Below are 288,358 nucleotides of genomic sequence, written 5' to 3'. Positions count from 1 at the left end.
ACCCATTTTCCTTCTGGTTTCCCCCCTCCTTTTTCTGCAACCTCTTTCGCTTCTTATGCTAGTCAAATTAAATATCTTTATTTCAGTCCATAGACCCACAAAACAGTTTCAAAACAAGATACAGTTAAAACAACCAAACAGCAGGCGAAAGATACAAACATCTTATGCTAGTGTCTTCCATTCCCTTTGTAGCACCCTGCTTGTGGTTAACGCTTAGCTGGAATGAAATATTCAACGCAGCAATAGAGAAATTAAAATAATTATTTATTTGTCAGACAAATAAATGAGAGGCACAGTGGTATATGGTTACCAAGCTCTGGCCTGGCCTCCTGCCATTATGGCCAGCACTTATATTCCCTTAATCCAGCCCCCTTTGCTCCTCCTGTGGCTGCCTCTGTCCAATCAGCCTGGTTGAATTTCCTATTGGCTGATTGCTAGAACCAATCCTAGAAGATACACCCATATCCTCCTGTCCTTATATGGAACACAAAGAGCTATATATTGTTACATCTATAAATGACAAATAAGTAGTAATATATCTTACATGTGTCTCAACAAGGCATCTTAATTACCAGCTCACCTCTTGCCCTCCTTGCCCTATTGCCTTCTAAAACAAATGGTTAATCTTAAATTTTTATCTTAAACATATGTCAAGGATCTTGAGTTTCACATCAACATTGAAAGATCTCCCTCATTTGAAGGTTTCTAAACAAATGTTTGACAACTAATAAATCAGGACTGCTCGGATGGCGTCTTCTTGTCTGGCAGGGCTAGGCTGGTGGCTGACTTAATTTAACTCTTACAACTATATGAAATCTAGCATTTCTCAAATCCTTTGCATAATTACATTTAAGACAATATATTTAATACATAACATAGGTAGCCTTTTAAAAGGAATAAGGCCTTTTGTAAAGTAGAAAAGGAACTCAGTAAAAAGGAACACAGTAAAAAACCGCTTTAAAAGAAGCCTCTTCCCCTGTTTACAATTCCCCCCCCTTCTCCAGCCAGCTGCTTTTTCCATTAGCTCTTCCCAACATTTATTGCCCTTTAACTCTCTTCAGTTTAAGAAAGAAACAGTTTTAAAAAAAGACTTGCCAGCTAGATGCTTCTCCATTTGGTCTTTAACCTTGGAAAGAAGATCTGGCTCATTTTACTGGGAGGCACATTGGCATTATTTTACTATTTACTCATTCCTAATTATTTATTTCTGCCTTTTTTATCTTCTGTAACATATAGGGTCAGTGTCCTCACTCAGTCTGTAATTCCAGCTTTTACGACTTTGAGAATTGTTTTCTGCTATCAATCAAAGGGGCCCTTGTCTAGGAGAATAAACATTACCAAGGTTGTAAACTGCTGGCTTGAAACTTTTGAAAATCTAAGCTCTCTCTTTAATATACAAGTCCTGATCAAACATTAATAAAATGCAGGCTTATGCCTGATGCCTCATTCCCCCCTTTCAAGCTCAAGGACCTTCATCCCAAGTGTCCTTGATAGCTTGACCTTCATCATGTTCCTGAGGTAAAGCTCTGTATAGGGCCATGATATGAGGTAGAGTTTCATTTGAAACCATCTTGCTAATTGTACTTCTAAAACATGAAATGATACATGGCATCATACATAAAACCATTACCACTACTGTCAAGAAAAACAAGCAAGACAATAGTATCCCTTTGAGTCCTGTGACATTAGGTAACCAATTGGTGAGCCATCCCATATCCCATCCTTCCCATGTTTGTACTGGGACATGTGCTATATTCTCCATCTTTGTGGCCAACACACGGATTGCCTCACCATTATCTGAAATGTTAAAGCAACAGGCATTCCCTGTCAAGTTCAAGACTCCACATAGGCCTCCCTGCTTGGCAAGTACATAATCCATTCCCATTTTCAGCTGCAAAATGGCGGCTCTACTTTCATCCAACTGTTGTGCAATAAGTCTCAAACTCTGGGCCGTTGCATTGGTTACAAGTTCCACTACTGCTTGCAATCGAATTATTCTGTTTAGATTATAAATAGGATCCCGTGCCCCTTGTATGAGCTCACCAGGATTCCAGGAGGCAGGATCATAATAGGCTATAATGCGCTCTGGTGGCCAATCATCAGTACCGCTCCAACTTTGGGTACTTCCTCCTGCTATATGAGAAATATCAGCGTTTCTTCGTGTACGCTTGGCCAAATTAGTGGGCATAATCCACATTGGTGGTAATACCCATCCCAGGAAACAAGTCCCACTCCATTTGGAGGGGAGTTTCTTGTATGCCCATTCTCCACATATCCACCACAACCATCGGGTCTGAGGTTTTTGGTACGTGGAGTACAGAAGGCGAAATAGCAAAAGAGGTAGAGAGTTCACAGTGCAGTATGTTAGATTGCCTTTTTCTGTCACAGTTATGTTCCATACCACTTTCCATGCATGAATAAAAGGAGGTGCACAGGGCAAGGCATTCCGAGTTCGATAGGTAGTACCGTGTGCCCAGGTATTCTTAATATTATCCCAAGTATAGCGACAATGAGAAGAGCCTATCATGGTAGAATCAGCTGCATCTGATGATTTATGTACACAGAATTCCCCTTGTACAGGTATAACTCGTATTGGTTTAGTTGAGTTCCATCCGGGGAAATTCTGTATTTCTGTTTGGTGTGGTATTTCGCTTACCATACCAATGGCATCTAATGGTATCGGTAATAAGGGCATACCTCCCTCTGAATCATCTGGCCCAAGAGAGCAAACAAGGCAATTGGTCCTATTTGCAACATTGGCTACCATCTCAGCTAAACCTACCCACATATTGTGGTCATGGCGGAATCCATATTTAGTCAATTTGGTCAGATTCAAGGACCCTTCCCCTTTCCAAGGGATCAGGATTAATAATAAAATCATGTTGATGTCTAGCATATGCATTCCTTCCACAAAAGATTACCTTATTGTGATAGCAGATAAATATTAGTCCCAATATAATTCCCCCAGTGACAGAAATGGGGAACCACCAAGACCAAAACATATATCCCGAGGATCCCCAATGAGTAATATCTCTGATAATTGTTCCACAAGGGGGGGGGGCAGTCAATTAATTGTATAAGAGAATCTTTCCTTTCACAATCGCTGGTTCAGATGCTCCTCAAGCTTCAGGCGTGCGCAGGTCAGCCAGCTTCCAGGTTGTGGCTGCAGCAGGCCGGTCGTCTAATGTTGCCCGTGACCTAGCCCGTTCCCGGTAGGGCTAGATACAGGGGTTTTTGGAGAGAGTCAGTTTAAGAGGATTAGAGGGGTCACCTTTGCACGTCCAACTGCCTTCGGACTTCTTCAAACGGGAGTGATGAATCCAGGGGGTCACCTCAGCTACCTTCACCGCTGTTGGAGTAGAGAGCAAGATGGTGTAAGGTCCACGCCACTTAGGTGCAAGTGGATCACGTTTCCACTCTTTCACCCATACGCTATCGCCAGCCTGGAACTGATGAATCGGCTCGGCAATGCTGCACGGCGTGCGCTCGAGGGCCCACCTGTTAAGAGAAACAAAAACACGGGAGAGAGATTGCACTTGTCCCTGTGTCACATGGTCTCCTATTTGTTTAAGGTCAACTGAAATATCCTGAACAAAGGAGGGCGGTCTCCCATACAGGAGCTCAAAAGGTGACAACTTAAGTCTTTTTGTGGGTGCACACCGAACACGAAACAGTGTTATGGGTAACACATCTACCCATCCCAATCCCGTTTCCTGGGTTAATTTTGCCAATTGGGTTTTCAGAGTCCGATTCATTCTTTCAGTTTTCCCTGAACTCTGAGGCCTATAGGCTGCATGCAGTCTCCATTTCACTTGTAGGACTCGACATACTTCTTGTACTACTTGATCAATGAACGCCGGCCCATTGTCACTTCCAATGCATCTAGGTAACCCAAATCTCGGGATCAATTCAGTGAGGAGTCTCTTAGTTACCTCTCGTGCCTTTTCAGTTCGGGTGGGAAAAGCTTCAACCCATCCGGTAAGAGTATCCACAAACACAAGGAGATACTTGAATCCCTTAGAAGGGACCAGCTCTGTGAAGTCCACAATTAGGCTTTCCATGGGGACATATCCCACATGTTGGATTCCAGGAGGTTGTACCGGTCCCTGCCTGGGATTGTTTTTAGCACAAAGAACACATTTCTGTGAAATGCAAGTTGCTAATTGTGATAGATTAATAATATACAACTTCCGACTGAGACTCTCTCTGGTTGCAGTACCGCCAAGGTGAGTAGATTCATGATAATTTCTTACAATTGTGCCTGCTAGATGATGAGGTACATAAATCCTATTGTCTGGCAGGATCATCCAACCGTCCTTCACAACCGCTCCTTCCTGTTCAGCCCACTTCCTCTCTTCTGGGGTATAGTGAGGTTTAACTTCTTCTGGAACTACCTCTGGTATGAGGGCTGCTATAAATCCTCCCACAGGCTTTTGGGCTGCCTCTCGAGCTGCTTTGTCAGCAGCATGATTTCCTCTGGTTATTGGATCCCTTCCTCGTCCATTACCTTTGCAGTGCATTACAGCTATCTGTTCTGGAGCCCATACTGCTTCTAACAGGATTTCTACTTCAGGTCCATATTTCAAGGCCTTCCCGTGGGCTCCTATTAGACCTCTTTCTTTCCATAGAGCACCATGTGCATGCAGGGTTAAGAAGGCATATTTAGAATCAGTATAGATGTTTGCCTTACATCCGGCTGCCAATTGCAGAGCTCTAGTTAAACCTATAAGTTCAGCTTTTTGTGCTGAGGTGCCAGCAGGCAAAGCTTCAGCTTCCACAACTTCCTCATTGGTGACCACAGCATATCCTGCTCGTCTGGCACCTTCATGCAGGTAACTGCTACCATCAGTATAATATACAACATCTGGATTTTTCAATGGTTCATCTTTCAGATCAGGTCTACTGGAATAAACTTCATCCATTATTTGGAGACAATCATGTGATTCTTCATCATCTACCTCTGGTAGGGGCAGCAAAGTCGCTGGATTGAGCATATTCACTACTCGTAGATGAATCCTGGGATTTTCACACAATAGGCCTTGATACCTAGCCATCCTTGGGTTCGTTAGCCAATAACTACCCTTATATTCCATGAGTGTCAGAACAGCATGAGGTACATTCACGTACATCGTCTGGCCGAAGGTAAATTTATCAGCTTCTTTGACAAGGCTTGCAGTGGCCGCTACTGCCCTTAGGCATGGAGGCCATCCTTTTGCTACTGAGTCCAATTGTTTTGACAAATAAGCTACTGGACGGTTCCAACTTCCTAATCTCTGGGTCAGGACTGCCGCTGCAATCCCATTCTGTTCATGTACATACAGCTGAAAGGGTTTTTCTGAATTAGGCAGTCCAAGGGCTGGGGCCTCCATAAGTCGTTGTTTGATAACTAAAAAGGCTTGTTGCTGCTCAGGTCCCCATACGAATGGGTCCTTTTCTGCACCTCGAGTGCTTTCATGTAAGGGCTTGGCCAGACTGCTGAAATCAGGTATCCATAGTCTACAAAACCCTGCTGTTCCCAAGAATCCTCTGAGTTGTTTCCTTGTGGTAGGTTCCTTGATAAGGCAAATAGCTTCTTTCCTCTCTGGTCTCAATGCTCGTTGTTGGTGTGAGATGTCAAAGCCCAAATATTTGACCTTTTCTAAACATAACTGTGCCTTTTTCTGGGAAACTCGATAGCCAGCTTGCCAGAGCAAGTGGAGCAGTTCCTCTGTACCTTCTTTACAGGTATCAAAATCCTTTGCTGCTAGTATAAGGTCATCTACATATTGCAGAACCACCTTTTCTCCAGGTATTGAGGGGTAACTTGTTAGATCCTTCGCCAAGGCAGTGCCAAATAAAGTTGGGGAATTTTTGAATCCCTGGGGCAATCTTGTCCAGTTTAGCTGGCCTTTTGTTCCTGTCAAAGGGTCTTCCCACTGGAAGGCAAATATAGGTTGGCTCTGTGGTGCCAGCCGGCAACAGAAGAATGCATCTTTCAAGTCCAATACAGTAAAAAATGTTGCTTCTGGTGGGATCAAACTCAGCAAGGTATATGGGTTTGGTACATTTGGGTGCAAGGTCTCGATAGCCTGGTTTACGAGCCTCAAGTCCTGCACTGGCCTGTATTCATCTGTCCCAGGTTTTCGAACAGGCAAAAGGGGTGTGTTCCATTCTGATTGGCAGGGCTTAAGCAGACCATATTTTAATAGGCGGTCCAAATGTTTCTGGATGCCCTCTGCTGCTCGCCGGGGTAAAGGATATTGCTTTACAGATACAGGGGTAGCCATAGGTTTTAAGGTTACTACAATTGGAGCTATATTCTTGGCCATTCCTGGTGGGCTATTTTCGGCCCATACTCCTGGTGGCACCTGTAGGGTTCGGAGGAGCTTGTTTAACTCTGTATCCAATGTGGGTTGGACTTGCAGGGCTGACATTAGGCGCCATGATTGTTCCTTAGGTACTGAGAGGGAAATTATTCCTGCTGCCTTTGATGGCAGTTTCATTTCTGGACCTCGAGGAGTGAAGGTGATTTGGGCCTGCAATTTGGACAGCATATCTCTACCTAAGAGAGGTATTGGACACTCAGGTATATACAAAAACTGATGGGTTAAACGATGTCCCCCAATCTGGCATTCCAAAGGTTGGAGGAAAGACCTCTTAGCTGACTGACCAGTGGCACTTTTAATGACTACACTTTTGGATGCCTTTTTCTGCAATAGTTCTGGGAGTACTGAGTATTCAGCCCCAGTATCAATCATAAAGTCTATTAAATGGCTTCCTAATTGAATCGTGACCGTGGGCTCCTGGAAGCCTAACTTTATGGATTCCGGTCTTTCCTAGTCTTGGGTAAAATCCTCCTCTGCCAGTCCAATGAAATTGTCTCTACTCTGTCCTTGTCCAGGTCTCTGATATCTTCCATTTCGGATCATTCCCCGTCCCCGTCCCTGGTTTCTTGGGCCGGAGCCTGGGCCTAGGCCTGGGCCTGGGCGTACTTCTTCCAACCTCAGAGGTTCAGGACATTCCCGCTTCCAATGACCCTCCTTCTTGCAATTCGCACATTGATTCCTTCCCAGTGGTGGATTCCTTCCCCGCCCTCTTCCTCCATTTAAGGGGCGGTAGTCTTGCTTCACTGCTGTGGCCAGCATTACCATCTTTTCCTTCTGCCACTTCTTCTTCTCTTGCTTCTCAGCCTCATCCCTATTCCGATAAACTCGGCGTGCAATGGCCATAATTTGGCTCATCAGCATCCCTTCCCATCCTTCTGATTTCTGAATTTTCTTACGAATGTCAGAAGCGCACTGGGCCACAAATGTAGCAGTAATCATTCTACTGTTTTCAGGGGCTTCAGGGTCAAAAGGAGTCCATATACGATAGGCTTCTTGCAGCCTCTCTAAAAAGTCTCATGGACTCTCATTTGGTTTCTGTTCTACTTCTGAGACTTTAGACATATTAGTGGGCTTCTGGCATGCCCTGCGGATACCTTGCACAAGCGTCTGGCGATAGGTGGTAAGTCTGGCCAGGTGAATTACATTGTTTGGATCCCAATTAGGATCTTCCAAGGGAAAGTGGTCTTGGAGATGACGGTCAATATTATAAATATTTCCCACTCTGGCCTGCTCACGCAAATATATCTGTGCCTTTTCAATTATGTCTCTCCTTTCCTCAGTGGTGAACAGAGTATTCAGGAGCTGGCGGCAATCTGTCCAAGTAGGACTATGAGTGTTTATTATTGAAGTCACCAAGTCCATCATAGCCTGAGGTTTTTCTGCAAAAGATGGGGTGTGTGTTTTCCAATTCATCAGATCCGTAGTTGTGAATGGAATGTACTGGAGGGTCGAAGTTCGAGGTGGCCGTGGTCCGGGTTGCCCGTTAACCAGCACAGGCTCCTCAAGTGCATCAAATACTCTTCTGAGAGGGGCTAGTACGTGATCTTTCTCTTCGCTTTGCTCTAGGGGCCTCAAATCATAGGGGATGGTATTTGTCCCAAGGCGTTCTTTTAGCAGCCTTATACGCCTGGCTGTATTGCTTGCTGACCGATTAAGGTCTCCCTGTAACTTCTGTAATAATTCTCTAGGACTTGGATGTACAGGAGTTTGGGGTAGGCAATCAGTTGTTCCACTAAAAGAGACTGTAGATGGAGTTCTACTGGGACTCACAGGTGGAATAACCACTTCTGCTTGGGCTTTATTATAGGCCTCCAATGCCTCCTGAAGATATTTATCATAATCTATCAAGGAATCAAGTTCTGTGACTCCAGCCCCATTATTCATTCCACTTTCTTGCCTTGGGGTTACAACTGGTGGAGTGTTTGGATTAGGCTCCCTTCGATGTGGAGCATAGGGTGGAGGTGGAAGCAGCTCTTCCTCTGGTCCCTCAAAAATGGGTTTGAGTTTATTTGGCAAGATTCCTTTCCTAGCTTCGGCTTTTACAGCCAATAATTTGCATCGTTGGACTTTGCATTCCCTTATCCATGGAGGATTTTTATTTAATGTGCTCAGCCAAGAATCTATATATGAAAATTGTTCTGGGCACCCTCCAGTTTCTTTGGCGATGTTAGACCAAAGTTTGCTTACTAAATTTATATCAAAGGTTCCTTGAGATGGCCATTCAGTATTTTGCTTCGGCCACTCTAATTCACATAACGTTCTCAGGCGCTCTGGCGTCATTTTGACTCCATACGCCCCTGAGAAGGCTTTCTTAAAATTATTTAACATACATTCAAGAGGTGTATTTCCCCCCTTTGAACCCCCAACTCCCATTGTATGGCCCTGTGAAGTATCCACTCAGTCACTCACACACACGCTTCGTGGGTTTCCTTGCCTGGTGAAGTCGCCTTACCAGGAACCGAAGTACTGCCCACTCCACACTCAGGTCAGCTACAGATTGCTCTGTACTTTCTCACACATACAATGCGCTAGATACTTCACCACACACTACCTCCCATTCTTCCCTTTTCCCCCACCAGACCACCATCTGATATACCCAACCACCTAGCGTACTCAGTTCCCACTTACTGAGACGCAGAAGTTTGATCAAGACTTCTCTTCCTCCCAGTTAATTGGAGGGCCAAAAAATCCCTTTGTGCACTTACCCTTGGTTGGTTCCGTTTCCCCCCCGGTCCGTCGCCGCCAGTGAGCAGGGTATCAGACAGATGAGACTTCTGCGTTCCCCTGGAAAAAAACTTTCCAGTGCGCGCTGGGTAGGCAGTGAGTGGTCCTCTCTCTTGTACCCTGCCCAGTAGGGCGAAGGGGCTGCGTTCCAGCAGACCACTTATCCGAGTCGCAGGCACCATAAAATGTAGCACCCTGCTTGTGGTTAACGCTTAGCTGGAATGAAATATTCAACGCAGCAATAGAGAAATTAAAATAATTATTTATTTGTCAGACAAATAAATGAGAGGCACAGTGGTATATGGTTACCAAGCTCTGGCCTGGCCTCCTGCCATTATGGCCAGCACTTATATTCCCTTAATCCAGCCCCCTTTGCTCCTCCTGTGGCTGCCTCTGTCCAATCAGCCTGGTTGAATTTCCTATTGGCTGATTGCTAGAACCAATCCTAGAAGATACACCCATATCCTCCTGTCCTTATATGGAACACAAAGAGCTATATATTGTTACATCTATAAATGACAAATAAGTAGTAATATATCTTACATGTGTCTCAACAAGGCATCTTAATTACCAGCTCACCTCTTGCCCTCCTTGCCCTATTGCCTTCTAAAACAAATGGTTAATCTTAAATTTTTATCTTAAACATATGTCAAGGATCTTGAGTTTCACATCAACATTGAAAGATCTCCCTCATTTGAAGGTTTCTAAACAAATGTTCAGGACTGCTCGGATGGCGTCTTCTTGTCTGGCAGGGCTAGGCTGGTGGCTGACTTAATTTAACTCTTACAACTATATGAAATCTAGCATTTCTCAAATCCTTTGCATAATTACATTTAAGACAATATATTTAATACATAACATAGGTAGCCTTTTAAAAGGAATAAGGCCTTTTGTAAAGTAGAAAAGGAACTCAGTAAAAAGGAACACAGTAAAAAACCGCTTTAAAAGAAGCCTCTTCCCCTGTTTACAATTCCCCCCCCCCATCTCCAGCCAGCTGCTTTTTCCATTAGCTCTTCCCAACATTTATTGCCCTTTAACTCTCTTCAGTTTAAGAAAGAAACAGTTTTAAAAAAAGACTTGCCAGCTAGATGCTTCTCCATTTGGTCTTTAACCTTGGAAAGAAGATCTGGCTCATTTTACTGGGAGGCACATTGGCATTATTTTACTATTTACTCATTCCTAATTATTTATTTCTGCCTTTTTTATCTTCTGTAACATATAGGGTCAGTGTCCTCACTCAGTCTGTAATTCCAGCTTTTACGACTTTGAGAATTGTTTTCTGCTATCAATCAAAGGGGCCCTTGTCTAGGAGAATAAACATTACCAAGGTTGTAAACTGCTGGCTTGAAACTTTTGAAAATCTAAGCTCTCTCTTTAATATACAAGTCCTGATCAAACATTAATAAAATGCAGGCTTATGCCTGATGCCTCACCTTGAGCTTGCAAAAATTGCATGATTTCTTTAGATCATGCCAGATCTGCTACCTACACAGCATGATACTGTATAAAATGTCTTTGTTTTTGTTTTTTCACTGTGGGGTCACATAAAGCATAAAGCTAAACACATATTTAGAGTAAAATTGTTGCTCATGTCAGGTCAGCTTGGAAGGCAATTATTCCACAATGGGGTTGAAGTGATTTTAAAAAGCATCCTGTCTGAAAGATGCAAAATGATGATAAGAAGTTTCCTGTTTCTGAGATGGAGACTAAAGCTAGAGACAAATATAACCTGTTTCTAAAGAATTGTTTATAAAGATGCCCAGTGCTAACTTTTGGCAAGATCAGCCCATGGTTCTAAAAACTGAGCTACCAGGAGAAGCAAAGACTGTGCCTCATTAAACTATATGGAAAAAAATAGTGATGAGGAAAAGCACTACCAAGCAGTACTTTGCTGCTGTGGTCAATAGCAGTTTGCTGGCTTTTCAAATAAGCATGTGGATAGCCCCACTGCAATAATAAATAATTGTGGATCCCTCTCCAATCAGTTTGCAATTACAGTGGTACCTCGAGTTACAAACACCTCAGGTTACAAACACTTCAGGTTACAAAACTCCACTAACCTGGAAGAGTTACCTCCAGTTGAGAACTTTGCCCCAGGATGAGTACGGAAATCATGTCCTGGCGGCGCAGCAGCAGCAAGAGGCCCCATTAGCGAAAGCACACCTCTAGTTAAGAACAGTTTCAGGTTAAAAACACACCTCTGGAACGAATTAAGTTCTTAAGTAGAGGTACCACTGTATATGCAACAATAATCAATTGCCTGATTGTCCCACCATCCCCCCCCCAATGGCTATTACATACCCACCAACATTTCTCCAATGAAAATAGGGACATCCTATTCCATAATAATAATAATAATTTTATTTTTTATACCCTGCCCATCTGACTGGGTTGCTCTAGCCACTCTTGGTGGCTTCCAACATATATACAAACATAGTCAAACAGTAAACATTAAGAAACTTCAGATGTCTTCTAAAGGTTGTATACAATGAAAGGATAAGGTGCAAGATTGGTTTTATTATGCCCAAATTAATGAGGTTTTTAAGTTGGATAAAAAAACAGGATTCCAGGTGGAAAAATCGAAACTTGAGACAGAGCTGTTAGAACCAAAGACCAAGGTATTATCGAGAATGTATAACTTGCTGCTTAAATGGAACACTCAGGATGAGACAGTTAAATCAGCCATGATAAAGTGGGCTCAAGACATTGGGTACAACATTATGTTTGAAGACTGGGAAAGGTTATGGACCGCCGGTATGAAATTTACGGCATGCAATGCCCTGAAAGAAAATATTATGAAAATGATATACAGGTGGTACATGATCCCAGTCAAACTTGCTAAGATATACCATTTGTCTGACAATAAATGTTGGAAGTGTAAGGAGGCTGAAGGGACATTCTTTCACCTTTGGTGGACTTGTCCAAGAGTGAAGGCCTTCTGGGAAATGATCTACAATGAGTTAAAAAAGGTGTTTAAGTACACCTTCCCTAAGAAACCGGAGGCCTTCCTCTTGGGCATTGTGGGCCAAAAGGTGTTAAAGAAGAATAGAACGTTTTTTATGTATGCAACCACAGCAGCAAGAATTCTTATCGCTAAACACTGGAAGACTCAAGATTTGCCCACACTGGAAGAGTGGCAAACGCAATTGATGGACTACATGGAGTTGGCCGAGATGACTGCCAGGATTCGAGATTTGGGAGAAGAAGCAATGGAGGAGGATTGGAAAAAAATTTATAAGTTATATGAATTATAGGATTTCGCATGATTTGTAAGGTTAGCTCCAGCAATGAGAGTGGAATATATATGAAATTAGAGAATATCAATGAAAGAACCAATGTTTAAATGTTTAAGAAGGATAGTATATGTGTTTATAGAGTAAATGGATAATAAGTAATTTAAACTTAAAATGCAGTTGAAAGTATAAAAGAAACACACGAAACAAGATTATAATTTGCTGACAAATTTATTATTAAGAATGCATTGTGCGGGAGATGTGGGGAAGTTCGATGGAAGATTGAAACAAGCTTTGGAAATAATCAGTCTTTTTTCTTTTCTTTTCTTGTTTTCTTTGTTTTTCTGTGCTGTTTATCTTTATCTGGAAAAATGTAATAAAAATATTTTTTTTTTAAAAAAATAAAGGTTGTATACAATGGTACCTCAGGTTAAGAACTTAATTCGTTCTGGAGGTCTGTTCTTAACCTGAAGCACCACTTTAGCTAATGGAGTCTCCTGCTGCTGCTGCGCTGCTGCTGCACAATTTCTGTTCTCATCCTGAAGCAAAGTTCTTAACCCTGAGGTAATATTTCTGGGTTAGCGGAGTCTGTAACCTGAAGCGTATGTAACCCGAGGTACCACTGTAGTTACCTATCTTCTTGGCCTGGGGGGTCGCATAACTCTACCCTCCCAACATTTCTCCAATGAAAGTTGGGGTGTCCTACCATACACTTCAACATTTTTTTTGATGAAAATAGGGGTGCCCTAAGGAAAATAGGGACATTCTGGGATCAAACCAGAAACCAGGACAGTTTCTGTAAATTTGGGACTGTCGCTGGAAAATAGGGAAACTTGGAGAGGCTGTATATTATGTGAGTACTGTAAAATTTTGATAACCAATTTTACACAACACAAACATAGAACAGCTTAGAGACTGCTCTGTTGCTGTTAAATTATCAAGAGAAATGACTCATGCTTCGGCAGATACAGAACATCATTGCACCAGGCCAAGCTACGAGCCTTACATGGCAGAACATGCCATATGTTGATTGCTATCTAAAGACTTGAAAGAAGTTAGAGGATGTGAGGGCGATCTGGCTGCGACATCTGTTACCCCATTGATAAGACTTCCGGAGGCGGCGCGTCCGGTAATGGCTGCCTTCTCCTTGTAAGGAGAGGGAAGCTCCGCTGAAAACGGGTCGTCCGCTACGGCGAAGCGGAGACCCACTTAGGAAAACCACAGGTGGCGGAAGCTTGTGGTCTCGAGACCCGGCGGGCGCCAGAAGCAGCCCCTAAAACGTTGAAGGGACCCCGTAACGGGGCGCCGGATCGCGGAGGGGGTAGCGGCGCTGTGGGTCGTTTCGCAGTCAACGGAGCGAAGCCGCGTTGCTGTTGCCGGTCAGCGCTGACCTTTCTTCCTGAATCCTCCAAACTCGGAAAGTTACAACCCGTGAATAATTTGGACTCTACAATTTTAAGACTTTTAAAGACTTTTAAACTTGGAATTTGGCTGAAAGCGGAGTGACGATAAACAGGAAGTCCGTCTTCCGCTAACACTGAACTTGAAAGCAAAGAGCAGGAGGAGTGGAGATTAAGACAGATGCTTTAACCAATTGATCTGGCACCCATTTGAATTATTCCCCCCCCCGTGTGGATAAAAGTGGCTGTTTTGTGATCTATATGGAGACAAGGATACCCTTCTTCTGCTGAACCAGTGGATTACAAATTAAATAAGAACCCCAGGTGCTGGAGCTGCCTGAGTAACTGAGCACCAGTCTGCAAACTTGGATACTTTGAATTTAGACTGTGAAACATTCTGAGCTCGAACTTGTTACTTTGAAACAACTGTTGTCTAAGCACTTTTAGAAACATTGTTTTGTTTAAAGAATCAACCCTGCCAAAATATATCTTTGTGGAGGTTTTTGGACGTTGAATCAGTTATATCAGATATATAGATTTGAATTGGATCTGATTTCTCTCTAAAGACATTTCCAGCTCCCTCTAGAGGATTTTGGAACTACAGCAGTGACTTTTGTTTTATTTTCCTTTCCCGGCCTCCTGCTTGACTGTTGCACCTGGGCTGCTGCTTTCTCATGGGAACAACTTAGTTGACCTTGGCTTTCTGATAACTTTGGAATGAGTGGAACAAGAAAAAGGGGAAGAACCAGACAAACAACTTTAACTTTATCTGCAGCCTCACAGCGTAGATCATCTGTGCCTGCGTTGCCTTCCACTTTGCCTCCTGAAGTAGAGGAGGCCTCCCTGTCACAGGCAGGGGAGGGAGAAACAGAGGAATTACAATTGGAAGATATGGCCTCAGGAGCAAGTGGTTCTGTTTTAGAGAAAATTTTTGAAAAATTGGAGGCCTTGGATAGAAAGGTTGACCTGCAAACAGCTAAAATTGACCAAAATACAGAAAGTTTGAATAAATTAACTGGACAAGTTGCACAAAATGTTCAATCTATTGGAGAATTGAAGGGGGCTGTAGGTGAAAATCGGAAACTGGCTGAAGACACTAGCCAAAGACTGGGAGAGCTTGAAAAAGAAGTAAGACCACTCAGCAAACAAGTTGGAGAACATCAGATCTACTTTTCTATGACAGAATTGCGGAACAGGGAGGCCAACTTGAGGATACGGTCAATACCAGAAGTGGAAGAAGACAACTTAACTGAGTTCCTGACTAAAGAATTTTCCAAGTTCTGGAATTTAGAGGAAAAAGACTTTAAAATAGTATCTGCTTTCAGGCTTGGAAGGCTTAGAAGGAAAGAGAAGCCCAGAGACTGTCTGATAATACTGAGATCTAAGGAGGAAAGGGATAAGATTTTGGGCCTACACTACAGAAAGTCACTGGACATTTTGGATAAAAGAATTGAAATTTACAAGGACATTCCTAAAGAATTGCTGGATCTTAGATCTGATTATTCGGAACTAGCAAGGCTGCTGAGGAGCAACTCAATTATCTTCAGGTGGGAGTTCCCCCAAGGATTATCTTTTACTTTCAGAGGGAGAAAGAATAAAATTAGAACACTGGAGGATAGAGACAAGTTTTTGGTGGCACACGGAGAAGACCTTCACAAAGGACTTGGAGTACTCCCAGGGCCCGAATCCCCGGGGGAGCCGGCACCCTCGGATCCTCAAGATCCGGAGAACAAGGTACCACCCCAGCAAGAATAACCAGACTTATTCAGGATGTCTCTGCAACTTTTGAGTTGGAATATAAATGGCTGTAACAGTCCGGAAAAAAGGAGAAAAATCTTTCATATATTAAAAAAGGAACAATTGGACATTATTTGCTTACAAGAAACACATGTGATTAGGCTCCATAGAAAAGTGTTAATAAATAAAAGACTTGGTCAGGAATTTATATCTTCGGACAAAGTAAAAAAGAGAGGTGTGGTGATTTACGCAAAAGAGAGCCTTTCACCTAAATTTCTGTTTAAAGACGAACATGGAAGAATTTTGGCAATAGAAATACAATATCAAGGAGAAAAAATTTTGATATTAGGAATTTATGCTCCAAATGAAGGGAAATCGGAATTTTACAAGAAGTTGCATGAGACTATGCTGGATTATCTGGACTACAACAACATCATTATGATGGGAGATATGAACGGGGTTGTATCAACTAACATGGATAAGTCACAGAATCAAAAGGTTACTAAAGACGGAAGACTACCAAAGACCTTTTTTGAAATGACAGACAATATGGATTGGATTGATATCTGGAGAGTGAGAAACCCTTTGGGAAGGGAAGGAACATTTTTCTCTGAAGCCCAACTGACCTGGACAAGAATCGACCAAATATGGATAACTAGAGGTCTGGCACCCAAGATTAGAAAGGTGGAAATCTGCCCAAAGACATGCTCCGATCATAACGCACTGAGAATGGACATGACATTGACCCCAACCGGTTCCTTCAGATGGAAGATGAATGATGGCTTGTTTAGAGATCAAGAGATTGTAAAGAAGGCCCAAAAAACTTTAAAGGACTATTTTGAGATTAACATGAACACTACGGTGGAAAAAAGAACTATCTGGGACGCAAGTAAGGCCGTGATGAGGGGGTTCTTGATACAACAGAATACTATAAAGAAAAGGAAACAAAATGAAAGGAAGGACAAAATTCTGGAAAGAATTAAAGAACTAGAGAAGAAGCTAAGATCTAACCCGAAGTCTCAGCCGACTCTTCGAGAAATTAAACTTCATCAAGCGCAATACTCCAAATTGATAAACCAGGAAATAGAATGGAAGATCAAAATAATGAAACAAAAAACTTTTGAATCGGCTAATAAATGTGGAAAACTGCTAGCTTGGCAGTTGAAGAGGAGACAAAAATTAAACACAATAACAAGTTTAGAGATTGAAGGAAGAAGTATTCAGAACCCCGGAGAGATCAGAAAGAGTTTCCAGAGATATTTCAAAAAATTATATACTCAAGGGCCACAAGACAAAACAGAGATGAAACGATTTTTGGAGAAAAATGGACTAATAAAGTTGTCAGAAGAAAACAGAACAATCCTGAATGGCAAAATAACACGACAAGAGATTGAGCAGGCCATCCAGAACATGAAACAGGGCAAATCGCCAGGGCCGGATGGGCTGACCTCCAACTACTACAAGATACTGAAAGACTATCTGACACAGCCATTGTTGGAGGTCAGTAATGAAATTATGGAGGGGAAGAAGGCGCCGGAGTCGTGGAAGGAAGCTTTTATTACGTTGATACCAAAATCGGAAATTGAAAAGACGCAACTCAAGAACTACCGTCCCATCTCCCTTTTAAATGTGGATTACAAAATATTTGCAGATGTTTTGGCAAGTAGATTCAAGAAGGTTTTAAACGAAGTAATTCATAAAGACCAGGCAGGCTTTCTCCCAGGCAGACATATGTCTGCTAACACAAGGAACATTATAGACATATTGGAACTTTTGCAAACAGACATAAACACTAAAGCAGTTTTAATTTTTATAGATGCGGAGAAGGCCTTTGACAACATATCCTGGAAGTTTATGAAGGGGAATTTAAAGGAAATGGGGGTGGGTCCGGGGTTCGAGAATGGGATTGATGCGATATACTCGGAACAAAAGGCCAAATTGATAGTTAACAATGTGGTTACAGAAGAGTTTAAAATTGAAAAAGGTACACGACAAGGCTGCCCGATTTCCCTGCTATTATTTATCTCGGTTCTGGAAGTGCTCCTGAATATGATTAGAGGGGACAGGCTGGTGGAAGGGATCCGGGTTGGAGGGAAACAATATAAACTTAAAGCGTTTGCAGATGACCTAGTTTTGACACTACAGGAGCCAGAATCTAGTACGAAAAGAGTACTACAGCTGATTCAGGATTTTGGTCGACTGGCGGGATTTAAATTAAATAAACAAAAAACTAAAGTCTTGGGGAAAAATTTGACAGATACCGAGTCGGGACGGTTTCAGAGAGAGACAGAATTAACTGTGGTTAAGAAAGTGAAATACCTAGGGGTAAACATAACAGCAAAAAATTTGAGTCTATTTAAAGATAATTATGAGAAATGTTGGTTGGAAATTAAGAGAGACCTGGACAGTTGGTCAAAACTAAAACTTTCATTGTTAGGCCGAATAGCTGCCATCAAGATGAATGTATTGCCAAAAATGTTATTTTTGTTCCAGACTTTGCAGATCGTAGACAAAACGGAGTGCTTCCGGAAGTGGCAGAAAGATATTTCTAAATTTGTCTGGCAGGGCAAAAAGCCCAGAATTAAGTTCAAGATACTAACGGATGCGAAAGAAAGAGGGGGCTTTGCCCTGCCAGACTTAAAATTGTACTACGAAGCCGCAGCGTTCTGCTGGCTAAAAGACTGGCTACTTCTTGAGGACACGGATGTACTGGATCTGGAAGGTTTTAATAATGCATTTGGATGGCATGCATATTTATGGTATGATAGGGTTAAGACCATTAAGGCCTTTAAGAACCATATTGTCAGGAAAGCAGTATTCAATGTCTGGATAAGATACAAAGACTTACTGGAGAAAAAAACTCCGAGGTGGCTGTCACCCATGGAGGCTAAGGCCCCAAAAAAAGTCAATATGGAGGCCAATTGGCCAAAATATTGGGAGATATTAGAAAGAGATGGAGAAAATTGGAAATTGCAGAGTCTAGAGAAAATAAAAGATAAAGTGCGAGACTGGCTACACTATGCTCAGATTAAGGAAGTATTCAAGAATGATAAAAAGTTAGGATTCCAGGCGGAGAAATCGAAGTTGGAAACAGAACTGTTAGAACCTAAGACTAAAGTACTCTCAAAAATGTATAATTTGCTGCAGAAATGGAACACACAAGACGAAATGGTTAAACCGGCAATGATAAAGTGGGCACAGGATATTGGGCATAATATCATGTTTGAAGATTGGAAAAGGTTGTGGACCACTGGGCTGAACTTCACTGCATGTAATGCTCTGAAGGAAAATGTAATGAAAATGATATACAGATGGTACATGACCCCAGTTAAACTGGCTAAGATATACCATTCGTCTGATAATAAATGTTGGAAATGTAAGGAAAATGAAGGAACATTCTTTCACCTCTGGTGGACTTGCCCTAAAGTGAAGGCCTTCTGGGAGATGATATATAATGAGCTGAAAAAGGTGTTTAAGTATACCTTTACCAAGAAACCAGAGGCCTTCCTCCTGGGCATTGTCGGCCAGAATGTGTTAAAGGAGGATAGAACTTTTTTTATGTATGCAACAACGGCAGCAAGGATATTGATCGCTAAGAATTGGAAGACGCAAGAATTACCCACCCTGGAAGAATGGCAGATGCAGCTGATGGACTATATGCAGCTGGCTGAGATGACCGGCAGAATCCGAGATCTGGGAGAAGAGAGAGTTGAAGAAGACTGGAAGAAATTTAAGATTTATTTACAAAAATATTGTAATTTGGCGGAATGTTGATTGGGATGCCAGAATAGAAATAATTGTCTATCACTAAACTAGATTTAAGTTTAATTATATTTTAATGACTGAACCTAAAGACTTATTTATAAAATGATAATTTGCTTGGAAACATCTTTAAAACGATGCAAGTGTGTGGGGGAGGTGTGGGGGAGTCCAAAGTTATGATGAAAAGATGTTAAATAATTAATGTTATCTTACTGAATATGCCTTCTTGTATTGGAAAACCTTAATAAATATATATATATATATATAAAAAGAAAGAAGTTAGAGGTTGTGCAAACTCAGTATGATAAGCTAGGTTCACCATCTCTTATCATCAGAATCTTCTCCCATCTTCACTAAATCAGCTCCGTATCACAGAGATGGGGAACACTTTGTAATGCAAGGGCCACATTCCCTTCTGGGTAAACTTTGGGGGCCACATGCCCTTGGTGGGCAGGGCCAGAGGCAAAAGCACAAGCAGCAATTATTGTAATTTTTTACTTTTATAGAGTAGACTAGGTTCTACAAATATTCAAGCACCCCTTTCTTTCCTCCACTCTGGCAAGCAAGAGATATTATCAGAGTTCAATGACACATTCCAGCCAGTGACAGATCTACACTGGTTGTTTATAATGTTAAAAATGTATTAATAAAATGTGACACCAGAAGGCACTGTAGAGCAGTGAGCCTTCAACAATAGAAAATTGCATTGAGAATGATATAACGTCATATTTAATAACATTTTTACAGATCAATGTAGATCCAGCCCAGGCCAAAACACTCAAGGAGTGTTCAAGCCTCGGCAGGGTGTATGACTTAAGGAACATCTTGAGGGCCAGAGAGAGAGACCTGGGTGGAATCTAGACACATATAAAAACCGTTCTGAAAATGCTTTTTTAAAAGCATTTTTAAAAAATACATTGAATTTTCCATAAGGCTCATCATTGCCCTCTAGTGTCACACTGTATATTACACTTAAAACACACTTAAAACATTTTATTTGCAGCTGTATAACTGGGTCCCTGGAGGCCAGGCCTGAGCTTCCCTATCCCTGCTTAGGGATGTAAGAACAAGCAATTTCTATTCTGACCTGTCAAGGTCATCTTGTTTCCATCTGTTGTAGTTTAGTTTTTTCCAAATATAAAATTATTTGTCTTATTTGTCTGCTATAGAATTTATGTAATTTACAAATGTTATTAATTTTACATAATTAACAGTGTAATTATTTCCTCACTATACTTGTCAGTGAAAAGGCCATCCTTTTCTAAGGAAGCCTCCTTGTTTACTCATTGCAAGATAAGGCTCACTTCCCCTTGTTCTTATCACTGTGTACAAAGAGGAAACAAAAAATGATCAGGCACACTGAGCTGCTGTTGGGAAATACAAACACCTGCCATTTCTTGTGATTGTGCAAAGATCAGACAACTGTAGCTGAAGGAAGGAAAGGTCTAAGTATTCTTATAAAAAGAATACCCGCCTCATACCTGTCAGAGTCCCTTAGAGAAGAGATGGGCTCCATAATGGCATTCCTCTTGTTCACCTGTGGTCTCTTACCATTGTTGACTGAAGCTACGGGTAAGAAATATTCCATGAATTGTTTCTGATTCATCTTAACAAGGCTAGTGGATCATTGATCTCTGCTTTCAAAGGATCTCTTACAGCTAGCCATCACTTGCATCAACTTCTGTTTAGCTATGGTCCTGTCTTAGTGGGGAAAGATGACTTACAGTCTGTCCACCCATCAGTAAGCCCCACTGAGTTAATGGGCTTACCAGTGCTATTTTTTCTAGAAAAAGAGGTGCTGGAACTCAACATGAACAGCTCCCTTGTTCTGTTATAATGGCAATGGCACCTACCTGAGAGATGCAGGAACTGAGTTCTGGAGAGTTCTGGCTGAAAAAACAACCCTGGGCCTTACTCCTAGCTAAGTGTGTACAGGATCACAGCCTTCATAGAGGTTCTGTAGCCCTTAAACTAAACCTCAGGCATGTATAACTAAGGGTAGACTGAAATTCATTCCCCTTAAAAACCGCCACATCCTTTCCTTGGAAAAATGGGGCATGGTTTTCTGCTGCTTTTAGAACACATTTGAAGGCACTTTAAACATCTGAAGGCGCTGAAAAACTTTAGGGAAGTTTTTAATGTTTGATTTTTTAGTATGTGATGTGAGCCACCCAGAGTTGCTGGGGAAACCCAGCAAGATGGGTGAGGTATAATAATAATAATAATAATAATAATAATAATAATAATAATAGGCTCACCCATACTTACCTTTGCTCCACATTTCTAGGCACAGGTCTGGGATTTTCAGGTACGCATCTGACTGCTTATTTTTGGACCTGGCACCCCTGAAAACCCACTCTTTACCGCTGAATTGGAGCAAATGGCAATCCATGGAAAACCCAAATTGCCATTTGATCTGATTTAGTGGTAAAGATTGGGTTTTCCTGGGAAACTGCTGGGCAAAATAAACAAACAAATAAGCACTCAGACATAGACTAAGAAAGCATGGCTGCTGGTCCCCAGTGCCTCTTCCACAGCCCAGGTTGGGTGGGATGCTCCAGCGGCTACATATGGTACCAGTCTGTGGCACACTGGGGAGGGGGGAATGCCAGCCCACCACAGGAGACAGCATGAGAAGCAGTGGCTTGCTCTGCATCCACTGCTTGCTCGCTGCTAGTTTTTGAAGCCACATTCACATGATATTAGCCACTATCCATACTGATGCTGTAGTTTCTTGACAAATACTGCTGTTTGGTGTGTGATTTTCTTAAACCAGCTTCAATTATGACTAGAAAACTGAATGCTGAGTAAGTGGAAATCGAGACTGCTGTTGCACATGCATGGATGAAAACTACACTGTTTCCAGTTAATGAATTGTAGTTCTTATTCTTACACCTTTGTCCCCTGTTTCCATTTCAGCTGATCATCCCTGTGTCTTCCCATTTATTTACAAGAATAAATCCTATTCCTCTTGCACCAAGGATGACTATCATGAGCTGTGGTGTGCCACATCGACTGACCATGGCACAAAAAAGATGTTACAATGGAAAACATGTTCCCCTAAAGGTGACCTGTGTTTTCTTCTATTTCTGGTTTCCTATGTCACACATATGCATAACCATTTCACTGAAATAAAGTAAACAGATCATCCTCATGAACTTTAAAGCTAGATGTGGGCTTTCCATAGGCATCTGATTGGACATCATGGAAACAATATGTTGGATTAGATGGGCCTTTGGTCTGATGCAGCTGAACTCTTTCTGCACTCTTAAACAGGTTTGGGACTACCATCAGTAGCTTTTATAGATCTTCCTTATACCCGAACTATTACAAATCTCCTTCCAAGGATCAGTGAAAAGTTGCTTCAAGCAACAAGATCTCTGAAGAAATGAAACACACCACCAGTATGTTAAGTTGAAAATATGGTTCAAACTATGTACCTAAGAGGCACTTTTGTACAAATATTTCCTACTAATAATTGATAAAGATTGCATAGACCATAAAAGTCACATGTCATCTTTTCTAACATTACTGATATTACATTGGCATAAATGCCAGCTATCTTCATGTCTTGTTTTATATCTAGTATAACTGAATTCATGCACTTAATCTTTCTTTATACTTTCTTCTTTCTTTAACATTATTGTCAGTTGAGTAATTGCAACCTGCTCTCACAGGCTCCTGCCCAAGTCTTTTGTCCTTGGTTTGTAGCTATCTTTCTAATTCTTTGCAAAAGAGATATCTGGCAAGGTTTATATATATGTGACTTATGGTATCCATATGGTATCTGAAGAAGTGTGCATGCACACAAAAGCTTATACCAAGAACAAACTTAGTTGGTCTTATAACATGCCACTGGACAATTATTTTTTTAAAATATATATTTCGACTGTGTCAGACCAACACGGCTACCTACCTGAATATATGTGACTTGTTCACCATTTTGTGTTTTTTTTTGTATTTTGTGATCATCACTAGTATGTTTCAATGCATATAATCTCACTCTGTTTGGGTCTAGAGCATGGAGGTAATGATGGTGGACGAGCCTGTGTCTTCCCCTATGCGTACAAGAACCAAACCTTCTATACCTGCACCAATCTAGATTCGCAGAAAGGGAACTTCTGGTGTGCGACAACAGGGAGCTATGACAAGGACAAGAAATGGAGCTACTGTGCTGATACCAGTGAGCATACTGCAGGGGCCTGGAATAACAGGAGTGGTTGGCTGGATGAATAATTAGTCAAGGCACTTTGTAGGCCAAGGAGAGTGAGCGGGAAGTTCAGTATTCCCCAATCTGGTGCCCTCCAGACATTTTAAACTGCAGTTCCCATCACCACTGACCAGTAGCCATATTTGTTGGGGACACACTGATGTGAAACACCTGGAAGGCCCCACGTTGGGAGCACTTGCTTTGCATGCAAAACATCAAAATTTCATTCACCAGAATCTCCAGGTAGGACTGGAAGAGAGTCCTTGCCAATCAGAGTAGACAACACCAAGCTAGATGGATCTAGCGTCTGACTCAGTTATAGCGTTGTAACAGTGGTACAATAGAAGTTATAGAACAAGGAATATTATAGGACTCAGCTACATTAGCCAAAACCCCACGTTTTAAATGTGTAAAAACATGCAACACCAGATGGCACTGTAGAGCACAAAACTTTTCTATCCGATTTTAAATGTTTTTTTCTTTTGTTATAATGATTTGATTTATTACTTATTTATAGTGTTTTTCCCCCCTGTGTGTAGATCCACCCTATGTCTTGTGACTCATGTCACAAAGACATAATCCTCCCTCTCTCCCATAGATCAACCCAAATATTATTCTTAAAAATTAATATTTATTGATTTTTAAAATAAAAGTTGAGAAGGTGGATTGGCATTACAAAATGTTCAAAACAAATACAATCTTTCAAAATAGGTGAACATGGTTCAAACCAACACCAGAAAATAAAATAAAAATAAAATTCTACCACCAATCAATATGTATTAGTCATCAGAGCCCTTTTTTCACTGTTTCATATTTTAAAGCAAATATTCTTGATCACAATGAATACCAGAGAATCATGTGAGTAGAGCAAAATAACTCGAGAAATGTAGCAAATTCACTGTGCCCACAAAAAGGGGGGTGGCATAGAATTACTGAACCTTTCTAGAGGAATTAGTGCTGATTTACAAGTCTGCTTTCAATATCTAGTCTCTAGTTTGGTACTTTTGAATGTGTTGTAGGACAGAGAAAATGGATAGGAAATAGGACATTAATGACAGGATTAGGGAACCCCTGTTGTATGAGATGACCATCCCTCTGTCTCCACCTTTCTGCAGGACTTTCTGCCAATTCTCATGGGCCGTGCGTCTTTCCTTTCATCTACAAAGGCAAATCCTACTCATTTTGCACAACAAGTGGGGCATCTACTGGAAAGCTCTGGTGCTCCCTCACCAGCAATTACGATACAAACCCCAAATGGACTTACTGCGATCCTTCAGGTAGGGGATGAAATCCAGAGGGAAAAGTCAGATACCCTTGTTTTATCACTGGGGAACCTATAAGAGGAGGTGGGTGGGTCAGAAGAGAGACAAGGTTTGTTTTGTGTGATGGACTGGAAACATCTTCTCCTCTTTGGCAATTTTATTCAGAATTAAATATTCACATTGGTGGGAGCCTACATGGTGTACATTTATGGAGAAAAATCAGGGGTGTGTAGGATGTACATTCAAGATATGATTTTGGTAATACTTTTGGATGCATCTAGAGTTTCGTCTTCTGCCTTCAAAGCTGACTCATGTGCTCATGAGTCTGGAAACAGCAAAACTATTGCATATGGACCTTGAGTCAGCTTTCTTCTTACCGTGCATTTCCCACTAATCCCTCTTAATGTAGTTTTGCAATTCCCAAACCTTTTATTTCTTCCTCAGAACCACGCCCTTGCACCTTCCCCTTCATTTTCAAAGGGAAATCCTACTCTGCCTGCACCACGGATGGATCTGGAGATAGCACACTGTGGTGTGCCACGACTGCGAACTATGACAAAGACAGTAAATGGAAGGCATGTGCCCTTCAAGGTAGGCCATGTTGTGGCAGGAAACTTGTCAACTATTTTCAGGAATAAGGGAACTTATTCCATGGAAGTTTGGTATAGATGTAAAACAGTGGTTTACAATGGTACCTCAGGTTAAGTACCGTACTTAATTCGTTCCAGAGGTCTGTTCTTAACCTGAAACTGTTCTTAACCTGAAGCACCACTTTAGCTAATGGGGCCTCCCGCTGCTGCCGCGCTGCCAGAGCCCGATTTCTGTTCTTATCCTGAAGCAAAGTTCTTAACCTGAAGCACTATTTCTGGGTTAGCGGAGTGTGTAACCTGAAGCGTATGTAACCCAAGGTACCACTGTACTAGGGATTGCTATATGGGATTGATTGGGGCAAAAAAAACCTAATAAGGATAATAATATTATATCTGCATATGAAGTATCTTTAAGTTCACCATTAATTTTGAACCATCACTAGGCCTTATTTTCAATTTACAGAAGCCCCATTGCTTGTGCTGTACTTGTACCCAGGCCAGGACTAGCCCACCCATGAAGTAAGCTGAAGTGACTGCCTCAGGTGGCAGGATCCAGAGGGGCAGGAAATCTAGCTTCCAAAGAGTATGCTGTCCATTGCTGCTACCCCAGGGGGAGCAATGTCTGCGGTGCGCTCCTTGGAGGCTAGATCTGCTGTCTCTTCGGCAGCCTCCTCAATGCTGCCTCTATAGTGGCTTCTCTGTGAATAGGGGGCACTGGTGGTCTCCTCCTACCCCTAAGGAGGAAATAATGGGGGCTGCAATCCGATTGTTTTGTAGACTCATGCAACATCTGAACAAAAAGGGCTGAAAACAGAACATGGGATAGGAATGCTTGGGGAAATGTTGGCTTGGAACCAAATATGGACACGCCACCTGAGAATTTACATATAGTTTAAACGAAAACACTACCCACCATTTGAAGTCGATTATGGAAATCAAAAGTATAGTCTGAGCTTTTAGGGTTGCCATATTTTGAAGAGCAAAAAAGAGGACACATTTGCCAACTTCTACTTTTAGCTACAGATCGCTATGACAACTCTCATTTTAAATACCCTACTATATATAGGCTATAGAAGCTGTGATATATTGCTAGTAGCAATGTTCTTAACTTTCAACAACAACAACAACAACAACAACATAATAATAATAATAATAATAATACATATTGCTACCTCACTTGGCACATGAAAGTATTTCAGCTCATGTCCACATCTTTGTGAACATAAATGTGCACAGAACAATTTATTAAACTATTTGACGTGTACATACGGACTCTCCTTAAGGGCAGGGGGATGTTAACTGTTGCTCTCCCAGACTCCTTCTCCAAGATCTTGTAGCTGAGCCAGTGCCCTTTTAGTTCAGCCACAAGAGAAGGGATTTATACAGTATATAGCTAGTTTAAAATTCTGCTCTGTTGTGACTCTCTGCTGCAGCCTAGCTTAGCTGGGTGCCTTAAATCTGAGTCTAATGCACTATAAAAAAATTCCTGGGTTACTGTAAACAAACAAACAAACAAAAAAACCCAAACCAAAAAAACCTGGACATTTTGCCAAATTTTAAAAATCTGCCAGGACAGAAATTTTAATCTTGAAAAAGAGGACATGTCCTAGAAAAAGAGGACATATGGCAACTCTAGAAAGGTTGCTCAGTCCCTGAGTGATTGGCCTTTGTCCACTTCTTCAGTACATAATTTTAAAACACTTTTCCCTTTTTGATCCTTCTTATTTTTGTATTCCCTGCATCTGTAGAATATGAAGGGAACTCCAATGGCCAGGCCTGTGTCTTCCCCTTCACCTACAAGGGCCGGAAATTCTTTACCTGCACCAATGAGGATTCTGATCATGGCAGGTTCTGGTGTGCAACAACAGGCAACTATGATAAGGGCAAGAAGTGGAGCTACTGCGCTGACACAAGTAAGATGATGCTAATGGTAGTGTGCTACTAAGTTTAGAAAACACCTGAAGGCAGCTCTGTTCAAGGAAGTTTTTAATGTTTGATGTCGTATTGTGTTTCAAAGGGTGTTGAGGTAGATATTTTGGTTGCTAAATCAAAGAAAGAAGTGTGATGCGTCGTTAAGTCACACCCTCCAACCAGACTCCAAATCAAAGAAAAGAATAGGTTGACTTCTACCCAATTCAGGTATATGTGGCTCACTGCCTGTCACATTTTGGCACACAGTCAAGACCAGAAAATGCTGCTAGCTGATTGAAATTTTAGTCTCATTTAGCAAGCCCTGCTTGCCTGCCCATTTGATACTTCAGATGACACCCCAATTCCTTTGTTTTATTGCGGACTTGTCACCATGGCATGCAATTTAGCCCTTGTGGTGACATGATTGTTTGTGGGCTATGGTTTTTTTTGCTAACAGTGCCAAAACTCTCTTCATTGTTCAAGATTTTATGTATAAATGCACCCAGAAGTGCAGTGGGTCATATCCCACTAACATGTACTCTGAGTATACCCACTGAAATTAGCCATGCCCATTAATTTCAGTGGGTCTACTCTGAGCATGACTAACATTTGCAGAAATGAGTTGACATTGTGCAGTGCGTACGGAGCATTCAGTAGACATTAGTTGATCAAACGGGAATGGATCTGGAAAAAGCCCAATCTCCATGGGTGCTGAAAACTTGATGTATGGTGCTTGCAATATGACTCTAATGCAAGGTGTGGAAGTGCTAAAAGGCAATGCTATGATGAGTCACTGATGTTTAGCATGGGGAGAGAATTCTGGGTCACAGTGTCTGAGTCCACAGGTTTGTTCTAGATATATGTTATGAAGTAAATCTGTTGTACTTCCCAGGACTTGATAGTTGGAATAATCCTTTCCATTTTTTAATCATTTGGGCTATTAGTTTCATTGGAACTGTTCAACATTAATGGTATTTTGACTACTCTGTTCTCGTTTTCCAGGAGTTCAACCAGGTGGTGGTGATGAATGTCAGTGATTCCAGTTATCCAGTTTTGATCACAACAGGTGGATGAGTAAAAGAAAGGTCATTGAGTGTGCCGACTAGAAGCCTTGCTAAGTGGGTTGTGCTGCAAACAATTTAGAAGAATGATGATCCTGTGACTTATATATATATATATATATGCTTTGGGAGGGCTTTACCCTGTGAGGTGGCCTAGAAATAAATAAGATGTGGCAGTGGGAGATTATTAATCTTTGTCAAACTGTATCTTTGTGCTACAAAAATAAAACATTTCTTCTAGTTTGCTGGGCAGCATAAAAAATTGTACAATGAGTGATCACTATTAAATATGACAAGTGCGGGAGAAACTTTTTGCAATTGCATCAATGAGATTGCATAGTCTTCACAGGATGAATGAAAATATGTACATGTGGCTGGTTGTATATGTGAGAGTTTGTGTGTTCTATCACACACTTCACCCAAACATCCAAAGCATGACCTTGACAGAAAGAGATAACAGAACCAGTGAAGCCAGCTGTACTCAGCTTCTCTGAAGGAGTAACCCAAACATCAGGAACCTTCTGCTTGTTTCTTTCACACTGAGAAGCTTCCAGAACCCTCTTGAATTAATTAGAACAGGAAAGATCTCTACACATCAGATCAATACTTTCTGTACTAAGAAATGCAAACTGATACTGTCATCCACTCCTAACTCGGACAGCCACTCCAGAAGGATATCATGGTTGATGGTATTGAAAGCCACTGAGAGGTCAATGACAATTAACAGAGACACATTTCCCCTATCTCTCTCCTGACAGAGGTCATCATATAGGGTGATCAAAGCAGTTCCTGTGCCAAAACCAGGCCTAAACCTTGATTGAAATGGGTTCATTTGATAAAAAAACCTCAACATTTACATCTAATTTCATTTTATGAGAAATGTTGGTGGCACAAAATAGCATATGCACAGTATGCATAATAGTTTCTCATTTGCACATATTTGTGACCAAGCATCATGAATAGAAAGAACATTTCATAGAATTTATGGCATATTGAGTTTATTGTTAACTGGGAACCATGCTAATCCTGGCTCCCAGGTTATGACTCATATGTTTATTGCATTCCTACTTTATATTTGTATATATGAATGTAAAACATTTTAAATGTGCATTTACAAAATGTAATATGTGACACAGCCCTTAGATTAATAACAAGGATTAGTTTGATGTTGATCAACAAGATTACCAGGAACTGTTGCATGAGTCAGTAATATGGTTTCAGAGAAGCCTGCATTACCGGGGCAGGAAATTGTTCATTTGGGGGGGGGGAGTTTTTAAAAAGTAAGTTATTTGAAATCCTAGACACTTTTACAGAACTGGACACAAATCTCTCATGCTGTTTGCTTTTCCAAGCTTCACTTCATTCCACTAGGGTGCTCTGAGAACAAAATTGGACCTAGTTCCCATTTTTAATTAATGGGTTGTTGAGGGAACTGAGTTCACTCTAATTATGTCGAGCTTGTTGCAATCATTGCATTGCTTGCTATAGAACAAGTTTTCTTGGATTTGCTGGAAAATTTTCTGTACACACTCAGTAAGCATAGCCCATTGAGACACTCCCCTGCCACTGTTGACCTTAGCCAGATTTCTATTCTTTGCAAGGTACTGAATGACTGCTATACGGTACAAGTGGTGCATGGCCGAGCAAGAGAGATACATCAATCAAAAAATCACGGTTTCTTTGCTCAACAATTCCGGTGCTTTCATAAGCAAAAAAGCTCAGCAACTTTGTTGGTGTCCTGGTTTTTACTTTTTGAAATATGCCAACCCTAGAGACAAGCAGAGTCTTTTTTTTTAAATAGAAACAGAAAATATTTCCATGAGTTCGTGTTGCCAGTTGCGTTGTTAGAATGTGCCACAACATCATCCAAGTGACCTCTGCAAGCATGTCAATTTCAAATATTCTGATTATATCTAATTTCAGTTAAGTGTTTTTGTTTACTTAATTTAGGAGTGGCAGCTAACCCCCATCCCCCTGGCTACACCCATGGTTACATGTCTTGGAACTGCTAATAATTTTCAGCAATGATAGAGGTCTTTGAAGGGAGTGTGGAAAGTCAGTGTGTCAAGAATATAACACCCCCACCAGTGCTATTTTTCTAGAAAAAGAGGTACTGGAACTCACAAGGAACATCTCCCTTGTTCTCTTAAATTGGCAATGGAGCCCACCTGGGAGGTGCTGGAACTCAGTTCTGGCGAGTTCCAGTTTTTTAAAAAGGCCCTACTCCCCACTCTCAGAACAGCCAATTCAGAATGACAGTGAAGTTCTTCTGAAGCTGAGGTGTTGCCTTCAGGGTTTTGCAGCTAGCAATGAATTATAGCTCAGACCTAACACCAATGATTTGCTCACTGTAATTCCAGAAGTATTACGTATGTGGGAAATCTCATGCCAAAGCAGTGCAGGGATACAGGAAAGGGGAAAAAAATGGCCTAGCCCAGCTGATTGGCACATACACACCTCTTTTGAGTTTCTTGTCCCAGTATTTAGTATTTGAGATTCCTTTGTCTGGTATGAGTGTCATGGCTATTTATGGAGTGCAGTGTTTTGCAACCATAATTAAGGGTGTGTGGAGACTGTGCTAAAAAGAGGACACCACAAAGAAGCACAGGGATTTCAAACTCTGGAGTGATCAGCAACTATGTGGTTCATCACTCAACTCCTAGTTTGTACCTGGGTCCTGTTACCCTTCAGTTCAGCACGTCCAGGTAAGAATTTCCTTCTGCCTCCCCAACACTGCACAGCAGGAACTATCTCCCTTCTTCTGTTTTATTCTTTCCTGCTTCATTACTTTAAGATTGGAAGCTCTTGTCCCGTGAGAGAAGCTGTGAAGAACATGTTGACTCAGAAACAATGATTTTCCCCCCTGGTGGCATTGAGTTGTATGGAGTATCGAAACCTTTTTTTTTATTTAAAGAGCAACATCATGTTCTCATCTGTTTATTGGGGGATTTAGTGAGGTTTACTATTGAGTAAGGTTGCATGGGATTGTACTGTTAATATATATAGGGTAGAAGTGGAAAAGAAGCATTTGTGCGAGGTACAGAAGATGCTTTGCTTGCCTGGGCTGTGGAACGAGTCCAGTGGGCAAAGTTTAAAGAAGAATCAGGGCAATACTGAGCAGGAAGTGTTATGTAATGCTGAATAGTTGTGCTATGGGCTGAGGAGGCAATGTCTCTTTTGCTACTGAGCCCGACAGCTGTGGCTTCTGAGGAACCATGTTGTATCTCCTTGACACGTTCCTTCCTGTTCCTTTGGTGGCCCATATAGGTATACACTCTGCTCTGCTTCTTCTCATCCCCACCCACTGCCTTCTTGAGTGAGAAGTGACTGAAGAGGAGAAGGACTAAAAAGCAGCAGTCACTGTGAGGACAGTGCCATGCCAGTGCCCCACATGAAGTTCCCCCTTCATGGCAGAAGGGGGTGGCAAAGAGACCTGATAAGGCAGAAGGCTGCATGACATTAGACTTTTTATTTTTGTCATTTGCAAATGATAGTGCATGAAAACATAAAATGACCACTGCTGGATCAGTCCAAGTCTGATTCAGCATACTCCATTCAGTTTTGGTCAGGCGATTGTTTTTCTTAAGGCAATGGGTGGCGCATGCAGAAAACCCCTTTTCCCCATCCATGTACTCCCCAACAACTGGTATACAGTGGAATACAGACGGAAAGCATTTAATTGTTATGGCTAAGAGTAGTTGGTGCTGCTTTCCTCCTGTCAAAGTCATTGAAGTTAATGGCTATCACCTTGTAAAATTTATTATGCTTGATATAATGATATAATATTTTATCTGTCCTGAAACTCCTGCCAATCACTTTCATTGGGTGTCTCTGAGTGTTATGTAGCATTATAAAGGAGAGATTTAAAACCGCTCTCTATCCTGTGTTTCCACATTATACATAATGTTTATTCTCTCTCCGTCCTTGTTGTCTCACGGTCTCCAAACACTTAGGGGTCCCCCCTCCTCAAGGATCGTTTTGCTGGCACTTTCCCATACCTTTCCCAGGTCCACAATATCATTGTATATATTGGTACACAAATGCCGCTTACTGTCCCACAGCTCCAGTATTAATAAATTGTGAGGAATGTCATTTGGGAAGGGTCATAGCTCAGCTGTAAAGCATCTGATTTGTATTTAGAAGGTTCTGGGTCCAGTTTCCAGTATCTCCAGGTAGAACTGGGAGAAACCTGCATCTGAAATCCTTGAGAGAGACTACTAGTCAGTGCTGAAATAGATGAAACAGTGGTATAGCTCACTATAACAGCTTCTTATCTTCCTAAAGTCAGTGAACTCCACCTCCCCCCCAAAAAACCCCGCTTGTGACTTCCTAAGCTTACATTGCATGTTTCATGGTGTTCCCCCCCCCCAAATTTTGAAGAGGAAGGAATTATTCAGTGTTCAGTATAAATGATACTGATGTTCAAGGGCCGATTACAAACATTCTTTAATATCTGGAATTCAATACCATACTCTTTTTGTAGGCTACAAAGTTGTGGAAAACAACATTAAAATAATATGATCTATTAAATTTAAATCACAATGGTCTTTACCCGTTTTCTTTAACTGTTTCAGACGTTTCATCCTGTGTCTTCCCGTTTATCTATAAAAACAAGACATATCATACCTGCACCAAAGATGGATCGAGGTTCCATTGGTTGTGGTGTGCTACAACAAGTTCCTACGACAAAGACCACCATTGGAAGCCTTGCTATGAGACAGGTAAGCACATCACCAGAGTTTGAAAATTTCAGTGAAGGAAGCGTATGCACACACACACATATTTACTAAGAAGTAAATTCTACTGAGTTCAATGGGATTTATTTATTTGACTTCATTTTTGAATTACTACTACTATGACTACTACTACTACTATTATTTATACTCTGCCCATCAGGGCAGGTTCCCTAAAAAGATATTGAAGCAATTTCACAATAAAAATAATCAACAATTAAAAACAATTTTGTATGTACAAACAATGTCATTTATACAAATAATTAAAACTTGTTCCATATATATAAGAACAATTTGAAATCTAATGAAGATTGTTATTGTTGGCATTTGTCTGTCTCAGGAGACCATGGAAGAGACCATGACTTCAGGGGTGAAGTCAAACCATTGGGAGCGCTTACAGTGCCTGCTATGGCTCTGGAGACCAATAGTGAAATGTTTTGATAGAGATGCAGACCGGGATAAAGACAATCACTTCAATAGGCAGCAGAAAGACAATAGAGATGACAACAGTCCAATATTTAACAAGAGAAGAGTTCCAAAGGATAGGTATCACTATCCTAAAGGCTTGGTTTCCATACCATATGGAAAGGAAGTCCTGATGAGATGGTATCTTCAGTAGGCCCTCTACTGCACAGCAAAGTGATCTGCGAAGTGTGCATAGAACTGCTCTCCTCTTCTTAGTTTTGAAGCTCCTCTCCTCTTGTTTCACCCACAAGAGGTGAAACAAAACAAGCTCAAACCCTACAGGACGAGCAGATGAGTTCCTGTATGTCGCAAATGTATTTCTGTGCTGCCAAGCACCACAATTCAGTTGTTGTAGTAGTGCTTGTAGTAATCACCATCACAGTAATTTTACATTATATATTTCAAAACAATGTGAAACAATGTGATAAAAATATATTAACAAAAGCTAATTCTATGAATAGGATAAGAGCTGCATCAAGACAATTAACAGACAGATTAGGCTGGTGGTGTGACCTATCCAAAATATTTTTGGAAAACAAGTGGTGTTTGCAGTGTTGCAGACAGCCATTCGAGAGAGGGACTCAATTAATTATATCTAGATTTGTATCATCCAGAAACACTTTGGTTTGAGAATCCAATGCAAGTTCAGACAGCTTGCCCAAGAATGGAACTTTCTATGCAAGTCTGGTTTCTGCAATTTGCTGAATGACTTTGGTTAATTTTAGTATGATGTAATTTGGGCTCAATTACTCTGAAGTGGTACAGCCAAGAAACAGGCTTACTGTTTGCTTTTTGTGGGAACCAGGCCGCAGTGTTTTGAGCTTCATTGTAACATGTACCCAACAGGCATTTTAAGCAGATATCTATCTGCAGATCTTCCATATTCTTTGCTAATTTATCTCTGGCAGAAGTAATAAGATTACCATTAGTTTCTATGACTTGTTTACAACTACATCTTTTAGGAACTGCAGTTAACATATCAAAGGAGTTAGCAGAAGATACATGAGGTATTACCTATTTTCTCAGAAAAAAAAGTCTGGTCAATTTTTGAAGAAATTATTTTTCAACTTCAGCCTGAACCTTTGGAGAATTTGGAGAACATCAGCCATCTCTTGGAGAATATTATGTGTAATGGTCCTCCCAGCTTAGCCATTTATGAATATTGGGTGCAACTATGAATCCATATCACTCTGCTGCTTATTATGCCACAACACCAATGAAACTTTGCAGTCATAATTCAGTGCAGTCCTAAATATGCTGAAATTTGCTTGTCCCAGTGTGTTGTGAAGCACATAGACTCTCCATTAAACTGGTGTCATAATATTTGCCTCATATATTTCTTGTCTCCAAACAGAGCATGGCGGCAACTCTCATGGAAAGCCCTGTGTGTTCCCCTTTGTTTACAACGGGAGGACGTTCTATACTTGCACAGATGAAGAAGTCATGCCCAGGAAGTTTTGGTGTGCAACAACAAGCAGCTATGACAAAGACGGAAAATGGAGCTACTGTGCTGATACTAGTAAGCCTGTCCATGATAGCCTTCTGCACTGGTTCAGAACCTTCTGCACTACCAAAGTGGAAGTAAAGCAAAGCAACAAGCAGCAGATGGTAACCGCTGGTCTAATTAAGACCAGCAAGATATGGCATAAGCCTAGAAAGAAGGCAGAGGCACAAAAATAGCATTATGTACTGACCTACAGTGATATGTGTATTAGGGTGTCTAAGCACCTATGACACCCCCCCCCCAGGAAGTTGTTGGGATACAACTCATATCATCCCTGAGCATTGGCAATGTTGGCTGGAGAAGATAAGATTTGGAGCCCAACAACATCTGAAGGACACCCCAAACTAATGCTTATTTGTTTTCCTTCTATTATGAGTTCATGGTAATTTAGGGGACATGCTGCTGCGCCCAGCCGGCGATGAGGTTTTATTGTTCCTCACCCTGAGATCTTGGAATGAAAAGCAGGTTAAAATATTTTATATAAAATTACTGGATTTATGAGCCCCAGTATCATTACTGGTACTGATTTGGATTCTTTTCTTGCCTCTGGATGACATTTTAGGTTCAAAAGACTAAGTTAAAATCTTAATAGTTACAGTGTCAAATTCAGCCACCTTCCTTGCTTCTACTGGATGAATGGGATGCTGACAGAACAGATAAGCTCCAAGCTTGTTAATTTTTTATTATCTCACAGCTCCACATTCTTCTGCTCCCCAGCTTCCAGATTAAAAGAACAGTTGATAGTTAATAAAATGCTTGGTTTAAAAGAAGTGAAAATCAATTAAACCTCGATTAAAATCTGTGAAGCTCTGGAGCTGGCTGCCTGGCCTGTCGCCATCATAACCAGAAGCCAAAAAATTTAATAAAGTTATTTTTAACTGTTTCAATCCATCTTGTACATTAAGATGATAAGGCAGAAATTACAGTTCTTTCTCTTTGAATATCTCTTATTTATTATTATTATTCTCTTTCTTTCATTTTTAGTAGTTGTTGGGAAGTCTAAAACTGATGTGACTCAGGAAAGGGCTTACTGTGACCCTGCAGGTAAGAACATGAAAGCATCTGGTTGGCTGCTTTGGGAAACTTTTGATTTGATAGGCTTTTGATTTGACTCAGCAGAGTTCTTCTTATGCAAGAAATTAATTGAGAAGCCCAGCTTGCTTCCAATATCCCAGCTATTGGATCCAGATTGCTTACAGCTGTGAGCTGTGACTGGTTCCGGTATCTTATTCCCAAGCTGTGCATGTCTCAAAACAGAATCAGACAGCAAAGTTCAGAAAAGGACAGAAATCGATGAAATGCTATGTTTTGGAGATGAGACTTGAATAATTATACAGTGCTTATTTCAGAATATGACAAGGAAACTGGATACCAACATTTGGAAAATACTTTTGAGCTGTATTTATAATTTAAACCATTTGGAATAAAAAGTAATAATAATGGGGTATTGGATAAAAATGTAGTTACAGTATAAGAGCAGTAGCCTGGTACAGCAAAAACAGAAACAGCTAAGAGTCCTGAGACATTTTAAGGAATGACAAATTAATTATGGCATGAGTTTTCATAAACTTGACTCGATCAGATGCATGGAGCATTATTCTTAGTTGGCAAGTGTGTGTGTATATCATTAGCACAGTCTTTCACCACAGAAATTGTCTTGGTAGGTTATAGTAAATTTAAGAAACTGAAGATGAAAAATACTCTTTTCTGATGCCCAGATTCTGCCATCCAATGTGGCTGCCTCCTGTTGCCTCATAGTACAGTCACCTCTGCTCTGTCCTCCAGGAATTCATTTACACACACTGATCTTCTGGTGAAAAAATTCCTCCTCTGTCTAAGCATTCTCTCAAACTTTCAGCACACCAATGAATAACAAAGAGACCAAACAAATCAATCAATCAATCAATCAATCAATCAATCAATCATGCATCTAACATTTTGCTTCTTCTTTCCCTGCAGATCCTAATTGCCTTGTAGCTTCCAGAGGGCTGAAAAGGTTAGATAATGGAAAGCATGGAAACATCCTGCCCAAAGAATACAGCAGAGATGAAGATCATGAAAAAGATCAAGAAATGACAATCCAAGATCCTGCCTCATCCTTCTGATTCTTCTCAAGTCTTTTTCAGTATGGAACTTTCAAATTAGCAGAAAAGTTTGTTGTTGTGGTGGTAACCGTGGCGGAGTGACATGCTCTGGCACCCGGAGTGGCGAACAGGCAGGGGTGTCACTGGCGCGCATCGTGGGGGGGCACACGTTGCACGTCGTGGGGCGGGGGGCATGCGTCGCGCTTCCCAGGGTGCACGGCGAGTGGTGGGCATCCGGGGAGGGCCCTGCTGCCATGGCACCCCCAGGAATGGCACCTGGGGCTGACCGCTCCCTCTGCCCCCCACCTTCGTGCACCAGTGGGTGGTGATTCTGTGTACCTCAACAAAACATAGAATGAGGGTCATATTGTTGATGTAGGCTGCAGCTTACAAGTAATCTTTGGGCCTCGCCAGACTGGTGTATTCTTCAGCATGTTGTTGATTTAATAATAATAGTGCATTAGTAGTGGGTCTATACTGGACTGTTTTATCAGTTCTTCCACAATGCAGTAGCACAACCAGATTCCTTCATCTGCCCCAGCTGCAACAAAACACGTCTCTCATGTATCAGTCTCTACAGCCACAGCAGACACTGTAATTCTCCAACAGTTTGGCTTCACCCACAAAGGCACACTCCTCCATTGTCTCCTGAGATAGATGGAGGTCAACAACAACAGTGTTTGTTGCTGCACTATTTGATGGTCATTCTTGTGCTATAGCATGATAAAGGTGGGATAAAAATGAAACATCATCATTGGTCTTATATCTATTATTATCTGAACCATCCTGGGTCCATTTTATTCATGCAGTCAAGGTTCTTTTCAAAGCTCCAATGAGAATAAAACTTTGATGAGTGGTTTGCAAGGTGGTTTGCAAGTCTCCATCAGAAGTCATGGATTTTTATCCCTTAGAGCTGCGGAATATTTTTGGTTCAATGGGCCAAATTCTTATCAGGGGCATGGAGAAGTCCCTGCTTTCCTTCTCCTAGCTTGGCAAAAAGGGATCCACTTGCTATGGCTCTATGCATCTCTTTCCAGCAAACTGAGCAAGATTTAAGCCCCGCTTGTCAGCTGTGTTATCAGTGTTACAACAATTTAATTACTTTTATATACCTAAAATGATCTAACAAAAATGCAGTGCATAAAACATCTTTTGGCATCTTGGCAAAGTGTCTTCAGTTTCTCTCACGTGGTTTTGTAGTGATTTGCAAGCTGCTGCTGACCATTGGATTCTAACCATCAGTCTATCTTATCTCATTGTTCATCCATACAACTCAAGGTGACTGTGTGCGCGCGTTACATGCCACCCCAATCTCAGAGTAGTGCAAAATTCCAGGGGTCCGGACACTTAGTCAGGGTTTGTGTTTCCTTTGGAAATGAAGCATAGCGGAGACTGTAGTGTATTTATTATGTATGGCTTATTTACACATATATGCAACCTGAGCCTATGATGGAGGGGTTCAAAGCATTGCACTCCAATAGGGTCCAGTTTCTCCCATTGATTCAGCCTTGGATCAAAAAAGAAATGAAACATGGCTCACTGTCCAGCTCAAATCAAACATGGCTCACTGCTCAGCTTGCTGGCTTTAACCAATTGACACTTTTTCTCTCTAGCCCACATGCTAGCCAACTCTGCTTTGTCTCTGCTATCTCTCACACCCATGTACTGTCTGACACAGAGTATCTGCTTGGTTAATCTCCCATTAACTTTCTTTTGTTCTCCATGATGATTTTCTGAGAATGGAAAAACTGGTTTGGCCTGTATTTTGACACCTCTAAATTCACTGTGTGGCAGCCAATCTTAATACTCCAAGCAATGATTAAACACCAACACCCACTATGCCCAGTAATTGAGCGGACTCAAGGCACCCACCCAAACACATACAAATGTATCCCCACAGCTACACTGTAGAGTGGATCATGCTGAGAGAGATTGCACAGTTAAAACACATGTTGTCAGACAATTTGTACCCACGTTCACAATAGAAGCAGAAGTGGTGCTGGGTGGAAGAGGAAGAGCTTTGAGCAATCTCTTCCTGAACAGATTGGAGTGTGTGTGTGAAGGATCGTTCAAATCTACCCCAAAGAATGGACAGAACAGGGAAGATCTACTTCTTGTTAGCTGTAAAGTAGCCATATTCAATGTGGTTCCTGCCAGGTGTTTTGGACTACAGTTCTCATTAGCCCCAGCCATTGGTGAAGGCTGCAGTATAGTGTCTCCTGGCAGTTATAAGACATCATGTTGAGCAAGTAGTTCTCAAAGGTTTAGTTAAGGATGCAAAACTCCCCATGGATTTATTATTTACTTTGCTTAATTTAAGTTACATAGTGAGGGAAACAAATCTCCCCAGCCTCCTTCACACAGCAAAAGACCAGAGGTCTTTTAATCCAGAGTGGAAATGAGAAGTTACCTTTCATCATTATGCAGACATGAAAGTTTCAAAGACCTCTTTTGCAGACAGAATAATGAGAGGTTTAAAAAGCAGTGGATTGCATTCATCTATTTTTTTATTCTGAGTACACCCATTGAAATTAATCACCATGATTAACTCAGGCTCATCAATTTCAATGGAACTACTCCAAATAAAAAATGGTTGAATGCAGCAATCTATCCACTGGGTTAGAAACACACAAACACACTTACACATTGCTCGCGTGCCCCCCCATGCAAACAAATCTAACTGCAGTCAATGAAAGACAACCAACTATGCCCTGCCTGCCCCCCTCAACCTCTGTCACTGACAAGGAAAAATAATAAGTGAATAGAAAGATAATTTACTCAAGTGATGCTGACACAAAAAATCTAAGTAAAAGAATGCAAGCTTTACCACCCCAGCCCCTCTCACTCTCTCCCCTTTCTCTTTCCCCCCAACCTCACACTGTATGCAACATTAATGTCTCACATTGAATGCAACTGGAAAGTAAAATGGCTCTATGACCTGAAAAAGAGATAATGCAGGTATTTTTGTAACCCAATATTTTTATTTTTATTTTTAAAAAAGCCATCTAATATTATTTTCCAATTTAATCCAGATGTATCAGAATCCCATTTAAACTCAGGCCCATTAGGTAACAAAAACAAAACAAAACAAAAACAAACACGGAAGCTGTAAATACAGATTAAATGGAGGGCATGTGGGAGGGCATTTTGGTGAGGATAAAATCGTATGGATGCTGGGGGTAAAAATGCTTGCATGAGAAGCACCACATCTACAATAAACCACTGTGTGTAAGTGCCCTGTGTCTCACACACCCATTTACTTTAATAAGAAATTATTGTGAGCCTTTGTGTTGGCACGCATTTATCGATGGCTCTTTTCAGAGACTTGCTCACCTCCTTGTTCCTCAAGCTGTATATCAGAGGATTGACCAGAGGTGTAAAGACCGTGTAGAAGAGAGAGAAGACTTTGTTCATTCGGCTCAGTGTGTCTGTATTTGGGAACATGTACACTACTATTAATGCCCCGTAAAAGATAGTGACTACAGAGAGGTGGGAGGAACAGGTGGAAAAGGCTTTCTTCCTCCCCGTGGCAGATGGGATTCTCAGAATTGCAGTGATGATGTAAATGTACGACACAATGGTCAGCAGAAATGGCGGAAAGGTAAACACAGAGGTAGTGATGAAACTGGACAACAGCAGAAAGTGGGCACCGCTGCAGAGGTGTTGTATCAGTGGCATGAAATCACAAAAGAAATGGTCTATTTCGTATGGAGCACAAAAACTGAACTGTGCCATTGTTAGTGTAATTGTGGTGACTACTAACGAGCCACTTAGCCAAGATACGAGCACTAACTGGACACAGAGACGGTTGTCCATAAGGGCTGCATAGTGCAGCGGTTTGCAAACTGCAAGATATCGATCATAAGACATCACTGCCAGGAGATAACATTCCGTTGCTGCTAGAAATGCAAAGAGCCAGAACTGCAGCATGCATCCTTTTGCAGAAATGGTTCTGTCTCCGGATAGAAGGCTGGCTAGCATTCTTGGCAAAATGGTTGAGCTATAGCAGGTCTCTAAGCAGGATAGGTTACCCACAAAGAAGTACATGGGTGTGTGAAGGTGCTGGTCAGAAATGACTAGAACAACAATGAGGATATTCCCAGCCATGGTCACAAGGTAGATGGACAGAAAGATCAGGAAGATGAATATCTGCAGATCCTGGAGATCGCTAAACCCCAGCAGGACGAAATGCGTTATGATTGTTTGGTTTTTCTCTTGGATGCTACTCATGGAATGCATCTGCCATAAATCAAACAAAACATTAAACATGCTTTCAATGCAGGTAGCTACAAGTAGAGAATGAAAATATAAAAAAAAAAGAAAAATGCAATTTTACTGACAACAGCAAAAGAAAGGCTGGATCGATGGTCTTCATGGTAACTGTACTGGAAAACATTGATGTGAAAACGCTTTCAAGAAAAATAAATATGACATTTATAAGAGGATAAACACACACGGGACACCCTGCTGGGCCAGACCAAAAACCCACCTCATCCAACATCCTGTTTCCAACAGTGTTCATTATCTTCTTACATCATACTCCTGTATGAGACAGTTAATGAAATGTTTCTTACCTACTGTTATGATATCAAACTAGCGATAATGGCTTATTCCTTTACTGTATGGTTTTTTTTTCCAAGAAGAAGGTGGTAAATACTTCCTCTTTTGGTTTGTTGCAGATATTGAATCGAGCAGCTTTGAATGTTTGTATTTCTAAATGCTCTGCTCCACGGTTTTTAATATCTTTTCCAGAGGAAGGCTGGTTATCCCCTGGACACTATTTAACTGTGAAAGAGGAAGTAGTATTTTTGTTGTTGTCATCACTGTTGTTCTAAATGACATTTTCAAATGAACATTGGTGGCTGATGACTTTTGGAACTCATGGGGAAGAGATCCCAACAGGAGGTGGAGCCAGAGCCAATGATGAGCAGAGCCAATTAATTCTGCTCTGGTCCCCATCCGCCTCCCTGTTATGTTCCACAATTGGCAAGACTGATAATAAGGAGAAGGAAGCTGCCATAAGTAGTGCCATCCCCTGGACCAGGTGCAAGAAAGCAGGCAGTTGGGGGCTGGTTGAGGGAAGAATGAGGTTGGTGGGGCAATGCCTTCATGGCAAGCGTTCATTTTCAAAAACAGTGTTGTGTTGAGTGCTATGCCATTCCTTCAACGGCCAATTCTCAGGCCAATGTTGCTGACGTAAGCAAATCAGCCACACACATTCAGGAGGGAGGTATCAATGGGCTCAGGGTAAGTTCAAAGTTTCCATAAGGATAACAAACTTTAGGGGAAAGCTTGGGGAGGAAATGAGTTGGCCCAGCTTATGAAACCCTTGATGAGGACGGCTTAATTACCCCATCATACTACATTGTTTTGTCCCTATAGTCTGCAGCAGGGAAAAACATGTTCTCACATTGGTTTCCATTCCATTTAATTCCTTGTACAAATGAAGGTACCCATTTCACTGATGATGCACAAGGACACAGAACCACACAGAGATAGGAACTATTGCACAGTATGTTGTGTATACTTGTGTTTTGTATTGTGTTTTGGATGCAGGTGGATTGTGGTCTAAATCACTGAGCCTCTTGGGCTTGCCGATCAGAAGGTTGGTGGTTCAAATCCCTGCAATGGGGTGAGCTCCAGTTGCTCGGTCCCAGCTCCTGCCAACCTAGCAGTTCGAAAGCATGTCAAAAAAGGGGGGCAAGTAGATAAATAGGCGGGAAGGTAAATGGCATTTCCGTGCGCTGCTCTGGTTTCAGTGTTCCATTCCGCCAGAAGCAGCTTAGTCATGCTGACCACTGGACCCAGAAAAACTGTCTGTGGACAAACGCCGGCTCCCTCGGCCTGTAAAGCAAGATGAGTGTCGCAACCCCAGAGTCGTCTGCAAATGGACTTAACTGTCAGGGGTCCTTTCCTTTTTTTATTCTGTCATAAAATTATTACAGTGGTACCTCGGGTTACAAACGCTTCAGGTTACAAACACTTTGGGTTACAAACTCCGCTAACCCAGAAGTAGTACCTCAGGTTGAGAACTTTGCCCCATGATGAGAACAGAAACTGCACGGCGGCGGTGTGGCGGCAATGGGAGGCCCCATTAGCGAAAGCACACCTCAGCTTAAGAATGGTTTCGGGTTAAGAACGGGCCTCCGGAACGAATTAAGTTCAAAACCCAAGGTACCACTGTATTTTTTATTATAATATTAATTATGATTTTCAGTTTCATACATTTCAATAATTTTACAAGGAGGGGCACAGGGTTAGCTCATTCACACAACTCTCTTCCCTCCCATGGTTCAACAACTTATGCTGCCACAGCCGCACTATGATGTGTACGAAGTGAGGACAAATTCCAGTATGCACGTTCCTGTAAGCCCACTTACAGTAGAGCATAAAATACATTAATTTGCCTCTTTCTGTTTTGAGCCATTGTTTACTCTGTTTGCTTACTGTTGATTTCTTCCAGGGAAACTCAAAGGGGAAGGGCCATAGCTCAGTGACAGAGCATCTCCCTTGAGTAGAGAAGGTCCTAGATTCATTGCATGGCATCTCCCTGCCTTAAACCCTTGGGAGCTTCTGTCAGTACAAACAATACTAAGTTGACCAATGGGACGACTCATTATGAGGCAACTTTCTATGTTCCTATATGATATTCTTTAAAAAAGAGCAAGCTTTGAAGTCAGTAGTTTAATTGCAATATGCTTAAGTACATAAGTACCGATAGTTTGCTGCTTCTAGCATTAAAACACCTATTAATAAAATGATGTCAAAGGAGACTGTGATTTCCCTGTGGGAAGAGAGAGATGCAACGCGATAATCATTCTGATGGAATATATATGGAGAGAAGAAACACTGAAAACAAAAATGCCTTTTTTAATTTCAAGAATGAACTGAGGTCAGGAATAAGATGGGGAAAATGAGAAGAGGCTGTTTTCAGAACAGAGATACAGCAGAAGAAGTAAATTGAATTCCAGCACTATGGGCATGTTGTAATCTATACATTTTTTAAAATGTTATTAATCAAAGCAAACACACTACAGTCAACTGAGACATGAAAACAGCGATAACGAGGAATAAGGTAAGCAAACTACTGGCTTTTCCATTGATGTGTAAGAATGAGATAGGAGGAAGGGGGGGGGAGAAAGAAACAGAAGCATCTGGACATGGCTGGCAAGAGGTTGCCATGTGCTTTGATTGAAACTCTAAAGGCACAATGGGCATTAAAAGCCATTTGTACATAAGGACAAATGTAGGTGTCATAAATAAAATAATAGAATAATAGAATTGTAGAGTTGGAAGGAACCCTGAGGATAATCTAATCCAACCTCCTGCAATGCAGGAATAAGCAGTTGTCATGTATGGGGATTAAACCTGTGACCTAATAATAATAATAATAATAATAATAATAATAATAATAATAATTTATATGCCACCCATTTGATTGGGTTGCCCCAGCCACTCTGAGTTGCTTCCAGCAAATTAAAACACCAAACATTAAAAACTTCCCTATACAGGCTGCCTTCAGATGCCAGATAAATGTCCATCTCTTTGACATCTGACGGGAGGGTGTTCCACAGAGTGGATGCAACTACCAAGAAGGCCTTCTGCCTGGTTTCCTATAACTTCACTTCTTGCAGTGAAAGAACCACCAGAAGATGCTCAGACCTGGAATTCAATGACTGGGCTGAACGATGAAGGTGGAGATGCTCTTTCAGGTATACAGGGCCAAGGGCCATTTAGGGCTTTAAAGGTTAGCACCAACACTTTGAATTGTGCTCAGAAATGTAATGGGACATAATATAGGTCCTTTATGACTGGTGTTATATGGTCCCTGTGGCCGCTCCCAGTCATCAGTCTGGCAGCCTCATTCTAGATTGGTTGTCTTGTGTGCAGGCAAGTGTATGTTAGGTGAAATGTGCACAAAATAAAATTGTATGAATGTTTTCATGGTGTGGAAATGTGAACCAAGTATAAGACAGAAAAGAAAAACTAAGAGAAACTGAAATTGTGAGGTTTGTCCATCCCTAGTATTTGCTACTATTAATGAAGAATTAAAAAGGAAATATATTATTAAGGATAATGTGCATCGTGGTCAACCTAGGTCCTGTTAAAAAATCCTAGTGATGGAAAGGGAAAATATTTGTTTGAGCCCTCTAGTTGTGTTCAATTACGACTTGAAAAGTTGTCCTGGAAAACCTCCTCCCACCCTCTTCTCTCTAGTTTAATACCTGATGTATAACTGCCAACATCTAAATCTTATGGGTGCAAATGAAAATAGCTATTGTATATTAATCCTTTCCGCCCATCTGAAGTAGAGTTTATCTAATCTTTCCAGGTGTGAAGCTAATACAATGGCAAAAGCAGAACTGAGAAATCAAACAGTCCTCACTGAATTCCTTCTGCTGGGATTTGGAGATCTAGGAGATCTTCGGTTTCCTCTCTTCCTGCTCTTCTTAGTGATCTACATTGTGACCATGCTTGGGAATATTCTCATTGTTGTGCTTGTTGTGGCTGATCGCCACCTTCACACCCCCATGTACTTCTTCCTGGGAAACCTGTCCTGCCTGGAGACCTGCTACAGCTCCAACATCCTTCCCATGATGCTGGCCAATCTCTCCGACAGAGGTCCAAGAACCATTTCTGTAACTGGATGCATGATCCAATATTACTTCTTTGGCTTCTTGGCAGCCTCGGAATGTTATCTCCTAGCAGCAATGTCCTACGATAGGTATGTGGCAATTTGTAAGCCACTGCTCTATACGGTACTGATGAATGGCAGAGTTTGCCTCCAGCTAATAGCTGCATCTTGGATCAGCGGTTCATTGGCTATTAACGTGACTATATATTTAATGCACCAGTTAAGGTTCTGTGGCCACAGTGAAATCAGCCACTTCTTTTGCGATTTCAATCCAATATTAAAGCTCTCATGTAGCGACACACACGTGATTGAACTTTTAACCACCTTCCTGGCTGCGATATGTTCCTTGCCTCCCTTCTTGTTGACCCTGACATCTTATGTCTATATCATATCTACCATTGTGAGAATCCCCTCCACCAGTGGAAGGCAGAAAGCCTTCTCGACCTGTTCCTCACACCTCACTGTGGTGTCCATTTTCTATGGCACAATCATGATTGTCTACATGTTGCCCAAAACAGATGCACTGCGAGACCTCAACAAAGTCTTCTCTCTCTTCTATACAGTCCTGACACCTTTCTTCAACCCCCTGATATACAGCCTGAGAAATAGAGAGGTCAAGGAAGCCTTCAGAAAAACATTTACTAAATGTTGCATTTGGGAAAGAATGAGGGCCATCGTTTAATATGCTTGTTTATCTAGAAGTTGATTTTGCTCCTCGTTGAGGATGTTATTTTTTCCGTGGGGAAAAATCACACAGACATTACCCTACTTAATACTGTTGTAATGCCCAAAAGGCATTCACATTGGATTGCCTCCTTGGTAATGGCAGATAGCTTTTCCAGTGTTGTAGGTTTGACTTTATAGACAACTTGTGTATAGTAGTTCTTAGCTGATTATTGGTCCTGTCTTTTTGTTGCAACTATTATTTTATAAATATGAAAGTGTATAGAAATTATGCAAAAAAAAATAATCAAAGTGTGAAGGGTTGTGCATATGTGGGTATGAGACAAATTAAAGTGGTAGTATATTCATGCCTGCCACAGTCACATATAAAGAAGGGTGTGGGTGTGTGTCTTTATTTTTATTTTTTGCAAACCTGAGATGGAATATGCTGGTGAGGCAAACAGTATCATTCCTTTTCCAACACATTTTTTTTGCTATCAGAAGTGATTCACCTGGTGGAGCCACAATGCTAGCTTCCTGAAAATGGTGTTGCTGCTACCTACAAGGAAGGACAGGAGGAGGTGGTGAAGTGGCGGAGAGTTTGTTCTGCCCATGCACCTGCACTGAATAAACGTCTGCCAACCTCATCTCTACCCCTCCCAGTATGCAGCTGCCAGGAATCTAGCATTGCAGCTCTGCCCTTGTGGAGGAGACACTTCTGTTTGCTATCCTCCATAGGTGTAAGCAAATTTCTTTCCAGAATCCTTTACTTCTGATGTGAGCATCATGTCTTGTTTACATGTAATAATCATTTAGCTCTCAATCATCTTTCCCTCCATTCCAGTTAGACTGGAGTATCTGCAACTATTTAAATTTGTATATGGGGAGCAAGTTCAGTCTTCCCCTTCATACAAGTAGCTATTCCCTTTTGTGTTTGACCCTGCCTTCTAATACATTGATTATATTATGCATGACATACACACCTGACACAATCAGTGACATAGTGTGAAAAAGAACACTTGCATGCATTGGCTTTTTGTAATCTCAAGTACCATTGATTTAAAGGAGATCCCCTGCAGTCTGTACCCATTTTAAACCAATTCCTTTCCGTCTATACACTGAATGTGTGGAGAGAGAAACAGGAAGTACGTTTCCCTCTTCTTGGATGGGCAGCTTTGCAAGTGTACCCCGGGTCTCCTCTGTGAACTGGCTAGATTGCAGGCTAGATCGTCCTCCTGCCACCAAATTGGCCAATGATGGCAGGAATTGTTGATATAGCAGAGTCCGTTTGCACAACGGAATGATGAATAGTACATGCCACATGTTTTTTGTTGCTTTATTTTCAGTTCATTGTAGAGAATTTACAAATATGCATCTTGCCTCTGCTGGAGCAGAGAAGCAACCGTCCTTCTCCTCGGAATAACGAACACCGAGAGATCAGTGAAAAACAGGAAGCCAGAGTACGTCACATCCAGCTTCCCATTCCCGTGGGAAAACCCAACAGTACTCTGACTGTGGAATGTAAACATTGTCTTGTGACAAGCACTTTGCTGCACAGTGAAGAGAGCAGAAACCAACATCCTCCCCCTTTCTGTGAACATCACTGGGCAGCGTGTTCGTACAATATCAGTACAAACCCAACTTCTGTACATAGGTACAGTGTTGATCCCTTGATACAATCTTGGACAATACATCAGCAGGAATTTCATTACCTGGCATATAGGACACCGTTACGAGTCCCTTCTGAATATGTTCCCTAGCATGTTGCACTTTCAATTGCAAGTGCTTCGTGCTTTGCTTACAACCTTCCGAATTCAGCAAAGCCAAACATGCTTTGTTGTCCTGATAAACCTGGATTGGACATTTGACAGGAATTTTCATGTCTTTGCACAATTGTAACAACCATTCACAATCCTTTAGTGAATAAGACAGTGCATTCAGTTCAGCTTCACAAGTACTTAAGCTAATTGTTGTTTGCTTCTTGCATGACCAATCAAATAGACCCTGATTGTACATGTAGCAAACTCCAGACGTACTTTTCCTGTCTGTAGTGTCACTTCCAAAACTTGCATCTGCAAAAATCTCAAGACCACCAGACTTCTGATTGTTAAATCTCAGTCTGTAATGCATAGTGCCTTTCAAATAGCGTGCTATGCGTTTCAGAGCTTTCCAATCCTTAACAGTAGGATTGTTAACTTGTCTGCTTAGCAAATTACAGCTAACAGCAATGTCAGGTCTTGAACATCTGGCAATGAAGTTTAACTTGCCTAGCACACTTCTGTACAGTGTAGTGTCAGAAAATGCTTCTTTAGTGTCTTCTACCTGATAACCTGTTGTCATCGGTGTGTCTACAGGGTTAGCATCCATCAGGTTCAGTTTGCTTAACACATCAGCAATTTTCCGTGACTGGTGTACTAGAATGTTACCACTTTGATCTTTCTCTATTTCCAGAGATAGGTAATTATTTACCTCACCAAGATCTTTCATGTCAAAGTGCTCTTTCAGTTGAGCTAGGGCATTATTGTACATTGTGACATCTTTCCAAAAGAATAAAATATCATCAACATAAAACAAACAATACAGCTTCTTTTGCCCTTCCTCTTTGACAAACACACATGGATCAGCTTTCCCTTGCTTAAAACCTAGAGAAAACAATGCTTCAGTGAGTTTTGTGTGCCAACACCGTGCACTTTGTTTGAGACCATAAAGGGACTTTTTCAGAGCACAAACATATCCCTGTTTTACCTGTACGCCATCAGGTGGAAGCATATATAGTGATTCACCTAGAGATCCGTACAAAAACGCTGTATTTACATCGTGGTGACTAATGTGTAGATTCTCCTCTGCAGCTAGCTTGAGCATAAGCCTAATGCTCTCATATCTCACCGTGGGTGAGTAGGTCTCGTGATAGTCTTCACCTGGTACCTGTGCAAAACCTCTGGCTACCAATCTGGCTTTGTGTCTGACTATCTTGCCATTTTGATCAGTCTTCGCTTTGAAGACCCATTTGCTTCCAAGCAGTTTCATTCCTGGAACTACTGGAACTAGCTCCCAAGTTTTGTTCCTTTCTAAGGAATCAAGCTCAGCCTTCATAGCATTTAACCAAGGCTCAGCTTCCTTAGAATCCAAATCCTGGATTTCTTGGAAACTTGAAGGTTCAAATACCTTCTTGGAGCTTTTAACAGCTGCTACTGCAGTCTTAGCATATTCATCAGCAAATCTCTTTGGAGGTCTGCCTTTTGTGGCTCTTTGTGACCTGCGAATCAGCCTTTGGTCTTCAACACTCTCCTCTTCCTTCTTAGGAGAAAAGTGACCTATTGTGAACAATGGTTCTTCCAATTCCTGATCAGAGCTTTCAGAGGGTCGCATAGAGGCTTTCGCACTCTTGAAATCCTCTGAATTATCTGATTCAGTTTCAGACTCAGAATCAGAACCTTCATCAGTGGGTGTGGGTTGTTGTTGCTTATCCTCAGTCTCATCACTGTCATCAGGATAACATTGGAAAATTCCCACGTTCTCCCCCCACTTGGCATTGTACTCAACACTTCTTGTGAGCCTAATTGTCTTAGAGTCAGTCATCATTATTCTGTAAGAACCTTTCTGATAACCTAGAAAGATACCATGCAAACCACGTTTGCCTAATTTGGAGCTTTGTGGTGAGTGAATCCACATGTCAGAACCAAATATTCTCATGTGTTTGATGTATGGTTTCTTGCCAAACATCTTCTCATAGGGGGTACAACCAATCGCTGAAGATAACCTGCGATTGTAACTGTAAAGAAAACACGAGAGAGCTTCGGCCCAATAACTCTCTGGAAGATTTGCATCATGCAGCAAGGTTTTTAACCCTTGAAGCAATGTTTGATTTGCCCTTTCGCAAAGCCCATTCTGCCATGGCGAGCGAGGACTGGACAAATCGTGTTGAATTCCTTTCTCAGTCAGAAAAGCTTCAAACTGCTGAGAAGTGAATTCTCCCCCGCGATCTGTGAAAAGAATTTTTATCTTCTTACCATGCACATTTTCTAACCAAGCACAGAATTCCTTGAACCTTGGAAAGGCCTCTGATTTCTGCTTGAGATTGTACACATAAATATACCTGGAAAATGCATCAATGAGAACCATGAAGAACCTATTGCCACCTATAGAGGGCGATAGTGGACCAACTAAATCAGCATGAACAATCTGGTATGGTTCTGTAGCTTGCCTACTAGACACCTTACCTTTCGCAGCCATTTTCACCTTGTTTGCTGCGCATGCCTTGCACTTCATGTGGTACCTGCAGGGTTTAATAGTCATACCTTCAACCAAGGTAGGCATCTTAGACACTGCCTCAAAATGCAAATGACCAAATTTCCTGTGAAAATCATGAATACATCCTGCATGCAAACTTTTGTTAGAACCTGCAATGCAACAAGTATCATTCTGCACAACATCATCATAATACAAAACAAACAAACGATCAACACATTCAGCATGCAATACATAATCGTCTTTCTTTGTGATGGTGCATTTCTTGTTCTTGAAGGATACGTCAATGTTCCGTTCATTCAGCTGCATCACACTTAGAAGATTGTGTGTGGCATCTGGAACATACAGTACATCATGTATCTCTAAGTCCAAACTGTGAAGAACAACAGTTCCGTAGCCTTGACTGGGAATCGTGTGGTCATCCGCCTGGTGAATCGCACCTTCCTGCGGTGTAAAAGACACGAACAGTCTCTTATCGTTGCACATGTGGTGGGTAGCTGCTGAATCAACAACGAAGAAAGATCTAGACGTCTTCTGGACCTTTGCAACCTTTGGAGTGAAGCGTGAGACCATCGCCATGTGCTGCGTTGTCCTGGACACCGGACCTTTGCCTTTGCTTTGGCCTTTTCCACGCGCTGAACCTCCGCTGCGCTGCTCTGTCTTGGCCCTGGGATATTTGCATTCCCTCTTCATATGGCCTAGACGTCCACACGAGTAGCATTTCACTGCCTTCAAAGCTTTGGCGCCCTCTGGTGGTTCCACTGCACTCTGGGATGACGTCTGTGAAGACTCCCCCTTACCTATGCAGCTAGCACCGCGGCGATCTGCTTCATTCTGGATCACGGCAGTTACATAGTTTACTGTGAGCTGAGCAGTTGGTTGAACAGCAATCTGAGTGGCAACGGACTCCCAACTTGGACCCAAAGAATGTAGTATCATGAAGGAATACACAGCCTCTGGAAAGTTGAGTCCTCTCTGTTGCAACTCATGTCTCAGATTTTGCATCTCCATCAGGTGTTTACGCACATCTCCACCTTCAGCAAGAGCCATATCATGCAGCTTGGCATAGTAATACATTGAGGAACCAGCCTCTGTCCTCAAGTGAGCCTCTCTTAAAGAGTTCCAGATTTCTTTGGTTGTGGTCTTTCCACGCAACAGACAGAGCTCTTCTGGGGATACTATCAACGTTAGCGTTCCCCGTGCTTTGGAATCCTTAGCATTCCAATCAGCTGTAATTGGAGCTGGGGGGTTGTCTGTAATAACATTAAACAGACCTTCTTTCCGCAGAATTGCCTCTGCATATAACACCCACTCTGTGTAATTATTCTTATTGAGCTTAGGAATCCCAAAATCATCAACCAGCTTTGCGTTAGCCATTTTCTGCTGCTTAAAACAAGCTGCGTCACAGTCCTGCAGCTTCAGCCAAAAGCACTTGTAAAAGTACTTTCGATTTCCCCAGCCATCCAAGCCTGTGAGCTTGTGCCTTTTGGAGCCTTGCCTGTAACACGGCAAAACGGCTTTAAAAGTTCAAAGTCCAGCCATAAAACCATAAACTAGTAGCTGGCAGGCTGCCAGGCTGCTCCGGGAGCATGAGCACATACCTTCATCAATCAAACTCGACGCGCAGAGCAGATAACGCGATCCGTTCCTCTGTACCTCTGCCGGCATTCCGACTCGATCGCTGGAGTCTTTGATCCTCAGTTTGATTTACGTCTTTCTGGGCCCGGAACCAAAATGTTGATATAGCAGAGTCCGTTTGCACAACGGAATGATGAATAGTACATGCCACATGTTTTTTGTTGCTTTATTTTCAGTTCATTGTAGAGAATTTACAAATATGCATCTTGCCTCTGCTGGAGCAGAGAAGCAACCGTCCTTCTCCTCGGAATAACGAACACCGAGAGATCAGTGAAAAACAGGAAGCCAGAGTACGTCACATCCAGCTTCCCATTCCCGTGGGAAAACCCAACAGTACTCTGACTGTGGAATGTAAACATTGTCTTGTGACAAGCACTTTGCTGCACAGTGAAGAGAGCAGAAACCAACAGGAATTAGAGGGTGTTCCCCTAAGCACAAGACCAACTGACCAATAGCGTTGCTTGGCCGGGTGTCCAGGGCAAGGATAAATTCCCAGCCTGCTGGGCCATTGGGCCTCAGGAATATCCCTACCAACCCTGACTCCATGATGTCCATGTGTTCAGCGCCATGCCTGAAAGGAGCTATTATGGATGCATATCGGGGACCTGCACAATTAAGTAGCCCAATTATTTCATTACATTCATTTATTTCATAAAATGTATATGCCACTTGTTTGTCGAAAACCTCAAAGCAGATTCCAAAAATGATCAAGCAATAAACTCAAGAAAAAAAAATGCAACCGGGGGGGTCACTAGGGGGCGCATTGGAAGCTGGCTGACAATACCATCTCTCCGACCCACATGGGGTAATTAAGAGGCTGTTATGGGAGTAGGCAGCCTCCCTTGTTGCCCCAAGGAAATGGGGAACACTGCCCTTGCCTGCTGTGCCCATAAATCACCCCCTAATTCGAAAGAAGGGGGTGAGGGCCCTAGGCAGAATGCCCCCGTGTGGACATTGGCTCTCCTGGACGCTGTCTCTGATTGCACACTAGTTGCAGCAATTTGGATTTTGGAATAATTAATTACAAAAGAAGCAAATGCACATATTTCAAGTGAAGAAGGGGAGTGAAGTCGGCTAATTTAAGTGACCTCTGCGAAAGAAGATGACGGGCTGGAGAAACAGGAATATTTTATGATGAAGATACACCAAAAGTATGTTGACTACGGGGCTGAATGGGGGGGGGGGACCTTTTTTTACTTTCCTTCTATGTGATTTACACATTAGAACTATCGGTTGAACTGACCCAAGCAGGATGATTAAGGTCTGTGTGGAGATAAACTTTAACCAAAAGTATGCTTTATGGAGACTGGATAGTACTGTGAACATCATAAGGTTAGATTTGTGGACATTAAAACAGCAGTAAGAAGCAAGAAGTTGATTGGATCCCTTCGGAACTTGAAATATGGGTACCCCCCAACAAAAATTTAAAATTCGGCTGTGTAATTTGGAATTTATGTAATTTGGTTTGATTTGATGTGATTGGTCGGTTAATTAAAAATTATTCTTAAAAAAGAGAAAAAATTGCAACCTTAAACACACAAAAGTTAAAATACTAAAGCAGTTTAAAATTACCTCAATTTTCTAAGCATCTGAGTAGGCTTGTCTAAATAAGAATGTTTTTAGCAGGTACTGACAAGAGTACACAGAAGCAACCTGCTTGGAGTTCTAAAGTGCAGGGGAAGCCACACTAAAAAATTGAGTTCATACAAATCGGAAATGAGTATGATGTGGTGTAGTAGTACTATTTCCACTAATTGAAGCATTGTGGTGAGCTTATGCCCACTGAGCTCTAGGAACCCGTTTTTGGACCAGATGTTAGGGTGGGTCTGTCAGCTCAGGGGGGGGGGGTCCACTTTCTCTTCACACCTTGGCCACATGCCAAAAACATTATCTGAAACCCTCTTTAAATTCCCCTCTCCCAACTTACTGTTAGGCACAGAAGTGGAGTGGGGGAAGAGGTAGAAGTTGGATCACACCTGTCCTATGTCATGATCCTTAATAGTGCTGTAATAATGCACTACAGATTTTCAATTGTTGGGAAGCTCATAGCTCCACTAGAACTCCCTTTTCACTCTCTGATCTCAAGGTTCAACTCCATAGCTTTGCTAGAACATGGACCAAGAAAGGAGTGAGACATACTGTAGTCACAGTGATGTAAGATTTTAAAGGGAGATCTTAATTTTCAAACAGAAGACACAGTTCTATGGTCCCTGACTAAGAGTTCCACTTACAGCTGGATCAGGTATATTAACTCCTTTTCCCTGTATAAATCAGACATTTTGAACTACCAGAATTAATTACATGGACATTTTAAGCCCAGCCCTCAGAAGTACTAGGCTTTGGGCAATGTAGAAATCCCATGGAACGGTAAATAACCTAGCTATCTCTCTTGGGTTTAGGAGGCTGGTTCATACAGTTCAGAAAGCCAGCAAATTAGCAGCCACTCCCCCAGGATCATTTCCTTTAAGTGCTTATGGGAAGCTATATTACGAATACTCATTCACCATAGGTGAGAAGATGTCAGTTTCTTTCTAAAGGATTTGGAGAAATGGTGCTAATGAATCCTGGGACATCTGTGATTGTGACAGTTATTTACTACAGGTAAGTTCTAGAACACTGCTATTCTTGGCAGCATTGTACCATCTTTCAATGCCCTCTTTAACTTTAAGGGAAACAAATTCATTAATTCAATGATTTTTAAATTGACTGTCAGTAAAAAAAAAAGTGAAGACTATGCTCTCAAGCTAATGTAGTTTACTGTGTTGCTCTCCTCCCTTTTTATCCCAATTAAAGAGACTGAGCTTATTTTTTGAAAAAATATACCATGTCATCATATAGAGTGCATGAATGATGATTTATCATGAACATCCAGCTCTTTAATGTTATTTTTTTATCATAATGGATTGTATCTATTCTAGACTAACTTGCTCTTTGAACAGATAGGTAGCCGTGTTGGTCTGCCATAGTCAAAATAAAAAAAAATCCTTCCAGTAGCACCTTAAAGACCAACTAAGTTAGTTCTTGGTATGAGCTTTCGTGTGCATGCACACTTCTTCAGATACACAAAAGAAGTGTGCATGCACACGATACACATACCAAGAACTAACTTAGTTGGTCTTTAAGGTGCTACTGGAAGGATTTTTTTTATTTTGCTCTTTGAAATCCATGAAAAACGCAATCATGATTTAACTAAGACCCAATGATTTATATGGGAATGAAGTCCCAGTAATATTGAAATAAATCCAACTAAATCATTCCCTCAGTAGAGCCGTTGGAATGGGCACAACCAAGTCCATGGTTTCCCTGGGTCTGCTCTGAGTAGGACAGAATATAATCCTTAAATTTAGTTTGAAGTCACTGACATCATTCTATGACACCTTGGAATGTACTTTAACCTGATAATAAGGGTAAATAAATATATTCTCTCCTTATATTTGACCGGACTCATTCAGTGGCCTTAGAATGCTTACTGCCTGTTGGTGATGGTGAATGGGAAACCATGGGGAGGGAATTCAGTATCCTGAAACGAGGCATGGCATGGCCAGGTAGAACATGGAACCGGAGAATTCCACACTGCAACAGTTTGTTGTAGATATAAATGCCCTTCTCCTTGCCTAGGGGATAAGCTCAGGATGCCTGCACTTTCAATTGCTGATTTCAACTGCAGGTCTTTCACATTTAAACTAAGTTGTGACCTTCAGACCAATCACATTCCATAGCTTCATTCCTAGTGCAGGGAACAAAATTGACTAACCTAACTCAAAATACACTGCACAGTTACAATAGGAGCTCATGTACAAAATGTTCTTGATATTTCTCCTACACTAAAACGTATGTCCTCCCGGTTAGATTTTGAAGTTGGTGTGACATTTGTTGGATAAAAAGACAATGTTGGATCTAAAAGAAGGAAACCAAACAGTCATCACGGAATTCATCCTCTTGGGATTTGGGAATCTCCCTGAGCTGCAGCCTTTTCTTTTCTTGCTCTTCCTGATGGTTTATATTGCGACAACAGCTGGGAACCTGCTGATCTTTTTTTTGGTTTGGGCAGATCAGCACCTGCACACCCCCATGTACTTCTTCCTGGGGAATTTGTCTTGCCTGGAGACTTGCTATAGCTCAATCATCGTGCCCAAAATGTTGGCCGATTTACTAACTGGTGTCGGTTACATTTCTGTTAGTGGATGCATAGCCCAGTTTTATTTCTTTGGCTGCTGTTTAGCGATAGAAACGTTTCTCTTGGCAGTAATGTCCTATGACCGCTACCTGGCAATATGCAGTCCTTTGCTCTATGCCACTATTATGCATAGAAAACTATGTTTTCAGCTCATGGCAGGAGCATGGGTAAATGGTTTGATGGCTAATAGCATTGTGCTGATTTTCATGGTTCAACTATCCTTCTGCGAACCCCGTGTCATAGATCATTACTTATGTGATTATTTCCCATTGGAAAAAAAGTCATGCAGTGACACAAGCATGATTGAATTCCTCGTCCTTTTCTTTAATTTCATTTTTGTCGTCATCCCCTTTCTATTGACTCTCACGTCTTACGCTTGCATCATCACCACCATCTTAAAGATCCCATCCACCACTGGAAGGAAAAAGGCCTTTTCAACCTGCTCCTCTCATTTAATTGTTGTCTGCCTATTTTATAGTGATTTAATCATTGTCTACATGCTGCCGGACACCCCGACCCTGAGAGACCTCAATAAAGTCTTCTCCATTTTCTATACAGTCTTGACTCCTTTGCTCAACCCTCTCATCTACAGCTTGAGAAACCAAGAAGTTCACAGAGCCCTAAGACGAATTTGGAAGAAACTGACAATTTCTTTTTCCAATGAGTGATTAGAACTCTTCTATTTTCTTTAAGTTTATCAGGTAGTTCAAGTATCCATGTCTGCAAAAGCCAGGGTCCACTGTGATCTTTCCTCTCACAGTGAATGTTAGGGGGATTAGAGGTGGATTTTTTTTTACCTTAAATTCTGCCCGTGAACGAATTCAGGAATAGAATTGAGGTATGGTGATGGTCTCCAGGTTTGCCCAGGGTGGGGTGGCATAATTGGAAGCCCCAAGGATTGAAAGCACAGGGAAGATTGGAAGGCTGTGTACCACCATATTTTCTGGTCTTCTTCATGTGCTGAATCAGTTAGATGCAGTTCTACTCAGAACAGAACCATTGAAATTATTGGACCTCAGTTAGTCATATTCATAGCTTTCCATGGGTTTACTCTGAATAGAACTGATGGATACAAGCCAATAACTTTTGTCTTAATCATTTCCCTCCAAGAACTGACCTTCCATTTCTGCTGTTTCTTGAACTCCTGTGTGACTTGGGGTAAGTGGCACACTTAGATAACAGCGTATGGGAAGTCACTAGTCACAAGAAGAAAAAAGGGGCAGACTTCCAGGCACTTAGGAAAAGTGTAACAGTTCCCCATCAGGTATATAAAACACCCATGCAGTGTTTTTTCTTTCTGCTGGGAGGTCTCCCATTTTAAAGTCATCTGCTGAACTTTAGGATTGAGTGGGAATTTAAATCCAGGTATCCACAGCGTAAGCATCATGCTCTAAACCCACTCCAACTGGAGCACTGTACTGGCTGGGGCTGATGGGAATTGCAGTCCAAATCCTCTTCATGGAACCAGGTCAGGGAAGTCTGCTTTAACCACTCTATAACACTGGCTTTTCACCAAGCAAGTTTTAGAAGAAGTGCTGATGAGTCTCTGTAGCATTCTCTCTCTTTTTAAAGGCATGGGTTTATATATTCTAATCTTCAAAATGTCCCCAAGTGGACAATGCAAAAACAAACAAACGCTCCTTGTAATTATCCATATTATGTGCTTTGTCAACCTTTCAAAATTGTACTCGTGTGCTGTGTTTGCAAAGATTATGGTGATCTGATGTTTTGTTGATATTTTAACAAGAATATCAACCAATAAATGAAATTCCTCTCCTCTTCCCAATAGCACTGGAGTCATGTCAGACATGGGAAATGGAACAGTTGTTTAGTTCTTTCTTGGTGTACTAATTCCACTAATCAAAGCATTGTGGTGAGCTTATGCCTACTGAGTTCTAGGGACCCGTTTCTGGACCAGATGATAGGGTGGGTCTGTCAGCTTGGGTGTGTGTGTGTGTGTGTCCACTTTCTCTTCACACCTTGGCCACATGCCTAAAACATTATCTGAGACCCTCTTTAAATTCCCATCTCCCAACTTACTGTTAGGCACAGAAGTGGGGATGGGGAAGAGGTGGAAGTAGGATCACACCTGTCCTGTGTCATGATCCTCAACAGTGCTGTAATGCTGGGTGTGAATCTGGATTATAACTGTGGATCAATGAAGATTATGGACTTTTCAGAGCTTGTCCCCCTGGCTGGAAGAGTCCGCAACCAGAAGGATGAGGAGTACCAGAAGGAATGGATGAAATTCAAAGACTATTTACTTAAATACGCTAAGATAATGTAATTGGAAAAACTTGCAAATGTCAGATAGGCTTAGGATTTAAATACGTGATGTTAGAGAATAATATGTTTAAAGTTAAAATGAAAAGAAAGAAAGATGTTAAGTGATTAAGTTTATTTTATGAGGAAATTGGTTTTGGAAAACTGTTACAATGATATACACTGAAACTCAGCCAGGGGGATTTGAGGAAGTCACTTAACAATGTTATTAAGATTGGATCAATACAGCTGAGATCTATGTTTGTTTGTTTGTCTGTTTAAAATTTTTGGAAAAGCAATAATTTTTTTGGGATATATATATATATATATAAATTGTGGATCAGGGCATCAGTGTAGTTGGAATTACCTGAATATTAAATATGCCCCCTAATGGGGTGTCTTTTGGATACATTTTTTATCAAAATCTAGGTCCTTAAGAAATGTGTCTTAGTTTATTACAACTAATGCAATTGCATGCTTTCTTTGTGTCATGGGTGGGAAACGTTATCCGCTTGATGGCCACTCTCTTTCTGAGTAAACTTCAGTCTGGGGAAGGGCAGTAGAAAAAGTGGGCCAAGCAATCAATACTTTTTTTTACTTTCTGCAGTAGGTTAAATTTTACACACAGAACTTGCTTTGCTTCATCCATGAACACAAAAGGGATTTTCGGAGATCAAGGACTTTTGGAACTCATGGGGAAGAGATCCCAACAGGAGGTGGAGCCAAAGCCAATGATGAGCAGAGCTAGTCAATTCTGCTTTGGTCCCCATCTGCCTCCATGTTATGTTCTACAACTGGGAAGACTGATAATAAGGAGAAGGAAGCTGCCATAAGCAGTGCCATCCCCTGGACTAGGTGCAAGAAGGCAGGCAGTTGGGGGCTGGTTGAGGGAAGAATGAGGTTGGTGGGGCAGTGCCCCATTTGCTGCAATGGAGCAGCCTTTGTGGCAAACATTCATTTTCAAAAGCAGTGTTGTGATGAGTGCTATGCCATTCCTTCTATATCCAATGCTCAGGTGGTAAGTGTTGTTGCTAATGTAAGCAAATCAGCCATACACATACAGGAGGGAGGTATCAATGGGGCTCAGGGTAGGTTCAAAGTTTCCATATGGATGATGACCTTTAGAGGTTCTTTTTAAATACTTTTTAATTCAGCTTTACACTACACATTTAAATTCAAACAATGGACATGATCATCGACATTTAGGATTCCCTAAATCCTTGGACTTCCCTCCAGCCTTCCATGGTTTCCATTTCCATTCTTTTTCAACTGCATCATATATTTTCCCCATTTTTCTTAAAATAATCCGTTTTCATCTTAGTTTATAGTACATTACAAGTGTTACTCAAATCCTGCCAAAGTTTTTAGTTGTTTACAATATTTTCTTAGATAATTTGTAAATTTCTCCTATTCCTTATTAAAGTTTCTTTCTTCCTGGTTTCCAATTTCCCCAGTCATTTTCACCATTTTGGCCATAGTCCATCATCTTTTTCAGTCATTCGTCTCTGGTTGGGACTTTATCTTCTTTCCATCTCAGCATGATAATCCTTTGGGGAAAATTTGGGGAGGGAATGAGTTGGCTCAGCTTATGAAACCCTTGATGAGGATGGTTTAATTACTCCATTACAGTGGTACCTCGGGTTACATACACTTCAGGTTACAGACTCCGCTAACTCAGAAATAGTACCTCGGGTTTTGCTTCAGGATGAGAACAGAAACCGGGCTCTGGTGGCGCGGCGGCAGCAGCAGGAGGAGGCCCCATTAGCTAAAGTGGTGCTTCAGTTTAAGAACAGTTTCAGGTTAAGAACGGACCTCCAGAACGAATTAAGTACTTAACCCGAGGTACCACTGTATCTTACATTGTTTTGTCCCTATAGTCTGCAGCAGAGGAAAACATGTTCTCACATCGGTTTCCGCTCCCTTTAATTCCTCATACAAATGAAGGTACCCATTTCACTGATGCATGATTAAGGACACTTTGTGGGTGGGCCCTGGGTCTCCTCTCTGATCGTCCTCCTGCCACCAAATTGGCCAATGGTGGCAGGAATTAGAGGGCATTGCCTTAGCGCAGAACCAACTGACCAATAACGTTGCTTGGCCCGGGGTCCAGGGCAAGGATAAATTCCCAACCTGTTGGGCCGTTGGGCCTCAGGAATATCCCTACCAACCATGACTCCATGATGTCCATGCATTCAGTGCCGCATCTGAAAGGAGCTATTATATATGCATATCAGGGACCTGCACAATTAAGTATCTCAATTATTTCTTTTAATTTATTTATTTCATAAAATGTATATGCCACTTGATTATTAAAAACTTCAAAGCAGATTCCAAAAATAAACAAACAATAAACTTGAGAAAAAATTGCAACCTTAAACACACAAAAATAAAAATACTAAAACAGATTCAAATGACCTCAGTTTTCTAAGCATCTGGGTAGGCTTGTCTAAATAAGAATGTTTTTAACAGGCACTGAAAGGAGTACACAGAAAGCACCTGCTTGATCTCAACAGAGAGGGAGTTCTAAAGTGCAGGGGCTGCCACAATAAACAAATGAGTTCATACAAATCAGAAATGAGTATGATGTGGTGTAGTAGTTCTTGTTGTTTAGTCGTTTAGTAGTGTCCTACTTTTCGTGACCCCCTGGACCAGAGCACGCCAGGCACTCCTGCCTTCCACTGCCTCCCGCAGTTTTGTCAAACTCATGCTGGTAGCTTCGAGAACAGTGTCCAACCATCTCGTCCTCTGTCTTCCCCTTCTCCTTGTGCCCTCAATCTTTCCCAACACCAGGGTCTTTCCCAGGGAGTCTTCCCTTCTCATGAGGTGGCCAAAGTATTGGAGCCTCAACTTCAGGATCTGTCCTTCCAGTGAGCACTCAGGGCTGATTTCCTTCAGAATGGATAGGTTTGATCTTCTTGCAGTCCGTGGGACTCTCAAGAGTCTCCTCCAGCACCATAATTCAAAAGCAGGTGTAGTAGTACTAATTCTACTAATTGAAGCAGGGTGGTGAGCTTATGCCTACTGAGCTCTAGGAACCTGTTTTTGGACCAGATGATAGGGTGGGTCTTTCAGCTCGGGGGGGGGGGGGCGTGTCCACGTTCTCTTCGCACTTTGGCCACATGCCAAAAACATTATCTGAAAACCTCTTTAAATTCCCCTCTCCCAACTTACTGTTAGGCACAGAAGCGGGGATGGGGAAGAGGTAGAAGCAGGATTGCACCTGTCCTGTGTCATGATCCTTAATAGTGCTGTAATGCTGGGTGAATCTGGATTATAACTGAGGAGCAGGGCATCAGTGCAGTTGGCATTAGCTGAATATGAAATATGCCCTTTAACGGGCTGTCTTTGACCCTGGTAACAGACCTTGCTTTATACATATCCCGGAAAGTACAAGCAAATATCTGGAACTCTTAATATTAAATTAAAGGTCAGCACCCTGATCCTGTGTTACTTTCCAACCAAGTTTAATCATCACTTCATGTAAAAAGGAATAGAATTCTGCCTAGATGATGAAATCGTCTTATATTAATAAATTCATTATTCAAGAAAAACACAGATAACCAATTAGTCATTTCTAACTAGGACCATGTCCCTTCAACTTCAACCAGAGTAAACAAAGTGGTAAACAGACAGGAACTTGCAAGAAAGAAGCAATGATTCCAAGGAATGATGATACTACAATATTAACTCAACCAGGAAGCTCCACCTCCTTTTCTGAGATTTACATGGGTTCAAAATAGTGTTCATGCCCCAGATTTTCAATCGTTGGGAAGCTCAGAGCTGCACTAGAACTCCCTTTTCACTCTCTGATCTCAAGGTTGAACTCTTTAGCTTTGCTAGAATATGGACCAAGGAATGAATGACACACACTGTAGTCACGGTGATATAAGACTTTAAGGGCAAATCTTAATTTTCAAACAGAAGGCACACATCTTCTATCCCTGACTCAATGATATACTTACAGCTAGATCAGGTATATTACCGTATTTTTCGCTCTATAACACGCACCCGACCATAACACGCACATAGTTTTTAGAGGAGGAAAACAAGAAAAAAAATATTCTAAACGAAACAGTGGGTGTATGATTTTTGTGGTTCATGCTGTGGCCACAGACATGTGATCTGACGGTGAGTTTGGGGTAGCCCAGTGCAAAAATCCTGAGGATCCATGTGGATTCATGCTTTGTAACCACGTTTTAAGTGGGGAGGGAAGGAAAAGCACTCAAGGGACAAGGAACACGCGTGGGTTGGGTGGAGAAGGATGCTATTCATAATGCAGAAGAGGGGTACAAGAGGAGAAGGCTCCTCTCCTCTCCCGCTTTGCTGTCTCAAAGCGAGCCACGGAGGAGGGAAGGAAGGGGAACAATGGATCCTCTGCTCACGACTGCAGCAGATCCCCCGCCATCCGTAGGCATTCGCTCCATAACACGCACAGACATTTCCCCTTACTTTCTAGGAGGAAAAAAGTGAGTGTTTTGGTGCAAAAAATACGGTAATTCCTTTTCTCTTTCTGATTAGTATGTGTCTATGGCAAATGGTTGTGTTCACAGTTCAAGCTTGGGTAATTAGAGAATCTCTTTTACCCTTCAAATCTAAGGTGCAGTGGTACCTCGGGTTAAGAACTTAATTCTTTCTGGAGGTCTGTTCTCAACATGAAACCGTTCTTAACCTGAGGTACCACTTTAGCTAATGGGGCCTCCCGCTGCCTCTACGCTGCCACCGTGCGATTTGTGTTCTCATCCTGAAGCAAAGTTTTTAATTCAAGGTACTATTTCTGGGTTAGTGGAGTCCATAACCTGAAGCGTCTGTAACCTGAAGTGTCTGTAACCCGAGGTACCACTGTATATATACCGCTGTCCACCTGTAACCTTGCTGTCCGAAAGAGCACCTGTATACTCTGTCTTTCATGTCATAAACCGATTCTTCTTTAATGCTCTTGTTTGTGAACATTTTTATTAGGTATATGGGTTAACAGTAGAGATACATTCATAACACATGCACATATTGACTATGGCAAAAGTTTTGAATCCTCTCAGGAATATGCATAGAACACATGTAAGTGGTGGACACACATATGGGTTCAGATGCATACCTTGTAACAGTGCTTCTGTGGGACTGAATCATTCCCTCAGTGTGTGTAGTCCAGGACTGCCTATTACTAATATATAGACAAAGCAGTCCAAGTTAAATAGTTCCCAGCCTCTTTCTTTTTCAATGGGAGCAATGCTAGCAAGTGCCTAGCTTTCCCTCTGGAAGCAAATGGAAGTTGAAAGTGTTTTGGCTTGACTACTTCATGCCCCATGAACTTCAACGAGTTTCTTTCTGTACAGTTAATCACAGTAGCAAAACAAAAGGAAAACAATATTATTTTGATGGCTCTGCCTGACCTTAAATTTTACTGCATGCTCAAAGTAGAATTAATTTTCTGGCAGTTTAAAGTAGTTAACATTCTTGCTGTGAACAAATGTCAAGGGAGAGTACACATTCCTCCAGGATAAAAGGAGTAAATAACCCAAAGAGGAGTGCTAAGCACCCCTTTAGGATCAATGGCAAATAAGAGCGATGCCTTTGGGACATCATGATCTAGAAGTGTTCAGATTGATTCCCTGCATTGTTGTTAGTATAAGCCTGAAGACAGGTACTGGAGTTAAAGATGTCAAAGGATGTTTTGAACCTTCAGGCGCTGATATTGCTGCAGAGAGAATTCACAACACTGCTCATTCTACAGTAGACACGTTTAAAGGTAAGGCAACCTTTCTCACATATTTACAGAATGGGAAAAGACAAGGTCCACATTTTATCACCACTGGATATTTCTGATATTGCTTATTGATGTTGCTTTTTGATATTTTGATATTGCTGTGCAAAATCAATTCAGCTTCAGAATTTAATAAAACCACTGAGATCTGCCCTGCAATACAATCTCAAAGTCTTGAGTAATCCTGTGGTGCTGGATGATATGTGCCCCTATTAAAGGTAAAGGTAAAGGGACCCCTGACCATTAGGTCCAGTCGTGACCAACTCTGGGGTTGTAGCGCTCATCGCGCTTTGCTGGCCGAGGGAGCCAGCGTACAGCTTCCGGGTCATGTGGCCGGCATGACTAAGCCGCTTCTGGCGAACCAGAGCAGTGCACGGAAACGCCGTTTACCTCCCCGCTGGAGTGGTACCTATTTATCTACTTGCACTTTGACGTGCTTTCGAACTGCTAGGTTGGCAGGAGCTGGGACCGAGCAACTGGAGCTCACCCCGTCGCAGGGAATCGAACCGTCAACCTTCTGATCAGCAAGTCCTAGGCTCTGTGGTTTAACCTACAGTGCCACCCGCGTCCCTTATGTGCCCCTCTTACTACCCCCCCAAAACCCCACCCTCCTCTGCTAGGAGAGGAACAACAGAGAGAGAGAGACAGAGAGAGAGAGGAGAAGAAGCAGCAAGAGCAGCAGCAGCTGCTGCCAAGTGTGTGGCTAAAAATACCCAGTTACAAATTCACATTGTGAGAGCCACACCTATACATTTTCTAGTTTCTTTCAAATATGCTTTCAGTTTAGTTCGACCCTTTTTCTCCTTTCTTTTTTTGTTTTCCAGTGTGCAAATCTTATCTACATGATCTCCTGGCAAGTGCAAAATGGGGCAAATCAAACCATGATCACAGAATTCATTCTCCTGGGGTTTGAGGGTGGTCAGAATCTGCAAACTGTTCTCCTGTTGCTGTTTTTGGCGATTTACATTGTCACCATCTCTGGGAACCTCATCATCGTTTTTCTTGTTGTGTCTGCCCAGCACCTTCACACACCCATGTATTACTTCCTAGGGAACTTGTCTTGCTTGGAGACCTTCTACAGCTCCACCATCATGCCCAGGATGCTCTATAGTCTCTTTACAGGGGACAGGTCCATTTCATTCACTGCTTGTGTCACACAGTTTTACATTTTTGGCATACTTGTTACTACAGAGTGCTTCCTCCTAGCTGCAATGTCCTTTGATCGTTACTTAGCCATATGCAAGCCATTGCATTATGCTATCCAAATGACAGACAGATTGTGTCTTCAACTGGCTGCTGGTTCCTGGGTGAGTGGGGGCTTAGCTGCCACCATAACCACATCTCTCATGTCCCAGTTAGTCTTTTGTGGCCCTAATGAGATTGACCACTTCTTTTGTGATATTGGCCCAGTCATTGACTTGTCATGCAGTAATACACATACAATAGACACCTCAATTTTAATATTGTCATCACTGTGTGCCTTTCCTCCTTTCCTGTTGACCCTGGCATCCTATGTTTGCATCATCACCTCCATCCTGAAGATCTCTTCGCGTTCCAGCAGGCAGAAGGCTTTCTCTACTTGCTCCTCTCACCTGATAATGGTGACAGTTTTCTATGGGACACTGATTATAGTCTACATTGTACCCAAGACAAGCATCCTGAGAGACTTGAACAAAGTTTTTTCTCTCCTGTACACCATATTGACTCCCCTTCTCAATCCCATCGTATATAGCTTAAGAAATAATGATGTCAAGGAGGCCCTTAAGAAGGGTTCTATGAAATTTGCAATTCATACAGGAATTTAGAAGATGGGCTGCAAATTTCACAGCACCATTTATTTATTGGTAATATTCCCCACATACTTCTCTGCTTAGATGCAGCTCTCTGGAGTAGTTTCAGCAATAAGGCTCACTTAGTTGGTGTGGGGGGATTATGATGTAAAATATTTATTAAGCATTTCCATACCAGCCCATCATGGGTGGTATAAATAATAAAGATAATTCATGTGGTAAAATAGATTCTCCCACTAAAATCTCTGAAGCACTTTGGTCAAGAAAGCTGCTTACTTCTGCATCTTGACTGTCTGCTGGGACTGCTCAGAAAAATAATTTTGGATTTTTTAAAAAATAAAAATCTATGTCCTTAAGAAATGTGTCTTAGTTTATTACAACTAATGCAATTGCATGTTTTCTTTATGTCAGGAGTGGGGAACATTTTACGACTGATGGCCTCTTTCCTTCTGAGCAGAGTTCATTCTGGGGAAGGGCAGTAGTAAAAATGGGCCAAGCAATCAATATAAATTTTTACTTTCCTCAGTAGGTTTATTTCTACACACTGGAAGAGGAAGACAGTATAGAGTTACAACAGGGGTTTGCAGGAGGTTACAGCTCAAAGGTAGATGGGAAAGTTGAGAAATAATAGCTGACCGACATGTTGTCATTAGAAAAAATTCTAGACCCACCATCTTCCAGAACATGGCGAGCCTTAAAAGTAGGAAAGCAAAGAGGTCAAAGACTGAGGGCACTTAGTGGCACCTGTAAAGGAGGAGATAATGACGACAAATGAGGAAGTGGGAGAGACGGGGTGTGTGTGGAGATTCACTCGGAACAATGGCATTATCCCAGAGTCTGGGTTCTATAGCCTCTCTCTGTAGAATTTTTTTAATAAAAAAGGACTGTAAGAAACTTTTCCTTGTCTTTATACTTTCCTGGGCAACCAGGATGACAGCATCCTGACAGACACAGACCTCTTTTCGCTTCATCCATGAAAACAAACGGGATTATCAGAGCTCAAGGACACATTCCAGTCATCTGAAAACACTCACTGAGGTTTCTAAGCAGGGTCAGTGAGAGGAAGGTGGCCTGGAAAGAGATGTGTGTGGCCAATGAGGTGGTGTGGTATTTGGGGAGTCCCAAGATCCAAACGGAGAAACTTGGAGGGACACATTTGGCTCCTAGACATGAAGTTCCCCACCACTTTCCTACACTGTATGCTCTCCTAATGTACATTGCGTGGCTTTCTTTCCCAGTTTCTTCCCAATGTGTTGACTTTCTTCCCAAACTACATGACAATACATTTAAAAACATTTATCTGAGCTTTAAAACAACCCCTCTCAAAACATTATAATAATTCTAAGAGGTAGGAGCAGATAAAAAGAGGGATGGAGGAGGAATCAACCTTTCTCAAATTCAAAGGAGACACAGTTGATCCAAACAGGATGGATCACAATATGGAACAGATCAGTAGGTCATTCAGAATCTGTGGAATAGTGGATGACTTTACCAGGTGGCTCAGTGGTTTTCTCACTGCCTTCATCCTTAACCCCTTTCCCCTTTAACACTTTTAAATAAGAATATCTATCTGTCCACAGATCTATCTGGGCAGCCATCACATGGTGGTCCTTGCAGTCACACACTTACTCATAGAGCAATCACCCTGAGAGCAATGAGATTTGACGACATTATGTCACTCTCAGGGGGAATTGTGTGGCGAAAACATGGCTGCCCCATGTAAACACTGGTGGCAGATATATTTTTCCTAGTCCCATGCCCTCTGAAAACAGGGATGGACCAGAGTTCAGGGGGTCTATCCATGCCTAGGTAAGAAACAATAATAATGCCAAAAACATATTCCGCTCAGTATAAATATTAAGATCCCATACATGAATATTTCTAACTAAAACCATTTTATGTATTTGGATATCCAGTCAAATCTTCTTTAAGGTTGGAGGTGAAACACTATTGTGTGGCCCATTTACAGTTTAATAGGAAAAATATATTCCATTTGCCACTTGCTATACTTTCCCCCAAAATACATTTCCCCCCATTTCTGGAAGGGAGACAAAAGGTACAAGTGGAAGTGGCAGTGGCAGTAGTTGGTTGCGGGTCTAGTGGTGTAAACTCCAGTGTGAGATGCTTGTCCTCAAGGAGCACTGTGCTCCAATTGGGGCCTCTATATTAAGCTGGAGACACACCCATCTCTGAGGGATCCTTTTTGCAATATTCTCCCCAGTTCGTACATTATAATCTCTGTATAAATCAGACATTTTGAACTCCCAGAATTAATTACCTGGAGATTTAAAACCTAGCCCTCAGAAGTACTAGGCTTTGGGCAATGTAGAAATCCCATGGAACGGTAAAAAACCTTGGTATCTCTCTTGGGTTTAGGAGGCTGGTTGCATCATTCATACAGTTCAGAAAGCCAGCAAATTAGAAGCCACTCTCCCAGGATCATTTCCTTTAAGTGCTTATGAGAAGCTATTTTATGAACACGCATTCACCATAGGTAAGAATATGTCAGTTTCTTTATAAAGGATTTGTAGAAATGGTGCTAATGAATCCTGGGACATCTGTGATTGTGACAGTGACTTACTACAGGTAAGTTCTAGAACACTGCTATTCTAGGCAGCATTGTACCATCTTTCAATGCCCCCTTTGACTTTAAGGCAAACAAACTCATTAATTCAACTCATTAATTTTTAAATTGACTGTCAGTAAAAAAAAAGTGCAGTCTATGCTCTCAAGCTAATGTAGTTTACTGTGTTGCTCTCCTCCCTTTTTATTCCAATGAAAGAGGTTGAGATTATTTTTTTGACAAAATATGCCACATCATCATATAGAGAGCATGAATGACGAAGATTTATCATGAACATTCAGCTCTTAAACGCAATCATGATTTAACTAAGACCCAATGATTTATATGGGAATGAAGTCCCACTAATATTGAAATATATCCAACTAAGTCATTCCCTCAGTAGATCCATTGGAATGGGCATAACCAAGTCCAGGGGTCTGCAACCTGCGGCTCCAGAGCCGCATGTGGCTCTTTTACATCTTTGCTGCAGCTCCGGGGTGGATACTAGCGAGGGGAGGAGGCACATTGTGCGCCCCGACACTCCTCACTGTGGCGGGCGCTGTACTGGCTGTGACGTCGCATGGGGGCGGTGCGTGCGTTAGTCACGCACCGTCCCGACGTCACCTTCCCGTCCGCTGTCAGATCGTGGCTCCGGAGATATATTTGTTTTAAATGTCGCAATGGTTTTGCGGCTCCCAGTTGTTTTTTTCTTTGGAAACGGGTCCAAGTGGCTCTTTTTGTCTTAAAGGTCTTCTTCTTGTTGTTTATACCTGCACTTTTCCTTGTCTTTTGTTGGTCTCTTTCTTAATTTCTTTCCTTTCTCATTGAGGAGTAGGTCTCTGGGAGGTTCCAACCCAAAATTATCTCTGCCTCCCTTCATCAAACCAGCCCATTCCCCACAGTCCCACTCCCCACAGTCATCAATGTAATCCATAAAATATTTAAGAGCATATTTCAAAGTCTCTCCAAAGTTAAGAACCTCTTCAGCTCCAGACTCCCCCTGGCCCACTCCAACTTCAATCTTCAAAAACAGCGGCTTATGCTCCTGTAGGGCCTCATGTCTCTCCATTTGTATTATTTGAGGTGCAACCGCAACCTCCTCCATTATCTTCTGCACTTGCCCAATCAATACAGGTTCCTGATTTGGTCCCTGAATGGTTTCTGTATCAATATTCCCTGTTTGTCCACAGTTATTGACCACAACAGTCATCAAATCTATTTTCTCATTCATCAAATCCACCTTCTCATGCATCTGTTCCAACAAAGCACTTGTCTTGCATAAAGCAAGCACCAAAACTTCCTCCCAGCTCATATTTAGTCAAGGTCAAAAAGACTGGTCCCACAATCTTAATCTCACAGCTGTAGAGTCCTCAAGTAGACTGCAGCAACAATTTAGCAAGCTCCCTCTAGAGGAGACAATTTCTATTTGTATCCATCTTTTTAAGGCAAGTCCAACAAAAGAAAATTACTTTCATTTTTCAGATATTTTGTTTCTTTAGAATGCAAAAGGCAACATTGGAATCAGTTTATTTCTCTTCTTTAGCTATCTGTCAAAGTATTCCATTCACAGTCAATAGACCTCTCCAACAATTTCTGTCTCTGACACCCCATTCCCAGGTTAGAGACGGTGGAAACTTATCTTTCTTCACTCCCTCTCCTGCAGGCATTAAACAAAATTCCCCCCCTTTTCTCCTGCTTCCAAGGGGGTTTCAGTAGTTATAAATGAAGGAAATTTAAACTTTTTTAATGACTTTCCAGGCTTTAGCTTACAAGGTTTTTGCTTCAGTCTATGTACAAAAAGCGGAATGCGGACTTCCTGTTTTGAACCTTCCCGCTTCGATGCCAAATTAAGATATTTCTTGATCCAATTTTCCGTTTCTACTCACGGGTACTTATTTTAAATCCAATTGTCCACAGGAAAAAGTTAGCGCTCTCCGGCAATGGCTATGCAGCTTCACTCCGTGAAAGTAGCAATCAGTTCGCAGCACCGCGCCACTCACCCCACTTAATTACATTTCTTAGCAAGTGTTGTGGGTGGCACCCATTTTGGTCACTTCTCTTCACCCTTCCCTTGTTGATTTTTTTTTTTTAAAGGATCTGGGTCAAAGTTGGATATACAGTCATACCTTGGAAGCCAAATGGAATCTGCTCCGGAAGTCCATTGGACTTCCAAAATGTTTGACTTCCAAGGCACAGCTTCTGATTGACTGCAGGAGCTTCCTGCAGCCAATTGGAAGCTGCAGAATCCCTGCCGGATGTTCAGCTTCCGAAAGAACATTTTCAAACTGGAACACTCACTTCTGGGTTTGTGGCATTCGGGAGCCAAAACGTTCGACTGCTAAGGCTTTTGTCAACCAAGGTACGACTGTAGTAGAATTAACATGAGCACTGAAAAGCAAATAAAGCTAAAACAGGAAGTGGGAATGAGTGTCACTCTTCCAACTTCCTCCTACAGCTGTATGTACTTTGCAAGTGGGAAAGGAAAAAAAAGCCACCCCCAAATCACCTCACAACAAAGGGGGAAGTAAATGGAACACGATTATTCTCATTATTGAACGCAAGCTCTATTGGACACAAGCTATGCTCATTTTTCCATGCCAGAAAATTGGAGAACCAATTTAAAAAGACAAAATAAATCAGACTTATTAGGAAGTTGGGGGGGACAATGGAAATTTATATAGTTAATAACAAAAAAAGCAAGAGAAAATATTTAGGAGTGCAAAATAAATGAAACACAGTAACCTGTGATATTTCCACATGTGTGTCCCTCCCCCATTGCTGACTTTTGAGGCTGGTTGTCCAGCTACTGTGGAATTTTGAATGTTTGCCCAGGAGAAACGTGGTAGCAGCAAAATATTATACTGTCTGTGAATGGGACTCTCTGGACTTCCATGTGCGTTAGCTGAAGATGATTGATGCTTTGTACAATAGGGCGGTTCACAAAAAAAACTTTTTTAAAAAATATGCCTGCTCCAAAGGTCTTATCCTACTACACTAGGGATTACATAGCTATTTCTGAAATTTTATGCATATCAGTTAATATCTTGACCCTGCTCCACTGAGTTGAAATTTCAGCCTTCACAACATAGGAAAACGGCCAAGTAAACAGTTTTTTCGTGGAGGCTTTGGAGCAGGCATTTTTCTTTTAAAAGTTTTTTTATGAACTGCCCTATTGTACAACGGAGAATATCCAATGGAGAAAGAAGTAATGTAGTTTGGGTTTAGGAGGCTCGCTGCATTATTAATCAGCAGCAACTCTCCCAGGATCATTTCTTTTAAATGCTTATGTAGAGCTGTTTCAAGATCACTCTTTCTTCATAGCTCAGAAGACTTCAGTTTCTTAGCATGAATCTGGACAAATGATGCTACAGACACTTAGGATATCCTTGAATATAACAAAGATTTGCTGCAGGTAATAATAATAATATTATTATAATAATTTATTATTTATACCCTGCCCATTTGGCTGGGTTTCCACAGCCACTTTGGGCGGCTTCCAACCGAATATTAAAAACAATACAGCATCAGACATTAAAAACGTCCCTAAACAGTTCAGACAACCTTCAGTTGTCTTTTAAAAATAAAATAGTTGTTTATTGCCTTGACATCTGCTAGGGAGAAGGCCCTTTGCCTGGTTCCCTGTAACTTGGCTTCTCGCAGTGAGGGAACTGCCAGAAGGCCCTTGGTGCTGGACCTCAGTGTCCGGGTAGAATGATGGGGGTGGAGACGCTCCTTCAGATATACTGGACCAAGGCCGTTTAGGGCTTTAAAGGTCAGCACCAACACTTTGAATTGTGCTAGGAAACGTACTGGGAGCCAATGAAGATTTTTCAGGACCGGTGTTAAATGGTCTCGGCGGCCACTCCCTGTCACCAGTCTAGAGATAACTAGAGTATGCACCACTCTGGCAAGTTATCGAACACTGCTATTCTCTGCAGAGTGATGCCATTTTTAAAACTCTTGTATGTCTTTGGGACACATCAGTTCATTAATTCAAGGATATTTGAATGAACCTCAGTAGCAGATATGGAGTCTAGCTCTGAGGTGAAGGCACTCTACTAACATGTTTTCATATCTCAGTCCAATCGTCTCTCCTCCTCCCAATTTAGAAAAATGGAGCTCATTTTTGGCAAAATATTTCATGTCCTATTGAGAGCTTGAATAATGTAGACTCATAATAAAAACTAAATGTATATCTTTTGGTTGCATTCATGATGCTTTTGTTATATTGGATTTGATCTAGACCAGGAGTAGGGAAACTTTTTCATTCACATTTTATTTTGGGCAACGATGTAGCGGTCTAGAAGCAAAAAGCATCATCAGGGTTTAAGCACACATTTGAATCAGAAAGAAAGGGTAAAGGAGGGTGTCAAGAAGGACTGGCCATGGATGCTAGTCATTAAGGCAAAATGGGGTGGTGTCCTCCCACCTGCACAAACTCTTCCCCCTTCCATTCCGTCAACTCCTAACTACAATGCAATTGCTTCAAGTCCACTATCTGCTTCTGCCTCCTGCTAGCTGCTGCACACAAAGTTCAGAACTCTTTATCTCTGTGGCTCACAGCTCTCCCTCTGCACATCCTGCAAGGTGGATGGGTGTTTCTTTCCACAACAGACTCTCTGAGGTAGAGGAGGGACACTGCCTAGAAACATTGTGATTAGCTTGGGGTGGGGGTAACTGAACAGGCACAACATTTCCTAGTTCACTCTAGCATTGCTAATGGCCACCCCTAGCCAATCCCATTGCTTGCCTCTGCCAGCACATAAGCAATGAACCCACCCTAGGAGAAGATGCGAGAGCGGCAGCATGGCCTCTGTTGTGAATTTGGGAAAGCAGTTATTATACATCAAAGGATATGTAAATAACAAAAAATTCAAAATAATGTACATATCTATTTGGGGGTAATGGGCTCATGTCAAACCAACCAAACAACTTTATGCTGGAGAAAAATAGAAAAAAAACATTTCTAGCAACCATCTGTGCCATGCTAGGGATCAAATAGACTGAAATAAATCCATTTCATTGTTCACTTTTGATGGATTTGACTGACATCCCTGTTGCGTTTACAAGAAAATTGCATGCACAAAATATAATTCATGGTACTCCTACATTAAAATGTCTGTATTTCAGATTATATTTTATAGTTGATGTCTCATTTGTTTGACACAAGACCCATGTTGGATAGAGAAGAAGAAAACCAGACAGCCACAATAGAATTCATTCTCTTGGGATTTGGGAATCTCCCTGAACTGCAGCCTCTTCTTTTTGTCCTCTTCCTGATTGTTTTTATTATGTCACTAACTGGGAACCTCCTGATTGTTTTGCTCATTGTGGCTGATCAGCAACTTCACACTCCCATGTACTTCTTCCTGGGAAATTTATCTGGCATGGAGACTTGCTACAGCTTGATTATCTTACCCAAAATGTTGGCCAATTTGATAATTGGAGAGAGAACCATTTCTGTTCGTGGGTGCATAGCCCAATTTTATTTCTTTGGTTTGTGTGCTGGTATAGAAACCTATCTCCTGGCAGCAATGTCCTATGACCGCTATCTGGCTATATGTAGACCTTTACACTACAGCACCATTATGCGTTGAAGGTTCTGTGTTCACCTCATGGCTGCAACATGGATTAATTCTTTGCTGGCTAACTTCATTGTGATCATCATGATGGCTCAGCTATCCTTCTGTGGTCCCAATGTCATAGATCATTACTTTTGTGACTTCATCCCGATTGTAAAACTGTCCTGCAGTGACACAAGCATGGTTGAAATCACCGCCCTTTTCTTTAATTTCAATTTTAATGTTGCCCCATTCTTATTGACTCTCACATCCTATGTTTGCATCATTGCCACCATCCTAAAGATCCCATCCACCACTGGAAGGAAAAAGGCCTTCTCCACCTGCTCCTCTCATCTAATTGTGGTTTGCATATTTTATGGCACTTTAATCATTGTCTACATGTTGCCAGACTCCCCAACTCTAAGAGGTCTGAATAAAGTCTTCTCCATTTTCTATACCATCTTGAATCCTTTGGTCAATCCTCTCATCTACAGCTTGAGAAACCAAGAAGTTCACAAAGCCCTAAGACGAGTTTGGAAGAAATTGAACATCTTTTGCAAGGCATGATCTGAACTCTTTCCTTTCCATTAAGTTTATCAGCTAGTCAAAGTACTCATGTATGCAGAACCCTGGCTCCAGTGGGAACTTTCTTCTTACTGTGAATAGTGTGTGTGTGTGTGTGTGTGTGTGTGTGTGAGTGAGAGAGAGAGAGAGAGAGAGAGAGAATTATAATTAGGATCACATCATCCTATAGTCCTGATTTTCTGTTCTCCATTTTCCCCTGTGGCTAGCTATTTGTTAAAGAATAATCAACTACTCAACAAAAGCAAATTATGTAATAAACATCAGATCTAGGTTTGCTGTTAGTTTTATTTAGGGGTTGTGTTTTTTAAAAAATATTTTCTTTATCACAGAAATGCACACTCAAGTCATATCCCTGTTTGTCTATATGTACTCCCATCTTTTGCAGTCTTTTTAATGGGCTGAATCCAACCAAGTTGGATAGATCCACTGAAATTAATGGATGTAAGTCTGTCAGATTCATTCATTTTAATATATTTCTTTTCAGAACTAATGTTGGATACAAGGCCATGTTTTTTGTCATGATCATTTTCTTTCAGGAACTGGTGTTCCTGATGTTTCCAATTCTGCAGTTTCTTGAGCTGTTCTGTGACTTGGGGTTCATTGATCAATTAGATAAAAATGAATGGGAAGTCATCAGTCTCAAGAAGAAGGAAAAGGTGGTAACCCCCAGGTATATAGGAAAAGAATAAGAGTTCTCAACCTGGTCTATCAACCACTGCTGCAGCTTCCTTCTGTAGTCTGTTGTGTGTGTGTGTGTGTCTTACCTCTTTCCTATATGCGGCACACAACCATGACTTAGGTGGCCCATATACCCTCCAAAGTTCTCTGCTTCATGCCTTACTAACTTCTGAGTTCCATTGGACTGGGACGAGAATATGGCAGAGAGACTTCTCAGTTATGTCCAAGCTTTAAAATTCCTTCCCTGGGGAAGTTCATTCTTTCCTCCGCTACTTGGCCTTCCAGTGTTATATAATGGCTTTTCTTACCTACAAGACATTTGATATGCCAAGTTGTTGTCCTAGTTTATCAGCTTCAGTGATAGTGTCTGCCATCTTTTCTCTTGCATATTGATGTTTTACAGAAATGAGTTTTTAGGGTTCATTATGGTGTGAGCATTGTTGTTGTTGTTTGAATGACAAGCTAACCATGTTTCTAATTCCCTTCATTGATTTTTTCCCTTTTATCCCTTCACTGATTTTTTTAAAATCAAGCTGCTGTATTCATGGATGTGATTCTTTTTATTAATATTATTATATCTTTTATTGAAATTGATCTTTTATATTATATTATATGTATGTATATATATATTATATTTATCTTTTATATTATGATGTCTTTTATTAAAATTGATTATTTGTGTTTGCTTGTCTTGGATGTGTTTCTCTGGAAAGACAGGATATAAATTTGTTAAACAACAATAAAGAAACAATAGCCTCTCTCTGCTCCCAGAACCTCCTGTCCAATACAAGACTCCCTCTCCATTTGTATTTTTTGCTGCTTCGATTCCCATACCAGCTACCAACAATATCCTCATCTTCCTGCCCTACCTTGGTTCACATAGTACAAACTGATGCCCATCTATAATACCTGTACATAGCAGCTGAATTTTAAAGGGAGCAGCTAATGAGATGCAAGTGAGAGAAGTGACCGCTAGGAGGAGCAGAAGGCAATTTGTGCCTAAGACTTAAAGGTAGATAAAAAGACACAGAGATCCAAAGTGCATCAAACTCTGGAGTGCAGGAAAAAGGTGACTGCAGTCTGATGGAGGAGCAATTAATATCGGGATTTCCTTTGGGTTTAGAAGGTTGGTTGCATCATAAATGATTTCCACACAACCAGAAAATCAGAAGCACGTCCCCAGACTCGCTTCTTTTAAGCTATTGAAAGAAGCCTCTTCAGAGGCACTCATTTTGCAGCTGAGACAATGAAGTTACAGCTCATTGTTTTTCAACACAAATTCAGAGAAATCCTCTGCTACCTGTACTGATCCTGGTACTAATCACTGAATGCAGATACATAAGGGAAGGCAAGTACTAAATCCGCACACTTTATATTCATCATCTTTCAAAACCCTGACTAACATTAAGAACCAAAATCCAAGAATATTGGAAAAGATAGCAGAAGTGGAATGTGGCTCCTGTTGTTAATTTTTGGGTGCAATTCTATAAAGGGTGGAAGATCATGTGCATGGCATTGTTTCCCTTTGGGGGAGCTGTTTTAATAAAATGTTCTCCTCCCCAATGGTTTCAATGGTAAGGAAAATACATAAACCAGTTCCAAGATTTGATGTGCTTTCCTCCTAGTTCTGATGTGAGTGTTGGGGAGTACAGATACAGATTCATTGAGTATACAACCTATAGGTGTGTGTAAACAACAACTGAAAACACATACAGTTATCTGCATGTACACAGGTTTCTACATGAGCTGTACAAAATTAACAAATGTACACTCTTTCACACAAACACCTGTACATGTGTAGAGATAGCTTGTATTTGCATCCAGGGCAATGTGTTTGTATTTTGTGTACCTATTCCTCAGGGGAATAGGTGGACTTTGGATCCAAAGTTTAGCCTGATCCATTTTCAACATGACTCCAGAAGCCCTCCTTTTTGCTTTGTCTGATATTGGAGCAACATTCATAGGGGAGGGGGGCAAAATTTGGATGGAAGCAGGAGTGGCTGGACACTGCTAAGGATGGAAGAATCTATCTAATTTGGTTTTCTCAGCTTCTATTTTTTCCACATTCAGTTCACCACATATCTGCAGCAATCTGTGTTTCTTAAGAAAAATCCCCATGAAGGTTGTTCTGCATTTTTGTGTGTATTCTTACAGACACGTTTTGGCCAGCAATATAATGCAATTTTGTATGGTACTTCCACAAATCTACATATATTTTTTTGCACACTTTCCCATAATAAGTGCATATTTGTGAACACTGTTTGGATAACTACATCACAAAATTTGGATAGTATGGGAGGATGGCTATGTGTTGATTATCATATTATACCAGAAAGTGTGAATTTGATAAATTTAGCATTGAATGTGAAATGAATCAAATTTCCACGCCATTCCTACCCTCCACCCATGGATTTCGCTCTCAGTGTGCACCTCTGTATTAAAAGTGCTCTGATTATGTTATAGGGCTGCCTTGACCTCAGTTGGATAAAGACAATGTGGAAGAATGAAGAAGGAAACCAGACAGCAATCAAAGAATTCATCCTTTTGGGATATGGGGATCAGCCTGAGCTGCAGCCTTTGCTTTTGTCCCTCTTCCTCATGATTTATATTTTGACGCTAGCAGGGAATTTCCTCATCATTTTGCTGGTTGTGGCTGATCAGCACCTTCAAACTCCCATGTACTACTACTTGAGTAATTTGTCTTTCCTGGAGATTTGCTATAGCTCCGTCACCTTGCTCAAAATGTTGAGCAATTTGACAACTGGAGAGAGAACCATTTCTGTTAGTGGCTGCATAGCCCAACTATTTTTCTTTGGCTTCTTTGCAGCTATAGAAACATACCTCCTGGCAGCAATGTCATATGACCGCTACCTGGCAATCTGTAAACCCTTACACTATGCCTCCATCATGCATGGAAAGCTCTGTGTTAAGCTCATGGCTGGGCCATGTATTAGTTCTTTGCTGGGCAATGGCATAGTAGCCTATCTGATGGCCAAGATATCCTTCTGTGGTCCAAATGTCATAGACCATTACTTTTGTGACTTGATCCCAATGGAAAAACTCTCATGCAGTGATACAAGCCTGATCGACCTCTTTGCCTTCCTCTTGTGTGCATTGTACACCATCACCCCATTCCTGCTGACTCTCATATCCTATGTCTGCATCATTGCCACCATCTTAAAGATCCCATCTGCTATTGGTAGGAAAAAAGCATTTTTGACCTGCTCCTCTCATCTCACTGTAGTTTGCATTTTTTATTCTACAATAATAATCGTCTACATGTTGCCAGCCACCCCGACTCTGAGAGATCTCAATAAAGTATTCTCCCTTTTCTACACCATCCTAACTCCCTTGATCAATCCCCTCATCTATAGCCTGAGAAACAAAGATGTTCACAAAGCCCTAAGAACAGTTTGTAGTAGATGGCTATTTTTTGTAAGGAGTCATCTGAATTTGTCAAGGATCTGGCTGAATTCATCCCTTTCCTCAGTGCTTAAAAGTCAATCAGAAGTTTTGAAGCATAGCTGCTGACCTCATCTGGGTGGCCACACCATTTGGTTGTTGAATTCCTTTTGGTGTACTCAAAAATGTTGTTGGGATAATTTTTGCTTTCGGTCCACATTTCTGAGCAACTCTTGTGCTATGACTTTTAGCTTAGCAATGACATGTCAGTTGCTTGCTCTGTAGCTGCTTAGCCCTGTGTTGATGGCAGTAATATGTATAAACAAACAAATGGAATATATCCTTGTGCTCCAAGGCATCATCCCAACATTCACATTTCAACTGGAGCTTCTATCCAGGAGGTTAAGATAAAAATATCCAGTATAGCTTGTCAGTGAATTGTGTGCCTTGGAAAGATGAAGACCTGGAAAGTTAAACAACAAACAAACTAACAAATCCCAATTGGACACCACATCTGACCTGGTTTGAGTTTGCAGTATGAGGAGAGGTGTGTTTAACTGTTCCACCCATTGCATTTATTATGAACCTCTCTTGCCCTCCCCTTCTGCTGCTGCTGCTGCTAGAATGTCAGAGCAATTTCAGCTGCAGTTCAGCACAGAAACTCAGAGAGGAGCAGTAAGGTTGAGTCTTTATTCAGAGGGAAGCATCAGTGAAACTCTGTGGCCAGGTCTAGCCTGATGAATCAGTTGCCAGAAATGAATATCTGAGCCTCCCACTTCCTCCTAAGATTCCTCCTCAGCTGGCTGCCTTCCTAACCATTGCAAACTCCTTCGAGGAGGGGCTCTCTGTGCCTTTTGTTCTGCTTTATGTAATACCCTCCTTGATCTTGGGGACAGAAGAGGAGGGGAGAAGGAAATAGTGGAACTGGCAGGTTGCTGGGGATCCATCACAGCCTCAGCCTGCTTCTCCTACTTAACTGCCTCACTTTCACTTAACCTGTTGCTTACTCAGCTTCCAACCCATCTGCTCCCCCTTCTTCCTCTGGCCTGTCTTCTGTATCCCACCAGCATTTTCCTGGCTTAGAGCCTTACCACTCTGATGCTTCCGGGGGTGTGTGTGTTTCCCAGCTGTAGCCTCCCACCATTCTTCTTCATCTAGGTAGTCCATGACACAGAATCACTTGTTTTTCTAAGGGTATGGTAGTTTAGGAGAACAATTTTCCTCTGCACTGCAGCAGGTGGGATATATAGGTAGGTACTTTGCCCGCCTCATGAGAAGATAAGACTCCCTGGAAAAGACCCTGATGTTGGGAAAGATCGAGGGCACAAGGAGAAGGGGATGACAGAGGACGAGATGGTTGGACAGTGTTCTCGAAGCTACTAACATGAGTTTGACCAAACTGTGGGAGGCAGTGGAAGACAGGAGTGCCTGGCGTGCTCTGGTCCATGGGGTCACAAAGAGTCGGACATGACTAAACGACTAAACAGCAACAAAAAAGGCAGAGAAATTTATTTCAACTTGCATTCCAAGGCAAACTTACTCAACTTCCACATTCTGAAACAAGATGCAAACTGAAATGCAGCCATGCTTCAAAATCCATACATCTCTAGATTCTGTAATGCAGTTCTCAAAGTAATGTGTACAAAAATGCCTGTGCGAGTGCCAACTGTTAAAGTGTGTATAAAAATGCATTTATAGTCACAGCCATCCCTTTCTTCTGACAATCAGGTTTTATCCTTGTACTATTGTTAACAGATTAAAGATTTCATTGACTATTGGAAGGCAAACGTCCTTTTTCACCTGCCCTTCTCGTTTGCCTTTTTAACATACAATAAATGATTAGTGGGAGTGTTACAAGTTACTAGACATTCATGAACAGACCTCAGTTAAGTCTTCTTCATTTTTGACACAGTCTTGACTTATTTGTCAACTCCCTATAACCACCCTACAGAACCAGTAAGTTAAATATCACCCAGTGTATTATTCTCAAGGAGCAGCAATTACAGTGGTACCTCGCAAGACGAAAAACGCGCAAGACGAAAGAGTTTTTCCATTTTTTGAGTCATTCCGCAAGACGAATTTCCCTATGGGCTTGCTTTGCAAGACGAAACGTCTTACGAGTTCTTGCGAGTTTGTTTCCTTTTTCTTAAAGCCGCTAAGCCGTTAATAGCCGCTAAGCCGCTAATAGCTGCTAAGCCGCTAATAGCCATGCTTCGCAAGACAAAAAAATAGAGTGTTTACAGGAAGGCTGTTTACAGAAAAAAAGTTCCCCCATCCTAAAAAAATACTCATCTTCTAAACCCTTTTTTTGTACTACTCTTCTCATCCCGCTACGGCTTGTATTTTTTGTGGCACCGTAATAATTCTCCAGATGTTTCCCAACACCCAAAGACAGCTTAGTAAAGTATTCTGCACTGTCCTGACTCCCTTGAGCAATCCCCCCACAAAACCCCAAGAGCTGTTCTTAGCAGATTACTATTTATTGCAAGAATTCATCTGACTCAAACCTGTTCCTTATGTTTAAAAGCTGATCAAAAGTTGTGAGACATAGCAGCCAAACTACTCCATTCAGTTCCTTTGATTTCATATGGGTTGCTAGCGTTATCGCTTGTTGTGAGTCAGCTAGTTTATCTGACTGTACCTTCATTTCTTATTTCTTACTAGCTCTTGTGTTATGGCTTTTGGCTGAGCAACAAAGTCTTGGTTTTATGTATAAAACCAAAAGAATGTAGGTCATCTGTATAATAAGGAACAAAACCTGGATCCCACCTTATCTTCAGAGCCCTGAGTAGATTGCTGTAATATGTGTAAATGAACAAAAAGAGGGGCTGCCTGGGCTTGTATATCCCAACACCCACACTGACATTGGAGCTTCATTCAGCGGTTTAATCTTCTGCCTCGTGTTAGCTCACTCTACCTTCCACTGCCAGGCAAATACATAATATTTTAAAAAGAAAATATCACACTTTTAATCTGTGAAGGAAGCCCTTTATGATTTCTACCCTAATCTTGCTTTTGATTTATTATGGATTTATAATTGTTTTTATTGTTTCTAGTTTAATTACGCTTACAAGCCAGTTTTGAGAATGTTTATATACAGCTTAACTATGACACAAACATTTGTCTTCCCTGTTCTCATTCTCTGGTCCACCCTATTGCCATAATGAATGCAGTGGATGTTTCAACATAAACCACAACCAGGTGAACTGCATAATTTTTAGAGTTCTTTGCAAGTGGCCTCTCAGAATTTCCCATGCTATTGGGAAATAATCAAGTTTCTTCAGGGTTAGAAGAAAATGTTCCTCCAGAGTAGGTCTCACCTTTGTAGTGGCAGTAGCAAAGCTTCTTTCTGAATGGTTTTTTCTGCCAGTGTACTGGCAGCTTGACCACCATTTTGCATCAAGCTTAACATCATTTCCCCTCCCATTAGTTGCATACATGCTTAAACATGCAAATGATTAAGAAATTGCAAAAAGAGTACTTGAAAGGCAATGGCCATAGTGGGAAATGATGTATATATTTTATTCCTACTATATCCTAAAGTGAAGCACAAGGCAACACATTCATGGGCCAGTCCAAAATATCTTGCTACCTGAGGCAAAAGACAATATGGTGTCCCTTCATTCCAAATAGAGACTGGATTGGCATCTTAACCTTCAATGCTGGCATTACCCCTGACGGCAATTCAGCTTTGGGGGCATGGAGAGCTTTTCATTTAGTGCTTTGATATGGCTTTGTCTTCTGCAGCATTTGCTGCTTAAGGCAGACAACTCACTCTGACCAAGTGATCAGGCAGTGAGGCAAACAGCCTAGGCTATACACTCATGCATGAACATTCCTTATGTGATGCATAGTGACACCACCAATGCATTTGTTTGGGTTGGCAGAGAGCTAGAAGGGTAGTGAGCAAGCAGCAGCAAGACACTGAGGAGAGTTATGTCGGTGCCATACAGCCTGTCCCACATACTTTCACTATTTTGCAAGTCGGATTGTAGCCCTTATCAGAAAACTAAATGTAGTCTTGCATAATTCAAGTGGAATAAAGTGTCCTGGTGCCCATGCCCTAGCATAAGCAATCCACATAAAACACATCCAGAGACTGTGCAGTGATGGGGAAAGAAACTGAAAAGTGTGGGAGGAATGAATGATTAACAGGAAGATGTGTAAATACCTTGGAAGCAAATGAGGATGATTGTGCATTGCCTTATAACTGCCCCACAAACAAAACAAAGCCAGAATGGTTAATAAAAGTGGGATGTAGTCTAACCTCTGTCTATTAATTCCTAATAGACTGCTACTGTCTTGTTAACTGCAAATTGCAAACTGTATTTGTTTGACTGTAACTTAGTGGCTGAACTATGATAATCATAATAAAGAATGATGGATTGTCATTGATGTATTATTTATTTTTTAAAAAATTCCTCCATACCACTGCCTTTATCGTGCGCAGCCAGCTTCCATTAAGGAAGGAAAAAAACCCTAACAAAAAGTAAATAATCAACTGTAAAAGCAAACATTTGGAAAAACAGAGACAGGTGTAACAGGTACAGAGCTTTTTTCAGCTGGAATCTTTTTGGCACCTCTCAGGTGGGCACCATTGCCACTGTAAGAGAACAAGGGAGGTATCCATGGTGAGTACCAGGACCTCTTTTTCTAGAAAGACAGCACTGTGTCCAACCAGTTTCAAAATTCAGCCCACAGAAAAATCCTCAACTTGGAATGTCAAATGGCAGATGCCAACTGGAACAGTAATAAAAGTCTTAGGCATGGAAAAGAATGGAGGGTAGAAGGCACTGAACATCCTGAAGTAGAGATTGGCATGATCATGGAAAAGGCCTCTCTCACATCTCAACCAGCCATTCCTCAGCCACCCTTGTGGCACAAGTGGATCCCCAGAAGATCCCAAGGAGTGAACAAGTTGGTATGAGAGGAGGTATCCTCGGCTCGTGCCATTTCAGCTAAGACTTGGAGGTTCTTGAAGTTTCATAGCCCACTTCCAAGTATTTTAAAGTTGAGTGCCTGTGTCAAGCTCTAGGTGTGGAGGCAGGAGCTAAGGCAGTGAGTTCCAGAGCAGAGATGGAAATGTGGGCATTAACAATGGTCCAGAGGATATGGAGAGAGTTGTATAGTCACTGACAGCTCCTCCTTTATTTTCTCATTTATTGAAGCCGAGTCATTGCTTGCAGCTCGATTTCCCTCCTGCCACTGAATAGACCCTCCCACCCCAGTAGATCATGAGCAATAGAAGCATTTGGTAGGCAAACGGAGGCTTCTATTGAAACACTTGGCTTCCCATGTGGTCTGCTGCTCCCTTTGCTCCTGAGGCCAATTGACAAAGAGAACTGGAGATCAAAGCAGTATAGGGTAGGAGGAGTTATTGGCGGGAGCCCTAGAAAGGGTATTTCAGGTCACCTTTAGATCTTCAGCTGGAACAAGGGTCTCCATGGGGCCCAAGCCCCTTCTTCCAAAGAGGTCCCTTTATAGTTTAGGTAAGACAGGAACATGACATTGTTCTAAAAGAAGCAGAGGTGTGTGGGGGTAGACTGCCCCAGAACTGCAGCACATGTTGCCTGCAATTAGAGGACAAACAAGCTTGCACTCATTAGACATTCCATCTTTGCCTTTCAGAGTCATACTTTTGTTGAAATGTTAAATTGTGAACTGTCCTGAGATCTATGGGTATAGGGCGGTATACAAATTTAATTAATTAATTAATTAATTAATTGGGAAACCTGTTAATTTTCTGTAGGTGAGCTGGAGCCCAGCAATATTTCCTGTGCTGATGACTATAAATTGGGACAAGCAACAGCCTTAAATAGAAGTGAGAAGGATTAGATCACTATGTCCATTGCAGCATTCAATACACAGCAACATATTTCAAAGAGACAAGTTTCAGAGAAAGGTGTGAAGTGCAGATGGAGGACCACCTAGACCTACACAATCAAGTAACTTGGCTAGCACCAATTGCAATTCAGCTTTCATCCTCCCTTTCAGATTAAATCCCATCTGTTCAGTATAGACTGTATAGTGGATGTCCTTGAACCATGTGAAATTTCTTGCTTCTACCTGAGAATACTCAGGAAATATTGGAGGACATCCTGCAAAATCAAACTCTGCATGTCAAATCTCTCTGTCTTCTTGTAAAAAGCAAACATTACTCTGGCTTTCCATAGAAATGTCCCAATATGTGTCGATTAAAATACACACACATGAACAGACATGAGCACAGACATGCCAGAAAGGCAGGATATAAATAAAAAAATATATACTAAAAATATTATTAATATATTGATGTAACTAACATGCAATCCTGTACACAGTGGCGTAGCGTGGGTTGTCAGCACCCGGGGCAAGGCAAGTAATTTGCGCCCCCTAACCCGTGGATTTGTGCCCCCTAACCCTAACCCCCAGATGTTGCGCCCGGTGCAGCCGGCCCCCCCTGCACCCCCCACGCTACGCCACTGCCTGTACATGTATAATCAAAATCCCCAATGACTTTAACAGGACTTACTTCCAGAGAACTGTGCACAGGATTGGATCCTTCCAGAACAATCCTATGCATGTGTATAGAAAAGGAATTTCTATTGAATTCAGTGGAGATTACTCTGACGTAAATTGGCATAAGATTGAAATCTTGATGACACAGAACATAACCACATAGTGGTGATGAATAAGAGTTGAACGAGAGATTGAAATGGCACAGCAATATGGCCATTTGAAATTCCATTAAATTTTTTTATATTGGTTTAGTTCAGTGGTAGGGAATGAATGGCCCATTAGATATTGTTGGGCTAAAACCCTTACCATCTGAGACCATTTTGGCCAACAATATCTAGAGACCCTCTGTCCTTTAGCATTATAGAAATGGAGGCCAATTCAGGAGGTAAATGCAAGTAATTGTTGTTGTTCTTTCAATAGTCATGGAAAATACACATTTTACAATTTAAAAAATCACGCTTTATTTCATATCTTCACCAACTACAATTATCCATAATAATTGTGGATTATGGATTAACAGATCCATGAAAATACCGATCAGATCCACCTGCTGAAAAGTGTGCCACAACAACTTCAGAAGTCAAAAAATATGCTGAAGAACTGAATTGCAATATGCACATTAATGTGAGGGGTTTGGCTCAGGCTGCTTTACTGAGGTATTTGCAAATGTGAGATCCTCACATCCCATTAATGGCAAATCCTTTCTCAATGTATTAACATTGACATTATTTTCATTATTTTAACTCTGAGCTCCTAGTCCTGGAGTTGTTTTCTGTGAAATTCAAAGTGTTGCCTCCAATATTCCAAAGAGTTTAAAATTAATTGCTTCAGTAAAATATCTCATTTTATATGCTTGCCAACTCTATGACTTTCTTAATAAACTTAATAAATTTGAGGACTAAGCAACACAATTATTTTGAAAATTAATAAAGCGAGAAAGAAAGAAAGAAAGAAAGAAAGAAAGAAAGAAAGAAAGAAAGAGGAAGGTACATTAAGTAACTGTCAATCTGAATAAAAATGAGAACAAACAGATTGATGGAGCACATCCTTCACTTCCCATCAGACAATCCCACAGTTCCAAATACAGCACATAGGGATGAAAAGCTAATGCATAAATATTTACCTAAAAAATGATTATATTTCTAGGTGGAATTTCTGGTGTGTTAGATTCAGGTTCCATCACTAGAAGACAAGTCTCTGTTTTGCTGCTTCTCTATCCAAACCATCTTTGCTTCAGGTGGATGTTGTGGAGTCATGCTTCCTTACAATAGCACAATCCCAGTGTGCTCTTCTAAAAGCTCCTCATTTGTCTTGCTTCTATTTATTAGGAAAGTATCAGCAGATGCAAATATGGTTAAATGATCAAGCACAAATGTTTCTGTAGATGGATACTTGCAAGTACTGGGGGGATGGCACTGATCAATTTTTTTTCTATGCTTGGCTCTGTGTATCAATAATTCTGGGAGTTATGCCAAACATCTTAAACAGTTAGCATGGTAAGGCTCACATTATAGGATATCAACGATACTCCAGCCAAATGAACTGGAAAAATGTTCTCAGATACGGAAAGTTACAGGTTCACTCATGCCAGGGGGAATTCATTTTATTGATTACGTGTTACTCTCCCAAAGCCAATTCTTGATATTACGAAACAGATTTGTTTTCTTTAAAAAATATATATTTGCAAATATAACAACATGACTAGTAGGAATAAATAAAGATAGCAGCACCTGACATTGACAATAAGCATATTACACCAATTCTAATATATATAGATTAACATACACAGTCCATGTATCCAGAAAGGTATCTAAACAAGACTGACAATTGGGAGCTTTGTGCTTAATCATAAGAGGGACAATGAGGTCTTCAGACCACTGTGTAGTAGATGGTGGATGTTTGTCCTTCCAACCTTGAAATATATGTCTCTGATCCTGCATAAGAGTTTCCAGAATCTACTTCTGCTGTCCACTTGCATCCTCTCCTCAGGGACGCAGGTGGCACTGTGGTCTAAACTACCGAGCCTCTTGGGCTTGCCAATCATAAGGACTGTATTTGTAAACCTTGCAATGGGTTAATTCCCATTGCTTTGTCCCAGTCATTTGTTGTCGAAAGCAATCATGGTGCAATACAGAGTTTAAATTTGTAAAAATTATGTGTCCATCTCACAAGAAGCCACAAATGTATCACAATTACAAAATCTTTCTGTATGCTTCACCAGATCCATGAAGACATCTATCAGATCCATCTACTCAGAATAATGCCACAACAACTGAAGAAGTGGAAAAACTGGTAAAGAGCTAAACTGCAATTGACACGTTAGACCTGAAAGTTTTGGATCAGGAAATCTTAATGATGAATTTAGCATACATAGTTTCCTCAGACATCATCAAACATCCTTGATAATGCCAAATCCTTTCTCAACCCTTCATCTATGTGTGTTTCTGCATACTTCACCAGATCCAGCACAACATTGCGAAGCTACAAAACTCTGCTGCTGAATTTTCTGACAGATCTGAACAGCGCTTCCTTCACCTCCCTATTTCTCAAGCTGTATATGAGGGGGTTCAGCATGGGAGTCAGGATGGTGTAGAACAGAGAAAACATTTTGTGTAGTCTCTTCAGTGTTTCTGTTTCAGGGACTATATAGACAAGGAATATTGACCCATAGAAAAGTGACACAACAATCAGATGAGAAGAGCAGGTGGAGAAGGCCTTTTGCTGCGCTACCTTGGATTTAATTTGCAAGACAGTGGAAATAATGCAGCTATAGGAGGCCAAAGTTAGTAGAAAAGGGGGTAATGTCACCATCAGCCCTAGTATAAAAACTGCAGTTCTTACTATGTGAGTATTGCTACAAGAAAGGTTTGCCACAGGATATACATCACAAAAGAAATCATCGATTTCATTGGGCCCACAGAATGTGAGCTCTACCATGAGAGATGTTATGATAGTGTTGGTTAACAGACCACTCATCCAAGAAGTGAATGCTAACTGGAAGCAGAGTCTACCATTCATAATGGTTGAGTAGTGCAGAGGTTTGCATATTGCCAAATACCGGTCATAGGACATCATGGCCAGAAGATAACATTCCGTAGCTGCCAAGAAACCAAAGAAATAATATTGTGTGATGCATCCCATAATGGATATGGACCTATCCCCAGTAAGGAAACTGACCAGCATCCTGGGGAGGATGGTGGAAATGTAGCAAGTCTCCAAGAAGGACAGGTTCATGATGAAGAAATACATGGGGGTTTGAAGATGCTGGTCAACCACAACCAGAAAAACAATTAGGAGGTTTGCAACAAGCGACAAAGCATAGATGGCAAAAAACAATACAAAGAGGAAGATTCACAGTTGAAGGAGATTACCAAATCCCAGAAGGATGAATGTTGTAGGGCTTGACATATTTTTCTTTATTTCTGTTTGATGATGAATCTCAACATCATCCTGAAATACAATTTGACAAGTTATAGTGAGCTTAGACACCATCTCCTCCTGTTTCACCATCCACTGATGTCCGAATTTAAAGTTGGCAGGATCCAGGTATCCAGTATGGTTTTCACATGCTGTATTATTTTCAAAATAATGGTCATGGAGTATCATGTGTTTTAAAAGCTCTGCCATTAACCTACTTCTTTTACTTTGAAGCACTTCTTGCACAGAAAGGGTTAGAGTTAGGGCCAGTGAGAAGGGCTGATTTGCAGAGGTGAGGCATTTGGAGAAAAGGATAGTGCTTAACCATTTCCTACCTGTGGCTTTCCCCTGTTTCCTCCCTGAAACTAGGCAATATTCCCAAAGCTGGGATTCCAGTACTATGTTGCTGCCCTTCCCACTAGGGATAGTGATGTAATGAGAAAGTAAGACTGTACAATCCTGAGACGGGATTGTATCTCCTTCAAAAGTATGAGGGAGGGGGATACTGTTTTGGGTGCTTCCAGGTAATACAAAATATTTCTCCTGGAAGTAAACCTACACAATGGAAAATCACCAGACTGTAAAGCAGGCATGGCCAAACTTGGCCCTTCAGATGTTTTGGGACTACAACTCCCATCATCCCTAGCTAGCAGGACCAGTGGTCAGGGACGATGGGAATTATAGTCCCAAAACATCTGGAGGGCCACATTTGGCCATGCCTGTTGTAAAGATTGCTTTGCGGATCACCTAGTCCCCCACCTCCCCTTCAATCAGGAAAAGATCTGCAATGCAGATGTTACAAAGTGTGTGTCTGAACTCATGTGTGTGTCCAGCACTCATATGTTTTCCAACATATACTCCAAACAGGTTTAGGATCTTCTATTGAAGTTAAAATGTGCTTTTGCTGTGAATATGTGTTTCTACCCTTAATTGTATGCCCCAAGATGTTCATGCACCAGAGGAAGGAAGGTTGGTTTATTGCATGAAATGAAAGGGACAGTTTCATTAGTTTACCCTGCCCAGTTGGTAGTTGAAAGGACATGACCCTAGTGAGAAATGACTCACTTGTTTCCTGAATCAAAAGTTTACCTTAGAGTAAGGGAATGTTTTCTGTGTGGAACACCATACTTTCCTACAGGATGTTGTAATCAAACTTTGCTGGTGACACAGTGTGCTGGGTGATGATATTCACAGTATTAGGAGACACACTGTTACACAGGATGCAAGCACAGCACCGACAAAAGATGTGTGCCTGGTCTGTGCGTAAATAATAGAGGATAGACCAGGATTTCCCATGGCAGTCTGTTTTTTTTAAAATTTGTTAATAAATAAATAAATAAATAAATAAATAAATAAATAAATGGCTTTGCATACTGCTTGATTGTAAGAAAACCTCAGCAGTTTGCAAAAGCATGAAATAAAACGTTAAGATTATCTGTAAAACAGCTCAAAGCAGGTATTTAAAAACAGTGAAAAGATGACTGAAATCATCAATAGCTAGAAAAGAAGACACATTTGTTTTTGCTACATATCTGAGGAGGCTTGGCTAAACAAAGAAATTTTAGGCAGGCATTGAAAAGAGTATAGCGCAGATACCTGTCAGATATCAGTAGGTGGGCATTCCAAAGTATAGCCGCTGCTCTAGATTTCTTACACTATTGATTTCTTACAAATGTGGAACACATGTTCTTTAGCACCATCAACAGTGCACATTGCACAATGCTAAATGTTCAAGTTGGTACATATGTACCGCTATGGAATAGCTCTTATTTCACAGTTTCTTTTCATGTTTAGCTGAAATATTTTCCCCTGTAATTTCTTCTGGTCCTACATTTTGGAACAACGCAGAACAAGTCTGCTCCCTCGTCTCTGTGTTACACCTTTAAACATTTGAAGAGAGCTATCACATCTTCCCTGCTTTTTTTTACAGGCAGCATTCAACCACATGTGTACCACAGGACTTCTAGTCAATCACTTGGAGTGAGTGCTGAACATACTGTAGCCAGGCAATAGCCAACCTTTTCTTTTTTGGCTGGAATTGGAGAATGAAAGAAAATGTGCCTGGTGTGATGTAGCTATGGGGGAAGGAGAAGAAACTCTATTAATACAATCGCTATTGTATTAACATTTACATTATTTTCATTATTTTAACTCTGAGCTCCTAGTCCTGGAGTTGTTTTCTGTGAAATTCAAAGTGTTGCCTCCAATGTTCCAAAGAGTTTAAAATTAATTGCTTCAGTAAAATATCTCATTTCGTATGCTTGTCAACTCTATGACTTTCTTAATAAACTTAATAAACTTGAGGACTGAGCAACACTATTATTTTGTACAATAATAAAGCGAGAAAAAAGAAAGAAAGAAAGAAAGAAAGAAAGAAAGAAAGAAAGGGGAAGGTACATTAAGTAATCCCACAGTTCCAAATACAACACATGGAGATGAAAAGCTAATGCATAAATATTTACCTCAAAAATGATTATATTTCTAGGTGGAATTTCTGATGTGTTAGATTCAGGTTCCATCACTAGAAGACAAGTCTCTGTTTTGCTGCTTCTCTATCCTAGCAATCTTTGCTTCAGGTGGATATTGTGGAGTCATGCTTCCTTAGAATAGCAGAATCCCAGTGTGCTCTTCTAAAAGCTCCTCATTTGTCTTGCTTCTATTTATTAGGAAAGTATCAGCAGATGCAAATATGGTTAAATGATCAAGCACAAATGTTTCTGTAGATGGATACTTGCAGTTACTGGGGGGATGGCACTGATCAATTCCCCCCCCCCCTATGCTTGGCTCTATGTATCAGTAATTCTGGGAGCTATGCCAAACATCTTAAACTATTAGCATGGTAAGGCTCACATTATAGGATATCAACGATACTCCAGCCAAATGAACTGGAAAAATGTTCTCAGATGCAGAAAGTTACAAGTTCAGTCATGTCAGGGGAAATTAATTTTACTGATTACATGTTACTCTCCCAAAGCCTGGTCTTGATATAACGAAACAGATTTGTTTTCTTTAAAAAATATATATTTGCAAATATAACAATATGACTAGAAGGAAAATATAAAGATAGCAGCATCTGACATTGACAATAAGCATATTACACCAATTCTAATATATATAGATTAACATACACAGTCCATGTATCCAGAAAGGTATCTAAACAAGACTGACAATTAGGAGCTTTGTGCTTAATCATAAGAGGGACAATGAGGTCTTCAGACCACTGTGTAGTAGATGGTGGATGTTTGTCCTTCCAACCTTGAAATATACGTCTCTGATCCAGCATAAGAGTTTCCAGAATCTACTTCTGCTGTCCACTTGCATACTCTCCCCAGGGACACAGGTGGCACTGTGGTCTAAACTACTGAGCCTCTTGGGCTTGCCAATCATAAGGTCGGCATTTCGAATCCATGCAATGGGTTAACTCCCATTGCTTTGCCCCGTCATTTGTTGTCGAAAGCAATCATGGTGCAATACAGAGTTTAAATTTGTAAAAATTATGGGTCCATCTCACAAGAAGCTACATGTGTTTCACAATTACAAAATCGTTCTGTATGCTTCACCAGATCCATGAAGACATCCATCAGATCCATCTACTCAGAATAATGCCACAACAACTGAAGAAGTAGAAAAACTGGTAAACAGCTAAACTGCAATTGACATATTAGAACTGAAAGTTTTGGATCAGGAAATCTTAATGATGACTTTGGCATATATAGTTTCCTCAGACATCATCAAACATCCTTGATAATGTCAAATTCTTTCTCAGGACTTCCCCCACATTTCTGTATCCTTCAATTTCTCTATCAAGTCATTTTGGAGCTATGAAACTCTATTGCTGAATTTTCTGACAGATTTAAGCAGAGCTTCCTTCATCTCTCTGTTTCTCAAACCGTATATGAGGGGGTTGAGCAAGGGAGTCAGGATGGTATAGAACAGAGAAAGGGTTTTGCGTAGTCTTTTCAGTGTTTCTGTTTCAGGGACTATATAGACAAGGAATAATGATCCATAGAAAAGTGTCACCACAATTAGATGAGAAGAGCAAGTGGTGAAGGTCTTCCACTGGGCAGCTTTACACTTAATTTGTAAGACAGTGAAAATAATAAAGGCATAAGACGCCAAAGTTAGTAGGAAAGGGGGACCTGTTCCTATCACTCCTAAAATAAATGTTGCAAGTTTTACGAGCTGAGTATTGTTACAGGAGAGGTTTGCCACTGGATATACATCACAAAAGAAATGATCAATTTCATTGGGCCCACAGAATGTGAGCTTTAGCATAAGCAAAGTGATGATAGTGTTGGTCAACAGGCCACACATCCAGGAAGTGATCACCAGTCGGATGCAGAGTCTACCATTCATAATGGATATGTAGCGCAGAGGTTTGCATATTGACAAATACCGGTCATAGGACATCATTGCCAGAAGGTAGCATTCTGTGGCTGCCAAGAAACCAAAGAGATAGTATTGTGTGATACATCCTGTAATGGATATGGACCTATCCCCAGTAAGAAAACTGGCCAGCATCCTGGGGAGAATGGTTGAAATGTAGCAAGTCTCCAAGAAGGACAGGTTCATGATGAAGAAATACATGGGGGTTTGAAGATGCTGGTCAACCACAACCAGAAAAACAACAAGGAAGTTCATGACTAGAGATAAAACATAGATTGCAAGCAACGATATGAACAGGAGAATTCGCAGTTCAAGTAGGTTGCCAAATCCCAGAAGGATGAATGCTGAAGGACTTGATTGATTTCCTCCCACTGCTGTTTGTTGGTGATGACTGTCAGCATCATTCTAAAACACATTTTTTTATATAAAAAAAACCATTAGCAAACTAATGTTGTCACATTTGTATTTGTATTTTAAGAGATATCTGCTCCTCCACAATGGCTTTGGGAAGGGAAGATTTGTGGAGAAGCAGCAGCTGGAAAGAAGGTTGCTGAACCTTTTCCTACCTGCTCCTTTCTCATGTTTCCTCCCCCAATCCAATCATGATCGCAGCATCTTGTATTTGAAACCCATGCCATTTCTCTTCCCAATAGTGACAAGAATGGAATCCTGAGAATAAGATTGGGGAATTCCATACATATTATATGAATGGGATATTGCTTTGTATGTTCCCCAATAAAGAAATATAACACAACAGAGAATCTCAGAACTGTAGAGTTGGGAGTTACCTTAAAATCCACACCCCTAACTAGTATGGAATAATGGATTTATTTATTATTTTGCAAAGGGTGTTTAAGGAGATAACAGAAATCACTGTGTTAAAGCTGACCAAAAGTCCAGAGGTAGCATTATTATCAATTTACGATGGGGCGGAAGGTTCACAGGCTATGAAGGACTTGCTCAAATATTTATTGACAGCTGCATGAATTATTATAGCCAGAAAGAGGAAGGAGCAAACTGAATATAAAATGGAAGAATGGTATAAAGAGGTGTGGGATACAGTGGTATCTCAGGTTACGTACACTTCAGGTTACATACGCTTCAGGTTACAGACTCCGCTAACCTAGAAATAGTGCTTCAGGTTAAGAATTTTGCTTCAGGATAAGAACAGAAATCGCATGGTGGTGGCGCAGCTGCAGCGGGAGGCCCCATTAGCTAAAGTAGTGCTTCAGGTTAAGAACAATTTCAGGTTAAGAATGGACCTCCGGAATGAATTAAGTACGTAACCAGAAGTACCACTGTATAGCTATTAATGATGAATGTGCCATTAAGGTAAGACGGGGAATATGCAGGAGAAATTATTTTAAGGAGATATGGAGGGTGTTTGTATAATTTGTACTGTTAAAACGGAAAGGGGTCAAGCCATTGCAAGAGGTGTTGAATTTTTGGGAGGTTGGATAGTTACAATGGAATGGACTTGGTGGTGGGGTACACATTTTTATTCTTATTCATTTATGATTATTACTTTGTCTAATAATAATAATAATAATAATAATAATAATAATAATAATAATAATAATAATTCTTCCACACCCCTAACAGTACAGAATACTGGACTAACTTCTGTGATATAACCATTCAGATGTTTGAAGACACCCATCTCTATTTCCATACATGCCCTTTTTGTGCTGTGCTGATTCTATTATTGGTGTTCAATGTGATTCCTCCTAATATGATTTCTACAGCTGCAGTCTAAAATGGAACTATATGGGTTAGAGGACATACAATTGTAGCCCTAGTTCAGGGCACTGGTATAGGTTAAACACTCCAAGAACCTGATCACATGAAAAGGGAGGCTGTTCCAAAGGACATCATAGCAAAAATCTGGCGTAGACAATGTGATGTCCACCAGAGGTTTGGGGCTACAATTCTTATCAGCCCTATTTATAGATGGAGGAGAAAAGTAGCTGAACCAAATACCTTGATTGTTGTAAAAATTATCAATATTTTTATTACACTAGCTTAGGAAACATTCTCCAATCCCGAAGTAAACTACATATAGATTTTGATTTTTCTTCCAGAACAGTCTCACTGAATCAAACAAGTTACCTATCTGTAACTGAATCAAACAAGGTAACTCCAGATCCTTATTACCTATATTAAGTGAACAGAATTCTGGGTAAAAATCAGCAGCTTGGAAACTTCATTGATTGAGAGATTCCAAATGAAGATGAAGAACGTAACTGTCAAAACTACAAACTCAGTTGAGCCAGAACTGAAGTACATTCAAAATATTCAAATGTCATGAAATATTATTTAAACTATGAGTACCTAGCATTGGATTGAGAAATCCAACATGCTATCCCCGGTTGTCTAAAAAGTCTAAAATTGATCTGTCCAGTAAAAGATGGCTTTTCATACATTGTATGCATATTTTCCTAATAAACCTTGTGACTGACCTATAAAGAGGAAGGCAAATTAAGTAAATGCAATTGATCTGAACCAGTGCTTTTTTCAGGGGGCACTCAAGGGTATGCTGTACCGGCACCTCTTTTTGTTGTTGATAAAAAAATGTGACACTTACAGTAACAATTTCAGGGTGAGTACCGGCACCTATTTTTCTAGAAAGAAATAGCACTCTATTTTGGAAGAATCTAAACAGAAATCAGATCAGACTTACTCAACCCACCTTCCACAGTTCACCATGAAATTGATAAGAGTTGCCATATGAGTTTGAAATGGTTTCTGTACATACCTGATAGAAATACGGTGCCTATAAAAAAGAAACACCCTGTTCCAAGGATAGCACATGGGGATGAGAAACTATATTTACCTCCAAAATTATTGTGTTTCTAGATGGAATCTCTGATGTGTTCAGCTCAGTTTCCATTCTTAGGATCCACGACTGTCTTCTGATTCCTTATGGTGCTCCCAAGTTTTGTTCCAGGTAGATGCTATGGAGTCTTGCTCCAGTCTTGCTCCCATCCACTAACAAAATATCAACATGCACTTATTAAAGTTCAAATGTTCAAGAAGTCTGGCTTCCATTTAGTAGCAAAATATCAGTAGGTACACTTATTTAGACACAGTTAAATAATCAAATACAAGTGCTTCTGTCACTAGATGTTTGCAGTGACTGGGAGAAATCACTAAGCAGTTTCTGCCTGTGTTTGGCTACCTATATTTGTTATTCTGGGAGTTATGCCAAGTGTCTTAAACTATTAGCATTAGCTGTGAAACTATTATCTCACATAATGGGATGTCAATACTGCAGACAAAGGGGGGGGGGGAGTTCTCAAACAGGGAAAGTTAGATGCTCACTCATGTAAATGAGAATTCTATACGATACGATATCTTTATTGTCATTGTCCCATGCAGAACAATGAAATTGAAAAACTACATAAAACATTCAAAAACCCCTAAAAACTCTGAAACCCCATTTTAAAATACACTATACTATAGAGACCCTTTATGCTGCGTTTAGAACCTGAATTGCATTTGCATAGAAATTGTTTCTCAGGCGGCTAGTCCTGGCCTTTATAACCCTATACCTTCTTCCAGAAGGCAGAAGCTGAAAGAGATCATTTCCGGGGTGTGTACTATCCTGTGCTATCTCTGCCACTTTCTTATGGCACCTGAGAGCATAGATTTGATCTAGGGTGGGAAGAGTGCACCCAATTATTCTCTCTGCAGTCTTTACAACCCTGGACAGCATTGTTTTTTCCCGGGCCGTGCAGCTCCCAAACCACACACACAGTCCATAAGTTAATACACTCTCCACAGTGCAATGGTAAAATGCCACCAACAGGTCCTTTGAGAGATTATTTTTCCAGAGGATTCTCAGGATTCTCTACCCTCTTCCAAACCCATGTCTATTTAATTAATGGCACCAAACTGATATTAACATACACACACGCTGTCTCAACAGGATGAACAAGAATAGCCAAGCTATACCCACGGAGACTTTAATTTTCAAGTGTAGGAGTAAAAATAAACAAATAAAAGAAATAAAGTTGGATCATGATGTTTGTGTGGAAAAAGATATCATACCTGAGAGCTGGATCTATTGCCATATTTAGAGTAGTCCCATTGGAATCAACGGAACTTATTTACTGATCTTATAATCTTTACACTAAGGATTGTGCCCAAACTGCTTTATTGAGAGCAAACTCTAACAGGCATTAGGCATGAGAAAAGACTGGATTTCTTTTATATATATATATAATATTTATTGTATTTTTAAAACACAAAACAAACCAACAAACATATACAATACCATCACCATACAACAAAACAAAAGGAAACAGAAGAGATTTAGAAAGTAAACAAAGAATGAATAGGAAAAAAAATACATCAAAATCATTTTATCTATAGATCATATTCTCATAACTTTTGGACTTCCTCACATCGCCCTTTCCTGCATTCTCAGTTATATAGTTACAAGCAGCAAATTATTACCTTGTTTCAAATCTTATTTTGTGGTTCTCGAATATTATATCCCCAATTTTCAATATTTTTATCATATACTAAACTGGTTGACTTAAGCATAATATTTCTTAAACATCACTTAATCATACATCTTACAACTGAGTTACTGATGCCGTGTTGTTTTCTATCATACATTCTCTTAGCATTCATACAACTTATAATGTTTTTGTAAATAGTCTTTAAATTTCTTTCAGTCCTCTTCCACCGTCTCGTCTCCCAGGTCTCAAATTCTGCCAGTCATTTTGGCCAGTTCCATGTAGTCTATCAGTTGCGTCTGCCATTCTTCCAGAGTGGGCAAATCCTGTGTCTTCCAATGCTTTGCGATGAGTATTCTTGCTGCTGTTGTTGCATACATAAAAAAGGTTCTGTCCTTCTTTAACACCTTCTGGCCAACAATGCCTAAAAGGAAGGCCTCTGGTTTCTTAGGGAAGGTATACTTAAATACCTTTTTTAACTCATTATAGATCATTTCCCAGAAGGCCTTCACTTTCGGACAAGTCCACCAGAGGTGAAAGAATGTTCCTTCAGTCTCCTTACATTTCCAACATTTGTTATCATGCATATGGTATATTTTTGCAAGCTTGACTGGGGTCATGTACCACCTATATATCATTTTCATAATATTTTCTTTCAAGGCATTACAAGCCGTGAACTTCACACCGGTGGTCCATAACCTTTCCCAATCAGCAAACATAATATTGTACTCAATGTCCTGTGCCCACTAAGACTGGATTTCTTAACATTACTGAATGGGTCTATTCTAATCATGACTAATGCATTCTCTGCATTCTGAATTAAGTGAACTTTTAAGGACATTTCTAAATGAAGCATGTTAAATTAATCTAAACTGGAAGGTACCAAATTAACGAATGACAGTAGCATAGAAGCTGTCAGGGTATGGGTAGTCATAATCAGTTCCCTTTCCCCCAGCAGTATACACAGCTAGCAGATGAAGTAGCGTTGATTAAAGTTACTCCAGGATAGAGCTATCGTTGTGTAATCCTCTGCCTTTTAAAGAGGAATTGTGATCTCATCAAGGGTACACACTGAGTAGCACAGGAACCAGCTCCTAAGTGCCGAGGTCCCTTCACCTCCCCTAAAATATTTGAGGGGTCCAGGCCAACCAAATAAATGGGTATTGCCACTCAAATAGTGTGTGTGTGCTGCATCATGTCATCGATCATGTGGGGCAGGGCTTACCTGGATCCCGCTCCCATATTTTATTCAAGTTGGCACCCCTGCTGAGTAGTTCCCGCCAATCACCATCTGTCTCTTCTCTGGACTGAGCCTCAGTTTATTCACCTTTCCCCAGAGCAAATGGAAGCCTTGATCTAATGTCATTGGTAGACAGTTGGAGCAGAACTGAGGAAATAATAATACCCTGTGCATGTGTGATGACATTCCAAACTGTCTCAGAGCATTCCTAGGTGAGCTTTCATCGCCTTGAGAGTACTATGATGAAGTTCATAAATACAGTACTGAGCTGATTTCAAATCAAGTCATGGAGCATTGTCTATCACTAAAACAAACAAACAAACAAACAAACAAACAAACAAACAAACTGAGAAAAGCATGATTTTAACCCAGATTCTCATTTTGCAAAATCATACATGTGGCACTGCCAATATACTTTTGAAAATAAACATCACAGCAAAAAGCCTGCTATTTTTCCATTATTGTTTATAAAATCAATCCGGGCATAAACTGAACACTATATGAAGCTGCTGCTGTCAAGCAGGAAGCTTGAACACTAGAGGGCAGCTAAAGGCAATCAATTTATGTATATAAATCAAATGTCTTAAAACAGGTATTTTGTTATGATTTTGTTTTTAAAACATACACCCCACACCAGTGGCAGAGCATATGGCTGTGCTACCCAGGATGGGCGTGCTCCCAAGGGGGGTGGGGCGCGCTCCTGAGGGGCATGAGGTGTGGAGGGTGCCCTCTCAGGTGTGGGATATCCACTTGGGTGCATGGAGTGGCATGCACATTCTGTAGCCGGGGGCGGAGCAAGCCGCCCCCGGGGGCAGAGCGAGCTGCTGATGTTAGACATTCAGCGCACCGCCGGCCTGTGACTCCCAAGCCTCCACCAAGCTGTCAAAATGAAGGGGGGGAATGCCGCCAGCAAAGCGGCGCAGCTCCCTCCCTTACTCTGACCGCTCGGGGTAGGCCTGGGAGTCGCGGGCCGGTGGCGCGCCAATGTCACCCCCTCAGCGAAGACACCCGGGGCAATCCATCCCCACCGCACCCCCTTCCTCCGTCCCTGCCCCACACAACTGAACTTGAAACCAGAAGGCTGTAAAATTCCAGTCATATGTTTCATCCAGATAGTAAAGCAATCCCATGAAGCAATAATTAATACAAGAATCCCCTTAAGGTTTAGGAAGTCAGTTGCAAGATAAATGGTCCCCGCTCCCAGATAGCCAATCTGCAGCAAAGTCCCACAGGATCACTTATTTTAAGAGAGAAGCATCTACACCCATAAACATTATCACTAACAGTTCTGTGTAAATGTGTCTGTTCCAGCTTGCTCAGAGCCTATTGTGTTTCCTTAATTTTTTTACTACAGGTTTTGAATCCTGGAATATCACTGTGCATCAAAGAGATTGGTTGAAGGCAAGTGCTCATCCCATATGATGCTATTATTTTGTTGGTGAGGTACCATATTTCAAGAGTTTTTCTAAACAATAGTTTGTTTTTACCAGTGTTAGGATAGGTCAGTTTTGGTTTCTCTCCGTTTCTCTTCTTTCCAGTTGTATGTGAAGTTCTGTTAATTCAAATGCATGGTTCGAACTACCTTTGTGGATGTTTCTGAAAAGGCCATGACAAGTTAAATAATTAATTTATTTTACTAATCCTTCACGGCTTTCTCTCCCCCATTATATCAATTTAAAGTTCAAGGAAGAAATACATACAGAGGATCCTATCATGAGGCAGTTGACTCTGGTGGCAGATGCTGTGGGGGGCACTCCCCGTTCCCCCTGAGTTCCCCTAGTTAGCCTTGTGTCCTTTGCTACATTGGAGGATGCCCCATCAGGATGCTGAAATAAGATTTATTTCGGCTCACGTATCATTCTGGAATGTGTAAAGCAGTGTCAGGGAATGGTCTGAAGATGACGACTGGAAAATGCATTCTATGGCAGACCAGCTACTCTCCAATGGAGAGTTGGATGGGGAAGAGTGGTCCCCATTGTCCACAGTGTGTTCAGAAGCAGAGAGAGAGAGAAGCTGAACAGCTTAGGGAGGGGAGAGCTGTGTATTTGTGCTTGCAACATGATGCTGTAATAAAAGGACTATAAATATATCAACTGCTTGTTAATTCTTATCTGTGAAGTTACAGAAGGGAGGAGAGGACTCTCCATGCCTGACAGGTAGGTAGAATCACCTTGAAATGCAATCTGAATTGAATTGCTCTCCCGTCTCTACATTTAGTCAGGAAGACAAATGGGGAGAAATGGCAACTGCCTCCCCAAATTCACCCAGTTCATCAAAACATTTCTATATCAAACTCTCCTTTTCATTCACTACTCCAACTGGAAAAAGAAAGCTCAGCTCATTTTTTGATAAAGATACTTGTGTTGTGTTTTTGCTTAGCATTGCAGCACTCACATTGCCTTAGGCTGAAATCCTGCACACACTTGCTTGGGAAAGTGCTTTGTTCCAATGATAACAGTGGGGTGAACGTCTGACTAAGCATACTTGGCATTTATTAACTGATTGATTTTAGAAAAACTATACTCCACCCATCCAAAACATTTGCATTGCCTGGGGGGGGGCGGGGGGGGGCTTACACCACTTAAGAGCAACAGCAGTAAAAATAAAAGCAGACTTTGCACTGCAAATTCTAAAATGACTGCTACTCAAATAAGAAACCATTAATAATAAAAACACCGGTATTCATGCATGTCACAAAGCCATAGCTTGCAGTAGCCAGGTCTCATCTTCTCAGGAATGTGCAGAGCTGGTGCATGAACCTAGGACAAGAAAAGACCACAGCTGCTTTCTGAGCATCCAGATGCTTAACCACAAGGTGCCATAGTGATAGCAAGAAGCACCACCCTCGTTCTGAATTGGCTTTATGATGATGCTACGTGGTGGTACTTCGGGACAGGTTTTAATAGGTAGGACTGTAATATGAGGATTGTAATCGTATTGGAAGCTGCAACAGAGATGGTAAGCAAAATCTGTCCCACATACTATAATCCACTAAATTTTGCTTGAGCTACTCCTATTGCAAAACAGCTTCCTTGTGCTGCTGATATTAGGAGGGTGGGGCTTTTTAAAACTTGATGGAAGTCTTTATATCAAAATTCATCTTCTTCTGCTTTTATTTTCTAGGGTTGATGTGACCTGCAGGTGATTAAATCAATGTGGAACACAGAAAAGGAAAACCAGACAGTTATCACAGAATTCATCCTCTTGGGATTTGGGGATCTCCCTGAGCTTCAGCCCCATCTTTTTGTACTGTTCCTAGTGATTTACATTGTGACAATAACTGGGAATCTCCTTATCCTTTTGCTAGTGGTGTCTGATCAGCACCTCCACACCCCCATGTACTTCTTCCTGGCCAATTTGTCTTGCTTGGAGACCTGCTATAGCTCTATTATCTTGCCCAAAATGTTGGCCAATTTGATAAGTGGCAAGAAGTCCATTTCTCTTAGTGGATGTCTGTCCCAGTTTTATTTGTTTGGTTCTTGTGTAGGTATAGAGACATATCTCCTGGCAGCGATGTCCTATGACCGCTACCTGGCGATATGTAAACCTTTGCACTACACTTCTATCATGCATGCAAAGCTCTGTGCTCAGCTCATCGTTGGGGCATGGATCGACTCTTTGCTGGCTAATTGTGTAATATTATACATGATGGCCCAGTTATCCTTCTGTGGCCCAAATGTCATGGATCATTACTTTTGCGACTTCATCCCACTTGAAAAACTCTCCTGCAGTGATACAAGCATGATTGAACTTGTCACCTTTCTTTCGACCTTCATTTTCACTATCACCCCATTTCTACTGACCCTCACATCCTATGTTTGCATCATCACCACCATCCTAAAGATACCATCCACCACTGGACGGCAAAAGGCCTTTTCCACCTGCTCCTCTCATCTGATTGTTGTCTGCATTTTTTATGGCACAATAATCATTGTCTACATGCTACCAGATACACCAACTCTGAGAGACCTCAATAAAGTCTTCTCTGTCTTCTATACGGTCTTGACACCTCTCGTCAATCCTTTAATCTACAGTTTAAGAAATAAAGAAGTACATAGAGCCCTAAGAAGAGTTTGCAGCAAGGTGACACATTTTGCAAGGATGCCGAAAAATGTACTGTCATAACTGGTTTCAATAAATGGATCCCTGTTTTGCCTAACAATTTCTACAGTGTGTGATGCTCTTAACTGTAATATATTTCCTTCAAGAGAATACAGGAGGGATAGGGAACCAATGGTCTTCCAGAGGTTGTTGAACTCCATCGCAAATCCAGTGGCGGATCTTGGGGTCTTAATTTTCAGCAGCTCCCTGTGTGATGCCAAAATTCGTCGCCCCTTCTGCCTCTCACTCAGTGCCCCTGAGGCTCTACTCCCATGTTAAATCCTCTCATCTACAGTTTGAGAAATAGAGAGGTCAAGGAAGCTTTGTTCAAATTTGTCAGATTTTTTTGTGATTGAGTTCCATAACTTCATAGTGGGTTGGATCATGTGAAGTATACAGGAAGATAAAGATTGGTTTTGTTATTAACTGGGTTGCTTGAGGCATTAAGTTTTCACATAGTCATTAAAGTGCATCAATAAAAGCATATTTTGAAAAAATAGTACATTTTCAATGCATATTACAATACCTCTTTTGTGATGATTTTTTTTTTAAAAAATATAGAACTTTACTAATTAATCTGAAAATGGAACAGAAGTGTGGAAAAACACACACACACAAACGTCTAATATGTGCCATAAACAGAGAGATTGGCTCATCCCTTGCCATTGAATAACAATCCTTTGGACTGGGATTCAAGTCTTTTCAAAATGATACTCAAACTGCCACTGTCACTGGTAACGTAACAAGGCAAAGAATAAAACAAGCAGAAACCTGCAGTGCAGTCCTAACTTCATTTACACAGAAATAAATCCTATTGAATTCGGTGAGGCTTACTCCTCAGGTAAGAGGAATTAGGATTGCAGCCTTAGTCAGGATAAACTAGCCTAAACTTCTCTTTAATTGCTATGTTGTTTAAATGAAATTGTTCTATTGTGCATTGTAATAAGCAATGCTTATATTTTAATGTTTGTGAAACTGGTTTTTATGAAACTGTTTTATGAAACTGGTTTTTATGAAATTTTATGAAATTATGACATGTTTGTGAAACTGGTTGAAAACTGCTTAGAAGCCTATTTTGGCGTTATGCAGTAAATGAATTAATTCATACGCAAGCACAACCTTGTGGAATGTATATTTAAAAAGTACGTCCTGTAGAGTTCAGTGAAACTTACAGCTAGGCAAGTACAGCATGTGCAGGGTTCCAGGCATTGTCTTGACCCAATTCCTCAGGTGCATAAATAACTCTATTTGATGAGTCTAAGCATGATAAAGTCTGAATCTAGCCCCCTGAGATTGATATCCTGAAAAAAAATATTTTTCTGAAAATCATACCACAACGGGAATACAAGGCCCAGTTTTGGATGCAACAATTTAAGAAGGACATTGACAAGCCGGAACATGTGCAGAGGAGGGCAACCAAGATGATCAGGGTCTGGAAAAGACTCTCCTCCTGCAAGAGAAGGGAGTGATTGTGGTCGGGAGCCGGACTCCGCCTCAAGCAGGGGGTGTTAGCCCCCTGCCTCCCACTCACCTGAATGGCCTACGCCCACGGGCAGGCACCCAACCAGGTGCCTGTGAGGGGGCGTGTTTAACAGCCCAAATTGCTGCGGCACCAGCCTTCCGGCCTCACTTTTTGTCTTTTGGGCTCGGGTGGCGGTTAGGCATTGGAATAATGTGTTGTGGTGTGTCGAAGGGCTAGGTGTGGCCATCGCCTATGCCTTCAATTTTTGGGTATTCCGTTAAAGGAATCTGGCGGTCATGTATTCTGTCCGATGCCTGCTTGGCGGGAGGCCATGGCACGACCCTCGGTGACATCAGGGGAGAGCTTATAGTTGGACTAGCATCAACAGGCTCCACCTACTGGTGAATAAACCCCCCTGTTTTAGACTCACCCCTCTCTGAGGGGGTGGAGTCAGCTGACATAATCCAATGCCTAAGCCAATACCTTTTCACTTGCTGTAATCAATAAAGTTGTGGCCTTTTCTTGCCCATTAACCTTATATCACGTGTCCTCGTGTTTTCATTCCACTACGCGGGGATCGGGTCCTTGAACCACAACCAAGTCTTATGAGGAACGGTTGAGGGAGCTGGGTATGTTTAACACAGAGAAGAGGAGACCGAGAGGAGATATGATAGCCTTCTTCAACTATCTAAACTCTCTAACCATCTTAACATGGAAGATGGAGCAAGCTTGTTTTTTCTTGCTCTGGAGGGTAGAACTTGAAGCAATGCCTTTAAATTGCAAGAATGAAGAATTCAGCTAAACATCAGGAAGAACTTTGTGACAGTAAGAGCCATTAGATAGTAGAACAGACTCTCTTGGGAGGTTGTGGAGTCTCGTTCCTCAGAGGTTTTTAAGCAGAGGTTGGATTGTCATCTAGTTGAGATTCCTGCATTGCAGGGAGTTGGACTAGATGACCACTGGGGTCCAAGTCTACAATATGTCCAAACCCTATCTCCTTTATTTTAATTTTTTTAAAAATATTTTTTATTGGTTTTACAAAATTTTTTATAAACAATACAAACAAATAAAGAAACAAACAAACATGTATAATTTCATCTCCTTTTTTTTTCATAAACCTCACTTCTCTGACTCCCCCAAATCTCCCCTTTCTACATCCCAATTTCCAAAATTATTTCAGCAAGTCCTAAACTTAATTTTATCAAATTTGTTCCTTATTTGTTCTTTTCTTTTACTTAATCTTTTGTCGCTGTAATCTCCTTTTCTTACTAAAAACATCAACATTTTAGCATTCATCAATTTTATAATATTTCTTGAGATAAGTTTTAAATTTCTTCCAATCTTCATCCGCCGTCTCTTTCCCCTGCTCACGGATTCTGTCGGTCATTTCAGCCAATGTCATATAGTCTATCACCTTCATCTGCCATTCTTCCAGAGTGGGTAGATCTTGGGTCTTCCAATGCTTTGTGATGAGTATTCTTGCTGCTGTAGTAGCATACATAAAAAAATCTATCTTTCTTCGACACCAATTGGCTAACAATGCCCAAGAGAAAGGCCTCTGGTTTATCTCCTTTATTTTAATGTCTCTATACATAATAAATAAAACTTCAGTAGAAGTGAGGTGGCATTTCTCATTCAGGATGTTGAGGATAGGCTGTGAGTACCTTCATAGCACTGAAGAGATAGTATTAATTAAGAGCCTTGGCTTTGGAAGAGTCTAATGACTTCCCCAAGGCATGAGTGAGCACATAGCTTTCAGGGGATATAGCGCTTTTCCCTAGCCATAATGAAATATTAATTTGTAGAAACAGTACGTCCTTGATCATTCAGTCATGTTCAAGTAAGGTTACCTGCTGATATTTTGCTGCTGAATAAAAGCATGGCAACTTGATCATTTGTACTTTAAATAAGTGAGCATAGTAACAGTTAGCTACTAACTGGAAAGAAGATTCCAGAGCCAACATTAGAATGACATGATTGGAACAGAACAGGGGTAGGGAAGAGAAACTTGCATCCTATTTATGGAGCCCGAATGGAATACATCAGATTTTCCACATGGAAGTATTATAATTTTAGAGGTAAATGTTTATAAATCCATCCTGTTAGTGTTTTCTCTTCATGTACTACATATAAACATGATTTTCCATTTTTATGAGGGTTTTAAATGATTCGTATGCACTGTATGCCAATTAAGAATACCACTTTCTTGGTAAACTGGATGAAAGGAATTGGCAATTGGGCTTTATAAATCTAACCTATCTGATCTTGGTCTTCCTCCTTCCATAGGTCACTCTCAAGCTTTATGAGGAAACTGGTTAATTTTTTATGATATGCATACCAAAAAGAAAGAGAGAGAGAGAGAAATGTCATCTTTTTTTTCACTGAGCCGATTTATTTTAGAATATTTGGGATCCTAGAATTAACTTTTTGGAGTTCACAGAATACATTCAGAAAGACAAAATTCTATTATTCACTGAATGTACTATATCTTTATCCCATCCCCCCCGTCATGTACTTAAAGGCACTCATGTACAAGTGGTTCCCATATGTCCCTCATTCAGACACCTAACCTGCTTAACTTTAGCAAGTGGTCTGCATCGTATGCCCTCATATCATGGCTTGAGGCAATCATAAAACTCCTGCCAATTTATTAATATTTTTGATTTCTTAGAAGTACTATAGAACTGAGAAAACTGTCAGAGGTTTCAGAAAACAGTAATGTCAAGGATCCAGCTTAAATCAAAACATTTTAAAAACAAGTTCCTCTGAGAACTCACATGCTATTAAGGTACCAAGCATTGACTAAGCTCAGCTGCCTATTTTCATACACAGCACCCTTCACATAATATGGTGGAAGGTTGTACTGTTCGTCTGAAGTTGTACTCTTTGATTTATTGAGATAATTTGGGAAGGAAAATAAATGTTTACATGAAGCTCTGTCCCTCATTGGAGAATGTGTCCATTAGCGTGTGTGGGAGAGAAAACTGCACAAAAATCATTTTCACAGTTTCACAACAGTCTGGGTATATGTGTGTGCGCACGTGTGCATGTACACACATTTTATAATCAGGAACAAGTGCCTGGCACCATTGAACACTTTTTACTAGGTATGGACTAGAAGCCCTGATGTGTGCAGCTCAATAAGGTGGTCAGATGCTGAGGTGGTAGGTTCAAGGACGCTACTTGAACCTTCAGGTGGGGGAATTACATTTTTTGAATACTTAAAAAAAAATAGCAAACAAAAGAAGCAGTATAAGTATTGCAGGACCTGGCCATAATAGTCTTTGTTAATGCAGTAAAGTTGTAAGCAGGTAGAAGAGAACTAACTGCTAGTCAGGGACCACTTCATTAAAAAAAAATGAATTAAAAGTAGAAAACTAGAATAATACTGAGCTTTTTCATATGTGCAAGCTGGAAATTTTACAAAACTAGGAACACCCACTCTTCCACTTCAGAATTCTAGCAAGATATTCTTGGAATTGTGTAGTTACACAGGTCTGGGACCACATCTTGAAGGGTGGGGTAAGCAACATTTGAAACCAAGAAATCAGAAAGGGTTAATCACTCTTCCTCTTTCCTTCTGCTTCTATTCTGCAAATCATCCCTCTCCAATTCCCCTTTCAGGGGAGCAGCAACACTCAGGTGTTTCTGAAAAAAATACAAACAAAAAATTTACTTCTGCCCTCAGTTAATTAGCCAGATCCTTGGCTTGAGTTTTGATAGGTCCTGTGTGTTTCCATGTATAAGGAGCCTGTGTTTAAAAGCAAATGTGGAGAAGCTTAAATTTGTGGTCTTCACTGTTCTCAAGATTCGCCTTGATTTTGTATCTGTGCATTATTTGCAAATTTCAATCTGTTTGTGAATTGCTCTGTGCCTCCTACACTTTGATCTGTGTTGAAGCTTCTAAGCTGCATTGTAAAATGAGATGCTCTGCCTTCCCTATTCATTGCAAAGGGGAATCTAAAAAACAGCCCTAACTTTTCCCCCCTTCGGTCAACCTGAATGAATGTTAAAGGTGCAGAAGTCCCACCCAAATGAATTTAAGTTACCCAAACTTCAGGCAAATAGGTCCAAGAGTTATTTGTGGAGTAAAAAGGAATAATCTTCCTCCGTATTTCCTTATTGGATGTACATGTTGGGAGATGGTTGTCCTATGTTCTTACTTTTCTTAAGTTGGTTAAGAGTGGTGGAGGACTTCCGGAGGCGGCGCGAAACAAGTAATGGCGGTCCTCTTCGCGCTGCGAAGAGGGGCTCCGCAGAAAAGGGTCGTTCGCTGCGGCAAAGCGACGACCCACTAAGAAAAACCACGAGCAGAGTGAGCTCGTGGCCGTGGGATCCGGCGGGCACCTAGAGCAACCCCCAAAACGAAGAAGGGACCCCGTAAGGGGCTCCGGAAGCGCGGAGGGGAAGCGGTGCTGTGGATTCATCGCTCTTTCTGCGGGAGTGAAGCCGCGCGGCTGTTACGGATGAGCGCCGACCTTTCTTCCTTCTACATTGGATTACAGACCAACTACTCGTGAGTAAGATTCACCTGAGATTGGATTACAAAATCTATGAATTTGGCTGAAAGCGGGAGACGAGAAAAAGGAAGTCCGTCTCCCGATGGTGCTTAGTGATCAAAGGCAAAGGATCTGACAGGCTGGAAGCAGTACAGAAGGGCTTTAAAACAAGAGAAACCATACGCTTAGAGAAGCTGGAAACTGAAAGGCAAGTTACTTTTATTTCTTTGGGACTGGCTCTATCTTTTTCTATGGGGACTTCCTCCTCTGCTAAACTTACTAAAAAATTTTAAAGACTTTAAAAACCCAAGCCCCGGACTTGCAGCGGGACAAAAGGTTGTTTTGCAGATACACTTACAAATTTGAAATGGATATTTAGAGGCATCACTGTTGGATACAATTTAACAACTGTACTTTGCACCTTTTAAGAGACTTGTGGCAACATTGTGAGAGCTCTGCTTGAGGGAAAAGGTCTTCTCCAAAGACTATTGTTAATTTACTTAATTGCAGGAACTTTAATGGCGACTGAAACTTTGTCTCTTCCTTCCTGAACTGCAACAGTACTCCCTCTAGTGGAGTCTGGGATTTACAATTTCCTGGGAACCAATTTTGCTTTGTCTCTCTGTGGTTTGGTTGTTTACTCCAAGGCCTGCTTTTCCCAGGAAAATTTTGACAGCCTGACCTTGAATCCAAAGACAGGTGGGGAATGAGTGACAGAGTAAAAACAAGAGCTGCGTCGAAGGCAGGGAAAGGCAAACTGACACAAACAACCCTATTTTCTCAGGGACGCAGATCTTCAGTCCCTGCCGTCTTGCAGACTGCACCCTCGCCAACAACTCTAGCTGAAGAAGCTGAACAATTAACAGGTGAGGATATGGCATCTGGAGGGTCTAACACTTTGTTAGAGGAAATGTTAACAATTATTAAGTAGTATAGAATGCAGAGGCCCAGGAAGGATGTCCCATGTGACTTTCAAAATCAATCAGAGGAAAAATAATAATGAGATGGATTTCCAAGCTCAGTAATGTTTTTAAAATTGTATTTCAGAATGATGCTGAGATTCACCACCAAACAGAAATGAAGAAAAATCTGTCAAGCCCTGCAACATTCACCCTTCTGGGATTTGGCAATCTCCTCGGATTTAGAATACTTCTCTTTGTATTGTTTTTTGCCATCTATGCTTTGTCTGTTGTTGGGAACCTCCTAATTTTTTTACTGGTTGCAGTTGACCAGCATCTTCATACTCCCATGTACTTCTTCCTCATGAACTTGTCAGGGTTGGAGACTTGCTACATTTCAACAATCCTGCCCAGGATGCTGGTCAGTTTCATTACTGGGGATAGGTCTATATCCATTAAGGGGTGCATCACACAATTCTATTTCTTTGGTTTCTGTTTAGCCACAGAATGTTATCTTTTGGCAATGATGTCTTTTGATAGGTATTTGGCAATATGCAAACCTCTGCACTACACATCCATTATGAATGGTAAACTCTGCCTCCAATTAGCATTCATTTCTTGGATGTGTGGCCTGGTGACCAACACTGTCATAACTTCTTTTTTAGTACAACTAACGTTCTGTGGACCCAATGAAATTGATGATTTCTTTTGTGATGTATATCCAATAGCAAACCTCTCATGCAGCAATACCCACCTAGTGAAACTTGCAACTTCTATTCTCGGGTATATGGCAATAGGTTTCCCTTTTCTATTGACTTTGGCTTCCTATGTTCGCATTATTCTCAATGTCTTGCGAATTAAATCCAAAGCTGCTCAGCAGAAGGCCTTTGCCACCTGCTCTTCCCATCTGATTGTTGTGACACTTTTCTATGGCTCATTATTCTTAGTCTATGTAGTCCCTGAAACAGAAACCTTAAAGGAACTTCATAAAATCTTCTCTTTCTTCTACACCATTTTGACTCCCATGTTGAACCCCCTCATATACAGTTTAAGAAACAGAGAGGTGAAGGAAGCTCTGTTTAAATCTGTCATAAAATTCAGAAATATGGTTTCATAGTTTCATGGTGTCACATAAAGTGCTGTGATTAAGTTTTGAGAATGATTTTGTCATCAACTGCTTGTTGCATTCAATCTTCTTATTTTCCTCAATGAAAAAACTTGATCCAAACTTCTCAGACTAATGTTCTTTTTTGCATTAAGTATTCATTGGGTGTTGTACTGCTCTAGTTGTTGCGATGCAGTTCTCAGCAGTTAAAAGATTAAAGTACCTCAATGAAAGCAGATATTCAGGAAACAATATATATTTTTTATGTCTGTTTTATTCTTCCTTTTTTTTAATTGATACACCCCCCAAAAAAAAACCAAGACAAGAAATAAAACCAAACCATGATATGGATAATATGGACAATATGGACAATATTAATTACAAATCAATAAAACAAAAAGCGGTCCTTGGATTATAGACCCAACCTCCTGTCCATTATCTATTATTTGTTGCCATTACACATTTTTGTCTTAAATTGACTAATTAACTAATTATTGATTTATCTAAGGTTTCAATCTTTCTTAAATCTACTACTAAAGTTATTCAAACACTGCAACAGAGTTTAAACTACAGTAATTGTTCTTCAAAAGAACTTTAAAGACTTCCCATTTTGAGATGAATTCCTGTTTTGGTTTGTTCTTTATTTTTTCTGATAAACTATCTAACTCCGCATAATCTGTTAACTTTTGGATCCATTCATGAATAGAAGGGATTTCATCACTCTTCCACTTTGTAGCGATAAGAATTTTTGCTGCCACTGTGGCATCTAAAAATATACTCTTCATTTTTTGCGGGATATCCAAATCTGTGATCCCCAGGAGGTAAGCTTCTGGTTTTCTCTTAAAGGAAGTCTTATTATTATTTTTATTTCTAGTTGTGATGCAGTTCTCAGCAGTTAAAAGATTAAAGTACAGCAATGAAAGCAGATGTTCAGGAAACAATATATTTTCAATATTTATTTAAATAACTGTTGTGTCATGATTTTTTAAAGAAACATCTTTCAAAGTAATGTGAAAATGGAATGGAAGTATTGATGAAAAAACATGAAAAAGTGTAAAACTTCCCATAAACAGACTTGCCTATCTCTCATCACTGAGAAATGATTTTGGCCTGGGATCAATTTTCTTTAAGATGATACTCAAAATGCCAATGGCACTGATAACGTTAACAAGAAGAATAAGCAAGCAGAAACCTGCAAGGATTTTTTTAAAAAAATGATCTGTGTCACCTAACAAGAATGTTCTTTTCAAGGCTCCATTAAGTTTGGGAGTTGCATTGGCACTGGCTTAGATGAGCTGAGGAAAAGAAAAAAGGACATTTCACAAGGACACAAAGCCCTGCCATGCCAGCCCCATCCTCAATAAATACTCTGCCTTCCCTTCCATACTGTGGGAACAGCAGCAGGGGCTTTTTACATATAGACATATACTGTGAATAAAATCTGCACCTTCCACCATAGGAGCCCAAGTCAACATTTTATCTCAAAGTAAACATTTCTAAAACGATTAAAAAACAAACGAACACATTTTAATATATTTGTGTATATTTTTTGAATCAAGAACCATATTTGTATTGCCAGCTATGAGGACTGGTGAGACTAGGAAGATAATTTACCAGTAGTCGCAATCTGCTGTTTAGATCAGTTTGCTTTGAAATCCATTGGGGGTCAATTTTTCAGGATTCCTTTGTAGTTTTGTGGAGGCGTAGCAAGGTCAGGTGGTACCCAGTGCAAATTTTTTTGGTCACCCCCCCATATTGACGGCTCAGCATAGGCTTGGGAGTTGCGGGCATGTGGTGCGCTGAATGTCACCCCCAGGGCGCACCGCCCCCCCGCGACTCCCAAGCCTGCCCCGAACTGTCAAAATGAAGGCAAAGCAGTGCAACTACCCCCTTCCCCCGATGGCTCGGGGAAGGCTTGGGATTTGGCGGCAGGCGGCGTGCTGGATGTCACCCCCCTCAGTTAATTAGAGTTTAATTTGGACTAATGTACATGCATGTGCTGGGATGCGGGTGGTGCTGTGGGTTAAACCACAGAGCCTAGGACTTGCCGATAGGAAGGTCGGCGGTTCAAATCCCCATGACGGGGTGAGCTCCCGTTGCTCGGTCCCAGCTCCTGCTAACCTAGCAGTTCTGTTTTTCCTCAGGACATCTCTATTTTAACCAGAGAAACATTGGAGGGTATGGAGTTATGCAACCCCTGAACCATCTGAAGACAGCCGTTTATAGCGAAGTGTTTCAAAACTGCTGCAAATATAGAACAAACATTACGTGGCACTTGTAAAAATGCCAGATCTGCAGACCTAGAGATTGTTGCTCAAGCTTACTCAAGTGAGATCTTATGTGAAGATTCTGAAAGATAGGTGGGGCTGTCTTCATTCTTCTCATTGCCAGCTCATAATTTTGAATCGGATCCTAGTCCTGATGAATTCCTATTATTATCTCATCTTTCCAAAGTTTGAAGTTACCTGAAGTTACCTGACGTTTATTTATTTATTTATTTATTTCATAAAGTTTATCTACTGTTTGATTGTAGAAGATACCTCAAAGTAGTTTCCAAAAGTGGTTTAAGTTAGTCCTAAATTAGATATTTCATCGTCTATTAACAAGGCTACAGGAAATGTCTTTGAGATCAGCACCTAGCTACTCTTCTACACTTTAAAGCAAAGCCTTTTGAAAAGCAATGGTAAAACACAATATTAAAAGCAGCTTAAAACATCCAACAACCACAGAAATAAGGTGGGTCCCAAAAATATTCATCTCAGGTATCAGAAGCCAGGCTACACAGGTGTGTGCATATATCTATATGGTTATATATTTTGCTTTTAGGCATCCACAATAAATTTTATATGTTTATATCAACATAAAGCTCCTCCATGGGGTATTTAACTTATCTGCAGCTATTTTATCTTACTATTTGGCATCCCCATCTGCTAGTAAAGACCTTGTGAGGTGTAGAATTATTTCATTTTTTATTCATTTTTTCATATTTACATGTGTGTGCATGGGGATATACTGGGCATGCAGTCCATTGTGGTGGGGGGAGGGTTATGATCAGAAAAAAATATCCCTCTTCGCACTCTGGCTGGAACATCTAAGAAAATGATTCCTTTGTTGCAAGAGTCTAGCCAGGTGGGAAAGTTATTTTAGTTTTCACTGTGCCAGGAAGGGAACAGATACTTGAAGTGAGTGAATTTTCCTGTTTGAGAACTTTGTTTCTATAATATCATTGATCTCTGATTGTGTTGGCAATACTATAACAACAATGCAAAATGTTTAAGATGCATGCTATACCTTTCACAATTCTTAGCATTTTCCTTTCAGTTAATGCACTGGTCAAGCCTCACACTATGGCATTTGAGTACAAATCATCATCATCAAACCATTTATTGGCATCACATACAAACATTCAAAACAAATCAATACAGAATTACCACTTCCCCAGTGGCACAAAACATTTGCTAAAAGAAAAGAGGCAGAGCCCATAACTGTGGGGAAAAAATCCATCCTTTGGGAAAATTATTCTCACTCACTAAAAATAAGAATGAAACCTTCCTCCCCACCCCCACCCACAGTATGTGTTTTTAATAATTCAAAATCATTCACAATTGATTTGCTTTACAATAAAAGCTAACCAAAGAGTTAAGCTAAAAAAAACAACAAAAAACTGGGGAAGGGGGAGTGATGCAGGGAGAGGTAGAAACATTGAGTTCCAAACTACAGAGTCACACTTTATGTCATTTTGAAAAGTTTGTTCTTATCAGGGGACTGAACCTGGAAGACTGCCATCAATTTCATGGATCCAGCACTTCTTTAATATTTGATATTTTGAATCTTAAAAGAACAAGATAGGCATCGGATTTGGCATGACTTTGCAGAGCCCTAGCTCCCCAGACCATAAGCACTAAAAGATGCCAAGTGGGACAGATTTCTGAACTAGAATGCCACCTAATCCACATGATTCTTGCTGTTATTTTTGCTCTCAGACCTGGTCAGTATTATAAGTACCTCAAAACCCCCAAAACTGCCAGCTGAGATTGCAACAGGGTCCTTGAGGTTAAAGGTTCCCTTCTTTCCCATTCCTCCCCTTCTACCAATAGTGAAAATGTGGGTTTCCTTAGTTCTGCAGTTATTAATAATAGAAAGCCAAATGCATGCAAGACTGCTTAGTTCTCCTCCCCCAGTCATTGTGAATATCCATCTGTAGAAATAGTTTCCACCAGAACACTTACTGTTTAGCTAAGTGTACATAGTGATATTTTGCTGCTGAATTGAAGTTATCCTCCTTGATCAGTTTCAGTTTAAATAAGTAGGCACGGTGATGTTTTGCTATTGAATGGAAGCAAAACCCTTTAATTAATCGTACTTTGAATCTTTTGCTACTCAATGGAAGCAAGACAAGACAAGACGCCATAATCTAAAACAGGCGAAGAGCATTGAGAAGGCACTGAAGAAACCCTTATTTTACAGATGGAATCCAGATGGAACACATCAGAGATTCCACCTGGAAATATAATCATTTTAGAGGTAAATATTCATGTTATCTATCATAGTAGCTTTTCATCCCCATCTGCTATATTTGGGGCAGGGTATTTCATTTTTATTTCATGTGAGTTTTAAATGTTTCATATGCACACAAATGAACTCTGCTGCTTTCTTAGTAAACCTTGACACTGGCTGATTGGAAGTGAAAGGTCTGCTCTGCAAATGGGATCTGATCTGTTTCCAGACAGATAAGATCTATGATGTTCGCAGGATCTGTCCTGTCTTCATTTGGAACATCAATCTAATGGTTTATGAGGAAGGTTTAGATTTGGCAAGAACGCATACAATACACGTACTGACATCTTTTCCTGGGTCGATTAATTTTACAATGTTCAGAATTCTGGGAGCAAGTTTTTGGATTTTGCAAGCTGTTCAGTGAGAAAATGTATTATTTATTATATTTTACATCCCACCCTTCTTCCACCATGTAACCCAAGGCAGAAGGGCTCCCATGCAGGCACAGTCAAACACAGATCTGCTTAGCTTCACCATCTACCCTCAGACCATGTCCTGGGACAACAATAAATGTATCAGTGTTTTGGATTTCTCAGAAGCACAGCAGAACTGAGAAATCTCAGAGGGGTTTCAGAAATCAAGGAGCCACTTTAACTCCAACTATTCTGGATTATAATATCTATATATATAACTGGGATTAAAAAGCCAAACATTTAACTTGTTTGAGACCATCTGAAAACTTATAATGTCTGTCAAACATTGATTAAGTACAGCTGCTTATATTAATCCACAGTTTAATTTATAAAGCAAGGCGGAAACAGTGTTCTGTAGAACTCAGGCAATACTCACGCCATGCATTTAAATCACTCTTATGCTACTTAAATGGTCATGACTTCCCTATGCATCCTGGGTACTGTAGTTTGTTAAATGTGCTGAGTTTTTAGGAGATGCCACCCCGCTCACAGAGCTACAATTTCAGAGTGGTTTAAAAGTAAACCCCTCTTCTCACAGAATTCCTGGAACTGTAGTTCTGTGAGGGGAATATAGATCTCCTAGCAACTCTCAGCACACTTAACAAACCACAGTTCCCAGGATTCTTTGAGGGGAAGACCTCAGTGTAATAGTGCTTTAAATGTATTGTGTGGATGTGGCCTCAGTGATATCGTTCTGGAGGAAAAGGCAATCAGCATTTGAAACCTACTCCCTTAACTGTAAAATATGTCTATTATCTGATGCAAAAGGACCAATTTACACAACAAACTGGATATGCCTCTGTTAAGTTCAGAGAATGTGAATGAATGTGTTGCACAGCCAACTATAATCTGGTATGTTTTGGGTTTTTTAAATAAAAAAAATGCATGAATAGCCTCCCTCTCTAGAGTCAGCAGGCATGATTTATGTGTCCAAGGTATTTTTTAGTTTACAAACATAGCAACTATAATAGTGGGTTATAACCTCAAAATTGCATAGAGAAAAAGAAATTTCATTTGATAATTATCAAAGAATTGAGAATTTTATTGTAATTCTTATGGGTGGGATGCTTTTTCTTTTTATCTTCTTATTTGTTTTTGAGGTGGCCAAGAGGTGTCTGAGAATGTCCTTTATTTCATTGTATAGATCACCTACTGTATCTCTTGGCCTGCATTTTGCAAACTTCCAGGGTGGCTGCAATTACAGGAAATCTTAGCCAAGAGTATGCTGGGGTTTTGAGGAAGTGCCGGCTGAAAAGCCTGCAGACATCCAATAAGTGACTGTAGAATGGAAGAGGACATTCACTCACACACAGTGGTGGCTGTTGCCAAGTGAGACCAGTAGGGCAGAAAGCAGAGAGTAGGTGCAGACAGAGTCAGCAACTGAGAGCGCCAGCTTCTTCTAGTTATGTTGCCATTCACCTTCCTGCTGTTACAAAGACAACACTACATGGACTAAGTAGGAAGTAAGTTAGGAGGAGTGTTGCTGGCCACTGCCTAGGGCAGACTAAGGTTCTTAGACTAAGGGCAATGACCCTTTAGCCCTAATAAACCCGCCTCCACTGATCATGCACCCAGCATCCACCTTGTAAGTAAATGTGAACTGTTAAAATGAAATACAGAAGAATTTCTCAAGCATCCGGAGAAAGAAGAAAGAAATCAAACATACAACCTCTTTTGACTTGGCAAAGCTATCTAGGAATTTGGGGGCAGGATTCAGCACAGCACAATTTCTAAAATGATAATGTTTCACCATCTTTTGAAATATAATAACAACAATAGCAGCAGCAGCAGCAACAACAACAATAACTTATTATTTATACCCTTATTTATTTGGCTGGGTTTCCCCAGCCACTCTGGATGGCTTCCAACAAAATATTAAAATACAGTGGTCTGTTAAACATTAAAAACTTCCCTAAACAGGGCTGCCTTCAGATGTCTTCTGAAAGTCTGGTTGTTGTTGCTCTCTTTGACATCCGGTGGAAGGGCGTTCCACAGGACGGGTGCCACTACTGAGAAGGCCCTCTGCCTGGTTCCCTGTAACTTGGTTTCTCACAGTGAAGGAACCGCCAGAAGGCCCTCGGAGCTGGACCTCAGTGTCTGGGCAGAACAATGACGGGGACGAGATTCAGGATAGGCAGAAAAAAGTACTTCGTCATACAACATAAATTTAATGTAAGGAGTTCGGTGTCTTGAGTTAACATGGTGATGGCCATTAGATGAAATGGCTTTAAAATAAAATTTGACATGGAGAATTTTCTATTTATCAGTGACTACTAGTCATGACTGGCCACGTGACCCGGAAGTGTCTCCGGACAGCGCTGGCCCCCGGCCTATAGATGTGAGATGGGCGCACAAACCCCAGAGTCTGTCAAGACTGGCCCGTTCGGGCAGGGGTACCTTTACCTTTACCTTTACCTTACTAGTCATGACAATTAGGAGAATGTATGAAGCAATGTATATCATGAATGTTAGTTGCTGCCTGGGAGTCACAAGTGAAAAAAGTGCAGTTGTGCTCATGAGCTACTTGTGGAATTCTCCTAGGTTATCTGGCTGGACACTGTGAAAATAGGATGCTGGACTAGATGGGTCTTTGGCCTGATCCAGCAAGGATCCTCATATGTTCTTGTCCTCATGGCTTCAAGAGGAAGTAGGCCACTGACAGTCAGCTGCTGGAGAGCAACAACAGGAGATGACTATTGCTCCTATGTCTTGCTTAACAGCTTCCCAATGGTTGACAGCTGGTGAATCTTGGGTACTGGACTAAGGTTGCAGCCCTATGCCTACTTGCCTGGAAATAAGCTCTGTTGAATACAGTGAGACTGACCTCGGAGCAGATATGTTTGGGTTGGGATTGTTCATCAAGCTTAGGTCTTATGAAGCAGGGCTCTTATTTTGTCCTTATGCTATATCATCATCCTCATCATCATCAACATCATCATCATCATCATCATCATCTTTTTCCTGATCCAAACTTGTCCTGCATTATCTACCTCCTGTTACTTCCATTCATCACTGTATTTCATTTGTTGCAAATTGTCAGACTGGGGGAAGGACTGAGACATGGGTGAAATGTATACAGCACTGCACATTATTAATGCTACATAAATTTGTAGTAGTAGCAATGATAAAAGTGATGCTAGTGGGAGGCTTCTTGCCTCTCCCCATAAAAAAATGCTTTGTACAGAGGGAACTAGCATATTTATGGGAAGGCTTCCTATCATGGTGTTATACAACTACGTGTAAAGGAGGGTTGAGTTTTAAAAACAAGAACAAACAAATGTGTCAGAGCATTCAAAACATACAAAACTCAACTTCCATTACTAAGTGGAACAGTACTGATAGGACCATACTGGGTGGCTGGCTTTGTGACTGTCAATGGGAGGGGAAAGAAAGAGTCATTAAGCTAACACTAATCAAATTGCATTTCAGAATGACTTTGAGATTCATCTGCAAACAGCATTGGGAGGAAACCAGTCAAGCCCTACAACATTCGTCCTTCTGGGATTTGGCAATTTCCTTGGATTGCGAATTCTCCTCTCTGTATTATTTCTTGCAATCTATGCATTGTCTCTTGTTGGAAACCTCCTAATTGTTTTACTGGTTGCAGTTGACCAGCATCTTCATACTCCCATGTACTTCTTTCTCATGAACTTGTCCTGTTTGGAGACTTGCTACATTTCAACCATCGTACCCAGAATGCTGGCTAGTTTCCTTACTGGGGATAGGTCCATATCCATTAAGGGGTGCATCACACAATACTATTTCTTTGGTTTCTGTGCAGCCACAGAATGCTATCTTTTGGCCATGATGTCTTATGATCGGTATTTGGCAATATGCAAACCTCTGCACTATTCAACCATTATGAATGGTAGACTCTGCTTCCAGTTAGCATTCACATCTTGGATGTGTGGCCTAGTGACCAATACTATAATTACTTCTTTTATGTTGGAGCTCACATTCTGTGGACCCAATGAAATTGATCATTTCTTTTGTGACATATATCCAGTGGCAAACCTCTCATGCAGCAATACGCACCAAGTAAAACTTGTAACATTTATTCTAGGGCTTATGGGAACAGGTCCTCCTTTTCTACTAACTATAACCTCCTACATCTGCATTCTTCTCACTGTCCTGCGAATTAAATCCAAAGCTGCTCAGCAGAAAGCCTTTGCCACCTGCTCTTCCCATCTGATTGTTGTGACACTTTTCTATGGGTCAATATTCCTTGTCTATATAGTTCCTGAATCAGTAACACCGAGTGAACTACACAAAACCTTCTCCCTTTTCTACACCGTCCTAACACCCACCCTTAACCCGCTGATATACAGTTTGAGAAACAGAGAAGTGAAGGAAGTGCTTTTCAAAACTGTCAGAAGATTCAGCAACAGGGTTTCATAGGTTCACAATGTTTTGATAGATAAGATTAGCAGACCTTCCAAATGTCCCTATTTTTCAGGGACAGTCCCAGTTTACAGAAGCCTTTCTGGTTTCTGATTTGATCCTGGAATATCCCACTTCCCCTTAGGATGTCCCTGTTTTCATCATCTGTGGGTTAAACCACAGAGCCTAGGACTTGCTGGTCAGAAGGTCAGCGGTTCGAATCCCTGCAATGGGGTTATCTCCTGTTGCTTGGTCCCTGCTCCTGCCAACTGAGCAGTTCGAAAGCACGTCAAAGTGCAAGTAGATAAATAGGTACCGCTCCAGCGGGAAGGTAAACGGCGTTTCCGTGCTCTGCTCTGGTTTGCCAGAAGTGGCTTAGTCATGCTGGCCACATGACCCGGAAGCTGTATGCCGGCTCACTTGGCCAATAAAGCAAGATGAGCACTGCAGCCCCAAGGTCGGACACGACTGGACCTAGTGGTCCATGGTCCCTTTACCTTTACCTTTACATGCACGTGCTAGAAGAGATGAGATCATAAACTGTGGAATTGAACCAGCTGCAAGGTCGTTAAGATTGGAAATTGAGAGACTTCATTTGGTGCAAAAGATGGGGGGGGAGGCAAGCCTATGGCTTCTTTATATAAAGTTTTCTTTTCTATATTTATGATTCAGTAACCCTCCTTTGAATGCTAGTTCAAATTATGTATGTACAGGTGAGGAGAGATGGAAGTGGATTGCAGATATGGAATATTACATTGAATGGAACTGTGTGTGTAAAGAAAAAGGAAAAAGGAAGGGAAGCTCTATTTTGCAAAAGGTTTACGCTGGAAACTTAGAGCTGACTCTTCCCTATCCTTTATTATTTGCGGACTGAATTGAATGATGCTAAAAGTACTTGGAATTTAATTTAATTGGAAGTACAACTGCACATTTATCTCTGGCCAAACAGAGGGATGAAAGGAATCTGCAAGCTTGCCAAGGAACTGATAAGGTTCATTACTGAGTTATTTGTAGTTTGACCGACCACTCTCCTTCCCAGGCTGAGAGGGAAAATGGTGAAGACAGGTTATGTATTGGGACAGTGTGAATTTTGCAGCTGCTGTTAAAGTCGCAAAACAGTGAACCATGGGACGGAGCAATGGAGAATTTCTGAAACAACAATGGGATATTAGCTCCACCCAAGGCATGATTGAGAACAGCAACAACCAGGAAAAGACAGACATAATATTTTACAAGGCCAGGAAGAAACATCATGGAAGAAAGATTGCCACACACAGGAAGAACAAGGATACAGTTTGAATGCCTCACTTGTAGATTTATATATTATTTAATGTGTCAATAAGAATGGAAGTTGTTAATATTGCAGTTGTTGTATAAGGCATTGTTATTTTGATGGGAGTGTAACTGAAATTAATAAGATTCTGGAATGCAGAAATAAAATAAATCATCCAACCATCAATTCTAGCATGTGGGGGGGGCACTTAAATTATATAATTTGGTATTTGAATGATTTGTATTACTAATTGTATTATAATTTGGCATTGTTATAATGAGGCTATTATTAGAATGTAATTGAAAACTAATACAAATTATTCCCACCCAAAAAAACCACATTTTTGTGTTTCTGCAATCTCCCTTAAGTCTGCTATTACCTCCCTCTTGTGTGTGAAAGTTGCCATTTTGACTAAAGAGGCAATGGAATTCCATTGGAATTCTTCAGCTTCTCTAGCTGTGGCACAAGTACTAACAAGAAATTATTTTTTTATAATTTGTTTTAGTAAATTATACCATTACTTTCAACAGCTTCCATGGTGACTTACAAAGAGGGGTTGGTGGGAATGCAATGCATGCAGGTGGTCCCAGGTTCAACCCCAGACATCTCCAGGTAAGCTCGGTAGTGTCTGAAATCCTGGAGAGTCACTGCCACTCAGTGTAGGAAATATTGAGTAAACAGACCGGTAGTTTGACTCGTATATGGCAGCTTCCTATGTAATACTGTCATGCTGTGCAAAGATTTTGCTGCAGCTTACAACAGATTGAGGTTGAATCCTGACAAGACAGAAGTACTGTTTTTGGGGGACAGGAGGCGGGCAGGTGTGGAGGATTCCCTGGTCCTGAATGGGGTAACTGTGCCCCTGAAGGACCAGGTGCACAGCCTGGGAGTCATTTTGGACTCACAGCTGTCCATGGAGGCACAGGTCAAATCTGTATCCAGGGCAGCTGTTTACCAGCTCCATCTGGTACGTAGGCTGAGACCCTATCTGCCTGCAGACTGTCTCGCCAGAGTGGTGCATGCTCTGGTTATCTCCCGCTTGGACTACTGCATTGCGCTCTACGTGGGGCTACCTTTGAAGGTGACCCGGAAACTACAACTAATCCAGAATGTGGCAGCTAGACTGGTGACTGGGAGTGGCCGCCAAGACCATATAACACCGGTCTTGAAAGACCTACATTGGCTCCCAGTACGTTTCCGAGCACAATTCAAAGTGTTGGTGCTGACCTTTAAAGCCCTAAACAGCCTCGGTCCAGTATATCTGAAGGAGCATCTCCACCCCCATCGTTCTGCCCGGACACTGAGGTCCAGCTCCGAGGGCCTTCTGGCGGTTCCCACACTGCGAGATGCCAAGTTACAGGGAACCAGGCAGAGGGCCTTCTCGGTAGTGGCGCCCGCCCTGTGGAACGCCCTCCCATCAGATGTCAAAGCGATAAACAACTACCTGACATTCAGAAGACATCTTCAGGGAAGTTTTTAATATGTGACATTTTAGTGTATTTTTCATCTTTGTTGGAAGCCGCCCAGAGTGGCTGGGGAAAGCCAGCCAGATGGGCGGGGTACAAATAATAAATTATTATTATTATTATTATTATTATTATTATTATTATTATTATTACTTCCTTGTTAGCGGAAACAGACATAAAAAGCCACCCAGTAAAGGTTAAGGTAACTGAGCCAAACCGATAGCTTTTCTGACAGTTCTGTATAGGGCCTCCCTGACATCTCTATTTCTCAGGCTGTATATGAGGGGATTGACCATGGGGGTTAAGACTGTATAAAAGAGAGAGAAGTATTGATGAAGTTCCTTCAGTATGTCAGTTGTGGGAGCCATGTAGACACTGATGAGAGACCCAAAGAAGAGGGTCACTACAATGAGATGGGAAGAACAAGTGGAGAAGGCTTTTTGCCTCATGCCTTTGGATTGGATCTGGAGGATATTGATGATGATAAGCACGTATGAGATCAAGGTAAGTAGAAATGGGGGTATAGTATCCATGGATGCCAGGATGAGGGTTGCAAGTTCCACCACATGGGTGTCACTACAGGAAAGCTTCAGCACTGGGGCCAGATCGCAAAAGAAATGGTAAATTTCGTTGGGGCCACAGAATGATAGCTGCAACTCTAGAGAGGTTATGATGGTGTTACTTAGAAAACCACTTATCCAGGAGCCACAAATAAGCCATAGGCAGAGCCTACCATTCATGAGAGAGGTGTAGCGCAGTGGCTTGCAGATGGCTAAATATCGATCGTACGACATCACAGCCAGGAGATAGCATTCAGTAGATGCTAAGGAACCAAAGAAATAGTATTGTGCAATGCAGCCATTAGCAGAAATGGATCTCTCTCCTGTTAGAAGACTGAAAAGCATCCGGGGAAGAATGGTTGATGTGTAACAGATCTCCAAGCAAGACAGGTTCCCTAGGAAGAAGTACATGGGAGTGTGGAGGTGAAGATCAGCCAGAACTAGCACAACAAGGAGGAGATTCCCAGCCATGGTAATAAAGTAGATTGCTAGGAAAGCCAGGAAGAGAAGAGGCTGCAGTTCTGGGTAATGATCAACCAATCCAAGAAGAATGAAGTTGGCAATGGTAGTTTGATTTGTTCTGTTTTGCAGTTGCTGCAGGGAAAGAAAGGAGGTTGTGAAACAAAGAGCAGATTTATAACTATTCATTGATTCATATGATTTGTATATCCTGCTTTTCTGCTCAAAGCAGCTTACAAATAAAAAGTAAATATAACAGCACCAATAATTAAAACACAAAATAATGAAATGGAAAACAGCAGCAAAAGTAAAAGAGCAGCACTAACAATAGAATAATAGAGGACCTATTTCATGTCAAGCTAAAAGTTGCAGGTAGCTACAGAAATCTGGCACTCATCATCCCTGGCCATTGACAATTTTGGATGGTGCCCAAGGACTTGTAGTCCCCAACATCTGAAGGGTAGGTATTATGTTAGCTGTTTTTTCAATATAACATGTATTGACTGCTTCCATGGCCTCAACCTACTATTTCCATAGTGAATCTGTAAATACTATAATTTTCTCTGAAATGCAAGGATTTTTCTTTGCTGAGAATTATCTTTCGGTGGAAAATATATACAGCCCTGGTAACAGGATATTAGAGACATCATAAACAGGCGGTGGTCATCATCACATTGATTCCTTCTGAGAGCTTAAAGAAGCATCTGGTTGTCAAATCTTGGAAATAAAGTGATGGTTGAGCTGGTCTGCTCTAGAAAGGCAATTCTTATTCATATGGACTAAAGGTTCTGCTTCATATAGGAATTCCATTATGCCCCACCCCCTCAGGGTGTGTGTGCCAAACTATTAGCTATTGGTATTCCTTGTGTTACTTCCACTCAATTTCTCACTGGAAATGAAAACTCTGTAGAACCTACTATGTTGGAGATTAATTTTGGATTTTTTAAGGCAACCATTAGGAAGAAGGTCTCTATTCTGTACCTCTGGGCTCTTCTTGAGAGCCACACTGCTAGAGAATGGGGATGCAGCCCTACACACAGATTGCTTAAAGTCCCATGAAATCAATGAGATTTAAGTAGCTTACTGTGCAGAACTTTAGCTTGAGAATCAAGAGAGGTCAACATCAACGGCAGAAGTTGTGCAACATCACATTCTTTGCAACTGAGCTAGCATCCTGAGCTGACTGAGATTAGCATGCTTGCATTGCTGTGTCAGGAGCAACCATTACTGCAGACCTTCCAAGTGCCCTATTTTCCAGGAATGTCCCTGATTTAGAGAAGTTGTCCCAGTTTCTGATTTGATCCAGGAATGTCTCGCTTTTCCTTAGGATGTCCCTATTTTCATTGGATAAATGTTGGAGGGTATGGAGTTATCCAACCCCCCAAGCCATCTGAAGGTAATCCTATATAGGGAAGCTTTTTAAATGTTTAATGTTTTATTACGGTTTTATATATGTTGGAATCTGCCCAGAGTGATGGGGAAAACCAATATGTTGTGTGGGGTATAAATAGTAAAATTATCATTATGGAATGGGATGTCCCTATTTTCATTGGATAAATATTGAAGGTTGTGTTATTGCAAGACATTACAAAGAACTGGATAAGGATATCATAGCAACAATGAATTCAATGGGTGTACTCTTTACATGGATATGTTTGGATACCACCAACCCATTTCAATTGCATGCAAGCAATTTGTATGCAGAATTCCCCCGTTCTCTAGCAGTGGCTTGCAGCTACAGTACATATGAATAGGTTAAAAACCATATTGCAAATGATTACATAACAGATTTTGAAGGCCACTCTTATTATCTAGATTTGCAGGTTTGCAGGGTAGAAATGCATTCTGAAATAAACCATGATCAGTCCCAGATTTGAACAGCTCTTTCATGAAGTCCAACTATCTATCAACACAGTAGTACACAGAAGATCAAAGAGAGAGTGACCGGCCATACAAATGTGGTTTCTTTCTCCATTGCAGCATATAACTTTGATAGCAAGTAGTGGGCATTTTCTTTCTTTTTTAAAATTCTTTTTGGTACAAATTATTTGTGGCAAGGGTAGCCCTTTATAGTGCCCTTCAGATGTTGTGGGCTACAAATCCCACCACCCTGACCTATGACCAAACTGGCTGGGACTGATCGGCGTAATGGTCCATAATATATTGAGGGCATCACAATGGATGTCTCTTCTTTATGGGCTGCTAATTAGACATCCAAAAGCGCAGTTGCTGCTGTTTAAACAATTTGATTATATGCTTTGGTACAGGACTCAGATGGTCACTGTCAAAACAACAGGTCCCATTAGGCAGCTTTGGTACCAGTCAATTGGTGTGATTGTCACACTCTCTCAAATATATAGAAAAGGGAATCTCACTCTCCACAGGTTGGATGGGGGGAGGAGGAAGAACAATTGTACAAAATTGGTTTACCTCAAAGTTGATTCCATTTGGAGGGTGAGTGATGTGGGTACTTCCTTCACCCATTTCTGGGTTTGGAGATCACCATGTACAATCCTTTATACACTCCAGGTAATCTTCGAAAGAGCTGTATGTTCACTGTACTGGACCTTGGGAATCTTAAGTGAATAATAGCATATAACAACATCTCCCAAATATTTCGTTCTCTCTCTCTCTCTCTCTCTCTCTCTCTCTCTCTCTCTCCTTTTCTCCTTCTCTGAAATCTTCACATCTGTATTTAAAGCTAAGCAATGTCGTCAGCTACTTGAAAGAAGAAAGTATTGTGTAGGCAAGGTTTTCTTTTAAGTGCAGCACTGTTGGCATTCCTTCAAGGGGAAAAGAAACCATAGGGATGGTGCCCTTAGAGGGCAATTGCCTCTCACACAGATGTGAGGGTTTAATGTGTTTGCAATTGTCTGTACAAATGGGAAAAAGCTAATCACCTACTCTTACAATCATATCAGAATCCAACCCTAATCTATGGTGGCTTTTCTATAAGATCTTTCATTTTTATTGAAAAAGAGTTTTAATTTACCTATTTTGGATAGTACTTTCCTTTAGGACATGCTTTCTCTTCTCACCATGGAAAACCACCCAGCAGTCTTGGAGATGAATAGCAGCGCAGCTGGGTTGGGCTGGGGAGAGATCCTTCCAAGCTCATTGGTATTTAGTGGAGGCAGGTAAGGGACTTAGGGCATGGTCAGCACCTGGGGGGTTAGGCTGGGTGAAGGACCCTTCACTAACCCCTTCCTCCCAGCTTGGGAGGCTGGTTGATTTGGTGCTCTAGGGACCTGGCGTGCACTGCTGGCTGAGCAGCAGGGGTGGCTGGCACTAGTCAGTTCACACACCCACAGCTCACTTTATGCATACCCTTCAAGTGTTCCGAATTTCCATGGACAGTCCTGGAATCACAAAAGCCATCCCAGCTCTGATTTGATCCCAGAATACCCCACTTTCCCTGGGGAGGAAGTTGAACCGGTGCTTGTCCTGAGTGATGAAGATGAAGGCAGTGGCAGCTGCAGGACAGCATCCCGTTGCCCCTCCATGGACTCTCCATGGCCATGGTTGCTGGACTCCTCCCTCGGGCAGCTCATTGCAGTTGCTGGAGAGCAGGCAAGGAGGAGGAGAAGCTTCCACCACTGAGGCCCAGCCTCATACAATGCTCTGGCTCTGAGGGGCAGGCAGAAGGTAGGGCTGCCCTGGGTAGGAAGAAAGGGGGAGCGGAGCGGAGCGCAAGGAATCTAGATTTTTTATATTTCTTTTTAAAAATGCTTTGTGGGTCAGCATCTAATCTTGCCTCTTTCTAAAATTTATTTATTGCTTTGTGTTTTCCTTGTTGTAAATCTACAAAAGAATAAAATAAAATAAAATTGGGATTAAGGAGTTTTCTCAGGACAGTGGAGGGTGTATACGCTGCATCCCATTGGTGTATTAGTGGTGGCCCTCGCCCTTCTTCTGATAGGAAATGCTGTGGGGTGAAATAAATGGGTGGTTGAGGAGGGTCAGTTGGCAGGGAGAAATGTTTTCATTGGAGGAATGTTGGAGGGTATGCAAGAGAAGAAGAAGAGGAGGAGGAGGAGGAGGAGGAGGAGGAGGAGGAGGAGTTTGGACTTGATATCCCGTTTTACCACTACCCTAATGTGAATACAGTGGTACCTCAGGTTACAAACACTTCGGGTTACAAACGCTTCAGGTTACAGACTCCACTAATCTGGAAGTAATACCTTGGGTTAACAACTTTACCTCAGGATGAGAACAGAAATCATGTGGCGGCTGCAGCGGGAGGCCCCATTAGCTAAAGTGGTGCTTCAGGTTAAGAACAGTTTCAGGTTAAGAACAGACCTCCGGAACAAATTAAGTTCTTAACCCGAGGTACCACTGCATACCCTAACAGCCATCACACTGGCACAGGTGGGGTTGCTGGGACAGGGCAACCGTAGAATCATAGAATTGGAAGGGACTCAAAAGCTCATCTAGTTCAACCCCCTGAAATGCAGAAATCACAGCTAAAGATGATGTGTGTCAGGTGCAGACATCCCCATCCTCTCTCTGATGTGAACAACTCTGCCACAAATGTGGCTTGAAATGCAGTGGGAGGAATTAACTCACTAGCCTTGGATGGGAACATAGCTTATGCAAGCCAGGTCTATATAAAATCTGCTGAAAGTGGAAATCACCAATACTGCATAGTAATCCAGCTTGAACGAACCAGAAATTATACACGGAGCATTCCTTACCTTCGCTTGCTGTGAGCAAAGGTAGGAGAACCCAGCTGTACAAGAGGCAGGTTATAATGGAAACCATTAGTTCTTTAAGGCAGCTTGACGGGCATAGGAATGCAGAGTGGCCTCAGTCACCCTCTTTATAAAACCCTCTTGGCCACTCCTTCCTCCCACAACTACAAACACCTGATTTTTGCACATTGGACAGGGACTGAGCAAATGATATATGCATACCTAACTCCTGCATTGATATTCATGTACATTTTAGACTACCAGTTCAGTGGCTGTTAAGCTAAATGAAGAGGCAACACACACACACACACACACACACACACACACACACACACACACACACTGCTTCACCACCCTGTCCACAACATGCATTCCTTACATTTTTGTGAGGTTTTGAGCAATTTTGTGTGAGTGGATGTAAGGAATGAAAACGTCACTTTTTCATAAAAGGCCCAAAGGTTGCAAGTTGCAACAGCTAAGGAAAAGGTTGTGACAGCTAAGTAACCGTAACGTCGCTTAGAAGCTTACTTTTACTGGCATGGGGTTAGAATGCCTGGAAACAGGGTGGTTTGCTGCTAGAATGTGGTTTATCTGGACATTTCAGCATGCTTCAGCAGGACAGAACTCATGTCCGCCTAAGAGGCAGTTGGGAAGTGGCTTTATCACTTGGTTAAATGTGTAAGAGCATAGGAACACACTTCCTTATTTGGCCAAAAGTAATTAAGGGTGATGGTCCCTGAATTCAGAGGAATGGGAGATGTCAACAGAGGCAGAGAATTTAGTATTTTAATTAGGCGGTCGTGATAAGACACGAACCCTGTATGCCCACAACCAACAGGGAGGCAGAAGAGAGACCTTGCACTTGGTTGAAGGAAATATATGCTCGTGTTTTACTGAACTTGGGTGTGCCTGCTTTTGGACATCTATCCTTTTAAAAATGTGTAAGCAATAAACTCTTTGTTGCTTCACCAATTTTCTTCAGGTTTTATTTTGAAGGGGTCCCAGGACTCAGAATCTTGGGACCTGCATCTCACAGTGGAGATGCAACAGTGGGGCAAAGTTAGCATTGATCTGGCTGATGGTGAACACAATTTATATTTAACCAGGAGGCTAAGGGCAGGAAACATTATTCTTACTCTGATTGGGCTTTAAAGGTAAACAGACCATTAGGTCCAGTCGTGACTGACTCTGGAGTTGCGGCACTCATCTTGCTTTATTGGCCGAGGGAGCCGGCATACAGCTTTCAGGTCATGTGGCCAGCATGACTAAGCCGCTTCTGGTGAACCAGAGCAGCGCACGGAAACGCCGTTTACCTTCCAACCGGAGCGGTACCTATTAATCTACTTGCACTTTGATGTGCTTTCGAACTGCTAGGTTGGCAGGAGCAGGGACCGAGCAACGTGCTCTGGTCCAGGGGGTCACGAAGAGTCAGACACGACTAAACAACAACAACAACAATAGTTCCAAGAAAGTATGGAGGAGCTATTTTGCCTATGCTGATTTTTAAGTCGTTCCATGTCTTCAGAATGTGGCAAGCCAAAGATCTTAGAAAATGAGCCAACAAACCATAGCATTCCTCCCAAACACACCCACAACAGCAAAATTGGGATAACTGCAACAACTGGTGCTTTCAATTAGTTAAATCCGTCAGCCTTGCAAATAGAAAGCCTGGAGCAGCAGCTGTAAGGCAAATATTGAAGGGATCGTATTACTTCTAAACACATTCCCTCCCACTCTCCTGAGTCATTCAGTACTGGCCAGTAGCAGAGTCCGGTTAGAACTGTGGAATGTTGAATCTCGTGCAGGAAGTCAGCTTAATGTGAAGAAAAGAGGAACACCGCAGGCTCAGTGCCTGCCAGAAATTTAAAACCCTGACATTTAGAGGAAGCCCTTCGGCTACGCTGTCATTTGAGTGTAAAGGCACTGAACCGACCTTGAAGAAATAGGGAAGAGAAGATGGCAAGTCATGCAACTGGGAAGGTAAGCTATACCTCTGAGAATTAGCAGTGCACCTGTCTCTGTGACAGCCATCATGGTACCCTCAAAATGTTGTTGAACTCCCATCAACCCCAGCCAGCATAGCCCAAGAGCAGGGATGTGGGTAGTTGTTGTCTGTGAGTCCATTTTATTTGTTAATAGTTGTCACAAATATATAGTCTGTTAGGTCTTAGCATAAGTGGTTGCCAGAATAATGTTATTTATTGAAATTTTGTCTTCATCAGTTGGACTGCTAAAGCAAACATTAAAAAAAAAATTAGTATATTTCTCATCAACTGCCAACAACGAAAATGTTTTCTCCCTACTATTCAAAAAAGGGAACTTTGGAAAGTCCCACATTTGTCACCCCTAACTACCAGTTGGCACCTCTATACTTTTCTACAGGAATACTTCTCTACAGCAATTCTGCTCAAATTGTGTGGAGGGGCTGGGGAAGCTGTAGCCCCCCCATGTTATTGGTCTATATCTCCTGTTATCCCAGACTATTGGCTATGCTGGCTAAGGGTGATGAGAGTTGGGCATACAGCAACACCGAGCAGCTATATTATAGTAGACTCAGCCAAGGGTTGGTGTGCACCTTCATTTGCTACTGTTCCCACATGGCAAAGTAGATATTTGAATGGAAACATCTCACACCTCCCAAATAAGGAACAGTGTGATGTGAAACAACACAGTGTGGATATCACTATACAGAGCTGGGGAACACAGCCACAGATGTCATTGCTTCAAATTAAGATACTAGCTTTCTTGGCTGAAGGCCATCACATGGCAAGTATCAAGTGCTCTGCTTTGTATGTGTTGGCATGTGACTGTAAGTGTTCTGTTGGATCTGTTTTGTATTTTTTTGGCAGGGAGAAGCTAAGGTCCGTATTTCTAAAGCACTCTCAGGGGGTGAAAAAGCAGCTACAGCTGCCAGAAAGGAAGAAGTGAAGAAAGGCCTTGGCAAGCTTGGGATTTCATATAATGAGGTAAGAATTCGTTTTGTGCAGCTGGCTCAAAGGAAGGAGTTCAATTGGGCTTATTCTCAGACAAGTTTGTATATGGTTGCAGCTTCAGACTTTTTGCAATCTCTCTCTGGTATTAAACTGTAAATACATTATCATGTAAAGCATCAGATATTGGAAACACTAAATGCCATTGACTGTTACCTGCTAAATACAGTCGTACCTCCGCTTACGTATCCCTCTGGATACGTAAACTTTGGGATGTGAACGTGGCAAACCTGGAAGTATTTTTCTGGGTTCAGAAGCACTAAACTGCACCGCACATATGCACAGAAGCGGTCCTCTGGTTGCGAATTCCTCGGGATGTGGCCAGGCCTCCAGAGGTACCACTATACTGTGAAAAGATCAATTGTCTCAGAACCAAATTCAGGGTGATTCATAATGAAGCATACAGTTTCAACACATTATATATAAAAAAGAATGTAATATATCTTACGTTACCTGTAACAGAATTGTAGGGGAATGTTTAAAGTTTTTTTTAAGAAACAGTCACAGATACATTTTCTGTTTGGAGGTTTTCCCCAAATCGCGATCGAAAATGCCGTTGCACAACAGTTACCGATTCCGTTCTGCTCAATTCAAGAACACAACACGTCTTCTCCACTGCAGACACAGCCATTTTGCCTGATTAGTCACATGACACGTGCACTATCGCCCACGTCACTTCCCTCAGTAGCAGAATACAAACTTTACAAGTACATCTACCTCACGGTTTGCAGTTGCGGTCCGTGTCATCGCCTGTTTCTGTTTTACAGCATCTGGAAACTGTATACTTCATTATGAATCACCCTGTATTTAATTCAAAGACATCAAAGTTGATGTCAAACAATATCTAACCTACAGAGGCTACCTACTGAGTATATCTACATTCCTTCCATTAGGACCAAATCCCAAATATTGCTGTCCTGGGATCAGGTGGAGCTGTGCGGGCCATGATTGCTCTCTATGGGACACTAACGGAGCTGAAAAAATACAACCTCTTGGACTGTGTGATGTACTTGGGCGGGGTGTCAGGTTCCACCTGGTAAGTGCAGAGTGGTAGAGGGGAGAGCAAATACAGGACTTAAGAAGGTAGAATTATTTGCCTTGCTAGCTAGATCAGACGAAGTTAGAAGCCATCTTGGCAAGTAAGTGTTACATTTATAAATACATAAATATGCTTTGCCTCCCCTTTCACAGCCCAGTGCCCTGCAGTTATTTTGAACTACAACTCCCGACAGCTCCAGCTACTCCAATAATAATAATAATAATAATAATAATAATAATAATAATAATTACCCCAGCCACTCTGGGTGACTCCAAACAATAAAAAAGTGATAAAATATCACACATTAAAAACTTCCCTAAACAGGGCTGCCTTCAGATGTCTTCTAAAAGTCAGATAGTATTTCCTTGACATCTGATGGGAGGGCATTCCACAGGGTGGGCACCACTACCGAGAAGGCCCTCTGCCTTTTGGTAGGTTTTGGTAAATGATATGGTTGTTTAAGGTTTAAGAATTCATATAGATCTCTCTCCCCTCTCTTTTGCGTAATGCTAGAATCCAGGATCTTCCAATGTGGGGAGATTCAGGACAGATAAATGGAAGTACTGCACATAGTATGGAATTCTCTGCCACAAGGTGCAGTCGCTACGACTACTCTGAGTGGCTTTTAAATAGATTCATGGAGGATAAGCTTATTAGTAGCTTCTATTCATGATGGCTAAACACTATTCCAGTATCAGAGGTCCAAAGTCTCTGAATAACAGTTGCTGGGGATCCAGGGTGGAGTAGGGAATTGCTGTTGCAACGTGTCCTATACATGGGCTTCCCGTAGACATCTGAATGGCCAGAGTAAGAACAAGATGCTGTTCTGCTATGGCCTGGGGAGGTTTGGCAATACCAGTGTTGCAGGAAGAAGTCAACCTTACACAGTGACTGGCAGAAGCTAATGTGCCAACAAGCTGGTTTTACCACATGACAACAGTGTTCTCATTACCCGGTCCTACAGATTCATTCAAAATAAATTCCTAATGAGGGTCACATCTGAAATCCTTCCATTTTTTCCAACATAAATGTTCTATTTCATTAAAAGGTGCATTTCAGCCTTTTTACTTCTAAACCACCTCTAAATGGCTCGTGCCCAGGTAATAACACCTTAAAGAAAAGCACAACCAAGAGAGATAGACAAGTTTAGCATCCAGCAGGAACCCAGTTTACGGAGAAATAAGCTATTGAAATAGGACAGCTTCCAAACCAGAATCATCAGTATCAGGGGATGATTAGCTGCTTGTGCTTAAAATGGTGCCCCTTCAGAGTTTGTGCGGCCCCACAAACCTCTGTGTGTGACAGAGCTCCTCAGACATGTCTGCTCTAGTCACTATTAGAGTCCGACAGTGGCTGTTTGCGGAAACGCCTCCAACAAAGAAGTTCCTTAACGGAAACACGTCTCCTGGACTCACGACGTGACAGCTTCCGACGAAGCATGGGTCTCCCTGCAGTTGCTTCTGACACCTCCCCACTATTTTCGCTGGACGTGTCTCTCACCCCTTTCTCTCCCCTGCTTCCTGCCTGCGTTGCTGCGTCTCTCTCAGTATTACTGAGATCCTCCTCCAGAGACCCCGCGCTCCCCCTGCTGGTCCCTGCTTTGGCTGTTGAGTCTCTCCCCGTCTCTGGGAGCCCTATCACCTCCTTTCCCTCTGATGTCAGTTCCCTGACATCCACCTCCCCTCCAGGGCCCCCTTCCCCCCCGCCCCCTCCCTCTCCTCTGGGCGGTGAGGAGCTGAAACCCCGAAACGAATCCTCTTCATCTTCAGACGTCTCGAACATTTCCCTCCATCGGTCTTCGTTCCGACTCGCTGAATCCTCCTCCACCTCGGAATCAGAGAACCCCTCCAACTCCTCTTCTTCGTCGGTGGTGGCGAAGTATTCCCTCCGGAACCTCGCCACTGGCTGGGGTTTACGAGGGAATCTCTGATGAAAAGTTTCAATTAGAACCTCGTCATCTACATCCTCTGCCCTGACCCAGGTGTTTTCCGACTCCGGTTCCCCTTCCCACATTACCAAATACTCTACTTGCTCTCCCTTCCACCTGGAATCTAGAATCTCCGCTACATGGTAGCTGTGTTCTTTTTCCTCCATCGCTGGTCCCCTATTGACCCTCCCCTCTCTGTCCCCTATATACGGTGACAGCAACGATCTGTGGAACACTGGGTGCAACTTCATGTGGTTCGGTAACCGGAGTCTGAAAGCCACTGGGTTGACCTGTTGCGTGACTTCAAATGGGCCCAGTCTTTTGGGTCTTAACTTCTTACAACCTCCTTTAAATGGTAACCCTTGGGTGGACAGCCACACCTGGTCTCCCACCCTAATGCTTTCCCCTTCCCTTCTGGTTTTGTCTGCCTGCCTCTTATATTCCTCCTTCGCCCGGTTTAAATTAAGTTGGAGTTGGCGATGGATCGCTTCCATTTCTTCAACGAACTGTTCTGCTGCTGGAACGCTCCAGTTCTCCCCCTCCCCCCCTGGGAAGGCTCGGGGATGACACCCGTGATTGGCCAAAAAAGGGCTCATCCCCGTGGACACGTTCTCTGCATTGTTGTAAGCAAATTCTGCCAACGCCAGCTTCTCCACCCAATCATTCTCTCTGTCATTAACATAACACCTCAAATATTGCTGGAGGACACCATTAGCTCTTTCCGCCTGCCCGTTGGTTTCTGGATGACGGGCAGTAGAGAAATTAACCTCTACATGCAGTAAGCTCATGAGCTTCCTCCAGAACCTGGAAGTAAATTGTTTCCCTCGGTCCGAAACCACCCTCAAGGGGGCGCCATGCAACCTAAACACATTTTCCACAAACAATTTGGCGGTTTCTTCTGCTGTGACCGCATGTGAGCAGGCTATAAAGTGGGCCATCTTGGTTAACAGATCTACCACCACCATAATGGCTGTTTTCCCTTTGGACCTGGGCAGATCAGTCATGAAATCTATTGCCACTGCCTCCCACGGTCTTTCCGGCGTGGGTAGTGGTTCTAATAAACCTGCCGGCGCCCGCCTCTCCCCCTTGGCTCGTTGGCATCGGTCACACCCTCTCACATACTCCCGTACATCTTCCCTAACCTTGGGCCACCAGAATTCCCTGGTAACCAGCCACATGGTTTTGTGTTGCCCAAAATGCCCTGCTGTGGGGTTATCGTGCAGTTGCTTGAGTACCTTTTCCCTCAATTCCCCTTCAGGTATGTATAACGCTCCCTTGTAGTACAACGCCCCATTTCTCTCCTCAAAACCCCCGGGTTTGTCTCCCTCCCTCCTAAGACTCCTGAGTTTGTCCTGGGCGTATTCATCCTGCCCCGTTCCCTCTACCAGTTCCCTTTGCCCCACCAATGCCGCCCCACACACCCAGCGGTCCTCGGGAATGACATGGGTCTCTTCGGGTGCACCCTCTCCCTCCAAATATTCAGGTTTGCGTGAGAGAGCGTCCGCCCTAACGTTCTCCGGGCCTGGTACGTAACAAATCTCAAAGTTAAATTTGGAGAACTCCTGGGCCCATCTCAACTGCCGTTGGTTGAGCACTCGCGCCGTTCTCCAATACTCTAGATTCTTATGGTCCGTGCACACTTGCACCTTCTGTTGTGCACCAATTAGTAGGTGCCTCCATCTCCGGAAGGCCTCATAAATTGCAAGAAGTTCCCGGTCGTACACCGTGTAGTTCCTCTCAGACTTGTTCAGCTTTCGCGAAAAGAAGGCACACGGTCGCCACTCTGACCCCTCCTTCCCCGGCTGCAGAAGAAGCACCGCCCCTATGGCTCTGTCCGACGCGTCTGTTTCGACCCTCAGCTTTTTTTGTAAATCCACATGTAGAAGTTGTTCGTCAGAGGCGAAGGCCCTTTTCAGTTCCTCAAACGCTCGCTCCGCCTCCCCCGTCCAAACAAACTTCTTTTTGCTGCTGAGACAGTCCGTGATGGGCGCCGTCAGGTGGGCGAAGTTTCGGATGAACTTACGATAAAAGTTTCCAAACCCTAGGAACCTCTGCACATCCTTCTTGGTCTTGGGTGTTTTCCATTCCAGCACCGCTTGAACCTTGCCGGGGTCCATGGCCAACCCCTTATCTGACAAGCGGTACCCCAGGAATTCCACCTCCTTGGTATGAAACTGACACTTCTCCAGTTTCACCCACAGTCTGTTGGCTTGCAGCCTGCTCAACACTTCTCTGACGTCTCTCACATGTTGCTCCTCATTCTCCGAATACACCAACACGTCATCTAAGAAGGCCACGCAATTCTTGTAGAGCAAAGGCCCCAGTACGTGGTTCATGAAAGCTTGAAAACACGCGGAGCCTGTTTGTAATCCAAAAGGCATAACTAAGTATTCAAATGCCCCCAAAGGGGTGAACATGGTGGTCTTCCATTCATCCCCTTTCCTTATACGTATCAGGTTGTACGCCCCCCTTAGGTCCAGCTTTGTAAAAATCTTTCCCTTCCGCACCCTGGTCAAAATATCATCAATCCTGGGCATAGGAAAAGCCGCCGGCTCGGTCACTGCATTTAAGGCCCGAAAGTCACATACCAGCCTCGGCTTGTCCGTGTGTTTTTTGTCCACAAAAAACACTGGGCTACCCCCCGCTGCCTTGGACTCTCTGATGAAGCCTCTCTTCAGGTTCTTGTCAATGAACGCTCGCAACTCCTGCATTTCCCTGTCTGACATGGCATACAACTTGCCTACAGGAAGCTGTGCTCCGGGGAGTAAATTGATCTGGCAATCAAAGGGTCTATGCGGAGGTAGTTGGTCAGCTTCCTTCTCGCTGAACACGTCGCTGAGATCAGCATACTGTGGTGGCACCTTCCCCTTCTCCATTACTTCAGTCCCTGCCAGGGTGGCTTGGGCCCCTGCTGACCCCTTTTCCCCCCTGCAGTGTTCTAAGCAATGTGCGGAACCGAAGGAAACCACTCTTTGATGCCAGCCCACCAGCGGATCATGTAGGGCTAGCCAGCTCATTCCCAAAATAATGGGAGCACCTCCCAAGGTGGCCACATTAAACGCTATCAGTTCTGTGTGCCTTGCCACCCTCATTATCATTGGGATGGTCTGCAAGCTGACTCCTCCTCCCAACAGTTCCCTGCCATCGATCGTGGTCACCTGCAGGGGGTTGCTTAAAGGGATAGTCTGTATCTGGTGTTCAGCAGCAAACTCCTTGCTCATAAAATTGCAGGAGCTGCCTGAGTCCAACAGTGCCTTTATTTTTAGGGGGTGTCCATTTTGCAGCTCTAGCGACACTTCAATCACTAGAGCAGGTCGAGGAGCTTCTGGCACTGGCACTTGGGGAAGGGGCACTTTCACTGCTCTTTGGCCTGGCTGCAGTGCCCTGATGGCAACCAGGCGTTGGCTTTTACCTGCTCCGTTTCTCCCTGCTCTTCCCCCTCAACAGCTCCCACCATTCCTTGCCATTCCTTCCTCTGGGGGCAGACTCTGGCAAAGTGGCCTGGCTGTTGGCAGAGATAGCATTTCCGGGCTCCCTTTCCCTCCTTCTTCGCCCCCTCACTGGGCTTTGAAACTGCGCGCGCGCGGGCTGTTCCGATTTCCATCGGCTCTGCCGGCGGGAAAGCTGGCTCAGGAATGTCTGGAATGCGTAACTCCTTCCAACGTTCCCCTCTCCCTTCCCGCCTCTCCAAGGCTCTTGCCTCCTGGCGCGCTCCAATGGTCAGCGCAGATTTGGTCAGCTGATCCATAGACACCGCCCTGGGGCTCCTGGCCAGCTCGTCTTTCACAGCTGAAGAAAGACCTTCTTCAAATAGCATCTGAATGGGTGCTGCCGATAAATCCCACCCCAATCTGTGAATCAGCATGGTAAATTCAGTCCAGTACTCACGGACAGATCTGCTTCCCTGCTTGCAAGCCATTAACTGTCTGCGCACCACCCCTTCCTCAATGTCGCTGGAAAACATGATATCCATTGCACGAAAGAATTTCATAGTGTCCTTTAGGATATCGTTGTGCGTTGCCATCAGGGGTCGAACCCAGTCTCGCGCGCCCTTCTCAAGATGCCCAATTACAAAAGCAACTCGAGATTCCTCATCAGGGAACTCATCAAACTGGACATTCAGGGCATATTGCATTTCAGTCCTAAAGGCATGGTAATCCTTGGGGTCCCCCCCAAACTTCTGCACCAATCCTGGTACCTTTCTGGGGAACTGAGTGGTTCTCCCCTTCTTGTCTGCATCTTGAGCCCTCCTCTCCTCGAGCCTCGCCGTCTGCAGCGCCAGTTGGACCTCCAATGCTCGGTATCTTTCTTCCAAGCTTGGATCAGCTCCTCCCCCTGCTACTCCGGCTCCGGCTGGGTCGCTCATGATGCTTTCTCCTGCACAGGCAGCGTACAGAGACTGTCGGACTGCTATCAGGGGATGATTAGCTGCTTGTGCTTAAAATGGTGCCCCTTCAGAGTTTGTGCGGCCCCACAAACCTCTGTGTGTGACAGAGCTCCTCAGACATGTCTGCTCTAGTCACTATTAGAGTCCGACAGTGGCTGTTTGCGGAAACGCCTCCAACAAAGAAGTTCCTTAACGGAAACACGTCTCCTGGACTCACGACGTGACAGCTTCCGACGAAGCATGGGTCTCCCTGCAGTTGCTTCTGACACCTCCCCACTATTTTCGCTGGACGTGTCTCTCACCCCTTTCTCTCCCCTGCTTCCTGCCTGCGTTGCTGCGTCTCTCTCAGTATTACTGAGATCCTCCTCCAGAGACCCCGCGCTCCCCCTGCTGGTCCCTGCTTTGGCTGTTGAGTCTCTCCCCGTCTCTGGGAGCCCTATCACCTCCTTTCCCTCTGATGTCAGTTCCCTGACAATCAGTTAGGAGAACTACCCAGAAGGCAATACATCATTAGCTCATAGGATGCATACATGAAAGGAGAGCTCAGGGAGCTAAAACTGTCTTGCTTTACTTTATCTTCTTCTGTCCATCAAAAAATCATTAACATACCATTCTTATATCTTCCCAAGTTTTAGGGAAGATCGAGGAGATACTAACTTAAACTTCCTGACCATCTGTGCCCTTGAGCTACACAAACAATCCTTCAGGGATAGATAAGCAAGAGATACAGTGATTCAGTTGTTTACACAATGTAGAAAGACAGAAAGAGAGACTGTTACAAAACGCAGGGATACAAGAATTAAACCACACATTGATACATAATTCTATACAGTGGTACCTCGAGTTACAAACCCCTCGGGTTACAAATGCTTCAGGTTACAAACTCCACTAACCTGGAAGAGTTACCTTGAGTTGAGAACTTTGCCCGAGGATGAGAACGGAAATTGTGTGCCAGTGGTGCAGCAGCAGCAAGAGGCCCCATTAGCGAAAGCACACCTCTGGTTAAGAACAGTTTCAGGTTAAGAACGGAACCCCAGAACGAATTCAATTCATAACTAGAGGTACCACTGTATAGAGAATAAATACAATTACTATGGGCTAGATACATGAAGCAGATAAAACAGAATCCCTGTGTCAAAATTTCTGTATTAAACCTTATGCAGTGGCACCCACTGACAGAAGCTAATGTGCCAACAAGCTGGTTTCACCATGTGACAACAGCATTCTCATGGCCCAGTCATATGAATACATTCAGTGCTGGATTTATGTATAAGCTAAACAAGCTGTAACTTAGGGCCCCACAAAAAAATTAAAGGAAAAAAATTACAATTACTTTGATAAAATACATATTTTGGTTTGTGCAAATGGCTTTAGATAACTGTTAGGTCCATAAATTACCATATAGCATAAATTCAACACAAAAAACAGTGACAATTTGTTGTTGACAAAGGACAGCTGGACATAAAAGACCCCATTACCTTCAGTAGCTTAGTGCATCATCAAACCTGAATCCTGCCCTGAATACACTCCAAATGGCTATCACAGAAATCCTTCACATGTTTTCCAACGTAAATGTTCTGCTTCATTAAAAGGTGCATTTCAGCTCTCTACAAACATGAAGACTGGGCAGAAAAAATAGAAGCCTTAGAAAAAAGTCAGTGTGAAACCCTTGTCAAAGGCCAGTGGGAATTTCAGAAGGCAATGAAAGCTGTGATTGGGGCTGCAGAAGATGAATGTTACTCTTTGACTGATTTCTGGTCCTATTTCCTTGTGCATAAACTGCTAAACGAGGTGAGTGGAGAATTGTAACACACACACACACACACACACACACACACACACACACACACGTACGTGTTCTTCTACAGGGGTGGGAAATCACATTTCCATCACCACATGCCAATGGTGGGCAGGACCAGGGCTGTCTTAAGCATATGTGGCGTCGGGGTGCAAAGATCCGCCCGGCGCCCCCCCAGGTTGCCCAGTCCCAGGCGTGCAGGAGGGTGAAGCCAGTTGGCTGCCTCAGCATCTTGCTGGCTCTGTCGCCCCCGAACTTGTGGCGCAGAGCCGCCCGCAGCAGAAGAGCCCCCTGCGGCATTCCAACTGATGGGCAGGCTCTTCCTCGGACTCAACACTTGGGCCCCAGCCTCTCGGCCTGGCGCCCCTGAGAGCCTGGTGCCTGGGTGCCCTGCACCCCTAGTACCTATGGGTAAGAAGGCCCTGGGCAGGACCAAAGCCAAAACTAGGTGAAGCAACAGATATGAGAGGCTCTGAGGGGTGTGGCCTGTAGAAAGACCAGGTGCCTAGGAAGGACTGAAGGGATATGTGTATATGTTATTATTAGTAGTATTAGTATATTATTTCACCCATGTGGGTAGAAGTGCTTTGAGGCTGTGTTATACATAGCATTCTTGGAAGACCAGGGTTGAAGCTACCTTTAAGGAGGGCCAAGAGTAGTTTGGAAGCCATTTAGGTATCAAATTAATTTAATTTAACCAAATGCCTGCATTTCAGCTTGATGAGTCTGAACTACCTGTGCACAGGGGAGCTTGTGAGAATGGGAAAAATCCTTACCCGATCTATAATGCTGTGGACAAGCAAACCTATGAGCAACAACATGCAGGTAATTATATCTATTCAGACATACATATTGTGTCTAAGAAAATCAAAACAGACAGATGGCCATTTGTTGGAGGTGATAGCAGTCGTGTCCTGCATTGAGCAGGGGCTTGAACAAGATGACCTCCAAACTCCCATTCAGCTCTGTTTCTATAACTAAGTTTTACAAAGGAAGAGAAAACTGGTGAATGGAATCCAGGCATGCAATTAATTAATTTTAATTAACATCCAGCCCACTTCCAGTGTTTGGGGCAGACAAGAATATTTCCCTCACAGTGTTAAAATCCCCAGAGTTTTCTGGGAAGAGGGATTGAATATTAAACCACTCTGAGAATTGTAGCTCTGTGAAGAGAATGGAGGTTTCTTAAATCTCAGCACCATTGACAATCTATAGTTCCCATGATTCTTGGGGGAAGCCATGACTTTTAAAAGTGGTATGATACTGCTTTAAATGTATAGTGCAGATAAGGCCATAACTCAGCACCCAAATATTGGCTCTGCAAATATAGTGGTATCTTGGGTTAAGTACTTAATTCATTCCGGAGGTCTGTTCTTAACCTGAAACTGTTCTTAACCTGAAGCACCACTTTAGCTAATGGGGCCTCCTGCTGCCGCCGCGCTGCCGGAGCACGATTTCTGTTCTTAACCTGAAGCACTATTTCTGGATTAGCAGAGTCTGTAGCCTGAAGCTTATGTAACCCAAGGTACCACTGTAGCCAGATGTATCAGGACAGAAAACTGTTGTACTTAATTGCTGAGTGTTAAAATGGCTAATGCTGAAACCCTCACTCAGATTCCCCAGGAGCAAGGAAGGTCCACTGATTTCAACAGGTTTTACTTCTGAGTAGACATGGTTGGAATTATGCTGTAAGCTGTCATTCTGCCTCTTCATGATGTAAATGTTAAAGTAGCACATCTCTTCCTATTTCACCATTTAGATGTGAGAAGTCTTTACTCACCACCCTGAGGGAAGTTACTAATCTTACTGAAATTTGTTTTAACTTCTTTCAAAATCCCAACAGATGTTTCTCTTGTTGCTGTAAGGGAGATGTTGGTGGCAGGTTTGCTCATATTTCCCCTGGGCATCCAGCCCTTCTCATATCTTTCCCTCCAATCTTTTGTTTGTTTTCCAGGCACCTGGTTCGAATTCACCCCACACGAAGCTGGGGTTCCTGGCCTGGGAGCATATGTAGATATGAAGCACTTTGGGAGCATATTTGAAAATGGGCAACTGACTGAAGATAAGAAGAAAAGAGATATCTGCTATTTGCAAGGTACCTGACCTCCCTCAGCATCTTAAGAGCATGCCATTCCCTGAATGCCAAATTCCAAGGAAAGTAACACATTCTGTGTTCTCATGGCCAATGAATAGGAATGTAAAGGAGGCTCCTGAATGTCTAGATCAAACAAACAAACTATGTACATGTACCAGCCACTCCTTCATCAGATGTGTGTGAGAACTACAGATGGAGGATGAATCTTGAAGTATATTCGGAGTCTAGTGTTGATTTCATGCTCTTTATTTCAGCTCATGTCAAACAGGGAGTGAGTCTTCCCCAAAATCTCTGCCTATATATACATTATTTATACAATGGGTCCCGTGTGATTGGCTGATTCAACTCCCCTCCTGGAGCCTGATTGGGCTGCCTTTGCAGGCCAATCAGGTTGATGATTCACTTCTTCCTGGAGCCGGATTGGGCGGCTCCTGCAGACCAATCAGGATACTGCCTTCTAGGATCCTACTTGCCTATTGTTCTAGGATCCAAGCTCAGTACATAACAAATCTGTTCAGTTCTCATGCTAATGTAAACCTAACAAATTTGTACTTCATGAAACAAAACACACCTCTCCTTTGGAATTGGCCCCTTTCCAATTTTTGTGACACAGTTCCCCAACTAAACAATGCATACAAAAGTGTATGCACTAATGAAATGTGCATACAAACATATGCATAGTAGACAAAATTGTTTTTAAAAATTGGGTATGGTAGGAGAAATGTGCATGAGAATGCATACAAATATTCCTGCAAACCCTTTTTTAAACAAACAAACAAACAAACATTTATTAGGAGACCAGAAGCCTTCTTACTGGGCATTATGATGATAAACATCCCAAAAGAAAGCAAAAGAGTATTTATATATGCAACAATGGCTGCTAGAGTGTTAATTGCCAAATACTGGAAAGGGGATTTGATACCAACTAAAGAAGAGTGGCAAATGAAATTGTGTGAATATGTAGATCTAGCCAAAATGACAGAAACAATAAAAAAATCACTCAAACGTAAGGTTTAGAAAAAGAATGGGATTGTTTGAAAAATCAGCTGTGTAAACATGGTTCCCAAATTAAAACTCGGATGTGCCTAGATTAAATTTCACAAAATAAATAGACAGCTGGATAAGATATTTTACATACAGAGAAGGTTGAAAGAATACTAGAACACAGTACAAAGGAAAATGAAATAAAGAGAGATGACGAAGCTGTAAAGAGATAGGGGGAAGTCAAATATTGTATTATGGAAATGAACAAGTTGCGAAGAGTAAACAGATTATGTACATAAATGAAGAAGAAAAGATTATATATATTTGTAAATTTTAAAATGCAACAGCAGCAGCAGCAACAACAACAATGCAAAAATGGGCAAACCGAGCTTAACATTGGAAAAATGGGAAATTGTGAGAAAACAAATTTAGCAGATTTGTCTATCCCTAGTGAGGATGGGTTACAGCCGAAAGCCCTGGTGCTAACAATCCGTACAAAAATGGGCTCTTTGTCTGTGTGTGATTACATTCATAACCTTCCCTTTCTGTGCTGATATTATGTCATAAAAAAATAAAATATTAACTTTGTCGTTACTTTTACTGCCACCAGGTGAAACATATGATTGTTAATGCCACAGCTTTCTTATTTTTAGGTTTATGGGGAAGTGCCCTTGGAAGCGAACAAGAACTCTATAGGACTATAATAGGTATTGCTCTTTTATCTTCTTTTTTAAATATAGGTTGTGCATTGTCTCTGTATGTACTCTGAATTATGAAGTGGATTGAGGTTTGTTTTTTCTGGAAGGTTTCCTGCATGAAAACCTGTGGGTACATCTGCATACAATTTTACAAGTTTAATTCACTCTGGAGGTGGGCTGGTGCCTGCATATTTCGTTCACTTTGGCCAAAGAAGAAGAAGGAAATCTGGGGACACTAGCCCTTTGCAGTGATTCAAAGCTTCACTTAGTATTAGAAGTGGCGAATGCAGTATCTTTAAACCTGTATCTTGTCCCTAGGACCTAAGCTCTAGGTGAACAAAGGCTGATTAGTGATTATGGTTTTGTTGAAATGAGCCACCATATTCTGTCAAAATGAAAATCGAAAATTCGAAGTCTGAACAATGTATAGGTTGTCCCCTCCCTTTTTGCAACCTGAATGTTGCCAGCTATTTTGCTACTTGTTGCATTTGGGGCAGATGGTTTTTCATACTGTTCAGAGGCAGTTTGGCTCTGTATACCAGTTGTTGAGAACCATGAGCGGGGAGTTTGCTCTTGCAAGCAGATATCCCAAGCCAACATTTAGACATTAGGTTGGTTGGCCAATGTGAGAAGGCTGGATCAGGAGACCCTTTGACTCTTCTCATTGTGTGTGAACATGCACATTTCTTTTTCAAGATTCTTTGCTGAATTATCTAAAACAAAAGAGATCAGGAGACTCTTCCTCAGCTTCAACAAACTTAGGTAAGATGTTGCAACCAGCATTAATATCCTGGTCTCCCTTGTACTTGGATTTGATTTCAAGTTCAGTTGTGTGTGTTAATGTCTATAACTCATAGTGTTGCAATTTTCCTGGTTTTTGTTTGTGCTTTTCTCATGTGTGTGCTTGCGTAAGACTGTGTTGCTATCCATCCATATGCAGAGAGTGTTACAGGGTGCACAAGTAGTAAGGTAAAGTTAAGGACACGGGTGGCACTGTGGTCTAAACCACTGAGCCTCTTGGGTTTGCTGATCGGAAGGTCGGCGGTTCTAATTCTCACGACGGGGTGAGCTCCCATTTCTCTGTCCTAGCTCCAGCTCCCAGTTCAAAAGCATGCCAGTGCAGGTAGATAAATAGGTACTGCGGGAAGGGAAACAGCATTTCCGTGTGCTCTGGATTACGCCACGGTGTTCTGTTGCACCAGAAGCAGTCTAGTCATGCTGGCCACATGACCCGGAACGCTGTCTCTGGACAAACGGTGGCTCCCTTGGCCTAAAAGAAAGATGGTTCTTCAACCCCATAGTCGCCTTTGACTGGCCTTAACTGTCCAGAGGCCCTTTACCTTTACAAGTACTACCTTAGTGATGTCTAAAATTCCTGGTAGAGGACAAGGATCCTGAGATCATGTTAAGCGTAGCCAAATTCTGTGCGTTTGCCATAAAACTTAGGGAACAAGTTGTGCTATCACAATGATTAAGGCCTTAAATGATAATTTTAGGTTATATGTTAGTGACTAAGTTTTAATTTATATATATTTTTAACTGTTGCTATATCTGTAGTGTCCCTGTTATACCTAATTGCAAATTCAAATGTATCCCTCTCGTGTTTTATATCTTCCTTGATATTGTATGTGGGCTGGAACAATTCACTACATTAGTGTCTATTCCATCAAGGGTGAAACAAAAGAATGGCAAAGCCATTTTGGGGGGAGGAAAAACAGGCAGAAGGGGCAAGATCAGTTTTGCCCACCTGAAATAAATTGTTGAAATACCCTACCAAAGTAATGGGAAACCTGTGGCTGTTTTGATGTTATTAGGCCTTCAATTCCCACCAGCCCCAGACAAGGGATGATGCGAGTTGTAGCACAATAATATCTGGAGGGTATCACGTTGATAGTAGAATATGTGCCTAAGGGTTTCAACAGGCTGAGTTCAATATTTCTCAGGTTGAATTAAGTTATTGCCATCATCAGCCTCCAAACTTAGTGAAGTATCGCTGGGACAATTGTGAAGCATTTCCCATGCCCCTCCACCTAACCATGGGATCAGAAAAGGTCTAATGTTCAAGAAATATATTCCTCACTAAACATCAGGAAGAACTTTCTGTTTGATGTTCAAATGGACTCCCTCAGGAAGTGGTGGACTCTCCTTCATTGGAGGTATTAAGCAGAGATTGAATGGCCATCTGCCATGGATGCTTTAGCTGCTATTCCTGCATGGACTACCATATATAGGTTGAATGAGATGGCCCTTGAGGTCCCTTCCAACTCTACAATTCTATGATTCTATAGAATTATTTTGTATTATATGAGTATTCTTCTGCTTTATGGTACAATCCTATACATGTCTACTCACACTAATTTTGATGGGCTCTACATACATACATGGGATGCGGGTGGTGCTGTGGGTTAAACCACAGAGCCTAGGACTTGCTGATCAGAAGGTCGGCGGTTTGAATCCCCGCGACGGGGTGCGCTCCCGTTGCTCGGTTCCTGCTCCTGCCAACCTAGCAGATCAAAAGCACGTCAAAGTGCAAGTAGATAAACAGGTACCGCTCTGGCAGGAAGGTAAACGGCGTTTCCGTGCGCTGCTCTGGTTCACCAGAAGTGGCTTAGTCATGCTGGCCACATGACCCAGAAGCTGTACGCCGGCTCCCTTGGCCAATAAAGCGAGATGAGCGCCACAGCCCCAGAGCCGGTCACGACTGGACCTAATGGTCAGGGGTCCCTTTACCTTTACATACATACATCATTTTATTTGTATGCCACTTTTCCAAAGTATAAACCATGCACAAGGTAGCTTACGACATGAAAAAGGTGTGTGAGTGGCAGCCTTCCCACAATGCACAACCACCCCATGTGAAAGTAATAGTATGTTTTCAGCTAACAGCACTGAATCAAACAGTACACAAATAGATTTTAGTCTAGAATGTCCCACTTCCTCCCAACGTCTAGCTATACTATTTGTTGTTTGTGCCCTTAGGCCTTACTCAAAGTCTGTTTGGGGATGCAATCAATGCGTGGGGTTCTTCTAGACCAGGCATCCCCAAACTTGGCCCTCCAGATGTTTTGGGACTATAACTCCCATCATCTCTAGCTAACAGGACCAGTGGTCAGGGATGATGGGAACTGTAGTCCAAAAACATCTGGAGGGCCGAGTTTGGGGATGCCTGTTGTAGACACAAAAGTTGAGAGGAGGTGGAGGAAGAGTAACTTTACCAGCAGGTGGCAGCAGAGAGGCTTCAGTGGCTCTGCAGCTTTAAGCTAATGGGCATCGCTAAACCAGTTCTAAATCAGATGCCAAAATAATTTAGTCAGTCTTAGAGACTATGCACCTAGACTTGGAGGTAGAGTAGAGTTGCATATGCTGTTCTGCCTTGAGCAGCAATATGTCTTGAGCCAGGCCTGAGTATTTGTAATTCTCTTTTGTATGCTCTTTTATTGCCAAGAGCAAGATGACCAGAAACTTAAGACACTCTATGAGGGTTATCAGTCCATTCTAGAGCTTCACCTCTGTGAAACATCAGATGGAAGAACAGCAGATAAGCATTTTGACCACCTCCGCAACATTTTGAAAAGTAAGTGAGCGTCAGACAAAATCCCAAATATTGCTGCAAATTAAGATGAGTTTGTTTAATATATTATATTTGTTATGCCTAATAAAGCTTTGGTGAAGTAAAAGTATTTCATGTACCCTTAGCTATTGCTCATTTTTCTTTTCCTGCTTTAACACTCTGTGTCATTTTGTCTGCAAAAATAGACCATAGTTCCAGCAGAAGCTATGAATTGCTTAGAGAGATCTGCAAGACCTGGTTTTCTGCTAATGCGGAAACAAGAAAGAAAGAGTGTATGAGACTGTGTCAAGCACTGGACCTGGATTTTGGAGGCAAGTGTAATAGCAACCATACATTGCTTTTGAGCAGCTGTTCTTCCCCAAAGTCTCCTCAAAGATATGAGTTTGGTAATACAATGTAATCTGGAGGAGTGTCTCTCTTTATTCTTAATCCTTTTATGCCCAAGTGTTAGCATCTCTTCCTTCCCCATTTTTTCTTCTTTTAAAACTTATCCACAATAACAGTGCATGTCATGGGGTTCAAAAAAATCTGCTACTCTTTGGACCTTGGAAATCCATTTTACCACTAAAGAGTTGTAATGAGTGAAAAGATTTGAAATGGAGAGAATTGAACATGGTGCCCTCCATAAGTTTTTAGATTCCAGTTGTTGTTAGCCTGAGCTAATGGCTAATGGTCAGGGCATGATGGGAGTTGTGGTCCATAACATATGGAGGGTACCAGGTTGACTATCCCTGCTATAGAACCAAATGATCTGAGGAGCTCTAATCTCAGACAGACTCTTGGAATGACAACTTGACTGGTTTAAGATAGATTCATTCCATGTTCAGAAGAAGAAGAAGAGTTTGGATTTGATATCCCGCTTTATCACTACCCTAAGGAGTCTCAAAGCAGCTCACAATCTCCTTTCCCTTCCTCCCCCACAACAAACACTCTGTGAGGTGAGTGAGGCTGAGAGACTTCAGAGAAGTGTGACTGGCCCAAGGTCACCCAGCAGCTGCATGTGGAGGAGCAGGAAATCGAACCCGGTTCACCTGATTAGTCAACCAGTCAGTCATTTTATTTGGATATTGCCTTTCCAAATTAAAATTCCCCCCCCCATTCTTGACTCTGAATATTATTCCCTTTTAGGTTTTGCCAGTGATTCCCTCCGTGTTTTACATGATGTGGTGAGAAAGACGTATTTATGCCTTTTGAACTGGACATGGGGAAGCACTAATAACTTCCTGTACCACTGCTGTAAGCATATGTTGCATTGATATTATTATTTTTATAAATGGATACCACTGTTCTGAATGTTATGCTCTTGGGCTGCAGCAAAATCTCTCTCTCCCCCCACCCAAATATGGCTACCCAGGAAGAGACAGCTTGTGGTAACATGCTGCTTCCCTTCCTTCCTTCCTTCCTTCCTTCCTTCCTTCCTTCCTTCCTTCCTTCCTATTATAGGATCAGTAACTAGGTACTTAACTATAATTATCTGAACCAGGCCTTGGCACTTACATGTAGTACAGTCCACAAGCCACTTATTCACACCTGCCACTTTTTGCCTGAATTCCCAGAGTTGTGAGCCCATAGCTCCATGAATGTCATGGAACAACCTGGTTATGATGCAGAGTGTGATATCTGTATCATAGATAAACACAGCTCATTGCACACATTGCTCATGGCCTTCAAGGGAACCACAGGCAAAGGGTTATGGTTTGAGAAGTTGCCCACTTATTGCATCTGTGTTGGAGGTACCTTTACTATAGATGAGTGGACTTGATTTGGGATGCCGATGGCAGGTTAGTAGGACTTGTGCACTTGGCTCAGCTCTCAAATCCTTTACATGGGCTCAATCCACTTACACCTTTCATCAGCCTGTAGACATTTCTGATGCAGAAATATGACAAACTGAAGACTGGGGTGGGGTCGGGGACTGAAATTGACAGATTTGCCCGTATATAAGCAGTAGTAGTATTGGTATGGCTTTTTAATAACTAACTTAATAACTACGTAGGCAGCAGGTTGATATTGATTCCAAAAGCTTTGTATCGATGCTCTGTTTCACTTCATATGTCTAGCGGATGTTGAATGTCCTGACTTGACAAGCAAACAGGTTGTCTCTCTGATTGATGCTGGCCTGGCGATAAACGCTGCTTACCCATCCCTTCTTCAGTCTGAGAGGAAAGTGAAGTTGATCCTCTCCTTTGACTTCAGTGCTGGAGATCCTTTTCTGGTAAATTCATTTAATTTACAGGGGCAATCAAACATGGCTAAAATTCTGGTCAAAGCATAATTCTGTTAGGATTCATTAAACAATATTACATAAGCTTTGGTATCCATCTTTTAGGTTTAAATAAAATAAATTTAGATAGGAGAAGGGGATGTTGGTAGTCATCTTCAAATATTTGAAGGGCTGTTACGTGTAAGATGGAGGAAGCTTGTATGCTACTGCTCCAGAAGTAGGACTTGAACCATTGGATTCAAATTACATGAAAAAGATTCCAACAAAACATTAGGAATAACTTTATCATGGAAAGAGCCATTCCACAGTAGAATGGACTGCCTCAGAAGATGGACTCCCCTTCACTGGAAGTTTTTTTAAAAGAGGTTGGATGGCTGTCTGTCAGGGGTTCTTTGGCTGCTGTGCCTGTATTGCAGGAGCTTAGACCTCATAACCATTGGGGATCTCTTCCATCTCTTCAATTCTTTGATTCTAATATGTTGTTATCTAAAACTTCCTTCTGAAGATTCCTTACCAGTGTCTACCACGGCATTACTCCTTTTCACGCCACTCTGTGATATCAGAAGTGCCCTCCCATCAGATGTCAAGGAGATATAGAACTGCACAATTTTAGAAGACATCTGAAGGCAGCCCTGTACTGGGATGTTTTTAATGTTTGACATTTCATTACATTTTTATATGTGCTGGAAGCCGCCCAGAGTGGCTGTGGAAACCCAGCCAGATGGGTGGGGTAAAAGTGCCCTGGGACTTCCTAAAGCAGCTTAGGAGGGAGCCTAACTGTATCACTTCCCATGTCATGATGGTAATGTCTGAAGGGTCCCTAACAGCTGCCCAGGAAGTAGCCATGAGTATTCTTTTCATCCAGCTGCTATTTACCCAAGTGGATATGGCAATTAACTATAGACTTTCTCCTTCGGTTCAGACCATTAAGAAAGCCATTAAATACTGTGAGGAACATGGAATCCCATTTCCCAAGATCGATGAGAGAGAGCTGCAGGACACGGATGATTTGAAGGATTGCTATATCTTCAGAGGACATGCAGAAGGTGTCCCAACTGTCGTGCACTGTCCACTGTTCAACAAAGTCAACTGTTCAGGTAATGTGTCGATGAGATCCATTTGGTAAGTGTGCAGTTGATCAGATAGTGGAGTTAAAAAATTATCAAGACAAAATAATTGGATACATCATTTTATTTCTAGTGCTGAATTCCTTCCTTATGCTTAAACTGAACCAATTTCCCTGTAGTTCTTACTTCCTTTTGCCAGCAAGGTTTTTACAGTTCCAGCATTTGGATTTCCCATACCACCTTCCTTTCTCCAGATTCATACAACTCTTTGACCCACCAAGCAGATTTAATTTTATTTGGCTCAGCAAAACTCCAATTTTCATTAGTGATGATGGGGACCAAATTCAGAATTAGAATACGATCACTGGAAACAGAAGTCTTTTATCCTCTCTTTCAGTAGGACAGATGAGTCATGCTCAGTGTTATAATTTTTTCCTACAGTTAATGGAATATGTTTTCAATTCCTTATAATTCATTAATACACAGCAACTCTCATTTTCAGATAAAATTCATGAATACAGAGAACAGTTTTCTACATTCAAGATGAGCTATTCAAAGGAGGAGATTGAAAAGATGCTCACTGCAGCAAAGCAAAATGTAGCAAATGTTCATGAAAAGATATTGGAGGAGATCAAGAATGTTGTAGGCCCTCCTTCATAAAGGGCTTAAGTAAAGTTTTTTTCCTCTTCAACATTTGCTTGGCAACAAAGTTCACATAACAAGGACTTTTCCTCTGCTAGAGTTCTAAATTTTGTTAGCATCATGGTTATTATCGGCTCAATTTGTATCCGCTATTCTAAAACTATCAGATCAGTATATATATCACTGATCAATAAAAACATAGCATATATCAATGGCCTCATTTGGACACAATGCTGAAGTTTGACTTGAAATTAAATTACCAAACATTGGGATTTATTGCAGTTAGGAGGGGACCCAATATTGAACTAACTTCAGTTTATTATTTCTGAAACTACAAACTATGGTTAGTACCTATACAGTGGTACCTCTGGTTATGAACTTAATCCATTCCTGAGGTCCATTTGTAACCAGAAACCACTCGTAACATGAGGTGCACTTCCGCTAATGGCGCCTCCCGCTGCTGCCGCGCCACTGAAGTGCGATTTCCGCTCGCATCCCAGGGCAAAATTCACAACAAGGGGCATCTACTTCCAAGTTGGTGGAGTGCGTAACCCAAAGAATTTGTAAGGGGGATGGTTCACAACTTGAGGTACCACTGTAGTTCAGGGGAAGAAGAAAATCTCAAATTGCCATTTATGATCCATCTGTGGTCAGGAAATGGAAATCAATCAAATAAAATTGGCATCCATTGTTGTCTTTAAGTCCTCAAATGATGTGTAGTGAAATACCTTTTAAAAATTGTTTTGATGTATCCTTTCATTTAATGTGATATAAGTTACATGAGTTACATAGTTACATGAAATAGTGATTGTGAGATGAGCAAATGAGTATTTGGTGGTAACTGAACCGCAGCGAGATGGAAACGCAGACTGTGTTGAATACAGGTCGGAACAAAAATTATTGCCTTCTTACATCTCTAGTTGGCAATGAAGGACTGGCAGTAGGAGACAGATACATTTGGACCAAAGGCTATACCTGAGTCTCCCTCAGATATATAACATCACATGTGCTCTTTTCACACATTACTCATGTGTAGGGCTTTGCTGTGTTGAAGGAGAAGCAGGACCATGCTTTTAGCCTTGCCTTTACATCAGTACTGCAAGAACCATGTACAGTGTGTGGTTGAGCTTTCTCTGTGATGTGTGAATACCTGCTCATGACTCCCACATGACTGGGAGACCTGAACAACTAGTTGCCCTGATTGGTGGGAATATTCATGTGCAGATCCTTGCAAATGGAAGTTTAAGCTGTTGATAACCACAAATAGCAAGCTTTTCCTGCAGAAAGGGGTAGTCATGTCATGGAGGGGGCTAAAAGTGTGGCCTTGCTCCTCCAACAATGTGGCAAAACTCTACACAGGAGTAGCATATGAACAAGGACTTTGCTATTCATGTATACCATGACATATCCTCACCCCCCCATGAACTCAGGCTATCCCTTGCCATTCAAAAGTTAAGGACAAAATTTGCAAGCAGATATGCTCCTCATAACTCAAACATGCACCCATCCAGCATGTGACCAAGTTAGACAAAGACTCCTTGTGGTTACAGATTTTTTTTCTTGTCACACTCTTAATTAAGCACCAGTACTATAGCAAAAAGCAAGCATTTTTAAACAAATTCGCCAAACGTTTAATGGGGAGAGAAAGAGCAAAAAATGTGAAGAATCTTAGTTACGGTGTGGAACATATCAACATCAATTCATCCACAAACAAATGACATGCTGTTTAAGCAAAGAAGAAAATAAAGTTCTTTGATGCACAAGTTTAACACTATCAAACACAGAACACATTTGCCTCACCCTGCATGAATGCAAAGAATCTTTCCTCAGAGCAAGAAACTGCAGACATGTTGCAATCCTTTTGTCAGCGTTCCCAAACAACTCCCTCTGTTTCCCCATTTGAACACAAGCCTACTCCCATCAGAGCAGGGCATACCTCTTAACCTCTGCAGCCCAAGCGTGTGGATGAAATTTTGGAACAGCAATTATTTGTTTATTATTTCATGAAATTCATATACCACTTGATTGAAAAAGAAAATACCTTAAAACTGTTTACAAAATAAAACATAAAACCATATTTAAAGCAATTTACTTCCATGAGAATGTGTGGTGATTGCATCTGTATATATTTGGTATGTAACTTCAAGTCAGAATTTAAAGAGCTGTGTTGGTATGTTCAGAATTCAGAAGGGTGTTTTAAAAAAAGAAGTCCTGCCCAAGAATTGATCGGGGATGTGTGGCCTGGGCAAGTTCAATTATAAACTTATAGGAGTCAGATTTCTCAAAGCAATACTAACCTAATTCCTATTGATTTCAATGGGACTAGATAGTGGGCGGCCAAACTGAAGTTGCTGGACTCCCATCATCCCTGACCATTTCTGGCTGGGGTTGATGGGAATTGGAGTCCAGAAAGGCTCCTCACACCTACACAATAAACAGATATTCTGGCTCTAATGTATTCAAGTCTAATGTATTCTCCTGATCCATCCCATTATTTCTGGTCAACCATACTTAAGACCTTGCAGAAAATCACTCTTTTATGGCACACAGATTTGGCTGATGTTCTCTTTGTTTCCTTTTAAACACTGAATAGTAGTTTATATTATTTTATCGGGTATTTAAATTGTGGATTTTAATATCTGATTGTTGTTTTTTATGATGTTTTTACCAACTACTACTTCTAAACTCCATTGTTCTTTTCATTATCTGCTTTTATTATGATAAATTGTATTACACACAGAGAGAAACACAAGCACACACATATTTAGTGTAGGTTACCTTAGGAAAGCTTTTGAAGAGTAGCATCCAAGAGTCTGAGATAAATATGCATATCATGGCTTCATGTAATGTGTTTTGCTAAGCGCCTATCTCAGAGGTGTTTCCGCATAGACCAGGGGTGGCCAATAAGGTGCCCTCCATCGTCCCTGATCATTGGCCATTCTGGCTGAGGGCTAAATTGTATTCAAAAACATGTGGAGAGCACTAGGTTGGCTACCCCTGGTTTGAACAAATCATCTCCTAAAAGTGGTGTGTGTGTCGCAGAGAGTAGCCCTGCCAGGAACCACAGGGGCAAAACCCTTCTAAATACATTTTTGCATGGTCCTGTGACAAATCATGCATCAACAGAACAGTTAAATCTTTGTAAACACAGAGCTGTTTGTCTCTCTGACATCTACTTTTGCTAAATCGTTCATTCAGATCCACTTTTTGTTAACCCTTAGGCTTTCAGTTATGCCATTTATTTTAAGCCACACCAGCCTTGGTATCTATTTAGTATGGCAACTTAACATTAATCTGCATTGACAGACACACAATCCACATACAAAAGCTGTCTGGGTTGGCAGTTGAAGCTTATTTCAACAGCAATGGAATAGCATGCTTCACTGGGTGGGTATCAGGAACAGGTCAGCAATAATGGTATTAGTGAAGTTAACTCCCTTTATTCAAAGAAAGAAAACAGCTCAGGAGACTAGGCCTAGTGAGCAGAGCACTTCTTCCCAGCAGATCTTTCCTGAATTAGGCAGTTGTGAGGAGTGAAAGTCCCCTGGTTCCTTCCAAATCAGTCTGAGGTTCCTTCAATTTGCTTATCATTGCTCTGCCCTCTTCATACCTCTTCATGTTCTAGAAGACCAGGGAGGAGGGTAGCTGCCCATCACAGGATGGGGAGACAGCCTGGCTTCCTCATTAGCCTAATTCACTGCTGCCTCTTGTCCCCCCCTCCTCTCAATCCTCCTCTTCTGCCTTTGGTTCTTGACTGCTCTCTGCCACAGACTCTTCCTGCCCACTAAATCCTGTTACCTCTTCAGCTGCCAACACCTCCTTTCCCCAGTGTGCTTAATCTTCTCCATCTGACCACATCATCGTCCCACCACCAATCTGAACCTTCTTCATTTGGGGTGAAGAATCCCTTGTGGTGTTCTCCAACTAGTGCCTCCCACCACTCCTCTGCATCTAGCCAGCCCATTACAATGGTCAGGTCTGTCTTAAGTATATCAGGCACCGTGGTGCAAAGATCCCTCTGCCCCCCCCCCGTTTCCCAGAGTTGCCCCAAAGTCGGGGAAAACGGTTGGGGGGTATGCGAAAGATCCCTGTGTGGGAGAAAATCTTGGAGAGGGGGAGGTGGTTTAACGCAATAGCCCAATAGCCAAACTCCTAAGGAGGCAACGGGTGGGTTTCCCTTCTCCCGCTCCCTTGCCGACACACTAACTGCACTCCTTGCACCCCTCAGCTGATCGCCGATAGTTTTAAAGATGCAGACGAGCAACACGACTGTAGAATAGACCAAGGCTTCCACGAGGTTCCACTCAGCTGAACCAACCGCAAAATACCTAAGACAAAAACACAAGACAGAAGCGAGAAGCGCCAACCGCGTTGCGAAATTCCTCAGCTGATCGGCGGCAAAGAGGGAGCTCCTCTGCCGCGCTTGTCTTAAATGTGGCAAGCCACACACCCCGAACCAACTGATTGGCTGGGCAGGGGGATGACGTGGCAGAGGATTCCCCAGATCGCGCGAGGCTGGGAGCCAGCCTCTGTGAGAGTGTTGGGAGCAGGAAGCCAGCAACACCACCTCCTCCCGAGGTTGGAAGTGGCTTTGGCAACCTTTTTACAGTGCTGCTGGCAGCTTTGTGGAACTGAAGGAGGTGGGCACCTGTTGGAGGGCAGCTTCTCTGGTGGGGAAGAGGCGGGGGCTCCAGGCACAGCACTGCGTCAGCGAGGCAGGCGAGGGCAGCAAGCTGATGCCGGCAGGCACTGCTGCGCCCAGCCTCCACCTCTTCCCTGGTGCCCGTGCCGCAGTGGCCACGGCAGGTAGAGGCACTGGGCATGGCGCTGCTTTGGCGCGGCATGGCAGAGGCAGGTGAAGGCAGTGAGATGATGCTGGGAGGTGCTGCATCCAGCCTCTGCCTCTTCCCTGGCGCATTTCAGAACTTGGCGCCCTGGCGCAATGCGCCACTTGCCTCTATGGGCAAGACACCCCTGACAATGGTCTACCACAACTGAGGGCAGCAGGCTAGTTTTGGATGCACAAAGCAGGACATAAGACACACACAGGTCTATCCTTCATCAGCTTACCTCCCCACTGCCCCCTGCACCTCAACATCTGCCACCTAAGGTGGCAGGAAGCCTCCTGCTGTATAATCAATGGAAGGGCCAGTTCTACTTTACTGCTGCCTCTGCTCCCTGCCATTTATCTGGTTAATATCCACCCTATTATCCAATGACCATTAAGCTTACATTTGGAAACCTCCAATTCTTGTGAGGCTGAATAAGCCCATTGTACAAAGCTAAGGGGCACATTCATTACCTCAAGCCTACTGATACGTGAACCTCAGAAGGTTGTTCATGAGATAATGTGGACCTTGAGCTAAAAAGGTTCCTCAATTCTATTGTACCAAGTTAATAAGCAATGTAGCAACCCAAGACATATACCTTTCTTTTGTATTTTTTTCTGAGGGAAAGTTTGTATTTATCCACCAGGAAGGGTTGAATTGATTGTGGGGTGGGTATTTTTTTGGCATAGCTGAAAAAACTCTGGTTGCTGTAAAGCCTTTCCCATAGCAAAAATATATGCTCATAGCATTACAGCAGCATATATGCTTGACACTAGTGCACAACAGGAGTGGTGATCAATTGCCTTGGTGGAGTTTACCCCATGATTGCCCTTGTGACAGGGACTTAACTTTTTCTTGCCAACTTCTGTGTCTCCGCCCTCTATTAAATTTCCTTGGGTTTAAGCCCTCCAGGAGACACAACTGACAGAATCCTCTGTGGGTGGTTGAAGTTTTCTGTGGCTGGGTAAGTTACATTTCAACTTGCTCTCTCTCTTGTCTCCACTCTTCACAGTTAGCAGTCCTTTCTAGTTCTGACCCAACCTTCCATACCTCTGTAAAGTAGTACCCCCCCCTTTTAAGAAGAGGATTCAGAATATCAGTGTTTCTACAGCTCCACCTCCCAATGTTTTATGTTGGAATTTGTATTGGTGAAATAAGGAATCATGCACATCCTCTGAAACAAGTTAATATTTAGCAAAGTCTGGGGATATTCTCCTGGTGGTAGAGAGGTTCTGGGGTGAGGCTGCCACAAATTAAACTCTCTGCTCCAAACTCCTCCATCATATAAGCCTGTACCTTGAACCCTAGACTGTTCTTCAGACAGCCTGCCAAGCCAAATTGGGATCTCTGCACCAGCTGAAGTTTTTGAACAGTGCATTAAGCCATGTAGTTGTGAGATTTGAAAGCCAAGAAATGCTTAAGGGATCTTACCATAACTGCCAGGATGAAGCTCTCTTCCTTTTCTAGAGTTTCAGGGTAATTCCATACAGCAGTTTATTGTGGATTCAATGCTGCTTTTGCATGGAAAGCTTGTAAAGTGTCTACATTATACTATTGCCAAAATGCTACCCCATATTTTTTCCGCATTTAATTTACATTTATTGTTTCAATGAAAAATCCAGTAACTGAATGAATAAAAACTCACAGCAACAGTAAATCTGGATTAAATGGAGAGGGGGAAATGGCATTGTATTTTGATGAGGATGATTGTGTGTGGATGCTGGGAGAAATTAACTAATAAATAATTTGAATCCACAATAACATGCCATGGGGAAGTGCCCTCAGTCTCCCTTGAAGGGAACAACTTTGAAGGCGGGATTCAGATGATATTTGTGGGGGGAGGGAGTGTTCTTTACTGGGTTTTTGTGAAGTGATGAGGAGTCTTCTTTCGTCACTTCTATTTACCGTACATAAACATTAAAAGCAAGGACAAGCCAGTTTTATGTGAAATTTGACAGCTCTGTTGCTATAGGCTTTGAAAAGGTGCTATTTGTCTCACTATCTGCTCTGGAGAAGGAAAGATAAATGTGAACATTGCCACCTCATAAAAAGCCAGTAAATTTCCACACCCAAAAGTGCCAACCCACCTGAACATTGCCCTCCCTCCTGATCTTCAGAAGGGTTTTCACCCACACCCACTCCTAAAATCTCTTAAATTGGGCTAGACTGAACATTCAGCCCAGCCCGACTTATAACCCAACAGCAGGTTCCTTCCTGCCCATTTGGCATCCAGTGCTATTTAGTAACAGGAGATGAGTGACTGAATGGTTTCCTCTTATTTCATCAAGTAGCTGTTTGTTGCTCTAAAGTAACTGGAGAAAAGCATAAGCAACAGGAAACAAGAGGTGCTTTTGTTCTCACTGTATTCAGGACCCCCTGCTATTGCTTCCTCATTTTGAGCATCAGTAAAGAAGAGGAGATGAACATCTTTCCATCTAGGACGGTAAGCGATATCTACCTTACAATCAACAGTGCCTGATGGTTTCTGCTCCAAGCGAAAATAAGTTCTACTCAGTAACAGTCCTCTAATTCTAATGCATGCTAAGCTACAAGCAATAATGGGTTCTTCTGTACTTTTCTTTGCTATGCCTCAAACATGGCAAGGGGAATTTAGGACCAAAGCATCTCAGATTATCTAAGAAAGGGTGGGTCCATTTAGATATAATGCAGAATGATGTATTGAGAAGCTTGAAGGCTGAAGAGAGGGAAGCCAGATTCTCTCTCCCTCTTTTAATAATGAAAGAAAAAAACAAAACTATGCTATCTGGTCCAATGGATTAAGATTTCAATTCCAGGGAGGTTATCTTGTCACTTGGGGGAAGGGACATAGTTCAGTGGTTGACCATCTGTATTGTATGCAGTAGCTCCCACCTTCAATCTCTAGGGTCTCCAGGTAGGGCTGGGAAACTTTCCTGTCTGCAACTGGCCATCAGTGGAGAGAATGCTGAAACTAGATAGTCCAATGGTCCAATTAAGTATAAAGTTCTGAATTGGACCATTGGAAGGAAGGAGGAAGTGCAGGGAATGTGCAAGACGGCAGCTCACTAACACAAGACCAACTGATGTATCTGAACTAGCCGTTTGGTTTGACTTAATCCACTGATGAGACCGTTATACTGGCCTGAGAAACTAGAGCCACTGAAACTATTTCCCCAAGTGATGGTTTGGTTTTCATAGTCAAAAGATGGCGTCATTGCATTTTCCTAGCATGAGAAACCTCCCCCCCCATTTCATTTCTCAGCAGGAAAAATCTGAAGTCCGGATCATTCAAACCCTCACACAGGGTGAACAAGCAGCTGTTGCTTCTAGAAAAGAAACGGTGAAGAAATGCCTTGCCAAGCTTGGGATTCCACATGATGTGGTAGGGTTTCATTTATTACTAGTAATAACAATTAATTATAATGATCAAACAGAAGCTTCATCGGGCTGTGTAAAACAAGTATGCTTTGGGTATTGAAAACACACACTTTATTTTTTCATTCCTTGATTAAACAGAGATTTGTTAAGTCCCTTCCCTTTTCTTCCACCAGGACAAAACCCCAAATATTGCTGTCCTGGGGTCAGGAGGAGGACTGAGGGCCATGATTGCCCTTTATGGGACATTGACGGAGCTGAAGAAATATGATCTCCTGGACTGTATGATGTACTTGGTTGGGGTATCAGGTTCAACCTGGTAAGTGAATGTAAATGGTTAATGAGAAAAGCAAGCTGTGGCATGTGGTAGAAGCTGCAATCTCTGGCAGCAACACCTTATCACAACTGATAAAAATCTCTGTGCCATCAGCATTTACAAGATCAAACTCAGCCCATGGTAGCAAGGCAAAAGCAACATGCCTAACAAAGCTACATTTTTCACCGGGCTCAGTTGGTAATGACAAGAGGTTGTAATTCACATGTTAAATTACAGAAAAGACAGCTACCCCACAACACAGTCTCATTTTAGGCTCTATTCATGGGCAAAGGATCTTGGAAATGCAAAATATATAGTCTTCACAAATCATTTGTGCAAGATAAAGGGCACACACACTTCCCCACAAGAAAGAGTGGGTGGTGTTGGCATAGTGAAAAAAATAGTTTTCACTATCCTGGCATATAGAGAGTCATTTTACAGAAACATCCTGCAACACAGAGAAATAATAAGGATGTCACATTGGTAAGCAATTATTACACCAAAGAATACCTTTTCTCATGCTCTGGTGCATACAGTGGTACCTTGGTTTGCGAACAGCCTAGTTTACGACCATTTTGGATTACGACCAATTCAAACCCGGAAGTGCGCGTCCTAGTTTGTGAACTTTTTTGGATTATGAGCTGGGTTGTTTTTTTTGGATTACGAACAACTTTTTTGGCCCCATTGGCAAAAGTGCACCTTGGGTTACGACCTGTTTTGGTTTATGAATGGACCTCCAGAACGGATTATGGTTGTAAACCAAGGTACCACTGTATGTCTTGTCAGTGAATGGAGAGGAGTGTGATCACATGCATTGACTCTGATGTCTGACTTCTGCACACTGAACAGAATGGGCTTTATGTCAGTAGAGCTGGATACATGGAGGCTGGAGCTATGGCCAGTTGCCATGATATATGGTTTTATTCACTGTGTGGGACCAAAGGAACTTAGGGACTCTTCAACTATTAGTATATTGTACACTTACTCTTTATCACATATGAATGAACACTGTAGACTTGGAATTTTTAATCCCAGCTGATTGCAATGTAACTTCTTTTATCACTCATGAAAGTTCATTCAAGTGTGTGTCTGATTGCATGTAAACTCCAAGCTAAAAAAACTAAAAAGGAAGAGAGTTGTTAAAGCTTCTGACCTGCAGAGAACATTCTTCATTTGCTAGTTCTTCGAGTATTTTCAAAATTAGTAGGTAGTCGTGTTGGTCTGACACAGTCAAAATATACGAAAAAAATAAAAAAATGCCCAGTAGCACCTTAGAGTAATGGACAGTTATATAGATAGATAAATAGATAGATAGATGATAGATAGATATAGATAGACGTGGGTGGCGCTGTGGGTTAAACCACAGAGCCTAGGACTTGCCGATCAGAAGGTCTGTGGTTCGCATCCCCGCGATGGGGTGAGCTCCCGTTGCTCAGTCCCAGCTCCTGCCAACCTGGCAGTTTGAAAGCACATCAAAGTGCAAGTAGATAAATAGGTACCGCTCCGGCGGGAAGGTAAACGGTGTTTCCGTGCGCTGCTCTGGTTCTCCAGAAGTGGCTTAGTCATGCTGGCCACATGACCCGGAAGCTGTACGCTGGCTCCCTCAGCCAATAAAGCGAGATGAGCACTGCAGCCCCAGAGTCGGTCACGACTGGACCTAATGGTCAGGGGTCCCTTTACCTTATATATATTTCAAAATAGCATTGTGTCTGAAATCCATTGCTCCTTCACATTGTTTCAAACATATTGTTGCATGTCAATCCAATCTCTGAGAGGTACAAAATCCCAGGGATTCCAGAAGCTTATTATTCAGGGTTTGTGTTTCCTTTGGAATGAGGTGCAGTCAAAACTGTGGTGTCTTTAGAATATATGGTTTACTTACACACAAATATATAACCATCCCTCACAATGGAGGGGTTTACAGCATTGACATCCCCAAAAGGGTCTTGCTTCTCCCATAGCTGCAGCCTTCTATTCCAACAGAAATCAGGCATGGGTCTATCTCTCCCAGCTGGCAAGCTTCTAGCACACATCACTCAAGTCTCAACTCTGCCTTTATCTTTCTATGTACCGGCAGGTTGAGGAAGGGGCCCCCACCCATTTGTTATCTGACCCAGAGCCACTTTTTTGTTATCTTAATGGCTCATACTTAGAGGATCATTACCTCACCAGGAAGCTAGCCTGCCTAGTCCAGGAATTGAATCCATGCTGGATCCAGGAATTAGATGGGGCCCCCAGATATACAGCCTACATCCCCTCCACAAACTCATCATAATGTTTATATTGTTCCATGAAAAGGTGCATGTCAGCTCTCTACAAAAATGAAGACTGGTCTGAAAAAGTGGAGGCCTTGGAAAAACTTCAGAAGGAAACACTTGTAAATGGCAAATGGGATTTGAAGAAGGCAACAGAAGCTGCATTGGAGGCCTCAAAAGATGAACATTACTCCTTGACTGATTTCTGGTCCTATTTTATTGTGTATAAAATGCTAAAGGAGGTAGGTGGAGATTTTTTTAAAAGCTTGAATCCGAAACCACATGAGACATAAACTGAACAAGAATATAAAGAAAGTTAGCAGTTACCAAAAGTGACCAGGATAGTATTTTTCCCCTCAAGGCCCTACCATTATCTCTTATATACCATATGAAACATATAAATCCATTCATATATTCAGAAGCACTAAAATTAGGTAGGTAATTTTGTTTTCATCTCTGGATTATTATGTGGTAAGGTGTTGTCTGGAGCTAGACAGGAAGGGTTTGAAGAAGAGATTTTGCCTGCAAGTTGGCCAACCATGATCTGATGCACCCCTGAGAAGAAGGAATGGGAGTCAAGTGTGGGTTGGTGTCAGGAACCACTGACCACTTCCCTATGTGGCAAGCAGTGTCATTGTAGCTTCTTAATCTAGAACCATGTGGATTCACTCTCTACTCAGAGTGGCCAGTAACCTTATAAAAAAAATTCAGCATTTTAATGCAGATTTCTCCTAATAAACACACGTTTGTATGCAGTTTTGACTAATGCATACATTTTTGCAAGCAATGCATCCTAATACCATGCATTCTGCATTATATTTTCACTTATATATATTCATTTTTATGCACACTTCTACCTAATATATGTATTTTTGTGAACATTTGTTATCGAAGAGGTGCATTGCAAAATTCGGACAAGTGTGAATTTTGTGTGTGTGTGTGGTTTGGTTCTCAACTTGCACTCAGAAAGTGCAGATTTGATCAATTCGTCTTCAAATGCAAACTGAATCAAATTTCTCCCCCATCCCTGAATGTTACACACAAGTAAACCCTGACAGCTGGGGAACAGGTAGAGTAGTAAAGTCAATTAACTAAACCCATGTCCTTTCAGCTTGATGAACGCAACTTGACTGAACACAAGAGATCATGTGAGAATGGGAAAAATCCTTATCCCATCTATGCAGCTGTGGACAAGCACAGATACGAAGGACACCACGTAGGTAATAACATGACGATATCATTTTCTCTTATTATTTTCTCCCATCCATTGGTATCATTCACTAAGGCCTTTCTCCACATGCCTCCCCCTACAGTGTTAGCCAGCTGGCTACCAGTGAGTGCCAAAACTCTGCCAGCTTACCCAGGACCACATCAGATTTGATTTTAAAATGAGCTGATCCATCTTCCTCCCTGCCAAAATAAAGAAGTAAATCAATCAATCAATCAATCAATCAAGTTTGGTTGACCACAAACTTGACATGAGCCAACAGTGTGACGCGGCAGCTAAAAAAGCCAATGCAATTCTGGGCTGCATCAATAGGAGTATAGCATCTAGATCAAGGGAAGTAATAGTGCCACTGTATTCTGCTCTGGTCAGACCACACTTGGAGTACTGTGTCCAGTTCTGGGCACCACAATTCAAGAAGGACACTGACAAACTGGAACGTGTCCAGAGGAGGGCAACCAAAATGGTCAAAGGCCTGGAAACGATGCCTTATGAGGAACGGCTAAGGGAGCTGGGCATGTTTAGCCTGGAGAAGAGGAGGTTAAGGGGTGATATGATAGCCATGTTCAAATATATAAAAGGATGTCACATAGAGGAGGGAGAAAGGTTGTTTTCTGCTGCTCCGGAGAAGCGGACACGGAGCAATGGATCCAAACTACAAGAAAGAAGATTCCACCTAAACATTAGGAAGAACTTCCTGACAGTAAGAGCTGTTCGACAGTGGAATTTGCTGCCAAGGAGTGTGGTGGAGTCTCCTACTTTGGAGGTCTTTAAGCAGAGGCTTGACAACCATATGTCAGGAGTGCTCTGATGGTGTTTCCTGCTTGGCAGGGGGTTGGACTCGATGGCCCTTGTGGTCTCTTCCAACTCTATGATTCTATGATTCTATGATTCTATGATTCTATGATTCTATGATTCTAAGACTAGCAGCAAAACCAATTCAAATTTTCCAGAGGCCAGCTCTTCAACATACCAGCATGGGCAAAGCAATCATGATGACCTTGTCTGTGAGGTTACATTGAAGAGCTGTCCCTGGGGAAACTGAGAATGGTTACCAAAATCCCCAGCATCATCATGGGAGAGGGACGACTTTGCAGCCCCAAGGGTTACACTCTGATTGCTGTGTATTTCTGTGGGTAAAACTACCCACCCTGATACTGAAACAGAGATTAGCAAGTTCATCTGAGCAATTGGATATTAGCACGTCCCTGCTTGCCCAAAGAATTTCATGGTTATTGCTGACTTCCTTTCAACTTCACTTCAAAATCCCTCCAAGTGTTTCCCCTGCACAGGGCCTTCCAAATTGCTTTGCATTCTGCTTTAGATGGAATTTCTTGGCAGCTCTTTCTTTGTTGATTTGTTTCCCATTCATTTGTCTACTGGGCATTCTGTTCTCATTAGCACTTTGGGATTTTCTTCTCATCTCTCTCTCTCTAACTTTCTTTTATCTTCTTTCTTCCCAGGCAGCTGGTTTGAATTTACCCCACACGATGCAGGGGCTCCTGGCGTAGGTGGGGGTCACAGTACAGCAGGATATGTCGAAACCAAACTCTTTGGGAGTCTGTTTAGAAATGGAGAACTAAGCAAGAAGAAAAAGGAGAAAGATATTACCTACCTTCAAGGTTTGCCAACCTAGTTTTGCTTATTTGAAGCCTGTCGTTCTCAGAATGCCAAGTAGAATAACCTCCTCTGAACCAGTGGTGGCTGGAACAGGTGGGGTGGAGGGCAGGGGCACCAGCTGTAAATGAAGCTAGACCCAATGACAGTCAGGACTACCACCCAATTGGTGGCAAGACAGAAGGAGCTGGGGGCAGGTTGAGTATAGTTTGAGGTTGATGGACAGTGCTCCATTCATGCTAATGGACCAGCCTCCTCTGCTCTGAAGGCATTCTAAAGATGCACAAGAAGCAACTTCACATCAAGTCCATTTGGCTTCATGCTGTTTCAGCTCAGTACTATCTCTTCTAGCAATCTGGGCCCCAGACATCACAGGCTTACAACTCCCATTATCCCCAAACATTGCCTATGCTGGACGTGGCTAGTGAGAGTTCTTTCTGTGATGATCTGGATGGTCAGAGGTTTCCCTGGTTTATACTGATTGGCTACAGCTCGCCAACATTTCAGACAGGAGTCTTTCCACCCTCAGCTTTACTTGGAGACAGCAAGGATTGAAATTGGGATAGTCTGCATGCAAAACATGTGCCATGGCCCTTCCTCTCTTTTTGCAAGATCAAAGAATAGAGTGGGTGTGTGATCAGTTGAGAGGTTTAGCAGTGGAATTCTATCCATGCTTACTCAGAAGTGAGTTCATCTGGAACTTGCTAGGGACTGTGTTTAGAACTGTAACCTTAACATGCATATTTACAACACTGTAGTGTTGAAACATGCTAGGTTTATGGGGTACATAAGAGGAGTTCATGCAGCAACATGTCCTGGAGCAGACAAGATGGGAAAAGGAGACTATGATGTGTGCATTGTTATCTTTATAATCGTTCAAAGGATGGAGCCATTTCAAACATGGCTAGTTAAATGCTATATGAGCATTAAACATCAGGTTTGGACATTTATAGTACACCAAAGACCAGTGCTTTTTTTTCTGGGGGGAAGCTGGGGTACGCATATGCCTAAAAATTTGCCTAAAATTTGCCTAAAAATATGCCTAAAAATTTTGCGAATCTAAGTTTGGCCCCATTGAGGGGCAGTATTTCAATATGAGTAGGAAAATTGGAGTACCCCTAAACATTTTTTTTGGGGGGGAAGGACTGCCAAAGACTGTTAAAAAGCCATCTCTTCCTGATTTTCAGGTTTATGGGGAAGTGCTCTTGCAAGCGAGCGAGAAATTAAGAAAGAAATCCTTGGTAAGTTGCTACATTTTTGCCTCTGTTGCTCAATGAAGCAAAATTCTTCATTGTGACTCAACACATTTCTGAGTTAAGAGCTCCTTGTTCAGGAGCTATAGACAGAAACAGACAACAATAGTGCTATGATTCTTTAAAACACTTCTTAAGTTGCATTCATGCTGTGGAAAGTCTTCATGGTCCAAAAATCTTTAAAACACATGACAAAAAATTGCTTCCCTGAAGGCTTAAACCCTTTTAATATTGTAAGCCACCCCTATGATCCTTGGATGAAGGGTGGTATTGATAATTAATTAATTATAATAAAACCCATGTCAGGCAATTAAAAGATGCATTGACGATGAAACAGCATTTGCCAGGTACTAAACTCAGACCTTAGCCATGAAATCACAAAAATCTATTTGTTCTCCTTGAACAGCACACATAAACATAGGGTGGTATGTAACTAAATAGATCCACTAGCACAAGGATTTCTGCTTTCTCCCCTGCTCCCTCTCCAAATGCACTCTGGAGGGCTGGGGGACTGACCAGAACAGATATATTGGGGCATAGGGAGTATGCAGGGATAGAAGAGTTGACAGAAATTCCTTTGCACAGCCAAAAGTCCTCGTACTAGCAGATCTATTTCACTAGATGCCTCCCAAGCACCCACTTTTGAGGCTCGCTGGGTTCTGGGAGATGGAGGGTCTGGAATGCTTTCTAATGACAATGTGCCAGCTGGGTGTTGTTCCAGCTGTCCCATGATTTCCCAGCTTTCCCCCTCATCTGCCTCTGAGCTCAAACCCCTTTTGTAAATCTATACTGTCTTCCTCCTCCCTGGAAGGGTCAGGATGGGGAGGCAGTCTCCACCATTCCTGCTCCTCAGCCCAGTCCCTGATGTCTTGTAGTAAAGCTACTCTGGTCTCCTTTGGGAGGAGGGTAGAATTTTAATAATATATTAAATGAAACAATGATACAAGCCTTACTTGTGTGTTAACGTAGGAATTTGTCTTTCAAGGTGCTTTACTGGATTTGCTAAAAAAGGACAAAGAAGCTTATTTTAAAGCCCGTGAATTGAATCCAGGTAACTCACGTTTCCTTCCATCAATTTTCTTTCCTCATCTTTATGAGGAAAGTCATTGCCATAAACCAGGGGTGGACCATATTTTGAGGGCCAAAGAATGACATTCTCTTTGGGTAAAATGGGTGGTGGTGGTGACACACTTTCTCCCTCTGTCACCCCTTCACCACACAGAGGGAGAGCAACAAACCAGGAAACACAGAGAGACAACAATGGGCACCTTTTTGTTTCTCTCTAACCCATCTCCTTTCTTTTCCTCCCATTCTTTCACATCCCTGTACAGATACCTATTCACCCACACTCATTCCTACAATTACCTTCTACTGGGATTTCTGGTGTTCTATGGACTTGTGCCTTCAGACAATTTGGAAGCTTCCCATGGATTATGAACAACTTGCACTTCTCTCTTCCATACACACCAGAAAGTCCCTGTTACCAAGCAGTATAAGCAGATCTTTGTGAAACTTTAGGCTAAGCACAGGTTAGAGTAGTGGCTTGCAACTGCCTCAGCAGTTTGGGTTCAGGAAAGTATATCTGTCTTTGAGATCTCCTCAGGAGTGGTCCTCCCTTTTAAGCAGAGCGATTTTGGGTGTAATGAAAAAAAACCCCCAGAAAATTGTTAGTTATTTATGCTTATTATAGGCTTACTCCCAAGAAGGGGTGCTTGAGAGATTTTTGTTCCTCAGGTGCCAAACTGACTTTGTCAGCTTTGCATGTCATATGTTGTTCTATCCAAGGGAGAAATATATATTGGGCTGGTCCTGGATCTTATTGACCTATGCAGATCTTAGGAAATGTTAAAGGCAAAGAATGAAAAGGAGGTCATCCATTCCCCACAAAGTTCTGTTGTGTTTATGAGGTGGAGGGATAGCAGTTGCTGGACATCTGAATGAAATGAGCACTGTAAAAAGCTCATTTGGAATAAATAGAGAGCAGGCTGGCCTTTGTAACCAACTTTCCTGTTGTGTTTCATTCTCAAGAGTACCAGGCACTTAGTTTTCTTTGCAAGGCTTATGAGTATATTTTGGAGTTGCAACTGTCTATATTAGATGCTTCAGCAGCAGCAGCAACTGGATTTTTTGACCTTTTGGAGAACCTCCTGAAAGGTAAGTGATTTCTAAGCAACACATTTTCTTCCTTTTGAAAGCAGTATGGTGCTTTGTGAATAAATTGATGGGCACTAGTTCAGAGTAGGCTCTCTGGAATTAATGAATCTGTTAGATATGCCCATTAACTTTTTAATTTTCATCATCATTATTATTATTATTATCCATCAAAATTCAAGTTTGCCAAAATATAATTACAACAAAAAGTGTGGGGAAGAGAAATGTTAATGTTATAACTGAGTATACCTTAAATAAAAACAGATTGCAAGAAAAGCAACAATGCTGCTTTCCAAACAGAATATATACCATTACTTAAGTGACTTACAACATCCCTAAAAGTATATTTAAACTTGCGGTTTCCTGTACTCAGTTGCACCATTATGTTATGAGCATGCTCTACTTTTCTACAAAGCAATTGTGAGGCTGTCTTCCTTCTCTTATTTATATATTTCCCAAGTTTTGATCATCCATTCTTCTACAGTCCTTCCTTATATCATAGAATCTTCCATATATATGTGTGTGTGTCTATATATATATGTTATTGCAGATTTTAATACAGGTAGCTGTCCATTCGGAGTAAATAACCCATTCTTTCCGCTTTGTTGCTTAGTTTTTAATCCTGCCTTTATTCACCATGCCTCTCTATTTTCTGTGAAGTCCATAGTACTAGCAAAAGCTATAAGGCACTCAAAGAGATGCGTCAGTCCTGGACGACAGCAGATGAAAAGGCAAAAGAGGAAGCCTGTTTGAAACTGTGGGAAGCTTTGCATGAAGATTTTGGAGGCAAGTACCATAGTGCTCATATATTGCCTTCTAACAGTGGTTCACTACAAAGTTTAGGGAATCGGGTTTTGGTAATATAATAAATGCTGGTGCTCACTTTATTATTTGTATAAGAATTATCCTAAGAGCAAACTCAGGTTACAAGTGCTAACACTATTGCACCCAAACAACAGCCACTTAAAAGAGAGAGAGAGATACCAGTATGGAGTTTGCAACAAATACACATGTATACAAGCATGCATATTTGTGTGTGTGTGTGTGTGTGTGTTTGTGCGCGTGTGCGCGCACACACACGCACACACACACACACTTTGTTAATTTTTAACAAAACTACTAATTGGGATCCCTCCCCCCAAAGTCCTGATGAATACTGAGCATGTTCAGTAGCTGCAGAATGTACAGTAACAGTCTGAAAAGAGAAATGGAATACAAGGGGAGTGGAAAGGCCTCATAAAAGAGAATGGCTGGAACCCAGGATCAGTCTTTTAGGGTTGAGAATAGACGACAATATCCATACCTGTTGCTTATGCTTAGAAGTGAACTTCCTACTCCACATGAAAAGTGTTTCGTTTTTTTAAAAATCCCAGAGAAACCCTGAGCCAATTCAAAGGCTCAGAAATGTGTCATTCTGCCAGCCATGTGATGACCTCTCCTGTCACACAAACTTATCACTGGCAATCAAGGATGGTGGATGTTTGTAAGCTTTTACAATGCTTGTTTGACAACCACAATTTTGGAGCTAGTTGGGGCTGGGGGTGTTAAGCGGGTGTAATTTGGATTTTCTCCAATAAACCACACAGTTTCCTATTTAGAGGGACATGGATCAGCTTATTTTTAAGCCAACTAGCAAATGTTGCAGGGATGGGACATTGTTCAACTTTTTAGAGAGTGAGCCCCTTTCAATGAAATGGAACTTACTTTTGAGTAGGGATGGAGGAGGAATTCAGTTCACTTTGCAATTAAAGTTGAACATGTCAAATTCACAGAAAAGTGCATATATTGGTGAAATTAACAGCCATATTGCTTTTCTTCTAACACCCCCACCCCCAAAAAATGTGTCCATGGGAATTTAAGAAGCTTAAGATACGTCTTATCTCCCTGCGGTATCTTCAAGCTGCTTGTTGAGATGGTCTATACAGTGGTACCTCGGGTTAAGAACTTAATTCATTGTGGAGGTCTGTTCTTAACCTGAAACTATTCTTAACCTGAATCACCACTTTGGCTAATGGAGCCTCCCACTGCCCCTGCACGATTTCTGTTCTCATCCTGAAGCAAAGTTCTTAACCCAAGGTACTATTTCTGGGTTAGCGGAGTCTGTAACCTGAAGCGCATGTAACCTGAGGTACCACTGTAGTTCTCAAATGGTTGTTTTTCTTCCGAAAACAGGAGTTATAAAAGTGATATCTATCAGCCCTTTTCAAGCCATTAAAAGTAAGTAATTGCTTTTTTATTTGCATTGCCTTTCTATTCTCTGTAGCCAGTGCCATTTAGAGGATAGACATAGAGTTAGATTTGGATCTTTAATGCCTGAATAAAGTCCCATTTTAGACTCATTGAGTTGAACCCAAAGAACTATGAACAGAAAGAAAACAGCTGCTAGCAGTGTTCCACAAGCACCAGTACAAGCAGTACAAGAGATTCTGTTTCATGCTTACATTGGGCAAGTGCAAAACTCTTCAACATGTTTTGCTTCAATTTCATTTTTCCTCTTCATTTTTCCTTGGCAGAGGGATGCGGAATGTGTGACCCCCCCAAATGTTGTTAGATCCTGCATCTCATCAGCTGTACTGCCAGTTATCAGAAATAATGGGAGACACAGTCCAATGATATCTGCATTTCCCCATCCCTTCTCTAGAACAAAGCACACATCTGTGCATATGTGAGCAGAAAGTACCTTCTGGAGCTAGCAAGGTTCTGTTATGTGCCTTTGGGGAAAAAACTGTCTCTCAACTTTGCACCTCTAAGTAGAATTAAAAATATCAGCATGGGCTTGGTACTGATGAGCACTGCAAAGGCTACTAAGCTCTTAACAAATCAGGAACGCTATCAGTTAGTAGCAATGGCCATCTGTACTCTGAAACATCCCTATGGAAGTGCCTGAATCTATCCAGGAGAGCTTCTTCCCCATGCAGTTCCATTTCAGCTGGAAGCAAGTGGAGTGGTTGTTGGCTGCTGTCTTGTTGCGTGCTGAGGTCCCCAAAACACCCTTGACCCCAATAACTCACACATCACACATAATTTTTGTTTAAGGTTTTTGGCATAATTTTGGCCACAACTTTATTTTCATACAAATTGTGAGTGGTTGCTTAGGCATTGGTTACGACTATCTGTCCCTCCCGCCTTGGGGACAGCACTGACTCCCGGATTCCAGCGGAAGCCAGTGTGGAGGAACAAGTTCAGGGATAGGCGGAGCTGCGACACAGACCCTCAGCTTCTCCCCACATGCTCCTAGGGACTTACACGGCCCAGCCCGATTCCAGGGGTTTGGACGAATGAATGGTAAGCCCCTGAATTCCTTTAACGGAATTCCCAAGCAGCAGCAGCACTGGAGGGGCAGGCACAGCCAATCCATACCCCTCCACCAACCAATTTAAACCAATGCCTAACCGCCAACCTTACAAGTTGTGACGTATTGCTAAGCAGTAGGCAAAACCCAAGAGGCACACACTAATCAGCCAAATGGTAAATTCCTACTGGGCCCCCGCACCAAGGCGAACGACCCCATGACAGGCAAAGCAAGGTCAAAGCGCAAGCCCAACAAGGGAGGGCGGGCGGGAGATCCGATGTCCACAGCGAAAGAGAAAGTACTCTGCTGTGGACCTTCCTTAAATAACATCTGACCCCTCCTCCAAAATTGCAACATCAAATTTGCCCCAGCAACACCAACTCCAGCCAAAAGTAGGCCCCTTAAACCAATCCACCTAATTACTACAGGATGCTTTGTCTGACCCATCCGCAACACGTGCTCTCCTTTAGTGAGAACACGCTATAACAAAGCACACAAGTCGTAATTAGCTTGAAGATTTATTGCAAAACAAACAATCAGTCTCGGACGCTCTGTCGGAGCTTCTGTACCTTACGATTCAGTTGACCCTTCTGAGGAGTGCTACCTGGTTCTGCAGAATATCCTGAACCTATGACCCTTACGTTTCTGGGTTTGTTTCCCATCTAATACCTTTCCTATACGTCTACTCCTTGGGCTCAGGGGATTAATTGCCTCCTCTTCCAGTGAAGAAAAGCTCCCCCTCCTGCTTTCCAAGCCTGCCTGTGCTTCTTGAGTGAGTTGGCTTCTCTCCACCCCGCTCTCTGCTAATGTCTTATCATTCTGTGTTAGGGGGAGGGGGAGTTCTTCTTTTTTGGCGATCACTCGTAGCCAAGTAAGATTATCTTCCATAAACACAGTTTTGACAATGAGTCTGTAAGTGACTGTGGAGACAGCCGACTACTCTCAGCTGTCTGACTGCTTCCTAGCAGATGTGTTCAGATGTGTTCATGACAATTGTTCTATTTCAGGCATAGGCAAACTCGACCCTCCAGCTGTTTTTGGCCTACAACTCCCATGATCCCTAGCTAGCAGGACCAGTGGCCAGGGATGATGGGAATTGTAGTCCAAAAACATCTGGAGGGCTGAGTGTGCCTATGCCTGTTCTATTTCATTACCATTGTGTTGAAACAGGAAATGTGTTGCATAAAACCTCATGTCAACATGGAAGCGGACCTTCTTGGTAGTAGCACCCTTCCCTTGTAATGCCTTGTCCTGGGTAGTTTGAGAGGTGAAATAGTAATGAGCTTTGTATGTCTCTTTGAATGGTGTATTTTTAAAAACCCACTTGTTATATGTATTTTTAGAAACTGAACAAGAAATCCTCATAAACTTCCACCCCCCCAAGAAACATTCCATGGATATATAATGTAAATTATATAGTTAAACATGAAGTTTGTAAGTAGCTTAGAATTGAATGTACTCTCTGTTTAAGCAGATTGTCCCAATGTGACCCATAGGTGGTGAGAGGTCAGCATTGCTCTTTCCACTGAATTCAATAATAAGTACCATACAGTTTCAAAATCACATTTCGTATTTGTGTTCCTGAACACTCTAAGGTGCTTTGTTAGTTTCTCCATAAGGGATATGTTCTTTATTCTGTCCCACCATGCCTCTGGAATTAAATTATTTGCTGCTTCCCAATGTTGTGTAATTATATTTCTAGCTGCAAACAATGATTAATAGGTCCTTAATGAATAAATTCTTATTGTCATCTAGAGACAGATTTAATAAAGCTAGCCTCGAATCAGGTTGTATCACCTAATCTGAGGCTTCAAATATTATTTCCCAAAATAATTGAAAGGTGTATGGTTTATCCAATCTTTTGTGGACTATTTGCTTCAGTGTGAACTACTGTTCAGTTGTATTTGTTTATATAGTTTGTTCTTCTTTTGTTTGGTTTCCAGGAAGCCTTATCAAATGCTATTGTATTGTTATTTATTTATGTGGCCTTCTTAGCTCTGAATCTCATTTAATTTAGACTGGATCATGCTCATCCACAAAACCAATGTCTGTATTCTGAAGTGGACTTGGGGAAGCACTGATAACTTCTTTCACAATGACCGTAAGATTGTATTGCAATCACATTCATGATAGTTTACTTATAATTGTAAGTTTTTATATTTTACAGCAGAACCTCAGTTTTCAAATGTAATCCATTCCAGAAGACCGTTTGACTTCCAAAACATTCGAAAACTGAAGCATGCATTTCCGGAAGCAATTACTCAATATGGAAAACTCAATATGGAAGCCGTGTGGCACGTTCGGCTTCTGAAAAGCGTTCAAAAACTGTAGCATTTACTTCCGGGTTTTTGGTGTTCGGAAGCCAAAATGTTTGACTTCTGAGACACTTGAAAGCCGAGGTACCACTGTACTGCATGTTTTGGACTGTGTCTGCCACATCATCATGCCATGGGGATACTGTCAAATAGGGATAAGTTTAGGGATGGGGCAAGGATTTGGACTAGGGATGGTCAACTATTGGTTGACTTATCATGGAAAGAATCAAGTAGTGATGGCCGTGTCCCCTCCCCCAAAGACAAGTTATCTCACTCTGCGGAAGGGGATGGGTCACACCTATTAGAGGGGCTCATTGTGAGACAGCTTCCTATGTTATGCATTCCTGCTCCTAAGAGAGTCAGCTAGCAAACAGCAGTTAAAAGTAAAATACTACTTCCAACTCCTTTCCAAATAAAACCTTTCATTTAAAGTAAAAAAGGGGAGACCTGGTAAAGTAATTCTTGAATTGGTAGATTCAGCTAATAAGTCATAGAGCCAAACCTCCTCTTCTCCACTGGAGTTTTCCATTAATGGAGAACTTGGAGGTGCATGTGGCAGCTTTAGATATATTTCAAATTAAGAAGGGGAAAAAATGGAAATCCTCAGGAACAGTATGCTTCACCTTGGAACACACTGGAACAGAGTTGCCTTGGGGCTATTTTACTCATATTTGTATCCCAACTGATCTTTCTCCAGAGCTTTATTAATAATCAATCACCAATAGGTTTGTGTTGGTTCAAACATTTACACTGAAGTTTTGTGTGATGTTATGTTCTTAGCCGATGTTAAAGTCCCAGCGCTAAAAGGGAAAGATGTCGTGTCCCTGATTGATGCTGGCCTGGCAATAAATACTGCTTACCCGCTTATTCTCTACCCTGAGAGAAATGTGAAGCTGATCCTGTCTTTTGACTTCAGTTCTGGGGACCCTTTTGAGGTAATTCATTTTATGAAAGGGGCAGACAGATAGGCATACAAGGCTAAAATACGTCTTGTCTCCCTTTCTAATTTTTCATGGCAACAGGAATTCAGATGATGAAGTGAAACCTTGTAATGGATGTGACTAACTTCGGACCATTAAATTCAGTGAGGCTACTCTGAGTTTAACTTAGTTGGATACAACTCTTTGACTCATTTCCTGACCAATCGATTGCTGTCAGAAACCCCCCTCTCTCTATTAAATAACTATGATACAACCTCTTCTCAAGCATTATCCCAGTTTTCCGTAGATGACACTGCTTGGGAATATCCGCTCACCTGGGACTCTGGGTGGGCAGCTGTTGCAGCATGGCCATGGTGGGTCCAGGAGACTGCCATATTCTAGTGGTTGGAGGAGGTGATGGCTGGCACTGCCCACCTCCAGCTACGTCGGGCACTCAGGTAAAGGTGGGCAGTGCTCTCATAGCCAACCAAAGGCAGGAGCTTAGGGGCTGCAAGCAGCCTGCCCCCAGCCTATTTAAGGGGGCAGACAGGTGTTGGCCGCCCTCATAGCTGACAGATCAAGTGGCAAATAAAGCATTGGGCTGGATCCTTAGTCACAGGGGTACCCCGTTAGAGGGGTATAGGAGGGCTGACTCTCTGGGAGACCACTGGGGGACCAATGGGCCAATGCACCACTATAAATGGCAGCCTGTGTGGGGTCATAGCATCCAATCCATGTTGTGGGTCACTCCCCAGCACAAGTTTGACCCCATCAGGTTTCCTTCAGGTAGCAGACAGGCTGCCTGATGCAGGATACATGCCCAATACCTTAGCCAAACCTACTCTTTTCTGTAATCAATAAACTTGTGGCCTAATTCAACCCAATACCAGTTTCTGGTGCAATTCTACACCCCCCCTTCACCTGTTGCAGCCATTATGCTCCTGTGCTGGCAAGTATCAATGCATGCAACACTGAGAATCTGATGTTAACAGAGCATTGGAGGAGGGAGCAATGTTACATCACTTCTCAAGCTGCTGAGGCAATGTTAGAAGAAAAGATGTTTAGGGAAGAGGCATATAGAAGCTTAGTGGCAGAACACCATTTTTCATGCAAAAGGCCCCAGGGACAACCCCTTGCATCTTCTGGTAGAGCTGAGAAAGATTCCATGCCTTAAATCCTAGATATTGCTAAGAGGTGAAGACAATACTGAGCTAGATGCGCTGTTGATCTGACTTGATAAAAGCCAGCTTCCTATGTTCCTGTGAGCCCCTAAAGGCAACACAGGAAGCAAAATGGCAGCTATTTTTCCAAGTGGATTTGTCAATGCATTAAATAGTTTTTTCTTCCTTTTGGCACAGACCATCACAAAAGCTGCAAAGTACTGCAAAGTCAATGGAATCAAATTTCCCAAGATAGATGAGAAAGATCAGCAAGAGAAAGACAACCCGTTGGATTGCTATATCTTCAAAGGAGAGGGCCTAACTATCATGCATTTCCCACTATTCAACAGAGTCAACTGCCCAGGTAACTTGAGAATGGGGCTTATTTTGAGTTTTTGTTTTTGTTTTTAATGATCAGAGATTAAAATGATTGAGAAGTAAGAACTGAGTGGGTCATTTCATCCCAACATTAAATTGCTCTGGTAGCACATTCACCTTCATGTTTAAACTCATCTTCCATATTTCCTTTCTTTCTGAGACATTTCCCCTTTTCCTGACTGGTGAACATTGCCTTCCTTAAGGTTCCTTTCTTCATATCAGATACATCCTACTGGGGCCTCATTAAACATCCCTGCCACATACATTCCAACATTTCACAACTGAAAATAGGGACAGACCTCAAAGCCCCTATTCACAAGCCACCCGATTGCACATTGTTCTATTCAGTCTATTATATCCATAGACTGTCCATTCATTTTTTCTAAAAAGGACAATAGAACATTTCCTCTTTCAGCTATACTACAAAAATATAATTATCATAGACTCATGGAGTAAAAGCAGGCCTTGTAAACCACCCTGTCCTGCTGAGTTTAGGAAATTTAGAGCTTGAACATCCCAAACAAGTAGCTCTCTAACCTTTTTTCAAAAATCTTTGACAAAGATGTCCCCAAAATTTCCCCAATTAGCTAAGAACTGCAGACCCCATGTTTTTCAAATGCCTAGCAATGGACCCCCCTACCTTTGAAATTTTGGGTATCTCTATTGTAGTTTTTGTTATGTGATTCTCCTAATGCTCAGATGAAACCTCCCCTTCTGTAACTTAAGCATATTAGATCTACTCTTGCCCTCTGGGTAATATATTATCAATATGATATCAATAATTTGAAATCAACATCACCGATGATAGTATGTGAAACAGGAGGTATTGTACTACATGAGACATTATATGCTCTAGTGCATGTCTTTATATGCCTGTGTATAAATATTAGATGCATCTGTGCAACCAAACTCAGAGTTTTAAAAGCTAGAGATCAAGGGAATGCAGCTAATCCTGCATAATGCAACTCTTACAGTGTGCTCAATGAGCAATTCAATGTTTAGCTGTGATCCTCTTTCTGTAGAAAAGTGCAAGGGGGAAGTAAATTTACAAGCAATATTCTCCTTTTTTGCCTTATTTATTTTATTGATTTATTATACTGGCACCAACACAGACAACACTCACAAAACAAACTAACAAAAAGATACTACAACTACAAATGCAAAGCAGATGTTAAAGATACATCACTAATTCACTCCTTATTAATTTCTATTAGACTTCCTTCATCCTCAGCACAGGTCTGGTTGTATAGTTAGTCAACTGTTTCTTTCACAATTCCTCTTCTCTATTTTTCTCTTTATCTTACATTCTTACACCATAATTTGTTTTGCGGAAATTAGTCAATACAAGTCCAGGTATTACCTAATTTGAGGGCACTCATTTTTCAGATACTCACTATATTTTCCCTATTCTTTCTGAAATTTTTGTTTGGATTGATCTCTAATTGCCTCTGTCAATTTAGCCAGTTCTAAATACTCAAATAATTTATCTTGCCACTCTTTTTTTTATTGGGATTGTCTCATTTTTCCAATTTTTGGCAATTAGAATTCTTGCTGCAGCTATCACACAAAGAAATATTCTCTTATTTTCCCTTTCAATATCTGACTCTAATATTCCCAATAGAAAGGCTTCTGTTTTTTTAAAGGTTTGTTTGAATATTTTCTTCAGCTCTTCATAAACCATATCCCCAAAACTTCTAACTGTATCACAAGTGCACCACATATGCAGCAGTGTGCCCTCTGCTTGTTTGCACCCCCATTCATTTGTTCTATACATTTTAGATAGTTTGTAAGGTGTCATATACCATCTGTAGAACATTAAATAATTTTCTTTTATTGCCTCACATGCCGTGAATCTCCAGTTCTATTTCCATAATTTTTCCCATGCTGCTAATTGAATAGGTTTACCTATATCTATTGCCCAATTCACCATCACTTTCTTTACTTGTTTGTCTTTCACCTCCCATTCTAGTAAGGTTCCATACATCCTAGATATTACTTTTATCTTGTTTTGTATTAATTTTCTTTCCAATAAATGCAATATTTTAAAACTCATCAGTAATGGGTTACTTTATAGTCACCCTCCAATGTGCCTGTTTTTCAGGTAAAATTGAAGAATACGCTTCAACGTTTAAAACCTTCAAGTTGAAATACTCGGATGAAGAAATTGAAAAGCTACTCACTGCAGCGAAGATGAATGTAGCAAATAATCACCAAAAGATTCTGGGTGAGATCAAGGATATTATGGGTTCTCCTCAAAGGCCTTAATCAAATGTTATAGGCCTTCTAACTTGGGAAGAGCCTCAAAGAGCTGGCTCGCCTCATGAGATTTTGTTTGCTTGGAGAACTTAAAATCACTTTTGGGTATTGTTTGGGTGCAAAACTATAATATCTGCATTAAATATAAAAAATATGCTCAGGAAGAATTCCTTTCCTTTTTGAATGTGTGTTTCAAGCATTGTCTGTTTATACATAGGTGATTCTCTGCTTCAACTTTGACCCTCCAGATGTTGTTTGGACCGCAACTTCCAGCATATCTGAACATTTGTCATGCAAGCTGAGGCTGATCAGAGATGTTGTTGGAGTCCAACAACATCTGGAGGGCCACAGGTTCATCATGCCTGGTCTAGATGGTACAGTACTAATAATGAAAAGTATAACAATGATTATGATAAAAAATAACATGTATAATACTGGCAACGAAACAAGTTCATATTGCATATCATTGTAGATATAACACTCACTGGATAATGTGGTATATGGATTAAATAGAATGACTATGGTCCAAAGGAACTCTCTCCCTCCTATTTTTTGTTTATGAGGTGCTTTTAATTATTCTGTATATTACACAGCTTTCTACATGGTGTAGTACTAAGAGTGATAAGTATAAGGCAAGATTCAGATTCAGTTACTTCAGTCCCACTGAAGTTGCAGTTAACTTGTCCCATTGATTTCTATTGGAGAAGAGCACATAGGGAGCTGCCTAATTCTGTGTCAAATCATTGGTCCATTTTTGCTCAGTGTTGACTGACACTGGCTGTCCAAGATTTCAGACCAGGATCTCTCCCAACCCTTCCTGGAACTGTCAGAGATTGAACCTACAGACAACATGCATGCTCTTCCACCCCCAATTAAATCTATCATAAATATGTGATATACAAGGGAAGTTTTGCAAAGGAAAACAATCTCACTGGAATACACAGCTTCTCAAGAAAACAAGCCCTCTCTGAAAGATGAGACATCCAGTCAAAGTATGAATAAAACGAAGAAACAAAATAAGACCACTATAATGAATGTAATATGTGGAATGTAATTAATCTAATAAAGATAGCACCTAAATGTTCTTTCATATGTTGTCAGATTTTATTGGTAAGTACAAGGTTTTGAAAGGCAAGTGCTGGTTGTATGGCCACGCTGCCAAAGGGCTAAGAGCTGCACCTCTTCCTCACTTTTGTATTAGGAGCTCTCTCTGTGTGAATGTGTGGATAGAGCTAGGCAGAGACAAAAGTGGACAGATCAATAGATGCGGCTCATGTATTTTTTCGGTAGAATACATTCCAGCCGCGCGGAAGTCAGAGGTTTGTACACCAAGCTTTCAACTTATGCTCACATTTCTTATGTGATCCCAAGCTTACATTAGGGTTTATTTCCAGAGGCAAAAATCCAGACAAAAGAAGTTGTTGAGCTTTTATTCCCGCGATTGCAAAAAAATATGCTGAGCTTCTCTGCTGAGCCCATGCTGCCCACACCAGAGCCCACACCTGAACCCGAACCACCCACCCACATGCACACCCACACACAGAAATTTAACCCCTCCCCAAACCCCAGACATTTCCTTAAAATGGTAAAAATCCTCCTGGAGGGGCATGTTCGCCCCCAAAAGAGGACATGTCTGGGATTTCTTGGACGTATGGCAACCCTACCTTATATCGGCAATAAAATGCAGTGGTACCTTGGTTCTCAAACTTAATCTGTTCCGGAAGTCTGTTCCAAAACCAAAAACATTCCAAAACCAAGGCGTGCTTTCCCATAGAAAGTAATGCAAAACAAATTAATCTGTTCCAGACTTTTAAAAACAACCCCTAAAACAGCAATTTAACATGAATTTTACTATCTACCAAGACCATTGATCCATAAAATGAAAGCAATAATCAATGCACTGTACTATAAAATAAATAAGACAGTATTGTAGATGATAAAAATGAAAAAAAAAATTTTTTTCTTCCCTGCACTGATGATAGTCAGTTTGGATGGGGGGCTTTTATCCATTTCTGCAGTCATACAATCAATCAATCAGTAGCTGAACTGGGTTCCACACAGTCACAAAAGCAAATTAACTGAAAAAGCCTCAAAAAAACCCCGCAAAATGAATAGCAAAAACAAAAGCGTCAAACTTAATCCATTCCAGAAGTCCATTTGACTTCCAAAATGTTCGAAAACCAAGGTACAGCTCCTGATTAGTGCAGGCTTCCCAGAAACAATAGCCGACAACTGCATCGGACGTTTGGCTTCCAAAAATCATTCGAAAACCAGAACAGTCACTTCCGGGTTTTTGGAGTTTGAGAACCAAAGTGTTTGAGAACCAAGTCATTTGGGAACCAAGGTACCACTGTAATAATAAAAATAATAAACTGGAAAATTCAGGGGAAATAAAAACATGTTGTAGAAAAAATGTCAAAAGGAAGTGGAGGAGTGGGAAACAACCGTTGGCAATCCCATCAGCCATTGGACTCACCCTGGGAGAGTATTCGGGTATTGTCAGAGAGTTGGAGAGGAAGATAGGACCTAGCAAGAGCATGGAGAACAAGCAGAGGTCATCTGAGTGAAGAGGAGGTGATCTGAGCCTTCCTGGTTTTATGTGTTTTTTTGCCTGTGTGCTGTTCCTGGGAACTGAACCCTCACGTAAGTTGCAGGCTTAATGTACACACACCACCTCCTTTCCTTGCCTCTGCAAAGAAGCCATTTCCAAAGAGCCCCCTGCAAAATTGAGCTTGCCACCCTGCTGTCAGTTGGGAGTGGGGTGGAGAGCAACATCTACTTCTCCCTCCCCCTCTCATCTGTATGTTTAATTAGGCATTAGACATTCATTAAACATAAACACCACCCTCCAAACTACTTTGGGACTGGACTCAAGGTGGAGCAGGTGGTCCCCAAGTTGACCCAGGGAGAGTTGATGGTGTGGAGGGGAGGTGCACAGCCCAATTATTTTAACTTTTAAATTCACACATTTTAGTTTCTCTTGAAGTCTCTCCCCCTCCCGGTAATTTGCATGTTTTTCTGACTTTGTTGTGCTTCTTATTATGATTAATTTTGTGAATGGGTTTGATACAACTTACTAATCATGTTCAGACACTATGCCTGAATAGGGAATAGTAACCATGGCTTCCCTGTGTGCTCCATACTGACCCTCTTGCTTTGAACGTTTCCTTACTGCACAGCGGTGTCTAAACATGTTCAACAAAATGGACTTAGAAAATGCCCGCAGACATTCCCATTCCGTGCTGGTACACTGGCAGGCATGTGTGCATACCCTCCACACACCCTACTCTTGTTGACTTGGGCTTTTAGGAGGTCGCACATGAACTTCACTTCAGCTGAAATGCAGTGGCAGTCTAGGGAGGGTGTGGGAATCCCATGAGAAATTCTGGTAATCAAACACTTTTGCCTTCCTTAGACATTCCCCAAAGAGATTTACAAGCAATACTTTTTATTACTTATTCAGAAACAAAGAATCCCTCAAACATTTCCTAAGACATTCATTAGGACATGAATGCCTGCTGCTTCTCACATTCTTCTTAAGCCCGATATAAGAAGCCATGGGTGTTAGGACAGAGTCAAGTACTGTCACTGCACTGATCCCTGAGAGGTCTGTGTATGAGGAAACATCATATCTATGCTTAAAGAATATGACTTTGAAAAATCAAAACAGACCACATACAGCTTTGTGTTTTTACTCACAGAACACACCTTGCCATATAAGCAAATTGTGATATATTTTCCTGGATACCTGTTTTCATTTTTCACCTTCAACCTATCATCTCCTAAGTGGATTAATGATAGGAAACTATTTGTCTACTGATATTTGCAGAAGGTGAGTTAACAAACGGAATATACTTTCTCGTGTGCTCAGACTCTGAAAGAGGTGGCAAATTTTCAGGGTTTGTTGTTGCAGGGTTGATATGAACTGTTTGTGTATTGCCTTATGGAACATTAACTCCTGACTCCTCCAGAAGCTGCCCAATTCTTTTATTGAATCAGAGTGCACTCCTTCCTGTTTGCCTGCTTCTCGTGTAATGCTTCTTATGTAATGCCAATCAAACAGATTGCATTTCTCCTGCTAAGCTGATGGAAAGGATGCAGAAACCAGAGGAGAGAAATGAAACCATCATTACAGAATTCATCCTTCATGGCTTTGGAGACCTACGTGATCTGCAAATTCCTCTCTTTGTGGTGTTTCTAGTTATTTACATCATGACTATAGTTGGGAACCTGATCATTGTTGTGCTAGTTGTGAGAGTTCAGCACCTCTGTACCCCCATGTATTTCTTCTTGGGCAATTTGTCTTGTTTGGAGATTTGTTACAGCTCAACCATCCTCCCTAGAATGCTGGCCAGTTTTTTAACTCAGAACCAAGCTGTGTCTATTTATAGTTGTTTTCTTCAGTTATGGGCTTTTGCGGTTTTTGCGGCTGTAGAATGCTATCTCCTGGCAGCAATGTCTTATGATCGCTACTTGGCAATTTGCCGACCCCGTACTACTCCACACTTATGAATCTCAAGATTTGCCTTCGGCTTGTTGCTGGATCTTGGATTGGCAGCTTTGAGATAAACACAGCCTCATTTCTCTTTATATCACAGTTATCCTTTTGTGGCCACAATGTCATTGAGCATTTCTTTTGTGATTTCACTCCATTGATTAATCTGGCCTGCAGTGGTGCACAACAAGTTAAACTGGTACCCTGTAAAAAGTCCCACTCCTGCAATTAGGCTTGAGGGAAGAAGAAGAAGAAGAAGAAGAAGAAGAGGAGTTTGGATTTGATATCCCACCTTCCACTCCCTTTAAGGAGTCTCAAAGCAGCTAACATTCTCCTTTCCTTTCCTCCCCCACAACAAACACTCTGTGAGGTGAGTGGGGCTGAGAGACTTCAGGGAAGTATGACTGGCCCAAGGTCACCCAGCAGCTGCATGTGGAGGAGTGGGGACGCGAACCAGGTTTCCCAGATTATGAGACTACCGCTCTTAACCACTACACCACACTGGCTCGCCTAGTGTTTATGTATACAGTGGTACCTCAGGTTACACACACTTCAGGTTATATATGCTTCAGGTTACAGACTCCGCTAACCCAGAAATATTACCTTGGGTTAAGAACTTTTCTTCAGGATGAGAACAGAAATCATGCAGTGGCGGCGCAGCGGCAGGAGGAGGCCCCATTAGCTAAAGTGGTGCTTCAGGCTAAGAACAGACCTCCAGAACGAATTAAGTTCTTAACCCAAGGTACAACTGTAGTCAAAAACTTGATTCTTTCAGGGTGTGGGGAGGCACTTTAGGCCAAATGAGAAACTTCTGGAGATTGCATCCGGCCCACTGGTCAATTGCTCCCCACTCCTGGTTTATAGGATTGCAACCTTAGTTACTCCTCTCCCGTATGCATTTTGCTATGCTTCCAGTTACCTTTGGGGCATACGTGTATACAGGAATAATAAGAAAATGCCTTTGAAGAATATGTTTTTATTTCTTTATTTAAAAGACCCTTGACTGAGATGCTGATGGGAAGAGCAGGTAGAGAAGGCCTGTGGTGGACAGGATGCCAAGAATGGCAGACATTATGTACGCATTTGATGTCATAGTCAGAACGAATGGTGGCAGGGCAACAATAGAGGTGAGAACGATTTTACCTGATGTGCATCGTAACAGGACAGGTTCATCATTAGAATGAAATCACAAAAGAAATGCTCAATGACATTGTGGCCACAGAAATTTAACTGTCATCTAAATGTTAAAAATATTATATTTTTGTGATAAAGAGAATGGCAGGCATGAAAAGAGTGGCAGTGCTCTTGAAATAAACACACACTGAGCCAAGGGAATCTTGGGTGACCAAGCTAAGTGGGTTAGATAGAAAGAGCACCATCCATGGGGTGGGAGCTTAGATCAGAATAAGATATTCCTTCATGAATCTTGATCTCAAGCTCTTTAGGACTTTGAAGGTTAAGATTACAATATCATCTCAGTTAAAATACAACTGTTTCAAATAAAAATAAATATTTTTTCTACTCTTCTACTTTGTTTGATTTTGATTTTGGGATTGAAGCTGAACAAATTCACTATCCAGGGACATCCTGGAGAGGGTGTGGGGGCCCCTTTGAGTAATTTCTCTAATATTATCTATCGTAAATTGTTTGGTCTTCACTTGAAATTCTCAGTGATGTTTTTAAAAGATTACTCCACTACAACATTAGAATATCCCAAGAGGTCAATTAGCCAATAAGTGCTTGTTTCTTCTTCATAAGGAATTACATTCTGGATAAGAAGTTCTGAGCATGAAGGGGAATCAGCCATTGTCACTGAAACTGATCCAGCAACATGACTGGAGAAATCGTCATTTCATCCCTTAAAATTATGGAATTGATAACAAACCAAAAGACCTTTTTCTGATCAGTTCTAAAGAGCAACTCTAGATTATAATCAAAGGTGAGTAGTCCAAGTTATCTCTTGCTTTAGATCCCAGTTTTGAATTTTCTGCACATACTGTTGTTGTTTAGTCGTCTTAGTCCTGTTTGACCCTCCGTGACCCCATGAACCAGAGCATAACCTTGGAAACTCTCACTTTCAAAGCTTCTCCTTTTTTATGTCCATGAAGTTTTCTTGACAAAATACTGGAGTGGTTTACCAGTTCCTTCTCCACACATACTGAATACATGATTATTCCAAACAGCCTGCCATAAAAACAAGTCCCCTATGGTGACCAGATGCAAAGGAGGACAGGGCTTCCATGCCCTTTAATTCTCTCATTCTGTCTTCTCTCCAGCCTACACTACTGTGACATGCTCAGCTGTTTTTATTAGATAAATTCTTTTTTTTTGTCAGGAGTCCTATCCTCATTTGCATCTAATCAGCCAAGAACTCTGTCACAAATTAAAGAGGAGCTTCTTTCATCTCTCAGCTTTAAGCAGGGAAATGTTAGTGCAACCGGCTTGCAGAATTTTGGTAGAACAAGTTCAGTGTGAAATCAGCCACTCATTTACCGGGTGACCAATGCTTATTAACCAGCCACCTAGTAGGAAGGCTTATAGGGAGTTTATAGGGCACTTTGGGCCCAATTTTCAAGCTTGGTGGGCACAGGGATAACTTTTCTGGTCAGAGTGAGTTAATTTAATGTGGCCAGTTCTGAAAGGAGAAAAACCAGCTGATGGTTTTGTACAGTGCTATGGTGGCTGCCCTCCCAACACTGGTGTCACTGCAGCTTATCTGAGTGGGGTGGGGGAAGGACATGGTGGCAGTGAGTTTGGGGCTGAAAGGGTACACCTATGGAACTAATGTCACTTTAGTATTTCTTAAATTATGGGAAGCCTAACCTCCTAATGCAGTTGGGACAGAGTTAATTCTGGGCTCTGTGAATGCAGTGATCACATGAACATACAAAGCTGCCTTGTTTGGTATGCAGTTCCAACAATATACTCACCAGCTGACTTGTGAAAACAACTGTTCATACTCTCCAGCACTTTGACATGCATGGCCACACACAATATTCTAGGTAAGACATGAAATGCTGGAGCAGTGATCTGCTGCCAGATCATAGCATGGCATCATTTGTATGGTGAGGATTCCCAGCTCCATTTCTCTGTTACATCTGAATCAGGAGAGGCTGTGACTGTTTTCAAAGATGCCTAGCTGCAGTGGTTGGGTGGATGAGAACCAACAAACCGAAGCTCAATCTTGTCAAGATAGAGACACAAGCTTTCACACCGTCTGAATAAATAGTTGGTGTGTAGTTTGTGAATGACCCTTGATCCACCTTTGTCATTGGAGGGCCAAATGACCTCTTTGCTTAGGGTGGGATGCCAACAATGCCCTTTCCTTGGTCACTCTGATTCATGCATCAATTACTGTAATGCTCTTTTATGTGGCACTTTCATTGGAATTGTTCCAGAAGCTGCAACTGGTGCTATTGCACTTGAGTTGAAGGAACTGCAATGCTTGACAATCAGCTACTGGCCCCAGTTCAATATCTTGTTGTTAACATAGAAAGCCTTGAAGAATTCAGGACTGTGTTACCTGAAAGACTGCTTGCTCCTGCATGGGCCAGTAAGATCACTTAGATCATCTAGGAAACTTCTAGTCATGGCAGTGCACCCTACACAGTATTATAGGGTAGAGACAAAAAAATTAACATTTTCTGCTCTTGCCCTTGTACTATGTGCCATATGTAAAGCAGTAGCTATCAGTTGCTTCAGATATCTTGTAAAGACTTACTGTATCACAATGCTCTGGTTTTCCCTGATGCATAAGATTTTACACAGTTACATGTGCTTGAGTCCCCTACATTGTTTTATATACTCTTATATGGATACTTTAATGATTTTAAACTCTGCTTTTAAATTAAGAAATTGCAAAATATAAAATATACTGTATTCTTCCTTCCTCTTGACTACCTCCCTATTTTTTCCTTCCTTTCTTTAAGTGATATTTTTTTAAATTGTTGATTGGACAAATTCCATTCCCCCCTTCAACTGAAAAAGATGCAAAAACCTGCTGGGCGTAATGAGACCATCATTACAGAATTCATCCTTCGTGGCTTTGGAGACTTCCATGACCTACAAATTCTTCTCTTCATTGTTTTTCTCATGATCTACATCATGACCATGGTTGGGAACTTGATCATTGTTGGACTAGTTGTGACTGATCGGCACTTACACACACCCATGTATTTCTTCCTTGGAAATTTGTCTTGCTTAGAGACCTGTTACAGCTCAACCATCCTCCCCAGAATGCTGGCCAGTTTATTAACACATAATGATAGTATGTCTATTCATAGCTGCTTGGTCCAATTCTGGACTTTTGGGGTTTTAGCAGGAACAGAATGCTATCTCCTGGCAGCAATGTCTTATGATCGTTGCCTGGCAATATGTCGACCACTGCATTATTCCACACATATGAATGCAAAGGTTTGCCTCCTGCTGGTGGTTGGATCTTGGATGAGCAGCTTTGTGATGGACACAACAGTATTTATATTTGTATTGCAGCTAACATTCTGTGGTCACAATGTTATTCAACATTTCTTTTGTGATTTCACTCCATTGATTAATCTGGCCTGCAGTGACACACGGCAGGTTAAACTCATATCAACTGTTCTGACTTCAATAGCTACCTTGCCACCATTCATTCTGACCTTAGCATCATACATGTACATCATTGCAGCCATTCTTCAAATTCCATCCACCACAGGGAGGCAAAAGGCCTTCTCTACTTGCTCTTCTCACCTCATTGTGGTGACCATTTTCTATGGCACTCTCATCATTGTATATGTTTTGCCAGACACCAATGAACTGAAAGAGCTGAACAAATTATTCTCTGTTTTTTACACTATTTTGACACCTCTAGTCAATCCCCTCATATACAGCCTGAGGAACAAGGAGGTGAAGGAAGCCTTGAGGAGAGCAGGCAGCCATATGTGCAAATGTGCATTCAACTCTGGCCTTCAAATCTTTAGATGTTGCATAAGGTGACTAGACTTCCATAGCTAGAAAAAAGGGAATGATATGTAGTTTGTGAACCTCATATACACTAAGAAAGGCAACATTCAAAAGTCGTTTAGGCTATCTTCTAAGACCTTGGAGACATTTTACAGAGCCCTCTGTATTGTAGCTAATGAACATTATAGGTGAACACTGTAAGCTACATATGACAAATCAATTGCAATACCTTTTTGTAGCCATTCCTAATGTCCGCACAATTAATCACATACTCATACCATTCTTGCAACACCCTCTCTAACATTCCCATTGCTCTGCCCCTAAGCACGTTATGCTCTCCGGTGTCCAACACATCCCATTCACGTAATGCATATAACCCATCAACATAGCATATCATTTCCACATGCACTTCTTCTTACTAGTTACATACCCCTCTCCATTCCCTTGAAATACAATGTTAAACCTTTCCACACACCGACTCAAGTGCTACTCCTTCTTTCTCACACACAAGCCCCATTGACCAAGCCCCCTTACTCACGTGACCAAGGCAAATATAGGCTTGGTCAAAATGAATGTGGTCATTTCCACTCCACCATGAAGCCTACATATTCACATGCATATGTATGCACATATTTTTGTGGTGTTGTTTTTTTTTACACACTAGATCACAGAAGAACTGCTATATAAAATTCAGTGAAATGTGGGTTTCAAAGGATATTTGTGTTTCAGTTTGCATCTGGGAAGTGTGAAACAAGTATGCTGGTTTTTAAGTGAAAACTGTGGAGGAGGAGGAGGTGCACAAGGCAAGTGTGGCACAAAAAACCACATCTTTTGGTCTCACACTTGCAGGAGGCAGCTAACTTGTGTGAGAATGCAGGACCAAAAATGGGACATTCTGGGATCCAATCAGAAGCAGGGATGGCTTCTGTAATTCTGGGGTGTCCCGGTCAAATTGGGATGGTTGGAAGATATGCAGATCCAGCAGACCCTCATCCAGCGACTGGTAAGGAGCACCATAGCTTCTGACCTCTGAACCAAGGGAATCTTGAGTGACCAAGTTAGGTGGGTCAGATGTAAAGATCACCATTCATGGGGTGGAAACTAGACCAGTATGACATATTACTTCAAGTGTCTTGGTCTCAAACACTTTAGAACTTTAAAGGTTTAAATTACATTCACCACCTCAGTTAAGTTAGAGCTATTTCAAATAAAACATAGAATCATAGAATTGTAGAGTTGGAAGGGACTCCAAGGGTCATCTAGTCCAACCACTGCAATTCAGGACTCCTGCCCACAGCTGTCACTGGGTGGACTCGAACCACTAACCTTCTGGTTAATGGCCAGATGCACTGACCCATTGCACCACAGGAGAGACTAAATATTTGAAATGCATTTCCTCTCCCTTTCTATTTGCTTTATTTTGTATTTTGGGACTGAAGCTCATCAAACTCAACATCCAAGTACAACCTTGAGATGGGGTGCTCCCCCACCCTTGAGACATTTTTCTAATGTTATTATAAATAATGTTGGTTTCTCTTGAACTTTTTGGAAGTTGAGTGTTTAGTAATGCTCCTCCTCCTTTTTCAAACTTATCCCCACTCCAACATGGGCATATCCCAAGAGGTTAATTAGCCAGTGAGTGTCTTCTTCTTGCTTTCTTCATATGTAATTACAGTCTAGATAAGAAGCACTGACTATGACAGAGAATCAGCCATTGTCACTGTAACTGATCCATCAGTATGATCAGTGAAATCTTCATCTTATTACCTGAAGAGCGTGAATTTCATAATATAGCAAAATGCCTTTGCAAACATCAATCGTATACTGTTCCTATCTAAAGATTAGAAACCACCGGTAAGTAGTTGAAGTTTTCCCCTGTGTTGGATTCCAGAATAGCACATACTGAATACACAATTATTGTGATATAAAAGCAACTCTACTATGGTGACTAAATGCAAAAGAGGGCAGTGCTTTTATGTCTCTTAACTGTTGTATAGAAACAGTGTTGTGTCTTCTCTCAACATTTCAGTACAGTGGTACCTCGGGTTACATACGCTTCAGGTTACAGACTCCACTAACCCAGAAATAGTGCTTCAGGCTAAGAACTTTGCTTCAGGATGAGAACAGAAATCTTGCTCCGGCAGCGTAGCAGCAGCAGGAGGCCCCATTAGCTAAAGTGGTGCTTCAGGTTAAGAACAGTTTCAGGTTAAGAACAGACCTCCGGAACGAATTAAGTACTTAACCTGAGGTACCACTGTATTTGTACATGCTTGGTTGTGCCCATTACAAATTCTTTTTTTGACAAATGTTCATGGCAGAAGTGACCTTTCCCTCTTTCACATCTAATCAATCAGAGCTCTGTTGGGATTTTAATAGGGGCTTCTCCAAGCTTACACCTGACACTTTTAAATATCAAAATGTGTTTTTGTGAAACAGCTTTACAGAATTTCATTTCAAGGCATTCAGTGGGAAAGCAGTCACAACAATTCCTGTGGGGAGAATGCTTATTAATCCTTAACAAGCAGAGGATTTTGCAGAGATCATACAAAGGATGTAGCTTGGGCCCACCTGGAAGACTTGCTGAGCACAGGGAAATGATCCTGTACAAGACAATGCAACTATTTTTTTTTTAATTTCAACTTGGCCAACTGTAAAAGGAGAAACACTAGGGCAGCTGAGTCGGTACCAGAGATCCATCCTCCTAACACTTGTTCCCCTGCAGCTTACATGGATTGGTTGGAGTGATGTAGGGTGGCAGTGAGGTTGGGGATGTGTCAGTGAAATGATGGAACCAATGCAGTGCTCCTGCCAATGCACCAGTGCATCCCAAACCTTACAGCTGCCCTGCCTCCTCCCAATCTGCATTAGCTGAAGTGATGTAGGTGTTGGGAAGATGGATCCAATGCATCACCCCACCACAATGTGCTCCCAACAATGCCTACCACTTGCTCCTAAATCCTGCCACTGTATGTCCCCTTCACCTGGTAAACTGGCAAGCAGGAGTGTCCAAAAGGCACGGGAGAAGAAATTCAAGGGAGCCTCACACAAAGGAGGAAAGAACCTGGGAGGCATGAATGAGAGGACGATTTGTCCCACCTCCCATAAACCTGGTGAATGGGCTTTGAAGTGGGGTGTGCAAATCAAGGGTTTCTCTCTTGCGCCTTCTGACCACCTTAGGGGCTCTGTTTACATACAAGAATGAGGACATTGTTGGGGCATTGACCCTTTGCTGGTCATGGTAAATGCCTGACGTTGCTATCTTCCAGAAATGGCCCTAGATAACCTATTAAAACCTTTGAATTTACCTGTCTTGACCATATCTTGCTTCTTTTACATCTTAGGTTGACCACAAAGGGGCCATTATTTTATCTCAAATCAAGAAGCTTGAACACACATTTATACTCTATACATAACTTCTCAGTGTATAACTTGAACACTGCTAATAATAACATATTTTTTAAAATCCAAGTTTCAATGTCTCCCCATCCCCTACCCAAACTGTTTTAACTCATGGTGAGGTCTAGCAGTGAGAGCTTTGGGTTGTCAACTAGCATCAGAGGGATTAAATAAGAGCACAATAACATATGGAGAACTCTGATGAATCTGACTAAAGGTCTATCTAGTCAGTGTCTAATTTCCCATAATGGCCAACAAGATATCTCTGGGAAGCCCACAAACAGCATATGAGTGCAACAGTCACCTCCTCTTGTCCTTTCTCTGTGACTTGTACTCATGGGCATACTGCCTTTGATCCTGAAGGCAGTATACAACCCTCTTAACTAGGAGGTTGTGATTTAATGACTATTGCTTACAATTGATGGGAAAAATTAATACCTGTATCGTTCCCACAAACTGTATATTCTGTAATGGATGCATAAGAATCCATAGAAAGACGGTCCTGGTTAATAAAGAAGACTCTTGTATTCCCTCCTGTGCAATGATATTATAACTTCAGCTATATGGCCCTTGCTTATGTAATATTGACTCTCCCGATGATTGTTCCTGTTTGTATTTGTACTTGCAAAACAAAGAAAACAATGATCACACCCCACCTCATCTCTTCTATTTCACCAGATGAAAACCATGAAGAAAGAGGAGGAGAGAAATGAAACCATCATAGCAGAATTTATCCTTCTTGGTTTTGGAGACATCCAGGAACTCCAGATTTTTCTATTCATGCTGTTTCTAATTATATACGTTATGACCATGGTTGGGAACATCCTCATTGTTGTACTAGTTGTGCTTGATCAAAGCTTACACACACCCATGTATTTCTTCCTTGGGAATCTGTCTTGCTTGGAGACCTGCTACAGTTCAACCATCCTCCCTAGAATGCTGGCCAGTTTCTTAACCAAGAACCAAAGTGTTTCGGTGAATGGGTGCATTGTGCAATTGTGGGTTTTTGGTTTCTTGATAGCAGCAGAGTGCTACCTCCTGACAGCAATGTCCTACGATCGCTATGTCGCAATATGCAGGCCCTTGCATTATCCATTTCTTATGAATTTCAAAATCTGCCTCCAGCTGGTGGCTGGTTCTTGGATCGGCAGTTTTGTGGTAAACATGATCTTGTTAATTTTTACACTGCAGTTAACCTTCTGTGGCTACAGTGTTATTGATCATTTCTTTTGTGATTTCATTCCAATAGTGAATGTTGCCTGCAGTGACACACATCAAATAAAAGTTCTGTCATTTGCTCTGACCTCCATCTGCACACTGCCACCATTCAGTATAACAATAGCATCCTATGGGTGCATCATTAATGCCATTCTTGGCATCCCATCCTCCACAGGAAGACAAAAGGCCTTCTCTACCTGCTCTTCTCATCTCATTGTGGTGACCATTTTCTATGGCACCATCATTGCTGTGTACATTTTGCCAGACACCAACCAACTGAGAGAGCTGAACAAAGTCTTTTCTGTCTTTTACACAATATTGACACCTCTCCTCAATCCTCTAATATATAGTCTGAGGAACAAAGAGGTGAAGGAGGCCTTGAGGAAAGTAGCTTACAAATATGCACATATAAGAGTTTAATAAAGCCATGATTTCAGACTGAATGACGAAGCCCTTTTCTATTACAAAGGCATCATTTTGTACTGGATGTAGGTCTTCTTCTGAACTAAACAAGTGCAACCCTTGGAAGTAACTGAATGGAACATTCTCAGGGGACTCTCATGCACTCAACTTTCAGCTCTCTGTGGAAAGATTTGGATCCAAATAGAACAATATGAATATAAATCTTTCTAAGTGTTGAAAAACACATGTTATGCAACCTCTAAACATTGCATATGTACTTTGCTTAGAACAAATTGTTATTCCTTTCATGCTATATGGAGGTTGAACTGGTGTTTGTTAAGCATCTGTAGTGTGACTTCAATGGACTACTGTTCTGACCAGCAAAATGAAACATAGAATCATTAAATTGGAAGAGGTCATGTAGTTCAACCCCTTGCAATCCAGGTATCACAACATGCAGTCCTCCACCCAATTTGAAACCCTAACGGACCCTGCTTAGACATTAGTTTACACCACAATGCATAAATTTTTAGTGCATACTAATGACTGGAAGAGTTTTTCTTCTAAGAATACCACATTTGAGGTAATTTTGCTTAAAACCTCTTTGGATAGTCAGCATGTGATAAAAAAAATGTTCAAAACAATTTTCAGAAAAATGTCTTCTGAGAAATGTTGGGTCAGTTCTAAGAAATGTTCAGCTTCCCTTATCATTCCCGATGAGATGTGCTTCATTGAGTTATTCCTCAAAGAGATATTCAATCAACATGGTGTTTAAAAACAAGTTTTTCTTAAGAGACTAATTACGGCATAATGCCCACTGCTTCTCACACATCCCTTTGGCAGTTATAGCCTAAATAATAAGCTTTGAGCATGAAGAAGTGATCTGGTTTTAAATTCAACTGATCCATGAGATTGACTGATGAATCTTAGAATCTCAATGCCTACAGAACATGACTTTGAAAAGCAATCAAGCAGCCATAGTCAAGAGACCTTTGTGTTTCTAATCCTAAAATTAAATATTAGGAAGCAGAAGGGAGCATTCCAAGATTTTGACTGCCTTGAATTTCAGGTGAGAATTACATGCACAGGCTGAATGCATGATTATTCCCATCACTATGATATAAAGGCTACTACTATACTGACCAGTTTGCTGTCAGACTCAGGTGTGTCTTTGATCATCCATTTAGCATTGTGACATGCTCAGCAGTGGCATCATAATTCCTTCTTTGTTGACACCTTGTGAAAATGCAAGAGCCCTGTACTCCTTTGTATACAATCAACCCAGAGCACCACCAGGATTTATAGAGGGAATTTGTTAATCACCCAGTTGCTACAAGAGCCTTGTTCTCTTCCTATCTAGGCACTCTAAGCTAGGATATGGGAAAGCTTTGGGTCTCCAGTGTTGATGATCTACAGCTCCCATCAAGCTGATGTTGGTAGGAGCTTATGGGAGTTGAACAACATCTGGAGGATCACAGGTTCCCCATTCCTATCCTTCCATAATGGACCAATATGCAACCTGCCTCTTCAGTTATCTCAATTTCAGTGGATAAATGATAAGGCAGCCTTTGCTTAGATACCCCTGGATCTGGATATATCTGGAAGGTAAGAGAGAAAGTAGATGCTATATAGCATAAAAAATTATGTTGATGTGAGTGCAAGCTTTTAATAGTCACAAAGCTCCTTGCTAAAGCTGGGGAACAGCTAACAGTTCACTGATCTACAAGTGCAAATATTTGAGTTATTTGAATTATTTCACTATGTCTGTTGGTAATTTACACATGTTCTGATAATTCTGATTATTGATGGCATTGCATTTCAGAGGATAACTATATCTTGCAGCTATCACTTAGAGGTGTTGGTGATTAAATGGTATATAAAACCTGTTAAATAAAATAATAAATACCTTGCCTCACTTGACCAACCCAGTTTATAACCACAGATTATTTTGACATGTTTGTTCCATCAATAAATTCATGACATAATTCGGAATCATCCAAAAGACAAAGTTATTTTGTTTCTCATGTTCTTTAGTTGTGGGAGCATGGTTGCATTTCCTGACTGATCCAGGGTGAGCGGGATCACTAAAATTCTGGAGCCATGATTGCCTGGTTGATATTTTGTAAAGCATTCAAGTTGGTCTCAGGCTACCTTATTAGGAAGAAGGATGATATCATTTGTATAGCCTTTATGCCAAAAATCCTAATACACTTGCAATATCAGAAAGGCAGCAATCTTTGCATTATGGGTTTCTATCCACCGAGTGGCTCCCTCAGCCATTTTGTAAAGCTCACCTAGGGGTGCCTTATTTCCAGAAAAAGCAGGCAGGTTAATCTAAGCACTCAAATTCAAAACAGTTCACCTTTGTCCTTGTTTTTCTTATATCATGGGAATAATTTAAGCGAGACTTGGAGGAACAAACACCTGAATAGGACTTATTGGGAGACTTGAATCCAGGACAAGATCCCTTTAATTCAGATGGGGGCAAATACTAGAATAACATGAGGGGAGAGTAATATTGATCGCACAAATTGTTCTTCTTCCCCTTCAACAGATTAAAAGGATGTTGACATTAGAGAGGAGAAATGAAACCACCATTACAGAATTTGTCCTTCATGGCTTTGGAGAACTCCAGGAGTTACATATTCTTCTCTTTGTGCTGTTTCTAATCATCTACATCATGACTATGGCTGGGAACCTGATCATTGTCACATTGGTTGTGACTGATCAGCACCTCCACACCCCCATGTATTTCTTCCTGGGCAACTTGTCTTGCTTGGAGACCTGCTATAGCTCGACCATCCTCCCCAGAATTCTGGCCAGTTTATTAAGCAAAAACCCAGGTGTATCCGTTAATGGCTGCATTGTGCAATTATGGGCATTTGTGTTCTTAGCAGTAACTGAGTGCTATCTCCTGGCAGCAATGTCTTATGACCGTTACATAGCAATATGCCGCCCCTTGCATTATTCTGTCCTTATGAATTTCAAGGTTTGCCTGCAGCTGGTAGCTGGGTCTTGGATTGGCAGTTTTGTCATAGACACAATATTGTTAGGTTTTATACTACAGGTAACCTTCTGTGGCCACAATGTGATTGAGCATTTCTTTTGTGATTTCATTCCATTGATGAACCTGGCCTGCAGTGATGCAAGTCAGGTGAAACTGGTATCGGCTGTTCTGACTTCTATCTCTACCCTGCCACCATTCGTTCTGACTATAGCATCATACGTATGCATCATCACTGCCATTCTTGGCATCCCATCCACCACAGGAAGGCAAAAGGCTTTCTCCACTTGCTCTTCCCATCTCATTGTGGTGACCATTTTCTATGGCTCTCTCACCATAGTGTATCTTTTACAAGACAACAATCAACTGAGAACACTCAATAAGGTATTCTCTATCTTTTATACCATCTTGACACCTCTGCTTAATCCCCTTATATACAGCCTGAGGAATAAAGAGGTGAAGGAGGCCTTAAGGAGAACAACCAACAAATGTGCTAACTGTATAAGAGTTCATTGAATTCTGTTTTCTTTTTCTCTCCCCCCCCCAATTCTAACAAAAATATTCTCCCATTTACTCCAATGTAAATCTGAAACACTAAAGTCAACAGGGTTTTACTTCAGATTTAGAAACAGCAGTGATTAATGATCTTCCTAACATGTAGCCTTGGAAGCAGCGAGCATTTGGGTAGCACTTTTCAAATCCATACGCTAATTCCTATCAAGTTGGTTCTGGAGCTGTGCTACATTTGGTCATTTATTATATATATAATAATAAATGTATGTATGTATATATATATATATATTTGCTTTCGTAGATTTTCACGGGTACAGGAATGCAGGTTTTGGTGTCTTCGGGTGTCTTCCCGTGTAAGAGTCGGGGTGTCTGTGCGACGTTTCGATGAGGTCTCACTCGTCATCTTCAGGCTGGTGCTTTCGGCTTCTTGTTACTGGAACAGAGCAGAGTCTGGTGTTTGAGTTCCTATAAATACTGTTGAGGGGTGTGGTGTATAGCCTCCAACGTTCTGGGCAGAGAGGAAGTTCCTAGATTAGTGTGCCTTTTCTTCTTTTGTTCCTTAATTACTTGAGGGATATCTTGGGTGATTTCATGAGTGATATTCTGAATACCACTGGGTGGGTCATTAAGTGTAGATTAGTTGCTAAAGCTTTCGTGTCATGACCTCTTGAGCTTGTGAAGAGTTTTTCTGAGAAGATGGCTGTGCTGCATTTAGTTGTGCTCTGGCTTGGCTTCGTGTATAGGGGCGAGCTGTGGTTTTGTGCCTTGTGCCAGCCAGATCTGTGTAGGGATTGCAGGGGGGTGCAGCATCCGGAGGTGCCACTATAGTTTGGCTACTGGATGGAGTCTGTAATATGTCTGTGGAGAGGGTCTGGGTTTGGGTCTGGTGTGGTTGATTGGTGACGGCGTTCTGTGTGCCTCTGGTTCTGGTGTCGGTTTTTGTGGGGAGGGCTAATTTCCAGATGTCTGGCAGGCGGGACGTGTCGTCACGCTTGTTCATGTTGTGAGGGTGTTTCTCTATCTCGATGGCTTCCATGATTATTCTCTTGTGGTGATGTTCCATGTTAAAGAGCAATTTGGAATCTGCAAAATTAATTTCGTGTCCTGTTTCTTTCATGTGTTGGAAAAGAGAGGAAGTTTTTTCTTCTTTTTTGACGGCATTCTTGTGTTCTGCGATACGTGCATTTATTCGTCTGTTTGTTTGTCCAATGTACGTGGCTGGGCAGACTTTGCAGGGTATTTCATAGACCCCTTGGTTTTCCAGCTGGATTTTGTCTTTTGGGTTTCTGAGGATATTGGCTATTTTTTGGTTGGTGCAGAAGGCTGTTTTGATATTGTGTTTATGGAGGATTTTGCTGATTTTGTCTGTAGTGCCCTTGATATAAGGAAGGAGGGCCATGCCATTGTTTTCTTCTGTGTCTTGGTTTTTGGGGGGTGTTTCTTTTTGGATTAGCTTCGTAACCCTGTTTTTCTGGTATCCATTGGCGATTAACACATTTGAGAGATTCTGTAACTCAGTTGTCAAGTGGTCTTTGTCAGCCAGGCGTTTGGTTCTGGAGATGAGAGTCTTGGCTACGGAGTTTATTTGTGCAGGGTGGTGGTGTGATTGTGCATGTAAGTAGCGGTTGGTGTGTGTTTTTTTCCGGTAGATAGTGTGTCCTAGGGAGCCATCAGGTTTTTTGTAGATTAGGACGTCAAGAAAGGGGAGTTGGTTGTTGTCTTCTATTTCCATAGTGAATTGTATTTTGGGGTGTAGGCTGTTGAGATGTGTGAGGAAGCTATCTAGTTTTTCTTTCCCGTGTGGCCAAATTACAAAGGTGTCGTCAACATATCTGAGCCAAAGTTTGGGTTTGTGTTCTGACTTGTCTAAAGCATTGGTTTCAAAGTGTTCCATGTACAAATTTGCGATGACCGGTGAGAGGGGTGATCCCATAGGTGCTCCTTCTATGCAGAATCCATCGCTTCACACGTTACTAACTCCTTCCAGTTCATAGAAACAATAAAGAAACAATACCTACATCCCGATGACCTACTTGTGAGCTTCGATGTTGTATCTCTCTTCACTCAAGTGCCCATTAATGAAGCCTTGACAGCCATTCAAAACAAATACAACCCCCCCAAATACATCCTGGACCTGACCAACCACTGCCTAACCAACACGTACTTCATCCACAATGGACAAAGATACAAACAGATAGAAGGAGCACCTATGGGATCACCCCTCTCACCGGTCATCGCAAATTTGTACATGGAACACTTTGAAACCAATGCTTTAGACAAGTCAGAACACAAACCCAAACTTTGGCTCAGATATGTTGACGACACCTTTGTAATTTGGCCACACGGGAAAGAAAAACTAGATAGCTTCCTCACACATCTCAACAGCCTACACCCCAAAATACAATTCACTATGGAAATAGAAGACAACAACCAACTCCCCTTTCTTGACGTCCTAATCTACAAAAAACCTGATGGCTCCCTAGGACACACTATCTACCGGAAAAAAACACACACCAACCGCTACTTACATGCACAATCACACCACCACCCTGCACAAATAAACTCCGTAGCCAAGACTCTCATCTCCAGAACCAAACGCCTGGCTGACAAAGACCACTTGACAACTGAGTTACAGAATCTCTCAAATGTGTTAATCGCCAATGGATACCAGAAAAACAGGGTTACGAAGCTAATCCAAAAAGAAACACCCCCCAAAAACCAAGACACAGAAGAAAACAATGGCATGGCCCTCCTTCCTTATATCAAGGGCACTACAGACAAAATCAGCAAAATCCTCCATAAACACAATATCAAAACAGCCTTCTGCACCAACCAAAAAATAGCCAATATCCTCAGAAACCCAAAAGACAAAATCCAGCTGGAAAACCAAGGGGTCTATGAAATACCCTGCAAAGTCTGCCCAGCCACGTACATTGGACAAACAAACAGACGAATAAATGCACGTATCGCAGAACACAAGAATGCCGTCAAAAAAGAAGAAAAAACTTCCTCTCTTTTCCAACACATGAAAGAAACAGGACACGAAATTAATTTTGCAGATTCCAAATTGCTCTTTAACATGGAACATCACCACAAGAGAATAATCATGGAAGCCATCGAGATAGAGAAACACCCTCACAACATGAACAAGCGTGACGACACGTCCCGCCTGCCAGACATCTGGAAATTAGCCCTCCCCACAAAAACCGACACCAGAACCAGAGGCACACAGAACGCCGTCACCAATCAACCACACCAGACCCAAACCCAGACCCTCTCCACAGACATATTACAGACTCCATCCAGTAGCCAAACTATAGTGGCACCTCCGGATGCTGCACCCCCCTGCAATCCCTACACAGATCTGGCTGGCACAAGGCACAAAACCACAGCTCGCCCCTATACACGAAGCCAAGCCAGAGCACAACTAAATGCAGCACAGCCATCTTCTCAGAAAAACTCTTCACAAGCTCAAGAGGTCAAGACACGAAAGCTTTAGCAACTAATCTACACTTAATGACCCACCCAGTGGTATTCAGAATATCACTCATGAAATCACCCAAGATATCCCTCAAGTAATTAAGGAACAAAAGAAGAAAAGGCACACTAATCTAGGAACTTCCTCTCTGCCCAGAACGTTGGAGGCTATACACCACACCCCTCAACAGTATTTATAGGAACTCAAACACCAGACTCTGCTCTGTTCCAGTAACAAGAAGCCGAAAGCACCAGCCTGAAGATGACGAGTGAGACCTCGTCGAAACGTCGCACAGACACCCCGACTCTTACACGGGAAGACACCCGAAGACACCAAAACCTGCATATATATATATATATATATATATATATATATATATATATATATATGCTGCCAACCTTAAGAAAAAAAAATGGTGGTAAACAGCAACACATCAACAATAAAATTACAATCATAAAACAAATGCACAATGCCATGGAGACTCATCCCCACTGCCACTTCTTCCTTCAGCACCATTGTGTCACATGAAGTTACAGGCTGCTTTACAAACCACCTGATGCATTGTGTGTTGTTGTCTGTAAAGAATACCCAACATTCAAGATCCTGACTGTGTGTAGATGTACCACATGACTGGGGCACCTGATTGTGCATTTGTCCTGATTGCGCAGTGCATCTTCCTTTGAGCAGGAGCTTAGACATTGGGGTTTCTTTTCATGCAACCCTGTGCAACATGTGTTTGTTGAATGAAGAAGATGTCACTGGAGAGACTCACTGGAATAATTCTGGGGTTGGGTCAAATGTCAAAAATGTTTTTAAATAGTTTTTAATTTGTGCTGTTTTAAATTTCGGTTTTAAGGTTTGGTTTTTGCTTGTTGGGGGAGGGATATTAGTTTAATTTTTAGTAGAACTGTGAATTTTTTTGTTTTGTTTTTTAATTAGTTTCTACTGTTTTATATAGTTTGTATTCTGTTCTTAAGGGGAGAGAGCCAGGGCTGCCTGGGAGTAGGCCCCAGCCAACAGAATGGTTGGGGCAGGTTCCACGGGGGACACACACAATCTCTGCACTCGGACATACTGGGACACCCGATCTCAGTGATCACGGGTAGGAGGAGGAGTTATGCTAAGACCAGACCATGTCATCACTGAGGAGGCAGGTTGTGTTGTTGTTTGAAGACTATCCCTGCCTCCAAGTCTGGTATTGACCGGATGGATACTGGAAAGCCAAGAAGGTGCCTCTTTTAAAAAACTCTGTGAGTTCAATCAAATTCTTTATTTGATCCTCTCCTGCACCTCCTTCTAAATCCCCTCATTGCTGTTGACTTGGGTATCATTTTTTGCCACCCTTCCCTTGTCAGTTGTAAAATCCATAGTAAAACATACTATGTTTTAAACAAGGAGAGAATCACATATTGTATTAATGAAAATTCCTCTCCATCATTCTTCCCACTTTGTATAGAAACTAGCTACAAAGTTTGGAAGGCCAGAGGTAACCTAGAGGGAAACCAAGAACATCTGCTAGTCTCCCCCTTCCATGTAGATAGCAGGAAGAAGATCCATGGTAAAAGATCCATGTCTCAGAGATTTACAATATCTTCATGGCTCCCCATGGCATTTCAAAAGCCCTAAATGCCTAATATCTTTCAGGAAGACAGGGCATTTAGCCTTCTAAAAAAACCAATTGACCTCAGTTTGGGGAGAATCGTTGGCATAAAATCCATACTGAGGTTGTAAGACTCATTGCTTCTCACACTTTCTTTCCCTTGCAAGTACTCTGCACTTCTTCTAAGAAGAAACAAACTTGTAGAACACATCTTACCTCGGCTAATATTCCTTTTCCAATCTAGATGGTCCTTCTTTGAACTCCTCTTTCTTTTCTTTTACTCTGTTAGGATTTTTGGGTGTTTTAGTATGGCTTCAGGGAGACATTTCAGAATTGAGGGGAATCTATCACTGTACATGTGTAATATTGTGAAAAGCTTGAAAACAGACCTTTGTGTTATAATATGAATACTTATAAATTAACAAATAACTAAAAAAAGGAATCAAGTGATGTATATTCCAATGTATATTGTCACTCATTTTGTATCACATGAAATTGCATGTGACATGGTAATTATTGCTTGAACTGTTTATCATTTGGTACACTATAGAATGTTTTTACATGTAAAAATACAAACACATACCACACATTCCCATGAGTCTTTTCTTCTGAGTTTGATTAGACTCCTGGGAGTAATAGAAGTAAATATGGATAAAATCCAGTGCAGCATCTCAGTATAGAGAGCAGTAAGAGAAATTGCCTCCCTAACAGCTATGGGGAGAGAATGGTGTGATACATTGAAAAGGCAAATCACATTGGCTGCCCAGAAAAACAACACAGAATGCAACCAGGCATGAAAACGAAGCATGTAAACACTTTCATGAAATCACCCAAGATCTGCCCACAAACAGCTTGGTAAGTCTATTTGAATAGATGACTTTTCAATTATTTTATTTATGACCTCCTGGATAAACTGTGTACATAGTTCAGGAAGATCTAGAAACCAGAGTTTTACAATGCAAAAGCCCATGCTCAGTTTGTCCCAGCCAGGGTTAATGGCTAGGAATAGAAGACATCTCACATATTTTATTATTGTAAATTCCTTGGGGGTCTCTTTTATTGTGAGAAGTGATTTATGAATTCAGTGAACCTAATGAAACATCTAGAAGCAGAACCTTGGAGGCATAACAGACCTACTGGATAAAAAGCAAGTTTTATCACAAGTTAAATATATTTATGGGTTTCCTAGTAAGAAATCTGCAAAGGTCAGATGTGCAGAATAGCCACCATGTCACCAAGAATTATACATTTTCATTCATTAAAGAGAATATTCTGGCCTGCACATCCTCATTCCACATAGAAGAGGCCAGGTCAGCCTATGTCGGTCTTAGCAAATGCATACTGGAAATGTGAAATGGACAAAAACTGTTAAATCTCTGTCACATGAAATTCCATGTAACATGGAGATAACTAATTGTGCCTCCTTTCTTAAATAAAGGTTTATAAAGATAAATATTTAAATAAAATAGGGACATGGGTGGTGCTGTGGTCTAAACCACTGAGCCTCTTGGATTTGTGAATTGGAAGGTCGGTGGTTCGAATCCCTGCAATGGAGTGAACTCCCGTTGCTCTGTCCCAGCTCCTGCCAACCTAGCAGTTTGAAAGTATGCCAGTGCAAGTGGATAAATAGGTACTGCTGCAGCAGGTAGGTAAACAGTGTTTCTGTGCACTCTGGCTTCCGTCACGGTGTTCCATTGCACCAGAAGTGGTTTAGTCATGCTGGCCACATGACCCAGAAAGCTGTCTGTGGACAAACACCAGCTCCCTCCACCTGAAAGCGAGATGAGCTGTGCAACCCCATAGTCACCTTTGACTGGACTTAACCGTCCAGGGGTCCTTTACCTTTTACTTTACCTTTCTTAAATGTGTTTGCTCCTCTTTGCAGGAACCACACACAAGCACTATGTTCAACCAGTCATCTGGAATGGTGGAATTCCTTCTGCATGGATTCTCTGATACTCAGGAATGGGAGACATTTCATTTCATTACTTTCCTGGTCATTTATCTGATGGCTGTCACTGAAAACCTTCTCATCATCACAGTCATCACCTGCAGTCCTCAGCTTCACAAACCCATGTACTTCTTTCTAGCCAATCTGGCATTCCAAGACCTTGGCTCCATATCTGTCTCAGTCCCCAAATCCTTAGCAAATTCCCTGATGAACACCAATACCATATCATACAATGGATGCATCTGTCAAGTGTCCTACCTTCTGTTTTTTAGTATATCTCATTTTTTCCTCCTTGGCATCATGGCGTATGACCGCTACATTGCCATCTGCAATCCACTGCACTATGAGACTGTGATGAACAAGAAAGCATGCGTCCAACTGGTGATCAGTTCATGGATTTGTGGGCTTCTCTATTCCACAGTATACACTGGAAGTACATTTACAATTGAGTTCTGTTCGAATGACATTAATATGTTCTTCTGTGAAATTCCACAGCTATTCAAACTTGCTTGCTCTGATTCATATCTCATCACATTTTGGGTTATTTGTGTTGGTGCGTCTCTGGCTTTTACATACTTTGCTCTGATAGTTTATTCTTATGTTCAGATCTTCAGGGCAGTTCTCAGAATTCCTTCTGCCCAGAGAAAGGAAAAGGCCTTCTCAACTTGCCTGCCACACCTTATTGTAATATCTGTATATGTTGCCAGTGGTTCATTTGCCTATCTAAAGCCAACTTCTGGGTCCCTATCAGCCATGGATCTTGTGGCTTCTATGTTCTACTGCATGTTGCCTCCAGTTATAAACCCAATAATCTATAGTATTCGGAATAGGCAACTGAAATCAGCATTGTGGAAGTTGATTGCAAAATTTTTCACCCCAATTTTTCTTCCCCAATTTGCAATTTGTTTCTCTTCCTGTAAAAATATAGTAAAACATTTTTAAACATACAGATAAAACCTGTGTTGAAATCTTTATTTTCATTTCAGTTGCAAATCTTTTGAGAACACACTTGCTAATTAATAGTAATTGTTGTTGTTTAGTCGTTTAGTCGTGTCCGTCTCTTCGTGACCCCATGGACCAGAGCACGCCAGGCACTCCTGTCTTCCACTGCCTCCTGCAGTTTGGTCAAACTCATGCTGGTAGCTTCGAGAACACTATCCAACCATCTCGTCCTCTGTCATCCCCTTCTCCTTGTGCCCTCCATCTTTCCCAACATCAGGGTCTTTTCCAGGGAGTCTTCTCTTCTCATGAGGTGGCCAAAGTATTGGAGTCTCAGCTTCAGGATCTGTCCTTCCAGTGATCACCCAGGGCTGATTTCCTTCAGAATGGATAGGTTTGGTCTTTTTGCAGTCCATGGGACTCTCAAGAGTCTCCTCCCGCACCATAATTCAAAAGCATCAATTTTTCGGTGATCAGCCTTCTTTATGGTCAGCTCTCACTTCCATACATCACTATTGGGAACACCATAGCTTTAACTATACGAACCTTTGTCAGCAAGGTGATGTCTCTGCTTTTTAAGATGCTGTCTAGGTTTGTTCTCCTTCTTTAATAGTTGCTGTTATGTCCAGATCTTAAGGATAGTTCAAAGAATTCCTTTTGCACATAGGTGAACGCAATCAGTGTGTGGACTGCAGAGCTCTATTCCACAGCATACATGGGAAATAGTCTGAAAAAAATTATGTGTCAGTAATAGTCTATGGAAAAACCACAGTTGTTATTATGTGTTGTCTGAATTGGTGGGTCTGTGGAATGTTCTTGTTCTAATCATTTTTCCTTCTTTTTAGATTTAGCTTTAACTATACAGACCTTTGTTGGCAAGGTGATGTCTCTGCTTTTTAAGATGCTGCCTAATAGATTCAGAAATTGATCTTTAATTTCTGTGCTCCATTAGAGTAATAAACTGTTATATAGGTTCAGCAATAGCTCTTACTATTTTCATGCTCTGTTGCAGAGTGGATTTTTTTTTTTAGTTAATTTACTTGTTTTGTACTCATTTTCACACATATTTTTATGTTGATTCTGCTGAATTGTGCCAGGTCCATGGCAAGTTAGAACTATGCTTTCAGTTTGATTGTATGTGTGATTGTATTGGCCTAATACCGTATTGGCCTGAATATAAGCTGCACTTTCCCCCCAAATTCTGACCGTGAAAGGTTAAAGTGCGGTTCAATTTGCAACCTTACAAAAATTGGCTTTTATGATATTGCTGCTGAAACAGACATATGGTAAAAGGGAACAAAAAAAAAGTTTTATTGCCGATTTGCGAGCTTGAGACTGTTGTGGAATTAATTCTAATGTCATTCATCGCTTTCACTTGCGGGTGATTTCTAGTACCAGTAGGGTTTTCTTCTAAATCTGCCATTTACGGCTGTGAGTGCCTGCGGAATTTTAAGGGAGCGGCTTCTATTCGGGTATTATTTTTTTACTCCCCTCCATTGAATGTTAAAGGTGTGGCTTATTTGTGGGTGTGCCTTATATTTGGGCCAATATGGTAAATCTCTATTCAGCAGATTTCTGCAAGCAGAACACTTCCTTGATTGACAGAATGTGATTGTCCTCAGACTCATGTAATTTAGGGGAGATGGCCCCATGGAAAGTGGACTTTCTGTATTCACAGAGTTGCAAACATTCTGGGAAACATGAGCTACAAACCACCCACCAAGTCCAGTTTTTGCTTTGAGTCATAGAAAAGCATAAAAAAGAGGGCAGGTGGATTGGGAGATCTGGTGAAGGGTAAGAGAACAGGGCTCCCCAGATGCTCTGTGGTCTTAATTACCCACGGCCATGCCTCCCACAGGTCCTGATTGGACAGTGGGGCCACCCCTAGGTGGGTTCCGCCCAGCACCAGTGATGTGGCCCAGACAGCAACAAGAGAGGCGTCAATCTCCACTCCACCAGAACACTACAGGGCCCCCAATACCTGGACACAACAGCGCCCACCAGAAAAAAGGTGAGCGGATTTCTCAGATACATTTGTACCTTGGATCCCAAATGCCTTGGAGTCGAATATTTTGGCTCCTGAACTCCGCAAACCTGGAAATGAATGTTCCCATTTGTGAATGTTCTGTGGAACCCGAACTTCTGGTGTGGCTTCCTCAACTTTCGATTGGCTACAGGCTGCAGGCAATCGGAAGCTGCACCTTGGTTTCCAAAAGTTTTGGAAGTCAAGTCAAACAGACTTCCAGAATGGATTCTGTTCGACCTCCGAGGTACGACTGTATTTAGAACAAGCTTTTTAAGGCTTGCACCTTTTCCAAATCTTTTAACACCCTGTAGCTATCAAAAAGAAAGGATATATAATGTTTTTTAAAAATAATTTAGCCTCACCTTGAGGGAATGTTCAGGGTGGCAATAGAGGATATATTATTTATTAATATCCTTCCTTACTTGCGCTAGCATGTTCCTTTGCTTAGCACATTCCCCTTTACACAGCAGAAAACTTGTGGCAGGCTCATTAGAACCTCTTACTATTATGCAATTCAATCTGCCTCAGATTGAACTGTATGTTCCTGGTAAGATCCCCTTTTAAATCCCTCCTTAAAGAATAAAGACACGACAGTCTTATTCATAAGCAATAAAAAGAAAGTTTACTCACGATCAGGCAGAGCACAGTGTGATCCCTGAAGGCAGGCTTTAGGCTTAAAGTTACAAATGTATAAAAACAGGTTTACCCCATAAGGGAGTTGACCTGAGGGACTGCTTGGCTGGCAGCCAGCAGTTCATTCCAGGAAGTTGGCAGGACAAAAGGAAGATGGAAAAGAGAGAGAGTGGCAGCATGCCTTGTCCTTTTACCAGGTCTGGAAAGGTCACACCCACCCACTAGTTACATGCAAGGAAGGATGTTCCAGGGCAGGAGGAACAGGAAGCTTTGACTGGCTTGACCAAACATTCCCTTGCATGTCCACTCTAGGAAAACAAGGAATGTTGTACTTGACTGCTCTCAGTGGATTACATCCCACACACCTTGGGTATAAAAGCTAATGTTTCTTGCCATAGCAAAAAGGTGTTTTCTCTCTCTGAAGAACCTTCACAGTGAGGTAGTAAGACTTGTTGCTTTTCTCACTTTCCTTCTTATTCAACAACTGGGCACTCAAATCTGAGGAGAACAGATAATTGAACATCACAACCACAGCATAAATTATATAGAATAATTAAGAAATCATCAGTAAAATAATTACAAATCACCAGTGTAACAACCACCTTCTATAGAACACTATTAAGAAAGCTACTAAAAGAAATTAAGCTAAACAGAACAACCATAACAAAAGTCATATTATAAGATTCACAAGGCACTATAGCTGCAGGTAGCAACGAAGTCCGAAAATAAACAGATTGTGTTAGATTTTAGCAGGAGTATACTTACGTTGTCCACATGGATCAGAGGCGTGCAGTGAATCTTTTTATGGGGATACGTTAGGGCCAGAGGTGCCAGCTTTTAAGGGTGATTTGGGGCAGGGGCAACATCTGTGTGTGAGCATCACCCCTCCTTCCCTAAGCCGGACAGAAGCTTCTCCAGCTTTGGGAAGGAAGTGCCTGGCTTTAGTACTTTAATACTCTCATTTACCAGGAATATTGAGGGGACAAGCCTAGTTCCCTGGTCCACTGACTGACTGCCATGGACACGGATCAACAATATTCAAAGTTTATTTGGGAAGTATAACACAGGTTGAGCAAGGAGCTAAACAAAAGATTTATAGATGCAAACATTTTCCTAAGAGATTTATATTTGAAGCAGGGCTGGAACTCTTATCAGGCAAAGTGAGGGGGCCACTCCAGTTTTGTTGGTCAAATACAGTGGTACCTCGGGTTACACAAGCTTCAGGTTACATACACTTCAGGTTACAGACTCCGCTAACCCAGAAATATTACCTTGGGTTAAGAACTTTGCTTCAGGATGAGAACAGAAATCGTGCTCCGGCGGTGCGGCAGCAGCGGGAGGCCCCATTAGCTAAAGTGGTGCTTCAGGTTAAGAACAGTTTCACGTTAAGAACAGACCTCTGGAATGAATTAAGTACTTAACCCGAGGTACTATTGTAGTGACATCAAAATGCTATTTATTTCATTTTAAATTATCGTCAGAGTGCAGAAGAGGAATTTGTAAAGGGCTTTTTGGTGTGTGTTTTTGCTTCAGGTGCCCAGATTTCTTGATTTGGCTTTTTTTTTTTTTTTTTGGTAAAGAACTCTATCTCACTGGAATTCTGCACATACTGTTTTATTTTGAACAGTGTGGATGTTGAATGGTTTCTTTAAATGTAAAGGTTCATCATTGTTCCACTCCATGTGTATGTCTTTAAGGGGCCAGAGCAAGGGCCAGAGCAAGATAACGAGACCCAGCTTTGCAGCTGTGAAACATAGCAGGTGCTGCTGAGTTGTATTTGATTAAGGTGTGTCAGCATCTGGGTGTAGTATATAAGGAGCAGCACCTAGCTCTCCCATTACCCTGGGGGATGGGTTGGTGGTTGGGTCATGTTTGTTTGTTAATATATTTAGTGTAAATGGAGTTTTTGTTTTTCTTATTAAAACCTTCTTTAAGTTATTTTTGAGTCCCTTCTTTTTAATGCATGATCTCCCCAGCAAGCTCTCTGCAGCGTTACCATACTGCAAAAAGCCAACAGTGGATGGTACTGTCACACAGAGATAGCTGCTATAGTTCAAGCAAAGTGTAGTTGGTGATCCACACCAAATATCCTCCCCATTGCTGGGTTCATAACTGGTGGCAACATGCAACAAACATAGATGCCACAAGATCTGTCTATATGTTGTGTATCTTATTTGCTGGTTCTGTATACAAATTATCCAATGGCCTATTCTATTCAAAGATTCTTGAAGCAGTAACTTCCGGTTTTCTGTGGGAAGAATGGCAGTGTGTTTCAGATCATCCGCTTAAAGGACGACCATTTCGGGCTGGTTTGAGCAGTGGGGAGAGTGCTAGGACTCAGTACCCCCAAAAAAACACTCCACGGAAGAGTGGGGCTTTGAGGGGACTGGCAGAGTGAGAGGAAACTCATTGTGATCCTCCCTTTGAACTCACCTCTGTCTCAGCAGCAAGGGGGGGGGGGAGGGAAAAGCAATTTGAGTTCGCTCAATTCAGCACCAGCGCACTCATCAGCCATAGTCACAAGCTGCCGTCGAAAGCAGCAGATCTTCCAATCAAGGTAATTAAGAGCCAAAAACTGTATAGAAGAAATTAGGCACTAAAATTTAATTTAGCAAAAACGGAATCTGTCTATATGTCGTGTATCTTATTTGCTGATTCTGTATATAAATTATCCAACGGCCTATTCTACTGAGAGATTCTTGAAGCAAACATATTTTAAAAAACATTCACAGACATTTTCCAGCAGTCGTCTGCTTTATACAACAGTTGAAATTAAAAGAATCAGCAATAGCTGTTATGTTATTACAATTTTTAAGAAAAAAAATAACTTGGAACATGATAGATATTATATTAATTATATTAAGTATTATATTATAGGAAATATTTTTAAAGCATCTTAGTGTTATAATGGAAATAATTATAAATGAATGAAAAAGAAACCAAGTGATGTACCGTATTTTGCGCCCCATAAGACGCTCCGGCACATAAGACGCACCTAGTTTTTTGGGGGGGAAATAAAGAAAAAAAGGTGCGGGGCTGGAAGAACCAGGTCGGGGAACAGTGGGAAGGTACGCTCTGCCTCCCCGCTGTCCCCCGAGCTTGTGGGGCTGGCGATGGGGAGAAGTGCACCAGTCCCGGGACAGCAGGCAGCTCTGTGCCGCCATCCAGAGCGGGGCGGGACTTAGCGCCCCGCTCGGGATGGCGGCGCAGTGCTGCGCTGGTCCCAGGACCGCAGGCAGCTCTGCACGGCCACCGGGAGCGGGGCGGAGCTTCTCCCCCAGCTCCCGGTGGCCGGGCAGAGCTGCGCTGGTCCCAGGACCGCAGGCAGCTCTGCTCGGACACCGGGAGCGGGGCGGAGCTTCTCCCCCGGCTCCCGGTGGCCGGGCAGAGCTGCGCTGGTCCCAGGACCACAGGCAGCTCTGCACGGCCACCGGGAGCGGGGCAGAGCTTAGCGCCCCGCTCCGGATGGCAGCGCAGAGCTGCGCTGGTCCCAGGACCGCAGGCAGCTCTGCACGGCCACCGGGAGCGGGGCGGAGCTTAGCGCCCCGCTCCGGATGGCAGCGCAGAGCTGCGCTGGTCCCAGGACTGCAGGCAGCTCTGCACGGCCACCTGGAGCGGGGCGGAGCTTAGCGCCCCGCTCCGGATGGCAGCGCAGAGCTGCGCTGGTCCCAGGACCGCAGGCAACTCTGCACAGCCACCGGGAGTGGGGCGGAGCTTCTCCCCCGGCTCCCGGTGGCCGCGCAGAGCTGTGCTGGTCCCAGGACTGCAGGCAGCTCTACGCAGCCCTCGGAGCCGGTCTCCCGAGGGTTGCGCAGAGCTTCCTGAAGCCTGGAGAGCGAGAGGGGTCGGTGCACACCGACCCCCTTCGCTCTCCAGGCTTCAGCGAAAGCCTGCATTCGCCCCATAAGACGCAGGCACATTTCCCCTTCATTTTTGGAGGGGAAAAAGTGCGTCTTATGGGGCGAAAAATACGGTATGTACCTCCATATATTGCTACTCAATCTACGTATATCAGGTGAAATCCCATGTGACGTAGTGATTCTTGCTTGAAACTTTTATCATTTGGTATTCTAATAGAACACTTTTACATGTAAACAGTAAAATACACATGCATTCCACACATACGCCTGAGAATTTTCTTCTGAGTTTATTAGACTCCTGGGAATGGAGAAACGAAATATAAATAAAAGTAATTACTGCATCTCCTTATTCTGTTAGTCAGTGAGGAAAACTGTAACCGAGATCACATCTTAAACAGTGATGGAGAGCTAAAGATGTGACAGATCATACTGGGTGATCAGAGAAAAGCAGAAAATGAGCAGACATAAAGCAGAAGCAGCAACAACAACAAATACCACCACATAAAATTGTATTAAATTCTCCAGGATCTGCCCATGAATAGTTTGGTGAGTCAGTTTTTATGGATCACTTCTCAAGTGGCTTATTGAGTATCAACTTGATAAAAAACCAATTTATCACAAGTTAATTATATTGAGGGCAATTCTGGACAAAACATTAAGGTTCAGGTGTGCTGAGAAGTTAACATGTTACCAATATCTGTTTTAACATTTTCACTCACTGGTCAACAACAAATTTGTTGTCTGCGTTTTTTCAGTTTTTTTAGGACGAATCTGATGCGCTGAATCCAAAAATCACATTGGTTTTGCTCAATCAGGTCAAGTTTTTGAGCTATGGCCACATGTCGGGTTTTTTACATTTTTGTTCACATGTACGCTTGTGTGGAGCATTTTAGAAGAAGTTGGTGGGGGTAAAATGCCATGTCGAATAATTGTTTTGATTGGAAATGATTATTTTAATGACAAGAAGTATTCAGGTCCGATAATTCTGGGTGATTATGTCGACAAGGGATCAGTTTGAAGTCATAAAACCTCCTTTTTTTCTCGGAAGAGAAGGACTTGGTGTACTGTGCAGATGTTTTCAAATTTAAATACCTAGGAGTCTTTTTTCACTACAACCTAAGCTGGAAGCCACAGATTCAGTATCTACTAAACAAAGGGAAAACAATACTCTATTCTCTGCTCCAATTTTTCGCGGCCGACGGAGCCTCCCACATCCCTTCTGCTTTGAAGGTATACCACGCAAAAGTGGTTTCCACCCTCTGTTATGCTGCCCCGCTCTGGGCCCCAGGGTCCAATTTAACATCGCTTGGGACATTGCAGAATCAGTTTCTCTGTCGCCTCCTGAAACTCCCCATGTGTGTGAGCAACGTAGCCATACGTTTGGAGTTAAGGATTGCATCATTGGAGACCGTCATCTGGAAGCGAGTCTTTGACTACTGGCTGTCCAGCTGGCATAGGCTTCCCGACCATTACCTTTTTCAGTGTCTCTGGCGAGACGACTTTGTCAATCCGTGGTTAGGAAAAATCCATGCCAAACTCCTGAGCATCGGAATTTCCCCAGCAGACTCCCTAAAGATGAACTTATGCTCAGCCAAAAGCCTTATAGAGCAAAGATTAGCAGACATTGAAAATCAACACAACCTCGCTTGGGGTGGGGGCGTTTGCTCCCCCAGGTATCACGGAATAACCCCACCACTTGGCCTTCCATCATACATGTCATCTCTTTCATCTGTACACACCGACTTGCATTTATTCGTGCAAGGTTCAATGTCCTTCCATCGAACCTGCTGAGCCACAGATTTTCTAAGGGTTTGGTGTCTCCGTTATGCGTGTGTGACGGGAAAACTGTTGAATCTCTTCCACATATAATGTTCAACTGCCCCCTACATAGCATAGCCAGGACTAAATTCCTAGGTCCTGCTTTACTGCGCTTGGTGGGCCGGCCTGTTGAGTCACACGCCGCACTACTTTTGCAGGATACAGATCCTTCGGTAACTCTGCAGGTGGCGAGATTCCTGAACGCGGTTATCTCACACACAAAAACAACTAAAAAACAACAACACCAAAACTAATCGGACAGTTACCATGAGAGTGCATGTCGGACCTCGTCTTCAGTTTCTTTTTCTGTGATCCGTCCCTTGGAGCTCTCTGGGCCCCAAGCTGTTATTTGGCTCTGCTCATTGACCCACCCTAGTACCATGATGTTCACCCTTTGGTGTCGAATATATCGGTCCTTATGCCTCTGTGCTTTTATGTTGTACATATTTTATGGGCTAATAGCCGTAAATAAATAAATAAATAAAATAAACTGTGCAGATATTGCACAGCTTCTGCTCAAGCTTGGAGTGCCACAGTACGAACCCAAAGATTGGAGACTGTTCATTGACAGCAGCAAGCGATCACTGAAATGTGTTCTGCTACACAACGGCAACCAGTTTGCCTCTATACCCCTGGCTCACTCGAGTACACTGAAGGAGAACTATGAAGAGGTGAAGTATGTGCTGGAGAAAATTGGTTATGATCAGCATAAGTGGTTTATTTGTGTTGACCTGAAGATGGTGAACTTTTTGTTGGGACAACAGTCTGGCTTCACCAAGTACCCATGTTTTCTGTGCATGTGGGATAGTAGGGACCGTGCTCAGCATTACACAAAGAAGGACTGGCCTGTGCAGGAGGAATTGGTGCCTTGCAAAAAAAGGAACGTCATCAACAACCCTCTGGTGGACAGAGACAGAATACTCTTCCCACCGCTGCACATCAAGCTCGGCTTAATCAAGCAGTTCACCAAGGCTCTGGACAAGGATGGCTTTTCCAGGATTGACCATGGAGAAGTTGAAAGTGGCATCTTTGACAGTCTTCAGATCCATCAGCTCATCAGAGATCCAGAGTTCGGAAACTCAATGAACGAAGTGGAACTGGAAGCGTGGAAGGCATTTATTCTGATAGTGAATAACTTTCTTGGCAACAATAAGGCCAGAAACTACGCAGAACTTGTCAACATGCTGACTGCTTTCAGAAACCTGGGCTGCAACATGAGCGTCAAGATGCACTACCTATTTTCACATATGGACCGGTTTCCTGAGAACCTGGGTTCAATGAGTGACGAGCAGGGGGAGAGTTTCCATCAGGACATGAAAGAGATGGAGACCAGGTATCAGGGTCGCTGGGATGCAGTCATGATGGCTGACTACTGTTGGACTCTGAAGAGAGACCTCCCTGCCGCTGAGCATTCCAGGAGTTCCAAGAAATGGAAGTTCAAGCCCTGAAGTTTGAAAAATGGTGAAGCAACATGCAATTTACGTGTACTTACCTTTATCAATGCCCACCATTCAGTTTACAATAAACTTGACCTGATGGAGAGAAACGGATGCCACTTCCTGATTCAGCAGTGCAAAAATACCCTAAATCAGTTGTAGAAATCTAGACAACATTCAAAAAGTAAAAAATTGTTGCCCAGTGATTTGCATGAGGCACTGAAGAGAATGTGTCAGCTGCAGATTCTCTTTGCTGGTGCATGCTGGAAACCCGTGACATGGAAAAAGGCATCATTGAATGATGGGGATCATCGTGGTCTTTTGGATTATGATGAGAATTAATGCCTGCTTTACACACACACACACACACACACACACACACACACACACACACTTCTGGCAGTGGAAAAGGACAGTACTACTAAACAAGCAGGTTTTCAGGTCAGAATTTCATGCTTCCACTCAGCATAAGCACCCTCCCTCCCCCCAAAACCAGCACCCCAGCTAGGACTGATGCACCACTCTTAGAGGTCAATTTACCATATCAAGAGCTCCACCCCTTAAGACACTTAGTGGAGTTGCAAATTTTCTAACTGCATTATACTGGGAGGAATGATTTCAGATGCCATCCCCACTTGAAGCTGCACCAAAGTAGAACAGTGCTCCAGTGGCAGAAACAGAATGATTAGTTGCCACTTTTGTAGTGTTAGACTGGTTAACTTAGACCATCTCTACTGAATGGTTGTTGCAGGAAACGCTCACTGAAGCCTGAGACAAACAATCTGATTCAGTTAAATGTCTTGAGAATAATGTTTTAATGTTTTTGGTACTGTATTCAGCAGGTAAAGCCCTGCAACAAGATGGCTTGTGGAGGGTTTCTGCTCAGGGAAGCAGCAGCTGCCTTCTATTCCCTCTCACCTCAGTTCCTCTGTTTCTTTCCAACAGTCATCAGTAATATCCAAGGCAACACGATGGCCAAGTACAACAATGCAATATCAATATAAACTCTTTATATAATCTATACGAAACATTGAACAATATGAAATATTTTTATAATATGTAATACTAACCACTTAGAGATTTCACATTTTTAAAGGTGTATACTTTTTAATTTTAAGATGAACAACAAACAAATGTTTATTGAAAGAGCAATGGTTTCTGGCTTACCTAGGTCAATCTATTTGATCACATGGGGAACCTGCATGAAAGCCTCTGATACTCTTCTCCTTTCTAAAATGGGTTTGTTTTCTCTTTGCAGCTACCAAATACCTACACAATGTTCAACCAATCATCAGGACTGATGGAATTCATTTTGCATGGATTCTCTGATACTCAGGAGATGGAGACATTCCGTTTCATTGCTTTTCTGCTTATTTATTTGTTGGCTCTCATTGAAAACCTTCTCATCATCACAGTCATCTCTTGCAGTCCTCAGCTTCACAAACCCATGTACTTCTTTTTGGCCAATCTTGCATTCCAAGACATTGGCTCAATATCTGTCACAGTCCCCAAATCCTTGTCAAATTCCCTAATGAACACCAAGACTATTTCATACAGTGGATGCATCTGCCAGGTTTTCTTTCTCATTCTTTTTATTGGATCTCACTTGTTCATCCTTGGTATTATGGCATATGACCGCTACATTGCCATCTGCTGTCCACTGCACTATGAGACTATCATGAATAGAAAGACATGCATCCTACTGGCAATCTGTGCATGGGTTGGTGGGCTTCTGTATTCTACAATATACACTGGAAGCACATTCACATTTGAGTTCTGTTCCAATGAAATCAACCAGTTCTTCTGTGAAATCCCACAGTTATTTAAAATTGCTTGTTCTGATTCATATCTCATCGCATTTCGGGTTATTTGTGTTGGTATATCTCTAGCCACTACTTATGTTGCTCTGATAGTTTATTCTTATGTTCAGATCTTCAGGGCAGTTCTAAGAATTCCTTCTGCCCAGGGGAAGGAAAAAGCCTTCTCAACTTGCTTGCCACATCTTATTGTAATATCCTTATTTCTTGCCAGTGGTTCATTTGCCTATCTAAAGCCAACTTCTGGGTCCCCATCAGTCATGGATCTTGTGCTTTCTATGTTCTATTGCATGTTTCCTCCAGTTATGAACCCAATAATCTATAGTATACGGAATAGGCAACTGAAATCAGCATTGTGGAAGATGACGGCAAATCTATTCACCCTATTCTTCCCCAATTTGCAACGTCTACAGCACTGATTACGTTTCTCTTTCTGCGCAAAAATAGTAAAACAATTGAAAATATTTTAAATTATTTATAATAAAGATAAAACCTAATGATTTTGAAATCATTATTTTCATGTCTGACGCAGATATTGGAGAACACACATGCTAATTTATAACAATTCATAAAGTATTACCGTATATGCGTTCAACAATGGATCTTATCATTTTTATGCTCTATAACAGAGTTGAAACATTTTAGTTAATTTACTTGTTTTCTACTTCTTTTCACACATATATTTATGTTGATTCTGCTGAATTGTGTCAGGTCCATGGCAAGTCAGAACTATGCTTTCAGCTTGATTGTATGTGTGACTTTGCAGATGTGTGCCCGCATTGGCCTAATAAATCTCTATTTAGCAGATTTCCGCAAGCAGAACACTTCCTTCATTGACTGAATGTGATTGTCCTCAGACTAATTTGAGTTAGTGGAGATGGCCCCATGGAAAGTGGACTTTCTGGATTCACAGAGTTGCAAACATTTTGGGAAACATGAACTACAAACCACCCAAAAAGTCCAGTTTTTTTTTACTTTAGAGGCATAGCAAAGCATAAAAAAGAGGTCAGGTGGGTTGAGAGATCTGGCAAAGGGTAAGAGAGCAGGGCTCCCCGGATGCGCTGTGGTCTTAATTACCCACGGCCACGCCTCCCACAGATCCTGATTGGACAGTGGGGCCACCCCTGGGTGGGGCCCCAGTCAGCACTAGCGATGTGGCCCAGATGGCAACGAGAAGGGTGTCAATCTCCAGTCCCCGCCAGATCACTGCAGGGCCCCCAATGCCTGGCCGCAACACTGCATTACAGAAAAAGGTGAGTGGACTTCTCAAATACAAGATTCAGGTAGGTAGCTGGGTTAGTATGATGCAGTCAAAATAAATAAATAAATTGTCCAGTAGCACCTTAGAGACCAACAAAGTTTGTTCTGAGTATAAGCTTCAGAACTGTGCATGCATATGAAAGCTTATACTCAGAAAAAACTTAGTCTCTAAGGTGCTACTGGACAATTTTTTAATATTTTAATTTATTTCTCAGATACAGTCATACTTTGGATCACAAATGCCTTGCGAGTTGAATGTTTTGGCTCCTGAATGCCGCAAACCCAGAACCCGAATGTCTGGCGTGGCTTCCGCGGCTTTGGATTGGCTACAGGAGCTTCCTGCAGCCAATTGGAAGCCACACCTTGGTTTCCAAATGTTTTGGAAGTCGAACGGACTTCCGGAATGGATTCTCTTTAACTTCCGAGGTATGACTGTATTTAGAACAAGCTTTTTGAGGCTTGCACCCTTTCCAAATCTTTTAATACCCTGTAGCTATCAAGAAAAAATGAGATTTAATTTTTTTTTAAAAAAAATAATTTAGTCTCAACTTGGATATAAAATGATTGTTGCCATAGCAAAAAAGTGCTTTCTCTCTCTGAAGAACCTTCACAGTGAGGTAGTAAGACTTGTGATTTGTGGGGGTCTGTGCCACTTGCAAAGCAGGGGGAAGAGGTAGAGGCTGTGCAGTTAGAGATAGAAGAAGAGGAGGCAGGGCAAGAGGTGCAGGAAGAGACAGAGGTGGGTGACACAGTGCCAGAGAGAGTCGGGCTGAAAGGATCAGCTGGAAATGCACACAAGTGAAATTGCCAGTCTTTTGCATGCACCACGCCAGAAGAGGGGCTTTAAATATGCTGGAGTAGACGTGGGCTTGGCATGCCGTTGTTCCAACTTCTGGGATGAAGCACAGGTGTGAAGAAGGAGATGCCCATCTAGCTATTTAGCAGGGGTGGCACCTGTGATTCTCACACCTTAGGAGCTAATGCAATTGAGCGTTTTGCCAAGAAAGAACTCAACTTTCAATTGTGTGTCCCAAGAGCTGCAGACAACAAAGATAAATAATAACAGCAGAGTGGAGTGAAAGGGAAAGGATAGCATAAACTGGAGTGTGAAAGTGCAGAGGGGTGAGTTATGTTGTCACTGGCAGGTGACATCTGTAATCAGAGAGCATGAGTTTACACCGAAATCAATTCCTTTTTAGTTCTTTCATCTCCAGCAGATTTATAGGTGCCTAGAACCTATATTCCTTCATCTGCTTGAAATTTGGAACACATGACTGCAATTTTCTGAACAGTGGCAGGCTCCCCAGCCCCACAACCTTCCATGAATCAAAAGACAACTGAGACTGGTTTGGATTGAAACAGGCCACAGCTTTGTTGAATACAGATGAAAGAGGATTGGCTTGGGCATGGCGCAATGGAAAATACGTCCAGCCCGCCTGCTAGAAGTGACACATAGGGCAATCTGAACAGGTGTTACTAAAATATAAATGAAATAGGGTGACCCATGCAGGGACCGCCGTCTGGGGGAATGGCAATGGCCCTGGTCCCTGGCTGGGTGTGAGGACATGGCAACTACCCCCAGATCCCTTTAACAGGATACCCTTGCTTTTGGAGGACCAGGCAGAGACTACTACTTCCCCTTCATCCAAGACAAGGATTGTCCCAATGCCCAGCCCCAGTTGCAATGATTGCTATGAGGTAGGCAAAACCAGCAGGCTGGAGACAATTTGCCTTGTGGACAAATTCCCACTCAGCCACTGTAGCCACAACAAGGTCATTCAATAGCAGCTTGAACCAAGGGAAGGTGGTTGGGTAACTCAACAAGGAAAAACTGGTAAAGGCTCCAGGTGTGGGCTGTTTAAATAGCCTGAGTGCAGACCTGAGGGAATCATAGAATCATAGAATCATAGAGTTGGAAGAGACCACAAGGGCCATCGAGTCCAACCCCCTGCCAAGCAGGAAACACCATCAGAGCACTCCTGACATATGGTTGTCAAGCCTCTGCTTAAAGACCTCCAAAGTAGGAGACTCCACCACACTCCTTGGCAGCAAATTCCACTGTCGAACAGCTCTTACTGTGAGGAAGTTCTTCCTAATGTTTAGGTGGAATCTTCTTTCTTGTAGTTTGGATCCATTGCTCCGTGTCCGCTTCTCCGGAGCAGCAGAAAACAACCTTTCTCCCTCCTCTATGTGACATCCTTTTATATATTTGAACATGGCTATCATATCACCCCTTAACCTCCTCTTCTCCAGGCTAAACATGCCCAGCTCCCTTAGCCGTTCCTCATAAGGCATCGTTTCCAGGCCTTTGACCATTTTGGTTGCCCTCCTCTGGACACGTTCCAGTTTGTCAGTGTCCTTCTTGAATGGTGGTGCCCAGAACTGGACACAGTACTCCAGGTGTGGTCTGACCAGAGCAGAATACAGTGGCACTATTACTTCCCTTGATCTAGATGCTATACTCCTATTGATGCAGCCCAGAATTGCATTGGCTTTTTTAGCTGCCGCGTCACACTGTTGGCTCATGTCAAGTTTGTGGTCAACCAAGACTCCTAGATCCTTTTCACATGTACTGCTCTCAAGCCAGGTGTCACCCATCTTGTATTTGTGCCTCTCATTTGTTTTGCCCAAGTGCAATACTTTACATTTCTCCTTGTTAAAATTCATCTTGTTTATTTTTGCCCAGTTCTCTAATCTGTCAAGGTCGTTTTGAAGTGTGATCCTGTCCTCTGGGGTGTTAGCCACCCCTCCCAGTTTGGTGTCATCTGCAAATTTGATCAGGATGCCCTTGAGTCCATCATCCAAGTCGTTGATAAAGATGTTGAATAAGACCGGGCCCAAGACAGAACCCTGTGGCACCCCACTAGTCACTCTTTTCCAGGATGAAGAGGAACCATTGATGAGCACCCTTTGGGTTCGGTCAGCCAGCCAGTTAGAAATCCACTGAGTGGTAGCATAGTCAAGACCGCATTTTACCAGCTTCTTTACAAGAATATCATGGGGCACCTTGTCAAATGCCTTGCTGAAATCAAGGTAGGCTACATCCACTGCGTTCCCTTCATCTACCAGGCTTGTAATTCTGTCAAAAAACGAGATCAGGTTAGTCTGACATGACTTATTTTTCAGAAATCCATGCTGACTATTGGTGATCACAGCATTCCTTTCTAGGTGCTCACAGACTGTTTGCTTAATGATCTGTTCCAGAATCTTCCCTGCTATTGATGTCAGACTGACTGGGCGGTAATTATTTGGGTCCTCTCTTTTCCCCTTTTTGAAAATAGGGACAACATTTGCCCTCCTCCAGTCTGCCGGGACTTCGCCTGTTCTCCAGGAATTCTCAAAGATGACTGCCAGTGGTTCTGAGATCACATCTGCCAGTTCTTTTAATACTCTTGGATGCAGTTCATCTGGCCCTGGAGACTTGAATACATCTAAACTAGCCAAATATTCTTGTATTATCTCCTTAGTTATTCTGGGCTGTGTTTCCTTTGCTGAATCATTTGCTCCAAATTCTTCAGGTCGGGCATTGTTTTCTTTATCGGAGAAGACTGAGGCAAAGAAGGCATTGAGTAGTTCAGCCCTTTCTGTGTCCCCTGTTTGCATTTCACCATCTTCTCCTCTGAGTGACCCCATTGTTTCTTTGTTCTTCCTTTTGCTACGAACATACCCATAAAAGCCTTTTTTGTTGCTTTTAACCTCTCTAGCAAGCCTGAGTTCATTCTGTGCTTTAGCTTTTCTGACTTTGTGTCTACACGTGCTGGCTATTTGTTTGAATTCCTCTTTGGTGGTTTCCCCCCTTTTCCATTTTTTGTACACATCCTTTTTTAATCTTAATTCAGTTAAAAGTTCTTTAGATAGCCACCCTGGCTTCTTTAGGCACCTTCCATGTTTCCGTCTCATTGGTATTGCCTGACGTTGTGCTTTTAGTATCTCCCTCTTAACAAACTCCCAGCCATCATGAACTCCCTTTCCTTTTAGTATTGTTGTCCATGGGATCTCACCCAGCACTTCCCTAAGTTTTATGAAGTCGACTTTCTTAAAGTCAAGAAATTGAGTCCTAGTATGCTTGGCTACTCCTTTCCGCTGTATAGTAAACTTCAGAAGAGCATGATCACTCGCGCCTAATGATCCTTCCACTTCTACCCCACTAACCAGGTCATCAACATTGGTTAGGACCAGATCTAAAATGGCTGTTCCTCTTGTTGCTTCTCCCACTATCTGGACAATGAAGTTGTCTGCAAGGCCAGTGAGGAATCTGTTTGACCTTATGCTCTTGGCTGAGTTTGACGTCCAACAAATATCCGGGTAATTGAAGTCCCCCATTACTACTATCTCCCTTCCTTTTGCATGCTTGGCCATCTGTTCCAGGAAGGCATCATCTATGTCCTCCGTTTGGCTTGGGGATCTATAGTAAACTCCCACAATGAGGTCTCTGTTATTCTTCTCTCCCTTAATTTTGACCCAAATGCTCTCACTTTGGCTTTGAGGATCTAAATCTTGGATCTCTTCACAGGTATACACATCCCTGACATATAACGCCACTCCTCCTCCTTTCTTGTCTGGTCTGTTTCTCTGAAATAGATTGTATCCCCCCATTATTACATTCCAATCGTGGGACTTATCCCACCAGGTTTCAGCGATGCCTATTATGTCATATTTAGTTTGCTGTACCAAGAGCTCAAGCTCATCTTGTTTATTTCCCATGCTTTGCGCATTAGTGTACAGACATTGAAGTCCATTAATCATTCCCCCGTGTCTCTTATTTAAGGATTTTTTACTCCCACCACTAGGTCCGCGTGCTGTTTGCTCCATTTGGTCTATGACATTTGGATGATCCTCTTCATTAATTGATAGACTCCTACCTTCAGGAGCACTGTCTCCCTCCCCCACATTAGTCAGTTTAAAGCCCTCCTGATGAGGTTTCTGAGATTTTTTGCAAAAACATTTCTCCCAACCGTTGTGAGATGCAGCCCATCACTTGCCAGAAGTCCATCTTCAAGAAACTGCAGTCCGTGATCTAAGAATCCAAACCGTTCCTGTTTACACCATTTGCGAAGCCAGCTGTTCACTTCCACTATTTTCCCCTCTCTCCCTGGGCCACGTCGTTCAACTGGGAGGACAGATGAGATGACAATTTGTGCATTTAGTTGCTTCAATTTCCTGCCGAGAGCCTCGTAGTCTCTTTTGATCTTCTAGAGGCTATTGCTTGCAGTGTCGTTGGTTCCCACATGAACCAAGAGGAAGGGGTATTTGTCAGTGGGTTTTATGATTCCTTGCAGTCGTTCAGTTACATCTTGGATCTTAGCCCCGGGGAGACAGCACACTTCCCGAGACATCTTGTCAGGCCCACAGATCACTGCTTCTGTTCCCCTCAGTAGGGAATCCCCTATCACCACTACACGCCTCCTCTTGGGTTTGGTCGGGGTTCTTCCGTGAGCTGTCCGTTCCAAGGTCGCCTGCACATTCCCTGAGGACTGACTTTGCTGCTCGTCTTCATATACCTGATCGACTGTAATGAGGGAGAGATCCTCAAATGGAGTCTGCTCTTCGTCTTCCATGCTAGGGGAGAGGACCTCAAAGCGATTGTGTATTTCTAAGCAATTAGAGTGAACCCTGGGCCTCCTACTTCTTTGAGTCACGTTTCTCCATATATCTGGCTCCTGTGTTGGTGAACTAGACTCCTTCTCAGGGGAGTCCCCTGTCTCCTCCTTGGTGGAGACGGTGTGCTCTGTTGCTTCCAAGAAGAGCTCCAGCTCTCTAATTCTTTGGAGCGTAGCTACACGTTCCTCCAGTTGCTGGACTTTGTCTTTTAAGAGGGCAATCAACATGCAATTGCTGCAGGTAAAGCTGCCTGCAACCTTTGGCAAGATGGCAAACATTGCGCAGGAATCGCAGGCGACTGCAGCTGTTCCCTCCCCTTCCATCTTGAGATCGTGTCGTTGGGGTTGGCTACAGAGGTCCTCCATCATAAAAAGCTTGAAGACAGGACAAATAACTTCCCTCACACAAAAAAACACCTAGATCTCCCTCAACAAACGTTTGAGACTAGCTCCCCTAAATCTAAAAGATGGCCGCTACCCTACGAACTCTGATAAGCTCCTCCCACAGCTAATCCCCTGCCTCAACAGAAACCCTGCCCCCTCTGACCTTTACACAGGGAAAACAGCTAATCAGCCTCAAAGAAACACACAGACACAAGAAAACCCTTTTTGCTCCTTCTTCAACTGATGCCCTACAAACTCTGATAAGCTCCTCCCACAGCTAATCCCCTGCCTCAACAGAAACCCTGCCCCCTCTGACCTTTACACAGGGAAAACAGCTAATCAGCCTCAAAGAAACACACAGACACAAGAAAACCCTTTTTGCTCCTTCTTCAACTGATGCCCTACAAACTCTGATAAGCTCCTCCCACAGCTAATCCCCTGCCTCAACAGAAACCCTGCCCCCTCTGACCTTTACACAGGGAAAACAGCTAATCAGCCTCAAAGAAACACACAGACACAAGAAAACCCTTTTTGCTCCTTCTTCAACTGATGCCCTACAAACTCTGATAAGCTCCTCCCACAGCTAATCCCCTGCCTCAACAGAAACCCTGCCCCCTCTGACCTTTACACAGGGAAAACAGCTAATCAGCCTCAAAGAAACACACAGACACAAGAAAACCCTTTTTGCTCCTTCTTCAACTGATGCCCTACAAACTCCTGCTCTGTCAGCTCTGCCCACCGGCCTAACCCATATCTGAGCCTGTGCCCCCGTTTGACAATCCTGGGCACAAGCTAAGATCTGGCATCTGATAGGCAGCATGGGCTTGCGTAGAGCTCCAACTGGTTGGACTTTCCCTGCATTATAATGCCAACATGCTGCATACACACAACCCCTTGCTCCATTCCCTGCTAAATGTTACAGAGCAGCATATTCTGCATAATGCCTCCTGTGGGAAAATATCTGAGGTTGTTGATGTTGTTCTTAATTCGTGAATTATCATCAGAAAGCAACAAACAACAAGATGAGGCAAATAAAAACAAAAGTAAAAGAGCAAAAAGAGACAGGTTTATCTCCCTATGCAGTAGTGGTAGTGGCAGGATGACCCAACACTCAAACTGCCAGGTGGCAGCACATAGCTGCCATCTGTAAGCACATTTTACGCATGGCAACAGATTTCACCAAGCTTTTTCCTGTTGTGACTCAGTAGAACACCTAAGTAAACCACAGCTAAGTGGTCAATACAGTCATACCTCAGGTTAAAGTAACTTCGGGATGAGTATTTTCAGGTTGCGCGCTGCGGCGAGCCAGAAGTAATGGAGCGCATTACTTCCGGGTTTTGCCGCTCGCGCATGCACAGACAGTCAAAATGACATCACGCGCATGCATAGAAGCAGCAAATTGTGACCCACGCACGTGCAGATGCGTTTGCTTCAGGATATGAATGGGGCTCCGGAACGGATCCTGTTCACATCCAGAGGTACCACTGTACAGGCCAAGACATCTTAAAATTCTATTACAGGAAGTATACACTATATTTTGAAGTTTGTTTTTTAAATTATTTTTATTAGTTTTCCAAATTATTGCAAATCAAACCAAATTACTTTAATTTAATACAATTTCTTTTTTAAAAAATCAGGTTTCCTGCTTGTGTTGCTAACATATGTCAATCATTTCCTCCGGTTGCCACATCATCTCTTCTTTGTTGTCCACTTGTTCCTTCACTTGTTGTTAGTCCATTCTCACAGCTGATCATATTTTTCTCCTTACAAACAACACCTCTGTTAGGTCTTATAAATATAAAATATGTAAATATAAAATCCATTTCACATCATATACATTGATGTTTCAGACCTGGTGTCCTGGGAGAGTTAATTACTCTCTTCCTTCATTCAGTTCTTGCAGTGTTTATCTAGATGTTACAAGGTCACATTCCATTCCTTTCACTGTTCACCAGCCAGCATACAGGCTGCAGGTATAAATAACTCACAGAGTACAAGTCCAGTCTCCACCATTAAAATTCGGCTCTGGAGTTCTTCCTCAGTGCACAGCCAAAAACAGACTCCTTTCTCAAATTCAACCTCTCAACAGATCTTTCAGCAGCCATTCATTCGACTTGCTCTGCAATGCTCCCTCACACTCCTGGTCCAGTCCAAAGATAATTTTAAATAAAGTCCATACAACCTTGGTCAAGGGGGGGAGGGCATAATAAAATCTTGTTACATTCCTTGTTGAGCATAAATCAAAAGCCTTCCGCCTCTTTCCATGGTGACAGACAGAATCACATCACCATGGCTATACACGTTTCTTTTGGAAAAAGAGACCATTTGAAAACCATATGAAAGTACAGAGCAGCTTTTCCTCCTGCTTCCGTTTCCAGCTGTGTGAGGATTCTCAAGCTTCAGGGGGAAAAGCAAACATTCAAATGCCTTCAAAGAACCAGACCCAGTCTTTTCGGCAGCTGATTGATTGCAGCCCATTATCTTATGCTGTTCCAGAAGCCTCTTGATTAACGTCAATATTCCAGATTAAGGAGGAACCCAACACAAATCATGCCAGAAATGGAAGCTCGTACATGGCAGAGACACACTCCCAGGTAGCACTTGTTCTGCCTTTCAAGTTGGCAGACATGGGCTTGAGCGGCACAATGGCTAGCAGTGAACTCCCCAGACACCACTGGGGAACATTGCAAGAATTGATGTCTCATAAATCCTCTCTTCCCGTTGCCTGAACTTTCCTGCAGCCCCTGCAGGGCTATGAAGAACAACCACCATTGATCGTGGGCGTGGCCGGAAACCTACATTATATTTTGAAGATTCGAAACAACCACATTTTCTTTAAGTGGCTAGGAAAAAGAGATTAACTGGAAGAACATAACATTGTTCCTAATTGCTTTCTGTGTTTTCTAAACATTTGTATTTATTTGGACAGAATGATTTCAGATGGTGGATGCTTTAAAAATGTATACGGGAAAACTGGTGTAAAGTGAAAAATTGGAAGTTTAGAAACTTTAAATATATGTTTCAGAATACAAGAAAGTTAAGAGATTCACTGGAAGATAATAAAGTAGAGATAAACTAGCATGTAAGTTGCTAAAGGTTTATACTGTATTTTTTTGTAAGGACATAAGATTTTATAGTGGTAATTAAAAACAGAAAAATTGCATTATTATTTCCTTAAAAGCATTGATGATTGTGCAAAAAAATGAGCAAAAACGTTGGAAATAAACTTCCATAATGCCAATTTCAGTTCCCTATTCCTTATGCTATAGATTAGGGGATTCATGACTGGTGGCAACATGCAATAAAACACTGAAAGTACAAGATCTATTGATGATAGAGACTTAGAAGTTGGCTTTAAATATACTGATGAACCAATGAGAAAATATAATGATATTACAACAAGGTGTGGCAAGCAAGTTGAGAAGGCTTTTTCCTTTCCCTGGGATGAAGGAATTCTTAGAACTGCCCTGAAGATCTGAACATAAGAATACACTATTAGAGCAATATAAATGAAGGCCAGAGAAGCAGCAACACAAGTATTCCAAAATGCAGTGAGATATGATTCAGAGCAAGCAATTTTGATTAACTGTGGAATTTCACAGAAGAACTGATTGATGCTATTGGAACAAAACTCTATTGTGAATGTACTAGCAGCGTATGATGCAGAATACAGAAGGCCAGCAGTCCATGCCCCGATTGCCATTTGGATACATGCCTTTCTATTCATGACAGTCTCATAGTGCAGCGGGCAGCAGATGGCAATGTAGCGGTCATATGCCATAATTCCAAGGAGGTAAAAATGAGATCCAGAGAAAAGGACAAAGAAGAAAACCTGACAGATGCATCCATTGTAAGAAATGGTATTGCTGTTCATCAGGGCATTTGCCATGGATTTGGGGACTGTGACAGATATGGAGCCAAAGTCTTGGAATGCCAGATTGGCTAGAAAGAAGTACATGGGTTTGTGAAGCTGAGCACTGTAAGAGATGACTGTGATGATGATGAGGTTTTCAGTGACAGCGATCAGATATATGATCAAAAATATAATGAACTGAAATGTCTCTGATCCCTGAGTATCAGAGAATCCATGCAGAATGAATTCCTCCAATCCTGAAGACTGGTTGAACATTGTGTGAGTGTGTGGTACCTGCAAGGAGAAGACAAAGCCATTTTAGAAAGGAGGCGGAGAATGCTTTGATCCATGTTCCCCAATATGATTGTGTGGATTGACTTAAGTAAGCAATAAACAATTGATTGTTTAATAAACAATTGTTCGGGTTTTTTTAGTTTTAAAGAAAATTAAATGGCATTAAATTGCAAAATAGTAAAGCAGTCAATATGAAATATAGTGAAATGCTTTTTTCAAGGAACACTGATAAAATCATCAAAAATTAACATTTTTTATCTACAAAATATAACATTAAAACAGCAAGTCTGGGCATATTTCATGAAAATAAAATGGTTTTAAAAGCCATTTAAAATAGTCCATTGAGGGCTCTTGTCCAGAATTATGTCATTATGCAGGGAATTCCTAACTGCCCAATGATCCTTGGACATAGAAACTTAATGTAATAAAGAACTGTAGGGGCTACCACAGTAAAAGTCAGTTTTTGTAAGTGTAGATTGAATATTATGTGTCACCTGTAACACGGCCAATTCTGCAGACTGAAATAGTTGAGTGGGCATGTATTGGTAAACAAATAAACAAGCTCTAAACCAGGGGCCAGCAAACTTTTTCAACAGGGGGCCAGTCCACTGTCCCTCAGACCTTGTGGGGGGCTGGACTATATTTTGAAGAAAAAAAAGAACGAATTCCTATGCCCCACAAATAACCTAGAGATGCATTTTAAATTAAAGGACACATTCTACTCATGTAAAAACACACTGATTCCCGGACCATCTGCAGGCCAGATTTAGAAGGCAACTGGGCCGGATCCAGCCCCTGGGCCTTATTTTTCCTATCCAAGTTCTAAGCTGTAAAGGGCTTAACATACTATTTATAGCACCTTGAAATTCAAAGCTGCCACCAAAATTTCACTAAATTGAACTTCAGATAATGAACCTGCAATCTACCTTCCAGGAGAAATATCTGAGAGGCTTGAAGAGAAACTAGGGGACCATTGACTTTATTTATCTACAAGAGCAGTACTGTCCCAGTTTTTTTTGGTGTATGAATGTCTTGCTTTTGCTTAATCTAAGTGGAGGTCTGAAATTCTTACCCCCAAACCTGATACGAATCCACCACTGGTCCTTTCACTCCCAGAGGCAAGAATGAAAAGCAGGCATCAGTTCTCAAAATGATCCAAGTAACCCCAATGATCATCAATCTTAGTCTAAATCAGGTTTCTGAGATGCACAAGCAAAGTGGGACTTCATGGAAGAGGTGCCCCATTTTCTTCTTCCAGTGTGTGCATGTGTGCTTCTGCTCATTCTGCTTACAGGAAGCCTAGAACCATGCCTTCCCAAACCTGAATAGAAAGAATACAAAGCAGACATCAATTTTCAACATAATCCAAGTAACCCCGTCTGTCAACTTTAACCGTCTTTGTCCATGCCATGTTTCCAACATCCATAACGAAAGAGGGACTTACTCTGGCCTGTTCTCTTCTATGTGCAGGCAAGAATATTCTCTTTATTGAAGGAAATTATATCATTCTTGGTGACATGGTGACTCTTCTGCACACCTAACCTTTGCAGACTCTGGACTAGAGAATCCATAAATAACTTGTGATAAAACTTTATTTCTATTATGTAGGTCACCAATAATGGAAAAGTATCCCATGCAATTGACTTACCATGCTGTTCAGGGGCAGATCTTGGGTAATTTTATCTGCTTCATTTTCATACCTGATTAAGATCTGTGGCATTTTTTCCTGGGCAGCCAATGTGATTTGCCCTTTCAATGTATCACATTCTTCTCTCTCCACAGCTGTCTGAGAGGCGATACTGTCCTCTGTACTGGCAGAAATGTAAAGGAGAAGCTGCAATGAATATTTATTTCCACCACTCCCAGGAGTCTAATCAAACTCAGAAGGAAACACTCACAGGTATTTGTGGTATATATGTGTATTTTACTGTTTACATATAGAAACATTCCATGGAGTACCAATTGATAAAAGGTCATTTCTGGCTAACCAATGCGATTTGCCATTTTCTCTGTGGATCACATCCTTCTTACTGTTCTCTGTATTGGCAGAAGTAAAAAAGAGATACTCCAGTTAATTTTACCCATATTTATTTCCTTCACTCCACATGAGTCAGGGGTTCCAACTTGAATAAGGTATTGTGGGGGCAAGGCACGTAAGCCCCACCATACATAATCAATCACATGATACAACATGCACACACCTTTTGAATGGCAGTGCCCATTAATTTTTGCGCCTGGGGAAAAATAATTTTCCCCCTTTATTTCCCCCCCAAAAAACTAGGTGCGTCTTATGGGATGGTGCGTCCTATAGGGCGAAAAATACGGTAATACTATATTATCACATTGTTATACTTCTTGTTCTCTGTAAATAAATTTGTAAATGTTTATTTAAATCCTGCCAATGAGTCCATTTTTTGTTTTGTTTCTGCAAATATACTGCAAAAGGTTCCCATTCTTTTTCAAAATCACTACTGTATTGTACTTTTCACACAGTTTGTCCGTTAACTTTGCTAACTCTGCATAGTTCATCAATTCTCTTGCCATTGTTCTTTTGATGGTACTTCTCCAGTCTTCCAATTTTGGGCTATTAAAATTCTAGCCGCTATTGTAGCATACATAAATAGTCCTCTTGTCCTAAAATACCTAACAAAAACGCTTCTTGTTTTTTAACAAACATTATTTTAAACTTTTTTTCCAGTTCTTTATATATAATTTCCCATTTTTTTTAAATGACGAGCAATCAATAAAAGAATTGGCTGGATCTCTAGATCCAAAGGATGGGGTGCTGCCAGAGTGAGTGTGTCCGTCACAAGAGTGACATGGATGGGTGGGTGGGTGGAAGGGATGCGGTGGCTCGGGTACCATGCAGGCCTGATTCCCACAAGCAAGACACATGCATCACTGGCTGAATGTGATTGTCCTCAGACAGATGTGAGTTAGTGGAGATGGCCCCATGTGGAGTAACCACTCAGCAGATCAAATTTTGGTGTAGAATTGGTGGACAGTACTAGAGAAGGGAATATCTGCTTTAGCCTGGAAAGGCAAGAATGAGAATACTTTTTATTAACTCTGTGAGGGCACATTCACTCAAGTTCTATGGTTGATCACCTCCTGCATCTCACCACAGAAAACAGCAATTTGGCAGGGCTGCTTTTACGAGGCCAACACCAACACACATCACTATACATATACACACTATTTACAGATGTTACAAGTAGTCTTTGCTCTCTGATCCCAGAGAGGGTTCTTTGCTGCAAAGTCCTTGCTGTGTTAAAAGTCTACAGCCAAGTCCTTAGGTTCAGTTGCTTGCACAGTCCTGCAACTTCTCTGAGTTCTCTGAGTTCTGAAATTTGGCAATTTCTCAACTTCTTCCTCAGACAATCTCTTCAAAAAGTCTTCTTTCAGATCCACCGTTCCAACATATTGCAGGAATTGTTGAAGGCTGTCTCCTACCACAAGCCACGCCTGAGCCCTTTTATACATAAAGTTTCTTCCCAAATTTGTTCATTAATACAGATAACAGTATCACAAGATGTATGTAGGTGCATTGTGGGGAATGAATGATCTCTGCTAGTTCATAGAGAATTAACCTATTAACTGCATTCCTTAACAAACATATTGGCAGTATCCTTCTTACTTTGGGTGCAATACCAGCACCATTTGCTGATCTGCCTCAGATAGCAAGCTGTTTTGGACTGAGCCTGATTAGAAAAAATATATATTTGCAATAGTTTATAATTAGCAGGTGCATATTTAAAAAAAGAGAAAAATAATTTGCTTGGAGAAATAAGTATTTCAGATCACAACCAGTTTCACACATTCTCTTTGAACGACATGGAGAAAGATGGTCAGACAGCTTTTCTCACACAGTTGGCTGGAGTGTGGTGCTGATAATGCCAAGGTTTCAGGTTCGATCCCTGTATGGAACAGCTGAATATTCCTCCATGGCAGGGGTTGGACTAGATGATCCTCTGGGTCCCTTCCAACTCTACAATTCTATGAGCTACATATGGGATGTACACAGGCCACAATATTTGCCATTTCACTGTGTGTTTTGTTTTTTGTTTTGTTTTGTTTTCAAACTGTTTCTGAGTTACCCTGAACTCTCTCCACATTGATCTGTGTATTGAGTTCTAAGCCACTCTGTTTAAAATGAATCTGTGTGTTCTCCATTCAATATAATGGGAAATCGAAAAATGCATATAGACTTTTCCCTGGATGGATTTTACAAACACAGCAGCCTGTTCAGAGTGGATTAAGGCCACCAGATTGCCAACACTTTGGTCCAAAAGCTTTTTGTGCAGAAACTAAAAGGCATTCACCTTGCTTCATAATTTATGTTAGTTTCACCTAGAATGCTAACAGCTGGGTTCTGAAGAGCTATGGACTGCTAAAGCAGAGCACTTTAAAATCTGAGTGCAAGAGCAAAGTCCCTAGTAATAACTAAACATGTAACAATAACAAACAGGTGGCAGCAGATAGCAACAGTCAGAGAACCAACAGCAACCAAAAAGCCACAGCTAAGTCATCAACACAGAAAGATACATCTTAAACCTTAATTTTCAAAGCAAAGTGCTATTCCTTATTAATTAATTTCACGAGGGACACACATCCCTCAAGGAGCTAAGCAAAATTATTGTGGATACAAACATTCCCCAAAGGGATTCATTAGAAGAACATGAAATAGTTTCTAATTAGGAAGTGTGTTTTCTAACTGTTTGCATCTTTGTCAGAAGAAAGAATGACTAAAAATAATGTCCAGTTTCAGACACATTTTTAAAACTTAAGTGGGCAAAACCCAGAAATGTTTGGTTTTATTTAAAAAGTATTTACTCTATAATAGTTTAAATAAAATATTAAGTAAATGTCAAGTCCTCCGCCCCTACAATCCAGAAAAGGGGATCTGGATGGTGGGCCAGACATGCTATCTCCCTCTCCCATCATGCTCCAAGTCTTACAGGTGGAAGGTGGACAGAGCTTCCCATCTGTCAAACATCTTCTCATCTGTCCAATCTCAATGGCATCCGGTGACCCTTTTTTGCCTGCAAGGGTCTTGCAGACTCCCTTTTCAACATGGTATCTTGCACAACAACTTGAAATGGGCTTTTGATTATCTGGCAGCATTACCTTTCATAATGCTTTGCAGGCACCCTTGAAGACCCCCTTGTGGCTGAGCAAGATTTCTACCCCTCAAGTCATATCTGAGGTTAGATATAGGTTAGGTGCGTGTGCCTTTGCCAAAATGGGATCAAATAAGAAGGCTTGCTGAGTAAGAGCTGGCTAAGAATTTGGGGAAAAGACTAGCCATCAAATTCCAGAATGCCATTTTCAGTTCCTTATTCTTAATGATCAATAGGTTCATTACTGGTGGAAACATGCAATAGGACACAGAAATCATGAGAGCCATTTTTTATAAAGACCCAGATGTGGGCTAGGCAAATGAACCACTTATGAAATATAAGTATATTACAATAAGGTGTGGCAAGCAATTTTCAATGGCATTTTGCTTTCTCTGGGCAGAATGGATTCATAAAATGACCTGTAAAATCTAAACAGAAGGAAAAATGATTAGAACGAGAACATTCCACAGACCCAACAATTCAGACAACACATAATAATAACTGTGGAATTCCATAGACTATTATTGACACAGAACTTTTTTCAGACAATTTCCCATGTATGCTGGGGAATAGAGCTCTGCAGTCCACACACTGATTGTGCTCACCTATGTGCAGAAGGAATTCTTTGAACTATCCTTAAGATCTGGATATAAGAGCAACTATTAAAGAAGGAGGACAAACCTAGACAGCATCTTAAAAAGCAGAGACATCACCTTGCCAACAAAGGTTCGTATAGCTAAAGCTATGGTGTTCCCAATAGTGATGTATGGAAGTGAGAGCTGGACCATAAAGAAGGCTGATCACCGAAAAATTGATGCTTTTGAATTATGGTGCGGGAGGAGACTCTTGAGAGTCCCATGGACTGCAAAAAGACCAAACCTATCCATTCTGAAGGAAATCAGCCCTGAGTGCTCACTGGAAAGACAGATCATGAAGCTGAGGCTCCAATACTTTGGCCACCTCATGAGAAGAGAAGACTCCCTGGAAAAGACCCTGATGTTGGGAAAGATGGAGGGCACAAGGAGAAGGGGACGACAGAGCACGAGGTGGTTGGACAGTGTTCTCAAAGCTAGCAGCATGAGTTTGACCAAACTGTGGGAGGCAGTGGAAGACAGGAGTGCCTGGCATGCTCTGGTCCATGGGGTCACAAAGAGTCAGACATGACTAAACGACTAAACAATAACAACAATTAAAGAAGGGTTAGTAAGGGCCATGGTTTGTAGATTAATTCATTATATTTGTTCCTTTTACATCTCTGATTGTTCTGTTGGTTTCTAGCGATCCAATGGGATTTGTCATTTTCTCCATTTATGACATGTTCCTCTCTCCACATTTGTTTGGGACGTCGTCACATTTATTCTTCTTTCCATTGGCTGAAGTGATTTGGACTGAATCCCTATATAGTTCTTTCACCTCCACAATTTTAATCAAGTGAAACAATTTCTAAGAAAGAAGTCTGAAGATTTACTTGCAAGATTTCAGACAAGTGACAAGTTCCAAAATCTTTTTATATGTAGAGGAGAAATGGTGTCCAGCTTAATAATAATAATAATAATAATAATAATAATAATAACAATTTTAGAAACATTTCTATCAGGGGATGATTAGCTGCTTGTGCTTAAAATGGTGCCCCTTCAGAGTTTGTGCGGCCCCACAAACCTCTGTGTGTAACAGAGCTCCTCAGACATGTCTGCTCTAGTCACTATTAGAGTCCGACAGTGGCTGTTTGCGGAAACGCCTCCAACAAAGAAGTTCCTTAACGGAAACACGTCTCCTGGACTCACGACGTGACAGCTTCCGACGAAGCATGGGTCTCCCTGCAGTTGCTTCTGACACCTCCCCACTATTTTCGCTGGACGTGTCTCTCACCCCTTTCTCTCCCCTGCTTCCTGCCTGCGTTGCTGCGTCTCTCTCAGTATTACTGAGATCCTCCTCCAGAGACCCCGCGCTCCCCCTGCTGGTCCCTGCTTTGGCTGTTGAGTCTCTCCCCGTCTCTGGGAGCCCTATCACCTCCTTTCCCTCTGATGTCAGTTCCCTGACATCCACCTCCCCTCCAGGGCCCCCTTCCCCCCCGCCCCCTCCCTCTCCTCTGGGCGGTGAGGAGCTGAAACCCCGAAACGAATCCTCTTCATCTTCAGACGTCTCGAACATTTCCCTCCATCGGTCTTCGTTCCGACTCGCTGAATCCTCCTCCACCTCGGAATCAGAGAACCCCTCCAACTCCTCTTCTTCGTCGGTGGTGGCGAAGTATTCCCTCCGGAACCTCGCCACTGGCTGGGGTTTACGAGGGAATCTCTGATGAAAAGTTTCAATTAGAACCTCGTCATCTACATCCTCTGCCCTGACCCAGGTGTTTTCCGACTCCGGTTCCCCTTCCCACATTACCAAATACTCTACTTGCTCTCCCTTCCACCTGGAATCTAGAATCTCCGCTACATGGTAGCTGTGTTCTTTTTCCTCCATCGCTGGTCCCCTATTGACCCTCCCCTCTCTGTCCCCTATATACGGTGACAGCAACGATCTGTGGAACACTGGGTGCAACTTCATGTGGTTCGGTAACCGGAGTCTGAAAGCCACTGGGTTGACCTGTTGCGTGACTTCAAATGGGCCCAGTCTTTTGGGTCTTAACTTCTTACAACCTCCTTTAAATGGTAACCCTTGGGTGGACAGCCACACCTGGTCTCCCACCCTAATGCTTTCCCCTTCCCTTCTGGTTTTGTCTGCCTGCCTCTTATATTCCTCCTTCGCCCGGTTTAAATTAAGTTGGAGTTGGCGATGGATCGCTTCCATTTCTTCAACGAACTGTTCTGCTGCTGGAACGCTCCAGTTCTCCCCCTCCCCCCCTGGGAAGGCTCGGGGATGACACCCGTGATTGGCCAAAAAAGGGCTCATCCCCGTGGACACGTTCTCTGCATTGTTGTAAGCAAATTCTGCCAACGCCAGCTTCTCCACCCAATCATTCTCTCTGTCATTAACATAACACCTCAAATATTGCTGGAGGACACCATTAGCTCTTTCCGCCTGCCCGTTGGTTTCTGGATGACGGGCAGTAGAGAAATTAACCTCTACATGCAGTAAGCTCATGAGCTTCCTCCAGAACCTGGAAGTAAATTGTTTCCCTCGGTCCGAAACCACCCTCAAGGGGGCGCCATGCAACCTAAACACATTTTCCACAAACAATTTGGCGGTTTCTTCTGCTGTGACCGCATGTGAGCAGGCTATAAAGTGGGCCATCTTGGTTAACAGATCTACCACCACCATAATGGCTGTTTTCCCTTTGGACCTGGGCAGATCAGTCATGAAATCTATTGCCACTGCCTCCCACGGTCTTTCCGGCGTGGGTAGTGGTTCTAATAAACCTGCCGGCGCCCGCCTCTCCCCCTTGGCTCGTTGGCATCGGTCACACCCTCTCACATACTCCCGTACATCTTCCCTAACCTTGGGCCACCAGAATTCCCTGGTAACCAGCCACATGGTTTTGTGTTGCCCAAAATGCCCTGCTGTGGGGTTATCGTGCAGTTGCTTGAGTACCTTTTCCCTCAATTCCCCTTCAGGTATGTATAACGCTCCCTTGTAGTACAACGCCCCATTTCTCTCCTCAAAACCCCCGGGTTTGTCTCCCTCCCTCCTAAGACTCCTGAGTTTGTCCTGGGCGTATTCATCCTGCCCCGTTCCCTCTACCAGTTCCCTTTGCCCCACCAATGCCGCCCCACACACCCAGCGGTCCTCGGGAATGACATGGGTCTCTTCGGGTGCACCCTCTCCCTCCAAATATTCAGGTTTGCGTGAGAGAGCGTCCGCCCTAACGTTCTCCGGGCCTGGTACGTAACAAATCTCAAAGTTAAATTTGGAGAACTCCTGGGCCCATCTCAACTGCCGTTGGTTGAGCACTCGCGCAGTTCTCCAATACTCTAGATTCTTATGGTCCGTGCACACTTGCACCTTCTGTTGTGCACCAATTAGTAGGTGCCTCCATCTCCGGAAGGCCTCATAAATTGCAAGAAGTTCCCGGTCGTACACCGTGTAGTTCCTCTCAGACTTGTTCAGCTTTCGCGAAAAGAAGGCACACGGTCGCCACTCTGACCCCTCCTTCCCCGGCTGCAGAAGAAGCACCGCCCCTATGGCTCTGTCCGACGCGTCTGTTTCGACCCTCAGCTTTTTTTGTAAATCCACATGTAGAAGTTGTTCGTCAGAGGCGAAGGCCCTTTTCAGTTCCTCAAACGCTCGCTCCGCCTCCCCCGTCCAAACAAACTTCTTTTTGCTGCTGAGACAGTCCGTGATGGGCGCCGTCAGGTGGGCGAAGTTTCGGATGAACTTACGATAAAAGTTTCCAAACCCTAGGAACCTCTGCACATCCTTCTTGGTCTTGGGTGTTTTCCATTCCAGCACCGCTTGAACCTTGCCGGGGTCCATGGCCAACCCCTTATCTGACAAGCGGTACCCCAGGAATTCCACCTCCTTGGTATGAAACTGACACTTCTCCAGTTTCACCCACAGTCTGTTGGCTTGCAGCCTGCTCAACACTTCTCTGACGTCTCTCACATGTTGCTCCTCATTCTCCGAATACACCAACACGTCATCTAAGAAGGCCACGCAATTCTTGTAGAGCAAAGGCCCCAGTACGTGGTTCATGAAAGCTTGAAAACACGCGGAGCCTGTTTGTAATCCAAAAGGCATAACTAAGTATTCAAATGCCCCCAAAGGGGTGAACATGGTGGTCTTCCATTCATCCCCTTTCCTTATACGTATCAGGTTGTACGCCCCCCTTAGGTCCAGCTTTGTAAAAATCTTTCCCTTCCGCACCCTGGTCAAAATATCATCAATCCTGGGCATAGGAAAAGCCGCCGGCTCGGTCACTGCATTTAAGGCCCGAAAGTCACATACCAGCCTCGGCTTGTCCGTGTGTTTTTTGTCCACAAAAAACACTGGGCTACCCCCCGCTGCCTTGGACTCTCTGATGAAGCCTCTCTTCAGGTTCTTGTCAATGAACGCTCGCAACTCCTGCATTTCCCTGTCTGACATGGCATACAACTTGCCTACAGGAAGCTGTGCTCCGGGGAGTAAATTGATCTGGCAATCAAAGGGTCTATGCGGAGGTAGTTGGTCAGCTTCCTTCTCGCTGAACACGTCGCTGAGATCAGCATACTGTGGTGGCACCTTCCCCTTCTCCATTACTTCAGTCCCTGCCAGGGTGGCTTGGGCCCCTGCTGACCCCTTTTCCCCCCTGCAGTGTTCTAAGCAATGTGCGGAACCGAAGGAAACCACTCTTTGATGCCAGCCCACCAGCGGATCATGTAGGGCTAGCCAGCTCATTCCCAAAATAATGGGAGCACCTCCCAAGGTGGCCACATTAAACGCTATCAGTTCTGTGTGCCTTGCCACCCTCATTATCATTGGGATGGTCTGCAAGCTGACTCCTCCTCCCAACAGTTCCCTGCCATCGATCGTGGTCACCTGCAGGGGGTTGCTTAAAGGGATAGTCTGTATCTGGTGTTCAGCAGCAAACTCCTTGCTCATAAAATTGCAGGAGCTGCCTGAGTCCAACAGTGCCTTTATTTTTAGGGGGTGTCCATTTTGCAGCTCTAGCGACACTTCAATCACTAGAGCAGGTCAAGGAGCTTCTGGCACTGGCACTTGGGGAAGGGGCACTTTCACTGCTCTTTGACCTGGCTGCAGTGCCCTGATGGCAACCAGGCGTTGGCTTTTACCTGCTCCGTTTCTCCCTGCTCTTCCCCCTCAACAGCTCCCACCATTCCTTGCCATTCCTTCCTCTGGGGGCAGACTCTGGCAAAGTGGCCTGGCTGTTGGCAGAGATAGCATTTCCGGGCTCCCTTTCCCTCCTTCTTCGCCCCCTCACTGGGCTTTGAAACTGCGCGCGCGCGGGCTGTTCCGATTTCCATCGGCTCTGCCGGCGGGAAAGCTGGCTCAGGAATGTCTGGAATGCGTAACTCCTTCCAACGTTCCCCTCTCCCTTCCCGCCTCTCCAAGGCTCTTGCCTCCTGGCGCGCTCCAATGGTCAGCGCAGATTTGGTCAGCTGATCCATAGACACCGCCCTGGGGCTCCTGGCCAGCTCGTCTTTCACAGCTGAAGAAAGACCTTCTTCAAATAGCATCTGAATGGGTGCTGCCGATAAATCCCACCCCAATCTGTGAATCAGCATGGTAAATTCAGTCCAGTACTCACGGACAGATCTGCTTCCCTGCTTGCAAGCCATTAACTGTCTGCGCACCGCCCCTTCCTCAATGTCGCTGGAAAACATGATATCCATTGCACGAAAGAATTTCATAGTGTCCTTTAGGATATCGTTGTGCGTTGCCATCAGGGGTCGAACCCAGTCTCGCGCGCCCTTCTCAAGATGCCCAATTACAAAAGCAACTCGAGATTCCTCATCAGGGAACTCATCAAACTGGACATTCAGGGCATATTGCATTTCAGTCCTAAAGGCATGGTAATCCTTGGGGTCCCCCCCAAACTTCTGCACCAATCCTGGTACCTTTCTGGGGAACTGAGTGGTTCTCCCCTTCTTGTCTGCATCTTGAGCCCTCCTCTCCTCGAGCCTCGCCGTCTGCAGCGCCAGTTGGACCTCCAATGCTCGGTATCTTTCTTCCAAGCTTGGATCAGCTCCTCCCCCTGCTACTCCGGCTCCGGCTGGGTCGCTCATGATGCTTTCTCCTGCACAGGCAGCGTACAGAGACTGTCGGACTGCTATCAGGGGATGATTAGCTGCTTGTGCTTAAAATGGTGCCCCTTCAGAGTTTGTGCGGCCCCACAAACCTCTGTGTGTAACAGAGCTCCTCAGACATGTCTGCTCTAGTCACTATTAGAGTCCGACAGTGGCTGTTTGCGGAAACGCCTCCAACAAAGAAGTTCCTTAACGGAAACACGTCTCCTGGACTCACGACGTGACAGCTTCCGACGAAGCATGGGTCTCCCTGCAGTTGCTTCTGACACCTCCCCACTATTTTCGCTGGACGTGTCTCTCACCCCTTTCTCTCCCCTGCTTCCTGCCTGCGTTGCTGCGTCTCTCTCAGTATTACTGAGATCCTCCTCCAGAGACCCCGCGCTCCCCCTGCTGGTCCCTGCTTTGGCTGTTGAGTCTCTCCCCGTCTCTGGGAGCCCTATCACCTCCTTTCCCTCTGATGTCAGTTCCCTGACAATTTCAATAAAATTGAGGGAACTTTGCGGTTACTAAGACCTGTCCACTAGTCAATGACAACTGGGTAAGAACTGAGTGGAAAGATTGGCAGTCAACTTCCAGAATGCCATTTTTAGTTCCTTATTCCTAAAGCAATAGATTAATGGGTTCATAAGAGGTGGCAACACACAATAGAACAATGAAGCTACAAGATCCATGGTTGATAGGGACCTCGATGTTGGCTTTAGATAGGCAAAAGAACCACTTATAAAATATAAGGATATTACAACAAGGTGTGGCAAGCAAGTTGAGAAGGCTTTTTTCTTCCCCTCAGCAGAAGGAATTTTTAAAACCACCTTGAAAATCTGAACATAAGAAAAAACGATTAATGTAAGGTAAATAAAAGCCACAAAAGTTCCAATCCAGACAGCCAAAAATGCAATGATATATGAGTCAGAGCAAGCAATTTTGAATAGCTGTGGAATTTCACAGAAGAATTGATTGATATCATTGGTACAGAACTCTATTGTGAATGTACTTCCAGTGTATATTGTGGAATAAAGAAGCCCGATGCTCCATACACTGATTGCCATTTGGATGCATGCTGTCCCATTCATCACAGTCTCGTATTGCAGTGGATTACAGATGGCAACATAGCGATCATACGCCATGATGCCAAGGAGGAAGATGTGAGATGCAGTGAAAAAGACAAGGAAGAAAACTTGACAGATGCATCCATTGTAAGAAATGGTATTGGTCTTCATCAGGGAATTTGCCATGGATTTGGGAACTGTGACAGATATGGAACCAAGGTCTTGTAATGCCAGATTGGAGAGAAAGAAGTACATGGGTTTGTGAAGGTGATGACTGGAAATGGTGACTGTGATGATAAAAAGGTTTTCAATGGCGGCCATCAAATAAATGGCTAGGAAAGTAGTGAAATGAAATGTCTGCAACTTCTGATCATCAGAGAATGCATGTAGAACAAATTCAGTCACTCTTGATGATTGGTTATGCATTGTCTGCTTCTTCAGTGGCTGTGAAAAGAAGACATATCCATTTTAGAAAAAGAGAAGATGGAAAACGTGCTGATGGAAACATGCCCAAATGCTCAAGTGGATTGAATTAGGATATTAGGTTCTTGCTGAGAATTTAGTGCCTTAGAGAAGAAGGAAGTCCCCTGCATGGTCAAGAAACTATCATTAGACCTGGGGATACCTATTTTGCAATTCTTGCCCAGAAATTAGCCAGGTGGGTGTGAGCATTGCAGAGTGAACTAGATCCTAAGTGGCTGTTCTTTCTGCGCTATTCCCAACAGAGGCAGTGCTTTCTTATACAAGTTGGCAGTTGATACATGCCTATGGAAAACTCTCCTCTAGCAGAATTCTGAATGAAATTATGTTTTCCCTTCCAAACAAATTATTTGTGGAATTTTAAGATATGCTACACAAGTTTTGAAAAGGTTGCCAACATTTCCCACTACAGCACTACTCTGCGTTGACAGAGCTATAATTTGGTTGTCACATCTGACTGTGGAGCACTGTTCTGAAACAATTCATTCTCAGAATGAAAAGCAGAGTTGAACACAACTGTAATTCATGTATCGCTTTCCTTGCAGCTAGGTAATTTAATATTTTATTCAATGTTCTTATGAGGTGCAGCTCTTTAGATGGTAAATGTATAATATATCACCCAAAAGTGATGCATTCGGCACCACTTGGTTTAAAGGCCCTTTTGTTCATTCTTCTGCATGGAAGCCTGAAGTTTTGTCTCAAAGTCCTACGCTGATGGCACCACTGCCACTTTTTAATTCCAGAAGCAACAACATCAGATCCCATCCCATCAGATCCCATCACAATCCAACTAAACCCTGTGAGCCTGATCAGTCTATTCCTTGTAGTTCTGACATGGACAAAGAAGAATTGCTGAATTGCTGTCACTGTCCTGTTTTCTTCAATGTTTTTTAAGAAATGAGTGTGCACTGGTAGAAATATTTTCTTTATCAAAGCCCCAGTTTAGATGGTGGCTTTATGCACACCTAACCCCTGAATATATTTCTTCAGAGTATCCAAAGTATAATGAACTTCTGATACAATCAATCAAATTGGTAAAACAAATAAGGTAACTGAAAATACCACATGAACTTACCTAGCTGTGCATGGGTAGATTCTGGGTTACCTAATCTTACTTTATTTCTCTCTCTCTCCATCGCTGATCATGCAGTTCATTGGTGTAGCCATCCACCAAATGCGAGCTGCTATTTCCTCCATTTATTATGTTTTTCTCACTCTGTTTCAAAGATGATCTGTCTAATTGCTCTTTGCATTGACAGAAATGAAAGAGACATGGCAGTGAAGTTTATATTTGGTTCATTCACTCCCATGGGTCTAATCAAGCATTGAAATAAATATTAAGTAGTGATTATGTGTGTTCTGTTGGTCATATATTAATTGGCAGATGTTGAAAGACAATGTGGCAAAGAACTTTATCAATATTTGCCTCTTATAGTTCCTCAGGAGCTTCACTCCCAAGAGGCAACTCAAGCTGAGAAGAGAAGATTCTGTAGGGGGGGGGGTAGTACGTGTACGTGTATTTTACTGTTTGATTTCCATATGATATATGGTTATAGAAGTCCGAAGCATGCAGCTTCATTTCAGATACCACATGAATGGCTGTTGAGTGAATATTCACTTAGTCAGTGGTTTTCAACCAGTGTGCCATGGCATCTTGGGGTGCCTTGAATTATTGTCAGGGGTGCCACAGGCAACACTGGCCTCTGTCCCTCTTTCCTTTCCTCCCTCCTCTGATGTCCTCTCGCATCTCTGCCTCCAAAAGGCTTGCACAGCTGTTTGTTGCAGCAATCTTGACGACAAGCTCTGTGGGCAAATTGTGCCTCTGGGGCTGGCCAGGGGTGCTGGTTGCCAGGAGCTGATGTGGCCCCAGAATAAGCAAGCAAGAGGGTGAGGGAGCCCAGCCAGCCAGTTCGCCAGCCCTTGCTGTTGAGAATGGACAAACCCCTGTGGGACAGGGTGAGGAGGCACCTCTCTTTGGGGCAGGGGGGCAGCTCAGAGACCAGGGGTGGCAGCAGTGGCTGCCCAGAGGACTCCCAAGGAGAGGGGAGAGGAGGCTGAGGGAACACTCCTCAAGAAAGGGTAAGAGGCTGCCAGCTCTGCAGGCAAGGGGTGACATAACTGGGCTTCTGAGTCCCACAGGGGTGTTGCAGAAAGAATGTAGTTGGTCAAGGGAGCCACGGACTCAAAAAGGTTGAAAACCACTGACTTATGTCACTTGGTTGTAATGGCTTGAAGTTTTTGTAAACTGACTCAATTCAAAGGATTATCCTTATTCAATTTAATAGTGTGCCTAAAAAGAGCCATAGCTACACTTTTAGAGGTGCAGCAGCTTTGCGGGACGGCCAGTGCCTCCCTTTCCACTGACGATGCAGGGCTGGGCACCAGGGTCTGATCCCTGCTGGAGTGTGAGTCTCTGAAATCCTGCTCTGCATCCGCCTGCTGAATTGGCCAATGGCAAGCTGGCCCAGAGGGCTGGGGCTTGAGGGAACCATCAGGCTTCTTTCAGGTCTGCTCCCAGGGGATTTGAAACAGCCCATGCCAGCCCCTGATGCCCAGCACTTCTTCGTCAGATGAACCCACCCACTCACCCACCCACTCCAGTAATTTTTGCATTTACTCATTGAATTGATCTTGCTATTGCTGCGTTGGTTGCCATATTTGTGGGGCTGGGTAGGAATTTGCCTATCAGGCAAATTGGCTATGACCTGGAGGTTTTGTCTACCCAGTAGCAATCATCACAACTTTGGTGGTTTAAGCATTGGGTAACATTAGCCTTTACAGGGACACAGGTGGCGCTGTGGGTTAAACCACAGAGCCTAGGACTTGCCGATCAGAAGGTCGACGGTTCGAATCCCTGCGACGGGGTGAGCTCCCGTTGCTCGGTCCCTGCTCCTGCCAACCTAGCAGTTTGAAAGCACGTCAAAGTGCAAGTAGATAAATAGGTACCGCTCCAGCGGGAAGGCAAACGGTGTTTCCATGCGCTGCTCCGGTTCGCCAGAAGCGGCTTAGTCATGCTGGCCACATGACCAGGAAGCTGTATGCTGGCTCCCTCAGCCAATAAAATGAGATGAGTGCAGCAACCCCAGAGTCGGTCACGACTGGACCTAATGGTCAGGGGTCCCTTTACCTTTACTAACATTAGCTTTTGTGTATGTGTGTGGGGTTGTACCCTCACCTTTCTTTCCAGAAGTAGGATATCACTTTAAAGGGATCTGTGATGGAGTTGCTTCTGTCTACTTGCCCAGTTGGGGGGCTTGGCCCTCAGCACTTCTAGAAGCTGTGATCCCTGTGGGAATTCTTGCTGTTGGGTTGACCCTGATGTCATTTCTGGAAGGCAGCCTGGAAATAAATGCTCACCCAATGCCTATGCCAAACCACTTCATCCCTAGTCAATACATTTGTGGCCTGATTTGATCCCATTCAGCTGGGTGGTCTCCTTTATTGGTGGCTCACCTGAGCGGAGTAGGGGAGGAAGTGCGTGGCCTGGGCCTGCAATTTGATTTGTTCTGTTTTGTACTTGCTGCTGAAAGAAAGGGTTTCATATATTTATAAAATATATACATTGGATAAGATTACAAATTTTGTGATAGTTAACAACACTATTAACGCTTCATTTGAAATCTCTTAGGTAGTTAGTCTGAAGAGGAAACACTTCAAATTTACTAAAGATTTCGAATTAGGCAGATTCTAATCTGTAATGTCTAATAAAATCTTTATTCAAAAGGCCTAATTAAGGGAGGGGAGGAAAGGATAGGATAGGAAGCCTTCCCATTTTGAATGTATTCATCTGAGGTAGAGGTTCTTCAAAGAGATGCACAAAACTGATTTGGAAACTAAACTCAAAGATTTCCCAAGAGTCTAATTAGGATATGAGTATTTGCTGCTTTCCATCTCTTCTTAAGCAATTATAACTCAAATAAAGAACCTTGAACATTCAGGCGTAAGTGAACCTTTCTCATTCTAGCTGATCCATGAGCATGACTGAAGTAGCTTCATCTCAATATTTAAAGCAACTGGTTTTGAAGGCCAGAAGTTAAACTTCAAAGATTTCTAGCAAATTGAAATTCAGGTGAGCAATACTTTCCCATGCTCTTCAGCAATGGCAGAGGAGACGGCTATCATTTTCTGAAAATCTTTTTAATCTTTGCAATTTTATTTTGTATTTATTGATATTTTAAATTTTATTTTGTATCCATCAATTACTTTCAGATTGCCTCCCTGGTTTATTATTTGTTTTGACAGGTCTAGAAAGCATGTCAGAAAGCTGTCAATTATTTTATTTTTATTTTGTTAAGGAGAACAATGTGCCTTACAGCATAATCCTAATCATGCCTACTCAGAAGAAATCCTGCTGGATTCAATGGGGCTCACTCCCAGACAAATAGAATTACTGTCTTTGTTGCTGTTCATAGATCTCTTTGCAACTTGCAGGAGATAGAAAAGGGCGGAGACCCTGCATGTATCCATTGAGCAACTATATATTGATGCTTTGTTAGGAAAATATACTGCACATTCTTTAGCGCATATATATATATATATATATATATATATATATATATATATATGCTTTCGTAGATTTTCACGGGTACAGGAATGCAGGTTTTGGTGTCTTCGGGTGTCTTCCCGTGTAAGAGTCGGGGTGTCTGGGCGACGTTTCGACGAGGTCTCACTCGTCATCTTCAGGCTGGTGCTTTCGGCTTCTTGTTACTGGAACAGAGCAGAATCTGGTGTTTGAGTTCCTATAAATACTGTTGAGGGGTGTGGTGTATAGCCTCCAACGTTCTGGGCAGAGAGGAAGTTCCTAGATTAGTGTGCCTTTTCTTCTTTTGTTCCTTAATTACTTGAGGGATATCTTGAGTGATTTCATGAGTGATATTCTGAATACCACTGGGTGGGTCATTAAGTGTAGATTAGTTGCTAAAGCTTTCGTGTCTTGACCTCTTGAGCTTGTGAAGAGTTTTTCTGAGAAGATGGCTGTGCTGCATTTAGTTGTGCTCTGGCTTGGCTTCGTGTATAGGGGCGAGCTGTGATTTTGTGCCTTGTGCCAGCCAGATCTGTGTAGGGATTGCAGGGGGGTGCAGCATCCGGAGGTGCCACTATAGTTTGGCTACTGGATGGAGTCTGTAATATGTCTGTGGAGAGGGTCTGGGTTTGGATCTGGTGTGGTTGATTGGTGACGGCATTCTGTGTGCCTCTGGTTCTGGTGTCGGTTTTTGTGGGGAGGGCTAATTTCCAGATGTCTGGCAGGCGGGACGTGTCGTCACGCTTGTTCATGTTGTGAGGGTGTTTCTCTATCTCGATGGCTTCCATGATTATTCTCTTGTGGTGATGTTCCATGTTAAAGAGCAATTTGGAATCTGCAAAATTAATTTCGTGTCCTGTTTCTTTCATGTGTTGGAAAAGAGAGGAAGTTTTTTCTTCTTTTTTGACGGCATTCTTGTGTTCTGCGATACGTGCAATTATTCGTCTGTTTGTTTGTCCAATGTACGTGGCTGGGCAGACTTTGCAGGGTATTTCATAGACCCCTTGGTTTTCCAGCTGGATTTTGTCTTTTGGGTTTCTGAGGATATTGGCTATTTTTTGGTTGGTGCAGAAGGCTGTTTTGATATTGTGTTTATGGAGGATTTTGCTAATTTTGTCTGTAGTGCCCTTGATATAAGGAAGGAGGGCCATGCCATTGTTTTCTTCTGTGTCTTGGTTTTTGGGGGGTGTTTCTTTTTGGATTAGCTTAGTAACCCTGTTTTTCTGGTATCCATTGGCGATTAACACATTTGAGAGATTCTGTAACTCAGTTGTCAAGTGGTCTTTGTCAGCCAGGCGTTTGGTTCTGGAGATGAGAGTCTTGGCTACGGAGTTTATTTGTGCAGGGTGGTGGTGTGATTGTGCGTGTAAGTAGCGGTTGGTGTGTGTTTTTTTCCGGTAGATAGTGTGTCCTAGGGAGCCATCAGGTTTTTTGTAGATTAGGTTTTTTGTAGATTAGGGCAGAGAGGAAGTTCCTAGAACGTTGGAGGCTATACACCACACCCCTCAACAGTATTTATAGGAACTCAAACACCAGATTCTGCTCTGTTCCAGTAACAAGAAGCCGAAAGCACCAGCCTGAAGATGACGAGTGAGACCTCGTCGAAACGTCGCCCAGACACCCCGACTCTTACACGGGAAGACACCCGAAGACACCAAAACCTGCATATATATATATATATATATATATATATCCAGTAGCACCTTAGAGACCAACTAAGTTTGTTCTTGGTATAAGCCAGTGGTTCTCAACCTGTGGGTCCCCAAATGTTGTTGGACTACAACTCCCATTATCCCTGAGCTCTGGCCTTGCTAGCTAGGGGTGATGGGAGTTGTAGTCCAACAACATCTGGGGACCCACAGGTTAAGAAAGGCTGGTATAAGCTTTCTTCAGAACGACAACTTGTACCAAGAACAAACTTAGTTGGTCTCTAAGGTGCTACTGGCCTTTTTAAAAAAATAAATAAATATATATATTTTGACTGCATTAGACTAACACGGCTACCTACTTGATTCTTTAGCATAACATTTGAAAATCTAAAAAAAAAATCCATTCCCTTGGTTGGATGACAATGCAATTTAGAAGATGCAAGGTTTTTTCTTCTCCTTCTTTTCTTTTTAGACACCAAACTAGAATATTTTATTAACCCCATATGTTCTAAATAAACAATTTATATAAAATTTGAACAGATCGTGTCCAGTGAGCACAAACTGCTGAAATTAAATGTGTTTAAAGCTACTTAAATCAATTATCTATTGTGATTCTTGCCCATTCTCCTCTGAAAACCTGATCCCAAGAATTGGTGCACCCTCTGAAGCAGCATGGAAACCAAAGGGTCAACAGGGAGATAAGGACATCAATGAAAATCATTACCCATCCTTGAGAGGCTTTCACTAGATCAAAGACTTTTCCATGAATGGAAAGACTCCTGTTCATAGAATTGAACCAATTGATACAGCCTACACACAACTGAGGATGCGGGTGGTGCTGTGGGTTAAACCACAGAGCCTGGGACTTGTTGATCAGAAGTTCAGCAGTTTGAATCCCTGCGCCTGGGTGAGCTCCCGTTGCTTGGTCTCTGCTCCTGCTCACCTAGCAGTTCGAAAGCACGTCATAGTGCAAGTAGATAAATAGCTACCGCTCCAGCGGGAAGGTAAACAGCGTTTCCGTGCGCTGCTCTGGTTCGCCAGAAGCGGCTTAGTCATGCTGGCCACATGACCTGGAAGCTGTACGCCAGCTCCCTTGGCCAATAAAGCGAGATGAGCGCCGCAACCCCAGAGTCGGTCACGACTGGACCTAATGGTCAGGGGTCCCTTTACCTTTTTACACACAACTGAAGAGCTTAAAGCTTAGTTGGATGTTACTGAAACTGTGTGTTTTTTTTTAAAAAAACGTAATAGTAATTGCATTAATTGTTATCTTCCCACTCCAGTAGATGAAAACTATGCAAAGACTAGAATGGGTAAATCAAACCATCATCACAGAATTCATTCTACTTGGATTTGGAGAAGTCCGGGACCTCCAGATTCTTCTCTTTGTTGTGTTTCTAACAGTCTACATCATGACTATGGCTGGGAACCTGATCATAATTGCACTAGTTGTGACAGATCAGCACCTCCACACACCAATGTACTTTTTCCTGGGCAATTTGTCTTGCTTGGAGACCTGCTACAGCTCAACCATCCTCCCCAGAATGCTGGCCAGTTTCTTAACTGAGAACCAAAGTGTTTCTGTCTGGGGCTGCATTGTGCAATTTTGGGCTTTTGGGTTTTTAGCTGCAACAGAGTGCTATCTCCTGGCAGCAATGTCTTATGATCGCTATGTGGCCATATGTCGACCCCTGCATTACTCAGTCCTGATGAATTTCAAGCTTTGCCTCCAGCTGGTAGCTGGGTCTTGGTTTGGAGGTTTTGTGATAAATTCAATCTTGTTAATTTTTATGGCACAGTTAACCTTCTGTGGCCACAATGTCATTGAGCATTTCTTTTGTGATTTCATCCCCATGACGAAACTGACCTGCAGTGATGCACGCCAAGTAGAGCTTTTATCAACTATCCTGTCCTCACTCTGCACCTTGCCACCATTCGTTTTAACAATAACATCATATGTGTACATCATCACTACCGTTCTTGGAATCCCATCTACCGCAGGGAGGCAAAAGGCCTTCTCTACTTGCTCTTCTCACCTCATTGTGGTGACTATTTTCTATGGCACCCTCATCATTGTGTATCTTTTGCCAGACACAACTGAATTAAGAGAGCTGAATAAAGGTTTCTCTGTCTTTTACACCATCTTGACACCTCTGGTCAATCCTTATATATACAGCCTGAGGAACAAAGAGGTGAAGATGGCCCTGGGGAGAGCTATCAGAAAGTGGGCAAATTACTTCACATTGTAGGCTTCTTCAAGTTTGCTGCTGTGAGGAAGCAACATAGATACAACAGTACTGCAAGCCCACACCTTTACCTCACCTCCATGGCATTTTTTTGGTAGCTCCCATGTTTAGTTGCTACTTCTGAAGTGGGGACATTACTGTACACATGGAAGCTCCTTGTGTAAGGCACATGGTTTGTTGTAATGTGGATTTGCATTCACAGATGTGGGAGACACAAATATCTAAGTGTCTCCTGTTAAAATGGCTTCAGAGGGCACTGTGTAATGTGGTTAAGATGCAAATGTTCAATAGCATTAAGATGTAATGTTGTGAGACATGCATGGAACTTTTAAATGAAGTACAGTCGTACCTCGGGTTACATACGCTTCAGGTTACGGATGCTTCAGGTTACAGGCTCCGCTAATTAAGTTCTTAACCCGAGGTACCATTGTAGTGATTCAGGATGACTCAAAATTCACATCCAGCAGATGGCAGCAGATTTTACCAGCAATCTTGTTCCTATGGTTTGACAGCACGTAACAAAATGAGCACGGAGTCAAAATCCCCACCCTGTACTTTTGTGGTCTTGTGTTTTCATCAGGTTGTCTCTATTAAGTGGATTCTATTTTGAAACTTGCTGTGGTTGGATGATTTATTTTGTATTCATCTTTGGCTATTACTTAGGGTTGCTTTTTTGGCAAAATCACAAAAGAATGCAGTTTTTAAGCTATTCTCAAGGGAAATTGGCAAAAATGGTTATGGCGACCCTACTATTACTGCAGGATTTTGCCTAAAGCTACTAGGAAACTGAGCTATAATTAATCAGTGTCCAACCAGAAACTGTGTGAGTACAACAAAGAACTTGCATTTTTGAATTGTAATGTAAAAACTCAGCTTTGGGCTCCATAGAACCATTCACCATAATTTTTTTAGAATTGGATGCAGAGGGCATTGTCAGGGTGCTGTTGGCAGCTGCAGCCGATTCCCAGGAAAGCAGTGTTCTGTTTATTAATACAAGTTACAGAGGCAAATTGAAGATGCTCCATGATGCCTAACGTTGCCCCGAGTGAAACTCCACCCCTTCTACGTTATTCTCCTATTCATCACTATTCATCTGACTCCTCCTCCTGCCTCCAACGGTGGCTGGTACGTGACAGTTGCCTCTGAGCTCTCTGTTCTCTATTCTCATTCAAGTGCTGCTCAGGCTCTGCCAGTTGAATGCTCTCCACTTCCTCCTCCTCCTCTCCTATTATTTCCCAACTTTTGCCCTCATCTCCCTCTGAGGTATGCCCTGTGCCAAACCACTCCTGGAGGTCTATGCTATCTGCCTCTTCCTCCTCTCTAGGCGATGCCTGGGACAATGGTCTCCACCATTTTTCCTCATCTACCCAGTCCCTCAGAGGAGTGAAAATTCCCAAAGGATCCAGGCTCATACTAGGCTACAGCAGCATAACAACTAGTGATGTATTTTTGAAGAAAGCTACACCGTACTTCAAAGTAGTGGAACTTTTCATTCTACCCACAATTCCCTGGGAACAACACAACTTCCACCCAGAAGTCTCTGACATTATGTGTGATGAAGCATCATTTCCAGAGCATTGTCCACATATAATAATCTTAATAATAAGCACTAATCAATCTTTTTGTTTGGTTTTTACAAAAAAAGTGACCGAAAGTGATTTACACAATGAAACAAAAGTTAAAGCAAAGTATTGTTGCAGTCTACCACCATCTCCAAATGGTGCAAGATTCCAAGGGTTCCAGGTGCTTACCAAGGGTTCGTGTTTCCTTTGGAAGTAAGGCACAGAAGAGACTGGGGTATCGTTATGAAATATGGTTTATTTAAATAAGCCACCATTTCTTCAGCTGCTGGCTGCTCCTCCAGCATGTTCACACATACAGTACCTCCAATTCCTCCTACTGCACCCCTTCTTCCACAGCAGGCTCCCAGAGAGTGGCAAAATCAATGAGTTGCAGCTTCTCAGCCCCAGTTAGCTCACCCTTCTGAGGCACTTTCCTCTTTGCATCTACACTCTGGACCTCTTCAGCTTGCTGCCTTGCTTCTGACCCAGATCACCACAAAACTCTACTTCAAACTCTGGCTTTATCTTTTGAGGGAGGGAGGGGGGAGGGGGGAGGGAGGGGCCCCACCCATTTCCCATCTCACACCAAGGCCCTTAATCCTTTGTCCTCTATTTTATTTTTTCAAAAATACTTTATTTGACAAACAACATTAACTTACACGACAATCCACCATACACCACAATATACAACACTGCACAACAATACAGTATATACATCACCAGTCAGAAATTTTATCTATATCTGTTTTACAGAAAAGAGTGCAGATTACCAGAGAAATGATCTGTAGAACAAAAGATAGGAAATTCACAAAAGTAAGTGCAACATAAAATCTTCAACCCACTCTTGGGAATTTCACCGACATTTTTCTCTCTTCGACAATTTCTGAGTGTGATTTATTTTCTTGTGGAGAATGGGTAGGAGGAAAACACAGAAGACATTTTTCACACAACACTAGTTTTTTAATGAATTGTACTGGGGGTACATATTCCTTAAAGGGTAAGACAGATTTGTTGGAACTAGGAGCAGCAGTACTGCCCCAAGAGTTCAATTAGGACAAAAATATTTATTTTCCTCTTAAACAGTAGATTCGGAACACAGATCAGGAACAATGGGAATGGTGACTGCCAGATCTGAGAAGATAATCAAGTCCTTTTGCAATAACCACAGAGATTTAACTGCTATATAAGTACAAGTCCCAAGCTTTAGATTTTCTGACTAAGGAATACAGGTAATATCTATTGCTGTTATTTCAGGTGAGCATCATAATTCACCATACTGTGACAGGGCTGAAATATCTAAATAGATCATATTCAACATGCCTCTTTAATGAACTGAAAACTCTGGCCTGACCTTCTTCCTCCCCCACCCTACATTAATTTATAGAACTGGGATGAGAAACTGGGCCTCCATAGAGAAAACTATATGATCTATCCTAGAACCATATGTTCTATTCACCAGAATTGCAATATAAACATCATTGCATGTCTTTTATTTTATTTGCCTCTAGAAAAAAGCAAACCATGGTAGAATCAGAGGGGGTGAATCAAACTATGACAACTGAATTCATCCTCCTTGGATTTGGGGATCTCCAGCACCTGCAAATTCTTCTTTTCCTTCTCTTTCTAATCATCTACGTTTTGACTATGACTGGGAACATTCTTATCATTGTCCTAATTGTGACCGATCAGCGCCTTCATACTCCCATGTACTTCTTTCTGGGGAATTTGTCTTCTTTGGAGGCCTGCTATACCTCAACAATCCTGCCCAGAATGTTGAATAGTTTATTGACTGGGAAAAGGATAGTCCCTGTCCATGGCTGCCTTATGCAGTTGTGGCTTGCAGCATCCTTAGCAGCATCTGAATGCTACCTTCTTTCGGCGATGTCTTACGATCGCTATGCTGCAATATGTAAACCCCTGCATTACACAAGAATAATGAACAACAAGGTTTGTCTTCAACTGGTAGCTGCATCCTGGCTGTGTGGTTTCATAGAAAACACTATATTGATCGTTTTTGTATCTGAGCTAACATTCTGTGGCCGCAGTGAAATAGAACATTTCTTTTGTGATTTCCTCCCTATCATTCAACTGTCCTGCACTGACACCTACAAGGTTCAACTTGCATTGACCATCATGGCATCCTTCTGCACACTTCCATCATTTATCTTAACCATTACATCATATGTTTACATCATTAATGCCGTTTTGAGAATTCCCTCAGCAACTGGTAGGCAGAAGGCTTTTTCCACCTGCTCTTCTCATTTGGTTGTCGTGTCCATTTTCTATGGAACAATCATTATTGTCTATGTGCTACCAAAAACAAAAATACTAAAGGAGCTGAATAAGTTTTTTTCTGTATTTTACACTGTCCTGACACCTCTGGTCAATCCCCTTATATACAGTCTGAGGAACAAAGAAGTGAAGGAAGCTTGGAAGAGGATTGCCAGCAAATGTAAAAGTAATGCAGTGATGTGAGGGTGCTGAACTCTTATGGGATTCGCACATCATTTGACTTTCAAGGACTAGTAAGCATTGCAAACAAGTACTGAGTATATCTTTATTTCAGGAGTACATGGAATGAAGCAGGAGTACATGGAATGAAGCAGGGCCTTTTTGTTATTTCCATGCAACAATGGCAATGCCAACTCTCCTTTATTGACATACAGTGGTACCTTGGGTTACAGACGCTTCAGGTTTCAGGTTACAGACTCCGCTAACCCAAAAATATTACCTCGGGTTAAGAACTTTGCTTCAGGATGAGAACAGAAATTTTGTGACGGTGGTGCGGCAGCAGCAGGAGGCCCCATTAGCTAAAGTGGTACCTCAGGCTAAGAACACTTTCAGGTTAAGAACGGACCTCCAGATTTAATTAAGTTCTTCACCCAAGGTGCTTCTGTATTTCCTGGATTCTACATTCTAACTGCACCCAAACTCATTAATTGTGGCAATTTACACTATTGAATTTGCTGGATCATGGCTGCTTTAAGAGATATTATAGTACCCTCAATGTATCCTGTGGATTTGGTCTGAGGACACTGACGGACAAAATATATTTGTTGTGATTATTATTCTGTGATATCTTCTGCCTGCAGATGAACCGAATTTATTAATTCACATTTTCATGACTGAGCCATGTTGAGGAATGAAATGAACCACCCAGTTTTGTCTAAAGTTTAGAATAGCTGTCACTAATGCTCAATAAGCAGCCAGTTAAGAATGCACTTGACAAACCTTCACTGCCAGGGCTGCTACCGGGGGTAGCACAAACACCTGAGACGAGGAAATACATGATTTATTAAATTAATAATGTAAGCATATCACATTAAGAAAGAAACAAAGTAACCAAATGGTAATAAGGTATCACATTGCATACAAGTATAAGACCTGTCATTCAAGAAATGAAATATATGTTTCATTTACATAACATAAAAACAATAATGCAGTGGTACCTCGGGTTACAGACACTTCAAGTTACAGACGCTTCAGGTTACAGACTCCGCTAACCCAGAAATAGTACCTCGGGTTAAGAACTTTGCTTCAGGATGAGAACAGAAATCGTGCGGCGGTGGCGTGGCGGCAGCGGGAGGCCCCATTAGCTAAAGTGGTACCTCAGGTTAAGAACAGTTTCAGGTTAAGAACGGACCTCCAGAACGAATTAAGTTCTCAACCTGAGGTACCACTGTATTTAGATGGATAGAAAGAGTCATAATTAAAAGCACACTAAGTGCAGTTTCTGTCAAAGACGTGCCCTCTCAACTAGATCTATTGTGCAATATCCAATGAATTCAGTTTTTTTTTTTAAACAGAGCATTCCCCCCAACACACCGGAACACATTCACCTGGTTGGCTAGAAAGCATCAGAAACAATTTTAAAGACAATGACAAATGTTGAAGGTGCAAATGCAGACAATTTCAATGAGAAAGAAAAGAGGAAGGCATCTGAAGAAAGTTGTGTGGCTGCATGAGGAGCATACAGTTTAACTGAGATTTAATAAGGTCATGTATAAGAAATGGAAGAAAGAGGAAATCACAAAGGAAGGGTATATACAAGTAGCCAACGTCTGCAGGGAAGTCGAGTGGGCCAAAGTTCTAAATGAGCTCAGGCTTGCAACAGAGTTTAAAATAAAAGTTTATTTGGCTATGTTCAAAGCAAAAGGAAGAACAAACAAATGGTAGATCCTCTGCAAGGTGAAGACAGAGAAATGCTGTTGGGTGATAGAGAGAAGGCGAAACTGCTCAACACCTACTTTCCTTCTGTCTTCACCCAAAAGAAAAGCAGTGCCCAACTTGGTGATATCAGAATAAATTATGCAAGGAAGGAGCTGTAGCCCATGGTATAAACCCCAGTTGTGCAACATCTTGGGGAAGGCCCCAAGAAGCCAGACCGTGCACTGCAGCTGGTAGCACATATGTGTTTGCATTGCTCTGCTCACCGTTGCTGTATTGTGTCATCTGTTTAAATGAGCAGCAAGCAGGTGTCAGGTGCAACAATAAGCACATGGTATCCTATGCTTTTTTTTGTGTGCTGTGTGACCTTTTGTGCACCCCTCAATATAGCCTGAAACCTTCATATGAGGTGAAGGATGCTATCGCTTTGCCCATGCTAAAGTAAGATTCAACTACCACTCCATCCTGCTTATCTATATAGACATGCAGGCATCTTGTCATTCACACAGGCAGCAAAATGTCTACATATTGGTTTGCGCTCTCTTTCTCTCTCTCTCTCTGTGTGTGTGTGTGTGAAGGCTTGCCTGCCAAAGTAAATTGGCAGGACACATAACATTGGTAAGTTAGTCCAATCAATAATGCAGTAAATGATTTCTTCATCAGCCTATAACTTTTATACCAACTCCCTCCCCCTTCCATTAATGTTTCATCCAAAGCTGAATTGAAATGATGGCAATGGATCACTAGTTAGAGTCCAAGTTCAAAGAAGAGTTCTGTGTTTTTGGCATCCAAGGCTGCTGAAGAGTAAATATTTGATATTTAACAACATACTCTGGAAACTTGTACTGGGATGAGATAACAAAACAGGATTGTGATAGGGATCTCCCCTCTAACCTATGCACATCAGAAAAAAATCCCCAAACTGAAACAACTGTGGCCATGTTCAGGCCATTATTCTGATTGTGCGATGTAGAAAACCAGGAATGGATGTAGGGGTGCAAATGCAAGCCCATCACTCAACGACCCTGATTTTCCATAGTGTGTGGTCAATAATAATAATGTGTGTTTACATATTTAAAAATTCTAATTTTGAAACTAGGCATTTCAGTGCAGTAGTTTACTCAGACCATATATGCCACTATTTCTACTTACCCCAAATTAGAATACAAAGCAAAACCATATTTTCTTATCAGCTGAAAGAATAATTCACTTGGAGTATGTAGTGGGACTTTGCCATGCATTGTGGACGTTGTAGCTCTATATTTTTGCTTTGTGAGGAAATATAACAGTAACGGAGTCACCATATCCATATAGGAGTCAGGATCTGGAAGGGGTGTAAAGGTCAGAAGAAAACAATGCAGCCTGCTGAGTTACACAAAGCCAGGGATGAGGAATCTGTTGTTCTCCAGATGCTGATGGACAGGGCCTTAGCTACGGAGTGGTGAGGTGGGCCCCCAATAGGGGCACATGCAATGGGGGTGGGGCTAAATCGGCTAAAAATATGTCCATAAATATAAATATTGATTATTGCCTCATAAGAAATGGTTTTAAATAGAGGGTGAATTGAATGGGTGGAGGAGGGTGGGTTGGAGGAGAGGTGAAAAGAAGAGCTAATTTGTCCGTGGCTAGGGGGCGCAATCTGGATGGTTCTGCCAAGGGTGCAAGATCACCTAGCTACAGCTCTGCTGATGGACTACAACTCCCTTCATCCTTGGACATTTGCTATGCTAGCTGGGGATGATGGGAGTTGGAATCCAAAAATATAGAGACAGCAACAATTCCCAATCCCTGCACAATGCTCAGATCTAAAGGGTGGGAACACAGCAGCTTCTTCCTGCTTCCAACAGTTGCAGATTTATCTGGCTCAGAGTTTCTGACTTATTCTGACCCTTTTGTGATTAAGGACTGTGTGGAAATGAACTTTAACCAAAAGTATGCTTTATGGAGATCGAGTAAAGAACAAGAGCTTTTGGAATGGCGCAGCAATAAATACAGAGTTGCCATCTTGGCAGGTTTTTCTGAAGGATTTATAACCGGGAGGAGGAATGGATTTGTTTTCAGACTGCATTCCTGGTGAATCTCCTCAGAGGTTTGAGAAAGGCAACAGATTTGTGAAGATTAACGACGGTAAGACTGTTTTGATTTATGGAAGTGATGTTATACGGAAAACGTCTGGCTATGGCTCTTGGATAAAAAGATATCCACACAGGATTATAAACTGTTTTAACCTGCTTGTGGAGATCATCAGAGGTCACAAAGAGAAAGGAAAAATATATGAAAATAACAAGAAGAGATGTGGAAAATAATAAGAAAGGACTGGATAGTACTGTGAACATCATATGGACAGATTTGTGGACATTAAAGCAGCAGCAAGAAGATGATTGGATCCCCTTCGGAACTTGAAATATGGGTACCCCCAACAAAAATTTAAAATTCGGCTTTGTAATTTGGAATTTATGTAATTTGGTTTGATTTGATGTGATTGGTCAGTTAATAAAAATTATTTTTTTTTTAAAAACCACACATTCTGACCCTTTTGCCCTGCGCTGCACACACCATGATTAAAGCCCAGATGTGGGAGAGCAGACACTCTAGGGATGAATAGTCAAATAGAGAGAGCAAGTCCATGGGAAACAGAAGCTTCTGCTTGTCTGCTTGGTACCAATAGTTACAGAGTGCTCCCAAACTTCCAACACACCTCCTCCTTTCACATGCACACACACACACAAGCCCATATGTTATATTTTTACTTAAATGAATCACTGTACTGCAACAGAGGAAGATTTTATTTAAACACTTTATTAACTCTCAACAGTAAAATTATAGTGAGAGATGAAGATTATGGAAGAATCAAATCCTTGTTTCCTATGAATCAGAAAGGTGATGCGTCACAAGTGAAGAAGAAATCAAGGATGCTTGAACTTATTTGGGCTTTATTTCCAGTGTTCTTCCTTTCTTGAGAGAGAAGAAAATAACAGCAAATAATTATTTGCAGCAAGCAAATAAGAACAAGCAGAACATTTTAGAGAAAACGAGATACCCCTCATTTCACATCTAGTGGTCAATTCACACAGTCCCATTATTTTGAAACAACAATAATTTTAATTTAAAGGCACCCAGCACACACACACACTTGGTGTACTTTCTTGTAAGTTGGCAGACTAAATTCACCCTGGACGGACAACTACACCGACAAATTCTATCCATTTATGTCAAAAGAAAAAGAAGTGATAGCTGGGTTTTGTTTGGTTTTGTTTGTTGGGTTTTTTTACTAATAATGAAGGGGAGAATTTGACATGCCCTTCTGGGGAAAACCCTTGCTTCTATTATTCTGAATTTTTCCAGGATTCATGCCTTAAGAATGAAAGGTACTCCAAGGGCAGGGAGAAGATATAAAGCATAAAAAACAGCAGTGAATTAGGAATAAGTATAGGTGGACAGGCAAACTGAACTAAGCAACCTAAAAAGCAATTCAGCCTGAAATAGTATGATTTAGAAAGCCCAAAATTGAAAATTTTCAGCCCTACTGAAAATCAGGTAGAAAAATTGAGAGGGAGGTAAGACCAGAATGTACACTTGAAAATGTAAAGTGTGAACTATGTTTCTGTTTGTTTCTGTGTATTATACTTAGATTACCTGTGAGTGTATGTTTGTTGGCAAATGTGGGTTTGCCACTGCATAATCAGAGGCCCTTTAAGTATTTGGTTTGGAGAAGCCTCACTATGGCTGTAGACATAAAAAAGTGGGGGTGAGAAAGGCATTGGTTCCTATTGTGTGTACAGTTGTACATTGGTTCTTGAACGGAATCTGCTCCGGAAGTCCGTTCGACTTCCAAAAACCAAGACACGGCTTCCAATTGGCTGCAGGAGATTCCTGCGCTCAATCGGAAGCTGCGGAAGTCACGTTGGATGTTTGGCTTCCAAAAAAAGTTTGCAAACTGGAACTCTCACTTCCGGGTTTGTGGCGTTTGGGAGCCAAAACATTTGAGTCACAAGGCATTTGAAAACCAAGGTATGACTCTATATACATCCTCTCTTTGTTACCTCTCATTAGAGGCACTATTTTCTCAAGAGGGACCCCCCCTTGATTGAGGGGACCCAGGAGCACATGATGTCACATATGCAACATTGTGCAACGTCCTGACATTGTGTGTGCAACATCACGAGGAGCCAAAGGGCAGAGCAGAAAGCCCTCTGAACATTGAGGGGGCCTGGACTCCTCAAAAAGAAAGAAAGAAAGAAAGAAAGAAAACATGGGGGTGTGTGTCTGAAACTGCCTTGGCCTCTAGGAGCTGGCACATATACCTCAACTGGGTGCAAGCTTCTGAAATAATTCAAAATTCTGAAAGTTTTATTTGTTGGAGGCAAATATGTGATAGATGCAATAGAACCTCCTGGGCATGATCCCCTTTGAGATATCTGAGATAATAAAATGGGTCCCCAGAATCTGAGTCTCTCTGTATCCTAGAGGAGGAAGTGTTAATCATGAAGACATGTATTCTGAATGGTTCAAATATCCATTCTTTTGTCATAATGCCATGTTCTGGCTATAAATAGACACTCCAGACCTTGGGTATAGGTATAACATAAATAAGAACAGGGGTTAAGCAAGGCCCTTCATACGTAATACTTTCACTGCAAGAAGCGGCAGATAACATCATCCTACATTGTCAATGTTGAATCAGTTAAACCTTTTCACACAAGCCATGCTTGCACATCAGCTCACCTGAGATGGCTACTGCTCTCCAAAAACAGCTCTACTGCGCTCAACCAGTTTTGGACCCTGGAAGAAATGACAAACACCCTTTGACATTCCTAGAGAAAGTGCTCCAAGTTGACCATAGATCTCTGCATTGAACAATTGTGTCAGTTTAATTCTAGTAGCCTATTGTGAATGATACAGGGGCTCATTCTGGCACCTTGAAGAAACTTAAAACCTCCACCCACAGCCTCCCACTAATTTTATAGCAAAAATGGTGATTGCAATTGTATATTTCTAGAGCAGAGCATTCAAATTCAACCATGTTTTCTTCCTAAGCCCCTGTTGCTCCCACCTCATCCTCCAAATTTGGCCTTGCATTGCTAAACCCACCACCCCATCCTAACCACATTCCTATGTAGGAGGGCATACTTTTTACATGCGATACCAGTTTCTCTTTCTCTTCAAGAGAGGAATTCTGACTTGGTTCTGCCAGGGGGGATAGAAGAGGGCAGGAACTGGTGTTTAAATAGTGCTGTGAAACCTTAGGAGAGTTGTGTGGGGGTAGGGGTGGGGTTGGAATGCTGGAGGCAAGCAAGCTTCAGGCAACAAAATATATTGGACTGCAACTGGTGAAATCTCCTTCTCCATCACATTCCCTAGAAAGCTTGATCAGGATGCATTTTTTTTTCTTATGACAGTATTTACACAGTATTGAGCAACTACTGCCTGGTTGCAAATACCCCCTTTGGCAGCAAGGTACTCAAGAGGGTAACGTCAAAGCAGCTGCAGGCATTCCCAGAGGAAATCTAGACCCATTTCAATTTGGGTTCAGACCCAGGTTTGAAACTGAATCTGCCTTGGTTGCCCTGACAAATGACCTATGTTGGTAGAGGAACCAGAAGAGCATGACACCATTGCTCTTACTAGACTTTTTCATAGGCTTTTGTTACCACTAACAATAGTATCCTCCTGGACTGGAGGTGTTGGGTTGCCCCCAAGACTGGGGTGGGGGTGGGGGTGGGGTGGGCATCATATGTTGCATGTGTGTGATGTCACTCACAAGGCATGCAGTGTCACACATGTCTCTGGTTGCCGTGCAGGCCAGTGCAGCCTTCTGTTAGGCCATGCCGGTCCCTGCAGCATGCTCTTCCTCCACCCATGGCCTCATTCTATTTTTTTAAAGCTACAAATAGCAATTGCAACGCTATATTTCCAGAGCCCCACTTTCAAAACATGGAGCTTTTCTTCCTCATTTCTTTTGTCCCCACCACAACCCTGAGAGCTACTTGCCATTCTTGTGACTGAGGAGGAGTCCAGGCCTAGGTACTCATATCCCAATCAAGCACTTGGCCTCAGCCTTGTCAGGCTGTCAGTGAAGAAGAAGAAACTGTCCCAGACATTTGTCTTTCTAAGAAGTTTACCTCTGTCATAAAGCATTCCTCATGATTTTCAGCTTCGCAGCATTGTGTCACCATGGTAGTGAAATATCCAGTCACTTCTGCTATTTGCTCAGTGGTGCTATTGGGTTGGTGTTTTATTATGTGGACAAGCTGCCTGCAATGAGAACAGTGAGTGATAGGTTGGAAGCATAAGCTGCATGTGTCTCTCATCTTAGTGAAATCAAGTGCTGTTTCCTTCATGATTTCAACAAGGTGGAGTGTTTCAGAACTGCAATATGTGTAGAGACTGAAGAAAGGACAGGTCTTTAGGAACAGAGGTGAGGAAGGCTAAAAGTATTGGATTGCTTTGAAGTAGCAAACTAATTATTGGGCTGATTTCTTACTTTTGCTTCCTTAGTAGCAATTCATCTGGGGTAGCCGAGCATAGATCTTGGTGGGAGGTAAACAGTTCGGAAGAGAATGGTACAGGGACATAATCTGGATCTACTCCTAAATTGCTAAAGCACTCCCGACGGAACTCATAGGAATCTTCACAGCAGTTGTGCATTTGTTTGTTTAGTGGTTTAACTTCATGTCGCTGACATACTTCTCCTAGTAAAAGGTCTGTCTAGAGAAAGAGAGATAATATGTTGACCTTTGATTAACAGAAGAGTGATTAAAGCAACTTGCTTGCCACATAAATTAGCCACTATTTCAATACAATGAATGTAACTTTTGAAGACACTGTGCTTATGAGATGCTAAAAGGTTGAACAATCCCATATTGCCACATGCATTGAATTTATTTCAATTTTATAAAATTACAATACCAAGTGAATATAAATAATAGGAAGATAGACAATAATAGCCATGATCAAGATTAGCAATGAAATTGGGGAAGGCGGGGGGGGGAGTCTAATGGAGCTGCACTGGCAACTACAGAACAAATTCAATAATGAACAGACTTCACCACACAACACACACCTGAAGTTCTATATTTTCAACCAATCCAGGTATGCGTGTCAGCCTGTTCTGGATAAGGTTGGACACTTATTGAAGGATCAGATACACAATGGTAAGTTAGTTGAGAGGCTGTTGAGGTCTTGAATGCTTTTTCACAGCTTTGGCTAGCACACAGTGGTGAACTACCAAGCTACCAAACTTTCCTCAGTAACTCAACATCCCCCGTTGTCAGAGGTTAGACTGAGGAGGAATGGTTGGAACCACTGCCCCCTTCTCCTGAACCTTCCCAAGGGCAGGAGGACAGTATTGATTTGGAACAGTGGTTTGCAGAGGGGCATAGTCCAGAGGGGAAAAGTTGGGAAATATTGGGTGAGGAACAGCTAGAAGAGAAAACACCAGGAGAGAGACAGCTGGCAGATTCAGTGTCCTTGGACAGCATTCTTGACCCCCCCCTTCACCTAAGACTAGATGGGCTTTGAGAGTGATGGAACAGAGAGCTCAGTGGCAACAAGCTCAGATTACCTGACACAGGAGTGACGTAGATTAATGGGGATGGAGAGGGTGAACCTTTACTGGGACCAATGCCATTTCTAGAGAGATATGCATTTCTTTGTCTCTTGCTGTGATTATTAAAGAATCTAACTGGTAAGAACGCTCTTTTCACCTGATCTGCTTATTTACTGCCACTGGGGGGAGGGATCTGATTCCCCGAAGCCTGACACCCATCCAGTTTTCTGTCTGCTGCAACATGGCCCTGTGGAGAACACCAGCGGGTATAAAGTGATTCTCACCCTCACTGTGGCACTCGGATGGGCAGAAAGGTTTCAAGCTCTTAAAAAAGCACATTGCCACAATGGGAATGGAATTGATCTCCTCCTACTCATATTAAACATTTGATATGAATGCAAGGGCTGATTTCTACTTTCATCCATTCTCAGATGTGCAGGGAATATATTCTGCTCTCAACTGATCTTTACTGATCAGCAGATGAGCTGTGTGTGCCCTGTGTGTGCCCTGTGTGTGTGTGTACTATTTGTCCTGTATGTTTGTGTGGAAGAGGTGTGTGTGCAGGGTGGCCACACCTACTGCAGGCATGCAGACCCTGGAGGATTCCCAAGGGTGGGTGTGGTTGTCCAGCCAAGAAACATTCAACATATATGTAAGTGGGTCAGGTGTAGACATACCAGGAGAAGTCAAATCTAAGCCATTGTCAAACATCCCTGTCCTTTAGGTCACATTCAGGTTACATTATGGGAAATAAGTTTTAGAACATGTTCAGAACTGTCAAATTCCATGTAAAAAACCCAACAATTTGAAATGGATTCCTTCCCCCATTCCTAATTATTCCACTATTCGTTATTGCATGTTTGTTTGCTTGTTTTTATCTGAGCCCAGTTCAAAGGCATTACATTTAAAATAGTATTTAATAAACCCTGCTGAACAAGAAAGAAATGTGGATGGAGGAAAGAGGCCAATATGGAGGATAAAATACTCACATTCTCATCAGCACACACCACTATGTGTGCGTCATCCTCCTTACAGCATTTGGCAACAACACCTGCAAATTTCATTGTGTACTGGTACAATTCTTCAAATGCCATCTCAGGAGCTCTCTTCGTATAATGGACAAGGACTCTGCAAAGAACCATAAGTGAGAAGATTTTAGTCAATGAGAATTTGGGATGCAACCCTTGTCGGGGGGGGGGGGGGTTGCAGTAATGCTCAAGGACTCAGAAAACTGCATTGTCTTCCACAAGTTGACAGGTTACTAGAACAAGTGAAGTCACTTTTAGGGCTGCACTGGTGGGAACACTGGAGCTTCAATTTAAGAGTTCTCCCCATCTCGACAAAGTCTTGTGTTCCTATGTAAACAAACAAATTAATCACTATCCTGGATTTGATACACAGCTGCTGGAAGTTCATATAACTTAGCTGATGTTGCATATGCAGACAAAGCACAGTTAACCGCTGTTTTTTCCCTTTCCTTCAAAATGGGGGTAGGAGGCAGCCATTGTTGTTTCTTTGTGCCAGCAGACTTTGTTTCAGACTCATTTCAGTTTCTGCATAGCATAGATTCTTCTAATTAGGTCTGCTTAAACTCCACACCATCCTCGTGTCAAGATACACCAGCTATAGACTTTGCGCCTCATACATCAGGCCCATATTCTCCTTCCCACCCCACATCTTTTGGGTTAACATCCATCCACACGAATTGTTCTTGAGAACTCTAAAGCTATTCTTTATTGGCTCTAATAAAAGTATTCATCCTCTGCATTCTGTCTCTACAAAGAGGTTATCTAAAACTAAATTAGCCCAGCTAAATTGACCCCTATTCACAAGTTATAATATGAAAAGGATAGAGCATACTCATTTTGGAAGCCGTGGTCTCCTGCTTTCTCATACAATTTGCAGCGCATCTTAAATGCTTCCAGGGTATTGTCAGCGTGTTGTCTTAGTTCTCCTTCCTAAAGGAAAATATAACTGCTATTAAATATTTGTACGGTGATTCTCAACTTACGCTGGGGTTAGGTTCTGGGGAAAGTGACTAAAACCAAAATCTCATACAGTCAAAACACACTGAGTTCAATGGCAGGTGTGATTGTCAAAGTCTCCCCCCCCCCCCAGATGCCTGTCCTCTTTCCACCCCTGTGTGTGCGTGTGTGTAATTTGCCAAGCATGTGCACACAAGTTAAATGTGCGTATATTATGAGTTATTTAAGGTGACCACTTTTAATAGGGAATGGTAGCTTCAGTTGCATAAAAGCTTCAGTTCCAAAACAATAATAACAATAATAACAATAATAACAACCCTCCATATGTCAGTTCCAGTGAACAGAACTTGGATCTGTTTGTTCACTGGAATTAACACATGGATTTATTTATTTTCAAATGAAGCTATTAATTACATGGAGATGACACATAACTCACCCCTTGATGAAAGCACTCTTCAGGATGCTCAGTTTCACAGCACTTTTCCAACAAACCCTCATATTTACTGCCAACTCTCAACAGCAGTTGCTTAGAAAACTCAGGGTTTCTCCTTCCAGTCTCATAAACAAACCTGGAACATAGGGAAGAACACATGGTGATTATGATGTTGTGTTATCTACAACAATAATAGTAATACACGTAGAAAGTGTTGAAAGTACTTCGAATACATCAACTTAGCAATTCATTAGGCAAACGCTGTAAGTTGGGTATTTAAATTTTATTGCTGCTGTTTGTTTGTTTATCAATATAACTTCAATATTGCAGCCGCAGGAGAATTGCAAACTAAAACCAGGTTCAAGGGCTGCAAATTAAAATCAGGACTAGACTTTGAGCATCAATCTCCACAAAATTTATGAATTTTTGCAAAGTGATAAGGTAGCATGGTTTTTAGGTGCACTGTATGAGGGCAGGGGGGTGGCTGTTTCTCATAGACCCATGGGGCCACTGGTGCCATCTATAGAGGGCCACAATTTTTTTTGCTGTGGGTCCCCGTCCTCCACTTCCAACTGCCGCTGCCTGCTGTCCCCCACCATGCACTGTCTGCCTCTGCCACCCACTGCCTTACCTCTGGTGCTCCAGTGCTGTGGCAGCAACTGGGACAGGCCTCTGTTGGAGTCCACTGCCCCCACACTGGGCAACCACAGTCTGGGGCCCAAGTTGGCACCATTGTATGGGGCAGCCATTATTTCCCCTGCAGAATTGCTCTGAAAATAATGCTACATGATCACATGGTGTCACTTCCAGGGACATTCTTCTTGGCCTATTTGGATAGAGCACAGCAGGAACTGTGCACCTAGCTGTTCAAGGTAGTTTTTTTTTAATTTTTAAAGAACTTTACCCTCCCCTCAGAGGGGGGGAAATCATGGGAAGCAATCAGATTGGTTTTTAATTGTAGGTTACAAAGTATCCAGCACATGATAATAAAGTTACATTTCCTCTTTCCCTTCTGATACCACATGTGTTCTTCTTGCCCTCAGTATGCTTGGCAACCCAGTATGCTTTATAGAGTTAGGATTGAGACCAATCTGAATTCTCTATACCATACTTTTCTAGAAGTGTAGCCTTGTTCTCCGTGAAGTTTTGGCACACTTCCTTAACCACAAACTCCTTGAAAGTGGAAGGCAAATCGGCAGGTTTGTCATCATTTTCCGCATTTACGAGACATTCTTCTCGATCCAGCAGTCCCCTGTCACAGCAGTCCTTCACTTTAGTAGATATAGTGTCTTGATGGGTACAGATATACTCTATCAAATCTGCCTGTAAGAAAAGAGGCTCAGAAATAACTGCCGTATTTTTCACTCCATAAGACACACCTATTTTTTAGAGGGGGAATGCAAGAAAAGAAATATTTTTAAAGACAGCACTGAGCAGAGCCTGTATGCATCCCAGGCTCTGCTCAGCACTCCCTTTCACGAGCCGCGTGGAGCGTGTGTGTGGCGCTTCCCAGGAGGGAAAAGTCCCCAAGAGCCGCACACACGCTCCTCGCGGCTCGTGAAAGGGAGTGCGGCTCTTGGGGGCTTTTGTGGGAGGTGGGGGAAGGGACTGAGGGGCTGCCCTCTGTCCCTTCCCCCACCCCCCACAAAAGCCCCCAAGAGCCGTACTGCCTTTAAAGAGTGCACGGCTTTTGGGGGCTTTTCTACGAGGTCGGAGAAGGACAGCCAGTCAGGGAGGGGCTGCCCTTCTCCCTCCTCGGTGAAAAGCCCGCAAGAGCCATGCGGAGCATGTGTGCAGCTCTTGGCGGCTTTTCCTGCCTGCCTCCCGCCTGCATTCGCTCCATAAGACGCACACACATTTCCCCTTACTTTTTAGGAGGGAAAAAGTGTGTCTTTTGGAGGAAAAAATATGGTAGTTATTTTAAGGCAGGAGCTTTCAAGTTGACAGACAAAGAGCAGCTTGATGTGCCTGATCACTGAAATGCTCGCATTAGCAAAATAGGCCAGAGTCCACAGTTTTATACACTCAAATGGAATCCGATTTACCCCTGGTGCCAGCTGACCCCAGCTGAGGTAGAAGAAGCAATAGTATTTTTTAGCCAATTAGAGCACTGTTAAGTGAAGTGAAGGAAGGAGTAGGTCAGCAGCTCCATCTTCTGTCAAACAACCAGTGTAGTATAGAAGAAAGCAAGGGAGAGCCCCACCAGGATCCTGTTTGAGACTCATGGTGTTTTCACCAGAGGACACTTTTGTATTCTGTGAGGCCTCCATTCTTCTTCACAGCTGAAAGTCATTTAACTAAGGCTATGCAAAGCCCCCAATTTGCTCCCTGGCCAGAATTCTTCCTATAAGGCTTTGGGCCAATCTGGAGATTATGACTAGACAATGCCAACATCCATGTTATTCTTGGTATGAAGTAAGTTACATTAAAATTAACAAAACTTACAACATCAAGGAAATACTCCAGAGTATCACCCTTGCAGAACACTTCATGGATGTGTACAATGTCACCAGCAAACTTGAGAATGATAGGAAAGTCTGCCTTTGGGAATTTCCGGCTCAGGTCAGCAACTTCCCTGGAAAGAAAGCAAACAAAATGTTGAGATTGTTTCAAGACAGATGTGTATATATATATATAATTTATTCCCAGCAACACTGGTAGTTTATTCATATTGTGTCCTGTAGTCCACTATATACCTACAGTACCACACTTCTGAACAGTTGCATTCAAGGCTTCATGTTTCTTTCCTTCTATTTCATACAAGCAGATAAAAGCTGCAGAAATTGGCACCGGCTGCTTAATTCAGTGCCCTGATAATCACAGCTTTTTTCTGGAAAGAAAGTTTTTATCACTTATTGGTTAATGTGAGTAGACAATGCCAGGGCCCAAGAACTTTACTCCTGGTCATTTTCAGTGTCATACATGACACATTACACTTTTTTTTTTACCACTAGCAGAAAGCAGACCATACTATGGAAATTTTGGAATAGCTGCCTAATTCTCAATCCAGATCCTGGAATGCCATTGGGATTGTTATCCTTTCACCAAAGTGTACACATGACCCTATTTATATCACTGGCTACATTTACGTTTGAATGGCTGAATCACAATCTAATAAACCAAATGTTGATGCAAACGTGATAAACAAATAAAGAGAAAACAAAACCTAAGAGGGTTTAAAACATGTGAATTGACTTTGCTGCCTGAAACATCAGAACTATAATTCTTTACATCCCCAGGCACCTTTCAGTAGCACACCACAATCCAAATTCCTGTGGTGAATGTTAAATATAGGGGTTTTGTTTTTTGTTTTGCTCTTTTCTGATCCAATATTTCTGTGGTTCTTTGTGGGGGAAGCAACATGCTTTCAGTGTGCCTTAAATGAATATGGTGGATGTGACCAGAAGCCTCTGCTCTCTTCTTATAGCACCTCATGGTTTTAATTGCAGAGGCTTACAGTACCTGGCAATGCATTTTGCTTTTTCCCAATGCTACAATTCTATAAGCATCTCACCACCCAGGTAGGCCTTCCAGTAAACTGCTGTGTAAAAGAGATACTGAGCAGGGAGATATATCTAAATCAGCCTCATTTGGGAAATTGTTTCTGATACCTGAAAAAGTTTCATTTGTGCTCAAAGGTTCCTGTAATTCTCAAGAATACTTGATCATCCATGTAGCTAATGTCACACCACCATCCCCCCAAAAGAGAAAGCACCCAGACTCACTGAAACCTCAGGGATCTTTTCCCAAACTCTTTCAGGATGGAACAGGTGTGTTTCTGCAATCCGATGGCATAATTCTTTTGCTCTCTCACAGCCGGCAACTGTAAGAGAAAACAACATATACAAAGCAATGAAAATTAATTCATTGCAAGGAGCAACTTGGAGAAAAAGCAAAACAGGGTTTTTGATAGTGGCCCAACCAAATCTACAGCTGGTTTACAGCTAATTGAACTGAATTCATTCTCCTTGATCTATATCTCCTGATGAATCCAAGCTTTCAGAATTCTGACTTCTGCTCTGATAAACATATCCAGTAAAGTCTCGGAAAGAATTGTGGGAGGAATTGCACTTCAGTGAGAAAGCACCTGCCTTATACTGTATTTCCAGGCTCATTGTTTGCCATTTCTAGATAAACAGAACAGAGGAAGGGAACAACTCCTAATTGAAACCTGGAAAAGTAACTGTCAAAATAGGTAGTATTTGGTTTGATCAGGAGTGGGTAAATGTTTTTAGGCAAGGGCCACCTTCCCTTCTGGGCAACTATTGGGTCCCTGTATGCCAATTGTGGGTGGGTCTAGAGGCCAATGTGGGTGGAACAATGAATGTGAGTTTTTTCTGTGTACAGTAGGCTACTTTGTGTGTGTGTGTGTGTGTGTGTGTGCGCGCGCGCGCGAGCTTTGTATTCTCCATCTTGGCAAGCAAGAGGCATTATTGGAATTCAAGGACACATTTCAGCCAGTGTGAAACAGGGCCAGTAGGGTGGTGGTGGTTGGGGAGTGTTTGTACCATGGGGAGAATCCTGAGGGCAAGACGGAGAAGCTTGGAGGGTCACAGTCAGCTTCAGGGACTGAAGGTTCCCACCCTGGACCACTGCTCTGAGAAGATGTAAAACATCTCCCTATCAATCTAGCAGAAATACCAGACCCACCAAGTGTCCCTATTTTCCAGGGACAGTCCTGGATTTACAGAAGCCATTCTTATTTCTGATCTGATCCCAGAATGTTCCACTCTTCCTTAAGACGTCCCTGTTTTCATCGAAGAAATGTTGGAGGGTTTGATAGGACATCCCTATTTTCATCAGAGATGTTGGAGGGCATGGAGTTATACGACCCCTGAGCCAATGAGATAAGTAACGATACAACCTTTAGAAAACATCTGAAGGCTGCACTGTATAGTTTTATTATGTTGGAAGCCGCCCAGAGTAACTGGGGCACCCCAGTCAGATAAGCAGGGTATAAAAAATAAAAGTATTATTATTATTATTAGTAGTAGTAGTATTGAATAGGATGTCTCTATTTTCATCTGAGAAATGTTAGAGGGTATGAAATACATTATGTAAGTTTCTTTAAATAAAATATTGAGGTGTTATGTGGGCTAAAAGGAAATACCTTTTCTCTGAAGCAGGCATCCTTGTCAGTTTCCAGACAGCAAGTTTGCAGTACCTTTTGAAACCCTTTAACTGTCTTATAGAGTACGGCAACATTTGCAAAAGGATGTCTTCTGGAAAGCTCATAGTAGTAACTGGGTCAAAAAGGAAACTTTCATTAATCTGGACTGCAATTACTCTAAAAAAAGGAAAAAAAGTTGAGGTGCCAAGATCTTTTATAATTAAAGCTGTTGTTAAGGAGAGGGAGGACAATTATTAAACCTATGTTACTGAAAAGAATGACAAGGCAAAAAGATTCCAGTTGCCACACAGGATACTCAGGCACTCAGTTAGGCCACTTAACCATTGGCCTCAAGTTAAGAAATTTGACAGCATACAGTATATATAGGTAGCATTACATGTCATTTCCTCTAATTGCAAACCCAAACACTGTGTCCAGATAGCTATGGTCTCTAAATGGGGCCAGTGAGAAGGAAGAGAGAGGCACCAACATGATTGGTAGGACCCCATGGCTTACACAGGTCCAAAAAGAAGGAACTCCGTCCCCACCCTCCACCTCCCCCAAAAAACCATGCAAGCAATGCCTTCCTACTCAAACACAGAAAACAGCCCAATGAGGACTGAGTATGCTCAGCAGTAACATAATGTTGGGTGTTGGAGGTGGGGGAAGAAATGAGTGGATCAACAAATCCTGGTAGAGGACATGGGGGGCTGGATTGAACCCTGAAGTATTTTATTGCAGCTCCAACCTAATTTTTAACATCTTGCATGAAATAGGTGAGAGTATTTGCAAGCATCTGAATTGTAGGAGAAAGTCATATGTTACACATTATTTTGATTCTTCCCCCAAAGGAGAACCAGTTCAGCAAAATGACTACATCAACTCAAATGACTTACTTGTTCAGAAATTCAATTGTTGTATCTTGGTATACTTTGCATACGTTCTCTCCATCTGGCATTACAAAAGGAGGAATGAATCCAGAAGTTTCATTTTTATGAGTTAGAAAGCAGTCATTTCGTTCGGGATCAACTTTGCCACAACACTCAGTAAATCCATATTTCTCTGCAAGACCTTCTTCATGACAAATTTCATCCAGAAAAACAGTACGCTGAAGGAGAGATGCAAAATGTTTTCATTTACTAGACATACACTCGCCTGTTTACTTGTTTACATGTTTTAGGGGACGTCTGTATAGTTGTCTTAAATTGTAAGCCATTGTTAAGTGCATCTAGGCAGCTGTTTATATGATCAAGTTTACATTTTATAAGAGATTTAAAGAAGGACAATTTCCAGATAGTTTTATGGAAAAGTCAAGTTTAGTTTATAAACCACCATAGTACAACATTTCATGCAAAGTACCTAATACAACTTGTTTCACATGTTTGTTCACATATTACACTGAACCAGGGTACAAGTTCCTCTGCACATGTATAAGTGTGGGAAAGAGTGTGTAACTCAACTACTATGTTCATAGTTAGAAAAGGCAGTCATTGAAAATTACATGTGATAAACTATACTAGCTCAACTATTTCTCTACACAGATACGCATGTTACACATGTGTGAACACCTCTGGGTAAAAAAGTATACATTTGTTGATTTGTTCAGTTAGGGACCTGCATCCATACTGTGGTGTGTCCTGCAAATCAAGTTGTCATTAAAGGTGAGTCCTCTTTATCCCAGGCAGGAGAGAGAACCAATGGGGAATTAATTACTATTTCTCCACAGCTACATGTTATGGAAGGCACTGCCCTGCATCAAAAATATTGTAATTAAGTGTGGCAGGTTGTCAGGAGAGAGCTTAGCTCAGCAGTGGGCCATATTACCATCAATGTGCACATTTGCTACCAATATGCCTTGCCAAGTGCACATTGTTAAGAACAAGCACCTTATGACAACCGGGCATACTAGGCAGACTTTTGTCTGATCCAATATGCCTAGCTCTGTGCTTTTAAACCAGGTATGTCCCCTATTTATGACTGTTGCATGCTTCTCTACATAAACTAGTTTCTTTATAAGTGGAATGTTTTCTGTCTAAAGTTCCCGGTTTGGTCATTTAATTTCATAATCAATCAGAAGAGCATCCGTGATGGTCCAGGGCTCCAGACTATGCAATTTACCAATATTTCAAATCATAACCTTCAAATTTAGGTCCCAAGGCTTACCAAAGGCTTTTCACAATCTGGGGTTGCTGGATCATCACTAGAACATTTCTTGGCGAGCTGTACAAGATTGTCATTCAGTTTAGCCACCTCATCGTATGAAGCTCTCTGCAGATTCTGAGATGACAAGCCGATGATGCTGGGAAAACACATTTATTTATTTATAGATAGGAATATTTATTTACCGCTGTATCATAAAAATATATAACACAGCAGTTTACAATATAAAAATATAAAACCAGCCTCCAGTTCCGGTCTGCCTTAATGGAGGCAGCTCCCATGAAATTAGGAGATTGTTGGTGAAGGAAAAACAAGGATGATTGAGGATAATCTTCCCAGTTCCCCTCAGGGACAGGGGGGAATGGGCTTCACTTGCAGTTCATCTCAACACTTGGCTCTCGCTCCGGCATGGAATGTGGGAGGCAGGGAGGCGCTGAGTGCAAAAGCACTTTGCCTGCTGATAACTATCCTACTCCACCATTAAGAAGCAGAGGCTTAATTTGAACTAAAGTACAGGAACGTGCTGGAAGAGATGAGATCATAAAATTTGGAACAGAACCAGCTGCAAAGTCATTGAGGTTTGAACTTGAGAGAAGACTTCATTCAGTGCAAAAGACGGTGTGGGAGGAGGGGAGCCTACAATTTCTTGAAATAAAGTTGTTTCTCTACATATATGATTCGGCAACCCTCTCTTGAATATTAGTTCAATTTATATATGTGCAAGTGAGGAGGGATGAAACTGGATTATAGATATTAAAGACTGTGTGTGTGTAAAAAAAAGGAAAAAGGGAGGGAAGCTCTATTTTGCAGAAGGGTTACGATGGAAACTTAGAGCTGAGTCTTCACCATCCTTTATTATCTATGGTGTGAACTGAACAATGCTAAAAGGACCTGGAATTTAATTTAATTGGAAGTATAAATGCTTATTTATCTTCAGTTGAACGAAAGGATGAAAGAAATCTGCGAGCTTGCCAAGGTTCATTACTGAGTCATCTGCAGTTTGACAGACTACTCTTCTTCCTAGGCTGAGAGGGTGAAAATGGTGAAAACAGGTTATTTATTGGGCCAGAGAGATTTTTGCAGCTGTTGTTAAAGTTGCAAAACAACAAAGCACAGGATGGAGCAATGGAGAAATTTCTGAAACAACAATGGGATATTAGCTCTGCCCAAGGCATGATGGAGAACAGCAATATCTAGGAAAAGATAGACATATCATTTTACAAGGTCAGGAAGAAACACCACGGACAAAATAATTGCCACACACAGGAAGAACAAGAATATAATTTGAGTGCCTCACTTGTAGTTCATTTAATGTGTCAACATGAATAGAAGTTATTAATATTGCAGCTATTGTATAAGGGATTATTATTTCAACCGGAATGTAATTGAGATTTATAAGATTTTGGAACACAGAAATAAAGTAATAATCAAACCATCAAATCTAGCATGTGCGGGCCACCTAAATTATACAATTCAGTATTTGAATGATTGGTATTAGTAATTGTATAATAATTTGGTATTGTTATAATGAGGCAATGATTGGACTGTAATACTGTAATTGAAATATATATGTATACAAACACACACATACACAAAACCAAACAATAAAGTAAAAAAAGATAAAAACAAGTTAAAAGCAAATGGGAATTAAAACAAACACGAACAGACCATTGTTGAGAATCTACTTTTAATCAGCGACGAACTGTATGCTAGTGACATCTGGGTGGGCATGCAGGAGGTGGGGGTGGAGGGGAGGGGCATGGAGGGAGCCCGCTGTGACTGTGCCCAGGACCACAGCCCCTACAACCCCCCATGCTACACCACAGTCTCCCTCAACAACACCCTTCTGATTTCACACAATTCCACATATACGTGTCGAGTTCGGGAATGTGACACCCATGTAAGGGGGGGGGGTGCCTGTATTAATCCTTTAATAGCCTTTGTATTTATTACTCCTTTTTGTTTTTGCATGTGAAGACTGGAGGTCATATCAAGGAAAACCATCTGAAAAGACTTACATGCCGGGAAACTGACCCTCTGCTATTTTAATTAAATGTCTGAAGGTGTCATGGTGTCCTGTAAAGAATACAAAAATCAAATTTTCAATTGAGACATCTCACACCATTGGCAGTTTACCATACAGTGGTTCCTCAGTTTTCGAGCATCTCGGAAGCCAAACGATTCAGAAGCCGAATGCTGAAAACCCAGAAGTAATTGTTTCAGTTTCCAAACGTGCCTCGGAAGTCAAATGGCTTTTGAGGTGCGTTTCTCAATTTTTTTTCAATGGATTTTGCCGACTGCCCATTGATCCTTGGTTTTCAAACGTTTCGTAAGTCAAATGGTCTTCCGGAACAGATTACGTTTGAAAACCGAGGTTCCGCTGTATAAGGTTAATACCACACTATGGCGTGGAAGAGGGTGGTCAGAGAGAGAAGGTATTTTCTATTTGTTTTGAATCCCCATAATAGTGAATGGAGAAGAATGTGCTTCAGTTTTCAGAAAGCAGATCAGATCTGAATCCAGAGGCAAATTTCAGAAGAAGGTGGATGACTTCCTGGAGTGAAATATCCATATAGAAATTTAATCATGAGGCTGGTGCATATCCTTATTATATATACAGAAGTGTTTCTTACGTAACAGTCCTATACATATGGATATCAATTCATATGATAACAGCCAACATATCCACAAAAGATTGCAAATATTGCAACATGCCCCCAGAATGCTTCCTCTTTGCCATGTCCAAAGTTACTAACTCTTAGTTTGGAGAGGAACTGACTGTGGAACTCTCTGCTGCTTTACCGACAGGGAGCTAAAAAGGATTATAAAGGTGCCAGGTGGAGACACCCTTAAAGGCCTTTTAGCCTTAATGACTTTATTATGTATTATTAAACACCATATTTATTGTGCACTTTATAAAGAATCAATGATACTTTTAAACTGATAAATGTTAAAATCAAAAGGATATAATAATAATAATAATAATAATAATAATAATAATAATAATAATAAATGAGTTTTGCACAGGAAAACCTCACAATGGACTGAGCCCCTAGTCTTTGTTTAAAATAGTATAATGAAGCCAGCAATAATCTGACCATTCCAAATAGCTAGCTAGCTAGCTAGAAAGATAGATAGATATAGAACTATGCATATATTATACATAAGCACGAAATTAATAAGTTTAAAAAACAGACATATCACAAACCCCCACAACATACCTACATCCCGGTACCTTCTGGGAAGCTGTTTAGACTCAGCCGAGCTTATCAAAAAAAGACAAGAAATTAATGTGACCCACTTCATAGTTTCAAATTATTGAGGGGCTGGGATGTGGAAAGCAGCAAATGGGTAGATGAGCTTTTTATACTTTTGTGCATGCATGTTGGGTTACTGTCACATTCCCAATTAGAATCTCAGAAATACTCCTGCTAATAATTATCAGACTCCCAGGAGGTAATGCAAACTTTGTTTGTTACCCGATAACTCTTAGGTCAACTTTTCCCCCCATCAATATTCTGTCCAAAGGTGAATTGAATTGATGTGAGTGGGCCTGGTCAATTTAAAGAGCTTAAGTTCAATGGTATCGTGTGTGACATTTGTTCTCAAGGCTGTTGAAGAGTAAATATTTGCCCTTTCAGAACAGGGGCTGAAAATCCAGACTGGAATCTTATTCATTAATCTATGAAAGTCAGAAAAGAAATGTCTAGTGGAGCTAGAGATTTTCAGACCAGCTGTCTTCTGATGACAGAAATCCTACTGTTTTTATTTTGTTCCCATCCCACACTGATGTTTCACTGTGTTTTATATTATGTTGGAAGTCACCCAGAGTGGCTGGGGCAACCCAGTTAAATGGGCAGGGCAGAATTTCATTAGAACTTTCTTTTTTCTGGCTCTCACTTTCCATCAAATTATTATTGCAACGATGCATTGAAGGGTCTTGATTACATTAGAGGAGAAAATGAAAGCGCTTTGGGCTAATCACGTAATGAAGAAACAGTGAACCCTGTATTGTTATTTTAGACAACATCTGAATGTGTCTCAACAGACACTGCTTTAGATTGATATGCTTTCTTTCTTCCTTGTTGAGGAGGCCCTTCCTGGCCATGGGCAGGAATTTACTACAGAAATTTCTTTTATATTCAGCTAAAGTCACCAATGATTCCCTGCAGCACTGAGCAAATATAATATAATCCAACTTCCTGTTTACATAGAAATGAACAAATCCGCCAATTTTAGTTTCTCTCGCTGTCTTTCACCACTTGATTACATTCAACTCCTAAGGTGAGAGAATCACATGTGGCACTCCTGCTAAATAGCTAGCTGGGCATCTGCTTCTTCACACCTCTGCTCTGAGGCACACCTCCAACTGCTGAGACAAGCAGTTGGAGCATCTGCACATCCTGCCTCCTCCAGCACATTTAAACCCCCTCTTCTAATGTGGTATGTGGAAGTAACCGGAAACTCTCCCTGTGTACATTTCCACCTGCTCCTCTTGCTTTAAACCCCTCCTTATCCTTGGAGGCAGGGAGAGGAGCTGAGGAGATTCGAACAGCCCAAGTCAGTGTCTTCCACCTCTATGTTTTCCTGTCTCTACCTGCCTAGCCTCTTCCTCTTCTCCCTGCCTCACAAGTGGCACAGAACCCCACAAATCACTGGTCCCTCCCCCTGGATAGTTCTCCTGTGCCTCTGCCTCCTCTACCCACCCTTTGGACTCTTACCTGTCCCTCCTTTCCCAATGAGTGGCAGCTTGAAATTGTGCAAGCCTTGAAGTGCTGGTTCTAAGTATCTGAGAAATGCATTTTCTAACATGGATCTTCTTCCTGCTGTCCATGGGCAATGGGGAGACTAGCATATGTTTTTGGCCTCCCTGTAGGGTCCCTCAGACTTTCAAATTCCTTGGCTAGTTTCTATAGGGATAGGTGAAGCTGAAGAAGTAGCCTTTTCATTAACACAATATATCAATCTTTCCTGGTTGAACACTTTATTTAGCCACGTATTTTACAATTCATAAAGGAAGGATAGCAAAGATTGATAACAAAGTCGACAGCAATGAGTGGATTTAGTAAGAGGTGCAGGCGATGATCAAGTATAGAATTTGATGGAATGTGTCCTCAGTTTTTGCCTTTCCTGGTTAAAAAAGATATTCCCTTTTCTGGTATGGTTTACCAATTCTACAGCAAAAATTGGACTTGGTGGGTAGTTTGTAGCTCCTTTGCCAGAATCTTTGCAACTTTGTGAATACAGAAAAACCACTTTTCATGGGTCTATCTCTTTCAACTCACATGAGTCTAAAGACAACTTCACCCACTCAAAGATGCACAGATCTTGCTGGTGAAAATCTGCTTTATTGGGCCAATATGGACCCACATCTGCAAAGGCATGCATATAATCAAGCTGAAAAATATAGTTCTGACTTACCATGGATCTGACACAATGCAGCAGAACAAACAGAAAACAGTGTGAGAAAGTAAGTACAAAATAAGCAAATTGACAAAAATGTTTCCACTCTTTAATATAGACCACAGGAAAACAAATATAGAAAATGTTGTTAGTTAGAAAGTGTGTTCCTTCAAAGGATTACATTTGGCATGCAAATAGTGATTTATGTATAATAAATGTTTAGAAATTATTTTTAGTTTTTTTGATGGAAATATAAAGGTAATCCATGTTTTGGCCATTAGAAATTGGGGAAGAATTGGTAGAAGAGATTTGCATTCAACTTCCATAATGCTGTTTTCAATTCCTTATTCCTAATGCTATAGATTAATGGGTTCATAACTGGTGGAAACATGCAATAGAACATAGAAGCAACAAGATCCAAAAGCTCTGTGTCACTTGATGATAGTGACACAGAGCTTTGCTTTAGATAAACAAATGAACCGCTAACAAAATATAAAGATATTACAATAAGATGTGGCAAGCAAGTTGAGAAGGCTTTTTCTTTTCCCTGGGCAGAAGGAATTTTTAGAACTGCACTGAAGATTTTAACGTATGAATAAACTATTACAGCAAGGTAGAAAAAGGCCAGAGAGTCACCAACACAAATAATCCGAAATACGATAAAGCAATTTTGAATAACTATGGAGTTTCACAGAAAAAACTGACTGATGTCATTAGAACAGAACTCAGTTGTGAATGTACTGCCAGTATATACTGTGGAATAGATAAGCCCAGTAATCCATGCACTGATTGCCATTTTGACACATGCTTTTCTGTTCATCACAGAAGGTCTTGGAATGTCAGATTGGCTAGAAAGAAGTACATGGGTTTGTGAAGCTGAGGACTGAAAATTATGACTGTGATGTTGATGAGGTTTTCAGTGACAGCAATCAGATAAAGGATCAAGAATGTAATGAAATGAAATGTCTTCAGTTCCTGAGTATCAGAGAATCCATGCAGAAGGAATTCCACCACTCTAGATGGCTGGTTGAACAGTTGAACATTGTGTGGCTATGTAGTACCTGCAAAGAGATGGCACAACCATTTTAGAGAGGAGGAGGAGGAGGAGAATGTTTTGACGCATGTTCCCCAATGTGATCAAGTAGGTTGACTTAGGTCACCAATAAACCATTGCTTGTTTAATAAATAATTTTTGTTTCTTCAGTTAACAAAATATATAGTCTGTTAAAAATGTAAAATCTCTAAGTGTTTGATATAGAATATTGTATTCCCTCCTGGAAAAAAACCCCAGTTAACACAACAAAAATTAAAAACTAGTAGACGTAATAAAACTATTCCACGTGTGGGTTAACTTTTCAACAGAAATAATGTTTTAGGAAACATTTTAAACAGTCCAACGAGAGATTCTATTTGATATTCAAAGGCAAGGAGTTATAAATATTGGTGCTACCCTGAATATTTCCTCCCTGATTAAGAACAAAGTTTACATGGCACTGGTACAACTACAAATTGCCACAGGTTGGAGCTATAGAGTATGAATGTGTGGGGCCAAGCAAGTCTTCAGATAAAATGACCCCAATCTATTTAGGGCTTTATATGTTAACAGTAATTCCTTAAACTTGGCTGCTGGTACACTTATTTGAGCAAAGGTGCAATGTGCCCACATAATCTCACTGTTGTTAACAATGATGCTGCAGCATACTGTCCTAACTGTAGTTTTTGTACCAGACACAAGGAAAACCTCGTAATACAGTCTTGGAGTCACCATTGACTTCTCTCTCCCTGTTGACAGAAGTGGATGAAATTTGCAGGCCCCTCCAGAAAAATATATATATCCCGAATTACAAGAAAATAAGTCAGGATCTTTTGTGATGGGCAGCTTTGTGTTAGTTTTTGTGTTGGATAGTTAGTTTGCTTGCTTGCTTGCTTTTAATGAAGTGTCTATTTATTTTTAGGCAGAAGTGGATCTTATTCTGAGCAAGGTGACCCTGAAGCCACTATTTCTGCCAAATTTCAGAAGGATAGTATTTTTTTTGAAAACGGTTAGAAAATAGCCTACATGAGAGAGGCGTTGCTTGGTAAGAAACCTTCCAGATTTCAGACAAATACCATATTTTTCGCCCTATAGGGCGCACTTTCCCCCCTCCAAAAATGAAGGAGAAATGTGTGTGCGTCCTATGGGGTGAATGCAGGCTTTCGCTGAAGCCTGGAGAGCGAGAGGGGTCAGTGTGCACCAACCCCTCTCGCTCTCCAGGCTTCAGGAAGCTCTGCGCAACCCTAGGGAGACCGGCGCGACTTCATGCCGGTCTCCCAAGGGTTGCGCAGAGCTGCCTGCAGTCCCGGGCTTCACGCAGCTCTCCGCAAGCCCGGGGAGACCAGCGCGACTTCCCGCCAGGATCCCTAGGCTTGCGGATAGCAGGCTGTTCTGGGGGCTGGGGTCGGGGGAAGCTCGGGCTTCCCCCGCGCCAGCCCGCGCCTGGGGGGGAAATAATTTTTTTTCTTTATTCCCCCCCCCAAAAAAAACTAGGTGCATCCTATGGGGCGGTGCGCCCTATGGGCAAAAAATACGGTAGATCCAGGAAACTTTGTGCTAAGCACCTTTCCATTTGCTGGGGATGAGAGATCTAAAAGGGAATTACAGTACTGGAGTATCATTGTCTCAACAACTGTGGCCAAGCTATCCCAGTGCAAGCAGCTATTATGATACCAGCCAAAACTGGAAAAGGGCATTTGAATCATCCCACAGCAACTATGAACAAGGAAGGGGTAGTGGCAGACTTTGGGGGCAATCCCTGTATGTCTTTTCCCATGTCAGGTTTCCAGTATGCATAAACAAAGAGGGACAGACTGTCTCATTCTCTTCAATGTTCTAGGGGAATAAGGAAGTGCTGAAAATAATATTCTCTTTATTGAATGAAATGGTACCATTCTTGGTGACATGGTGACTTTTCTGCACATCTAAACTTTGCAGACTTTGGACTAGAGAATCCATAAATATGTTTCACTTGGAATAAAACTTGCTTTTTATTAATAAGGTCACCAGCAAATGTGGGGTGCACTTTTGACCATATGACTCTTCTATGCCCTTAGGCCCTTGTGAGAGTAATCTTCTGCCACACAGAATCTCAACTGCATGGGAAACTTTCATGGATATGCTGGGCTCATGGTCGCAGAAGTTTATTTTACTCATATGAGGGGCAGGGAGGTGTTGCATGGCCCTTGGATAGAGCTATAACATCCTCACAGCCTGTCCCTACCCAGCCAAGAAAAGGAGTCATTTTGCAGAATATTCTCTTGCTAGGACCAAGATGGAGAAAATAAGAAAACTGAGTCAGAAAGCAGAGATTCTGGGCTGTTTTCCTTTCCCTTACTAAAGGGAGAAGATGGTTTTCTTGAATGCTTCCACACATATAAAATTACTATATGTTTAGAAAATGTTCAGACCAGGAAAAAATGGTTTTGCAGAGCCTTCATCCTCAAGTGCTAGCTGTTTCCATGGAGGGAGGAGTTTTTTTGTGTTACAAGAACATTGTCCCTGAAATCTTATTCCATACAATCTAGTCCTGCCCTTTCAATCTATAGCCTGACATGAGGCAATGAGTAGAACTGACCTACTGTCAGGGGCTGGTAGCACTCCAAAGAGTGTGGGGTGGAGGCAGGGACCAGGCCAGATACCCAGGAGAGGTGATTTGTGGGGTTTGACACCACTTGCAAGGCAGGAGCCAGGAGAGGACGGAGAGTCGGGGCAGCCTGAGATGGAGGAAAGTGTGCTAGATGTAGCAGAAGAAGAGGCTGTTGAGCCAACAGATGGGTCAGTAGACTTCCCACCTTCCCTAGAACTCCTAGAACCAGGAAGGTCTTGAAGCAGCGACTTCCATGCAAGAGAAATCTCAGGTTGCAGGCACGTAACCCATCAGGACAGGGTATGTAGGCTGGCAGTGGAGGATGGAGTCTCCCTGTTGCTGCAACTATTCCACAGGGCCTGGACCTGTGGACATCTGCCTTGAGGCTAGAAGTGTGTATGAGTGTGTATCCGGAGCACTGTGGAAGCTACTGTACACACTTTTCTTGTCAATAAAGACTTAACTATCAGAGGTGTGCCTTACTTGGCTAGGAAGGGCAAGAACACCTAAATCTTTTTCCATTCATCCACACATGGTGAACATCTCAGATGGGAGTCAGGCTGCAAACATGCTTAAGGAATCTGGGACAAGATAATGGTAAAGGAGCTGGCGCATCCATGTTGTTGGGAGCTCTAGAATTGGTGGGTGAAGGTGAGAAGCAGGTAATGTGGCCTGCTGAATTGCTCTACACACACACCTGAAAAATGTCTTCAGGCAGCAATAGTTACAGAGTGCCCCCAAAGGTCCTACACCCACCCCACTCCCCCACACTAACAGAGTATCCATGCACAAAATCACAGCACATTTGTTTCAGCTCTGATTAAATGAATCACTGGACTGCAAAGGGGATGTTTATTTGTTTAAAGACTTTATTCATTCTCGACAGTACGACTGTCATGAGAGATGAAGATTATGGAAGAATCACATCCTCATTTCCTTTGAATTAGAAGGGTGACATTTAACAAGGAAGCAAGCATTCGAGGGCGCTTGAGCATGTTTGGACTTTATCTCCAGGATTCTTCCATTGCTGAGCTAGAAGAAAATAAGAACCAATAAATGATTTGCTGCAGTAAGCGAGAACAAGTCCCAAGGCTAACCTGCAGAACATTTTAGAAAATAAAAGCTACCTCACTCAATTCATACAGTCCCATTACTAGTTACATAAAGATCTTCCTGTAAGACTGAGTTGATTTGTTCCACTTAAGAACGTTCCACTCATAATGAGGGAAGATAAATTCCAGGAAGACTCAGATGTGAGTTTGGGGGGACCTTGTACCATTCCAAGTCTGAATATCAAGTTGAAAATGTGGGTGCTGGGACAGGGGGTTACTTGAATTCAGATTGTGCACTTGATAATGTAAACAGTTAACTGCATGTAGGAACAATGTGTGTTTGCTACCATGCATTTCACCTGAATGCTCTATATTGCCACTGACAGACTTGGGCTTGTCACTGAATAATGTGAAAAAAATGCCATCGAGGTAACTGCTTTTCAGAATCATGCTTACAACAAGAGTGTTTGTTATGTCCATAGAGACTATTAAAATAGAAAATTTGGCTCCTATGAAATAAAATCACCTGTCTTTTCTTCCACTGACACCCCTCATCCAACAAGTTTGGAAAGCTTTTGAAGTAATCCAAAATCCTGACAATCTTGTTCATAGTGAAGCAAATGTGTGATGGATGCAATAGACCCTACAAACTTTGGTTCCTTTCAGAACTTTGAAATAATAAAATCTTTTAATATCTCAACATCTGCATTTCTCTGTATCTCCAAGGGAAGTGTATTATATGAATCTGGAAGGCATGCTTACTAAATGATTCAGATATACAGCCTTCTGTCATAGTGTAATTATGCATTACACTGAATACATGTACCAGTTGTGTCTACACATGTACAAATGTTCATACGTTTGTGTGAAAGAGCATGCACTTCTTTGTGTAGCTCAGTTATTGTCTATACAGGGGCACAGACTATATACCTGTTGAATGATACAAGTGAATAACTATACTAGGGTTTGCCCCACTTATTTGTGAACACAGATATTGTATGCAGATTGTGTGCTCATATAATGTAACGTGAACATCCATAAAGTCATGTTTGGCTATGGATATGTATCAGGCATGTAGCTAAAACAGCAGAGAACTAAATGATTCTGGAAGGACACAGAACAATCCACTAACTTTCAATGCAATCACAGTCCCCCGTGCATAACTGCCTCCACAGCAGGTACCAGTTAGGTCTTTTCATCAGTACTAAATCACGGAGACACCTTGACCCAAGCCTCTCTTCCACATCTGCTCACCTGAGATGTTTAGCTTTCTCCAAAAGCAGTTCGGGTCCTTTCAATCAGTTTGGGACCCTGGAAGAAAAACACACAATTCCCTCAGACATTGTTAAGGAAAGTATTCCTCATAGTTCTTTCACTGGATGCATAGTTAATCATGCTAGTTTAACAGCCTCTCATAAATTATATGGAGAGTCAATTCTTCACAAGCAAGGAACTGAAAACTCTGTCTCATCACCCACAGTCTCACTTTAATTGTTCAGCAAAAGCAGCAATTACAATTCCATATGTCCAGAGTACCACATTCAAACAAAGAAACATATTTTTTTTTGTTCTCTTGCTCACACCTTAACCTTGAGACCCAGTTCCTGGTTTCCTGGAAACTCATTGTTGGTTGTTTGTCTACTAGATTTGGACAAACTGAACTGTATTGAAGTGATTCAGGAAAAACTGGGCCTTGGTTTAGCCAGGCCCCAAATGGCTGCAATTTGGACTGTCCAAAGCAAACTGGGGCTGTCAGAGGGTGTAGTACCGGGCAGGAAGAAGGAGAAAGTATGAAAAGGAGTGACCTAATAGGCAGTTATGTCTTTGTGGGAAAAGGTAGGAGTGGGTAGATGCCAGTCCTATTCTACCTCTCCTTCTTCCTGCCAGACTCTTCCTTTTTCCTCTCCCTCAAAGCAGCACCCCACAAGGTCAGATCCTTCCACTTACCAGCTGAGCAGTATGGGTTGCTACTCCTTCACAAGTGGCTTCCCTTTCATGCAGGGAGACCACACTTGAAGCAGCAACAAATCTTTTGCTGTACCTTCTCAAGCAACCTCCTTGTGTGCAGGGAAGTCACTCAACAAGGTGCAGTACCCCACAAGATTAAATCCAATTGGAGGGGAAAAGAAGGAGATGCAGCATCTCCTAGCTTCTCTTGCCCCTTCCTTACTATGGGAACAGATCCAGGGTGGGATAAGTGGTTCACAGAGCAGCAGAGGGTGAATTGTAGATTGGGACCACAGGATAGGTCAGAGGTGTCTATGAACAGCCCTGTTGTCTACTGCTATGGTAGTTCTCAATCTTCTCTGTAGCAACCCAGTTCAATAGTAACCTACCATTTTGTAGCCAATGGTTGTTGTTGTTGGTGGTGGTGGTGGTGGTGAGTGAGTGTGTGTCTTGAACACAACAGTATACCATCAAATGCTCCCCATACACAAAAGCATCTGAAGCATCTGAGCTAGAATGTATTCCCCCATTCCCCATTTGAGTATTCTGGACTTGATTCTTTCTCTGCCTTGTATTCAGTGCAGTCCTAAGGACATCTGCTCACAGTAGTCCTCAGGATTATCTTGATTCCGAATTAGTATACTCAGGGCTTTCTCTCACTGAGACTCAGTTCTGGCACCTCTCAGGTGGGCACCATTGCCATTATAAAAGAACAAGGGAGGTGTTCAAGGTGAGTTCTGGCACCTCTTTTTCTGGAAAAATAGCACTGAGTGTCCTCAGCGAAAATTTAAGTCACATTTATTATCTCTCATCTAGTCTCCCATGCCTTCTGCTCATGGTGTTGCTAGTTGCGATCCCACTAGTTGCATCCCATTAATGAAGACATCTGAGGTGTGTCTTCTCAGAGAGCTGCAGAAATGCCTGTTTGCCACACACCACTGACTAGGAGTTCAGGGCCACACATTCATATTCCACCACATGCCCATAGCCTTGTCACACTGCCAGTGAATGAAAAAAAAATGCTATGGATACTTCTCTTCATTTTAAAAAATACCTCTGTTTCAAAACATGTCTTATGGTCAGCAACTTCGCAGCACTGTGTCATCATGCCTTGGAAATCTACAATCACGCCCGCTAGTTGCTCATCAGTGATTGTGGGCTTGTGCTTTATCAAGTCGACAAGCTGCCTGCAATGACAACAAAAGTAAGTTGGAGGATGGAATCATTAGCCTCATGAAAAGTGATGAGAGAGTAAAAGCAGGCCAAGCATGTCATTTCTTCAAATCATCACTTCAAAATTGGGTCATTATAATCACTTTAGGTCACCACTAGGGATATTATGTGGGACGTGGGTGGTGCTGTGGTCTAAACCACAGAGCCTAGGGCTTGCCGACCAGAAGGTTGGTGGTTCGAATCCCTGCAATGGGGTGAGCTCCCGTTGCTTGGTCCCAGCTCCTGCCCACCTTGCAGTTCAAAAGCACATCAAAGTGCAAGTAGATAAATAGGTACTGCTCTGGTGGGAAGGTAAACGGCGTTCCGTACACTGCTCTGGTTTCACCAGAAGCAGCTTAGTCATGCTGGCCACATAACCCAGAAGCTGTCTGCGGACAAACACTGGCTCCCTCGGCCTATAGAGTGAGATGAGCACACAACCCCAGAGTTGTCCGCGACTGGATCTAACGGTCAGGAGCACCTTTACCTTTAGGGATATTATAGGGTTGGAAATGATGTTACAAGGCAGGAGACAATGCTTCCCCTCTGAAATGGAAGGTAAAAGGTCCTAGGGAAGAGAGGGGCAGGAAAGGCAAAACCCCAGGAAATATTGAGGGAGGGGGGCTGGGAAGACAATAGGATAAGTAAAGGAATGGGGGTTCAAATGGGAAAACTTTCTGAGAAGCCAAAGAGGGTGGCAGAGTGTAGGCAGCAAGGTGCATTTGGTCAGAAGTTAAAGTGGTGAAGAAGGCTAAAGTCCATAAACACTAACTGATTTGAAATAACCATTGGGCTGCATGCTTCTGGCTTCTTACTTTTGTTTCTTGCGCTTCAGAACTTCTGGATCAGCTGTGCATAAATCTGGATGGAAGGTGAACAGGTCGGAAGCAAATGGTGTAGGCTCATATTCTGGATCCGGTCCTAAACCACTGAAACATTCCCGACGGAAAGTTAAGGAGTCACCACAGCATTTGCACACTTGTTTGTTGATGTGATGCATTTCGTGCTCCCGACATATCTCTCCAAGCACAAAGGAGACCTGGAAGAGTTTCAGAAAACAGTAACCAAAGGGGTCAAAAGGCTGAACAACACCTCTTTGAAGAAAGACTGCATTTTAGTTTAGAAAAAAAATGCAAGCAAATTGAAGCATATATCATTTGGGGAGGGGCAGTGATAATACTAGCACTGTGGAGGGGGATGTGTGAAGAGTACCTTTGGGCAGTTATTTTCATTTGTATTCTAAAGCTGAGCTAGGCATTCAACCTCTCCAAAAAGTCCATTGTCATGATAGGGATAGAAATTGCCCCTCCCAGTCATTAGCTTAATAATCAGATATGCATTCTCATTGTAATGCAGTGCATGGCGAAAGTGTCTAATTTTGTACTGTACACATGTGAATGCTCTGTGCGTGTATCTTGCAAGTTTGTGAAAGGTGTCGCCTTGGGCCATAGCCACCATTGACATGAAGTCCACACCCAGTATGAAATGTTTGTACTATGCTTTTATATGTTCTGTAAGCCACCCAGAATGGCTGGGGAAACCCAGCCAGATAGGCGGAGTATAAGTAATAAAATTATTACTATTATTATTATGTCACATGCAGATTAGATTTTTGCAACATGCAAAAAGGAAGGGATGTTATGAGGGGTAGAGGGTCTCATGGTTTGGAGCATGATACTCCAGCATTCGTTGCTCTTCTAGATGGCCCATCCCTAGGAAGCAAGTGATGAGGGGCAGGCAATGGGCACATCTCTGCTTCTATGGCCTCTGATCAAACCTGTGCCCTTAGATGCAGTGGACGATGCTATCCTGTTACCAGCAAGAACCTGATGCTATTGTGACTGGCATCATAAATGGAATAAGAGGGATGTCATTTCG

The 288,358-nt window shown here is 42.1% G+C and overlaps 21 protein-coding genes and 2 pseudogenes across 25 annotated transcripts in view; 15 read left to right on the top strand and 8 right to left on the bottom strand.

The window, feature by feature from the left end:
- The first annotated feature begins 20,656 nt into the window (after positions 1-20,656).
- On the top strand, positions 20,657-28,446 carry ELSPBP1 (epididymal sperm binding protein 1). Its single transcript, XM_082195489.1, has 7 exons — positions 20,657-20,793; positions 22,141-22,287; positions 23,240-23,404; positions 24,547-24,708; positions 25,138-25,284; positions 27,032-27,196; positions 28,197-28,446. Exons 1-7 carry the CDS (start codon positions 20,727-20,729, stop codon positions 28,229-28,231), a joined length of 888 nt encoding a protein of 295 aa, XP_082051615.1. The 5' UTR covers positions 20,657-20,726; the 3' UTR covers positions 28,232-28,446.
- A 2,204-nt stretch (positions 28,447-30,650) lies between these two features.
- On the top strand, positions 30,651-38,209 carry LOC309516698 (epididymal sperm-binding protein 1-like). Its single transcript, XM_082195490.1, has 5 exons — positions 30,651-30,960; positions 32,830-32,976; positions 34,808-34,972; positions 35,942-36,001; positions 36,917-38,209. Exons 1-5 carry the CDS (start codon positions 30,894-30,896, stop codon positions 37,060-37,062), a joined length of 585 nt encoding a protein of 194 aa, XP_082051616.1. The 5' UTR covers positions 30,651-30,893; the 3' UTR covers positions 37,063-38,209.
- A 1,676-nt stretch (positions 38,210-39,885) lies between these two features.
- On the bottom strand, positions 39,886-42,124 carry LOC309517227 (olfactory receptor 10A4-like). The gene has a single exon (XM_082196367.1). It carries the CDS (start codon positions 41,308-41,310, stop codon positions 40,303-40,305), a length of 1,008 nt encoding a protein of 335 aa, XP_082052493.1. The 5' UTR covers positions 41,311-42,124; the 3' UTR covers positions 39,886-40,302.
- Positions 42,125-42,171: 47 nt separating this feature from the next.
- LOC309517236 (olfactory receptor 2AP1-like) lies at positions 42,172-46,640 on the top strand. The gene is made up of 2 exons (XM_082196377.1): positions 42,172-44,116; positions 45,374-46,640. The coding sequence occupies exon 2, from the start codon at positions 45,390-45,392 to the stop codon at positions 46,356-46,358; it is 969 nt and encodes a 322-aa protein (XP_082052503.1). The 5' UTR covers positions 42,172-44,116; positions 45,374-45,389; the 3' UTR covers positions 46,359-46,640.
- Positions 46,641-55,898: 9,258 nt separating this feature from the next.
- Positions 55,899-66,227, top strand: LOC309517534 (olfactory receptor 5V1-like; the record flags this gene model as incomplete). The annotated part of the gene is made up of 2 exons (XM_082196757.1): positions 55,899-56,281; positions 65,442-66,227. The coding sequence occupies exons 1-2, from the start codon at positions 56,114-56,116 to the stop codon at positions 66,225-66,227; spliced, it is 954 nt and encodes a 317-aa protein (XP_082052883.1). The 5' UTR covers positions 55,899-56,113.
- A 7,722-nt stretch (positions 66,228-73,949) lies between these two features.
- LOC309517533 (olfactory receptor 11A1-like) lies at positions 73,950-74,903 on the top strand (annotated as a pseudogene). Its single transcript has one exon. The product of its transcript is annotated as an olfactory receptor 11A1-like (transcript).
- Positions 74,904-78,068: 3,165 nt separating this feature from the next.
- Positions 78,069-79,209, top strand: LOC309517224 (olfactory receptor 1E16-like). Its single transcript, XM_082196364.1, has one exon. It carries the CDS (start codon positions 78,093-78,095, stop codon positions 79,128-79,130), a length of 1,038 nt encoding a protein of 345 aa, XP_082052490.1. The 5' UTR covers positions 78,069-78,092; the 3' UTR covers positions 79,131-79,209.
- Positions 79,210-87,980: 8,771 nt separating this feature from the next.
- Positions 87,981-89,126, bottom strand: LOC309517532 (olfactory receptor 2AP1-like; annotated as a pseudogene). The gene has a single exon. The product of its transcript is annotated as an olfactory receptor 2AP1-like (transcript).
- A 3,609-nt stretch (positions 89,127-92,735) lies between these two features.
- On the bottom strand, positions 92,736-96,192 carry LOC309517531 (olfactory receptor 6C4-like; the record flags this gene model as incomplete). The annotated part of the gene is made up of 2 exons (XM_082196756.1): positions 92,736-93,707; positions 96,136-96,192. 2 exons carry the CDS (start codon positions 96,190-96,192, stop codon positions 92,736-92,738), a joined length of 1,029 nt encoding a protein of 342 aa, XP_082052882.1.
- Positions 96,193-101,129: 4,937 nt separating this feature from the next.
- LOC309517530 (olfactory receptor 1E16-like) lies at positions 101,130-103,130 on the top strand (the record flags this gene model as incomplete). Its single annotated transcript, XM_082196755.1, has 2 exons — positions 101,130-101,161; positions 102,129-103,130. The coding sequence occupies exon 2, from the start codon at positions 102,159-102,161 to the stop codon at positions 103,128-103,130; it is 972 nt and encodes a 323-aa protein (XP_082052881.1). The 5' UTR covers positions 101,130-101,161; positions 102,129-102,158.
- A 6,995-nt stretch (positions 103,131-110,125) lies between these two features.
- On the top strand, positions 110,126-111,083 carry LOC309517268 (olfactory receptor 10A7-like; the record flags this gene model as incomplete). Its single annotated transcript, XM_082196411.1, has 1 exon — positions 110,126-111,083. Exon 1 carries the CDS (start codon positions 110,145-110,147, stop codon positions 111,081-111,083), a length of 939 nt encoding a protein of 312 aa, XP_082052537.1. The 5' UTR covers positions 110,126-110,144.
- A 4,185-nt stretch (positions 111,084-115,268) lies between these two features.
- Positions 115,269-121,880, top strand: LOC309517226 (olfactory receptor 10A7-like). Its single transcript, XM_082196366.1, has 2 exons — positions 115,269-115,595; positions 119,471-121,880. The coding sequence occupies exons 1-2, from the start codon at positions 115,539-115,541 to the stop codon at positions 120,437-120,439; spliced, it is 1,026 nt and encodes a 341-aa protein (XP_082052492.1). The 5' UTR covers positions 115,269-115,538; the 3' UTR covers positions 120,440-121,880.
- A 1,477-nt stretch (positions 121,881-123,357) lies between these two features.
- LOC309517529 (olfactory receptor 5AP2-like) lies at positions 123,358-124,206 on the bottom strand (the record flags this gene model as incomplete). Its single annotated transcript, XM_082196754.1, has 1 exon — positions 123,358-124,206. Exon 1 carries the CDS (start codon positions 124,189-124,191, stop codon positions 123,358-123,360), a length of 834 nt encoding a protein of 277 aa, XP_082052880.1. The 5' UTR covers positions 124,192-124,206.
- Positions 124,207-130,612: 6,406 nt separating this feature from the next.
- Positions 130,613-154,379, top strand: LOC309517214 (cytosolic phospholipase A2 gamma-like). Its single transcript, XM_082196347.1, has 14 exons — positions 130,613-130,850; positions 131,720-131,836; positions 132,754-132,896; positions 140,806-141,004; positions 141,728-141,836; positions 142,966-143,106; positions 144,744-144,797; positions 145,485-145,550; positions 148,234-148,362; positions 148,545-148,670; positions 149,488-149,595; positions 150,420-150,574; positions 151,506-151,680; positions 152,153-154,379. The coding sequence occupies exons 1-14, from the start codon at positions 130,827-130,829 to the stop codon at positions 152,308-152,310; spliced, it is 1,704 nt and encodes a 567-aa protein (XP_082052473.1). The 5' UTR covers positions 130,613-130,826; the 3' UTR covers positions 152,311-154,379.
- A 4,913-nt stretch (positions 154,380-159,292) lies between these two features.
- On the top strand, positions 159,293-180,697 carry LOC309517315 (cytosolic phospholipase A2 gamma-like). The gene is made up of 15 exons (XM_082196464.1): positions 159,293-159,564; positions 160,363-160,482; positions 160,652-160,794; positions 163,090-163,288; positions 164,158-164,266; positions 165,735-165,893; positions 167,076-167,129; positions 168,127-168,192; positions 169,170-169,295; positions 169,953-170,090; positions 171,465-171,509; positions 174,602-174,685; positions 175,680-175,834; positions 177,178-177,343; positions 179,459-180,697. Exons 1-15 carry the CDS (start codon positions 159,541-159,543, stop codon positions 179,620-179,622), a joined length of 1,752 nt encoding a protein of 583 aa, XP_082052590.1. The 5' UTR covers positions 159,293-159,540; the 3' UTR covers positions 179,623-180,697.
- A 2,549-nt stretch (positions 180,698-183,246) lies between these two features.
- LOC309517528 (olfactory receptor 8U3-like) lies at positions 183,247-189,082 on the top strand (the record flags this gene model as incomplete). Its single annotated transcript, XM_082196753.1, has 2 exons — positions 183,247-184,105; positions 188,493-189,082. The coding sequence occupies exons 1-2, from the start codon at positions 183,700-183,702 to the stop codon at positions 189,080-189,082; spliced, it is 996 nt and encodes a 331-aa protein (XP_082052879.1). The 5' UTR covers positions 183,247-183,699.
- Positions 189,083-193,123: 4,041 nt separating this feature from the next.
- Positions 193,124-194,083, top strand: LOC309517244 (olfactory receptor 6B1-like; the record flags this gene model as incomplete). Its single annotated transcript, XM_082196384.1, has 1 exon — positions 193,124-194,083. The coding sequence occupies one exon, from the start codon at positions 193,124-193,126 to the stop codon at positions 194,081-194,083; it is 960 nt and encodes a 319-aa protein (XP_082052510.1).
- A 1,268-nt stretch (positions 194,084-195,351) lies between these two features.
- On the top strand, positions 195,352-217,559 carry LOC309517527 (uncharacterized protein; the record flags this gene model as incomplete). The annotated part of the gene is made up of 5 exons (XM_082196752.1): positions 195,352-195,670; positions 196,620-197,576; positions 204,546-204,992; positions 207,463-207,561; positions 216,582-217,559. The coding sequence occupies exons 2-5, from the start codon at positions 196,629-196,631 to the stop codon at positions 217,557-217,559; spliced, it is 2,472 nt and encodes an 823-aa protein (XP_082052878.1). The 5' UTR covers positions 195,352-195,670; positions 196,620-196,628.
- Positions 217,560-227,550: 9,991 nt separating this feature from the next.
- Positions 227,551-228,513, bottom strand: LOC309517526 (olfactory receptor 14A16-like; the record flags this gene model as incomplete). The annotated part of the gene is made up of 1 exon (XM_082196751.1): positions 227,551-228,513. One exon carries the CDS (start codon positions 228,511-228,513, stop codon positions 227,551-227,553), a length of 963 nt encoding a protein of 320 aa, XP_082052877.1.
- Positions 228,514-240,858: 12,345 nt separating this feature from the next.
- LOC309517525 (olfactory receptor 14A16-like) lies at positions 240,859-241,806 on the bottom strand (the record flags this gene model as incomplete). The annotated part of the gene is made up of 1 exon (XM_082196750.1): positions 240,859-241,806. One exon carries the CDS (start codon positions 241,804-241,806, stop codon positions 240,859-240,861), a length of 948 nt encoding a protein of 315 aa, XP_082052876.1.
- Positions 241,807-249,317: 7,511 nt separating this feature from the next.
- LOC309517225 (olfactory receptor 11A1-like) lies at positions 249,318-254,328 on the top strand (the record flags this gene model as incomplete). The annotated part of the gene is made up of 2 exons (XM_082196365.1): positions 249,318-249,917; positions 253,952-254,328. The coding sequence occupies 2 exons, from the start codon at positions 249,318-249,320 to the stop codon at positions 254,312-254,314; spliced, it is 963 nt and encodes a 320-aa protein (XP_082052491.1). The 3' UTR covers positions 254,315-254,328.
- Positions 254,329-258,789: 4,461 nt separating this feature from the next.
- Positions 258,790-276,622, bottom strand: LOC309517211 (albumin-like). 2 transcript variants are annotated; one of them, XM_082196339.1, is made up of 15 exons: positions 276,465-276,622; positions 275,262-275,319; positions 273,247-273,382; positions 271,980-272,191; positions 271,084-271,216; positions 269,699-269,796; positions 268,419-268,548; positions 267,085-267,296; positions 265,977-266,109; positions 265,416-265,513; positions 264,545-264,683; positions 262,491-262,714; positions 262,129-262,261; positions 260,732-260,788; positions 258,790-258,961 (listed from the first exon to the last, which is right to left on the bottom strand). In XM_082196339.1, the coding sequence occupies exons 1-14, from the start codon at positions 276,547-276,549 to the stop codon at positions 260,741-260,743; spliced, it is 1,839 nt and encodes a 612-aa protein (XP_082052465.1). In that variant the 5' UTR covers positions 276,550-276,622; the 3' UTR covers positions 258,790-258,961; positions 260,732-260,740. The 2 variants fall into 2 exon arrangements, with proteins under 2 accessions (XP_082052465.1, XP_082052466.1); XM_082196340.1 differs by having other exon boundaries at positions 258,790-258,957.
- Positions 276,623-283,120: 6,498 nt separating this feature from the next.
- Positions 283,121-288,358, bottom strand: part of LOC309517209 (albumin-like) — a 16,959-nt gene continuing 11,721 nt past the window's right edge. Inside the window, exons 12-15 of one of the 2 annotated variants that reach the window (XM_082196336.1) lie at positions 287,296-287,519; positions 286,323-286,455; positions 284,576-284,632; positions 283,121-283,296 (exon numbers count right to left, since the gene is read on the bottom strand). In XM_082196336.1, the coding sequence (XP_082052462.1) occupies positions 284,585-284,632; positions 286,323-286,455; positions 287,296-287,519 (405 nt within the window). In that variant the 3' untranslated portion in view covers positions 283,121-283,296; positions 284,576-284,584. Of the gene's footprint in view, positions 283,302-284,575; positions 284,633-286,322; positions 286,456-287,295; positions 287,520-288,358 lie in introns of both variants that reach the window. The other variant, XM_082196335.1, reaches the window with a different exon arrangement.

Source organism: Podarcis vaucheri (genome assembly GCF_965113315.1).
Source record: "Podarcis vaucheri genome assembly, chromosome: 13".
In the NCBI taxonomy this organism is placed as follows: Eukaryota; Metazoa; Chordata; class Lepidosauria; order Squamata; family Lacertidae; genus Podarcis; species Podarcis vaucheri.
This window is presented reverse-complemented; position numbering and strand designations above follow the sequence as displayed.

Excerpts from the sequence above, each read along its gene's own strand:
- LOC309517315 (XM_082196464.1), top strand. The coding sequence starts at position 159,541 with ATGAACATCTTTCCATCTAGGACG. Across the intron at positions 171,510-174,601 it reads CCCTTTTCAAGCCATTAAAA|ACTGGATCATGCTCATCCAC; the intron begins GTAAGTAATTGC and ends CATTTAATTTAG. Across the intron at positions 175,835-177,177 it reads GTTCTGGGGACCCTTTTGAG|ACCATCACAAAAGCTGCAAA; the intron begins GTAATTCATTTT and ends CTTTTGGCACAG.
- LOC309517226 (XM_082196366.1), top strand. The coding sequence starts at position 115,539 with ATGGAATCCAGATGGAACACATCAGAGATTCCACCTGGAAATATAATC. Across the intron at positions 115,596-119,470 it reads GAAATATAATCATTTTAGAG|AATGACTTTGAGATTCATCT; the intron begins GTAAATATTCAT and ends ATTGCATTTCAG.
- LOC309517236 (XM_082196377.1), top strand. The coding sequence starts at position 45,390 with ATGGCAAAAGCAGAACTGAGAAATCAAACAGTCCTCACTGAATTCCTT.
- LOC309516698 (XM_082195490.1), top strand. The coding sequence starts at position 30,894 with ATGTGGTTCATCACTCAACTCCTAGTTTGTACCTGGGTCCTGTTACCC. Across the intron at positions 34,973-35,941 it reads GAGCTACTGTGCTGATACTA|TAGTTGTTGGGAAGTCTAAA; the intron begins GTAAGCCTGTCC and ends TTTCATTTTTAG. Across the intron at positions 36,002-36,916 it reads GGCTTACTGTGACCCTGCAG|ATCCTAATTGCCTTGTAGCT; the intron begins GTAAGAACATGA and ends CTTTCCCTGCAG.
- LOC309517224 (XM_082196364.1), top strand. The coding sequence starts at position 78,093 with ATGTGGAAGAATGAAGAAGGAAACCAGACAGCAATCAAAGAATTCATC.
- LOC309517214 (XM_082196347.1), top strand. The coding sequence starts at position 130,827 with ATGGCAAGTCATGCAACTGGGAAG. Across the intron at positions 130,851-131,719 it reads CAAGTCATGCAACTGGGAAG|GGAGAAGCTAAGGTCCGTAT; the intron begins GTAAGCTATACC and ends TTTTTTTGGCAG. Across the intron at positions 132,897-140,805 it reads GGGGTGTCAGGTTCCACCTG|GTGCATTTCAGCTCTCTACA; the intron begins GTAAGTGCAGAG and ends CTTCATTAAAAG.
- LOC309517227 (XM_082196367.1), bottom strand. The coding sequence starts at position 41,310 with ATGTTTAATGTTTTGTTTGATTTATGGCAGATGCATTCCATGAGTAGC.
- LOC309517211 (XM_082196339.1), bottom strand. The coding sequence starts at position 276,549 with ATGAAGTGGGTCACATTAATTTCTTGTCTTTTTTTGATAAGCTCGGCT. Across the intron at positions 272,192-273,246 it reads CAGATTGTGAAAAGCCTTTG|CGTACTGTTTTTCTGGATGA; the intron begins GTAAGCCTTGGG and ends TCTCTCCTTCAG. Across the intron at positions 271,217-271,979 it reads ACAATTGAATTTCTGAACAA|TTACTACTATGAGCTTTCCA; the intron begins GTAAGTCATTTG and ends TTTTTGACCCAG.
- ELSPBP1 (XM_082195489.1), top strand. The coding sequence starts at position 20,727 with ATGGGCTCCATAATGGCATTCCTCTTGTTCACCTGTGGTCTCTTACCA. Across the intron at positions 20,794-22,140 it reads ATTGTTGACTGAAGCTACGG|CTGATCATCCCTGTGTCTTC; the intron begins GTAAGAAATATT and ends TTTCCATTTCAG. Across the intron at positions 25,285-27,031 it reads GAAGGCATGTGCCCTTCAAG|AATATGAAGGGAACTCCAAT; the intron begins GTAGGCCATGTT and ends CTGCATCTGTAG.